The sequence below is a fragment of the Pogona vitticeps genome, chromosome 6 (assembly GCF_051106095.1).
Source record: "Pogona vitticeps strain Pit_001003342236 chromosome 6, PviZW2.1, whole genome shotgun sequence".
Classification (NCBI taxonomy): Eukaryota; Metazoa; Chordata; class Lepidosauria; order Squamata; family Agamidae; genus Pogona; species Pogona vitticeps.
In genome coordinates this window covers 50,635,401-50,923,758 of record NC_135788.1, presented here as the reverse complement: position 1 = coordinate 50,923,758, position 288,358 = coordinate 50,635,401, and the positions used below count along the sequence as shown (strand labels likewise).

The 288,358-nt window shown below is 41.6% G+C and overlaps 6 protein-coding genes across 14 annotated transcripts; 2 read left to right on the top strand and 4 right to left on the bottom strand.

The window, feature by feature from the left end:
* Positions 1-7,743: 7,743 nt before the first annotated feature.
* Positions 7,744-17,624, bottom strand: LOC110084879 (phospholipase A and acyltransferase 1). 2 transcript variants are annotated; one of them, XM_020804576.3, is made up of 4 exons: positions 17,022-17,624; positions 12,890-12,989; positions 8,490-8,749; positions 7,744-7,901 (listed from the first exon to the last, which is right to left on the bottom strand). In XM_020804576.3, exons 1-4 carry the CDS (start codon positions 17,028-17,030, stop codon positions 7,833-7,835), a joined length of 438 nt encoding a protein of 145 aa, XP_020660235.2. In that variant the 5' UTR covers positions 17,031-17,624; the 3' UTR covers positions 7,744-7,832. The 2 variants fall into 2 exon arrangements, with proteins under 2 accessions (XP_020660235.2, XP_072859603.2); XM_073003502.2 differs by lacking the exon at positions 17,022-17,624 and adding an exon at positions 16,405-16,741.
* A 52,417-nt stretch (positions 17,625-70,041) lies between these two features.
* On the top strand, positions 70,042-117,391 carry NPHP3 (nephrocystin 3). Its single transcript, XM_020804566.3, has 27 exons — positions 70,042-71,476; positions 72,029-72,154; positions 72,440-72,590; positions 73,385-73,537; positions 74,636-74,769; positions 75,551-75,711; positions 78,533-78,680; positions 80,053-80,127; positions 81,898-82,077; positions 90,055-90,158; positions 91,670-91,784; positions 92,896-93,039; positions 93,717-93,814; positions 97,246-97,348; positions 99,010-99,092; positions 100,676-100,814; positions 101,665-101,829; positions 102,226-102,323; positions 103,296-103,418; positions 106,334-106,523; positions 107,835-108,076; positions 108,713-108,788; positions 109,472-109,599; positions 110,586-110,826; positions 111,720-111,845; positions 113,900-114,015; positions 115,145-117,391. Exons 1-27 carry the CDS (start codon positions 71,123-71,125, stop codon positions 115,323-115,325), a joined length of 3,954 nt encoding a protein of 1,317 aa, XP_020660225.3. The 5' UTR covers positions 70,042-71,122; the 3' UTR covers positions 115,326-117,391.
* A 1,901-nt stretch (positions 117,392-119,292) lies between these two features.
* Positions 119,293-128,998, bottom strand: UBA5 (ubiquitin like modifier activating enzyme 5). 4 transcript variants are annotated; one of them, XM_020804568.3, is made up of 12 exons: positions 128,716-128,998; positions 127,186-127,231; positions 127,010-127,099; positions 125,438-125,547; positions 124,913-124,999; positions 124,548-124,632; positions 123,985-124,089; positions 123,654-123,781; positions 123,378-123,513; positions 123,077-123,152; positions 121,744-121,850; positions 119,293-120,658 (listed from the first exon to the last, which is right to left on the bottom strand). In XM_020804568.3, exons 1-12 carry the CDS (start codon positions 128,862-128,864, stop codon positions 120,575-120,577), a joined length of 1,203 nt encoding a protein of 400 aa, XP_020660227.3. In that variant the 5' UTR covers positions 128,865-128,998; the 3' UTR covers positions 119,293-120,574. The 4 variants fall into 4 exon arrangements, with proteins under 4 accessions (XP_020660227.3, XP_072859601.2, XP_072859602.2 ...); XM_073003500.2 differs by lacking the exon at positions 127,186-127,231 and having other exon boundaries at positions 128,716-128,835; XM_073003501.2 differs by lacking the exon at positions 127,186-127,231 and having other exon boundaries at positions 127,015-127,099; positions 128,716-128,739.
* An 808-nt stretch (positions 128,999-129,806) lies between these two features.
* Positions 129,807-199,147, top strand: ACAD11 (acyl-CoA dehydrogenase family member 11). Of its 2 annotated transcripts, XM_020804567.3 has the most exons (20): positions 129,807-130,047; positions 136,620-136,719; positions 137,333-137,458; positions 138,178-138,339; positions 141,767-141,931; positions 148,337-148,484; positions 152,809-152,930; positions 153,373-153,479; positions 154,399-154,525; positions 156,871-156,948; positions 158,401-158,539; positions 158,639-158,746; positions 160,207-160,305; positions 178,836-178,902; positions 179,908-179,993; positions 181,449-181,520; positions 183,727-183,881; positions 184,542-184,658; positions 197,059-197,168; positions 198,103-199,147. In XM_020804567.3, the coding sequence occupies exons 1-20, from the start codon at positions 129,911-129,913 to the stop codon at positions 198,215-198,217; spliced, it is 2,340 nt and encodes a 779-aa protein (XP_020660226.2). In that variant the 5' UTR covers positions 129,807-129,910; the 3' UTR covers positions 198,218-199,147. The 2 variants fall into 2 exon arrangements, with proteins under 2 accessions (XP_020660226.2, XP_072859600.2); XM_073003499.2 differs by lacking the exons at positions 197,059-197,168; positions 198,103-199,147 and adding an exon at positions 184,952-187,431 and having other exon boundaries at positions 129,811-130,047.
* On the bottom strand, positions 168,204-177,292 carry ACKR4 (atypical chemokine receptor 4). The gene is made up of 2 exons (XM_020804571.3): positions 177,220-177,292; positions 168,204-173,201 (listed from the first exon to the last, which is right to left on the bottom strand). The coding sequence occupies exon 2, from the start codon at positions 173,191-173,193 to the stop codon at positions 172,129-172,131; it is 1,065 nt and encodes a 354-aa protein (XP_020660230.3). The 5' UTR covers positions 173,194-173,201; positions 177,220-177,292; the 3' UTR covers positions 168,204-172,128.
* A 1,194-nt stretch (positions 199,148-200,341) lies between the features above and the next one.
* On the bottom strand, positions 200,342-270,666 carry DNAJC13 (DnaJ heat shock protein family (Hsp40) member C13). Of its 4 annotated transcripts, none has more exons than XM_078377354.1 (58): positions 270,528-270,665; positions 265,046-265,102; positions 262,703-262,783; positions 259,998-260,073; positions 258,514-258,663; positions 257,946-257,987; positions 256,644-256,844; positions 256,007-256,213; positions 253,228-253,323; positions 252,462-252,553; positions 251,499-251,665; positions 251,280-251,359; positions 250,965-251,134; positions 249,378-249,477; positions 248,346-248,453; positions 247,926-248,081; positions 247,618-247,674; positions 246,311-246,432; positions 245,692-245,767; positions 243,339-243,434; positions 243,001-243,144; positions 241,358-241,372; positions 237,662-237,744; positions 236,880-237,033; positions 236,184-236,287; positions 235,939-236,098; positions 233,685-233,747; positions 231,868-231,969; positions 231,427-231,531; positions 226,653-226,855; positions 226,198-226,282; positions 225,861-226,015; positions 225,151-225,196; positions 223,317-223,471; positions 222,891-223,092; positions 222,489-222,604; positions 221,606-221,684; positions 220,906-221,041; positions 219,310-219,494; positions 218,256-218,330; positions 217,578-217,697; positions 216,791-216,970; positions 215,431-215,598; positions 213,685-213,798; positions 212,997-213,113; positions 212,326-212,503; positions 211,983-212,074; positions 210,334-210,433; positions 207,852-207,926; positions 207,629-207,741; positions 206,993-207,162; positions 205,771-205,813; positions 205,261-205,434; positions 204,391-204,570; positions 203,417-203,557; positions 202,809-202,952; positions 202,186-202,285; positions 200,342-201,187 (listed from the first exon to the last, which is right to left on the bottom strand). In XM_078377354.1, exons 2-58 carry the CDS (start codon positions 265,072-265,074, stop codon positions 201,090-201,092), a joined length of 6,780 nt encoding a protein of 2,259 aa, XP_078233480.1. In that variant the 5' UTR covers positions 265,075-265,102; positions 270,528-270,665; the 3' UTR covers positions 200,342-201,089. The 4 variants fall into 4 exon arrangements, with proteins under 4 accessions (XP_078233480.1, XP_020660222.1, XP_078233481.1 ...); XM_078377356.1 differs by lacking the exon at positions 200,342-201,187 and adding an exon at positions 201,581-201,713; XM_020804563.3 differs by lacking the exon at positions 265,046-265,102 and having other exon boundaries at positions 270,528-270,666.
* Positions 270,667-288,358: the final 17,692 nt, after the last annotated feature.

Genomic DNA, 288,358 nt, shown 5'->3' with positions numbered 1-288,358 from the left:
GCTCACACATGTATTCTCTCTCACACAAACAGTTTAGCTGAGGTGAGTGGGAGGTTTTAAGATGGGCATCTGGTAGATTTCAGAACTGTTTCTTTTTTTGCACAACATTTTACCCAGTTAGTAACATGTATAGCAATATTATGACAGTAATGAAGAGAAAAAAAGGCTGGCTGGTTGGCTCAGTGGTTTATGTATCTGGCTGCAGAGCCAGTGGTTGGGAGTTCCAGTCCCAGGTTGCCCCCAGAAGACAGGAATGGTAAACCACTTCTGAACATTCTCTACCTGAAAACCCTGAAAAGGTTTGCCAGAAGTCAGAACTGACTTGATGGCAAATGGTTAAAATTATTATTATTAAAGAGAAAAAATATAAATGAAACAGGTTCCCTGATGAGCAAAGAAATATAGACGTATTATTCTAGCCCAAACCATGTTTGAGAGGATTGTATTCCCACTTATATCCCTGCTAAATTCATCTATCAAGTTTGATATTAATCATCTCTCTACATTACTGAGGGGTAATGCAGCTTCCAGTTTTGGATTTGTTTGTACTTCTGTGTGATGTGTATCCTTATGTACTTTCAAATAAGATTGGGGTGGTGGGCATAGTCCTCTCTCCCATTTTTATCCTCAAAAGAACACAGTGAGATGGTTTAGTTTGAGGAATAGTGACTAGCCTGAGATTATTTATGTAACATGATTGCATGATGTCAAGTCAATTCTGACTTACAGTGCATCTTTTCAAGGTTTTCTAGGTAGAGGGTACTCAGAAGTGGTTTACCATTCCCTTCTTCTGGGGGTGCCTTGGTACTGTGCAGCTTGCCCATGGCTACACAGGTAGGATCTTCCCCAGGAAGCACAGTGGGGACCAGCAGCCAGAGACGTAAACTACTGAACCATCGAGACAGCTTGAGGTTATGTATAACTAAATGAAAAACAAGAGAAGAACAAAGGGAAGGAAGTGGGATCAGATATACCTTAATTTGAAATGGAGAAGAAGTGAGAACTACCTGAAAAGATTAATTGTTCATAAATATAAAAAGTAGATACGTATTGAAAAAAGATAAACAATTATGATATAAACTTGTTCTGAAAACATTTGGCCTCATGGGGGGGGGAGCCTCCGAAGGGTCCTGGAAGGCTCTCTCAGATCCTTTGGAGGCTCCCCCTGCCCCCTGCAGGGGAAAAAACGCCAGATTCCAGGACCCACTTCTGAGGCTTTCCAAGCTTCAGAAGGGTCCTGGAAGGTTGCGATTTCGCCCTTGCTGGCCCTGTGGGGGGAGCCACCAAAGAGTCCTGGAAGGCACTCTCTGACCCTTCTGAGGCTCCCCCCACCCACCCCCGCTGGGCCCTGGGGAGCGCTGTTTTACAGTACAGTGGTGACTCGCAAGACGAGCGCTCCGTTTTACAACGAAATCATATAATGATGAAGTTTTTGTGATTGCAAAACGATGTTTCCTATGGGGATTTTTCGCTTTGTGATGATCAGTTCCCTGCTTCGGTAACCAATCATCACAAAACGACGATTTTCGCACAGCTGATCGGCGGTTTCAAAATGGCCGCCGGGTAAAAAAAATGGCTGCCTGCTGTTTTCTGGGACGGATTCCTCGCTGCACGGGCAGCAAAAATGGCCACGCTATGGAGGATTTTCGCTGGACGGTGAGTTTCAAGCCCATAGGAACACATTAATCGGGTTTTAATGCGTTTCTATGGGCTTTTAAAAATCGCTTTACGCTGTTTTCGTTCTACAGCGATTTCGCTGGAATGAATTAACATCGTAATGCGAGGCACCACTGTATTCGCTCCATAAGATGCACACACTCCCCCCCCCACTTTTTGGGGGGGAAAAGTGCATCTTATAGAGTGAAAAATACAGTACATAACACTGATTCTGCAGGATGCAATAGTTGCCAGTGCTTTCCTTTAAAATCCTAAACAGCTTAGAACTGTAGGTTATTTGAAGGATCACATGTACTCATATGTAACTGCCCAGAGCCGAGGTGACCAGTTGATGAATCTAACGGCAAGATCTATTCACTTGGTAAATATGGGAGACAAGATCATTTCTGTGGTGGCCCCATCCTTTTGAAATGTCCTATTACAGGATGTTTGCATGGTTTTTTCCCTATTTTGAAATGGCTCTTAAAGACCTGGTTTTTAAAAAGGGGGCACCAGGTCAAATGAGTCTCATTTCCTGAGATTTCAGAGGCAAAACCTGAGATTAGAGGGTGGATTCTTGTGATGTCACAAAACTGGGTCCTTCTGATGTTACAAAGATTTATGTGATTCTCACAGTATAATCAGGCACAAGCTCACTCTCTGCTGTAGCTTGGTGCTTGCTGTTCACCCCACAGCTGCATGAATTATTTTCTCCCAGAAGTTGAGAAAGATCCTTCACTCTCTTGCCTACAAAGGCTGAGCAAGTCAGGATAACTTCAAGGACATCTCATTGCTAACTGACTCAGCTGGGCTTCTCCAACTGGGAGAGACAAAGAGCCAGTAACTCTAAGAAGGAGGGTGGCTTTTTATTTGGGTCTTTCCCCTTTTGTCTGTCAGATTGCAGGTAGTCAGTAGGCTGCTTTGGCTATTCCCATTTGGGTTGAAGAACCAGGTGAGAGATAGGGCTAGTTAGAGTAGGAAGTATTTTTGAATGGTGTTGTTTGTAAGTCTTGCCTTTTATGTGTTTTTAAATTGTTGGAGTTACTTTTTATCTATACCTGTTTTCTTCTTCAAATCATATGTAATCTAATCTGCATTTTTAATGAATGTATTTTATAGACCTGTGTTCATTAATTGATAAGGAACGTGGTACCAGCTAGCTCCAGCCCTTGCTGCTTAGCTAAGCTACCAAGTAAGTAACCAGAGCTTTGAGTTCCTATAGTTATAAGGAAACCCAGCATTGGCATAGGTTGGTGAATAGCCCTCGAGGCCTCTGTTTCCTTGGGACTGAGGACTGGCTTAAACCAAGATGGTGGCACTTCTACTGATATATAAAAGTTTCTAATATCAATGTTTAGGAAGAGGAATCTTGGTAAAAAAAGAGTCCACAATTCAGGTAAAACCCAGCTTAGGTAATATGATAATTCAGAGCCAAGAGGGAAAAATAGTTATTTTAATTTTTATTTATTTATTTTTTGCTTTCAGGCAAAAAGGACCTAGCTGCTGTAATACTTGCTTCCATACTTAACTGTGGAGCAAGGGTTTGGGATTTCTGTTCCCACTGTGCTTCTTGGAAGAAGAGCCAGCTTGCATAGCCTTGAGCATACTGCATAGTCTCAGAGCAGCTTGAGAAAAAGGGAATAGTAAACCGCAAATGAGTACTTTATACCTAGGAAACCCCAGCAAGGATTGCCATGAATCAACTTAATGGCATATAATGATTAATTATGCTGCTGCTGGGGCTTGTGGAAAGCTCACCACCATCCCAGTGTTCAAAAGTAATATGTTATTTCTCATATTTACTTTGGTAACACATTATACTTTGCAGTAATGAAGTAGTATTGAGTTGCTTTTTTGCCTGTAATGGCCATGTCTGTAAATTCCTAGGTTTTTAAAAACACAATGAGAACGCATCTCTTTCTGTTACTTCTTTGAGCAGCGACTGGGGGCAGAGAATGGGTCAAATGGGTGGCTCACTTGCTATATCACACATGGAGATTTATGGAAAGGAATCTTGTTATGCCAGTTCAATTTGTCCACTAATACTCATGAGAGTGCTAGCCTATAGAATTTCAGCCAACACAGCACTTGGTGCACTGGGTTACAAATCCCATCCCATCTCCAGCTGGAGTGTGTGTGAGGGGAGCTATAGTTCAAAGGAAGAAAGTGCCAAGGAAGTTGTTGTTTTTTCACATGTTTCCTTTACAGATCTTGCACAATAAACAGAATTGGCCACTTGAGGGAACCAGTGAACATTTCCATGTATTTTCCTATGGTTGGATCAGGAATGGTAACACATTAATAATCAGGAGTGGGACCTAGAGATGGGCATGAATCAGGAAAAAAATGTGATTCATTTTGATTCATGATTAATCAAGGTTGATGAATCACGAATTACAAAGTTATGTATTTTTCTGACAAATTTATGAATTGATTTGTAAATTTGTTTTTGACTTTAAAACCTTATAAAACAGATCCCCAGGCCCCAATTTGCAGGAAGGCTCCCCCTGATTCTCCTCTACAAGCCCTGCATGTTTGGTGAAATGTGGGTTTTGGACATCCAAGTTATACACCCACAAAGTGAGTCCCCCAGGAAAGTGCCCTTTAGCAGCTGGCTTGGGGAGATGTAATCTTCACCAAACTGGGAGGGATTGTAGAGCAGAGGCAGAGGAAGTTTCCCTGTGATTTTGTTGCCTCTAGGTGCCTTGGGGGGCATTTTATAGCCAAACAAAAATCACTAAAATTCATTGATTTGTATTTGTTGAGGGCATTGATTCATATGAATATAAATCAACAAATCCATCATTTTAAAAAATCAATTTGGTGATTCATTTTTTAATTCATGCCCATCTTTAGTGGGAACATACCGGTATTAGTTTTGCAGAGAGGGTAACTGTCACAATCTCCTGCTGGCCCGAAGTAGTGAGTAATAGAATGAGTTCCTTTTAAATAGTAACAGGTTTTCAAGGAAGGCTTTCTCCCCTTGCTTTATGTTGTTGTTCACAACATTGTGTAGCAAGAAGGTTCATAATGACTCACAGTCTTGGTGATCCACTCTCTGCCTTACCCCCCGAACAAAACAATGACTCCTTCTGCAGGCATCTGCCAGCTCTCTCAGTCCCCTCACTTCTGGCTTTTTGGTAGGCCAATGTTGTCCAGAAACAACACACATACAAACACCTTTGTTCTCAGCCACTGAGAAAAAAACATTAGAGACAGTCTGTAACACATTCATGTTGCAGTCTTTCTGTGTTTGTGAAATCAAACTTCAAGAGTATTTCATGCTTAAATCTCAAAAGTCCAACACCAAAGAAAGCAAGCTGATCTGTATAATCCCATAGTTCAGGAAAGCTTATGCAGTGACGCTGAATCACCCACATTAGTTAAAAGTTTTCATGCTCCCACAATAGGCTATCTCTAACATCTCTTTTTGGCTTGAGTCTTCCTGCGGGCTGGTAATGGGTGGAAGTAGGTGCCCTTGGTTTAAAACCAGACAAAAAAATTAACACTTCCCTCCTCCAGTGCTACTGGGAAGGGGGATAAGGAACATGGTGCCCCTGGATGCTGAATACCAGTGTACCCTTGGAAATCCCCCCACCCCCATCCTCTTCAGCACAATTTTTTAAAGCTAAAAATGTCTTACCATTAATTAGTCTTGCTTCAAAGAGAAGTGAGGCCCTCTAGCTGCTGGCATCTTCCTTTCCCAGAAATGGCTCTGGGCCACAATGCAGAGATATTATTGCAAAATTATAATGGCAATTGGCTGTGGGCTGTTTTCCTTTGCAATCTACTTCATCACCAAGAAAAAGAAAGTGGGAAAGGAAAGGTCTCTCATTGCTATTGATCAACAGAGTGGGGTTAGAGTCCAGGAGTCAAATGAACGAGATTTGTGTGCATGTGTGTGTGTGTGCAAATATGTTTGTAAATCGTGCATGATCTATAGTGTTTTTATTGTACAGTGGACCCTTGACTTACAGACGGTTTGACTTACAGACTTTTTGAGTTACAGACTTCTCTGGCCACAAAATTTAGGTTTGACTTGCAGACTGAGATTTGACTTACAGACCAGAAAAAAACCAAAATGGAACAAAAACGGCCTGTTACGGGATCAATCGGTTTTCAATGCACTGTAGGTCAATGGAGACTTGACTTACAGACTTTTTGACTTGAGAACCGCCTTCCAATACGGATTAAGTTCTCAAGTCAAGACTCCACTGTATGTGTGTTTAGCCCTAAGCTGGAGTTTGCCTGCTCACATGTGGGGATAAACTGGGAATAAGGATGTGGGTCCATGTAAGCACCATCCCAAGCACTGCCGTACCTCTGACAACAGAGGGGTCTCCTGCTAGGTTTAGTTGGATGCAATTACAGAGTTCCTGTGACTGGCCAGATTTATACCCTTCTAAGCAACTCTACACACAACATTCAACCAAATGTAGTCAGATGGCCCTATACGTAAAGCCCATAATGCTCAATGGAGAAATGTCTGTGGCGCTGCTGAGTGCATAGTGACATAGAGCCTTAGCTGTGTGCCCACTGACCTGCAAGATTTGCTTCATCTGATTAATTTCCCCCCTTTTTTTTAGAAAAAACTGTTTTGTGGACTGCATTTCTTTGGTTGCTTCATGTATTTCATATATACTGAACCTTCTGGTTTATAACCCTAGACAGGGTTGCACAAATTGTAAGTGCCAAGTTTTCCAAGCCAGAACTGGCTCTCCCTAATACAAGGTAATTCTCTTATACAGCCCACTCTGAAACCCAAACTCCTTCCCTTAGTGCAATTTAACTCTGTCTCTCTGTCCTCCATCCTCTTCAGCTCTTCTTTATACTGTATATCCTCCTCCTGGCTCCTTTGGATTGGCTCTCCTTTCTGATATTTTCCAACCAATCTCTGGGTAAAATGAGTGAGGGTTCTGTCACAAAAGGTATCATCTAACCCTTGCATTTGTGTAATCCTGAATCACACAACTTCCTCCCAATTCTTTCTGATTCCCTATAAGAACTCTGTTTATTTTTTCTTATTCTACATTGTAATTGTTTGTATAGCCTGGTTCTTGTGTGGTCAGTCATATTGCTAACAGGATAAGCTCTGTGTGAGTGCAATTTACAGAGACCAATCTGCTTAGATGCACTGCTACCGATACACTATATACTGTATGTCCAATTTCATAATGTGTGCAAGTGTAGGCATCTGTTTCCAGAGCACCCCTGTAGAAGTTAGAAATATTTCCCTGTATAAACCTGCCTTATCACTAATGGCTGCTGGGGAAGCTCTGTGTGCTACCATTGAGAACAGTGTGTTATCTGGCAACACAAGAGGAGGGAGTTTTCTGCCAACCCCCCCTCCAATTGTGGAATGCCCTCCCTTTGGAAGCTTAATTGGCACCAACACTGGCATCATTTTGCCATCAAGTCAATATGTATTCATTTATTAGAGCATTTGGGAGTTGAGGATCATGGCCTGCATAGATTTTAGTGCAATGGGGACGTGGTGGCGCTGTGGGCTAAACCGCAGACACCTGTGCTGCAGGGTCAGGAGACCAAGCAGTCGTAAGATCGAATCCACGCGACGGAGTGAGCGCCCGTCGCTTGTCCCAGCTCCCGCCAACCTAGCGGTTCGAAAGCATGCAAATGCGAGTAGATAAATAGGTACCATCTCGGTGGGAAGGTAAACAGCGTTCCGTGTCTAAATCACACTGGCCATGTGACCACGGAAAGATTGTCTTCAGACAAAATGCTGGCTCTATGGCTTGAAGAGGGGGATGAGCGCCGCCCCCTAGAGTCGGACACGACTGGACAAAAATTGTCAAGGGGAACCTTTACCTTTTTTTTTTTTTATGTTAGAGTGTTTTAATCTGGTGCTGCTTGATTTTAACTTATTTTCAGAATCTTATATTTTAAAGTTGCTTTATACAGCTTTGTAGCCTACCCTAAAATCCTATGATATAGGGTGGGCTATAAATGTTTAAATGAAATAAGTAAGTAATAAATAAAATATGAGAAGTAGATACATAAGGATAGGAGACCCACATCTTGACTGATGTGACATTTTTTAAATTAATCAATACATTTACCAAAACATAATGAAGATAAGCATGTCATTCCATTTTTATTTTTTATTTTTTAAAATATTTGCACTAATTATACGTTGATAATGTGCTGTGGGTGAATTATTAATTACGAACAAGGCCCATCAGAAGTCCGAAAAAAGCAAATAATCCGAAGACACCGAAATAAACAGCCTATAGGAAAGAAGACAATTATGTAGGGTTATGCAGTGCTGCTGGTCTTTCCTGTCTCTGAACTAAGTATAACATATGGCTTACACACATATTTTGAGAATTAAAAAAACCACATATATTTTAAATGGTCAAATTATAGAGTTAATTAAATGTATCCAAAATCTGGGTTTCAAAATATCCCCATAACAAATTCTAAATAAAAGGGCGAACTTTGATGCAGAAATCTGAAATTGTTCTTAACATTTGGGAAATTGCCATAAACATAATGACAGAAATTGATTTCCTCAAACCTCGTTAAATTTCTGCAACCAAGCATAAACCATGCAATATGTATCTGCTTTCTGCTTTTTCAGTCCTGTTTTCTAATCTTACCTCTAACCCCCATCTGATATACAAACCCTTTCTATATGACCTATACATTTTCAGTTTGTCCCTCCCACCACCATGAGAGTTAGAAACCTATACATGTATATCTAGGGGGAAATCTTCTAATTTTTCTTTCTGTTTAGCTTTCTACTGAACTCTATAAAGAATCTCCATACAATTGCTCAGAGTCTCACTAGGCAAACATCAAGAAATCTTACGCACCTGTTCACTCGTAGCTTCATCATAACGTATAAAGGTGGCAAAATGCTCACAGTTGCGAAGGAGCACATTGTACGATATCTCTTTCCCAACACAACTCAAAGCTGTGTGGACTATTTCCTCCACACTTTTAGGTGGGCGACTGTTGTCATGTTTATTGTTGACTCGCCACTGGTCTCCTGCACATGCATCTAAAAGCCGATCTATTTTTACCAGTGCCTTCTTTGTATTGGAAGAGGCTAAACTATCTCCTACAACCCCATCTGAAAAAGAGAAAGTTAAAAAACAGGACCGGAAACTATTTTATCTGTGAACTGTGTCGCCCAATATCAATACAAAGTCCAGACATTAGAAATGGTTTTTAATCCTGCCTTTTGATTTACACCAGTTCCAGATACTAAGGCAGTGGCTGCTTCTTATATTTGGGCTTACCCAAATTCTGGGAATTCCAATGAGCTGCCCCTGATGTCCTGTTTTCATTAATGCACATGTATACAAAATCTCTTTGAGTTCACTGAATTCATTGAGGCGTAATACTGTACATTGGCTGAAATCCTGTAGTAACTTACAACTAGAGAAGGTCCATTGAATCAGTAGGAATTTAGTGAGCTAGCTCCTTCATAAAATTCATTGATTCAGTAGGCCTACTCTAGTGTGACTTACTGCTGGATTTCAGTCAACGTAATCAATATGTTCTTGAAACCCTAAGGGCTATGTATGATCTTGAATTCAAAATACTAGTTTGCAGTCCTCATTACCTCAAAGAAGTAATAAAGGAAGGAAGGAAAGTGACACCCACAGCCCTAAAGTACTACGGTCCAAGTTGAGTGCTCCTCTGAGCTGGGTCAGAGTAGACTACTTTCCTCTCCCAGCACCGCACAATAAAGTCATTGCTCCCATTTACTCCTCCCCATGCAAAAACATGTGTCTTTGTTGTCACCTGAGCTTTACCCAACCATGTTCATCAGTAGGCACACAATGCTTCACTTCCAACACCCAGGAGCCATCATAATCAGCAACAGGGGAAGAGAAGGGTACATCCCACAGGTGCAGGGAGGGACCCCTTTGACTGGTGTTCTCTAGATCTGCAGTCCCCACAGCTGTAGCCACAGCCACCACCTTGCCCCCAGAAGAAGGAGGTGCCAGTGGCAGCAGCAGGAGGAAAAACTGCAAAGTTTAAAAGGCTAGTCATGCCTTTTTCTACATTCAGTTCAATGCCAGGCTGCAAGGGATCTTTGAGCTGAATGTTTTGGGAAGATTTTCAAACACAGAAAATGGAGGCAATTCTCTAAGCCACCCTTCCCACACTGCTTCATTTGAGAAATCCTCAGAACCCAACATTAACTTCTGCTTGTTGTTGTTTTGACTTATATACTGCCCCATAGTGCTAAAGTACCACATTCTTCCGTGTACAAAGGTGTCTCGACTTACGAACATCTCTAACTACAACCATTTCAAGTTACGACCAGCTCCAGCCGCAAAATTTTGCTTCTACTTGCGACCGGAGCTTCCACTTACAAACAGAAAAAGGCAGGGGAAAAAGGCGGGAAATTCAAAATTCTAACTCTAGTTGGCGACGAGGCTGCTTCTTTGTAGCTCTTTCCCCCCAGCAGTTAGAGAGTGTGTGTCAGAGGAGGCTTTGGACTGCCTCCTTCTGCTTCTGAGTGAGCATTTGTGTGTGTTTGTAGGGAGACTTCAGGCTGCCTGGTAAGGTGAGGTGGTGTTTTGTACTTTTTAAAAAACTGTTCTGGTGTTTTTGCAGCGTGGTTTTGGGCTGGGGGGGTTATGTTTCTGTGCTGTGATGGGTCTTGGGGGTTTTGTTTGTTTGTTGGGTTCTTTTCCCATTTCCGATGCATCTTGGGGTTTTTGTTGCTTTTTGGAGTGTTTTTTCCCATTTCCAATGGGTCTTGGGGGGTTGGTTTGTTTTTTGGCTTTCCCCCATTTACGATGGGTCTTGGGGTGGTTGGTTGGTTTTAGGGGGGTTCCCACATTTCTGATGGGTCCTGCATGCTTCCCTTGCTTTTTCCTTTGTTTCCTTTGCATTTCCGACCTGCCTCTGTTGTTCTCTGTGCATTTCTGATCTGCTCCATTTGTTTTCTGTGCATTTCCAATGGGTCTTGCATGCTTGATTGCTTCCCCCCCCCCTTTGGCCAGAAGGGATTAATCGTGTTTCCAATTAGTTTTGCAGTGATTTTTTTTTTTTGGTGATTTTTTTTCTTCGGCTGGAACGGATTAATTGCATTTCAGTGCATTCCTATGGGAAATGTTGCTTCAACTTACGACCATTTCGAGTTACGTCCCATCTTTTGGAATAGATTATGGTCGTAAGTCGAGGCACCACTGTATAAAATGACACTTTTCCCTAAAATAATTAGAGGATAATTTGAGAAGCGTTTTATACATGGAAGGCAGCAGGAGGAGGCAGAAACTCAGGCAAAGGAGAAGCCTCGCTTGGCCACCTCTTGCGGCTGCTCACTGACTGCCGCCGCTGCTGTCCAATCGCCACCTCCTCCTGCCAGGGCTCACCTCCAGCTCACATCACCACCTTGTCCCCTGCCCAAAAGAGACGACAGGTGGAGGAGGCGACAGCAGTCAATGGGCAGCAGCACGAGGCGACCGAGCACAGCTGCTTCTTTGCATCTGTCTCCGCCTCCTCCTCCTGCTGCAGTCTCCTCCAGTGCCACTCGCGGGGTCAGCAGGAGGAGGAGGAGGCAAAGACGGAAGCAAAGGAACAGTCACACTTGGCTGACTCTTGCTGCTGCCCGTTGACTGCTCCTCCACCTCCGGCACGGGTAAAAATTAGGGGGTCATCCTATACATTGGGGGGTCATATACATGGAAAAATACAGTGTGGACAGCTTACAAGTAAATTATGCAAATAACACTCCATGAGCGGGAAACACATTTTACCAACCTTGGAAGGATGGAAGGCTGAGGCAGTCAGCCTCAAGCCAGTTACCTGGATCCATCAGGATCCAACTCAAGTCACAAGCGGAAACTTGACTGCAGTACTGCAATTTAATCACTGTGCCATGGGGCTTCATTGATTGTAGGATACCGGAGTCCTATATAGCAGGGGTCCCCAACCCCTGGTCTGTGGCCTAGTGCCAATCTGTGGCCATGGCAGGACTGGGCCACGGAGACAGATCTCCCACCCACCTCAGCACGCACTTCCCACACACACCCCACCGGCACGCATGGTCTGCCACCCGCATGAATGGGTGCCCTGCAACTCTACACATGCAGGAGAGCATGCCCCTCTGTGAATGCACCCCTCCCCTCCATGCATGCATGTGAGCATGCCCCCGCCTGTCCATGAGCATGCCCCTCCCCTCCGTGCATGCGCACAGGCATACCCCTCCCCTCTGCGCATGCACACAAGCACACCTGCCACTCCGCACATGCGCATGAGTGCACCCCCTCCTCTGCGAGCACACCTCAGCCGCCTGCGAGCACAGGGGGGGTGCCCTATCCCCTGCACTCAGACCCCACCCCCCCAACCAGTCTGCCATTCAGAAAAGGTTGGGGGATACTGCTATGTAGTATAGCTGTCCTCTGAAGAGGAGGGGGCAGCTGCTACCATCTTCTCTAGCTCTTTATGATTAAGCTACACAACCACCTCTGACTAAACCATACTTAGAAAACTCTGGAAAAAGGGCCACCATGATTCACCAGCAACTTGACAGCACATAATACTAATTCACAAAGAGCACCACTGGTTGATTTAGCTCATTATTCAAATTATTCAGTTTTTAAAAACCGATTTAACATTGGGCTATAGCCTGAACGTGAAAAACACAATTTGATTGGAGGCAGACAGGGGAAGATCTACTATGAAACTATTGAGGCTTAATCTTCAGGGACCTTATCCTGGAGGGGCCCCAGAAGGGACTGTAGTCCACTTTTCTTTTCTTTTCTTTAATGGTGGCCATCTGTTGTGGAGCAAGCCCATTGAAGAAGATAGCAGTGATTACCCAGACCTCACTGCTGGTTGCAAAGCACCCCCCAATAACAGTTCAAACTTCAGGGCCTCACAAATGTAGGTCTGCCACTGGAGGCAGAGGAAGCTTTCACCACTAAGCTTTGTGGGTGGGTGTGGGGGGCAAGGCAGGAGATAACAGGTCAAAGGTTGGAGATAGGAATCATTCCTGCAGGAGCCTTAAATCTGGCAGGGACTCTGCACCCACTGTACTCCCACTGAAAGGATACCAACTTTCAGAAACATGTTTGGGAGATGATAACAAGGATCCTGGTACCAGGTAGACATTTTTCATTCTCATTATAGGGTCACTGGCAAAAGCATAAAATCTGCCTTTGGAATTTCTTTTTCTAAAATGACCCAAAGATTATTTTCTACTTCACATACAATCTTCCTTCAGTCTTTCTAGAAAATACGGTCTAACCTGCTGAGGCGAGATGGACCACATATCCATTCCCTACATATACAGCCCAGTGTTTGTAAAAGGGTCGGAAAATTTCAATCAGGTCTCCTTGTTGTGGGTCCTGCAAAAAGAAATCAAGAAAATAATTAGTGTTTTCTGTAGCTCCTGCGATATTTCTGCATGCTAAATTCACTGTCAAGGACAGTGCTTTTCTTCAAGCCTTGGTATTATATCTGATTACCAAGTTTGGGATTTTTTTAAAAAGCTATCCCTAACTGGTAAGCAGTAGGATGTTCTGGGTCCTAGAAAGTCATCCTACCACTTCTCACTGGTTGCTGGTTTTAGCCCATTCTTTATATGGCTTTTAATTAAAAGTAATTTTCCACATTCAGTGCCCAAGTTGCATTATTTATTCATTTAAAATATTTTTACTCTGCCTTTTTCCTTTAAAAGGATTCAAGGTGGCTTACATAATTAAAGACAGCATTTAAAGCTAACAACAGTGAGTGTACAAATCCTTTAAAAATCAGATAAATACTGTGAGGGTTCACAGTACTCTGAGGTACCTCAGGGCCCAATTCCTTCTTAGGACTGACTAAATACAACTGTCTCATTGTATCCAAATTATCAACATTTATTTCTGATAAATCAAGACAACTATTAACATCAACAAGGATATTTAACTTCTCCTCCTCACACAATGGTTAACTGTGGCGTTTCAAACAGTCCTGTACCTACAGCAGGTATTGGCTCTCTCAACTCTGATCCTGGTAGTACTGACAGCAGGAGCATCTGGTCTCTGCTGCAGGGCTCAAACCCGAGTATTCCCGTTCCTGGCTCTTGGAATTCTCGTGGCTCCGGGTCTTAAAATGTCTTGTCCCAGGAGGCACCATCCTTCTTTCTCTCTTCTCCTGCACTATCCTGACTCTTTCCTCTCTTATCCTTCTTTCCCACCCCCTGCCTTTCTTCTCACCCTAGCTGGAGGGTTTTTGAGGTCTCATTTTTCTTCTCCTTTTCTCTGCCTCCTCATGTGAAATCATAAGTTTTCCCCATTGCTGAATTCAGGGATTTTCCATCCAGATACACTCCCATCCTGGTGGAAGTATTCTAATTTTTTATACAGTGGTGCCTCGCTTAACGGGCGCCCCGTTTAACGACAAATCCAAATAGCGATGAATTTTTTGCTATCGCTTTTGCGATCGCATTGTGATGTTTTAGATAGGGAAAAATCGCATTGCGATGATCAGTACCCTGTTTTGCATACCTATCATTGCATAGCGATGATTTTCCAACAGCTGATCGGTGGTTCCAAAATGGCCACCGGGTAAAAAAAATGGCCGCCCGCTGTGTTTTCGCCCGGATTCCTCGCTTACTGGGCAGCGAAAATGGCAGCCTTATGGAGGATTTTCGCTTAAAGGTGAGTTTTAAGCCCAAGGGGTTTCAATGCATTCCTATGGGCTTTTTATTTTCGCATAGTGACGAAATTGCCTTGCAGCGATTTTTGCTGCACGGATTATCGTCGCTATGCGGGGCACCAAAGTATTTATATTTTATGGGATTTCTACCCCACCCATCTAGACCAAAGGTTCTCCTTTCTTTCATAGTGTCCGCCTCTTGGGCTTCAACCACTCCTTTCTTGCTCCTCTCTCCCTTATATATTCCTGATCCCAACTTTTCTCCTATTCCTGTCTTTCCAAATATTACTTCACTTCCACCACTGTCTTCTCTATCTCATCCTTCAACCCGACTCCTTCCTCGGTTGGTTTTCCCGCCTCTGCCAGCAGTCTTGTCCCATTGTCTCTCTATTCCTCCTCTTTGCTCTTCCAATTCTGCCTCGTCTGTGTCTTCCATAGGGGTGGTAACTTTCCATATGACCTGGGGCTTCCCCTTCTGGGCTTCTATGGGTCTTTCCCATTTCTCTGTAGCGCACTTGAGCCAGAATGGTACCGGACCAGCTATTCTCCTCACAAATACCATTCTAAAAAACAGTAAGCAAAAGCTTGTTTTTCATGCTGCTGACAGGGCAAGGTCTGCATAGTGATATGTTAGCATAGTTTCCACACATAGTCTGGTCCATTACAAAACAATGTGCTTATCTATACATTTAAAGTAATAAATACATTTAAATTTCTAAAGGAACAAGCAACAGTCCTGAATATCAATGATAAGGGAATGTATATTCTCATCTTCTTTGTGCGGTCAGCCATGTTTTGCTGTTCTTGGTTTTTTTTTAAGTTATAAAAGGCTGTCTTGCAGTCCTGGGGAAGAGCCCTCCTCTGGTATTTCCATTCTAGAGCTGTGGTGCCTCGCTGTGGATCCCTAGATGTTCTTGGACTGCTACTCCCAGAAAGTCTGGCCAGCACAGCTCGTGGTGGTGGCTTCTAGGAGTTGCAGCCCAAGAACATCTGGAGACCCAAGGTTGGGAATCACTGTTCTAGAGGGTAACAACAAGAGAAGTGCACTAGAACCAAAATTCAGATTCAGAATTTGGCAGAGGGTGTACAGGGCTTTGTTGGCACAATGGAGGGCATAATCTTGGTGGATGGGGAGAATAGCATTTTTTTTCCCAGCCGGATGTGGTGGCCTTGGCCAGCTAACAAAAGGACCTTTTTTGGGCCACTACAGGTTTGCGTTCTTATGCGAGAAGGACTGAAGTAAAAGGTGCCATTTATATACTGCCCCATAGCACTTGAAGCACTCTCTGGGTGGTTTATAAAGTAGTTATGCAGACTACATGTCCCCGTCCCATCCCCCCCCTGCAAGCAGGGCACTCAATTTACTAACCTTGGAAAGATGAAAGGCTGAGTGAGCCTCAAGCAGGCAACCTGGATGTGAACCCGTGTCATAAGCAGAGACTAGGCTGCAATACTGCAATTTAACCACGGTGCCACAGGGGCCACGCACTGCACAGTGCAGTACATTCTAGTAGCTCTCTCGGACCCCTGAATTAAACAGTGGGGAATGGATATTAAGCAGCAGTGGGGGGCGGGGGACGGGGATGCCACCCAGCTTCCTGACACAATTAGCAGCAGCTAGTGAAGAAGGTCTGGCTAGCACTGAAGGGGTCACACAGGGCAGGAAGAAACTAGCAGTGTTCATAGCACCCCAAACAGCAATACCATTCCAGAGTCCAAGTCCCTCACGCCTGCAACAACAGGGCAAGCTTTCTGGGACACTGTCTTGACAAGCACGGCAGAGGCCTGTCCTCCAGAGACACAATCCCCGATGAAGGACATGGCAGAGGCATACGTGCAGGAGCCCTGCAAGCCAAAAGAGATCAACCCCTTGTCTTATTGGGCTGAGAAAGAGTCTGGCTTGGGGAGGTCTGGCCAAGGTGGCAGTGGGACTGCTGTCTTGTCCACCAACTAGTGGGCCCAGTGACAGAGTGTTCTCTCAGGCAGGAGACATTGTCAGTCCACACTGGCCACACCTGGAACCTGTAGAAAAAAATATTTTCTTTAAGATCAATTTACCTACTATTGCTGGGCTTCTCTATAGTCCCCTCAAAGTAAGAAAGGCTCGCACAGTCTGCTCACCGAACTAAGCGTGCCATGCTTCAGTCTGCTGCACCCTCCTCCTGCCTCTTTCATTCTTCCAACTGCTACTCCAAGATTGTGCTTCATCATTCAACCATGCTGGCTAGGCTGCTCTGATTGGCCTGCCATTTTGTGGCCTCTCCTCCGCTTCCCCAATGCCGCTGACATTTCCTGCCCGCATTCTCGCTGCTCAGGGTCTGCTCAGGGTCCAATTGTTATGCCTATTACATCTGTTTCCAAACAACCAAGCTCTGCTGGTAGTTGGTGTTGCATTGTTTTCGTTCTGCGTAATCACCAGGAAGGTATCAGATGACACGGAAATCCTTAAAAATGTTTGCTGTTTGTGTTTTTTTAAGGGGAAAATAATGATTTTATAGTATTCATATGCACTATAATGAAGTCATATAATCACAGAATGGATGACATAGAGTTTTAAAGCACAGGATCACGTGTCTTCGGCTAAGGGGAGGCTCCCTGTGAAACAAGGCCTGGGGCAAATAGCCTGACTGTCCCCCGTTCCCCGCCCCATATAGCATGTCTCCTCCCGGCCCAAAAAATAAGTATTGAACAAATGGAGTTACCCCACCCTTAAAGTTCAATTTCTAGAGGACTCTTACCCGATGCATGATGTCTTTTATCCAGGCTTCTCCTAGAGACTATTTTTATCTGCAGCAATGATACGATTAGTCAGAGCTTGGCACAACAGCAGGTTTTTTGTAACTGTCAGAGGAGCATGGCCGAGGTCAAAATTGCAAGCCAGAAATTAACCATTTCAGGGCAACTGCGTGTAGTCAAATTACATCCATTTCCAGAAGAGCGTGACAGAATTTAGAGCTTTCACCAACTGCTAAAACAGGGCTTCGAGGAACGTGCTGATTAATTTGTTTCTAGAAATGACTTTGTTGGATTGTGAAGGAGGAATAGGACGAGAGGAAAGTAATGAGAGTGCGCCATCTCCTTAAGGAAAGGAACTGTTAAAAGAAACAAGAGAGGAAACAGAAGGAGTGACTGGAGGGGGGAAAGGGGAGAGAGAGATGAAAGTACAGTACTGTAGAGGTTTGTTTAGTAGAAGAAGGAAAGGGAAAGGAAGGGGAGGGGAGGAGTTAACTTTACACATATGGGAAGAGGATAAAAAGAAGGAGGAGGAGGAAGTGAGGACATTTATTCAGAGTCCCAGAGGAAGACATGAAAGGAGGGAAAGAGGTTGATTACAAAAAGGCACACAATTTGTTGGAAGATTTCCCCAACCTGAACGTTGGAGGCTTGTTGCCAGATCCTGCTCCAAGAAAAGAAGGAGCCAGGGGCAAAGAACCTTTAGAATGGACCATGCTGGAGGCTCATTGGAGGAAGGCGATCCAGCCAGATGCATCTTTACAACAACCACTGGGAGACTGGGCATGCCACCCATGTTGTGGCATGGTCTACACGGTGAGGAGCGCTCCGTTCAGAAAGATGACAGACAAGGAACGATTTGGGCCAGCTCCGTGATGAAATCGGACTATTCCATTAGTGAAATGTTACCATGTTCTTATGGACAATTACCCAAACTGAGTTGTCATGAACCAATAGAAGTAGTTGTTGAACCACCTGGAGTTAAATATAATAAATCTGTTAATGTTTCAAATGACTCTTCCTGGTTATTTCCCGCCCAAAAAGAGAAACTGCACCACCTTTCAACTAGGGTTGCCAGATACATTGGTACCAAAAGGAGGACATAGAAAGAAAAGAAAGGAGGACAAAGGAGAACATATTGAATGTTTCATTTGAATCGTTCCAGAGTAAACCCGCAATCAATACAATTTTATTACAATTGCTGCCAATAAATGTCTCTTAGTAAACTGACCAAGAAACAGTCATGTTAAAAAATAAAAATAAATTCAATGGAGGCTTTTTTCAAAATACCAAAGAACATTATTTAAACAGCTAATTGTACAATTATTACCTTTTAATTTTTATTAATTACATGACATATTTCTCAGAGGAGCAAACTTTTCGCAGAAGATCTTCATTAGCAATCACATATGCATAAAACTGTTCACAAGTAATATTCTTCAAATTGTACTTTGTGAGATATTCACCGTGGTGGCAGCAGAAGAAAGACGAAATGTATCCAGAGAGTGAACCTTGGTTGGAGGAAAACAAACTGGGAACACTGGGTGGAATGTCACAGTGATTAACACTGCAAAATCAATCACTCTTGCCATGGATAGACAACTCCATATGGAAAAAGTCACAGCTCTTGTGAGTAAAAGAGATCTACAACACTGCCAAAGTAAATGTCAAAGCTAGTCAATACGGTATCTTGAGCAAAACAGCATTTCACACTCTGATGCCTTCAAAGTAGTGATGGGAAGGAATGTTGTTGGATTCTCCTGACACAGGCCAGTCTACATGTACGATAGATATTAACACTGCCTCATGTGTGTTATTGGCTCATCACATGATTGTTGTTGTTCTTTAGTTGTTAAGTCGTGTTCGACTCTTTGTGACCCCATGGACCAGAGCACACCAGGCCCTCCTATCTTCCACTGCCTCCCGGAGTTCAGTCAAATTCATGTTGGTAGCTTCAGTGACACTGTCCAACCATCTCATCCTCTGTCGTCCCCTTCTCCTCTTGCCTTCACACTTTTCCAACATCAGGGTCTTTTCCAGGGATTCTTCTCTTCTCATGAGATGGCCAAAGTATTGGAGCCTCAGCTTCAGAATCTGTCCTTCCAGTGAGCACTCAGGGTTGATTACCTTCAGAATGGATAGATTTGTTCTCCTTGCAGTCCAGGGGACTCTCAAGATCCTCCTCCAGCACCACAGTTCAAAAGCATCAATTCTTCGGCAGTCAGCTTTCTTTATGGTCCAGCTCTCGCTTCCATATGTCACTATAGGAAAAACCATAGCTTTGACTTTGCGGACTTTTGTTGGCAATGTGATGTCTCTACTTTTTAAGATGCTGTCAAAGTTTGTCATCGCTTTCCTCCCAAGAAGCAGGCGTCTTTCAATTTTGGGGCTGCTGTCTCCATCTGCAGTGATCATGGAGCCCAAGAAAGTAAAATCTGTCACTGCCTCCATATCTTCCCCTTCTATTTGGCAGGAGGTGATGGGACCAGTAGCCGTGATCTTAGTTTTTTGGATGTTGAGCTTCAGACCGTTTTTTGCACTCTCCTCTTTCACCCTCATTACAAGGTTCCTTAATTCCTCCTCACTTTCTGCCATCAGAATGGTATCATCTGCATATCGGAGGTTGTTGATATTTCTTCCGGCAATCTTAATTCCAGTTCTAACTGTTGCTTCCTCTCCCACATATAGGTTTCTCAGGATATAGATAAGGTGGTGAGGCACATTCTTTAAGGACTTGACATAGTTTGCTGTGGTCCACGCAGTCAAAGGCTTTTGCATAGTCAATGAAGCAGAAGTAGATGTTTTTCTGGAACTCTCTGGCTTTCTCTATAATCCAGCACGTTAGCAATTTGGTCTCTAGTTCCTCTGCCCCTTCGAAATCCAGCTTGTACTTCTGGGAATTCTTGGTCCACATACTGCTGAAGCCTACCTTGGAGGATTTTGAGCATAACCTTGCTCGCGTGTGAAATGAGTTCAATTGTACGGTAGTTGGAGGATTCTTTGGCACTGCCCTTCTTAGGGATTGGGATGTATACTGATCTTTTCCAGTCCTCTGGCCACTGTTGAGTTTTCCAAACTTGTTGGCATATTGAATGTAGCACCTTAACAGCGTCATCTTTTAAGATTTTAAATAGTTGAACTGGAATCCCATCACCTCCACTGGCCTTGTAATTAGCCAAGCTTTCTAAGGCCCACTTGACTTCACTCTCCAGGATGTCTGGCTCAAGGTCAGCAACCACATTATCTGGGTTGTCCAGGATATCCAAATCTTTCTGATATAATTCCTCTGTGTATTCTTGCCACCTCTTCTTGATGTCTTCTGCTTCTGTTAGGTCACTACCATTTTAGTCCTTTATCATGTCCATCTTTGCACAAAATGTTCCTCTAATATCTCCAATTTTCCCGAACAGATCTCTGGTTTTTCCTTTTCTATTATTTTCCTCTATTTCTTTGCATTGTTCATTTAAGAAAGCCCTCTTGTCTCTCCTTGCTATTCTTTGGAAGTCTGCATTCAGTTTTTTGTAACTTTCCCTATCTCCCTTGCATTTTGTTTCCCTTCTCCTCTGCTATTTTTAAGGCCTCGTTGGACAGCCACTTTGCTTTCTTGCATTTCCTTTTCTTTGGGATGTTTTTGTTGCTGCCTCCTGTACAATGTTACGAGCCTCTATCCAAAGTTCTTCAGGCACTCTGTCCACCAAATCGAGTTCCTTAAATCTGTTCTTCACTCCCACTGTGTATTCATAAGGGATGTGGTTTAGATTATACCTGACTAGCCCAGTGTTTTTTCCTACTCTCTTCAGTTTAAGCTTGAATTTTGCTATGAGAAGCTGATGATCAGAGCCACAATCAGCTCCAGGTCTTGTTTTTGCTGACTGTATAGAGCTTCTCCATCTTTGGCTGCAGAGAATATAATCAATTTGATTTCGGTATTGCCTATCTGGTGATTTCCATGTATAGAGTCGCTTCTTGTGTTGTTGGAAAAGAGTGTTTGTGATGACCAGCTTGTTCATTTGACAAAATTCTATTAGCCTGTTGTTCCTTTTATCTCTTGACTCCCAACTTTAGCATTCCAATCACCTAGAATGAGAACATCTTTCTTTGGTGTCACTTCTAGGTGTTGTAAATCTTCATAAAACTGATCAATTTCAGTCTCCTCAGCATTGGTGGTTGGAGCATAAACTTGGCTTACTGTGATGTTCAAAGGTCTGCCTTGGATTCGTATTGACATCATTCTATCATTTTTGAGATTATATCCCATTACAGCTTTTCCCACTCTTTTGTTGACTATGAGGGCTACTCTATTCCTTCTATGGGATTCTTGCCCACAATAGTAGATATGATAATCATCTGAATTGAATTCGCCCATTCCTGTCCATTTTAGTTCACTGAGGCCCAGGATGTCAATGTTTATTCTTGCCATCTCTTGTTTGACCACATCCAGCTTCCCAAGGTTCATAGATCTTACATTCCAGGTTCCTATGCAGTATTTTTCTTTGCAGCATCGGCCTTTCCTTTCACTTCCAGGCATGTCCACCGCTGAGCGTCCTTTCGGCTTTGGCCCAGCCACTTCATTAACTGTGGAGCTACTTGTACTTGTCCTCCGCACTTCCTCAATAACATGTTGGACGCCTTTCGACCTGAGGGGCCCATCTTCTAGCGTCATATCTTTTAGCCTTTTGTTTCTGTCCACGGAGTTTTCTTGGCAAAAATGCTGGAGTGGCTTGCCAATTCCTACTCCAGGTGGATTGCATTTAGTCGGAACTCTCCACTATGACCTGTCCGTCTTGGGTGTCCCTGCACGACATAGCCCATAGCTTCCCTGAGTTACTCAAGCCCCTTCACCATGACAAGGCAGCAATCCGTGAAGCCCTACAAATAGATGTTGGCAAAATCCTTCACCAACGTTTGCATACTCTTGCCCCAATGATGTGGCGGGTGTAATGTTAGGCTCCTGAAAAGAGGGGTTGTAAAATTGATCTGATTTGGAAGTGCAAAATGATGGCATAGAACCTGACAATGGTTCTATTTATTATTTAACAACATAAAGGGCTTCATTAGATGACATGGTGATTCCATATATAGAAGCAGTGCACCCTTGAAGAGGAAAAAAAATTATTTGTTGTAACATGAGATTGCCTCAATCTGCAATTGGCAAATTAATTGTAATTTCATCATCGGTAACTGATCATTTGGAATGTAGCATGGCTGATTTGCATGGCTGACCTCTGTCACATAGCACTAAAAGATTTATGTTGCTGAAGTGACAAGGTCCTAAGAGGATGAGATACAATTTTTGACTTGTGATCTGACTCCATGTGAAGATGTACTATCACTCTTAGGAATATATTTTCTGAGTACACAGCACTCAGGCTGACAATCTGCTTCAGTGGCAAGCTGCCATTTGGAGCAGCACCTTGATTTCATATTTTAGTAGGAAGGAAGCAGTCTTATCATGAAGTGCATCAACTATCTGAACAAGCAAACTCCATTTGAATGTTCACCACTTTCCCACCACCTATGCCCCGGAATACGGAAGATCAATTTTCCAAGCTCTGCTGCCAAAACCTATACAAATTCTCTTGCATTGCTACAAAGCTCCTGATCTAAGACTGTATGGCGTCTAGAACATGAACACTCTTCATAAGGGTGGGAATATGATGCAAAATTATGTTGCAGACTCCATTTTAGAGCATTTAGATCTGAAATGTTCAGACTGGGCTGCTAGCCTTCTAACTCTGGGCTTGCCTGTTCTAGCTTTTGGAATACAGTACTCTGTTGTATTAATTGTTATGATTTGTATCACCAGTGTAGCATAATAAACTGGGGTGAATCCAGGCTGCAATGCAGTTCAATCTATAACGAGGTAGTAAAAATGTAGAACTTCTTTGGGATGGTGTATAGCTGAGGTGGAACTTGGGCAAGTCAAGGGACAAGTTTTCAATCTCAGGGAAAGAGTTGCATCAGCCCTGGAAAGGGGTGAAAAGCACGAAAAATCAAAACCAAATATTGCTTGAAGTCCACTTTCCTATTTGTGGCTGGGAGGAGGCTGAACCTTGTTATATTGCAAAACTTCTGTTTGTGGAAATGATACTTGTAGATGAACAAACACAGTTTAGAAGTAGAAAGACTTTTAGAATTAACTACAAGAATTTAACCTGTCCAGTGGTACCCCACATGACAACGATAATCCGCCCCATTGAAATCGCTGTTTAGTGAAATCATCGTCATGCGAAATCCATTTCCCCATTGGAATGCATTGAAACCCATTTAATGCGTTCCAATGGGGAAAATACTTCATTATCCAGCGAAGATCGCCCATAGAGAAGCCATTTTGTGAGCGCTGATCGGCTGTAAAAATGGCTGTCCTGCGAAGCATGGGTCCAGAAAACACAGGGCAGCCATTTTGCGAAGCCAACAATCAGCTGTAGAATTCGTCGTCTTGCGAACAATCGGTTTGCGAAGCACGGACCAAATCGTCGTTAAGTGAAACTCGCCCATTGGAATGACTGTTTTGCGAATCACTATAGCGATCGCAAAAAGTCATCATTATGCAGATTCATCATTTAGCGGGGTTATTGTCTTGCAAGGTACCACTGTATTAGTATAAGGCAGTGGTGGTGAACCTTTTCGGGCTCGCGTGTCCAAACTGGGGGGAAGAAAAACAGGGGGTGGGGTCAAAACCGGAAGTGGCGGGAGATTGACATTTAGGTCCAGGAAGGCAACGTAATCATATCAATAGATAAGGAAGATGGAATACGCATTCCTCCAGACAGTGAGGCACATCCCCTGGGGCAGGTCAAAGGGGGAATTGGGGTCATCTTATGTTTGTAATCCTTGGCACCATTGCCCAATCAAGTTTAGGATCCAAATATTAGGTTAATGATGACCAATAGTACCGTAGAACTTTATGGCTCTTTGTTTGTTATGTTATAAAATATCTGTACACTGTATTTTTGGGGTCTTCTCTGCTCTTAAGAGAAGTCCCCATCTGACTTTGTATTGCTTACTTTCAATAAAATTGGACTTTGATCCAGCTGTTTGCATCTTGCCTGATCCCTTGCCGGAGACAGGAAACGGGCTTTGGCCCATAACAGAAACCTGCAGGAGTCAAAAATGATTTTTACAGAATCTTTTTTCAGCGGAAGGGAATCTGGAGCCAAAAAAATATTTAAAATCCTCATAAGGCTATATGCATCCTCTTGGCTGCTCTTTGCTCTCTTTGATAGATAAGTTAAAAAAAAGAATTTCTTTATATAAAGGAAAATAAAAGAGAAGAGAAACAGGGGAAAGCCAGATTGGGAAGGAATGAGAGGAGCTGTCTCATTAAATCTCTCTCCCCCTACAAGATCTGAGCATGACTACAAGGCTCCTGTACTGGGTTCTCTGGAGATTATGGAACAGCTTGCCTTTACTTCAGTTTTAAAAATCCTGTTCAGCAGTGGCCTACCTAGCAAAGAACTGGATATAGATGCCAGAGGCAAGAGTAGAAGCACAAGGGTAAGTACCAGTTGTTAGAATACAGCTATAAAGATTTATTAGATGGTATAGCTTGTGGACTGAGGGTGCTAAAGTTTACCTAGGATACAACTAGACAGCAGTTGCCCTGGGCTGGATCAGGCAAAACAGGGTCTTTCAGAGGTACAGAATGCCATTTGGGGTAATCTTTGCCTCCACATGCAAGGATTTGGTGGGTGGTTTAGGGGCAGGAAACCACACCAGGCCTCGAGCAGGAGAAAGCTGCTTTCCCCATAGTGGAGGATCCCTTTTGTTCTTTTCTAAAAAATATAAAATACAGTATAGTATGTGGAAGTGGCATGCTGCTGAATTGGCTTGACACGGAAGTGATTCTGTGCTGGATTTTAAAGGGATCAAAGCAAAGCAAAGCAAACCCTCCACATCTTTTTTGTACATCTCTCCATATGGGGAGCAGAAGAAAACTGGATTTGTTTTAAAACGTTGTTATGTGGCATTTTTAAAATTCCACCTGCATGAAGGTTAGATCCTGTAGCAAGGATCAAAGTGACATCTAAATGCAATATGGAGGAGTCATTTTAGTTTGATATTAGCAATCACACATGCCAGAAGAGAACCAAAATGGAATTTCGATCCTACCCACACTCAAAAAAACACATGTAGCCCCTTACAGAGATCCAAAAAGGTGTGGGTAGGTATGGATAAGGATTGGGCTGGTTCGTGACTACCAGAATGTTGTGTGATCACCGGAAAATGGAGAGGAGCAGCCCATTCCCAAAGCAGTACAAAAGCGCCATCTGATTGCTTCCTCAGTCCCTCCAAAAGAGTAGAAAGCACATCCTTCATATCAAAAATTATACTATCAAATAATTTTACAGCTTTGTTAGATGAAATGAAACAAATTCCAACTAGCAGTCCTGATTAAATGGCCAGTAATTAAAACAACAACATTGCCCTACATCGAATCTTCAGCAGCGCATACGCACCTTTTCTTTTACCCTATTTCCCATTTTCTCTGGTCACAGTTCATTGCTACAATCCTCCTGAAGCAAAATGTCTTGTGGCAGGAGCCTGAAATGTAATCATAGACCTTTCCACTTTCAATCTAAAGTTCTCCCACCAGAGTTAATGCAAAGCCTTGCTATACATGCTTTGGAGAAAAAACTAGTAGGTCTTTGTGCCTTTATTACCCTTCTCGTTGCCTGATGCAATTTCTAAAGAGCACATGATAGATTAAAGTTGTTGCAATTGTACAACAATGTCTATAAACCCTTTAATGCAAAAGTGTTTAATCACTAATTTTAATCATTTGAGATTTAAGAAAACAATTAGACATGGAAAAAAGGATATTAATTTTTAACACCCATTGTGTTCAAGCCCTTGTAATGGACTGGTCTTACCATTTCTAAGTTCATGCCAACCATTCATTCCCATAAGAAACTAAAAATACTGTATTCTTCTTATTCTAGTCATTCAGATTCTTCACAAGTTCCTTGCCATAAGCTCCATATTAAATTAAAATGCTACAGATGGCAGATTGTATGTGTTTGGGGAAAATGTTTAAGTTTTGTTAGAAGCCTAAGTTAGGTTATGTTATAAAATATCTGTGCACTGTATTTTTGGAAATTTGCAAGTACGTGGAATTCACAAGAATGTGGAAAAGAAATTGCCGTCTGTAGAGCAGATTTAGATTTGATTTATTGAACCACTTTCAACCACATTCCTTTTTATCTAGGATTGTACACTGAATATAGAAATGGCAAATGATTAATTATATGAGTTTTAGCTGATTAATTAAGTAGTCATCATCATCATCATCATCATTATCTCAGAACTGCAGAGTTGGAAGGGACCCTATGGATCGTCAAGCCCAGCCCATGTCAAAGAGGCACAGTGGGGAATCAAACTCACAAACCTTTGGCTCCGCAGCCAGATACCTAAACCACTGAGCTACCCAGCGGTTCTTAAGGTTATATTGGCAGCTGCATTAAGCAATGTTTCTGAAGAAAAAAAAAGAAGTTACCTACTCTGGTTCTTCGAATGGTACTCTGTGAATTCACACTAATGGGTTAATCTGCGCCTGAGCAGAGCAGTCTCGGAAACTTCTATAGCTTTAAGCACTAGGTGCTGGGGACCTCCCCCAAGGCTATATCCTCGCCTCCCGGTACCAGGTGCCTTATTTCCATAGAACTGTCCGCCACTGTACAGTATCTCAAAAGATAGTCATGACGTACAGCAGGGAGGAGGGCGGGACGGGTGAATTTACGGAGTACAACTCAAAGAACCAGAGTTACAGGTAGGTAACTTCTTTTTCTCCTTCATGGTCTCTGTGAATGCACACTAATGGGTGACTAGCAAGCTCACTTACCAGGGAGGTGGGTGTCACAACAAGTCAGAAGCTAACACAGCTCTACCCACAGCAGCCTCAGCTTTAGCCTGAACAATGAGGCGATAGTGTGCTGCAAAGGTGTACAATGTAGACCACGTTGTAGTCCTGCAGATGTCATTCAGGTCTACTCCACGAAGGAAAGTCGTGGAGGAAGCAACCACTCTGGTCAAGTGGGCTCGAACAATGGCAGGTAGAGGCTTGTGGGCAATCTCATAAGCCAGCATGATTGTAGCAAGTACCCATCTGGAACAGGTTTGAGGTGAAACCGGAGATCCTGTAGAGTCCTCTTGAGATGAGACAAACAAACTCTGAGAGGAACATAAAGGTTTAGTCCTGGAAATGTAGAAAAGCAGGGCTCTTTTAGCATCCAGGGAATAGAGTGAATTGGTCAGGATGGAATCATAGAAAGGGAGGATCCACCCGGAAGGGAATGAGTTCACTTGCACAGCCAGCTGAAGTGACAACAGGAAGGAAGGCGGTCTAGAAGGTAAGTGGACTCAGTGACTCAGAGGCCAGAGGCTCAAATGGAAGAGACATCCACTTATGGAGGACCTGTTCCAGAGACCACTATCGAGTGGGTGGTCTGTAGGTTGGGCGCATATCACGGACATCCCTCAGGAACTGTTTTGGAGTAGGAAGTTGAAATCGACTTGGTTGTATCAGAGAGGGACGAATGATATGGTCTAACTTGCAGAAATGTAGACTTTCAGTGCAAAGTATAAGAAGTCATGCCAAGAGCGGGGGGAGAAGGAACCTTAGAAGAGTGTCCGGTGATGTGGGGCATGCCAATAAGTTGTGTTCAGCCATGAAGTCAGAGGAAAAAAACTCCATTTTCAGACATATGAAGTTAGAGTAGAAGGCCTACAGGCTCGGCTCAGGACGTCGTTTATCGAGGGTCCAACCTCCAGGATATGAGATGCAAGGAGTCTCGATCTGAATGGAACATTCTGCTAAACTTGGCTGGAGGAAACACCTTCAGGCATGGCGTGCCCTATTTCCGACGGAGGGAGTGGAAGACTGTATTGCCCAGAGAACACTTGTGAATACAGAGCAGGGAACACGTCAGAGGATCTGGAAGAAGGTCACTGGTGGAAACCACATAAACCGCACCCAGGAGAATGTCGCACTTGTAGTACTGTATCCAAAACTGGATTGTTGGGAGCGTATAACTCCATGCTTGTTGAGGCAATACAACACCGTGGTGCTGCTCAGAAGTACCACCTACTTCTGAGAGGGGGCTGGAATGCCCAAAAGGGTCACGAAGAAAGCCAGGAGGTGATGTGAAGCTCCTTCTGGAGTCAAATACCATTTGGCACTTTAGAATCATATGCAAGGTGTGGAGCCGAACTCAATTGCAGAACTAGTGGCAATGATGGTGAGAACCCAAGAGTTGGAGGTGATCAAACTCTAGGTGTCAATGAAAAAACTGGGCTAGCCTAACCCTGTAAGTCAAAGGTGTTGGCATCCATAGAAGGCTAAGGTGACTGCTTGTCCTTCCGGTCTTGAAACTGAATTTGGTAGGACGCTGGCTGGAATCCTGACCTGTCAGAATAAGGTCTAGAGGAACGCCATCAGGAGCCTCGAGGAGCTTCCTGGGCCGAGATGGACCTGGCCGTTTCCCTGTGCTTTAGCAGACTCTCGAGGATCTCATCTGTCTTGGGGTCAAAGAGTCCCACCCTATCAAAGGGGAGACCCTTGATCCTGTTTCTAACGTCCTCCGAAATTGAGGCCGACCTGAGCCAAGCATGCTGTTGAAGGGTGGCTGCCGTCATCAGATGTTTAGACGAGACATCCACCAAATGTCTGGCCGCAATCCTCTCCTGGCCGCAATCCTCTCCTGACAGGCCAGGGACATTGCCTCTTGATGGTATGCCAGGCAGGAGGCTCTTATGTCTTCTGGTGCCACGTTAAGCGCAGGCAAGATCTTGTTCCAAAGGTGCCTATGATAGGCCCCATGGCCGCCAGGTAATTAGACACTCTCAGTGTGAACATGGCAAGAGAGTATGACCTGCATCCCAGTAAATCCAGCTTTCTTCTCTCCTTGTCTGAGGGGGAGGATGATGACTTGCCCCCGCCGCTAGACTGAGTGGCACCCACCACCAGAGAGTTAGGAGGCAGATGCTTCACAAGAAACTTAGTACCTTCTCCATGCATTTTATAAAGGTTTTCTGCCTGGCTGGGAACCTGCTGAGAGGTAGATGGTTTGTCCCAGTTGTCTTTAGCCAGGGTGAGGAGGGATGGAATAAAGGCCAACTTGATCAGATATGGTCCTTAAACATATCTTCAAATATTTTGTCAGGCTTTTCCAGATGCAGCTGCACAACCGCCAGATCGAGAGCGTCGGCAATCCGCCGCATTAGCTGAGTGTACGATGTATAGTCGTCAGACGGAGAGGGAGGTCAGTTGGCTGGAATAGGGAGGTCAGTTGGTAACTCCCTCTCTAGTTCCCCTTCCTCCGACTCTGAGCCCAACTTGGGTTCAAGGTCACAATCTGAGAAGTTGGCCCCAGAAAACTCCAGCTCAGGGCCTGATCCAGCAAGGGCTTCAATGAGCTCTTCCTCTTGAGCCCGAGAGGAGGTGAGATGTGACAATGGGGCTTGCGCCAGCAAGTCCAAGCAACGTCGAGCGTCCCAGGTTGAGCTGGACGCAGAGACTCTGGCAGGCTGAGTTACAGGGTGTCCCCTGGGAACTGGCTCTGGCAGAGGACCAAGCGGCCTATGAATATAGTCTTCTGAATACGAGGAAGGACGCTGGAACTCTTGGCAGAAAAACTGCCACTGCTGAAAAGCCATAAAGGCTTCTGGGTCAAAAGACGCCGGAAAGGAGCCCTGAAGCCCGAAGCTGCTCGGCCTCGATGGGTACTGCAGCAACAACAGTTTTGGTTGAGCTGGAGCCGCCTCAGGCTCGACATGTTTCGACTTCTTCGTCCTCTTCTGGGGTAGAGGGGAAGTTGGCCAAGGAGAAGGAGGAAGTGGTGTCAGTGAGCAAGGAGATACATGGGACGAGCCCGAGAAATGACTGGGTCGAAGAGAAAAAGGTGCCACTGTGCCTGAGGATGGAATAAGATCCTCCTCCAGAGCCTTGAGCTCGACATCTGCAAGCATTGATGGAGCTGCAGACCGTGCAGGCCTCTTCTTCTTAGGCCAGCCTGAGCTCGAGGGAGGCTTCGACGCTGAAGCAGAGCCCGAGGATTATTTTTCTGATCTGTTGGCTTGCGTTGAAGAGCGCCCTGAAATGGTGGAAGCCTCAGATGGCAGGGCTGTTGGGGGGGTCATTCCCGGGGCAGGCGGGTCAAGAGATTTCGACCACAAATGTGCCTTCAGCCGATCTTGCCTTTGCTTGAGCACAGGCTTGGTGACAGCCTTACAGTGCACGCATGAGGCTGGCTGATGCCCTTCTCCCAAACACAGCAGACACTTCAAATGGCTGTCCTTTGAAGGTACTTTAGGGTTGCAGTGTATGGGAGGTGGGGATATAGCCTTGGTGGAGGTCCCCAGCACCTAGTGCTTAAAGCTACAGAAGTTTCTGAGACTGCTCTGCTCAGGCGCAGATTAACCCATTAGTGTGCATTCACAGAGACCACGAAGGAGAAACTTATACAGTACTTCTTTTCCTATGATATGTACATGTACCTCATAAGTGACAATGTATCATCAAGCAACACACAACAAAACATAGCAAGAGCAAAAAAAGATGAGGTACCTTAAAGACTAACTAATGAGTATTAGCCTATCAGGTACAGTATATCTAACTTGTAATACACATACCTAATACTAATTTTAAAGTGATGCAGTGCATATTCACTGCTCTAATACACACAAACCCCACACCACTTTCTTGGCCCCTCTATAGAGGAAATGTTTGGTTTGCTAGTTTTGTGAAGTGGCAGTTTTCTTAAGCCACCTCACAACACACATAAGTTGACAGCAGGCTTCTGTGGACCAAATCACTTGAGGTCCATATGCCATTTGGATACAAGGACTGCATCAAATAGCACACTGGACCTCTTAGCGACGCATCCAGACCTCCGACTGCCATTTGTAGATAAGCCCTCCAGTTTGAGCTGGAAGAGGCACATTAAATGCTGGTGTGTATGTATATGTGTGTGTGCGTTATGTGCTGTAAAGTTGGAACCCACTTATATGACCCTTATAGGGCTTGCAGAGTAAGTGAGATATTTAAGGAGTGATTTTATTCTTTCTAACACACACAGTAAGTTTCCATGGCTAAGTGGATATTTAAAACCAAGGTACCTGTGTTAGTCTGTCACTCTGTCCACTACATCACCATTCAGCAATTGATTCAATGAGCCTACTCCGGTTGGGACTAGCTGCTGAATTTAGATCAATTGGCCTGTTAAACTGCTGTCCAACTGATAATGTATTGTGCTCATTACAGTTTGTTTTAATTGCTGATTTACTCAAAATATCTGTGTTCCATTCCGTGCTTGAACATGGAAAACCCATTGGGAGTGGTAGCAATGATAAAAAAACTCCTTAAATACAGTGGTGCCTCGCTTAACGATTACCTCATTAAATGGCGAAACTGCTTTACGATGAAGTTTTTGCGATCGCAAAACAATGTTCCTATGGGAAAAATTTGCTTAATGATGATCAGTTCCCTGCTTCAGGAACCGATTTTACGCTAGACGACAATTTTAAACCATCTGATCGGCGGCTCTAAAATATCCACCTGCTGTGCAAAATGGCTCCCTGCTCTGCTTTAGGATGGATTCCTCGCTTTACAGGCACCAGAAAATGGCTGCCCTATGGAGGATTTTCGCTGGACGCTGAGGTACTTAGCCCATTGGAATGCATTGAACCGGTTTTCAATGCATTTCAATTGTTTTTTTAAATTTCGCTTGACGCGGATTTCACTTAACAGTGATTTGAACAGAATGAATTATCCTCGTCAAGCGAGGCACCACTGTATTTTAAATATCTTGAACACCACAAGAGCACTGCCGGTGCACCTTGTGGGTCAAATGAGTGGAAGAATGGAAAACTTCTGTGAGTTTAAGAGCAACCTTCCTCCCTATACACAGAGCAATGCCTGCTGTATTGTAAGACACTGCTCTGATATTATCACCTCCAAGATAACTAACTGCTGCTGAGGGTGGAAACACTGCTTCTGCATTCGGTACAATTGTCTCAGGAAGTATTTTTGTGTGCCATGGAGATAAAGCAAATTAATTCCTATTTAATTTATTATTACTAGAATTTTCTGTCAGCTGGGGTCATGGGAGAGATCTTAATCATCTTGGAACTGCAAAGCAGGCAGGGACTCAATGGATCACTGAATCCAGCCCCTGTCAAAGAGTCACAGTGGGGAATTGAACTCCCAACCTCTGACTCCATAGCCAGATATATAAACCACTGAGATGCTTGGATGGTTTTTCTTTTCTCACTTGTGGCAAAACTCTTGCTCTTCTTCTTATGCTTTTTGATCATAGCTATTCTTACAACAGCAGAATAATCCCACAGATTGAAACAGGGAGGGCTGAAGCTTAGACATGATGAGTTCTTGCCTATTGCCACCCTGTGAATATATGGATGGATTTTTCAAGGACAAATCAGTTGGTCTTGATGCTTTACTAGCAGCATGGTTCTTACTCAGATTTCCAAGCTCTGATTCTCTGTCACAATGAGTCATAAGGACAACAGCTAAATAATTATAATGAAAAAGCTGACATAACCAGAGGATGAAATGGCTATCCTTTCTGGCTCACTTGTTATGCATGAATGATGAAATGGATGTTCCCTCCTGCTGAGATTCTTCTCATTCACTCTTAGATGGGCAGTGAAATGTTATTCAGACAATGCCACCCAGATGAAATTGCCAAGGAACCACACCAGAGATCAAAACTGAGCCAGAATGCTGAATCATGGGAGACAGTGGGGACCAGAAGTCTTTGACATTTGATGGCTGTCAAGATGATCATCTTGGTCCTCATTATCTGTCAGGAACTAAGAGAAAGGCATCTGGCTGTGGAGCCAGAGAATGGGAGTTCGATTCCCCACTGGCCTCCTTGGCAGGGGTTAGACTTGATGATCCACAGGGTCCCGCCTAGCTCTGCAGTTCTAAGATGATGAAGAAATTTTTAAAAACTGCTTTTGTACATGACATCAGGTACAATTAAAATAAAAAAGGAGAACTGTATGAATTCTGGCAAGCAGACTTCAGTTCCCCGTGGACTCAGAGATTAGAGTTTGCTGTCTGATGTCTCCATTCTTCCCTGAAGAGTAAAAATGGACAAGAATTTAATTGCATTCTTGATAGGAATTCACCAACATTCCCTCATTTCTTCATATTTTGTATGGGGGAAAACTTGGGGTTGCCCGACTTTCTAAAATGAAAATATGAAAAGCTGAACTATTGGTACCTGTGAGCAGAGATGTTTAAGTGCCTAACTCTTAGAAGACGTGATTTGACTCCCTGTATTATTGTCACCATCTCTTATTTTCTGAGAGGCTCCTCATCTTTACCAGTTACTTGGTGGCAGGTACTGTACAATACAGTCCTCTTCAGGCTAGGAATAATGGTACTTCTTCATTTTAGGAACTGTGATAGTTTGGCTGCTGCAGATAAGAGAGAATGTTGTTTTATTCAGTTTTGAAGAATTTACCATTAAAAAAAACACAAATCATTTACGTACATTAGTTTTACATTTCTACAAGAAAGCAAAGCTGGGCAATTTAAAAACTGACCTCCCTATTCTGATTGGGGGGTTTCTGGGAACTGTAATCTTAAAAAAGGGGGGTTTCCAAGCTGAAGATGTCATACTGCGTTATGCTAAGGTAACGTGTAGGATTTTTAGATTTACTGGCTCCTGTCTTCATGACAGAGCACTCTGTGGCACCAAGCTCTCCAATTCATCAAAGGAGCAATGATGGCGTATCACTGTACTGTGCTTCTATAAGCATTTGCACATTTTGCAGAGCGAAGAACAGCAATTTTGGCACTGGGAGCAAGTGACACAGTGTCCCACCTCTGGATCAGGTGGTTTGTAATACGTACAGTGTAGTGGTGTTGATGTATCAGCATTGGGAAATAGAGGAGCCTTAAATCCAGATCCTCAAACTTGGTTGGTGAATCACAGCTTATTATCAGAAATCCCACCTAATCTTAGTATGCTGATACATTCCTTTTTGTTTCTCATTGTTGTTGCTTTTAAATTTTTTATTGAAATGGCCTGTTGTATCTTACCTATCATTGCAGTAATGTCAAATCTCAGCAAATATGTTGATCAGAGAGCTTTAGAACTAAAGACATAAACATTTCAGTTCCAGAAAGCAAGACTAAACTTAAAAAGATGGTGCTTTGCAAAGGTGGAGGAACTTCATCCCACTGTAGCCATTTTCCAGGAGCACTGTAAAATGGAGTGAAACTGTTTAGTTGGTTATTTATTTATTCGACTTGTATGCTGCCCGCACCCTGCAAGGGTCTGCCATACAATCCAAGGGTACTTCTAGGGTGCTTTGCCTTCACTTTCATTTGGCTTTGTAATACCATATAACCAATGCTCTGACTGGACACAGAACATTGTGACATTAACATACTTGGTACATGATACTCCATCAGCTGATGCTCTTGCTGCCCAGGGTACATGCATGATTTTGCCTTGGAATGTCATCTTAGTCAGCTGGAGAAAGGAGCCAGCAATTGGGTGGCAAACAAGGCAAGCAGAAAAGGAGCTGCAGAATATTGAACTTCCCTCATTATTAATTTAATCCTCAGAAACGAAGCAGGTAAACATGGTGCGTTCCTGATAGGCAATTTATGGAAATACTCCCCATTTATTCCCTAAGACTGCCCTCTAGTGGCGTATATTATCGAATTTCAGAATAATCCTGCTACTCTGAAGTAAACCCTACTGCCTGCTCCTCAACCAGGCCTATCCCAGCTTTAAATTAATTGTTTTGGTCTTTATACTGTGAACATGTGTGTGCTTGCTAAAGAAAAATAAATGCAAGGAAAAAGCATTTTTAAAAAAAGTTGCTGTACTGTTTTGAATCTCCAGAACAGTTTTTTAAAAAAAATGCAAAAAAGTAACAATATAAATGGTGCATATTGTAATAGGTTCTTTGTTTTCTACTACTTAGATAAATAAAATGGAGTAAGAAGAACTGTCAGATTCCACAGAACTATGCACATTTAATATTGTATAAAGCTTCAAATACAACATTATGGCTGAAATTTCACAGGCTCAAATGCATAGGACTATATTGCAGTAAAATAACAGGGCTTTCTTTCCAGGAAGTGCATTTATGCCTGTGGCATGAACACACCACCTCTGGTAGATAAATATACAGTGGTGCCTCGCATAACGAGTGCCCCGTTTAACGACGAATCCGCATAGCGATGCGGATTTTGCAATCGCAAAAGCGATCGCATTGCGATGTTCTACATGGGCAAAACATCTTCGTATTGCGATGTTTTAGGAACAGCTGATCGGCGGTTCCAAAATGGCCGCCGGGAAAAAAGGCCACTCGCAGCGTTTTCGCGCCCTTTCCCTTGCTTACCGGGTGGTGAAAATGGTGGCCGTATGGAGGATTTCCGCATAGCTGTGAGTTTATCCCCGATAGGAACGCATTCAAGGGGTTTCAATGCGTTCCTATGGGGTTTTTTGCCCCTTATAGCGATGATTCCGGATAGCGATGATTTATCTGGAACGGATTATCGTCGCTATGCGGGGCACCACTGTACATTGTTCCCATCAATTGCATCAACTCTTATATGTCTAAGCAGCACAGACCCGGCTGAATTTAAATTGAAAAAAATAGCATTCTCCACATTTGTATTTTGTTTAAAACTTTTGATGCACTTAAACTATAATTTATTTGCACAGCACTTCATTGAAAAATGCAATCGTATCACACAAATAAAGCGTGGTAGCCTAGTTGCTGACAAGCCAATTTCAGATCCATATCATTTCTGAGCTAATTTCCATACCTCTTTATACTAAATTCTGCTGAAACACTAATAGGCCAGCTGCTGAATTGGTGTGCTTTATAAGTGGAACATCTGTTTAATTTTGGGCTCTCACTGATTTCAAAGCAACAAACAGTAAAAGGGAATGTGTGAAAGACTGTAGCAGTTTTGTGTGCACAATCAAACCTCTAAATCTACCTCAGTTTACCATGAATAAATAATACATATTGCATGTTCCACTGGACAAAAGTAGCATCACGTTTTAGAAAACAGCATGAAAGAATTCTAATGCTGCATATTAAATATGATGCCTGTGAGGAGACTCCACAGGGTGTACAGTCCATCTCTAAGCTGAGAGAAGGTGAAAAAGGGACAAAACTCATTGAAGAGAGATTAAAGCAACTAGAGATAAAAAGTGAGGCAACAGAGGGTGCTAATTGGGCGGGAAAAAAGGAGGGAAAAGGCAAAGAGGGAGAGGGGGCAGAAGCATGTTGCGGAAGAGAAGAGAGGGAGACAGAAAAAGAGGGTCTAGTGGAAATAATACAAGAGGACCAGTGTACGGCCAAATGGGTAGAGTTCAGAGTACCCTGTGAGTATGCAGAAAAGGAGTGGAGAAGACAGACATACAGAAAGCCACCTTGCTGGGGGGAAACAGATGAGAGAAAACAAAGGAGAGAATATAAGAAGAGAGGAGCAGCAGAGAGAGCAGAGAATATGTATAGCGAACCCTGGGAGATCCTGTGGGCCCAGTCCATTCAGACCACACCTGAGACAAAACCTGGCCCAGAGGGAATGGGAACCGCAAGTGGGTTGGATTTACCACCCTCAGAAATAAAATCCTCAAAGCATATGACCAAAATGTGGGGTATCGAGTCCAAATAGGTTCAAAAGGCGCCAAGTTCTTCCTCCCTTTTTTACAATGAAGAGTTGTCTGATTTTAAGAAAGTTAAAAGTTATGACCTGTTGTTGAAACCTGAAGCAAACAAACAAAATACGCATACAACTGAGAATATGTTAAATAATAAACAAGTTTTATTTGAAGACTTTGGTCTACCGCATTCTTCTTCAATGGCATCCTTAAAGAGGGAGGTAAAGGAGAGTGGACACGATCACAATGCCATGTTGTTTAAGGAAACATTTATCCATGTGCCAGTTTATAGCTTCATTTTATCTGAAGCTTCTTGTTAGACTATGAAATATATATTAGACTATTCTCTCCTATTACGCTGTTTCCCTGAAAATAAGACATAACCTGAAAATAAGCCCTAGTATGATTTTTCAGGATGCTCCTAATATATGTTGAGATTTTGGTATGAAAATGTATTACAGTAAGTTGTATAGTTAAATGTAAAATGGCTGATATTACCTGAGTCACTGTACTGATTGTATTCAGGTGTGGGTATCAAGGATTAAGACTTTGTTGGGGTCACGGAATGAGAAGGTTGATGGGCTTTGTGATCACAAGTAATTAGGATAACAAATAGTCTCTTAGAGGTAGAAGTTAAAGAAGTCAGCCACACACAGGGATATCTGCCAGCAGTAGGCTCCTGATGAGCGACTAGTCTGAGGAAGCAGAATGAGAAGTCTTCTCTGCCCTGCCCCCAGGAGGACTGTGCTTTTATTAACCTTACAAGCTCACAGATAGTGGACAGTATCATGGTTTAGGTTATTGAAGCTAAAGTGTAATTTCTAAATGGGATTTGTAATCATGGAATGGTGTAGAATGAATTCATCCTAGTCTGTTCGTTTTACTAGAATAGAGGTCAGGAAACTTTTTTACCTTTTACCCCCCCCCAAAAAAATTTATATATGCCGACATTACCCCCTTGATTCAAAAGGAAGGAAATCATACATTATTTGAATTAAAAATATTGTTGAATCTACACAGGCTGTGTACTGAACTAGCAGGATGCACCAACTCTGATAAAGATGTGCACTATTTTTGCTGGAACACATTGCACTCCAGCCATGGTGTGGTATAGGTAGTAGTAAGGCTCCGGTGCCCATCCCACAACATCCCCCGTAAGCGGCTACTAGGCCCACTCCTCTCTTCCCTCTCCCCTTTCTTCCTCGACCTTACCCCCATACTCCTGAGTGATTTCTCGCCTTTTATCACCAGTCAAGTTGCTGACTTTCTTCTAACTGTTATGAAGACCTCCCCCCCTCCCCCCTCCCCCACCCTAAACCCTCTATAAATCTCTTTGAACCTAGCCTACTACAATCCCAACCTCACCCTTCCCCCCACCCGGTATTGGAATGTAACTATCCTGTATACTCCCTGTACCCTGTAATGCCAATAAAGGTTTTTGTGTGTGTGTGTGTGGTAGTAGTAAGGTGTCCAACGTGCCTAGCAAGTTGCATTAAATTTTTGCTAGCTCGCAGAGGATTTAATCATCATCAGTGGCTACCAGAGTGGTGCTGGGAATGACATGCTTGCTAGAGACAGCCAACGCAGAATTGGGGAGGGGGTTTCCCTACCACTTTAATCATTCTATGTGTGGTGTGCAAAAAGGAACAAACCAAGCTAAAGGCCATGTCACACACCCTGGTGCCACAGCCCAATATCAAAGGACCAGTGTGTGTTTTTTATCATCATCAATGGAAAACTCAGCAGTGGCCAGAGGACTCGAAAAGATCAGTCTACATCCCAATCCCAAAGAAGGGCAGTGCCAAAAAATGCTCCAACTACCAAACAATTGCACTCATTTCACACACTAGCAAGGTTATGCTCAAAATAAAAAAGGCAATTCAAAGGGTGATTAAGATGGCCCAAAACATCATTGGCTGTTCACTCCCCTCTTTGGAAGAATTGTATAAGAACAGATGTAAGAGGAAGATATCTAACATACTGAAAGACTCCTCTCATCCGGGACATCAGCTCTTTAAACTATTACCATCGAGAAGGAGATTCAGGGTATTGAAAGCAAGGACAAGCAGATTCAAGAACAGCTTTTACCCAAGTGCAGTATTGAGTTGAAATGCGGGGTCATAAGTTTTTGGTAGAATTTTAATTGCTGGGAGAAACGGGGTATATATATCTGTATGGTGAGTGCTGTGTATATTTTAACTTTTTTTGTAGTGGTGTTATCCAGTTTTACCTTGGGGAAGAGCATCTCATTTCGTTGCACCCACTTGTGAGTGCAATGACAAATAAATTTCTTATGTCTTAAAATCCTACAAGTTGGGCTTCAGCAATATGTGGACCGAGAACTCCCAGAAGTACAAGCTGGATTTCGAAGGGGCAGAGGAACTAGAGACCAAATTGCTAACATGTGCTGGATTAAGGAGAATGCCAGAGAGTTCCAGAAAAACACCTACTTCTGCTTCATTGACTACGCAAAAGCATGGCAGAAAGTGAGGAAGACTTAAAGAAACTCTTGGAAGGAAAGCAATGATAAACCTAGACAGCACCTTAAAAAGCCACCCTCCCCCCGCGCCTTAATTCAAGGTTTCTCTTTCTCTTGCCTGTTCTTTTTAATAGTTTTGAGTCAGTCAGTCTCTCTCTCTTACTCACTCACTCTCTCTCTCTCTCTGTCTCTCTCTCTCTCTCTCTCACACACACACACACACACACCCATCTATCCATCCACCCACGCTCCCTCCATTTCCTCCCTCCATTTTGTACATTTAAATAAGCTTGATGGTCCTTGGTCTCTCGCACCTTTCTTCCCTCCTTCCCTTGCTTGCTCCTTGATCCTTTCCCTCCTGCTGCTTCTTTGCAGTCATTTCCGGAGAAAGCAGTCATTCAGAAGCATCACTTGAAGCTGCTGAGAGGTTCCCTAAGGAATGAATATTGCAGCACAGGGGACAGCTTCCTCTCTCCTAAATGTTAAGAAACACTGCCACCTACTAGGTCTATTGCAGTCTATTGGCAGATCTTAAATTAATACATCTAGGTTTCCAAAACCAAATTAAGACTGAATGGCAAGCTCCAAAGTATTCTTACTCCTCCTCCACTCTTCAGGTGAGCAGGTTTCCCAATTTTGGTGCTATGGTAGAGATAGACATAAACATTTGTATGGTTATAGCTAGCTCACTATAGAGAGACTCCTCGCACCAGTTTCTGAATGTTTGTCCTCCTCACCTCTGCCAGGCACAGAAAAAATTAACAGACCTGGTAATGTATATGTTATCAGTGTTCTATGGAACCATATATATAAGAAATAAAGGTTACTTTAGGAAGCTGGGCTGATGGCGAAGGCCAGGTCTGTTTGCATGGATGCCTTGCTGAGTTTTTTTTTCCTGGGCTTTCTTTTTGTCTCCTGACTATATGGCCTGGGGGGTGGGGCCTAGGGGTGGGACTTCCTGCTTTGAAAGAGTGTGTCCCAGGACCCTGGACCCTTTTCCCTAGGAAGCTGAGCTGATGGCGAAGGCCAGGTCTGTTTGCATGGATGCCTTGCTGAGTTTTTTTTCCTGAGCTTTCTTTTTGTCTCCTGACTATATGGCCTGGGGGTGGGGCCTAGGGGTGGGACTTCCTGCTTTAAAAGAGCGTGTCCCAGGACCCAGGACACTTTTCCCTAGGAAACTGGGCTGAGGGTGAAGGCCAGGTCTTTTTGCATGGATGCCTTGCTGAGTTTTTTTCCTGGGCTTTCTTTTTGTCTCCTGACCACATGGCCTGGGGGGTGGGGCCTAGGGGTGGGACTTCCTGCTTTAAAAGAGCGTGTCCCAGGACCCTGGACCCTTTTCCCTAAGAAGCTGGGCTGAGGGCAAAGGCCAGGTCTTTTTGCATGGATGCCTTGCTGAGTTTTTTTTCCTGGGCTTTCTTTTTGTCTCCTGACCACATGGCCTGGGGGTGGGGCCTAGGGGTGGGACTTCCTGCTTTAAAATTCTCAAATTTTGTATCTGGCTTTAATATGGTAAATAGGAAAGCAATTAGATTTGGATAAGTCTGGGAGTCAGGAAAGTTTTAAGGATCAGATCATACTTTTGCACTATTAAAGAGCAGGCCGGGTAGGTGGGGCTCATCAGCCTTGGAAGGCAGCCCATCTAGGAGAAGGAAAACTCCGATTTCAAACCTCCACTGCCTTGTGGCTATATCCACTCATGGAAAAGGCTTCAGGAGTTAACCTCGAGGCAAAATCCGGAGCTGGAGTCCCGAAGGCAGCATGTGTTGTTCTGCCAACTCCTGCAACATTGCTGGAACCAGTTGTATTGGCTCTTGCCTTTCCATTGGATCATTTCAGCAATCTGGAGAGGGGGGATCTGCTGCTTGGGTAACAGCCTATCCTCCATATTACCTTACCCGGGCTTCATGCTCTGGAGAGGACACTCCTCGATTCAGAGCATGTTACCATAGTCTCTTGAGACTGAAGGATGCCTATGATGAAAGGTTACTTGCCTTTGCAAACTTTGAATCTAAATTTAGAAAGGATGGAGACAGTGAAAGAGACAACCGAGAAGAATGGGATGGGAAAAGTCCAGAATAAAAACACTGAATGTGGACAAAAAATCATCAAATTTATTTCAACTAGGAATTGAGACTAAAACCTTAAACTTGTATATGGATAGAAGAGGTTGCCATTGAAAATTAAAACCTATGACTGATGGAGGTCCATGTGATCAGAGACATAAAGACCTTGATGCAAGCAGCCAATAGTAAAGAAGTCTTCAGACCAATGGATTCAATGGTCCTGTTTGATCTTTATGAATGTGAAATTAGATCTTTCAAAGGAGCATCTGGAGTTTGCAGCGATTGTTTTTTAAATACTGGAAGCAGGTTTTTGTATTATTCTAGATGGTTTTTCAGATTTAGCTTATTTCATGAACCATCACAGTTCCAGGAGTCAGGCTGATGGTTGCCTAGCTGCAGGGGTTTATTGCCCCATTGGCACAGGGATGGTTTAGGTTAAATACAAACCTATTGTGATGTCACAGATGTTGCCACAAGGATAATCTTCTTGTCTTGAATGACATCACTGGGAATAACCTCATTGTGCTGGCAAGCTGAGACAAGCAGTCAGTCAGACCAAGGCGTCACCTGGTCCAGGTGAGTCTCCCTGAGAGGCCACAAGAAGAGGTCTACAAAGCACAGCCAGCCCTACCATCAAACTGAGTGAGGCCGCTGCCTCTGGCAACAGGGACCAGGTTCATAAAAGGGCAGCATAATCTTAGTTATTCAATTGGTTGTTGGGAGGAGGGGCCTGTGGGACTTTCTGTTTCGCGTAGCAAAGTGACTGTGAGCAGAGCAGGCAGTGCCAGGCAGCACCTAAGATAACTTGCGAAATGGTGCTTCCTCTCAGTGCACTCCAAACAGGCATCCACTCTTCCTTCTCTTTGTGAGAGTCCAAGGCATTCCTGATAGTCTTCAAGCACCTTAATAGTTTATGTTTCATTTTTGCCTGAATCTTCCAATAATCTGCCTTTTGATAGATACATATTCTGCCCGTGGGGAATGGAATGCCACTCTTTCTTGCTTTCCCTTTGTCCAGCAGGTAGCTTCTTCTCCACAGTTTAACAGGCTTACATGAATTCCACTTCCCTTTATTGGTGTTGCTCCTCAGTCAGCTTCTGAAGAGCCTACAAGACTAGGGCCGTCGGTTGCTGACAATTTGAGTGTGGAATGTGCTGCGTGCCCTTTCAGGTACCTTGCTATGCTCCACCGATTGTGGAGATCCACTTTAAGGGATCCTATTTCCATTGTTGGAGTTGCCTCCGTTAGGCTAGGCTTTCAGGGAGCTCTTCAATGTTTTGCTTCTGCTTTCGTGACAACGATTCATCATTCTTCCCATTCATTCTGAATGCCAAGGCAAAAAGTGACACCTCACAGGCACTTGATTTCTCCTGCTCCCTTCGGGCGGTTTCCCAGTTCTTTGCAGTCCAATGCATTTTTAAAATTAAGTCGTATAGTATCAGACTTAGAATGCAGGTCTACCTGTTGTTCCTGAGCCTGCCGTAGACGCATGTCTTTGCTTTGCCTTGCTCAAAGCTTTTTCTTCAAAACGTCTGGTTCAGCTTTTTCTTCACGGCGGTTGCAGTTGCTTTTAGTCCTTGGCTTGCCGTTTTTTCTTCTTCCGCATTTTGCCTCTTAGCTTCTTCTTTTCAGGTCCCGTATTTCAAATCCAGGTAGTTGCTGCCTCCTCCTATCTTCTTGTATCTCACTATGCAGAAACCTATTTCCAAGGGCTGTACCTGCTTTTGGTAAGGGGAAAACATTTTGGGACGATACGTGGAGAACTCTACGCGGTCCCAGTCAATTGATCCTAAAAAGAGGGGAAGGGGAGAAACAAACCTCAAAAGGGCTTTCAGAAGGGTGGTGTGTCCGGTTTCTTTAAAAAGAGCAGGAACAAAGCATGCCCGCCCTCCATTGTCTTTCTGAAGTGGAGAAAGCTTGGGCCCACTGGAAATGACATTTGTATATGATCTCTTTGTTCCAAAATTGAAAATAGCATCTGGGCTTCGAAGGCTTGAATCTATGACTACAGAATGAGACCTAAGAATTTTAGACACTGCTAGATGACCCAAGGAGAGGGTGGCCAGCCCAGTGTCTTAAGGCACAAACCATTTATGGCAAGATCAATTAAAAATCTAATTGATCAACTCACGGACACACCCTAAGGTCGTATCGCTGCCTGCCAGTTAGAATTCCTGTGTTTCTTGGGAGAGCAGGCCAGCCCATCAGCAACAACGGACCATGGTTTGGACGGTCAGTCCTGGCCTACGGCCAGACAAAGTGTATTTCGGCAATTGCTTTCCAGGCTCCTGATCTTGATCTGCTTATTATGAATGCCATGGGTACCCGTAGGCGATAGATAGGTCCATTTCCTTTTCCTGCTCCACAAAGAAATTCGACCGCCCCACTGCGGTCCAGTTGGCGGCCTCCTCCCTCTCCCGCTGCGCCCGTTGTTTCATCACTTCCCAAATGGGTTGTTGCTTTTTTGTGATGGGCTTTGAGACTTCAGGTCAGGAGGGGTCGTTCTCCACAGGATGAAAGTATCCCCTTTGAATATGGAAGAAGCAGGGGGCTCCGTAGGATGCCGCACAACGACCAAGGGTGTCTGGGTGTTGGTGGCCACCCTCCAGTGACTTTGCCCAGACATGGGGGGATGAGGAAGGGGAGCGCTGGTCTTCATGGAGGTGCTGGCCACCCGTCTCCACCCAGGGGCCTCGTATAGCTGGGATGGGGAGGCCTTCAGTTTGCAGGGGTAGGATAAGATTGCAGGCTCTGTAGGCTACAACCGGAATGGAGGATGCCAAAGATTTTGATGGTGGCTGCGAGGGTGCCTGAGGGCCTGAGTGGGATGCTGAAATTTTGGGGATCCTTGGCAGGGAAGGCAGGGGTCTTGCCCATGTTTTTGGCAGTGGGAATGGGTATTCTGGAGCGGATGGAGCCAGAGGGACCTCTTTTTTCACTGACGCCAGCTGGGGTTGGCCCTTCCTCAGTGGGTAGAAGACGTTCAGGGACTCAGTCATCTGCATGGCCAGATGGCTCCTAGGAAGTGGCTTAGGGGGCTCCTGAGTGGCCACTTGCTTAGGTCCCACCCCTGCTGTCACTGAGGTTGTCGTCTTTTTCTTGGCTCTCGATGCCTTGCTCGGGGCAAGATCTTTTCCAGACCCAGCACTGTGCATCGTGAGACTGACCTCTCGGTTTGCAGGGCCCTTTGCTGCCTTTTTTGCACCTCTGCCTCCATTTTTGCCACTGGCGAAGGAACTGCAGGTTTTCTTATGTGCCCTCAAAGCCATTCCCTCCCCAGAAGTGGTGGGATCTGAGCTTTTCTTTGTCTTCCTCGCCTTCCTGCTTGGTTCCTCTTCACTTGCTGGGCTTTTTCCCCTCTTTGCCTTGGTATTGAGTTTATGCTCGTCAGGTGCCTCAGATGGTTTCCCTTGGGAGGGTCTTGAGATGGGCACGTCTGTCTTGGCTTGGGACTCCTGAGATGGGCCTCCAATGTCGTCAAAAGAGGTGGCACCTCCGCCACCTTTTTGCCACTGACAAGGGAACTGCAAGACTTCTTATGTGTCCCCAAAGGCGTTCCTTACCCAGAAGCATTTGGAGCTTTGGGGGGATCTGAGCTTTTCTTTGTCTTCCTCCCCTTCTTGCTTGGTTCCCCTTCACTTGCTGGGCTTTTCCCCCTCTTTGCCTTGGTATTGAGTTTAGGCTTGTCGGGTGCCTCGGATGGTTTCCCTTGGGAGGGTCTTGGGATGGGCACGTCTGTCTTGGCTTGGGGCTCCTGCGATGGGCCTCCAATGTCGTCACTGGGCCGAGAAGGGGTTGCCAACCATTCCTGGGCCTGCCCGGAGTCCCTGGGCTCTGTTGGATCCAGAGAGAGAATGATGCTGTCTGGAAGGAGGGGCTCCATGGAAAAGACGAGGTCCTCAAAATCTGGGGACTCAGTGAGGAGATTCTCCGGCAGCTGGATATCATCTCTTGACTTCATAAGGAGACTTCTCTCTTGGGTAGGAGGCAGCAGCTGAGACTCCAACATTGGGTTTATTTGACCATCCCCTCCTGGAAGAGAGGGAACAAAACCAGGGCCCTCAATCAGAAGGCACCAACTCTTCCCTTGATTGCCAGGACAAAGCCTGAGCAGCTGTCTGGTTCCAGTCCTGAGGGTGGAGCTCCATCACACACACCCCCACCGATACAGTGGAGCTGCCTCCCCTCACCCGCTTAACAGAAAGAGAAAAGCAGGAGTCTCCCTTTCGAACCACTTCCTTGCGTTTCTCCAGAGAAACCCTGGTACACCACCTGCCCTCTGCTGCAACCTGGGGTTAGCCAGGTCTGAGGTTTGCCAGGAACATCTGCTTGCCGGCCTTGGTGGCACTTGGGAAATGCTAGTCCTTCTTGTTTCCAGGGAAGGATGTGGGACGTGCTGTATGGAGTCGGGACCTTCTTCTTCCCACAGAGCTCTCCCATTGAGCTCCAGCCCTCCAGGTGTGGGTGTGGGAGGGATTTGCTTCTGAAAGCAAACACATGCCCTCAACGACTAACAAACCCGGCTAGCCCTCAATTTTGCTTGAAGCTGCCGAGTCCCGGATCTGCCTACAGAGTATTTGCACTGCCAAACACACCTTTTTGGGGGGAACTAGTTCTGAGGGGTTGGCGTAAGTTAAGCTGCAGGGAATGGGGAACGTTTGGGACCAGGAGCGTAGCAGCAGGCTTGCTGCTGTTGCCTTGGGAACCCTGGAATTCTGAGAGTGTTTGGGTCCGAAAGAGATTCTAGGATGGAGGGCAGTTGGCTTGAGCTGGGAGGCTGAGTGTCCGTTAAGAGCCAACGCCTAAGTCCAACCGAAACAAGCAAACCAAAATAAGCCCTTGTCAATTGTCTGCCAGGTGAAGAATCCTCCAAAGTCAAGATTATTCTGAAGGTTTGGTGCCGAGGCAAGCTCTGGCCTGACGGAGCCCCAATCCATGGGTTCAGACCATTTAAGGGGGTCAGGACTCCCCTTAGTACCTTCAGAGGCCTCTTTGTCCCCTTTCCTCTCCCAGAACGAAGCTCAGGGACCTGCACAGAGCATGTAGACCTACCTGTAGGCAGGCCTGACCAGAAAGCGGTGCCTCTCCTTCCCCTTCCCCTTTTCAGAGGTGTTGCTTTCTTTCAGTCCCTTGCCCAGGGCCTTCTGGCTCAAACCCAAGTCCCATGGAGGGTCAGGTAACAGGCCTTAGGCTTGGCTCACCTAAACCCCATTAGCATGACTGGGAAGTCCCCATGTAACTGAAGTGGCTGGCTTGTGCCTTGTGCCTGTGCAGCTGTAAAGTCCTTTCCCTTCCTGCCAATTCATTCCCCTGTGTTTCCATCTCCACTTTCATGTGTTCTACCTAGTCTAATCTAATCTAAGGCCCTTTGCTTTTTCCAGCTAAGCATCCATAGCTTCATGGTTGGCTCTTCTGGGAACATCTTGGGAAAACCAAGAAAGAAAAGAAAAGGTCAAATTGGTACTTGCCATGGTGAAGAAGTTGATTGGGGAAGTGTATTTTCCTAATCACAGGAGACCACTTCCAACACTCCTAACCGATGAAGCGTCCGGTACGGAGTAGGCAGTGGAATGGTGATGATGCAGAATTGTTTATGATTGTTCCTATGGTAACCTGGGGGCAGGGGCAGGGAGCATAACCACCATAGAATATGATGATGTCAGATGATGTCATTACCCAAGATCAGCCAGGGCAACCAGGAAGAGCTAAGGCAGGAAGGGAAGACATGGACCCATTCATGTTTCTGATGGACAAGCCATCTTCACAAGTTCTTTATCCCTGTTAGTCTATTTCTCCATCCATCTATCCATCCATTCCCCATCATCTTTTCCTTGACTTTGCAAGGGAGACTTAGCATTAGATGGCCACCTTCATCAAACACAGGTGATCATGATAAATTCTTTTGATGGGAGACCAACACAGCATGCTTTCTACTTTCCTAAAAGCCATGTTGATGTATGTGGATGACAGCTACAGGCTACTGCACGGCCAAGTCTTCTTGCTGATACTCTTTCTGTCTTTTGGTTCATGAAGTTACAGCCACTTGATGGAGCCATTGGCGTGACAGTGTGCAGGCAAGGAAGTACCTTAAACTGGAATGTTCCAGTGTCCCAGGTGGAAGGCATTTATTTCAGTTGAGCACGCTTTCCAAAACATCATGGAGGTGAAATTGAAGAAGAGGTATGAGGCCTGGCAAGGTCAAGGAGCCTGCAGTCCCTTGCATCTTTCGATTTCTGTCATGCCTGAAGTTGGATGGTACCCTCTGGAGAACTGGTATGCTGTCACGGAGGTGCCTGAATTGGAAACCTGCATGTTGAAAGGTCCCAGTTTCATCCCCGTCCATACCATGGGTTTTCTCATTCTGACCTCCCAAAGTAGATCTAACTGCATAGAATAATGGCCTATGTCTGGTTTCAATAGTCTTCTCCTCCCAGAAACAAATGGTGGAGGATTTAGCCCTCTGCCCCTCCCACCAGTACTTGTGGATGGTACAACTCTGTCTCTTTGTCCTTCACCTTCTAAAAGCAGATGGTCTCTACTTGCATCTTTTATCTGAATTGAGAATGCTCAGTAGAAAATCTGGGATGGAACTGTGGTTTTCTAACTTCCTCCCTTATGTAGGACAGGTTTGGTGGTACACATCTAGTCCTGGAGGGTGTTTCACAAGGAAAAATGTGGGGAAATGGGTATAGGGGCTTCTTCTGTGTTTATTTTAACTCTAGCTCAACACACATCAGGCTCTAATACAAACACTGGGACCCTCACCTGTTTACAGCACAGTGTGGACGAATCATGGTTGCCCCTTTGCCTATCTGGGTTGCTCTCACATCTGATCCTCTAGCGAATATTTTGAGAGAAGATCCATACTTACAATGTGATGTAATAAAAGGACAGAATTGTATCTTGAACTTCTACGCCATTGGCTGTGATGTTGTACAGTAACTGCTTCTAACTCTACATCGTTCATAGCTTTGAGCTGTTGACTGTATGCCATCCATGAATTGGCAAAACAAGACAAATACAAGAGCAGGCAATGCCTTTATTTTTAAAAATTAATCAAACAGGAGGTGAGGAAGGCAGGTGGGTGCTCTGTGCAGTTCCTCGCCAGGGCGCACTCTCCCTGCGACGGAACACCCACCTACACACAGTATCGTCGGAAATAAAATGCCTGGGGTAAAATGCCTGTCGCGACTGTCCTCGTTACCCCCAGGATTTTCATTTTTACCCCATTTGGAGTAATTTACCCCTGTTCCCTGACCACTGTACTAGAAGCATCGAGAAGCTGTTTTCTCTTGCAGCTAGTTAGGAATGTTACCATGGACATAGCTTGGCCAAGGCCGAAGACGAAGAGCCGAGCCATAACATCGAGGGAAAATGTCAACAACACCTGCGATCCCATGAGAAAAAGAGGTGGAGATGAGCAGTCCTTCATCCTGATTGGCTTACGTCAGTGGAGAGTGAAGAAGGAGGTGTTTCCCGCGTGTGAAGAAAATGACAGGATGTTACAGAGAGAGAGACTCTTTTTAGACTCATTTTTGGATTATTGGATTTTATCATGGATTTTTGATTTTTGAATGGACTTTGGAGTTCCCAATGCTAAGATGTAGTTCATAGTAGGAGAACAGAAAGGGGGGCTTAGCCTTACCTGCCTTTCTAGCTAGTAGAATTTTCTTGTTTTAATTTTTGTAGCTGGAATTTGCTAGATTTCTAACTACATTAGCTTATTGAAATGATTTTGAATGCTGTGCTTTGCAACAAACTGAATATCTCTAATTCTTTATTTTTCTAATAAAACAATAATACTTAAAAACATATGCTTGGTCTCTTGAGCAGATAACCTGCTACATTACTTAATTGGTTTTTCTTGAAGGCCACAAATCAAGCTACTTTGAGTCCAGTTTATTAAGTGGGAATAGACTTGGCAGAAGGGTGCCAGTGGGACAGCCTGGTTGAGACAAGGACTCATCTCAACTTAAATAGGGGTCAACTGGACTCTGAACCTCTCTATTCCAGCCTCAGCATTGTCTTAGGAGATCTGAGTGTGGTTACAGACAGTATACAGATAGGCTACAGAGTTCAGATAGGACAATGTTTACATCATGTTATTATGACTGGCCTAAGGAAAGGCTCTTTAAGCAAGCTCTTTATCACCTATGAGAAAGAAGAAGAATGGGCAGTCACACCCCTCAGAAGCAGATGTTACGTCATCCAGGAGGATTTGCCCTACTACTGTAGATTAAGCCAACAGTTTAGCAACCTTGGGAATGGCACCCCCACAAGACTTAATGTTGTACAGCTGTGGTACATGATGAAACTTTGTGTAACAGAAAATGAAGTAATGTATTTTCTGATTGGTCACAGAACTGTACATAAGTCATGTGTAAAATGAACGTCTTTATCTGCTGTAAGTCAGATCACTTTTTCCTATGCTGTGTGTTGCTTCATGTCATGTTGTGCTGCCAGAGGAATGTCTATGCTCTATGTATATATGTAAATAGACTAAGTTGTTGGTTTTACTTTCTCAGTGTCATAGTGTCATAACCATCCTCTGCTAACCAATCTCTCCTTACTCTGCTGATGTTATGAGAATACACATTATAATAAAAATTCTCAACAATATAAGCCCTCAGTTAAGTGAAACCCCGCCCTCTACCATTGTGTAGACACCAGAAGATGACATGGCTGTATTTGAATAAATGTAGATTGTTGTACATTTTAAAAAATCCCCTGAAAATAAGCCCTAATGTGTTTTTGGAGCAAATATTAATATAAGATCCTGTCTTATTTTCAGGGAAACACTGTATGTACATGACAGCTGACACACACACCCTGTAAGGTAAAGCTCTGCAATGAGATACAACAACCCAAAGAGTGCTGTCTGCATCCCCATATTGTTCAGTTTCATCTTTTGTATTTTTAGAACAACTTTCAAAGAATTTTCAATATCAGGTTTATCTTTCATACTACATTGAAGTATTTCCCTGTTCTGATAAGTGCAATGTGTTAAGTGCCATAGACTGAAGTACTTGTATTTAACAATGATGACAATAATCATCTGACTTCTACAAAATAATGAGTAAAACAATAGTACCATAGTGATGCTTTCAAGACCTGTGCCTCTGCAAGCACATGGGGACACATAAACACATACTTGACCATATGGGAAGACTCTCAGTGTTTCAGGCAGCAGATACCAAAAACATGGATCAAGACAAAAGATATTTGCCCCATGACTAAACTTACCATTTGCCTTGATCGTTTATTGTTCTTTGTAAGGTATACTGTGCTTCATGCTTTCTGAAGCTGTGGTTTAAACAGTTATGCAGAGAAATGAACAGCTGGATGCCTTGCCATATCACACAATAATGTAATAATAACTAATTCTTGCCAGTACAGATTTGCAAAGTAAATTATGAAAGGTTATTCTAAAGTCGCTCATTTCAGAAAAGGCAATTCTAATGTGACTAATTTCCAGTGGTTTTAAATAATGTATGAAGCACATTCAGATAAGGGAACATATTTTAGGTCAGTCCAGTGGAACATATTTCTGGAAGACTGCTCCAAATACCTGTGACTCTAATCACCTGCTCTCTAATTCTTTCTACCACCTCCAGAAATTTAATTTTAATTTTTAATTAAATTTAATTTTAATTTTTAGTTGTTATCATACTTCCTTCCTTAGAAGTAATTGGAGAAAAACTTCTTGGGGTGGGGTGGGGGTACAGAGAATGGATAAAAAATCAAGAATGAATTTTCTTATTAGCAATATATTCTTGTGAGCTTGGGAGTTTGATCCCCCCACTGTGCCTTCAGGGAGAAGAGCCAGCCTGTGTGGTCTTAAGCAAGCTGCATGGTACCAAGATACAACCAGAAGGGAATGGTAAACCACTTCTGAGTACTTGCTACCTGGAAAACTCTGAAAAGGTTTGACTTGTGGCATGCTATTATTATTGTTGTTGTTATTTCTGATATTAAACCAAACTAGATTTTACATATTGAAGTTCCTCCCTCTTGATGCTACTCTAAAGCAGCATCAAGAGGGAGACTGTGCATTTATACAGGATGAGTAAGGGGCTGTTTAATCTCTTCCTGACTGATAATTTATCCACTAGAATCCCTCCCAACCACTTTTTCACTTATGGAGGAAGATATAGATCCATACATTTTTCCTGCCAGGGGGGAAAGCACTAGGGGATGAACAATGTAGAAATACCATATTATGCCACCTTTCCTCCTTGTTCTTCCTTGTATTTCCTAAGACTACTTTTCTTTTCAAAAATTGAAGGAAATGTACACATACTAGTGGTTTATGTCTACCATCCCATAACACAAACTGTTGTTTAAAGATCAGAATTTGCAGACCTGGAGAGTGGACTTCCAAAATACAGCTCCCTTTTTATTCTTAGAAGAAAACGTTCTAATTAGTTAGGATGGGTTCCATTCCACAGAGCTGCTTACGGACTACACATCTGCCTGTTTGTTCATCCTTCACTTCTTTGCAGTATAGTAGAGATGAAGCAGATCTAAGGCTTACGGTGGGGTGGGAACAACTTGTGGTCCTCCATATGTTGTTGGACGGCACTTGATGGAAGAAGCAGAAAGAATGTAATGATTATTATAAAGCTTATATTGCTTGTTTGCTTATTTATTTATTTACATTTCTATATTGCATAATTTAGTGGCAAGCCACAGCACTGAAGATAAAGAAAACAACCACCCCCACCCAACCTACAAAGTGTAACAATATAAAAATATAAAAAGGAAGACAACACTCTTAAGAACCCAAGATGGCGGCAATGGACTAAAATACTGTACAAACTACAAAATACAGTACAATGATTTAACAGTTATAAAAGAAGAATATCCTGAAATGTCCCCTTGAAAACCAATGTTTTTATATGCTTTCTGCATATTAGGAGGTAAGGGGGCCCACACACCTCTACAAATAGAGCGTTCCACAAGGAGGTGGCCACCACTGAGGAGACCTGGTTCCTAGTCAGACTTCCTGGCCTGCCTTGGGGTGGCCACCTGTGACGGCTGTGATGATGTCACCTGCCTGTCACTGCTATGGCTGGAGTTTATCTACCTATGGCAGGACAGGAGGTGGGACTTCAGTGGGTGGAGTTAAGGTATATAAGGGGGGAGTGAATGTGGTGAGGAGAGAATTGGGAGATGGGAAGATTGGGATGAGATAGGGTTCGGTTAGGAACTTGGTTAGGGTGTTAGGGCCTGTTTATTCATGTTATGAGGTACTGTGCTAGTGTAGGTCTGAATGAGAGAGTGATTGAGGGGGATACTTTATCACATTGATTGCCTTATTTAGTTTCCACAGTGATTTACTATTATTTATGTTTTCTCAATAAACAATCCTTTTTATTTTGAAATCCATACCATTGTCTGATGAGTCAGATCAATAAGTGTGGTTGGTGGCAGCGTGAATAAAGTGTGAATGAGAGTGACGTGACCATTGTGACGTGAAAGGAGGACGTCACAATAAAACTGGTGTCCAGTGGTTGGGATCCGAGTGTCCAGTAAAGCCTTGGCCAAAGTGACCAGAGCAAGAGGATTTCAGTTAGGGTCACCTGAAGTGTAAAGCGTGGGTAACTCTCTAGAATTTGACTCAAGGGGAGCAAATTTAGTGGAGAGGCGCTTAAGCTTCAGAGTGGAAGAACTGATATATGAGCTCTGTGGTGTCCATTTTGTGAGGGAGAGTGGCCCAAAAGCGGAAGCTGTGGTGACTTGGTCAGAGTGTCCTGAGTTAGGTGAACTCTGAGGGGACAGACCAAGAGCAGCAAAGCTGAGGGATCTCCATGGTAAACAGCACCTGAGAGAGGGTAGAGCTGTGGTGAAATTGGAGTCAGCCAAAGGCAGTAATATAAGATAAAGTATCCTTAGTGGGCAAGAGGCCCAGGGAAAAGCATAGAAGGACACGCCAGTGGAGCATAGTTACAGTTACAGGCCTAGCCAGATCAGCTGGTGTACACTGCTAATAGATATCAGAGCTTAGCACAGGAAAGGAAAATAGTGTTTTACACAGAGGCTTGGAAATAGTAAGGAGCCTTTTGTGCAAGTAACATGCCTTTAACGTGCAGTAAAATGGCTGAAAGTGAGCCAAAATCTCCAGAGATGTCTGAAAGTTCTGGAGATAAGTTAAATGGTGAACATATATACAGAATGAAACAAATAGAAATAGAAATGGAGAACTCAAAGGGGAAGGACTCTATTGAGTTTAGCAAATGGGATCAACAAATAGATCCAACCTTGCAGCAGTGCTTTAAGATGGTTAGCAATTGTCCAGTAACCCCTGAGAACCGTGAGAGATATTATTGTGAAGAAGAAGGCCTTTTATGTAGGGAGATCTTAATAAACTCCAAGAAGGAAAAAATTGCTTGTAGTTCCTTCTAAATATAGAAAGAAAGTAATGGAAAAATGTCACACAGACACCCTATCGGGACATTTAGGGATGGCAAAGACTAAGCAGAAAATATCCCGGAAGTACTACTGGCCAAAAATGGGAAAAGAAATAAAAGAATTTTGTCAAAGCTGTACCACTTGCCAAATGAAAATAAATAGTGAGGAAAAATCCAATAGGGATGATGACTGGGATAGGTATATGGAAGAGATGAAAAATATTGACAGTATATTTAAGCAAATGGAAAATAGATATATTGAACAACTGAAAGAGAAACAGAGGTCTGGGTTTACTCTATTAAGGCAAGTTTTTAAGGATGCATACGGCATAGATGAGTTTTCTGAGGGAAAAGATTTACAATCCAAAGTGGAAGTGGATGAGGTTTATGAGTGTGAAAGAAAGATAAAGCCACAAACTATTCCGAAACCAAAAGAAGGCACACAGGTTAAGGCACAACTTCAAAACCTGAATTATTCTGAAGAAAACATGAGGGAAACATGGGAAGACTATCCTAAGTATTCCAAAGGGCTAGTTCAGAGCCAGCAGAAAGTGGGCGGCCATTTTGTTGAAAAGCCTTCAGGACAGAGCCAGGCCATGAGCCAGGTTTTGGAGGGAAAAGAAAAATCAGAAAGATTTGCTGGTAAAAGCTCATGGGGAGAGAAAATTTGCTTCGCTTGTCAGGGGAGGGGACACATTGCTTCCCAGTGTTTTAATACAAAACAAAATAAAGAAATTGTTACATAACAGCACTGATGTTACCTGTCTGTCATGGGTTTGGAGGGAAAGTTCCATCCTATGGGGAGTGGAAGGCGGGACATCAGGAGGAGGGGCTGTACTGTATATAAATGTGATGCCTGTGTGGTGAGGGGAGATGCTGAGACAGACACTGAGAGACACTGGGTTGTGATGAAGCAGCAGCTGGGAAGAAGAAGCTGTTGTGGGAGTCTGTGTGTCAGACAGGGTACTTCTGTGTGTCAGAGTACCAACCTGATAGGTTCAGGTGTCTGTTGGTTAGCCAGAACTGATAGGTTCAGGGTCTGTGCTTCCAGTTAAGGGTTCTGGGTGAACCAAACTATATGCTTGTATGAGAGAGAAGAAGCCACGTTACTTTATTTTATTCACCTGATTGTTTATTTTTCCCTGTGTGTATTTAAAATAAACCTTATTCCTTGTTTGTTTGAAAATCCATCCCTGGTCTGTGTGACTTCTTAGAGGGAATGGTTGGTGGCAGCTTAGTGTAACTGTGTGACATATCCCGGTAGGTCTGGGTTTGTCACATTGATTGGTGTCCAGCGTGTGGGATACGACTGGTCCAGTTGTCCAGTGGTCCAGCAAAGCCTTGGCAGGTGTGCCCAGAGCAAGGGGGGTCTAGTCAGGGACAGTCTGAGGCGCGTAGGTAATCTTCTAGGTGTACCTCACGGGGAGGTGCGCTAGTAGAAGAACGTGCCAACTGGGGAGACTTAGATTAAGGTGCTCTGAGGCAGCCTAGTTTTGGCGGGAAAAAGCTGAGGCAAAACTGCGTAGTAACAGTGAGCTAGATTGCCAGCTGAGAGGCCCAGCAGAGGGGGGGAGGCTCTGACTCGATACTGTTGCAAGTTTAGTGCTGAGGAACAGCAGCAATCTCTAGGGAGAGCTGGGTCTGAGGCAAAAAGGAAAAAAGTGGTCGTTTTATTTTGAGGCTTGACTTTTTAAAGCAGCCTGTTCTGAGGGGGGATTATGCCCTTGACTCGAAGCCAGATGGCAGAAATGAGTGGAGTGAAAGACCCCCAGATTGACCAAGGTTCTGAGGATGAATTTGGCTCAGTGCAAGGTGACAGCACAGGAGAGCAGGACCCAGAACTCAGAAAAATACTCCTAGCCCAACAGCATGAACTGAGGGTTAGGGAAATGGAGGAAAGATTAGAGAGAGAAAAAATGGAGGAAAGGGAAAGAGAGAAACAGCGGCAATTTGAAATACAGAGAATTGAATTGGAATTGCAGAGAGAGAAAATGGCGTTTGAATTAAAAAAATTGGAACTGATGAATCAGAACAATAATAATAATAGGGATTCTGAGGGAGGCCAACTGTCTAAAGCTGACCTGAAGAAATTCCCTGTGTACCACAAGGGAGATTGTCCTGAGGTGTTCTTTTCCTTAGTGGAAAGAGCGTTTGTGGACTTCTCAGTGAGGGAAACTGAGAAGATGACCATCATGCGATCTTTAATCAGTGGTAGCCTGGCTGAGGTCTATGCCGAGATGCCTGAGGAACTGATGAAAGATTTTGCAGAGTTTAAAAAACTGGTGTTTGCCAGACATGGGATAAATGCAGAGCAGCTGAGACAAAGATTCAGATCCCTCACCAAGAAACCAGAACAGACTTTTACCCAAGTGGGGGCCCAATTGGTGAGGCTGCTTGAGAAATGGCTATCGCAGGAAGGGACAGAGACCTATGAGCAGCTTAAAGACTTGATAGCACTGGAACAGTTCTATTCAGTCCTGCATGGGGAATTGAAATTCCAGGTGAGGGAAAGGAAACCGAAATCTGTGGCAGCAGCCGCTGAGATCGCAGATTTTATTTCCCAAATAAGAAAGCCCTTGGGTGAGGGGAAATCTGTGGGTAAACCCAAAGAAACCTACAGCAAGTACTCTCAGGGACCAGGGAAAAGCCAGCAAGGGGGAGGGGCCCATGGTGAAGGGAAGCCCTCAGACATGAAACAAAGACCTCAGATTTTGGAGGGAAAACCAAAACAAGATGAGAGAGAATCAAAATACACCAGAAAATGCTATTTCTGTCAGGGAAAGGGTCATCTAATCTCAGAGTGTCAGAAATTAAAGCAGCTAAAAGGAATGGTGCCTCAGAATGCTAGTGGGACCAAGCCAAAAGCTGTGTTCTGTGTCCAGAAAGAGCAAGGCTCAGTGTCACTGAGGGAGCCGGTTGCCATGACTACTCAGTCTGGAACAGCTACCTCTGCTGATCAGGCTGAGGAAAATGGTCCTCTTATAGAGGTAAAGCGCTGCTTGCTGATAAAAACAGATTCTCAGTTGTTTGAGACAGCCGGGGTGGACGTAGGGATACTTGACCGTCAGTATAGGGGGCTGCGGGACACGTGTTCCCAGGTAACCCTGTGCCATCCAGATATCATCCCTAGGGAGTTTATAATCCCAAATGAGAGCATGAAGGTGGCAGGAATTGAGGGGCAGGTAATCTCTCTGCCAGTAGCAGAGGTACCTGTCAACTTTCAAGGCTGGAGGGGAGATTGGCGGCTAGCGATTTCATCGACTCTGCCAGCAGCCGTGCTCGTGGGAAATGACCTGGCTGAACATGTGAAACGGGTGCTAGTGATTACACGCTCACAAGCCACCACAGGGACAGTTCAGGGGGGTAATGATGAGCCAGAGACGGAAGCAGAGGGGAGTTCAGAAGCTGTGGTGGAAACCTTAACCACAGACAGCAGATTTGGACAGGAGCAAAAGGCAGACGCCACTCTCCAAAAGTGTTTTGAACAGGTGACTGACGCCCAGCTAACACCTGAAACCCCAGTGAGATTTCTGGAGAAAAAGGGGATTTTATATAGAGAAACCCTGAGGAATATCTCAAAAGGGGGAGAGGGGATCAGAAGTCAGCTGGTGGTACCTGAAAAGTATCGCCCCATGATCTTACAAAGGGGGCACTCTGACATGTTTGCTGCACACTTAGGGGTGAACAAAACACAGCAGAGAATCACACAGAATTTCTACTGGCCTGACATAGGGAAGCAGATCAGGGAGTTCTGTAAACAATGTGATGTGTGTCAAAGGCAGGGGAATAACCGCGACAGGACCAAAGCAAAGTTGTGCCCTTTGCCTGTGATTGACACTCCGTTCAAATGCATAGGGGTGGATATTGTGGGACCTTTGCCCAAGGCCACAAAGAGGGGGAACAGGTTCATTCTAACAATTGTGGACCATGCCACAAGGTATCCTGAAGCCATACCCTTGACTAATATTGAAACTAACACAGTGGCCGATGCTTTGGTGGGGTATATGTCCAGGATGGGATTTGCCTCAGAGATAATCACAGATTTGGGCGCATCGTTCACATCAAAGCTCATGAAACGCTTATGGCAAATCTGTGGAATTAAGCACAAGGAAACCACTGCCTATCATCCTGAAAGTAATGGGTTAACTGAGAAGTTCAATGGGACTCTAATGCGCATGATTAGGGCTTACTTGGCAGAGAATCCAAACAATTGGGACCAGAAGCTGCAATCCCTTTTGTTTGCGTATCGATCAGTGCCACAAGCCAGTACCGGGTTCAGTCCATTTGAACTTTTATTTGGGAGAAGGGTGAAAGGGCCCCTTGATTTGATCAAACAAAATTGGGAGCAGATCACCCAGGATGACCCACAAGACGTTGTGACATACATAGACACCTTGATGAATGACCTAAAGAGAAATCTAGAGCTGGCAGCAGAAAACCTGCAAGCTCAGAAGGTCAGACAGAAAACATGGTATGACCACAAAGCTAGAGAGAGGCACTTTGACCCAGGGGAGGAAGTGCTTTGGCTTAGGCCCTGCAGAGAGAACAAACTGCAGCTCAAATGGGCAGGACCATATAGGGTCATTTCCAAGATGTCAGACCTGAACTACCTAATAGAGCAGGAGGAGAACCAAGCAAGGAGGGTGGTTCATGTGAATGCCCTAAAACCCTACTACAGAGGGGAACAGAGGGTTTTATTCGCGATAAAAGCAGCTGAGAGTGAGGAAGCTGAATTACCCTTCTGGGAGGGTAGAGGGGAAGTGAAATACAACCCAGAGGAGGTAAAGATCAGTCCTGCACTCACCCAAGACCAGCAGCAAGAACTAAAAATGCTGCTTAGTAAATATCAACAGGTGTTTTCCAACAAGCCGGGGATAGTGAAGGGAGTGATGCATCGGATCCACACAGGGGATGCACCCCCGCAGGCAGTATCCCCATACCGAGTAACGGGACCCTATAGGGACAAGGTGCGGAAGGAGCTGGACGAGATGCTGAGGGAGAACATAATCGTCCCCTCTTCTAGTCCTTGGTCCTCTCCGATAGTCCTTGTGGACAAGCCTGATGAGAGCATTAGGTTTTGTGTCGATTACAGGAAATTAAACCGTGTAACCACTCCTGATGCCTACCCAATGCCCAGGCTAGACAACCTGATTGAAACCATAGGGGGTTGTCGGTTCATCTCATCATTGGACCTGGTAAAGGGATATTGGCAATTAAGAATTGATCCCAGGGATCAAGAAAAGACTGCCTTTTGCAGCCCTTTTGGTCTCTATGAGTTTCGAGTCCTGAGCTTTGGTCTCAGAAATGCACCAGCCACATTCCAAAGGCTGATGGACCAGACCTTGGCAGGGCTCAGTGACTTTACAGTGGCCTACATTGACGACATAGGGATCTTCAGTAATACCTGGGAAGATCACCTGATACACCTGGAGTTAGTGCTGCAGAGGTTAAGTGCAGCAGGGCTAACAGTAAAGGCCAGCAAGTGTCAGCTGGGTAGCCCAGAAATAAAATACTTGGGTCACATGGTATGGGGAGGAATGATAAAACCCCTGGAGGCCAAAATAGAAGCTGTTCGTGATTGGCCTAGACCCAACACCAAGAAAAAAGTCAAATCATTTCTTGGGTTGGTGGGCTACTACAGAAAGTTCATCCCGAGGTTTAGCGAGATTGCGGCTCCGCTGACCGATCTGACGAGGAAGAAGGCTGATGACCGCATCCCGTGGACCAGCGACTGTGAGGCGGCGTTCCAGAGGTTGAAGGAGGCGTTAATCAACTATCCTGTCCTGCGTGCTCCAGACTTCGACCGGGAGTTCATCATCTACACCGATGCGTCTAACAGCGGGGTAGGAGCAGTTCTGTGCCAGGAGGATGAGAATGGTGACCAGCATCCAGTGTCCTACCTGAGTAGGAAACTTCAAAAAGGTGAGAGACATTTGGCAACCGTGGAGAAGGAGTGTTTGGCCATAGTCTACGCGATCCAGAAGGCCAAGCCTTACATCTGGGGAAGACATTTTATTCTGTGTACTGACCATTCACCATTGCAATGGTTAAAGACAATGAAAACCCACAATAGCAAACTTATGAGGTGGGCTTTAAACCTACAGGACTATGACTTTGAAGTGAAGGTGGTCAGAGGGTCAGTGAACTGTGTTGCTGACGCCTTATCAAGAAGACCTGAAGATTGAAGACGGCGAAAGAACATGGACTATGTGTATATATTTTGGTGACAAAAAGTTAAAATGTACCTGTTTTTGAATTGGTTTGTATGAATAAAGGTAAATTGATGTAATGTTAATGGTAAATGTTTAAATGCATAATTGCTATGGTTTAACTTAGAGTGTAAGGATGAGTAAGTATTATATGGTATGTATAACTGTTGTTGTGTATTTTATACAGGTTGTTTTTTTGGTGAAAAGCACGTTAGCTTTCCCCCTGCAAAACAACTTATAAAGAGGGGAGGTGTTACATAACAGCACTGATGTTACCTGTCTGTCATGGGTTTGGAGGGAAAGTTCCATCCTATGGGGAGTGGAAGGCGGGACATCAGGAGGAGGGGCTGTACTGTATATAAATGTGATGCCTGTGTGGTGAGGGGAGATGCTGAGACAGACACTGAGAGACACTGGGTTGTGATGAAGCAGCAGCTGGGAAGAAGAAGCTGTTGTGGGAGTCTGTGTGTCAGACAGGGTACTTCTGTGTGTCAGAGTACCAACCTGATAGGTTCAGGTGTCTGTTGGTTAGCCAGAACTGATAGGTTCAGGGTCTGTGCTTCCAGTTAAGGGTTCTGGGTGAACCAAACTATATGCTTGTATGAGAGAGAAGAAGCCACGTTACTTTATTTTATTCACCTGATTGTTTATTTTTCCCTGTGTGTATTTAAAATAAACCTTATTCCTTGTTTGTTTGAAAATCCATCCCTGGTCTGTGTGACTTCTTAGAGGGAATGGTTGGTGGCAGCTTAGTGTAACTGTGTGACATATCCCGGTAGGTCTGGGTTTGTCACAGAAATTTCTCCTCAGAAAGTGAATTTAAAAGAGACCAAGTCTGTATATTGCATACAGAACAGTCAGATGACTCCCTCTAGAGGTAGCTCTGTAGCCATAGAAACGAAAGCAGAGGCAGCTAAGCTCTCTAAAATTGATACATTTAGAGGAAAGATCTCAAGTTATGATGAAAATATTCCCATTGCTGCTGCATCAGTTCTTATAGACACTGATCTCTCAAAACATGTCAAGAGTGCCTTTGTGATTACACAATCACTACCAGAACAAAATGAGGCAGCAGGAAAGATTACTGATTCTCAAGAGGAAGTTAGAAATCTACCCCAAGCTGAGGCAATTTCTCTGGAAATACCTCAGGAAAATATTTTTGTCCAAGAGCAGCTAACAGATCCTATTTTAAAAGGCTGTTTTGGAAAAGTGGCTGGCAAAGGATTATCCCCTAAACAAGGGTTGCTATACAGAGAAAAACAGATAAATATTTCAAAAGGGGAACTTGAGATTAGAAGCCAGTTAATGGTACCAGATAAATATGATTCAATAATTTTGGAAAAGGAACATTCAGTCTTAGTTAATGCACATTTGGGTATAATTGAAACCAACCAGAGAATAACCCAGAAGTTTCATTGGCCTGAAATAGAAAAACAGGTTAGAAATTTCTGTCAGAAAGTTGATATGTGCCAGAAACAGAGTTATAACTGTGACCAGACTGAGGTTAAGATGTGCCCTTTACCAGAAATCTCTATACCTGTTAAAAGTATTGAAGCAGACCTTATAAAAACATCAGTTACTTCCAAACTTATGAAGAGATTGTGGCACATTTGTGGAGTAAAACAATTAGAGAATTCTCCCTATCATCCGGAAAGTGATGGGTTGGCAGAGAGATTCAATGTGACCCTCATGAGGATGATCAAAGCCTATTTAGCTGAGAACCATAATAACTGGGACCAAAACTCACAGTTACTTTTATATGCCTACAGATCAGTCCCACAAGAGAGTACTTGTTTCAGCCCTTTTAAGCTATTATTTGAGAGACATGTGAGGGGTCCGCTTGATCTAATTAAGCAAAATTGGGATCAGATTGTTAAAGAAGGCCCCCAAAATGTGATCACGTGTGTAAACTCTGTGGTCAACAGCTTCGAACGAAATCTAGATTTGGCTGCTGAGAATCTAAAACCACAAAAAATCAAACAAAAACTGTGGTATGACAAAAAGGCTAGGGAACTTCAGTTTATTCCTGGAGATGAGGTCTTTCTAGTGAGGCCCATCAATAATAATAATAATAATAATAATAATAATAATAATAATAATAATAATAATAATAATAATAATAATAATAATAATAATAATAATAATAATAATAATAATATAATTTATTGTCATTGTAAGTATATACACAGTATACCATACAACGAAATTCACAGACACCCAGAGACCAGACACATGCACACACATAACATTCCCCAAACACTCCCCACCCACTAGAAGTCCCCCAATAAAAATACAAACATGTACACCTCAGGCCAAGTAACACAGTCCAACTAATTATTCACTACTGGTGGTCTTTAAGCTCATTATTAATTGCAATTATAGCTCTAGGATAAAAACTATTTAGAAAACGTGTGGTCCGAGTCTTAATTGTTCTATATCTTCTGCCAGACGGTAACAGTTCAAAAATTTATAAGCAGGATGGGAAGAGTCTCTCAGGATGCTGTGTGACTTCCTCAGACAGCGGGATGTGAAGATGTCATCCAGGGTTGGTAGCTGGAGCCCGATGATATTCTGGGCAATTTTAATGGTTCTCTGTAGAGCTTTTTTGTCCGCTACAGAGCTACTCCCAAACCATGCCAGAATGCCATAAGTTAGGACACTCTCAATGGCGCTACGGTAGTAGGACAGAAGTAAATGCTGTGATAAATTTAACTTCCCGAGCATTCTCAGGAAATACAGCCTCTTCTGTGCCTTCTTTATTAGCATGTTGGCATTTATAGTCCATGAGAGGTCCTCTGAGATGTAAGTACCCAGAAATTTAAAACTACCAACTCTCTCCACTTCCTCACCGTTTATGTACAGTGGTAAATGTACATTTCTCTTCCTCCTAAAATCAATTATGAGTTCTTTAGTTTTTTTGATGTTAAGTGTGAGATGATTTTCTTTACACCATAGTATCAATCTTTGTACTTCCTTTCTATAAGCAGACTCATTGTTCTTATTTATGAGTCCCACCACTGTCGTATCATCCGCAAATTTAATAATTGCATTGGTGTTATATAGTGGGGTGCAATCATGTGTGTACAGGGAATAGAGGAAGGGACTCAGCACGCAGCCCTGGGGAGCTCCTGTACTTAGTACCAGGGTAGAAGAATGGTGGGATCCCATCCTTACTGACTGTGGCCTATCTGTCAGAAAATCCTTTATCCACATGCAGATCTCCTGAGGTAATCCCAGGTTGATCATTTTTAAAAACAACCTATTTGGTAGAATGGTGTTAAAAGCAGAGCTATAATCCACAAACAACAGCCTCGCATAAGTTCCCTGTTGTTCTAAGTGGCTCAATACAGTATGGAGTATGATGGACACAGCATCATCAGTAGATCTATTTCTCCTGTATGCAAATTGCCATGGATCCAAAGAAGGTGGAAGACTAGCCTTAATGTAATCCAGCACCAATCTCTCAAAACATTTCATAATAACAGATGTTAAAGCTACTGGTCTATAATCATTGGGAGATACCACAGCTGACTGCTTCGGGACTGGCACTATAATAGATGTCTTCAGGCAAGTGGGGACAGAACACTGCAACAAGGATAGATTGAAAATATCCGTAAAAACTCCAGCTAATTCTGCAGCACAGCCCCTAACAACTCGTCCCATGATTCCATCTGGTCCAGCTGCCTTTCGAATATTAATATTCTGGAAAGCGCGTCTCACATCTGAAATCTGCAGTACTAGTGGTTGTCTGTCGATGGTAGATTCTAGTGATGTATTATGGACAGTAGGTGCTGGAATAATGGTTGTTCCTGTTTCCACCTCAAAACGACTGAAAAATTGATTTAACTGCTCAGCCAAAAAATCACTGCTGCTACACAGACTGTTTTTGTTACTCTGACCAGTGATTTGTCGTAGGCCGTGCCACACTCGGCGAGTGTCAGAACTTTCAAGGTGTTGTTCAATTCTCTGGCTGTACATAGCTTTGGCATTCCTAATGCCCCTTTTCAGTTTAGCTCTGGCCTCTCTATACTGTAGTTCATCACCAGAATGAAAAGCAGCATTTCTGGCTTTTAATAAAAGGCGCACTTCTCTATTTAGCCAAGGCTTGTTGTTAGAAAATACTTGTACTTGTCTTGTTGTAGCAATAACATCAATGCAGCTTTTGATATAAAACAGTACTGTCGAGGCATAAGTATCAACATTGTCCTCCTCAAACAGTGTCCAATCAGTGCTCCTAAAGCAATCTTGAAGTTGCTCAGTTGCATCCACTGGCCACACTTGTATTTCTCTAATTGATGGTCTGATTCTTTTAACAAGGGGTCTGTACGATGGAATCAAAAAAAGAGAAATATGATCTGACTGTCCCAAGCTAGGCAATGGCTTCGTCTTATATCCATGCATGATGTTACAATATACCTGATCCAAGGTATTTTCCCCTCTAGTGGGACAGTCCACATACTGATAAAAGTTAGGGAGGACGGTCTTTAAATTGGCTTGATTGAAATCACCTGCTACCACCAGCACTCCATCTGGGTAGGCCTGCTGCTGTTTGCTGATAGCAGTTAACAAACAACTCAAAGCTGTGGTTGTGTTAGCATCAGGAGGTATATATATTGCTGTTATTATAACAACATTAAACTCACGAGGCAGGTAAAAGGGGCGGCATTTCACTGCCAAATACTCCAAATCAGGAGAACAGTGAATGTCCATTATTTTAACATCTGTGCTCCAATTATCGTTTGTGTAAACACAAACCCCTCCACCTCTGCTCTTTCCAGATTCAATAGACCTGTCTGCTCGATGTACTCTGCGTCCTTGTAGTTCAATTACCTCCCCTGGGATGGAAGAATCAAGCCATGTCTCTGTAAAGATCATAACGCAACAGTCTCGAATATTTTTCTGTAGGGAGATAGTAAGTTCCAACTCCTCAATCTTGTTGGGTAGAGATCTAACATTTGAGACAAAAAGACTTGGCAATGCAGGCTTGTGAGGATTTTTGCCTAACCTCACTCGTAGACCAGCCCTGCAACCTCTTTTCTGCTTGCGTTTTCTCCGTGTTCTTTTCTTCCTGACAGGGAGAGCAGGCCGTCTTAAAAGCTCAGCTGGGATGTTGTAAGTTGAGACCCTCGATTCAAAGTTGCAACTGTTTCTGCCAATAGATAATAATTCTTGTCGACTGTAAGTTACTTGTGCCTGAGCACGTAGAGTCCATAATAAGGACCGATCTCTGGAATGCCTAGCCGCTGCAAATACTTGCGCCGCCATCTTGACCAACTGTCAAGGGGAACAATCTACAACTGAGATGGTACGGTCCATATAGAGTTATTCATTAAATGAGTAACCTCAGTGACATTCTTGATGAACACCTAGACAAAAGGGTTGTTCATGTAAATGCCCTTAAGCCTTCTTATAGTGAAGAAAAAAATGTGCTGTTTGAAATGAAAGCAGCTGATAAAAGAGAACATGAGTTACCTTTCTGGAAAGGGAGGGGTCAGCAAAAGTTCATCTCAGAGGAGGTGCAGATCAGCCCTGCTCTATTCATAGAACAGCAGAGTGATCTAACATTGGTTAATAAGTATCAGCCGGTTTTCTCCAGCAAACCTGATGTAGCCAAAGGAGTGTTACAACGAAATGATCCAGAGCTGATGAAAAAAAAGACCAGTGACCGTGTTCCATGGTCCTATGACTGCAAGGTGGCTTTTGGAAAGCTAAAAGAAGCATCAACCAACCGCCCTGTGTTGCATGCTCCAGACTTAAATAAAGAATTCATCGTCCACATCGATACTTCAAAGGCCGGGGTAGGAGCCGTCCTGTACCAATGTGATGACTACGGAGACCAGCCTCCTGTGTCCTACCTGATCCAGAAACTTCGAAAGGAAGAAAAGCACGTGTCGACCATCGGAAAAGAGTGTTGGGCCATCGTTTACGCGATCCAGAAAGTGAAGGCCTACGTCTGGAACAGACATTTCATTTGGTGCATGGACTATCACCTTTTATATGGCTAAAGACTATGAAAGCCCAGAACTGTGAACTAATGAGGTGGGCTCGCATTTTGCAGGACTATGACTTAGAGGGTAAGGTTGTCAAATGGACAATGAACTGTGTTACTGACGCCTTATCCCGAAGACCTGAAGACGACGGATGAGTAAACATGGACTCTTAAAATTTTTTTAACTAAGTGTAAAAAGTTGCAAATTGATACTGTGACTGTATTATTACCTATGTGTATATTTTTGTAGATGGGTATTTGGAAAGTAAGTATATTTAAGAAGATATGTTCATGCTTAAAAATGTTTAAGAAGATATGTTCATGCTTAAAAATGTTATGTGGTTATATTATGGTTATATGGGAGTATGTATTCGTATATTTCATGTGCAGTTGTTTTGGAATGAAAAGCACTTTAGCTTTTCATCGCAAAACAACTTTATAAGGGGGGAGGTATGTGACGGCTGTGATGATGTCACCTGCCTGTCACTGCTATGGCTGGAGTTTATCTACCTATGGCAGGACAGGAGGTGGGACTTCAGTGGGTGGAGTTAAGGTATATAAGGGGGGAGTGAATGTGGTGAGGAGAGAATTGGGAGATGGGAAGATTGGGATGAGATAGGGTTCGGTTAGGAACTTGGTTAGGGTGTTAGGGCCTGTTTATTCATGTTATGAGGTACTGTGCTAGTGTAGGTCTGAATGAGAGAGTGATTGAGAGGGATACTTTATCACATTGATTGCCTTATTTAGTTTCCACAGTGATTTACTATTATTTATGTTTTCTCAATAAACAATCCTTTTTATTTTGAAATCCATACCATTGTCTGATGAGTCAGATCAATAAGTGTGGTTGGTGGCAGCGTGAATAAAGTGTGAATGAGAGTGACGTGACCTTTGTGACGTGAAAGGAGGACGTCACACCACCCACAGCATCAGAGGCTGAGAGGGGCGATATTAAACTCTATGTAGCCATATATTTTCACTATGGTAAAGAATTTGATATTAACACAGTACTCCAAAACACTTGATCCCTAAACCTAACCAGGACTGGAGAAGGAGTGAATAAAGAGCTGCTTGCCCATATCAACATGTGAGTTGTTCCTTGTCAGAAGGACATGAAAACATTACAATGTGATTATAGTGTCACAGATGCCTAAAACTACAGTTTATGTATAACTGGTAGGAGACGGTTCTCGGACAACTTTCCTGGACAGAAAGGAAACAACAGGCAGTTGACAGGGGAAAAAAATGGAATAAGAGCACCTAGTAAAGAAATACAAGGGTAGCTTTGTGAATTAATGAGCAAATTGATAAATTAAGGGAAATTAGTAAGCTATTTGTATACATCACTGTGGTGTCTGCCCAGGTCATGAATATTCATATACCATCTGCATAGACTAATGGGAGTGATGGGGCGGAGTCACGAGATATAAGAGACTCAGCAGGAGGAGGGGGAGTTAGGTAGAGAGAGATTGAGAGTTGAGGAAGTTTTGGAGTTTGGGTGGGAGAGTGGTGGTTGAGAGGGATAAAGGAGAATGTTTGTTTAACAGTTAACAACATTGCTTATTCCATCAACATCTGTAACAACAATCAATTTCTATTTGGTTCTTTTAAAATGACATATGGCCTGGACATCTATCATTTATAATAGGTATTGTTGATGAAATCAACTGGTGGCAGCTGAGGGGCATGTAGTGTGAGCTTCTAGTTTGGTGAAACAATCAGGGGCCACATGGGGGTTGTGACAGTCACATATAAAAGCTACATTCTAATTTATGTTTTGATTGGTGTATGAGAGCTGGATGGTACCAATTCTCCCAGAGCCAAGCTGGTCTCAAGACACTGATTTTCAATATAGAACTTTTGAATGGCATAGAAGTTTTCTTTATTTGACTAAGACCTCCTATTTAAGGATTTCCCCAGTACAGTTTCTGATATGCCTCACTATCATGTACGCAGACTAGGGTTGTTGGGGCTGCCTTCAAAAGTCATCTAAAGGGCTGGTCTCTGCCCATTTCTCGCTTACAGCAACCAATGGTGGAAGGAGCTAGTAGTGACAAGCGGGACCAAGGGCAAAAGTGGGTTTTCCTAAACACACACACCTCACTCACATTCTGGAACTGTCTCACCCTCACCCCACTCCTTTATTCCCACAGCTTAGCTGAGGAGCAGGAAAACACCCCTCTCTTCCTGCCATCAGAAGTGCTTGTAGCTGCTTTGTCTGCTGCCTGCTTTCAAAAGCTGGGTGCCTGCTTATTCAAATTCATTCTCATGTCTTCTCCTTTTCCCCACAACAAACTGCAAAACTGGGAGATCAGCAGGTGAGAAGCACAGGCGGGGCAGTCCCTTTTTTGTTCTCATAGTCCAGATTCTTCTGCTTCCAGGATTACAAATCCAGCACATTTTGTTAACACAGATAATAACATCACCTGCCACCTCTCCTCTCAGGTTTTGCAGTTCCTTTGAAGCTTAAGTGCAATCTTCAAAGAAGTGGGAAAATAAATTTTCTTAGCAACAATATATTGTTGTGAGTGTTCTCTGACCTTATGTAAAGTACTTGGGACTGGCTTGGGCTTGAATTGGCAATCAATATCTATTAGGTATACAAAAGACCCAATTCCTGTTAGAGATTAAAGCTGCTAGATCTGGTTTGCTATACAATTCTCTGCATTATAATTCTCTTGGTGAGAGGGCTATGGAGCACTCTTGATGAACATCTGCACTTCAGAATTTACCACACCACCAGTGCCCTGCAACATAGAGGCTTGACCACAAAAGGAGCAGCCACCTTAGCCTACATTCACTCACCTGTACTCTCTCTTTCAGAAGCACTGTAATGGAGTTCGGACCCAGCAAACCTAGTCCTCTTCTCCATCCAATCAGAGTGAGAGTGAGGAGGCAAAGCTGGTGACTTGCCCTCCTCTAAAGACCCACCACCCTGTGCAGTGGTTCCCAACCTTGGGTCCCTAGATGTTCTTGTATTAAAACTCCCAGAAACCTTCACCACTAGCTGTGCTGGCCAGGATTTCTGGGAGTTTTAGTCCAAGAACATCTGGGGCCCAAGTTGGGAACCCCAGATCACTTGCTCCTACTGAATTGCTAAGCCCATACTGTACTCTTCTCCTCACAGAACTTAACAAGTAGATGCTATGATCCAGAGAGAGGGGCTCCCAGTCAAGATGCATACTAGTGCCCAAGGCTGTTTGTGGCAGAAAACCTCCAAAACAGTTCTATCTCTAGATTGCAGTAACAATGCAGTAATAAATTAAATATGTACTTATTTATTATTTTTCCATGACCCACCCCCAATCAGCTCCCCCGGTTCTGCCTTAGAATCATAGAATAATGGAGTTGGAAGGGGACTCTGAGGCCATCCAGTCGAACCTCCTGCTCAGTGCAGGAATCCAAATCAAAGCAGATCTGACAGATACTTTTCTCTTGAATGCCTTAGGGCAGGGCTCGCCAAGTTCTCCATCATGAGGGGGAAGAAACAGCAGCTATCCTTCATGTAGCAAAAGCTGCTGCCTCCAAACTAAAAGTCCTCTGTTCGCTAAAACGGAGTGGAGAAGGAGGAGCAGAAAGGGACGGGGGGGGGCTCAATGCGTTTCTGTCGCGCCGTCTGAATGCAACCGCAGGGGAGGGCGGTGGGTGGTCCTCCTCCGAGGACGCAACTTTTTAAGCCGCACCGTTCAGAGAACAGGGCAGGCGAGTTGGGAAGCCGACGCGTCTCCACGTGTTGCACTGCCGACCCAATCCTTTCTCGGGGATGGTGGACCCAGACCGTGAGGAGGAGCAAGAGAGAAAGCCATCGCCCGCGCGGTTTTCCTTTAACCTCCCTGCCTGCTTCTTCCTACAAGAGCAAAACTCAAAGGGGGAGGCAGGGGATCCTTCTCCCCTATGCTCTGCCAGCCCCCGATGACGCAGCAGAGGGAAGGAGGGACTGCCGTTTGGCTCCTCTTCCCCCTCAAATAAAGCCCGCTGGGTTGGGGGCTCCTTTCCCAACAGGCGGCGAAGCTCCACCGCCTTCTCTTTCTTCCCCATACTTTGCCCTCCTCTTCCCAGGCCGCTGCCTGAGCCAAGAGGGAAGGACCAAAGGTGCCACGTCAGCGCCTCCGTCCTTCCTTTTTCTCTCCCTGTTTGCCCTCCACGGGCAGCTTGGGCTGGGCTGGCCCCATGAGGAGGCGGTGGGCCCGCGGCGGGTGCTTCCTCGTCGCCGGCTCGCCCTAGTCCGCCTTGACGGTGAGAAAGCGGAGAGCCGCTTGCAAGGCTTTCCCGCCTTTGGGAGGCTTTCCGAAATACAGGAATCCCCGACCCACCGTTAGGGGAGGGACGAATCTCTGTTCTTTCCCCCTCCCCAGGAGTTTGCAGTGAACAAAAAGACAAGCAGACTAGGCAGTACCTACAACTTGGGGAAGGGACTAAGTTTTGGGAGAGTCGGAGGGCTTGCCGCCCTGATCGAAAGGATCCCTACACCCAGCCCTGTATGCCTGTTTACTCAATAGTGAGTCTCACTGAGTTTACTGAGACTTACTCCCAAGTGCGTTATGATGGAGACGCAGCCTTAATTTGTATTTGATTAGTTTTCAGTGTAATTGTGCCTCTATTCAAAAGCAAGTCTCACTGAATTCATTGGGACAACTCCCAGATAAGCATGTAACAGGACCGCTGTATGAAAGCAGCCTGTTCTGAGGGCCAGGATGGGCCACAGAAACCGATGATCGGTATTTTTGCCGTTTTTTCCAGTACATGTTAGTCAGTGAGCTAGAGCTAATTGACAGAGTTAGGAAGTAGTTTGTGGTAGTTATAGTGCCACCAAAATATGATATGAAGTTCTAGGTTGCAATTTTATCTATGCAGTTCAAAAGAATAGAAAGAACCAAGCTATTGACTATGTAGTGATTTTATATTTTTCATATGATCTGGGTTTTTTTTTTCAACATAAGGAGAATTCCAAAATAGCACCTGTGAACTGAAATATTGGCAGATTTTAAATTGTCCCCACTGATGATGCAAAACCTCTGAAAACTGATGATAAAGATTAAAATCCTGGCAATGGGACAGCTCTAAAGAGCAGACTAGCTGAAAGAGAACAGGAAGAATCTAATCTGTTACTAGTTTATTGGGATGAGAGGAAGAAGGAGGATGCAAGACCATGTGGCTGCTGCTGAGATTTTAGCTGTAGTTGTGGATCTTGGCCCATTTTTCTGAAAACCAGGAAATGCCCCATGCTTTGATGTGGCTGCTGAGTTAGGGTGTTCCACAAGAGGAGGTTGTATTGATGAGGAAACCTCTGGAACTATGGGAACGGCTTCCTCCATGGTGAACCCAATGGGCACTTTTGGGGAAGTGATCGAAGACACGTATGAGGGAGGTGGTGGTGAAGCCTGTGAAATCCCTGTGGAGGTGAAACCCAAAGCTCGCCTTCTGCGCAGTTCCTTCCGTCGCGTAGGTACATCACGGGCTGGAGGCCTTATTGGTGCCAGCTTCAAGTCCACAGCTTCAGTACAAGAACTGGAGTGTATGGCAGAGTATGAACGTCTGAAAAAAGAGTATGAGATCTTCCGCATCAGCAAGAACAATGAAGTGGCAGCGATGATGAAGAAAGAGGCTAAGCTGGACACGGAGAACAAGCGCCTGAGGGCAGAGTTACAGGTAAATGGGGAAGGGTGTGATGTTATGGGCTGGCATAAGGCAATGTAGACTATTGCTTACATGGTTATAAAAAAATTAACATGACTCTATCTGCTGTCTTTCCATTGTATGGAAACATAGGGCTTTCAGTTGGGTGAGGTGCTTGCCAATTCTGTCCTTGAGAGCTTCCAAGAATATTAGGGGGGTTAAGCAAAGAATTCTAAGTACCTCATCAAACTGCAGATTCCAGGTTTCCTAGGATGCAGTCATAGCTCTTACAGCAGCATCAAGTTTCTAAAACCTCATAATATAGATATGCTGTTACAATCCTGTAGTTGTTTACTCAACACAATCTTGTACACATCTACTGTACTTAGAAATATATCCCACTGAGTTCACTTGGGCTTAATAAGCAGTTGTAGGATTGCAGCAGAAATGAAATAAGGCCTGCAAAAGTTTACTGTAAGCTTCTCTTTTTTTTTTTTCTGACACTTAAAATGGTAGCAGTCAAACAATTGTGAATTAGAATTTTTTACTCCCAGGAGGGAAAAAATAACACTGTTTTTTTTTCAGGCACTTCAGAAAACGTATCAGAAAATACTCAGAGAGAAGGAGAGTGCTCTTGAGGCCAAATACCAAGCCATGGAAAGAGCGGCTACATTTGAACATGATCGGGATAAAGTCAAAAGGCAGTTCAAGGTAAATCACCTCTAATAGCAAATTCAGTTGTTGAACATCAGATACTGTGAAGTCAAAACAGAGAGGTACTGGCATGCTTGAGAAGGTCCCAGTGTTTGCAGATGTGGAAAAAATCTCCAGAAACAAATGATGAATTTTGTAATTACAAGGAGCGTGTTGATTTCAAATCAGCTTTAAAGGAATACACAGGATATTCTGTATACTTTAAAAAGAGCTGTGCACATTTTGTCTTTGTAAATTCTGGATGGTTTGAATTTTCCTATATTCAGTCTCTCTAATGTGTAGATTTTTAGAGAAACCAAAGAGAATGAAATTCAGGACTTACTGAGGGCCAAGCGAGACCTGGAAGCAAAACTGCAGAGGCTGCAGGCTCAAGGCATCCAAATATTTGATCCTGAAGAATCAGATTCAGATGACAGCTGTACTGAGGTGACTGGTAAGAAGTATGCATATGATTTTTGCTGGTCGTGTAAAGTATTGTGTAAATCCGTCAAGTACAAAATGGTCACAGAGCTATTAGCTGTTACTCATTGATTGTGTGTGGGAAAGCTGAGTGAGGGGGTGCGAGGAGGAAGGAGATTTATAATTTTAATGGTCCACTGCTGGAAAAGGAAAACAGGTTCATCCTCCACACTTCACATCTGTCCTGAATACTACTGTTCCAAAACATTCTTCTATAGTTTTTAAAGATCTGAAACAAGTGATGGGGAAATGGGGAAAAGAATGCAAAAATCACATTTGTTTTGCTCCTGACTTTCATCATGCTTGTGTGTTTCACTTACCAAATTATTAGTCATATACCTTGTCTTTCTTCCACTGAGGTCAAGATGGTATACATGTCCCCCTCTACTTTAACCTTTCAACAGCTTGTTGGGATGGGTAAGATTAATGCAGTATTGACCAGCCCAAGATCACTCCGTGAGTTTTGTGGCCTGGTAGGGACTAGAATTTGGATTTCCCAAGACCTAGACCAATAGCGTTCCTATGATACAATACTGGTTCATAGGACTAAACTTAAAGGGCCGAATATATTAAAAGAGTGTGGCTAAACTGGCAGTTTCCTTTTTGAGGTTTAGATTTGTTCTTCATCTAAATTGGGACCCCAGACTAGCTTCTTGTTGAGAATCTCTTTTCCAGTCCCCAAATTGTGTTTAGGATTATCAGCTTCTGCCCTCCACGGATTTGTTTATGTCTATGTGGTTTTCGCCTTGCCTTTGCTTTTCTTTTAAGCTACTGGAGCTCAGACTGAGTATTGGACAGGTGGAGCTTTGGGAAGTGAGCCATCTATGGGAAGTATGATGCAGCTTCAGCAGTCTTTTAGGGGACCTGAGTTTGCACACAGCTCCATAGATGTAGAAGGACCTTTTGCAAATGTCAATAGAGGTAAGGACGAATTCTGAGATTCATACTGTGGGGGGAAGGGGAACCTTCAGTAGGCTAAACCATAAAAAGAGTGCAAAGTGTGGAAGTTGCCAAGATACCTGATCAGACAAGAAGTGGAGGGCTTGGGTCTTAGGTCTGTAAGATCTGTGCATTGTCTTGAAATGGAAGAGGAGGAAGAAGACAATACTGTAAACAGTGAGATGTGGCTCATTAGATAAAGTGATAATATTTGATTTCACTTGTTGAGAGCCAGAAATTTGGGCATGATTGGTACTTCATCTTAGGCAGACTTGTTAGTCAGTGGAAAACAGAGCAACTGGGCAATCGTTGTACTGTCAAGACTGGAGATAATTCTAGATATTGCATTAAATGAAAGGAAGTCAATAATAGACAAATTGGTTAGTTTCATCTGTTGTGTAGAGGAATATATAGGCCAGTGAATAAAGAGCTAATAACAGTATTCTTTCTCTGAATCCAGAGTTGTATTTTTTAAAAAAATAAGTGGCAGAATCTTGGTAGATACAATGTGTGACTCAGTTTATAATACTTCTAGAAATGAAGTATTTCAGTCATTACTTCCAGAAATGACTGAAATATAGAAGTATCCTGTGAAAATACTGTAGGATCCTTGTATCTGCTGGATTGATATCCATAGTTTTGCATATATGCAGTCTTAAAATATTAAAAATAATAAATTTAAAATCCCAGAAACACATGTATATGTGGGTTGTTTGCCAGAAAAGGCCGCTAAGAGGGAACCGCAGACTATATTGTATAGGTAAATGCTGCCATTTCTCCTACTTGCCCACCAGCTTGAGGCGATACTGTCTATTGTCATCACCAGCCATCCTCGGTTATTGTCCTTACAGGTACAGGAGAGCCATGGGCCCAGCAGACTATAGGGTTTGCGGCTTTTGTTATCCACAGGGGAGGGGGGGGCTTGGAACCAATCCCCCATGGAAATAGGGGTCATATTGTATTCAGTTTTTCATTGTTCATATAAGTGAAAGCCTAATTATTTCTACAGATCAGCTTCGCACATCTGCAGATTAGCATTTTTGTTTTTGTATTTGCTTTCTGTTTGTGATTATTTTGCAGATGACTGGGATGCAGCTGTTGCCAGTTTACTGCAGGTCACTCCACTGTTTTCCCATTCTTTGTGGAGTAACACAGTAAGGGTATATCTTATCAAGACAGAGGAGACTCAGCAAGAAGTAGACATCTTCCTACATGTAAGGCAACTCAGATACAGTCTCTGAGTGCTTATATCAATATTGACAGCATTTATTCTGGTGCCATTGAAGGTGTGATGGATGGCATTAGAGCCTTTTCTGTTGTAACCATGGTTATGGAGTACTTGCCCAAAGGAGGCCTACCTGGTTCCATCACTGCCTAGCTTTTGTGTGGCCATATTTTGAAGGAAATCTTTTTGTTCTTTAATGTGAGTGGGATGAAATTAATTCAGCCTTATTGGTGTGAGATATGAGCTTGGTCCTTGCCCAACTAGATCTCAAGGGGGAGACAATCATGACTATTTCAAGGAGCCTTTGGGCCTTATGTGAGCTGCTCTGAAATTCTTGCTTCCTACTATATGTTAATTTTAATGCTAAATACCATAATTGCAGCTCTTTATATTTGGTGTTTTATGTTGTGAAACAAGCAGTGTTTTAAGACTGACTCTGAGCATGTTGTGAACCTATTTGAGTGTACGAGAGTGGCCAAAATCCTGTCACTTCATATAGCAGATCATACTAGAGTAAATCCATTGAACCAATGAGTATTTGGTGAGACAACTCCTCCGTAAGTCCTATGGATTCAAATGAACCTACTCTAAGTGCTAAGCAGCAGGATTTTGGCCAGGTGTTATGGATTCTTGTAAAGTTCTGATTCATATCCCAAATCCTGGTTCAGATCCTATGTGCACTATAAATAATGTTTTGTTTCTCTCAGCTTCGTTTTTGATTATTGTAATTGGGTGCATATAACAAACCCACATTTCTTCTCAATTTTCAGAAATACTCTCCAAAACTTCAGAAGTACTGTGAGACAATGGAATACTTCTTCCAAGTTGTTCATTTTCCAGTAGAGACTGAAATTTCTTTCCAGGCTGTTAGGAAGTGGGAAATTGAGAAGAGTTCTCTGGCTGTTTTGTTCTTACATCTAACTCTGCCAAGGTGAGTTAACAGCCTAGGGAGCCATTAAGTAAAAATTGGCTAGTGCAGTAATAGAACAGAATAATACTGTGAAATTGTATCTAAGGAAACCAATGAAAAATATCTTCCATCTTCTCTTATTTTAAATATACCGACCTTTCCTTTATACCTCAGGTTTTTCAGTATATAATTTTCAAAGCTCATCCTGAGTTTATCTAAGATTACTCTAACTATGAAGCTGTATCTGAAAGGAAAAACCTGCCTCTTTCTGCAACATAACATTTTAGTACTGGGATGTTTCGAAAGAGGGCTGGGCAACTATTGCTTTTGAGGTCCTGTCCATTTTTGTGTTCTTTTGACCCTCTCCTCTTAGAACATGTGAAACAGGGAGAATTGCTGTTCCCAGAAGCTTCAGTGAGACTACGTGTTCTCCTTTGAAGCGGATGTACACTCTGGTTTCTTTTGTCACTAAAAGCTCAAGACCAAACAGGTCTTTTTGCTACTTATGGTGCTCCTCTGGATACATGGAGTTGATCATTTCTGTTTTGACATCTAACAGTCATAGTAACAATATTTGAAGATGCCAAATGGAAATGAAAACATAAACTGATACTCCATAGTTCTACCGGATACTTGGTACAGTGGTGCCTCGTCTTATGAACTTAATCCGTTTCGGAAGATGGGTGTAAGTTGAAATGGCCGTAAGTCAAAACACCATTTCCCATTAAAATGCAATTAATCTGTTCCGTCTGAAGAAAAAAATCACAAAAAAATCACTGCAAGACCCATTGGAAACATGATGAATCCCTTCCGGCCAAAAAGGGGGGGGGAGAGAAAAGCAATCAAGCGTGCAAGACAGATGGAAATGGGGAAAAAGCAATGCAAAAAGCAAGCGAAGCAAGCAAGACAGATTGGAAATGGGGAAAGAGCAATGGAAACAGCAAGCGAAGCATGCAAGACAGATCAGAAATTGGGAAAAAGCAAAGCACCAACAAACAAACCCCCAAGACCCATTGGAAATGGGGGAAAAAACTCCAAAAAGCAATCAAACCCACCAAGACCCATCACAGCACAGAAACATAACCCCCCAGCCCAAAACCACGCTGCGAAAACACCCAGAACAGTTTTTAAAAAGCAGAAAGCAGCACCTTACCTTATCAGGCAGCCTCCTCCGATCGCACACTCTCTAACTGCTTGGGGACCTCTGCTCTAGATCCTCCCTGCCCTGGTGTGTGTGGGGAGGCATCCCCAGTGAGGCACAGAGGTGGGAGGCATGTTGCATAATTGTAATTGCATGAGCATGGAAGGTCTGGAGGTTAAGGAGGGGCTGAAGTCTGAACAGGACTTGTTAGATTACTTTCTAAAAAGTGATTAGTTAGAATTAGAAGTCCATGGTAGTTTGAATTAGAAGTTCTAAAAGTAGTTTGTTGCTGCTAATGTTAGTGTTAAATAGTTACTTGTAAATATTTATATTACCAATTAGTAAACATATAATTACTCCATAATTATAAAGGCAACATATTACAGTTACATTGGAAAAAGCAGGAAATTATCACTCATTGACTTATAATCATAATGTGATATACAATGGTGCCTCAACTTACGAACATCCCAACATGCGACCATTTCGAGTTACGACCAGCTCCGGATGTAAGATTTTGCTTCTACGGTGGTACCTCGACTTGAGAACATCCCTACATACGAATGATTCGAGTTAAGAACAGCTCCATTCACAAAATGTTGCTTCGACTTGAGAATGGTGCCTTGGCTTAAGAACCAAAAAAAGAAGAAGAAAAAACCTTTCCTGCCTTTTTTTGACCTAAGTTCACCTTAGGTCAAAAGAAGAAAAAATTATAAAAAATTTGCCCCCTAGTGGTAGATACGGATTAACCGGCTTTGCATTAGTTCCTATGGGAGTTAATGCTTCAATTTAAGAACAGCACCTTGATTTAAGAATGAAAAACAGCAGATTCGGATTAAATGGTTTTTAAGGCATTCCTATGGGAAATGGTGCTTTGATTTAGGAATGTTTTGATTTAAGAACGCAATCCCAATACAGATTAAGTTCTTAAGTTGAGGTGCCACTGTACTTGCGACTGGAGCTTCCACTTACAAACAGAAGAAGGCAGGGAATTCAAATTGCTAACTGTTGGTGGTGAAGAGGCTGCTTCTTTGTAGCTCTTTCTCCCCAGCGGTTAGACAGTGTGGGATTAGAGGATGCCTCGGACTGTCTGGTAATGTGCTGCTTTCTACTTTTTAAAAACTGTTCTGGGTGGGTTTTGCAGTGTGGTTTTGGGCTGGGTGATAGGATTATGTTTTTATGCTGTGATGGGTCTTGCAGGGTTTGTTTGCTTTTGGGGGCTTCCCCACCCTTTCCAATGCTTGCAGGGTTTGTTTTTCTCCTCCCCCCCCCATTTCCGATGGGTCTTGCACGGTTTGTTTGCTTTTTTCCCATTTCTGAAGGGTCTTGCATGGTTTGCTTTTCGCTTTGCTTTTTTTGCATTTCCAAAGAGTCTTGCATGGTTTGTTTGCTTTTCTTTTTTCTTTTTCCCTTCGACAGGAATGGATTAATTGTATTTCCAATGGGTCTTGCAGTGGGTTTTTTTCTCACATTTGTAATAGTTTCCACAGGGGGGAGGGGGAGGAAAGGGTTTGAAAAAATTGTTTGTTAAGAAAAGTAGATTTTTTCATCCTCAGTTTTTAAAAACACATTGTTTGCTTCAGAATCCTTGATCTTTTGGATTGGAACTTCTGTAGAAACATATGTCCTTGGGGCTGATGTTCATTGCACTGTTTACTGCAGCAGAATAGTGTAGCACAAGAATGCTGATTTCCAATATAGCTTTCTTCTGGATGAATGTGAAGAAGCCTTTCTGAAGAACCCTGAAGGGAAGCCCCGGCTTATCTACCACCGAGTGGGAGATGGACAAGTCAGTTCAGATTCTGCGGAGCAGTTAATTGAGCAGGTTCATTATGTTAACAAAGCCAAGGTAATAAGAAATTACCCAAGGTTGGTACATTTACCACAACTGGTTTTCTTCTTGTCTTGTAGTAGTGCACTTGTAAAAGTAAATATAGCCTTAAAAGAAATTGTACTTTGCGCCCTTTTTACATTTCGTGGAGGATGCTGTCAGCCAACGGATTTGTGCACAGTTAAGCAACTGGATGCTGCCTGGGGGCTTTGAGGAGTTGTAGTTCAACTCATCTGGAGGGCAGCAGTTTGGGGAAGGCTCTCAGATAACTCAACAGATACTTTGACTCCACTATGTAAGGACTATAGTGCCAGACATGGTTAGGAGAGGTTGTTCTGGAAAAGGGAAAAACCACATCTAGTCTAAAGTGGAATGGAAACTGTATTTTGATAAAAAGCAATATGACAGATTATCTAGGCCACCTCCCAATGTTACTGGAGTAAAGGTCCCTTTATCTGTAGCCAGCAAAGCCACAGATGACCTATGTCAGGGGTCTCCAGACTACGGCCCGCGGGCCACATCCGGCCCGCCTTGCTGTTTTATCCGGCCTGTTCCCTTCAGCCTGTGCACGCATGGGGGCAGGCGGGTGTGTATGCGTGCATCTGGGTGCGTGGGCAGACATCCAGGTGGGCGGGATTGCATGTGGGCAGGCGGGTGGATGTCTGGGTGGGCAGGGGTGCATAGAGGTGTTTGGGTGGGCATGTATGCACGTTCCTTTGGCCCTCAAAATTGTGGAAAATACACGGCGTGGTCCTCACTCTGAAAAGTTTGGAGACTCTGATCTAAATTGTAGTCAGCTAACATTTTGTCTTCCCCTATTCTGATCTAGGCTTTTCAGGAATTCAGATATTGGCAAGGAGAATAGTATAGTGCACTGGTTTTCATTATCAATATGTTTAATTTTTTTAAAAAAAGATACAAGTTTTAATATGCATGAGATTTTTAGACTTTCCTAATTCTTTATTTTGGGAGTTCTGCCTGGCATATAGATACTTATAGATAAATGTGGCTCATCTGGGAGAAAGGCCAAAGTTGGATGGCTGTGTAACTTCCTCAGGCCTAGGTTCCTGTTCAGAAAGGAAGCTGCTTCATTGCTAGCTGAGAGGTTCATTTTTGAACAGGAAACTAGGTTTGGCTAGGCCACAATGCCTTTTCATCTTTGGCCTTTCTCACAGGTGGAGCACATTTAGCTGTCTGCAGGTGTCTATATGTCAGGTGGAACTCCTAGCATGGAGAATTGTGGGATTTGTAGTTGAAATAAATCCCTAAATCCCTTGCCTAGGTTTTAATAGAAGATCTTTAGAAGTACCAGCTTCTTAAGTTTACATCTGTATGTAGATACACTTTTTTCCAGAATATCACCTCCCAGTTTCTTCTCCCTCATTTCCAGATCATCAGGCATTCAGGAGGTCCAGAAGAGGGAGCGTTTGAAGTTTATAATTATGTGGAAAAGACCATAAAACAGGTATTTTCTCAAAGGCCTCCACTTTGAGAGTCAAGCATATGGTGGGAAAACAACATATGACTCTAATCTATACAAACAATAAAATATGTATATTTTCACTGTAGCTCATTTAACATGAGGTTTTGTTTTTATTTTTGTTTAGCTATGTAGAGCCATTTTAAACAATATGCTTTTCGGTGTATGTCTAAGATGCTTCAGGTATTTATGTGAAAATGTAAATTAGACATAGAAATAGCATGAATGTGTTTGCAAGCAATTATGTCTTACATGTGACATTGACAATGCCAGCTTTATGCTTACCCTTGGTAACAAACATACATTTACTTATAAATGTGTGAAGAGCCATTCTTTTATTATATATTCTGAAAAATATACAGAATACAGTACAGATTCAAATGTATTCTGTACTTCACCTACATGTTACTCAAGAATGAGTGACCAAATAGATCATGGGAAGTGGGACTGCAGATGTCCTTGGACTGCAGCCAACATAGCCAATAGGGAGGGAGAATAGGAGCTGCTGTTTAACACCTGGGGGGGGGGGGCTCATCCAGAAGGTTTCTTTTTGGATTCCGAGCCACTATTTTAAAGATTTTTCAACTCACTGCTCCTGTTGCCTGGTGATTGCTGTTAGCACAGTCGAAAGGCATAATTTACAAGCTGCTGTTGCTCTCCACTTGCACTGGGAGTTTAAAATGCCAACCACTTACCTTTTTTAAAAAAAATCTGGTGTACACTGTGAGACCAGTAGAGTTCGCTCTGGGAGTATGATCAGCTAGCAACTCAGAAATTCCATAAGGGTGAACACAATCTGGAAGCAGTCCATTGTGGTTTTCAAGATGATGACTTGTTGAGAGTGAGGAGATACTCTTGACTTTGTTGTTTATATCAAACAGGAAGGCTGATCAGGATAAAAGTGGAAATATTGATGGATGGATGTAAACTACCTATTCCTGAGCAGAAAGCTTTTTGAGCTATCAGAATATGGAAACGTTAGGGCTTAATTTCAGTTTCAGTTCACTTGTGTGTGTGTGGTGTCTACTGCTTGATTCAGAGGTTAACAGGAATCCTTCATTTCTGATATCCCGTCAAGCTATGGGAAACATGAGGCTTCTGCACACACACTTTCTTTCTTCTCATTCACATGTCAGACACTAGTCGATCATGGTACAAATGCAGGGAGAACTTCACCTCGTCTTTACAGGATGCAGTGCCACCACTACTGAGCTCATGGTTCCCCAGTGATGCCAGAAGATTTGGTCTAAAGATTGATTTCCGGTTTTAAATTAGCCACTTAAACGCACTGTAGTTTCTTTAAACTGTGGTGTCCAAGGAAAAGCTGCAGTCTGAAAAAAGCAGTATGATCCTACCATGTTCACTGAGATTGGATTTCACAGAGTCTGTGGTTTGTTTAAAATCAGAATCTCCTTCCAATCTCCTCCTCGTAGTCTCCAAAACGAAGGGGGAAGTGTGTGTACCCTAAGCTAGCTGTGTCTCATTTTCATAGTAGAATACCATTGCTCGCTACTAGGACTGTACTGGTCCCATGCATTGTCCTGTAGCCCATGAATTGCTAATAAAGGATTGTGCTGTTGAGTCTTGTCTTGTGTGTTGTCTTCTGTCTCAGTATCATAGTTCATGATTTCACATCTGAGACTTGGAGGCTAGGCTTTGGGGCAGGTCTGAGCTTCAGTTTCTTGCTCTTTGGCTGCTTCTTAACAAGGAGCCACTCACCGCCTCTTCATAGTATTTGTTTGTATCTCCCCTCAGGACATATTGGGTTGTGAAATCACACAACCAGAAGAGAAAGATGCAACAGATAGTAGTGAAGCCTCTGCTTCTGAAGAGGAGATTTTTGGGGACGTCCTGTGGGATGCGCATGATGAACAAGAACAGATGGAGGCTTTCCAGCAGGCTTCCAACTCGACTTGTGAGCTTGGATTTGAGAAGGTGAGTTCATTTCCCTCCTTCAGGCAAAGAAGTGTTTATGTCTGTTTCCCTTTCCTTTGCATGAAAGCTGCCACTCTGCAGAAAGAGCAGTGTTTCAGAACAGTCCTGGAGGTTTTCAGTCCTTAGGCTGAAGGAGGCCATATGTGTTAAGCAGATGACACACTTGGTTCTGGGACAAACGCCAAAAGTGTCTTCTTAACATCTTGTAGATAGGATCCTTGCTTCTCTTTTTGTGGGAGAAATGTCTTGATACTGTTCCAGCATGTTCTCGGCCTCTAGCTACTGAAATGTTCTTGTTTAATCGTTAATTTGTGTCTGACTCTTTGTCTGCCACTGCCTCCTGGAATTTGGTCAAATTCATGTTGGTAGCTTCGGTGACACTGCCCAACCATCTCGTCCTCTGTCGTCCCCTTCGCCTCTTGCCTTCACACTTTCCTAACATCAAGGTCTTTTCCAAGGACTCTTTTCTTCTCATGAGATGGCCAAAGTACTGGAGCCTCAGCTTCAGGATCTGTCCTTCCAGTGAGCACTCAGGGTTGATTTCCTTCAGAATTGATAGGTTTGATCTCCTTGCAGTCCAGGGGACTCTCAAGAGCTTCCTCCAACACCACAATTCAAAAGCATCAATTGTTCGGCAGACAGTCTTCTTTATGGTCCAGCTACTGAAATAGCAGGGCATATTTCTTTAAGTATAAAAGCATGTCTCTTAAATCTGTGCTACTCCTATGTAGAGAGATTTCCAGCCCCTTCACTGATTCTTGCTAATTTGGGGGGGGGGCAGATAAATTTTTATTTATTCATTTTTATAACCATAACATAAACATAAACATAAAGTACACAAACCAAAATACAATTTAACCGTGCTCCCCACCACCAAAAATGGGACCTCTTGCTGTAATCTTCTTCCTCCAGCTATGTTCTTCTTCTTTTATTGTCCTCTTCTCCAGAACTGCATTGATTCTTGATTTGGACTTTCCCTTTTCCTCTTGTTAACACATATTCCAAAAATTTGCCCCATATTTCATAAAAATTATTCTTTTTCAACTCTCCTTTCTTAACCTTTAAATTACAAGTTAGTTTATCAGTATTCCATATTTCATTATACCAGTCATCGATTTGAAATTCAGATTTTGATTTCCATTGTCTAGCTATTATCAGTCCAGCTGCTGTTAATAAATTGATTATCAATTCTTTAGTCATCTTATCATATTTCACATTCTCAAATATTGATAACAAAGCAATCTCAGAATTAAATTATATTTCTTTTTCCCATATGTTGTTTAATTCTTTAAAAATTAGTTTCCAAAATCTATGTAATTTTTCACATTCCCACCACATACGAAAGTATGTACCAATTTCTTTCTCACATTTCCAACAGACATTCGGATAACTAGCATTACTTTTATTTAATTTTGTTGGTGTTAAATACCATCTTAGACCCAGTTTTAAAAAGTTTTCCTTTATTCTCACTGACATAAATCTTAAAACCCTCATTTCCATATCTTCCTCGATTCTTTCTCATTTATTCTTTTTCTAATGTCTTGTTCCCACACTATCTTCAATCCTTCTTTCGCTTTTTTCTTCCTCTAAATCAAGAAATCCATAAATTTTACTCACTGTATCCTTTACTGAATCAGTCATCTGAATATCTTCATATGATAATAAGAATTGTTCATACTTTGTGCATTCTCTACCTTTGTTATATTTCTTTACCCATTCATTAGTCCATCTTTCTAACTGTATATAATTCAACCATGAAATATTCTTATTCTGAAGGATTTGTTTCATTTGATCTATCAATCTCATTTTATACAACCAATCTTTCAATCTAATCACTTTTTTCTTTAAATAATTCCACATACACCTTTATATTAACAGGAAAATTCTCTATTTCCGCCACTGATGCAAGTGGAGAGTTAAATGGACATAAGTTCTTTCTATATTTATATCATATGTTTAACATTGTCTTTAAAAATGGGTTATTAATTTCACTTATTTTATATTTCTTAACTATACCAAATACACATTTTTCAATATATACCTGTAATTCTGATGATTCCATTTTCCACCAAATTAACCTTTCTGGGTTGTATATAATTTCTCCAATAAACCTCAACTGATTTGCCAAATAATAATTTTTTATATTTGGTAAACCTATACCACATTTTTTGTTGTTTTATACCAATAATTTTTATTTATTCTAGGTCTCTTCCTTTCATTACAATATTTTTTAATCATTTCTTGCCAAAATTTCAAATCCTCCTCTGTTAACTGTATTGGTAACATTCTAAATAAAAAATTAAATTTTGGTAAAATTTTCATTTTTATCAATGTAATCCTTCCAAACCAAGAAAGTTTAAAATTACTATATTCCTGTAATTTCTTTTTAGTTACTTCCTTTAATTTATTATAATTATATTCCTTCATTTTTTGAATGTTTTTTTTTTACTAAATCTATACCTAAGTATTTAACTGATTTATATATCTTAAAGTCATGTTTCTCAACAAACCTTTCTTATTCTGATTTATTATGATTAAACAACATTACAGTGGTGCCTCGCTAGACAGTTACCCTGCTAGACATTTTTGCTAGACATTGACTTTTTGCGATTGCTATAGCGATTTGCAAAACAGTGATTCTTGTGGGGGAATTTCGCTGGACAATGTTTGGTCCGTGCTTCGCATACCAATTTTCGCTAGACAACAATTTTGACAGCTCCCTCCGCGCTCGCAAAACGGGTGTTTTTGGGAACTATGCTTCGCAAGACAGCTATTTAAACAGCTGATCGGCAGTTTGCAAAGCAGCTTTCCTATGGCCGATCTTCGCTAGACAACGATGATTCTTCCCCATTGGAACGCATTAAACAGGTTTCAATGCATTCCAGTAGGGAAATGCTTTTTGCTAGACAATGATTTAGCTAAACAGCGATTTCAGTGGAACGGATTATCATCGTCTAGCGAGGCACCACTGTATTTCAGATTTTTGCCAATTTACACGTCGTCCAGTTATTTTTCCAAAGTTTTCCAAATGAATTTTAATTCTGTCTATACTTTCTAATGGGTTTTTTACTGTCAATAAGGAATCATCAGCAAATAAATTAATCTTTATTTTATTATTTTCCCCCATACCTTCAATTAAATCGTCATTCCTTATTACATTTGCTAACATTTCAATAATCAAACAGAACAGAACTGGAGAAAGAGGACAACCTTGTCTGGTGCCTCGGCCTAGAGCTACCTGTTCTGTCATGCTATCATTAACTATTACTACAGAGGTATTCTTCACATATAATTGGTCTATTATCCCCCTAAATTTCTTTCCAAAACCCCAGCCCTTTAACAAAATCTTTAATGTTGGCCATTCTACACAATCAAATGCCTTGAATATGTCTAGTGATAAAATACCTGCCTTTGATTTATCTTTTTCTATATTATATATAATATTCAAGACCCTCCTAGTTAAATTCTCCATTTGTCTGCCCTTTAAAAACCCATTCTGATCCTCTTTAATATATTTTTAATAAACTTGTTCATTTTATTTGCCAGGATTGCAGTAAATATCTTTGTCTGTTAAATCTTTATTGGGTTTTTGAATAAGAGTTATTAATTAATGCTTCCAAGAATCTGGTATTTTCTGTCCTTCCAATATCTCATTATAGAGCATTTTTAACTTTGTTGTTGTTTGTTGTTGTTTAGTTGTTTAGTTGTGTCTGACTCTTTGTGACCCCAGAGCATGCCAGGCCCTCCTGTCTTCCACTGTCTCCCAGAGTTGGGTTAAATTCATGTTGGTTGATTTAAAAGTTTTATAGTATTCTGATCCCATTCCGTCAAAACCTGGAGTTTTACTATTTTTTAGTTTATTAATAATCTCTATAATCTCTTCAGCTTTCATCTCTTTGTTTAAGTCTCTTTTATCATTCTCTGTTTACTCTTAACATTTTCCTTAATATAATTTTCTATATCTTCTTTCGATGCACTGTTCCCTTTATATAAATTTTGATAGAATTCCTGTAGTATCTTTAATTTTTCCTTCATTAGGCTACAGTTCTTTACCGTTTTATCTTTAATCACTCCAATAATATTTTTGATCTTTTAGTTTGAACTATTCTAGCTAGAAGCTTTGAATTTTATTACTATATTCAAAAAATTCCTCTTAGCATATATCAAGTCCCTCTGAACCGTTTCTAACTCTACACTTTCTAATTCCTTTCTTTTAGCTTGACTCTCCAGTAATTTTTTATTATCTCTATCTATAAAATACTTACTTTCTAAATCTTTTAATGATTCTTCTTTTTTTATATTTTCTTCTCTCGATTTTTTAATCTACAGGAATCTCTTATTGCAATGCCTCTCATAACTACTTTTACCTCTGTGTGCTGAAAAATATGGGAGTCTATTCTCCATCTCCTAGCTTCTCTATAGTCCTTCTTTACTTTCATCTCCATCACCCTCAACACATGATCCATTATTTTTATCACATTAATATTTCTATCTACTACTTTTGAAAATAAATTTTGCAATATGAACATAAAATCTATTCTAGAACAACTATTATGTACAGAAGAATAATAAGTGAACCTTCCTTCATCCCCCTTCAGTTCTCTCCATATGTCTTTTAAATCTGTAGTTTTTAACATCTTACTCAAGAGGGTACTTCTTTTATTCAACTCATCTGTTTTACATACAGATTTATCCTTTACCTTATCCAGAACCATGTTGAAATCCCCTGCCATAATCACATATCTTTTCCTAACCTTATCCATCTCTTTGATCACAGTTTTATAAAATTCTCCTTGATTCATATTTGGTGCATAGACATTTACTAATGTATAACCTTCTTCCGCCATTTGAACTTGAATTATCAAATATCTACCATTGCTATTTTTTATTACTTCTTTTGGCACAAATTCACAATGTTTGGATATTAATGTTGCTACATCTTTAGATATAGAGGTCCCAAATGTTTTTTTCATAAATGCTTATATTTTGTAATTTCAATTCAATAACTCCATCCTTTAATTGATGTGTCTCTTGTAGATAAATAATGTCAACCTTACTTTTCTTCAATAACAAATCTATCCCCCTTCTCTTTATTACAGACCCTTGGCCTTTCACATTTAAAGTCACTACCCTTATGTTTTTCCCCATATCCGTTCCATATTTTGTCTCTTATTCAGTCCTTTGGGTATCCCACGAAACAAAAACACCTAAAAAATAAATTCACCTACATCTATTTTCCTGTCCCTAACTTCCTTCCCTACATATACAGTAAACTCTTTTCCTCCCTCCCGTTTCCCCGTGTCTCACTAGAGTTTGATGCAAGCTCTGGGAGGGAGGGAGACGCCACCCACACCAGTTTGGGCCCCAGCCAAATCTTCATCCCTGTTTCACCCCACCCCATATCTGTCTGTCTGTCTGTCTGTCTGTCTGTCTGTCTGTCTGTCTGTCTATTAATGCCTTCCCTTCTTTCATTTAACATTTTTATTTATATCCTGAACTATTAACTTCTCTTCTCCTTTCTACAACCCCAACCTCATCAAACAAACAAAAACAATAACACAAAAAACCCAAACAAAAACAGAACAAAACAAAACAATAAAAAAGGAGATAAAAGAAACTCCCATGTTAAAAAAGGGGGGAAGAGAAAAAGATCAGAGCCTACTAGGGGAGAAAAAAAATAAGAAAAGCAAGAGGGAAAAAAAGCCCATGTTGGAAAAAGGTGTGTGTGTGGGGGGGTAGAAACAAAACAAAAGGAATAAAAAACCATGGGGGGGGAAGTGGTTTTTTTAAAATAGAACCCACTAAGGGAAAAAACCAGAAACAAAAAGGGGGGAGGGGGGGAGGGAGTCTTCAGACATCTGAAAACGTCCAGTAGTCTCTTCTAGTCAAGATATCGTCTCTTTCAAACTACTAGTCTTTGCAGGCCTACTTGCTTGTCCCTTGGTCACTTGTCTTCTTGCCAGAGCCCCCACGCAATCAGCAGATCTTTGCCTTCTTCAAAAAAGTCAATTTTATGAAGGACTCCGTCCTTCCATATTTTTAAAAAGACAGGATGACCCCAGTTGTATCTCCTGCTGTTCTTAGATAAGATTAAAGTGTGGGGTTTCATCGTTCTCCTCCCCTGTATGGATTTGTTGCTTAAATCCTGGTAGATCTGAACTGGATTCAGTCTATAGACTAGCAGTTCTGGCTTTTCTTTAATGACCTTAAGAAACTGTTCTTTCTTGACATAGCTGAAAAATTTCAATATTATGGGTCTTGATCTCTTGCTTCTGGGATTCCCAACAAAATGTATTCTCTCAATATCTTCCTCAGACAAATGTTGGGAATTCATTATAGAAATACCGTATTTTTCCATGCATTATACTCTTGACTAAAATCTTTAGACTAAAAATTGGGGGTTGTCTTATACACGGAAGTAAGAGGAGGAAAGAAAAAACAAGTGGAGGGGAAAGCAGAGATCAAAGTGATCCTGCAGGGCTTTGATCCCTTTCACCCTACACTTGCTAAGCCCCACTTAGATTTCTTTATTTTGGGTTAAAAAGTGGGGGGCGTCTTATACATGGGGGCATCTTATACATGGAAAAATACAGTAATCCAGTCCACCACTTCCCATTTCAGATCAGTTTCTTATGTTCAAAAATCATTATTTTGATATTATTGCCTCTCGAATTATCTTCCAGATAGATAATTTTTTTGCAACTCATCTGCCTTCCGATGTTGCTTTTTCTTTTCGCCTTGGAAGTCTTCCAGCTGCTGTATCTTGTCCTCTGTTTTCCCTAGGCTTGTCTTAATGTCTGCCATTTCTCCCTGGAGTTTTTGTATGTCCTTTCCCATCTGTTGGTTCCCCTTTATTAAAGTGTCCATTTTAGAGAGAACCTGTTCCAGGTTTTTGTAATTCTGACCCTCCAGCCCTTTTATGGAATCAGCTAATTCAGAGAATGTTTTTTCCACGCTGACTTCAATAGAGCTGCTCAGTGAGGTAGCCACTCACTCTTCTATTCCAGCAGCTTCTTGAGTCCTCTTTCTAGGAGCTTTGTTATGGGGGGCTGTCCCTCTTCCACTCTTTTTAAATGGACAATGCGTTCAAGACTACAATCTGATGGTTTGTATGATGATTCACGTGCCCAGCTCTTAGCTGTCCTATCTATTTTTCCTCATATGCAAAGCAAAGATTTACAGCACAAGAAGCCAAAGACGTCTTTAACAGTTCATTAGTTGCCAGCTTCTCTGGCAATCTTTCTGGGCAAAAGCATATTCCACAGATAAGCAACACAATTTTTACAGTTTAAAAAGCACCTCTATCTCTGCTTGAAGTTTTCATTAAGAGTTTAAGCAAGTTCTATTCACATTTCAAATAGGGAAAAAGGCATTTATCACCCTATTTATATTCCAGGGTGAACAGACGAAAATTTAGCTACGCATCCCGTCCTGGCGGAAGTGACGTCTCTTGCTAATCTAAGTGGCGGGTTTGGGACTAGAAGGATTCATATGAATGAATGGCTTGGAGATGGGGAAGAAGTTTTCCCAAAAAAGAAAAAAAAACTCCTAATGCATCCATATATTCTCCTTTTATATACTTATGTGGCAAAGAAATTTAAAGTATATTTACTGGCACAGTGAATATACTTCCACAGTGGAAAATCAGTGATGGGTGAATCTGTTACTGAAAACCTCTGGTACATTTTTTAAAATTCATGATTGTTCTACAAGTTAACTGAGATTCCATGCATGTTTCCAAAGCCCTGTGTTGCCATGCCCATATAGTTAACTTTTAACCACACTAACTTAAATATAAGGCAGTTAAAATCAGCAGGTCATTAATTCACATAGTTGGGACTAAACTGTGGGTCTGTCTAAGAGACTGTTATGTCCCTTTATCAAACCTTGAGGTCAACTAGATGCATAAATAGATTTTTGAGTCACTCTGTTTCTTGGCCCCAAAACGCATCATTCTTTTGTTTGTTTATTTCACAGTATTACGAGCGTCTGAATGACCTGGTGGCAGCTCCAGCACCAATTCCACCCCTCCTTGTGTCTGGAGGACCAGGATCTGGGAAATCTCTCCTTCTTTCAAAGTGGTACTTCTTTTTAAAAGCTTTTTCATTACAATTAGTTGGTGTGTCTGCGTTACATGGCTATATCACTTGGATACCAGTTTAACTATGATGGTTGCTGACCTAATACACCCTGGGATTTCTGGTTTGGTGAGGTACTTAGATTTCTCTGTTGTAGTTCAGGGGGATACATTAGTACCTCACAAATCGCAAGATTCCTTCGGCTGAACTGGTGTGATTGTAGTATCAAACTGATATAATTGTATAGTGCCAATACACCTATGATTTCTTGCCTCCTTCCAAACAGAAAGATTCAGCAAGACTAGCAGTATATTATATAGAGAAGGAAAACATAAAGGTCCACAGGAAGTTTTTCAGAGCATCCTTTTGTGGCCAGTTTGATTCACCAGCTGAGTATAAGCATAATGGCTCTGCTGAATGCATGATAGTAAATTGCCATTTAACAGCAAGATGCATGAGCATCCTCCCTTCTCTTCCTCTTGCATATCCAAAAGAAAGAACAAATCAAAATGTTATTTTCCTTTAGAACTGGGCTGGGCAGGGATGAAGTGGAGCGAAGGCTCACAGGATTGAAACTCTGGAACCTTCTGAATAGCAGGAACTATGATATCATTGGCAGCCCTTCTCAGATTCTCCTATTACTTTTGAATCTAGCTACAGTCTTTACAGAAGGAGAGACAAAAATGGGTTTTTCGAAGAATGGAATATTGTTGTGTGGTATACCTGTCGTAATGCAAAGTACTTGGGAGTGTTTTTTTCCTTGATAGGATGATAAAGAGGCATATTTGCTCAATATAAACTCACTCCTCATATGTTGATATGGACCAATCCAACAACCTGCATTTTGAATTCTTCTTACAGTGGAGGAGGGGTTGACCATAGAGATTGTTATAATGGCCACCTGCATTTCCTAATTTAACACCACATCAGTGGAGGTGGGCACTGGAAATGCAGATGGGGGTGTGGATCACTCACCTTATAAACTTCCACGGATCAGCATATCAGCAAGGAATTGCTTTCATTTTTTCTCTTCCCTGTTCACTGAAGGATGAGGAGAAGTAAATTGCTTTCAGCCCAGTTATGGTAGCAAGCTCAACCTTTGAGGAAGCACTGTAGCTCAGTTGCAGGGGGATCTGGCAAGAGGAGTTTGTAGCTATTTAGATGTTATTGGACCATCTTCCACCAGGCTTTGCCTATGTGGCCAGTGGTCAAGAACTTGGAGAGTGTAGGTCCATTAGAAATGGAAGAGATTCTTCATCCTGACACAGAAAATGTGGATGGCTCAGTTTTGAGACTTGTGTGTTCCTGTACTGGCCCAGATGTTTTGCTCTGAGTGACCTTTCTCTCATCTTCCTTTTCCACTCATTTTAAAAACATATTAAAACAAGCCTGAAGTGTAGCAATGTATTTGCAATTAGCATTGCAATAGGCTTGAAGTTAGATATGAAAACATAGCTTTCAGAAATGTGGTTGGGTTGACACTCCTCTCCATCTCCCTCTGCCTTCCCCAACAGGATCCAGTTGCAACAAAAGCACTCGCCAAATACGCTCATTCTGTACCATTTTGTTGGTAAACCTTTGTCTAGCAGTTCGGAACCTGCGCTGATCCTCAAACGCTTCACTTTAAAGGTACTTCCACTTTACCATGGATGAGCGAACACTTTTAAGGACCTGAATGTTTGTGCATTGAATAAGTGGACAATGAGAATTTAGAGTTCTCATATATTTAATACTAATCTTCTATTTCCCGCTTGATTAAACCTGGTATCTATTTTGTCTTAAATTTGAGTAAATTTGCCTAACATTTCAGGGGGGAAAACAGTCTTTTGAATACCTATGCATGTATATATATGTACATGAATTATATGAGTTAATTTACAAGGGAAAAATCTATAGAGTGTGCAGAGTAATGTTTTTGCAGCTATTTTCAGCCATCTGGATAGTGAAGAAAAGACACATGGTTTTTCCTCTACAGTATTTGTGGCTGTAGGCAACCCCAATCTGTTTTTTCAATTGACAGCACATCATATTATCACTAGGCTAGCTCCTCCTGGTTTACATATTGATGACACATTTACAGAAATAATATTTTAACTCATCTAAATACCCTAACTCTTAAGTCTCCATGGCAGACTTAGAAAAGCATTTTGTCAGCTCCTGCTCTCAGAAGCCTCTGCTATACCTCAGGTTCATTGGCTGGAATGATTTGGCAGGAATTGTTCATCATCTTGAAAAATACTATTGTAACTGTATTTCTTTTATGTAGGACTGGACCACATCAGTGGGTTCTTGGGGATTATCTGCCCTGGGATCCTTTGAAGGCCACACAGGCCATCAAAAATGAAAAGAAACCAAATATAACAAAAGTAAATGTGCCGGGAAGTCCACTTCTAGTCTTGGAAAAATTATTTGGTTTCAAATATTGCTAGGAGAGTCACCTGAATCAGTGCTCATTCCTATTTCTGTATGAGGATTTATTTTTTGATGTATGGACAGGGCAGTGGGGCATGAAAACAGTGCCAGGGCTATATCCTTTGCATTTCCCAGCTTTAATACAATCATCTGTCATTCCCTTTTGTGTCTTCTTTTTAGAGTGAAAACACAATATACAGAAAATGTCATGGGATCATAGGATAGAAAACTTAATTGGAATCTAATGGTGTTTGAGTTTGTGTCTAATACCCTGTCCCCCCCTTCAAATTTAGGTAAAACATTTCTGTTCATCTTTATAATTCTGTAGCTTCTGCAGCATTCCTGGTTAGTCTCACCTTCAACACTGGATCCAGCCAAATTATCAGAAGAATTTCCTCGTTGGCTGGAGAAACTTTCTGCTCATCACCAAGGTGGTATTATAATAATTATTGACTCTATCGATCGAATCCAGGTAACATCTGCAATATTTTCTCCTTTCGTATTACTGAGAAATGAATTAGGATTGCATGTGTTATTTGGCGGTTATTTTATTATTCAGCATTTTTGTTTCTATTCAGTAAAGAGCAAAGCAAAGTGTGCTGCTTATAGACCACCACATAGTGCTTAAAGCACTCTCTGATCAGTTTACAATTATGCAGGCTACACATTGTGCCCCTCCCTCCAGTGAGCTGGGTACTCAGTTTACCAACCTCAGAAGATTGGAAAGCTGAGCAAACCTTGAGCTGGCTACCTGGTATTGAACCCTGGGTTACGAGCACAGTTTTGGCTGCATTACAGCAGTTTAACCACTGTGCCACGAGGCTTTTGGAATGCTAAATAATGCTTATTATGCAATAATTGTATTTTCTTTTGTATAAAATAGACAACTGAGTTCCACAAAAAACCACCTGAAGTGTGGTTTTCTTTCCCTTTTAACTGCATTGTGTTGGGTAGAGAGCAGCCAGATTTACATTTGAAGGGGTTTTTCTGTGGGAGATTGCAATAAATTCATGCATTTGTGTTTATAGAGGAAGATAAAAACTAAAAATCTGGAGTGTGAAGATTCTTTTCTTAAAACCGGTGTCTTTAATGTTTTGTTTAATTCTCGGCTTTTGATCTTTTATTTCAATTAAACAATTAAATTTTCAGCAAGCGGAAAAGCATATGAAATGGCTGATCGATCCCCTGCCAGTGAATGTAAGGGTTGTGGTATCCGTGAATGTTGAAACTTGCCCCCAGGCATGGAGGTATGTTTATTTGGTATTCTTCACAATCTGGTACCCTTAATTGCAAACACCCCCCCGCAGCATGAGGGTGCTAGATAGGGACCTGTAACATATCAAACAGTGCTTAGAATGTAAAGAATGTTTCTGGATTAATGGCTGTGAGTAGGCAGATGTGTAGGAAAAGCCATGGGGTCTTTTCCATCTGTGTAGAAAGGTAAGGTAAAGCAATAGAAAAGGAGTTGGATCCCCACTGAAAGTAAATAGTGGCGATATATAAAATACAGTAGGACCCCTCTATCCACAGGATCAGTATCCACTGATTCACTTATTCACTGGCTGAAAATACTAAATAAAACCACCCAGAAATACTTATTTATTTGTATTTCTAGGGTGTATTTACCAGAACTGGCCGCTGGAGGAAACAAGAGACCATGCAGCCTATCACATTTGACAATTCTGTGTTTTTCTACATTCCTGGGGAGGGAGGCATTGGAATTGACCTGTTGTGGATACCACGCTCCTATTCTATAAAATAAGCTATGGTATGTTGGGAGAACACGTCAGACCTTTCAACATCATAGTAATCAAAATTTATGCACCAACCACCGATACTGAAGAGGCTGAAATCGACGAGTCTTACAACACCTAAAACTGACACCAAAGAAAGTGTTCTTGTCATTATAGGGGACTGGAATGCTAAAGTTGGGAGTCAAAAGATATAAAAGGAACAACAGGTAAGTTTGGCCTTGGATTTCAAAACAAAGCGGGGCAAAGGCTAATAGAGTTTTGTCAAGAGAACAAGCTGGTCATCGCAAACACTCTTTTCCAACAACACAAGAGACGACTCTACACATGGACATCACCAGATGGGCAATACCAAAATCAGATTGATTATATTCTCTGCAGCCAAAGATGGAGAAGCTCTATACAGTCAGCAAAAATGACCTGGAGCTGATTGTGGGTCTGATCAACAGCTTATAGCAAAACTCAAGCTGAACCTGAAGAACGTAGGAGAAACCACTGGGCTAGTTAGGTATAATCTAAACCAAATCCCTTATGAATACAGAGTGGAAGTGAAGAAGAGATTTAAGGAACTAGATTAGGTGGACAGAGTGCCTGAAGAACTATGGATGGAGGCCTGTAACATTGTACAGGAGGCAGCAACAAAAACCATCCCAAAGAAAAGGAAATTCAAGATAGCAAAGTGGCTGTCTAACGAGGCCTTACAAATAGCAGAGAGGAGAAGGCAAACAAAATGCAAGGGAGATAGGGAAAGTTACAGAAAACTGAATGCAGACTTCCAAAGAATAGCAAGGACAGACAAGAGGGCTTTCTTAAACAAATGGTGCAAAGATATAGAGGAAAATAATAGAAAGGGAAAAAGCAGAGGTCTGTTCAAGAAAATTGGAGATATTAAAGGAATATTTTGTGCAAAGATAGATATGATAAAGGACAAAAATGGTAGGGACTTAACAGAAGCAGAAGACATCAAGAAGAGGTGGAAAGAATACACAAAGGAATTATACCAGAAAGATCTGGATGTCCCAGACAACCCAGATAGTGTGGTTGCTGACTTTGAGCCAGACATCCTGGAGAGTGAAGTCAAGAGGGCTTTAGAAAGCATGGCTAACAACAAGGCCAGTGGAGGTGATGGCATTTCAGTGGAACTATTTAAAATCTTAAAAGATGACGCTGTTAAGGTGCTACACTCAATATGCCAACAAGTTTGGAAAACTCCGCAGTGGCCAGAGGATTGGAAAAGATCAGTCTACATCCCAATCCCAAAGAAAGGCAGTGCCAAAGAATGCTCTAACTCCCGTACAATTGCACTCATTTCACACGCTAGCAAGGTTATGCTCAAAATCCTCCAAAGTAGGCTTCAGCAATATGTGGACCGAGAACTTACAGAAGTACGAGGTGGATCTCGAAGGGGCAGAGGAACTAGATACCAAATTGCTAACATGCACTGGATTATGGAGAAAGCCAGAGAGTTCCAGAAAAACAGCTACAGTGGTGCCTCACAGTGACTAATTTTACTTTCTTGGGCTCCATGATCACTGCAAATGGTGACACCAGCCACGAAATTAAAAGATGCCTGCTTCTTGGGAGGAAAGCAATGACAAATCTTGACAGCATCTTAAAAAGTAGAGACATCAGCTTGCCGACAAAGGTCCTCATAGTCAAAGCTATGGTTTTTCCAGTAGCAATGTATGGAAGTGAGAGCTGGACCATAAAGAAGGCTGACTGCCGAAGAATTGATGCTTTTGAATTGTGGTGCTGGAAGAGACTCTTGAGAGTCCCCTGGACTGCAAGGAGATCAAACCTATCCATTCTGAAGGAAATCAACCCTGAGTGCTCACTGGAAGGACAGATCCTGAAGCTGATGCTCCAATACCTTGGCCATCTCATGAGAAGAGAAGACTCCCTGGAAAAGACGCTGATGTTGGGAAAGTGAGAAGGCAAGAGGTAAAGGGGACAACAGAGGACGAGATGGTTGGACAGAGTCACCGAAGCTACCAAGATGAATTTGACCAAACTCTAGGAGGCAGTGGAAAACAGGAGGGCCTGGCGTGCTCTGGTCCATGGGGTCATGAAGAGTCGGACACGACTTAATGACTAAACAACAACAAAACCAAAATCAGCAGCACCCACCAACCCTAAGTGCTGAACACTCACATCAACGCTACCAAAAATTATATTTAGACACTAAAACAATGTGCATGGGAAATGAACACCTTGCTTTAGAGTAGAATCCTACTTGTAAGAAGTTTTGAGAAGAGCAGTTGTATTCTGAAACAAGATGCTCGTGCCCTGAGCACATTGTTTTGGTGTCTAAATGTTATGTTGTTTTTTAAAATCATGGCAGGACAAATATTGTGTATCACCACTGGGTGTGTATATATAGGGATTTGCAGTTTCTTCACATAGTCAAATTGTGTTAGCAAAAGAACATGGAGAATCAGCAGAGTAACCTCTGGTCCAGGTGGTTAAATGAATCACGCACACACAAGCAGCTTCTCCAGCACCAGACATGTAATTACAAGCTATATACAGGTACAGACCGGCAGCATAACAGCATGACACTCATCAGAAAGAAAAAGAATACATCTGCTGTACATATATATATATATACGTATTCACAACTATCTGTGTCGAATCATATTTGATATTGCATCATACATGAGTCAGCACTTTATAAGTCATCATGACTCAGCATTACAGCACACCTGTTCAGTATGGCTGCTCATAAGACACTTTGTACTGCTCAGGCCTGTAAATTTTACCTTGACAAATTGTGTTGCTAAATATGGTCTTGTCATTCAGAGTACAAATACGTAGGCTTCACAAATATGTGTTGCTTTTTTAATATGTATGTACTTCTAATTGAATCCATTCTTTGTATTTCTGCTCCATTACCAACTAAAGAAGTAATTTTTGACTCTCACTGAAAGGTTATGGCCGACTCTTCATCTTGATCCACTGAATGCTAAGGATGTCAAATCTCTCATTAATAAAGAATGCAGCTGTGCAGACCTGAAGCTAACTAATGAGCAGGTATTGCTGTTTTATATCCGTGTATAATCTAGAGGTTATTAAATTGAGTCACAGCAAGACACCCGAAGTTAAAAAAAGCACAACTCTGCTATATCTGTAACTGTTCTCTCTCTATATATTTTTAAAAGATTCTATTAAATTCAAACAGAGATAACCAGTAATCAAACTAAGCTGAGAAGTTTGGTCACCCATTACAACTTTAACATACATATTTATGTATAAATCACTATATTTTGGGTATACTGCTTTTCATCCATATTTGTAAGTTTTCTCTTAATTAAGCAAAGTTGTGGTATGTTGGAAAAATGATGAATCAATAAGGCTAACATGCTCTTAAGGAATCTGCTTCGTCATACATAAAATCCTGTTGGAGTTAACAGGTCATTTTATACTTACCTGTGTGCCTTCCAATTGATTTCAAACTGACTTGTCATGTTCCTCTTTCCTCTGTCTTGCACTTGGAAAGCTTGGCTTCCAAATGCTGGGTGGATGAGTGAGAAGAAAGAATTGTGCTTTCCCAAAAGTCTGTTAGCCACATTTAGTTGTCAGTATTAAGAAACCTCTTTATCAGAAGTAGCTAAATTAAGGCATTACCTCAAAAGAAAAGCCAGTCAGATATGGTTTTGTATGTTAGGATTTGCAACCTATGGTTTATGATAAGGCAAGAAACAAAATCAGAAACTGTAGTTCCAACTAGGTTTATAGACCATGGTGTGTGCTGACTGTGGTCAGTGTATTGTCTGAACTGGCAACCCATAGTTCATTAATAATTATGTGCCATCAAGTAAAATTCTGACATAGCAACTCTTTCCAGGGTTTTCCAGGTAGAGAATACTCAGAAGTAGTTTGCCATTCCCTTCTTCTCTGGGCATTCTGTGATTATGCAGCTTGCCCAAGGCCACACAAGTTGACTCTACTCACAGGAGGCAGATTGGGAAATAATTGGAATTGCCAACTTCTGGCTCTGCAACCAGATACTGTACCACTCTGAGCTATCCAGCCAACTATCCATAATTCATTACTTATTATTAATTAAAGTATTTGTTTATAATCTTTCAACCTTGCAGTGGACTAAAATTGTTAAATGAAGATTTAAAGACATTATCAAAATGGACAAACTTTATTTAAAGGCCAGCTTTAAAAAGACGCAGTCCTAGAAATTAAAGGCCCTGCAGAATAATACAGCTTTAGCTTCCTGATGGACCCTGCTGGGAACTTCCAGCAAGCACTGGGCCAACTTCCTTTTCTGATATGTGGCTAGGCTAGAGCTCAGCCTTTCCTAGGCCATGAAGTTTCCAGCCCGGTGTTTCTGCAGGGAGCACATTTTAGGTATGGGTCTGGCAGGGGGAACTCCCAGAACAGAGAATTCTGGGATTTGGAATCCAAAGACGCTTCCACAAATGGCACACGCATAGAGGCAAGTTGACATCATGACTTCCAGAATTATGGTAGAAGATGCAGAAGTATGTTCCCATGACCTCCTCTTTCAAAATTGTAATTGTTTAGAGGTTGCGTTTCCTTCACATTGCAAGGTATGCCGGTGATAATGGGTTCCTATGGGATTTCCCCCCATTTTTGTGGCTGTATGCTTTTGTATAGTTTTCAATTTTGCATTAAAATAAATTAATTTCACACTTATGTATGTGTGTTCTCACTTCCAGGAGAAGAAGTTTGAGAAACTCTGCCATTCAGCTGCAACTTGTAATGCTCTTTATGTCACTCTTTTGGGCAGAATGGTGGCTGGGTATGTCGAATAAATGATGTAATGTTTCACATGTGTTGTTAACAAATGAATGATTATGGATTAACAACATAAAATTGTGAGGAAATGGTGCCAGTTGAAATTTTGCCATTGCTTTAAATGGGATCTTGAATTCACAGTGATCTGATTTTCATATAATCCTGCACCATGGTTTAGCACTGTGTCGGCACATCTTGGGGTTGCATCCCCCTCTCCTTTGTCTCGGTAGTGTGGAGCAGATTGGAAGCTCTCCATCCCACTGCATAGGGGGAACACTGAGGTGGACAATTCATGATTTTTCAGAGGTTGTTAGATTGCAGCTCCCATCAGTCCTACCAAGTACAGTATAGCTGATGGCGAGAGATGATCGGGTGTTGCCGTTCAAAGTTGCCCAAGTCAGGTTTTTAAATTTTGGTTTGTTGACAGAAGTCAGGATTACATCATAGTTCATCATCACATTATATATATACATAGAGAGAGATATATGGATATAGATATAGATAGAGATATATAGATATATATAGATATGTGTGTGTGTGTGTGTGTGTGTGTATACACACAGAGAGACACACACACACATCTGTTTTTAAAATTCCGTATAGCTAACAAATCTACATCAATCAAAAAATCTAAATAAAATGTAAAGACTAAACAAACCAAGGTTCTTAGGTGTAACAACAAACAAATTAGCTTAAATCAGAAAATAGATGCTTCTTTCTGATTTCTTCCCCATGGTGTGCATAGATGGAGTGGCAGCGCAGAGCATGTGAACCTGAAATTTGCTTCTGTTTTTCAGAGAGGATTAGTCATTATTTCTGAAATGAACCATTGAGTATATAGAAACTGATGTGAAAACTTGTATTTTGGCATTTGCTGTCCAAGAAATAACATCTCCAAGCCCTCATGGGAGACAGTGATACCAGTACAATCCTCTGGGTTATGACCTGGTGCTGGCTTAGCAGTTGTAACTCTCATCAAGTATTAGCAACAATTCCTATTGGGATCATCTTGTAAAACACAATGCACAAAAATTTATGAACTAAACTAGCTTTTATTATGGTTAAACGGGCTCAAATGCTTGGAATACAATGAATATATACAAATGTTTCTGTTACTTCAAGGCATTTTGAGGGTAGCTGCTTGAGAGATTTTTTTAAATTAATTAATTAATTAATTAATTAATTAATTAATTTATATCCTGCCTATCTGGTCTCTTGACCACTCTAGGCAGCAATTTGGATTATTATTTTGTAGGATTTTATTTACCCTTTTTATTTGATCTGCTGCCCAGATGTTAAGACCAAATGGGTTCTTCAGGACAGATGTATTTCATAGTTTCTCTTATCGCAGGCCACACATATCTTCTTTCCTTTTCCTTTCCTGTTTCTCGCTTTCCCTTTTCTAGCAAATATCAGTGGATATTTTCATGTGTTGAAATTTGTGCTGGAATTATACATGTGCATAATAATTGCTAAGGTTTACAGTGATGGGCATTTTCCATGTTAATTTAGCTTTGGATGAAATTTCAAACTTACATTGCGTTTCCTTTTAACCTTCTGTATTTCTCTGTCTCCGTTCTTCTCCAGTGGCAGAACGACAGAAAATATTGATGCAATCCTCCAAAAGTGCTTCCAGTGCCAAGATACAGTGTCCCTGTACAGGTTTGTTCTGAAATCAGCTGAAGAATCCTTGAGGAGTGAGAGAGACAAAGGCCTCATGAAAGAGGTGAGCACGCAAATCTGATGGCGTTTTTTTTTCTTTCAGATACATGTGTAATTTCATAGACAGGATTTTTCTTTAGCACATTGGAAACAACAAGGTGATTCTGTGCTCATAAGCTCATGGAATCAAATCCAGAAGCAAGTTTATTCATGTGTTGAGTCTGATGTAGCAGATGTATGCTGAGATCCTCTCCCCCCCCCCCCCATGGCAGGTGTCAATACAGTTCTCCTAAAACAAAAACAAAATAGAAATGCTGTGGTACCTTTGTGTACTTCAGTCTAAGGTTCCATGGCTTGCAATCCTCTTCGTCAGACACAAGAAGTCCGGTGGACCTTTGTCTTGCTCAGAGTGCAGTATTTACCAGGCCTTGCAGACAGCTCTTGTCAGCATCCAGCATGGCTTTCCAAAGTTCCCACCTGGCCCCATATAAGACCTCATTGTGAAGGATCTTTCCTCAGAGATAGTTCTTTTGGTAGCTGTCAGTTGCTTGTACTGTTACTACTGATAGAGAATATCCAGCCACAGTGCAATATTCATCTGGCATGGGGAACCTGTGGTCCTCTGGATGTTCTGCCAACTCTAAAAAGCATGCCAAAATAACCAAGGAAGAGAGAGTTGTGGTCCTACAACATCTGAGAAGTAGCAGATTCCTTGCCTCTGCTTTATCTAAAGGTAGGATTGGGCAGGTCATGATGATACCTTAAAGAGATAATAGTACTTCATACCTCTGCAGTTGTCCAGTTTTCCTGTCTCCCCCTCTATATCCCACCAAACCCTAGATACTACCGGGAGCAGTATCCAAGCAGGTGATGACAATGAAAATATTAAATTAGGTTGTATGTTTCTTTTTTAGATTCTCTGTCTGATTAGTGTTAGCCACAATGGGATCAGCGAATCAGAACTGATGGAACTCTGCCCTGGACTGTCTTGGGAACTGCTGTCTTCCTTAGTTTACACTTTGCACAAGATGTGCTTTCTGACATACGGCTGTGGCCTGTTAAAGTTTCAGCACCTCCAGGTAAAGTTCTTTGATTTGCTGTTATGTCATCTGCCAGCTTCTACTCATGTTTTTCAGTAGTTTGCATGTTTGTAAATAATGGAGTATAAAGGAGATTAATACATGCAGTATCTTTTCTTTTTTAGCATTTTCTACAAAATCTTTTAAGATGCCTGTAACTTCTTATGTCTTCTGTTTGTCTCTCTCACTCACCTATGGGGGGGTGTAATTAGGAGGCATCTAGTTCTCCCTGTAATGAATTTTACAAACTTTTGGCATGTATATATTGTTTGTGCTGTTCGATGTGCTTTATTTTACTTGTTGCTTCCTGTAGTTTTAGTTGGAGACTGATACTTCATGACAAATGATTGGGAGAAGTCAGTCTAACTAATGCCACCAATGTCTTTCCTCCCCCAGGCTTGGGAAACAGTGAAGCTGGAGTACATGGGAGGTGGTCAGAATATTTCTGAGCTTTTCAGAGAAAAGCTGATAGACTATTTCACTATGCAACTAAAGTAAGCCTTCAAAAGTATGAGATAAAATTAAAAATAATGTAACTACTTTTAATAGTAACTCAATAATAGCTTACCGATACTTATATAAGGTAGTGCCTGAGGGACTGAACTATACACTAGAGAATCACTTTTTTAATTTGCAGGTCTGCCATGAATTCACTATAAGGTCTTAGCCGTTATTTCAGGTCCATTATCTGTTACATACATTTGAACTTCTGGTAAAATTCCTTTTGATACACAGTTAAAGTAGAGAAACTCACAGAGGAGAATAGCTCCACATTTTCCAGATAGTCCACCCCTTTCTCATTAACTGGTCTCAATAACTCACTCTGAGACATCTGTAAAAGAAAGAATAAAAACATTGCACTACTCACAGTTGTGAACAGATCAAGAGAAAACAAAACAACTGGCTTCCAACAGAGTAAAGAGAGGGAAAGGGAAGCACTCAGCAGAGAGACAGGGATCTTTTTAAACTCCGAGATGGGAAGAAATGATTGTCTAATGCTGGATAGATTTACAGTCGCCCCAGCTCAGAAGGGCCTCTCCCAGTCAAACCACAGGCAGCATGTGAGTTTGTAAAAGCTACAGCATTATATTTTATGGCCCACAAGCAAGAATCCTGCCATTGTGTTTCTTCATAGATATAGGACTGCATACTCCCCCCCCTCCAAATATGGCAACAGGAGAAAAACCTTTCAGTGGATGGATTGCTTAGATTCTTCATTTTGTTTCATCTGCTCTTCTGTTTCACCTCATTCTCACAGACTCTTTTTAAATAGATATTTTATTGTATTTTATTATTGTTTTAAGCCACCTGTGGAAATGCAAGATATATTTGTAAATTTAAAAGCCAATACGCAAAGAAATGTTTAGGCAAGTGCAGTATCATTGCTTTAGCTGTAAAACAGATTATTTTATTTCTCTTCCCCTGCATTTTGCGGCCTCACCTGGCTGTCCGTGGTTCCCCCTCAGTGCAGAGAGAGTCACTTGGAGGAGTGCCGATGAACTACCTTGGTTGTTCCAGCAGCAGGGCGACAAACAAAAGCTACACAAGTGCCTGCTGAACCTCTTTGTGTCCCAGAACCTTTATAAAAGGTAGGGGGGAAACAGCACTTGGGGTGTGTTTTTGCTTGCTCAGGATTGGTTTCTATGTAAGCACAAAGTCCTTGAATGAAACAAATGTTGTAATGCAGAGCCAAATAGTAACAACATAGATATCTAGGAATTAATTCAGCCCAAGATGAGCAGCAGGAGAGACTTGGGTTGGCTTCTTGCAGCTTAAGTGCTGAGCCTTGTTTGCTTTGAATTCTAGGTTATGCACAGGATTATTTTATCTGAGGGTTAAAAAAAAGTCTGTTAGGGCCTCTGCCAAGGTCAGAGAGCAGGAAATCAAAGGACTCCTTGTGCTGTATTTTGGAATGAGTCTTTGAGTTGCCTGGGGGAGGAGGGCTCATCTGAAAATGGTGTTGTGCCCAACGAGAAATGCGAAATAGTTTTACAGTGGTGCCTTGAATTACAACCATAATCCATTCTGGAATGATGGTCATAAGTCGAAGCAGCATTTCCCATTGAAATGCATTGGAATGTGATTAATTCGTTCCGGCCAAAGAAAAAAATCACACACAGAAAAATCACTGCAAGACTCGTTGGAAACATGATAAATCCCTTCCGGCCGAAGGGGTTGGGGGGAAGAAAAGCAAGGGAAGCATGCAGGACCCATTGCAAAAGCACAGAAAACAAATGGAGCAGATTGGAAATGCACAGAGAATGAAGGAACAAGGTCGGAAATGCACAGAAATCAAAGGGAGCAGATCAGAAATGCAAAGAGAACAAAGCAAAAAGCAACGGAAGCATGCAAGACACATAGAAAATGGGGAAAATCCCCCCCAAAAGCAACCAAACCCCCAAGACCCATCGGAATTGGGGGGGAACAAAAAACAAACAAACCTCCAAGACCCATCACAGCACAGAAACATAACCCCCCCCCAGCCGAAAACCATGCTGCAAAAATACCAAGAACAGTTTTTAAAAAGCATAAAGCAGCATCATACCTTAGCAGGCAGTCTCCTCAGATCACACAGTCTCTAACTGCTGGGGCGAAAGAGCTACAAAGAAGCAGCTTCTTTCGCCACCTACAGTTAGCAATTTGAAATTCCTGTCTTTTCCCCCCCTGCCTTTTTCTGTTCATAAGTGGAAGCTCTCTCACAAGTAGAAGCAAAATTTTGCGACTGGGGCTGTTCGTAAGTCAAATTGGTCGTAAATAGGGACGGTTGTAAGTCGAGGCACCACTGTATGCCTTTTTCTTAACTTGCTTAGGATTGATTGAGTGGACAATGCTATTGTCTCAACTGTTGTGAGTTGGGAGAATTATGTTATGGTTTGGCTGTCAGGGTTGAGCTTAATGATAAATCTATGTTTTTGGAATAGGTGCTCTCTCTCAAGTGATGAAAGATGTATGGCATAGCACACAGTTCTCTTCACCTGATTACTGAGGCATCTATCTCTGAATCATTCCCCTTGTGGGAGACAAAACCAGTTAATAGTAGGAAATGCACATTCCTCCTAATGTCAGAATTGGCCTTTAGACTTGTACTGGTTGAAGTCCTCACTTAGCTATAAAGTTTACTGGCCATTCCTGGGCCAATTACCAGATCCCCGTCTAACTTCACAGAGTTGTTCAGGAGTAAACTTGGAGCATTTATGGGGGAGAGCGCCTTGGACATAACTTGAAAGGAAGCACTCAGCTGAGTCAGTGCAATCAATGGCTTAGAAGACTAGGGGATAGCTTCTGCCCATGACTTTGGCCCACCAAGAGGGGCCAATCTTTTCTTGTATGTTTATGATTCTGAATCATTACATGATTTCAGGACTGGTTGGATAAAAGGGTACATGCCAATCAAAAGAATCCACATTGGTTTATGAAAAGGTTGGTACATACACACCTCAGTGGGGAGGAGAAGTCTTTTGGTTTTGGCAGTGTTTTGTTTTGCTTTTCCTAAATTGGCTCAAAGAAATCTTGTGCTGGAGACCAGGTGGATGCTTCATCTCATCATGTTCCTGGGAGCTGGATTTTTCTCAGACTTGTCCCCTAACAAGCTGTTTTGTAGAGCCAGCCTGCTCCATGACCAGCATAGAAAGCCAGCAAGCTTGTGAAGGAGATACAGATTGCTCCTTCCTCTGCTGAACTGCTTGACAGCCTGTCAAGAAATCAGTAGTCTGCATTTCATGCTGGCTTCAAAAGAGGGTGCAAACCAGTGGGAATACAAAGTATGAAAAACAATGTGCAGGTCGTTTGTCATGTTTGGAAATGTATTTATAATATTTCAGTAATGCTCAGTTTAAAAACGTCCTGCAACAGGTAAGCTATTCTAGCCGTTCTGCCACTTCTGTGGTGTGTAGGAGTTACATGGGAGTCTCCTGACTCTGGTTGGAAACCAGTTAAAAATTGGATTCATGCAAGTTCATCAGCATGTGTTTCAGTGGCAAACTGCTGCTAGTTAAGAAGTTGTCATTTGCAGTTGGTGCCGTGTGCTAAATCAACAGGTATGCAATACCAAATGCAGAAAGAGACTTCATGATTACTGTGTTTCCCCAAAAATAAAGACAGGGTCTTATATTAATTTTTGCTCCAAAAATGCATTAGGGCTTATTTTCAGGGAATGTTTTAATGTTTTCATGTACAACAATCTACATTTATTCAAATACAGTCATGTCATCTTCTTCTGGTTGCTGCACAAGGGTGGAGGGCAGGGTTTCACTTAACAGGGGCTTATTTTCGGGATAAGGCTTATATTATGAGCATCCTGAAAAATATTAGGCCTTTTTATCAGGTTAGGTCTTTATTTTCAAGGAAATGGGATAGTGGCAATTATTCCCTGCGATTTATGCCAGAAGACTTTCAACGGTGGGTGTAAGTACTAGGATTTTGGCCTTTGTATTTAAGGCGCTTTATAGAATGTGCGTCTGTGGAGGTGGAAGTGCTATTTGTTTCTTGGAATTTTTGCACACAGGGGCCACTTTGCAGAACTACTGAGCTACTGGCAGCATCTTGGCAAAGATAAGAGTTCCATGGCAGCGGAGTATTTTTGCTCTTTGAAGCTCTATGAGACAAGTTGTGAGGGTGAAGAAAGCATGATATCTCTGGCTGACCTCTATGAGACACTGGGGCGATTCGTTAAAGACCTAGGCCTTCTTAGTCAGGTGAGTGCTTCTGCAGGACACACAGCATATTACAGATCCCTGTTCTTTGCCATACTGTAGGCATGGCTTCTTGTGCCAAATCAAAATTCGGGGGGGGGGGGGATTATTTTCACTGTAGACACTGTAATACACCCCAAAGTTTCTTATTTTCAAGGTTATGGAGGTTAGTTTGGAAGCATGAGTGTGGTATTTTAAAAAGTATAAGAGTATTTGTAGATTAATTCTAGTTGTTAGTTCCACTTAGATGAGAACTAATGCGTCAGTTGTTTAGATTATGTCTTTGTATAATCAGGGCCTGTATGGCGCCCCATAACATAATTGGGTCCCTTGTTGGGAGAAATGTGCCATATAAATAAATCTAATCATTATCATCATAGACTGCAAAAGGGATTTAAAAGAATATACAGTGGTGCCTCGCACAACGGGCGCCTCGTAGAGCGATGAATTCGCTCTATGAGGCCATTTTTGCGATCGCAAATGCAATCGCAAAACAGTGCCCGTATAGGCGGGAAATCGCAGAACGAAGGTTGGTAAGCTGCTCGCTTACCGACCTTCGCTTTGCGACCTGACAATCAGCTGTTCCGCGGCTTCAAAATGGCCACCGGAACAGCCGAAAGGGGACGGGGCTCAGCGTTTTCGCGCCCTTGGTAAGCAAGGGGAGCGCGCGAAAACGCTGCGGAAGCCCTGAAATGGCTGCGCACAACCATTTCGGGGCTTCCGGCAGCGTTTTCACGCGCTCCCCTTGCTTACCAAGGGCGTGAAAACGCTGCGCCCCGGCCCCTTTTGGCTGTTCCGGCGGCCATTTTGGACCTGCCGGACAGCTGATGGCAGCCATTTTGGCGCCCTCGTTGTGCGAGGGGAGGGTGCAAAAATGGCTGCCGGCCCCTGGGAAACATCGCACAACGGTGAGTATTCTATGGCATTGGAACGCATTAAACGCTGTTTAATGCATTCCAATGCCTTTTTGTGTTCCGTAGTGCGATGTTTCCCACAGCAAAGGTTAATCCGGAACGGATTAACCTCGCTGTGCGGGGCACCACTGTGATCCCAAAATAAAACATAGCCATAGAATCAAAATGGCCATGAATATTGCATTGTTTTCAATGGAATGTCTCAGACTTATATGAGTTATTTGAAAGGTTTGGGTAAAGCTGTTGTCATACTCAGTACAGAGTAATATAATGGTTTATGTAACTAGAAAGAGTAATTTCTTTCAGAGTCACAGGCAGAGGTTTTCCCCAATTTTGCTACCTGAGATTTTGTAATGGAAACTTCTCCTTCCTCATCCCCCATTGTAAAAAATCTCTATAGGCAATTGCTCCTTTGCAACGCTCCTTGGAAATTCGAGAGACTGCCCTGGATCCAGATCATCCCAGAGTAGCCCAGTCGCTTCATCAGTTAGCAGGTGTTTATGTGCAGTGGAAGAAGTTTGGCAATGCAGAGCAATTGTATAAGCAAGCTCTTGAAATCTGTGAAAGTGCTTATGGGGCCGAACATCTCCGGATTGCTCGTGAACTGGATGCTCTCGCAACATTGTACCAGAAGCAGAACAAGTAAGAAGGAAGGGCTCTCTCCACCTCCTGGCTCTGTGTGTTTTGTTTTTTAAACCAAGGCTGATGCTTTAGAGTGGTGGTGGAATTTCATGGCTGAAAGATATACGTGGCAGAGCAAATTGAGTTTGGGAAATTTGGAGGGCAGATAGATTTAGGAAGAAGGCAGCTGAAGTTTTTTTCTATGGTCTAAGTGGACTGATATAGGAATAACACTTGGTAACTGCTAGTATTAAAAATTGTTTCAAGTGTATCCTTGAGTTTCAAGAAAATCGAAGAGAAGAGAAGAGATTGCTGTGAAGCAAAGGATGCTGTTAACATTGATAGGAGCTACTTCACCTGCACCATTCATTTTGTAGCTCAGGGCACAAGAGCTGTTATAAAAGAAACATACTAGGGAACATTTTTCAATGGATTTCATTTATGTTACTACCGACCCAAAGTTATGCTCCCAGTAAAAGCATACGTGAACTGATATTGCACCTGTATGTCACAGTACTTAAGAAGCCACATTTAAATTAAAATCTTAAAAAACCCAAACTCTACCACTAACAAGGTGTAATAGAAAGAGTATATTGAATCTTTTGTTGACCTCTTGTCTCTGTGTGTGATTGATTGAATCTGTTCCAATTGTTTTAGATATGAGCAAGCTGAGCAGTTGAGGAAGAAGTCCTTCAGAATTCAACAAAAATCTGCCAGACGAAAAGGCAGCCTGGTAAAGATGTATTATTTTGTTTTGCGATTCTTTTAGTTTTAAGAGTATTTTCACAAGAAATGGCAATAGCTGTTAATTTGAGATCTGTCACTTTCAGTGAAGGAAAAATAGAAGAAGGTTGTCAAAATGAATGGGCATTCTAATAATTGTAGATTAATTCTTTGTATAGATTTGATAAGTGCAGTAAGTTGATTTAAATGCCACTTTATAAAAATCCTTGATGAGATTTGGCAAAGTATGGCTTGGAGGCCCCCAAGGTTGGTTTGATGTCTCCCTCTCTGGATTCCTACAGCCTGAAAATCTCTCCAGAAAAAAACAGTTGGCAGAACCTGAAAACCACTCACATAGTCACCATTGTATGTGCAGTTTTCCACAATAGGATTTTGGCCTAATTGTGTTACAGTCCACAACATGAATTAAGGGAGGAACAGTTGCTATCAGTACAGCACATGCTTTGGTTATAGAAAGTTCCACCCTGAGTCCCACTCATACTTGTTCGTGGGAGATGGTAGGAGTTGAAAACCAAAAGGATACCTCTGTAAAGTTTTGTAGAAAGTATAGGTTGGCCCCACACAAGTGGCTTCACCTTTGTCAGCCTTTATGCACTGAATGTGATTTTTTAAAGTCATTGATCTTCAACATGAGAATGTCAAGGCAGTAGGTTTCTCATTGTTCTTCTTTAGTATGGGTTTGCTCTTCTTCGCCAACGAGCCCTGCAGCTGGAAGAGATGACTTTGGGCAAAGATACATCTGATAATGCACGAACACTGAATGAGCTTGGAGTGCTCTACTACCTTCAAAATAATCTTGAGTAAGTGATGGTTCTGCAGTTGCCTACACAGAATCAAGGGACAGAAAGGAATGGGGCCAAATCTGGCCTTTACAGCTTCTCCAGATGGCATGCCCTTTTCCTCATAACACCATCATTTTGTGGTTCATGTGCATGGCATCTTCTGCTCATTGTGACATGCATCATGTGAACGAGCCAGGTGGGGTAGTCATTGGAAGGTTGAATCAGGTCTGCAGGGATGCAGGTTCCTGCCTCAGTCATGAAACTTGATGGGTCAAGTATTGGCAAGGCAAGCTAAACTCTTGAGGAGCCATGCATAAGAAACACATGTGATATGGTAATCATTTAAATTCCACTTGTTGATGAACTGTCATTTCCACCAGCTTAGTCAATTATGAGGGATCAGAGCTTGGAAAAGTTACTTTTTTGAATTGCCGTTCCCAAAAAACTCTTTAAAAATTAGTCCAACCAAGTAGTTTTTCCCTCAGGCTCTTTATAAAAACGGTGTTCCCTAGTCACGCTGGCCATGTGACAACGGAAACTGTCTTCAGACAAGCGCTGGCTCTATGGCTTGAAAACAGGATGAGTACCGCCCCCTAGAGTCGGACACGACTGGACTAAGAATGTCAAGGGGAACCTTTACCTTTATAGAATAATAAAACCTGGTTGGGGAGTTCTGGGACCTGTACTACAAAAAAGTAATTTACAAGTTCTGCTCAAGGTAACAGGAGTTGCAGTCCAATTACATCTGGAAACCTACATGTTTCCAGTGCCTAAACAAGAGTACAATATGACCTAACCATCATGTATATTGAGCGATGCAGGGTTTTTTGGGGGTGTGTGGGGAAAGTGACTGATTCCCTTGCACGATTGAGCTTCTCACTTACCACATCAGAATACTGCTTTTTTTTTGAAAGAGATGTGCCACAACTGCAGGTGCAAGTTGCACTTTTAAACAGCTGTGGCAATATGCACAGATACATGTCACTGCGTCAACTTGTTTCTAGGACAGCAGAGCTTTTCCTGAAACGCTCCCTGGAAATGAGAGAACGGGTTCTTGGGCCTGATCACCCGGATTGCGCCCAGTCCTTGAATAATCTTGCAGCTCTAAACAATGAGAAGAAAAACTACGACAAGGCAGAGGAGCTGTACGAGAGGGCATTGAACATTAGGAGGAGAGCATTAGCACCAGATCACCCTTCTCTAGCTTACACTGTGAAACACCTTGCCGTGCTCTACAAGAAATTGGTAAGAAACTGTTCAATACAGGTGGGAATTTTTATTTATTGCTTTACAGGTCAGGTGTCTGATCTAGCACAACACTTTTGTCAACTGTCACTGGCAGTGTGCTTCTAAAGTGGTAATTTAGACCATGGTGTAAATATGATGGAGAATGCAAATCTCTGTTTCCAGAGCAAATAATGGCAAGGGCCAAACTGAAACTTTGCCAGCACGTGGCAGTCTGGCACTGTGGAATCTGTGGGATGAAAAGGAGACATGTTGTCAGGATTGCATGTGCTCTGTGCCATTGAAGGACCTGGTAGTCATTGTCTTACATTTCTGTGTCAATAATTGTCAAATTGCAGACATGTGCCAATCCACTACAAAGTCTTACGTTACTATATAATTTTAATTTGTTCTATAACAAAGTTTCTCTGGGCACATTACAAAGAGCTAATGGAATATAGTACAAAGAATTAAAATGCAGGATGGTGTCTTTGTAATCACAACACAGCACATATTTGTTCCATATGACATCATTCAAAATAGAGGGCTAAATCTAGTGTTGTTTACAGCCAGAGCAGACCTACTGAAATCAATGGAACTTACATTACTAGTAACTAATGATTTCCATTTATTTCAAAGTGTCTACTCTATTTAGGCCTAATGTGAGTTTTAGCTCCATGGATCAGTTTTTGACATTCCAGATGGTGGAAACAGAATAAATACACCAAATATGTAAAAATGTATTTCATTTAAATACATAAGACAAGTTGCAGAATTCAGCTTTCCTTGATTCAGAATACTTGTAAAGTTCAACTGTGTATCTGTGCCACTGCAGGCTGAGCTTTCTATATTGCTAAAATGAAACAGACCTGTACAAAAGTTTGGAGCAGTTGCATGTTTGTTTTTTCCCCTAGGGGAAGCACGATAAGGCTGTACCTTTGTATGAATTGGCCGTTGAAATCAGGCAGAAATCTTTTGGTCCAAAGCATCCTAGTGTGGCTACTGCTTTGGTCAACTTGGCAGTTTTGTACTGTCAAATGGTAAGTTTCCTTCCTTGCACAAGGTATGAGAGTTGTTAGATGAATGATGTGCATGATCAACACCCTGTAGCTCAGGGTAGAGGGACCTACCTGAAAACAGATGCACTTGTTCCACCTCCATGATATAAGTATAAAACATTGGCTAGGATCTAAACTTGTTCCTAAAATAGATTCACTGAAATCAGTGGAACAAGTTCATTATGACCAACTTAATTATGGTCGGTCTGTTGGACATTATGTCTGGATTCACTGCATTGACTGGAATGGAGACAAAATGCTTCCTATGTTGAAAAGAACTGAAAGGCGGTATAGAGATATGGCATGGTACCAACAAGGCGCTGTTGGGAGAGTAACCTCTACCCATCAGCACTAGCAAATTCCTGTAATTTTAATGGAAGCTCACAAGTATGGCCCAACTGATCTTTGCTTACTAAATAGTTGGGCAGTTTTTTAATGTCCATATGCTTTTCGTCAGTCCTAATCAAAACAGCCAATAGTGAGGAAAGTGAGTGTCAGACAAAATCTGGAGGACATGTTGCCTAGCTCATTGATCTGCCGCTTGGTGCTTGCCACTAGCCCAACCCATTTGCCCCTCTTTTGCCTTGTTAGAGAGGTTGTTGTGTGCTGTCAAGTCACTTCTGATCTATGGCAGTGCTGATAGAATTTCCAAGGTACGTGAGATATTTCAGTTTTATCTTTGCTGCCTTCCAGTGAGTTTCTGTGGCCAAGCAGGGACATGAACTCAGGTCTCCTGAGTCCTAATCCAACATTCTCTCCACTACACTACACGGGCTCCCATTTGCTCAAACTTCTGTCATGCAGAGAGAGTTTGGTGGAAAAAAAGGGATTCTACCCCAACACACACACTCTCATATTGAAGATGGAATTAAGGGGGGGGGGGAAATCTGGATTCTCACCTCACTTCTTACACTTTTCTGGAACCCTTAGAGCTTAGACTCAGGCGCACCTGGTATGGGCAGATATGGATGCAAGCTTACTCCTCTTGTTGTTGTTGCAGTAATAGGTGAGACAGAAGCCTTGCTTCACTTTTTTGGCCTCACTTTTTTTGATAATTGCCCAGGATATCCTAAACCACAATAGTGCACAAGAACAAGAATCTAGGTGCCTCCTTTTCTCCTATTAATCTTCCATGTGGTTCTTCTTTTGTTTTGGTGGAATGGTGTGGGGAGACATCCTGGCGGATTGCGCCTCATTGGGTCACAACAGAGCATCCTCCTGCTCACTCACAGTTCTTTCAGCTTGTGAAATGTGGAATGCTGACAAAGTTCAAAGCAGAGATGGGTTGAGATATTTGCATTATTTTCTTATCAATAAATCCCATTTTGCAAAGTCCAGATTTAGACCAGTTCATGAGTACAGTTCATCTCTTCTTCGGAATTTCAAATGACACACAGCTTTTAATATGTAACAGGTAGCTAAGTCTGCATAAAGTAAGGTTGGGACTCCCAAACCAGATTGCCATGGATGCACATTAAGAGAAGTTTACCAGTAAAACTTTACAATTAGTGTTACTGCTAACAGTAACAACAGAGGCGGTATGGGGAGCGGCATGCACTAATGACTGGGGAAGGAGAGAGTAGCAGCTCCCCTTGTGTTGTGATCCTGATTGGAGGAGGCCCCTGCACTTCCTTTTGCATCAAAGAAAAGCACAGGTGTTGTTGGATGCTATCTGTTGAAGTCATCTTCTCAGAGGTGAGCCCCAATGAGTTCAGTAGTTTGTGTTCCTGGGTCAGTAGGCTAGGGTTGCAGTCTTAACAGGTCATGCACTGTACGCACTTGTGGCCTCCACTGATAACCTTATTACTTTAGAGATGTTGCAACAGCAGTTTCCATCTTTCAGCTTTGCAATTTTTACTCTCAAAATATGGGAATCACTACAGTTTGCTTTTTAAAGCTCAGACTTTTAAGGTTTTCAATAGATTTTGAAAATAAAATTTCCAAGACAATGACATTTATATTTTTGCAATGAGTTTTAGCAGCATTGTAATGTTCTTTTTAAAAAAGCATTTGTTACTTTTGCATTCCACGTCAAGAAAAAACACTCCGAAGCCTTGCCTCTTTATGAACGTGCACTGAAGATTTATGAAGACAGCTTTGGGCGCATGCATCCTCGTGTAGGAGAGACATTAAAAAATTTGGCAGTGCTGAGGTAAGTTTTATCCAAACTGAATTGTTTAAGGCATTGTTTACCTAATCCAAGCACTATGTAAGCTTTAACAAACTTTAATGCTGTCATGTTAATTTAAGCAGAGGGAGCAGATTAGATCACACAAGTATTATGCCCATGAATCAGCAACCTCCAGTAAAGTAAATAGGGGATGCTTTGTATGCAGCAGAACCTATATTTTTATACCAGATTTCATAAACATATCATTGAGTGCAGGTCCACTTTGCACTAAAGCTTGTGGCAAAGCTTCAGGTTTTTTAAAACAAGATTAACTGGTATAAAAACATATTTCATATATTTAGCCATTGAGGGAAAAACATGGAAAATGTATATATAATATAAATTAACAAGACTGGAAACTCTGTCTTCCTTTCAGATTAACTGCAGTTTTAGAACATTTAGCAGAATGACTTGAAGTATGATTTTTGTAGACAAAGGATTAGCGATTGCATAAGTTGGTGTGGTCTTTCATGGAGGTGAAAGTCATTTTTAAAGTTAGTAATCCAAATAGCTGAAGAAGATATTACAAATTAGAATGAATTAAGATGTTGAGGATATGATGATTGAAGTATAATAATGAAATCAAGGGGCAATCGGTTCTGAATAGCTAAAGACCATCGCAGAAAAATTCATGTACTGAGGTGGAAAAATTTTTGTGTCACTTCACACTGCAGGGGGCAACTCATATGACTGAATATTCTTGAAATTTAAAAAAGAGGTTCTTTGCATTGAGAAAACTACAGAGAGACTTACCGTATCACTGAAATTTGGCTAAGAACTAAATTCTGTAGATGCAGCTTAAGAAACATCTTTATCCTGCTGATCGGCTCTTCATACTTATATGATCCTGTTAAAAAAAGGACAGGAAAAGAGAGGGTAAGCCTGGACATGAACTGCCAGTAGTCTCCAGGCCATCCCGTGTCTTCTCTTGACTCACCCCTCCGGAGGTTGCACCCTTAATCTCTAGTAGGAGTTCCTTGTTGCCGTGACCCCCTTCCCCTAGCTAATAATATGAATTTTATTTTGAGAGCTATGCCTTAGTAATGGTGCCTGGCCTTGTTTCTCTTACTTTCTTTTCTTTTGGTGTAACTTTCATTTCTTTTTCACAAAGCTATGAAGGAGGAGATTTTGAGAAAGCTGCTGAGCTCTATAAGAGAGCCATGGAAATCAAAGAAGCAGAGACTTTGTTGATTGGTGGAAAGGCCACTTCGCGTCACTCATCAAGTGGAGACACCCAGAGTTTGAAGAGCACTTTCTCTCCCAATGTCTTTTTGCAACATGCACGAAGGTGACGCACAGGACCACATGGAGGCCAGGATCCAGGGGTGTCTTTTCACATTCAACAGTGGTGAAACTGGGACTTTCATACTCTTGCAGTCCTCTGTTGCACCAAGAGCCCATTTACTGGTAATCAGAGCTAAGATCTTGTAAGAAGATACTTCTTATGTCAAAAAATGAGCCCTGTACTGCAAAAGAGATGGGGGATGTGCTTTAACCTGCATTCAGAACACTAAGTGCTCTCCTCTTAAACCATTTTCAGTATTGCTAAATATTGTATGTATCTTTGCACATGGTAAAAGTAATTATAGCAACATTCCTATCCTAAATATATTATTATTCAGGAACAGTCACATTAACTGCAACTGCCATTAGATACTTGTTTACATACTTAATAATAATGTCTTAGAATGTTCCTTTCTGAGGTTTTCTTAACATAGACAGTCATGGCCAAAAATATTGACAGCCTTGCAATTCTGTCAGAAAATGCAACCCTTCTCTCAGAAAATTGTTGCAGTTGCAAATGTTTTGGTACTCACATGTTCATTTCTTTGGTTTGCGTTGGAACAACACAAAAAACAGAGAAGTAAAATCTGATACAATCCCACACAGAAACCCAAAAATGCACTGGCCAGAATTATTGACACCCTGTCTAAATTGTAAGAAATAATTGCTTTTCAAGCATGTGATGCTCCTTTAATTTGTATTTAGACACACCTGTTGCAATTAAGAGGTGTAGGAAATATAGTAATCACACTTGGAACCAGTTAAGATGGAGAAAAGTTGACTCAACCTTTGTGTTGTGTGTGACACTGAGTATGGAGAAAAGAATGAAGTGTAAAGAGTTGTATGTGGATTTGAGAGAAAGCATTGTGGAAAAACATCGGCAATCTCAAGGCTATAAGTCCATTTCTAGAGATTTTAATGTTTCTATATCCACTGTGCACAATATCATCAAGAGGTTTACAGCCCGTGGCACTGTAGCTAACCTCCCTGGAGGTGGGTGGAAGAGCAAAATTACTGGGGCATAAAGGCATAAAAAAGCAAGACTAGAGTATGCCAAAACTTATGTGACAAAACCACAATCCTGGGAGAATGTACTGTGGACAGGTGAGTCAAGGCACTGGATGCCTTGACTGTGTGAACGGTATCATGAAATCTGATGATTACCAAAGAATTTTGGGCCGCAACATAGTGGCTAGTATCAGAAAGCTGCGTCTCCACCAGATGTCATGGGTCTTCCAGCAGGACAATGACCCAAAACACACTTCAAAAAGCACTCAGAAATGGCTACAAACAGCGCTGAAGAGTTCTGAAATGGCCAGCAATGAGTCCAGATCTGAATCCCACAGAACACCTGTGGAGAGATCTCAAAACAGCAGCTGGGAGAAGGCATCCTTCAAATCTGAAGGCCCTGGAGCAGTTTGCAAAAGAAGAGTGGTCCAAAATTCCAGTAGCGAGGTGTAAGAAACTCATTCATGGTTACAGGAATTGATTGATTCCAGTTATTTTTTTCCAAAGGGGGTGCTACCAAATATTAAGGGTGTCAATAATTTTGGCCAGTGCATTTTTGGGTTTCTGTGTGGGATTGTATCATTTGACTTTTCTTCTGTTTTTTTTTTTTTGCGTTGTTCCAACGCAGACCAAAGAAATGAACATGTACCAAAACATTTGCAACTGCAACAATTTTCTGAGAGAAGAGTTGTATTTTCTAACAGAATTGAAAGAGCGTCAATATTTTTGGCCATGACTTTATTTATACTTTGGCTGCAGTCCTATTGTTGTTCCAATAAGCTTTGTGTAATTTGTTGCAGCTAATTGGTGAGGTGCAGGACACATCTTAGTTGTGCAGCTGGCATGTGAAGAGACGTGTGATCATGATATGACCCAGCACCTTGTCAGTTAGTCACAAGTAATTGGCAGGTTGGGCAACTCTTACATGAATACCGATAAAATTCTGGCCATAGTTTCATATTAGTATGCATTTGCACTGTAAGTTAACTATGATATCTTCTTTCAAAGGGAACCTGAAATATTACAATGACTGTTAATAAATAATATTCCATAAGCACTTCCCCCATATTGTGTTTGTGTGGAAATTACTTGGTAACCACATGGCTTCTGGGACTCTTTTTCTTCCTTTATTATAGGAAGTAATTGTAAATGAAACTTGTGGGCAAAATAAATTCTAGTAAGAAGCGTTTTTAAACTTAAGAGATAAATGTGATGTTGCACATTCTTTTATCCTCACATAACCAAAGTTAGTAGAATCATAAATTGCACAAGACTTTATTTCAATTACTTTTTACAGTCAAATATAACTCTTTGAACACATTTTGGAGCGTTTAAGAGAAGCATAAAATAAGAATATTAAAGGATGCTGTAAAGAAATATTTCCACAAGTTATACGAAACCTGTTGTGACTGTAAAATGTAGAATAGAAAAACTGTTTAAAAATATTAACTGCACACTGTGGTTTAGAATTACTTGAATGAACCTGAATGAAACACACACACAAATACAGAGATAAAGTAAAGGTTCTCCTTGACAAATGTCCAGTCGTGTCAAACTCTAGGACGCGGTGCTCATTCCCGTCTCCAAGCCTTAGAGCCAGCATTTGTTCGTAGCACGACTAGACGGAATGCTGTCACCTTCCCACCGTGGTGGTACCTATAGCTCACTCCACTGCGTGGATTTGAACTGCTGATCTTTCGACCTGGTGGCCCAGAGGCTTTGTGGTTTAAACCGCACATGTTTAACTACAATTTAATGTCCAACCTAGGCCACCAACTATTCCAGTTACAATCATGTTTCTCCCTGACTAGCTATTATAAAGGATTTATCAGAACTGGACAGTTTAAGAAAAAAATTGAACTATAATATGCATTTTATATTCAATATTTTAAATATTATTTTCCTGCCCATTTCTTTTAATACTAAAAGCAAAGCAAAGCGTGCTGCTTATATACCGCCCCATAGGGCTTCAAGCATTCTCTGGGCCGTTTAAAAGTTAATTATGCAGGCTACACTAATACCTGTTCAGCTTTTTACTGTAGATATACAAGCTTAAACAAACTTTCAGACTTGTTCTGTGTCATTCATCTGTAAACTAAACTGTGCGAGTTTTAAAAAAACTTAAATAAGAGTATATGCAGTGGCTGAATAATGTTATTGTCTGTGATAGTACACTAAACATTGAAAAATTACAGTCTATTTTACCTTCCATTCAAATATGGTTTTAAAAAAATGGTATAAACATCAAAAGCTGCTGTGATGCTGAAAACAGAACTATGGTAAGAAGGAATGATGAGAGGATAGTAAGACTGCTTCACTTCTAAAGGCTCCTTTCAGCTTTCCTTTTAATTGTTTGCCCCATCTTAACCTACTTGCTCTGTCATAAGTACCTTCCCTTTGATAAATGATGTATTTTGTGGATGGCTGCACATAACCAGCTTATGTGCCTAACTGGGACCATGTGAAAGCATACATATTTGGAAATAAACCCCACTTAATTTGTTAGTACCTATTTCTGAATCGACATGGTTAGAAACGTTATAGTAAACCTACAATAGTAAATGTTCAAGATTTACTTCTAGTGTGAAACATCAAAGCTTGGCAAAACTTAATTTTGAAGTCTCATTAGTATGTGTAATACTGGTTGAAGGACTCTGGGAGCTGTCAAAGGATGTTTTGTGAGCTCTGGAGGTACTAACAACAAAAGTAGATTAAAGCTTAGGATGAGGCCTTAAACTGCAACAGTCAGTGTAATGCTAACTTATTTATAATTGGCCAAGTTTCATTTTCAAGGCCATTGCAAATGCAATAGTTGGTACAAAGTTCAGGGCTACCTTTTGCCCACAAAAAAGAAAAACAAAACAAAACCCAACAACCAGTTTATACCCTGGCACTGGGAACGCTACACATGTCAGGGAAAAGAAACCAGTTCAGTACATACTGTAGCATTCTAAATGATAACTGTCCTTTGCTGCAAGTCGAGAAGATTTTTATTAAAATATTTGCATTTTCATTAATCAAGTGAGAACTGCGCTCTCTAATTAAAGTTTATTTCAAAGTAAAACTGTCATCCCAGCTTAAACTCGCAGAAGACACAAACAACAATAGTGCTGTAAAAATTCATTGAGATAGCAGGGTATTTTACAGTTCATTTTAGGACCAGAGCATTTATACCAGTTAACTGTGACTTCACACTGAAATATCAAACTTCCCAAACTGTTTTTGTAAATCTGTTTAATTTTTCCCCACTGAAGTACTGTTTCAAACATGCATATTTTACCATATATGTAAAATGGGATGCTGAAAATAACAGAAGTATATCCATTTAAGTGTATGGAGAAGTAACAGGCACATGTTTTGTGTTACAGAATGCCAAGGGCCTGGCTCACACATAAAAACCAAGCTGTAATTCAGTGTAATATGTACAAGTCTTAGCAAAGCCTTAGGGTCCTTTCCTTTCTTGCTGCCAATGAGAAAGAATACACCGCAATCCAACTTCATTTTGCCCATCTTCTGGTTTGTAGCTATGTATAAACCATAATTCCTGGTTCAATACTATCCAGTCAGCTACCTGACTTCAGATCATGCACTGATTCTGGTAAATTTAACAATTCAGTTAACTAAAATAATTGTTCCTGGTTTCTACGTAATAAGTTAAGAATTATAACATGCTCCTAACATGACAGTGGGCAAAGGGAGTGCTCAAGATCGAAGCATAGACTCTCAGAGGTTTCTGCACTAACAGTGACACCACATCAGTCTTCCCTAATGTAATCCTCTCTGTTTTGGTCCAGTTTCCATCATGCCATTGGCCAAGCTGCCTAAGGCAGATGGGTGTTTCATACATGCCAAAGCAGTTAGAGAGATCCAGGTTAAAAAAAAGCTACTCAAAGTAAACAAAAATGGTAAAGCAATTATTAAACATTTCATTTATCTAAACAATATAGCTTTAAGTAGCCAATAAATTTTTGTTTTAACTTTATATCTAATTTTTCTTATACTACTACACTAACAACAACCTGTTTACCAATACTAAATGTATCGTTATTTGGAGTGGGCAAAAAAGGGCAGTTGGCATTATGTGTTGTATACCAATAGTTTTTTCAGTAGCTTCCTTTAATTCTCAATTAAAACATGGATCCTCATACCCATTGCAATTAGGTCACATAATTAATCAGAAGAAAGACCAAACTGGTTACAAAATAAATTCAAGTGTTCAAGTTACAGTATGGTTGAAGCAATCTTTGTGCTATATGCTCTTCATCTTAGCGATAAGTTCTTCTAGACTTTCCTCTGACTCTTGAACAGTTGCTCCATCTATAGTGTTCTCTTCCTGTTAATGACAAAAAGAGGTTCAGCAACTCTATCCACTACTGCCCTCCTCCCCCCCAAAAAGAATTTCAATGAGTTGCTCTGAGCATTCCTTGCCCACCGGCACTACTGGCTAGGGGAGGTGCCTGTTGCAGTCCAGCATCTCAAGGGCTATGCTTTGTCCAAGCTTTATCTGCAGGATAATCTGGCACCCATTAAGGAAACCAAAGTAAAATAAGAAAATAGCAGCCTACTCCCAGATAAGCTTAGGTGAGGTGGCTGAGAGCCATTTTTCAAATGTGCCTGCAGCCCAATCCCAAACAGACTGGGCAAAGGACGTTGATAGAGTGGGATTCGATTGTTTTAAAAAAGTTTAGCAGAAAATGGGGGTTCTTAACCGAAAAAGCCCCCTTGTGCTCTCTAGTAGCAATTTAAAAATATATTAATATTTTTCTGGCAGTATTCCTCCTACTCACCCGGTACTGCGGACCTTGAAAATATGCAGAAATTGAAATATGCAAAAATCTACATAGCACACTGGGGCTCTGAATAATTCTTTTTTAAAATACTTAAATTATTTTGAAGGATAGCGTGGAGGAGCAAAAAAACCTAGTTTAAGCATTAAGTTAGTTCAAATCAAAAATTGTTACTTTTACATTGGTACAGTGGTACCTCACTAGACGACCTCGCAAAACGACGAATCCGCATGACGATGAGGTTTTGCGATCACCATAGCGATTCTCAAAACAGTGATTCCAATGGGCAATTTTCGCTGGATGATGTTTGGGTCCCTGCTTCACAAACCGATTTTCGCAAGACGACGATTTTGCCACTAATTGGCGCTTCACAAAATGGGTGTTTTCAGGACCGATGCTTCGCAGGGCAGCCATTTTAAAAGCTGATCGGTGCTTTGCAAAATGGCTTCCCTATGGGTGATCCTTGCAAAGTGACGACAATTTTTCCCCATTGGAACGCACTGAACGGGTTTCAATGCATTCCAATGGGGAAACGGTTTTCGCAAGATGTTTTCACAAGACAGCGATTTCAATGGAACGGATTAGCATTGTCTAGTGAGGCACCACTGTATTTTAAAAGAACTTCTGTTACCTTGTTTGGTAATGTGTAGGCCAATGCAATCCCTTCTGGAAGATCAGGAAGTGGACCAGAGGCAGCTTTCAACTCCTCTTCTGAAATCTCAGAAACCAACTCTATACCTATACAAGTGTAAAGAAAATGGTTACTACAATTACTTTGCTGCCCTGAACCTGTTCCCGATTCAGGTAGCAATCGAAAGAGCAGAGAATGATGTTTAGAAGCCTCTCAGTAAATGTCACTCTTTCCACAATGACGTAATGCTGCTCCATCAAGGCTTTATGCAAGATATGCACATTACAGTACGGTCATTAAGTTCCTTTACTGCATTACTTCTTCCATTCAATCCTATGGCTCTGCTTTAGAGACATCACCACAGCAGGGTAAAAACTGCATATCTCCCTGCTCACTGGCAGTGTGTGTCTCTAGCCAATACTTTTTGCCTTGCCCTCTCCCAAGATGACACTTAACTTGTCACAAGGGGAAGGCAATGGGCCTCTGCACTCTGCCCATCCTTCTCCTGCTTGGAGAAGATATTTTCTTAGAGCCTTCTGACTGAAATTAACAACTTCTGCAGACTTCTAAAGTGTTAAATTCCTGGGCTGCAGCTGGGGACTTACATATGTACAGTGGTGCCTTGACTTATTAAATTAATCCGTATTGGAACAGTGGCCGTAACTCGAAAATTTCATAAGTCGAGGCACCGTTTTCCACAGGAATGCATTGAAAACCATTTAATTCGTTCCAACCAAAGGAAAAAAATCACCAAAAAAAGAGCTGCCCCCACTGCCCTCTGCCTCCCATCCCCACTGCCTCCTGCAGCAGCGGAGGTGGTGCGGACGGGAGGTAGAGGGCGGTGGGGACGGCTTTGGAAGCCCGGGAAGCCAAAAGCTACCCGGACTGCCGCACCGGGTACCGGCTTCCCGGGCTTCCAAAGCACCGGCACCTGGCGCAGCGGTCGGGGCGGTGTTGGAAGTCTGGGAGGCTGAGCCTCCCTTTTCCTAACTGTTGGAGTGAAAAAGCAGCCTCTTCGCCACCAACAGTTAGTAAATTTAAATTTCCCGCCCTTTCCCCCTGCCTTTTGTTTTTCATAAGTGGAAGCTCCGGCCGCAAGTCGAAGCAAAATTTTGCGCCCAGTGCTTTTCGTAACTCAAATTTTTTGCAAGTAGGCACATTCCTAAAGTCGAGGCCCCACTGTATATCATTCATGAGACAGAAAATAAATAATAACCCAGCAGGGTGATAAGCATCTGTTAGTATTAAGGTACTCCCTTTGCAAGTTAAAATGTAGAAAATTATAATGAATGACTAGATAAATCCAGTTTGTTCCGTCAATGTCTAAACTTACCCCAATCATTATCTTCATGTACTATTTCTTCTTGTTGTTCAAATACTTCTTGTTTAGGACTTGCTGCTTCTTTTTTCTGGAAACACAAGGACATCATGACTGACAAAAAAGAGTCTTATCAGACAAGAGCCATGTTATATAAATCTTAATTAAAACTTCAAATGGCCCAATTTGAGTGGCTATGCTGGTAAAAATTCCTGTAAAAAGAGTTCATATGAAATATTCCACCTAAGGAAGCTAAATTTTCTCCAGCGCCTCAAAAGCAGACGGAGCTCTGAAGTTTTGAGTCTTTTTGTTTTACCTTGAACTCCTCTTGCTGCTTCCTGCAGTTTCTGTCACCACACTGTGGATTTGGCTTCATTGTCATGGTGGGAAAGAAATCTTGCATGGCATTGTAACCCAGGTAAAAGCTCACTGTGCCGAAGTTTAATAAATATCTGTGGAAAATCGAAGAAGGCAAAGGCTGAAAATGGAAGATCTGCTCTGCAATTCTTGATGTTCACAAAGTGGTGATTGTAAGGAACTATTATCAACCAAGCTTTTCAAAATCAAAGCACCATAGGTTTAGGTTACTTACTTCAGAACATTTTGCACAAGGAGACCAGCGACCACCCCCATGGTTGTGGGAAGGCTAGCTGCACAAACCCCCTCTCGTTTCAAGGTTTTTTCATCTATGTTTGCTGCCACGACAAGTGGAGGTGCACACTGACCGCAAAAGAAGGTTGAGTAATACGTAAGGAGAATGAAAAAGATCATGTACACAGAAGCATTCAGGAGAATGACCCTGATAACTATGAATTAAGTTATATTAATAACTATATTAGAATATTAATTCCATTAATATTCATCCCATTCACCCCATCTCCAAGAAAGAGAACACTGTAGAAGGAGAGCAGAATATCACATACCGCAAAACAGGCTGATTCACCAGGTATGATCAACTGGATATGGCCAGAAACAGCGTTTTCACTCACTCCAGATTCCATCCATATTTGTCCAAGCTCATTACACGCCTTAAGAAAAACAGAATGACACACATTTCTTACACATACACACAGAGAGAATTTGCTATCTAAATAGATAGTGCATTTAAAAACACAAGGACCTGGCTTGATCACCTCAAAGTACTGGCTAGCCCAGTATTCTGCCTCTGTAAGTGTTGCCACAAATAGGAAATGAAGACAACAAAGGCTTCCACGTCTTGTTCCACAGCAATTAGGAGGCACATTTCTGTTGCTTAGTCGTTAAGTCATGTCCAACTCTTTGTGGCCCCATGGAGTCTGTAACAGCCTGGTCCTCCACAAATTCTCCCAATTTCCTTTCCAAGAACCAGCATCTCCTTGTCACGACATCTTGGGCCAGGAAATTCCTTTGTCTCTTCTGAATTGCCCACTATCCTGCTTCATCCAGAATAACCCCATGTTTTAACACTATGTGTGGGATAAAAATGTGTCTGGAATGCTGAACTTACTGTGTTGATTGCCATGCGAGCTTCAAAGTTATCCACACAGCTCAATACCAGATCAACAGGTTTTCCTTCTTCTAACCCACCTTTGCTGGAAGTACAAACAAACGAACAATAGGCTAGAACTGAGCTGTGTTTTGTTTCATTTGGTGGAGAAATGTCCAGGCTGTCAAGTGTCACATCAGGTCTGCCCAATTTTGCTTTGGGCCATCTCCCCTGCCTTTGTCCTGTTTTGTGCCCTCAGTCCCCACCTGCTGCCAGAATGCTGTCCCAAGATCCATTCCAAATTTTAATTTATCCTCTTGGCTGTACAAAGTTTCCCATCCACTTCAGAACATCTATATATCACAAACTCTAAAAATATATTTTACCTGATCCTATCCATAAAATGTTGAAAGTTGTTCATAGTTGTGATGTTATAATTATGTACTTCAAACTGGACATCAGGATTTATGTTCCTAGAAAATAAAATAACTACCCTGTAATATATAGCCTTAATGTGAAAACAAAACTCTAACATTACTTCCCAAGTCCTACAAGTCCTACAAATCCAATCCCTGTTTGAAAACAAGTCTAGTTGACTTCAGTATGTATGTATGTATGTAAAATATTATCCAATGCGGTTTACATAATTAAAAAGACAATATTTAAAAGCTAAAAACAGTAAATATAAAAATCATTAAAAGGAATTAAACAAGTATTGTATTAAAAACTGTAAATAAAATTAATACTAAAGCACATTTAAAACAGAACAGAACAATCCATTTAAAAACCCCTCATATACATGACTGGACTGGACGTTTTGTGAAAACAATCAATGTCTTATTGTAACCTAATGTTAGAAGAGCTACAAGTATGAGGTCCTATTTTACATGTTCATTTCCTCAATCACATACCTCAAAGTATGCTCTGCTGCGTGAACTTTACTCAGTCCAGCTTGATGAGGCTGGAAAAAGAGTCGGTTCATATTTGCCAGTTCCACTTTATCATAATCAAACAGGAGCAGCTAAAATAAAGATTACAATTAATACACAAATGGATGTCATTTGGGTTCCAATGTAGTATAAATATGACCACAGTCCTTTGCTTTGCTAATACTTATTCCAACTGATCTATATATGATCTTTCATTCAATTAGCCCTGACTGCTCTCTGTTTTAGGCAAGACTGAAAACATATGATGGATCTACTCAAAGCAAGGCATCCATCTACGTCTCTCGTTTATTTTCTTCCAGCATTTATCCCAACTGAGTAAGCGGGTGCCAGGAAGAAAACACAAAAAGACCTTGCAGTTCCAAGCTGCAATATCACAGCAGTGAAAGTACAAACAAGGGACATGCTTTGGTTTGATAAAAAGAAATGAAAGTAAATGCAAAGCAAAGCGTGCTGCTTATATACCGCCCCATAGTGCTTCAAGCACTCTCTGGGCGGTTTACACGTTAATTATGCAGGCTAGCACAAAAGGTAACTTTTTACCATCTATAGAGACTACAAGGTAGGTCTTGACTTCACAGCTGTTCCCAAACACCCATTTCCAAATGCTCAGGTAACAGTTGCTATGAGTAAAAATCCCTCTTCAGACAGTAAAACAATTGAAGTAATCTATATGCTGAGTAGATTCCTTTTAAGATCACAGATAAACGGCAAAAATGAAAAGTATACATATGCTTTTCTAAAACAGACAAAATTTGTGTTAAAGTTATTGCAAAGAAAATCCAAATTAACATCAACCTCATTGCCTACAGTTTGCCCATAAACTTCTGTGGGTTCCATGTAAAGAAAATTAAGCTCCCATGTATCCCCTATGTCTCTCTGCGGCATACATAAAAAGGAGCAGAGTAGAACCGGGCCACAGTGTTGTGTATACATGTAAGAAATTTAGTTTTGCTCACTGATGAAGTCTGCTTTGTGGTCCTGCTCTCACACTGCCTAATCTTTCTCAAGGGATTATTGCAAGTCTTCAGGATGATAAATTTACATATGCTGCCTCAAATTGCTTTTAAAAGAAGAGTACATTATTCTGTACATGTCAAAAGAGATAAGCACTAAAACACATGGTAAACATACATGGTCTGTCCCTACCATTACATAAAGAGAAGGCAGCCCATGGCAGCAGATGTTGGGGAGTGACAGCAAGATGCTGGAAGATGGAGCAATATAGGCCTGGTGGCTTGTGTTCTGCCCTCTGTCAGCCTGCTGCCTTGAGGAGAACACCCAGCTATTACCTGTTACAGTTTCTGTACGTGGAATGGGCCCATCTTTGCCTCAGGCAGCACATACCTTTAGCTGCCCCTGTGCAAGAGCTCTAGCCAATTACCGTTTCCAAGACATTCTGATTTTTCACACAAACACCTGCCTTTCCCACCTACGGTGGCCATTACAAAAACATCCAGCTGAGAAATAAATAATTCATCATTTCCCAAACTGTTAACACCCACCATGACATTAAAATGAAGAAGTGTATATTACCTTACCAATGCCACATCTTGTCAGCATCTCGGCCGTCACACTGCCAACTCCGCCAACACCCACCACAGCTACTGCAAAGGAGCGTATTTTCTGTGACAAGAAACCAATGTTGGTAAGTGCTCTGTTCCCTGAATTTATAACATGGAGGAAAACTTTTGCAAGAAATAGGAGCCCACCTCATAATCTTTCACAATTCCCATTCTTTTCAGTGCCATCAGGCGACTAGAAGCAGAGAGAGGGAAGAAAAATACTTGGTCAAGGAATAATAGCTTTGTCCTGTCATTGGCACAGCAATCTCAATACCAAAGTGAGACCAGCAATTCCACAGTTCATCCTGAGTGAAATCACTATTCTGCTTAGCACTTCATTGCCTGTGGCTTCAGCAGAGTCAAACAAGACAATTTCACTGATGTAATGACATTCTGGCACATCATCTAATCATTTCCAATTTATCTGGAAGTTGAGAATGGCAACTGGACTTCTTTCTTGTTAGGTTGAAATGTTTCACTGCTTGGATGAGTAGCGAAATGTTTCAACCTAAAAAGATAGAAGTCCAGTTGCCATGAGTCAACTTCCAGATAAACTCACCTGGATGACTGAGAATCTTCACAGATATATTGATACAAATTTTCCAGTTTAGTGCAAAAGATAAAATAGAACTGAAACCTTTTCAAAGTCCTGACTCCTGACAGCAGATATGGAAAATGCTAATAATTTCTATACTGTAGCCAGGAGCTCCTGATCAGTTACCGGGCACAATTCAAAGTGCTGGCGTTAACCTATAAAGCACTAAACAACTTGGATTCAAGCCATCTAAAAGACCACATCTCCCTCTGTAAGACTATCAGGGGAGGACTTTCTCTCAGTCCCATTATCCTCGCAGGCATGCTTGGTGGGGGCATGGGAGAGGACCTTCACTATCACTGTTCTCAGACTGTGGAACTCCCTCCCACAGGAAGGCAGACTGGCCCCATCTTTGTGTCCTTTGCACAGGCAGGCAAAGACAGGCTTTTCTTTAATGACTGACAGCCAGAGAGGTTTTTCAATTGTTGTGCTCTGATCTTTTTAAATGTGTTTTTAGTATTGATTTTATTTATTGTTTTTAATATTATACTTGTTTAATGCTTTTTAAATTTCAGTCATCTTGGTCATCTTGGAACTGCAGAGTTGGAAGGAACCCAAAGGATCATCAAGTCCAGGAGGCACAGTGGGGAACTGAACTCCCAACCTTTGGTTCCACAGCCAGGTAGCAATGCTACATGAGACTATCTTAATAAAAAACTGAGATGCTAGTATGCAACACATGCAGTGGTGAAAAGGGAAAAGCTTTTTTTGGTAATGGAAGGGAAAACAAGAAGAGATACAATCCACAGAATGCCTATAGAGATGACTCTGCCAACCCTGGAGTACAACGCCCAACATTCCCAGTCAGGACGGGCCATTCTGTATCATCATGAAACTTGTCTTCTAATTCTAACACCTCTGGGAGCCAATGAATAGCAGGAATCTCTATAAAATTGTGCATTATCTTTTGAGATTCCACATAGTCAACCCGTACAACTGAATAGGGAAAACAGAAGGAATAGAACGTTTCATCCTCTACATTCTGAGGTCGGAATGTAAGCTTCCCCCAATCCCCGAAAAGACTGCATCTGCACGATTTTCTCTTGAGCGTCTCCCAAGGGTCCCCCCCCCCCTCCTCTCACCTGTACGGATTGGAGTCCGTCACCTCCGGGCTCATCTGCTCGATCCGCGCTCGCTGGCCCTGGCCGCCGCCCCTCTCCCGCGCAAGCTCTTCCTCCAGTTCTTGGATGCGGCGCTGCAGCTGCTCCACCCGCTTCGCCGAGGCAGCCATGGCCGGCTTCCGAATCGACGGCTCAAGTCAGGACAAACTCACCGAAGCCGATCACGGAGACCACTCAGCTCAGCGCCACCCCACCAAAGACACGTCTCCACTCCCACCGCTTCCTGGAGTAACCGCCAAAGCCGTCCCCGATCATCCGGCGCTAGCAAGAAGAGTTCCGGCCAACAAGCGGTTGCTACGAGCAACGACGGGCGGATCTTATTGAACCTTTCAGAGGGTCAGCCGGGACAGTGCTTTGCCGCGATGCTTTTCTCCCCGGCAAGAAACGGGTTATATTAGATTTAAGGCACCACAAAACGTGTTTTGTTCTATGCCCTTAAGTCGGAACGGACTATTTTAAGTACAGTATATCACTTCAGACTACTTCACCACATGCAACTTTTCTAGGAAAATCATCGTCATCAAGAAGGCTGGAATCGATGATTCCCAGGGCCCCTTCCAGCTCTGCGGTTCTAAGATGATGATCTTCCAAAAGACTGTTCCAAAGTCTTTTTATTTTAAACGTGTGTACAGATATTTATTTATTTTTGCTACTGCAGAATAGTCTGCTTTTCGCCCCGGATAGTTCCACAAGGGCACTTAAGCGTCTCCCCAAAACACACACACACACACAAAAACCAAGGGTCTCACGCTACAATTCCCACCATCGCAGATTTCGCCCCGCCCCCATTGTGTCCCCCATTTAACCAGGTTGGCATGAGGGCTGCAAAAGCCTTTCAGCTCCGGCAGGCGAAGGGAAAACTGAGGGAGAGGCTACGGCGTCCAGGGTGCCGGAAGGCTTTCCAGAGGCCCTACGTTGTTTGCCTCAAGGGGCGATTCTTGGTCTTGAGATGAGGAGGAGGCTGCCTTCGCTCCCTCTCCCAATTCACCCGAAGGTGGAGGCGGCCCGCTCTGGTCGTGACGAGGACCGGTAGCTGAGGCGCGGCGACCTTTGCCTCAGAGAGGCGTCGTTTGGGGAAGGCAGGCGGCGGCGGCGGCGGCGGCAGGGGCAGGAGGAGCGGCCGCGCCTACGCGGGCGAGAGAGAAAGCGCCTGAAGATGGCCAGCGAGCCTGACACGACTGAAGTGAGGGAACGGCACAGGTTTGACCAAGGAGCCTTGGAGAGATACCTCCGCCAGCATCTGCCAGGCTTCCCTCCGCAGCCTTCCGAAGCTCTGACGGTCCGGCAGTACAGGTAAGGCGAGGGCTACCTGTCGCGCCAGGGAGGAAACCGCGGCCTCCTCAGGCGTTGTGAGGCTACAGCACACCCCACCTTTTGCCAGGCTAAGCAGAGCAAAGGTTTCGCCACAAACGTCTCCTTGAATTTGATTCTCACAGTAGGAAGTTCTGCAACTCCAAAAGTTTTGCCCTTTCCTGGCGGTTTGCTCTGCACTCCTCCTTGACAAAGCCTGTTGGAAAATGGAAATTTGAAAAGATTGGCCGGTCCTGAGAAGTGGTTATGTATTGCTTAGTAAAATGCTTTGTAGCTTTAAAAAAAGAGAAGAACGATCCCCGTTTCTCAGTGATACAGCCGCTAGTCACCCCTATCATTAAGGCTATCACCACAAGCAACCCATTTTAGGTGTTATGGAAGGCCAGTACTTTGTGTACTTTGTTACTATAACATTTTTTATGCCAGTGATGGGGAGAGGCAATTTTTGCATTTTCTGCTTTTACTTAGGTTGAAGTGTGGGATAATAACCATGTGTTACCTAGCCTTAGGCAGAAAAACATTTGACTTGGCCCTCTTGCACAGATGGGCAGCATTTGGGTTCCTCGTGGCCATGAACCTCATGAAGTTGTTGTGAGGACAAAGTGGAAACTGAGAAAGTGTGCTACATATGCTACTTTGAACTCATTAAAGGAAAAGTAGGATATAAATATGAAAAATAAATAAGAATGACCCTATATTTCCCAAAGTTTCACCACCTCTGGTTACTGACATAATTTCAATGCTATACTATATTATGTTACTACAGATCTCCAAGCAGTGAGAAGCTTTGGGTGTGATACTTACTGAGATTTGTTTCTCTTTGGAAGCAGGTTGCTGGAGTTTTGTAACATTTGCAGATGTACAAAAGTACAGGCTGAAAATAAGCAGAAGCACTCCTGAAGTTCCAGCAAATTTACAGTGTCAGACAAGTTACTGATAGTTATGTCACTCCATAAGGAAAATGCACGGAGAATTCTTCAGTTGAGCAATAGATTTTTTAAAAAGGCAAAACATAAATGTCACGGAAGTGTGCACATTTTATACTAATCTCCCTGTTTTGGTTGCATTTTATCTAATCCAGAAAGGGGAGGAGGGAAATGAGGATGCAAAGTACAGCAAGAGAGATTGATATTTACCATAGCCGCTACTAATTAACTAGCTTGTTAATAGTTTTGCTTCCTTAGAAACAAATATCCCATTAGAAAGTGAGATGACATCTCTAAGAATGACATATTTGTTACAACATGAGTTTTCATGGACAAAATACATTTGTTTCTGAGGATCATTTTACTTCAAGGAAAGGGATAAATTATAGAAGTTAATTATTCTCCCAAGCCATAGAGCACATAGAGACATTGCATTTTGTTTGCAAGCTGTCTTGCCTTTCTTTTTAATAAGAAGAGAAGCCTGAGAATTTCATAGATTCAGTGAGAAAACTCTGTAAGTCATAATGCCTTGAATGACAGTTGTAAAATTAGTATCTAAAGATATCTTGATTTTATCAGGAAAGCAACCTACATGCCTTAGGTGTGGTTGCTCTTCCAGAACACCCACAGCTTAACTCTCAACAAGCTAGTGAAATAGTTGGTAGACCTTGGAGGGGGGGAGGAAATACAATGGGCCATTATGGGTGGTTGATACCTTCTTAAAATCACCAATTTAGCTGTCTCAATTTTTTTCCCTTTGGGTTACAAAGGGCTCAAACTGACTGACAGAAAGCACTTATCAGCAGTGCTAGCCATGCCATTGAGCATGACAGTGCAATTGCCTCAGACAGCAGTTCTGGAGTATCATGGATGGACTGAACTCTTGTAGTTATTTAATTTGATCTCATTTACTGTTGTCGAGTGGTGATTGTAGGATATTTCACCTCATATGTCAAACTAACTTGGCTGGTTTTTGATACTGGAGACCTTGATACTGGGGCATCATTTGTTGCTTGGCCTTGGGCAACAGAATATCTTTGGTCTGCCTTTTTACTGTGTGAAGGCCCAGGAAGTGCCTTTTATACATGTTGCCCTAGGGTACAGGCAGTTAGACTAATATTGACATTATTGGTATTGTTTGTTTATTTAAATATTTATACATGGTGCCTCGACTTACAACCATAATCTGTTCCATAAGATGGGCGTAACTCGAAATAGTCGTAAGTCGAAGCACCATTTCCCATTTAAATATACTGAAACCCCATTAATCTGTTCCAGCCGGAAAACAACAACAACAACAACAACAACAACAATCATCATCATCATCATCTCATGGCTTAACATGAGCTGCTCTGATATACAGTTCACTAAAAACATGTTCATCAACTGGAAAGGCTCTAGAGCAGTTTATATACTATCAAAAACAAACGGCACTGAAACAAAGGAAAATACAGTGGTACCTCGCATAATGAAAACATCGCTGAACACTATGGGGCTGGGGGAAAAAACCACAACCCCCCTGCCACAGCCAGCCACAGCGGAACGCAATGAGGCTGGGGGAAAAAATCAATACCCCCCCAAGCCAGTCCCAGTGGAACGCCATGGGGCTGGGGGAAAAAACTAAAAAAACCCACACATACAGCCAGCCCCAGCGGAACGCCATGGGGCTGGAAAAAAACACTCAACTCCCTCACAATGGAATGCCATGGGGCTGGGGGAAAAACTCAACACCCCCCCACACACAGCCAGCCCCAGCGGAACGCTATGGGGCTGGGGGAAAAACACAACCCCCACCCACAGCCAGCCTCAGTGGAACGGCATGGGGCTGGGGGGAAAATAAAAAACCGTCCACCACACACCCAGCCCCAGCGGAACGCTATGGGGCTGGGGAAAAACACACACCAAAACACACAAAAAAAATCACAGCACAGAATCATAATCCCCCCCAAACCCAAACCCACCCTGTAAAACAAAATAAATGTACTTACTCAGGAGCAGAAAGCAGCTCCAGGCAGTCCCAAGCCTCCTCCAACACACTCACTCTAACCGTTGGGGTGAAAGAGCTACAAAGAAGCAGCCTCTTCTCCTAGCAACAGTTAGCAAATTTGAATTTCCCTCCTTTTCCCCCTGCCTTTTTCCTGTCACAACTCGAAGCTCTGGCTGCAAGTCGAAGGAAAGTTTTGCGGCCGTAGCTGGTTGCAAATCTAAATGGTCATAAGTCGGGACGTTTGTAAGTTGAGGCACCGCTGTACCCTGCTTTTCTCCTCGATAGGAGTAAGGTGATGTACGATATTAAAACAAACAATATTAAAAAATGTAAAACAATAAATGTTACATTATTTAAAAGGATTAATGTGATATCAAAAATTGACTGGCAGCCAGTGGAGCTGCTATAATGGAAGGGTGGTGGGATTATGTGATCCCTGCAACCAGCCCCAGTTGACAATCTGGCTGCAGGATTTTGGACTCGCTGAAGTTTCCAAACACTTTTCAAAAGCAGACCCAAGTAAAGCACATTGCAGGAATCCAACCAAAATGTAACTATGTCATGTGTCACCCTGGCCAGATCAGGTATCTCCAGGAATAGGCACAGCTGGTACACTAGTTTTAACTGTACAGATATATTCTTGGCTACTGGGCATTCTGGCTCAGGGATGAATCCAGGAGCACACCCAATCTGAGTTTTGGGGGAGAGTATAACATCTTGATGGTTGCAACTCTGAAGCGTTTCTGGTTGCAAAGTGGTAAGTGCTTTTGCTGATCAGGGAAAATGAGCTATTTTAAAATTTGCCATGAATTTTAAGCAACACTTTCACAATTCAAAGATGTAGTCATCTTGTTGTTTGATGACCTGCCTAAGAATACAGGGGGTGTAAATGAGTTGTGCTATGTCATTTTCTGTGCTGTAGAATGTAATGGAATATGTGAGCTTCCACCTTTCTGTGTAGTGAGGATATCTGGGGAGAGCAAGAAAGAGTCTTCTCTCCATCCCCTACCCTGACAACCTGACACAGAACTCTGTACTCTGCTGCAATTTGTACAATCAGATTGTTGTTGTGGGAGACTGGGGTTTTAGACTTTAGGGTCCTTAAGCAGCTCTCAGACTGCAGATTGCAGAATAATCCGTTCCAGCAAAATCACTGTTGAACGAAATTGTCATCAAGTGAAAGTAAAAATCCCATTGAAATGCATTGAAAACCGGTTCAGTGCGTTCCAGTGGGCGAAATACTTCAGCATCCAGCGAAGATCCTCCATAAGGCAGCCATTTGCGGTGCCTGTAAAGCGAGGAATCCGTCCTAAAACACAGCAGGGAGCCATTTTACACAGCGGGTGGCCATTTTGAAAGCCCAATGATCAGCTGTTTTGATCGTCGTTAAGTGAAGAATCAGTTCCCAAAGCAGGGAACCAATCATCATGAAGCGATTTTTCCCTATTAAAACATTGTTTTGCAATCGCAAAAGCGATCGCAAAAACTTCATCATTAAGCGATTTCCTCATCTAACGAGGTAATCGTCAAGCAGGGCACCACTGTATATGTGATGCTTTATCTGAAGATTGGTGAATGTTTCAGGGCCTTTGTATTGTTTTCTTTGGCATCCATTTCCATCTCTTTTCTGCATGATTTAATTTGAAAATGAGATTTGCTGTATAAAATATATGTAAATATGAATACATTTATAAAATGTGTGTGAAAAAATTCTACACAAAATAAAGTGGGGCTTGTCACGACCCAGCTTCCTGTTAAGGAGAACTTGGTCGGCGGACAGAGAGCAATTGGGAGCCTGAGTACCCCTAATCAGCTGGGTAGAGTCCTGGTGACCTCAGCCAGGGTGTACAACAAACTCCTTCTTACAAGTCTGCCCTAAAAAGATACTTGCTTACGCTTAATTAAGTTTAGCAAGAAGTTGCACATGAGCTTTGTAGTCCTAAAATCTACTAAGCTCAATTAGGTAGGACTCAGTAGCGTACTGTGGCCTTGCATCTCCCTCTGAGAATGGCTGTGGCGGGCTTTACTGTTCAAGAGACCAAAAGATTTTATAATTGATCTTTTTTATTGAAAATATAGTTTTACAGAATAAAGTCAGTTTGATGCAAAAGCATAGCAATAATACATTTCCAAGGCTTGATACAATTACAATTGAGGCAACTACAGTGTTGCCCCGCATAGCGACGTTAATCCGTTGCGGATTAATCATCGCTATGCAGAAACATCGCTAAATGGGATGGAAAAAGCCATAGGAACGCATTAAGCTTCGTTTAATGCATTCCTATGGCTCCCAAACTCACAGTTCAGCGAAGTTCCTCCATAACGCCACCATTTTCGCGCCCTCGGTAAGCGAGGGCAGGGCGCGAAAACACGCGGCTACCATTTTGGGCACCCGGTGGCCATTTTGGAACCGCCGATCAGCTGTTTTAAAAAACATCGCAGTGCGAAGATAGGTAAGCGAAACGCCTACCGATCATCGCAACGCGATTTTCGGCCATAGAAAACATCACAGTGCGGTCATAAAAACGATCGCAAAATCCGCATCACTATGCGGATTCGTCGTTAAACGGTGCACTCGTTTTGGTTACAAAAGCTCTAAAAATCTCTAAAAGCTTCCTTAGGGTAGGTAAAAGGTGTTTCTTTCTTCAACTCTCTACATCTCCCCAAGTATTTTCCCTAGCACAGGGCAGCAGGAAAAAAGACCTAGAAAAATCTCTGGTTCCAACAAAGGAAAAAATAGGAACAAGATGGAACACTGCACATGGCAAGAGTTCATTTTTCTATCTTCTAGACTCCTCCTGTCTTCTTCGTCTCCTACGCTGTCATCCAATGGGTGGTAGAAGTAATCCCCTCTCTTCTTGTGAGAAACAGGTGTTTTTTGCCTCCATCTATTCTGTTCTCTGCCATAACAAGTGTTTGGTCTTCTTATTGTGTATTGGCTTGTACTGGTCTAAAGGAAAAACATTCCCACAGCCCTCTGGAACAACATTCCCATCATACAAAATTATTCTTACACAGGACCAATATGGATCCATTTTACATTTCTTAACAACTACACAAACCATCTTCATATATGCTTTAAACCAGGGGTGTCCAACCTTTCACCTTCCCTGGGCCACATTAGAAGATGAAAATTTGGTTTTGGCCGCACATAAATGTGGTTTGGGCCACATGAGGAGGCAGCCCTAGCCGTCCTCCGCAGCCTCGCTCCAAGCGCGCTTACCAGCAGCTGCAATCTCAGACAGCAGAGGCTGCCAGCTTCGACTCTGGTGGCTTTATGGGGCCGGGAGGGGGTCCACCTATTGATGGGGACGGCACAATGCAGTCACACAGCCCCCCTCTCCCCTCCCCTCCCGTTCCTTCCTTCCTTCCCTCTCTCCCCCCTACCGTTGTGAAGTGCCCCGGCCACATTCTGGCCGCAAGTGCTGGCAGTGTAACTTGAAACTTTGGAATTTCTTTAAAAATAAAAATTTGCACTGGGCCGCATTACGAGCCGACCTGGGCCGCATGCGGCCCATGGGCCGTAGGTTGGACAAGCCTGCTTTAAACCCTCATAATCTCAACCATGACAGGGCTTAATCTGTGTTTACTTCTCTCTGGCCTGTACCTTTTATTGGTAACATGTATCTTTGTTTTTGTAGCTCAGGGCAGTCAAACCCAACTTTCTACTTGAAAAAAGGCGTGAGAACCTATGTCCTCAGGAAGAAGCCCCATGGTCCTCTCCTACCTCGGGCCCACAAGGTACAGCATGGTTGTGGCAATTTCTCAGGAAAATACTGCTGTGTGTTGAATTTAATTGAGAAACACTTACTGCACTTTCATTTGGTTAGGTGCTAACATGTGACTAATCCTTTATATCCTATTGCAGTTTGAATGATTGCTGAATACTATGTGTCTCTTGCAATGTAGCTATATTCTGCTTGGCTGGATATAATCTCTATTGATCTCATTAATAAATCTCAGCTGCAGAGAGCTTAAATCAGAAGCTTTGAATTAAGTGCTACTTTACTAAAATAAACAACATTCCAACAGATGTTCAATTTGAAAGCATTTTTTAACCTTTTGAAGTACTGTATACTGTATTTGAACCATTTCTTTAAAATACATTCATTTCTTAGGGAGAAAACAAAGTGGCATTTTAGGAGTAAATGTAGAAACTCGGGTACAATCTATGTCATTCAGCACCAAACAGCACAAAGGGAAGAAGAACAAATGTTTGGTCTGGATAAGCCCATTATTGAATTCTTAAATACTATTGGTTTAAAAGGACCAACCAAATAATTTTATGTGGATCAAACTTTAATTATTCATTCTAATCTTCACATTCTTGCACACCTTATCCTATCTCTTTCAGGTTGACAGGGAATATCAGGTTCAGAAAGCCTTGTTTGCATCTGGATTTCCAGTTCCTGAACCCCTTTTATATTGCAATGATAGTTCTGTAATTGGAACAGAATTCTATGTGATGCAGCATGTACAGGTTAGTGCTCTAGCTGCAGTAACTTTGGTTATATATCATTCCTATGTCTTATGCAAGAATTTGATCCAGAAGCTAATAAACCATGCAATCTTAAAATAGTAGTGGATAAGTTGGACTAATATTTCCATGAGCTCCAATCAGCATGACAAATACTTGAGGATAATGGAAGTTCTGGTCAAACCACACCTGTGGAGCTACAAGTTCATTACTCCTGCTTTAACGCTTTTATTGTATTTGAGCTGCTGATGTTGCTTTTTCAATTGACCGTTGTTTTTATCTTATGCTAACTCTGCTAGAACAGTGCAGGAGGTGGTATTTGGAGCCTGAAGTGGAAAGTGATGAAAAATCACACTCTTTTCCTCTAGTGCATTGGCTCCCAACCTTGGGTAACCCACATGTTCTTGGACTTCAAGTCCAATAAACCCCAGCCAGCACTGCTAGTGGTAAAGGCTTCAGAGAATTACAGTCAGAGAACACCTGGGTTATGCAAGGTTGGGAATTAGTGCTGTAGTAGGAAGCTTCAACTGGGTCTCAGTTCCTTCCTGGTCTCATATATGAAAGAAACCCTTTTGCATATAGTCTGGATCCAACCCCAAGGACACAATGGACTTCATAATTGATTTCATAATTCATAGTGGTATTTTTCATGTTTGATTGAAATAAAGCTTTAATTTCTCTAACTTTGCTTCCATATAATATTCAATGTATTATGTTCTTAGGGTCGTATTTTTCGAAACATGGCACTACCTGAAGTAAGCCCAGCAGAAAGATCTGCCCTGTATGTGGCTCTAATAGAAACTCTGGCCCGACTGCATTCATTTGATGTGAAGTCAATGGGACTTCAAGATTATGGACGAGGACCAGGTTACTGTAAGAGACAGGTAAATATCTGCAGTGACAGCAGCAATAAATATTTCATCCTAAGCCTATGATTTTTTGTACTAGTAAATCAATGTTTTAGGTGTGAATAGTTTTCATTTGCAGATATAATTTCTTTATTTTTCATTCAAACCTTGTGGGTTTTTTAAACAATATAGTATTCTGGGGAACATAAAAGTATTGGAAAATGTTTATATTCATTCATTGCTCAGCTTCTGATAGGTAGAAATAAAATTCAGTTCGATTTGATATTTGATGGTTTTAAGTAAGAGGTTGATAGCTGGTTTTACTCTCTTAGAGGGAAAGATATAGTTCTGATCTTAATTTTTATACCTATTGAAGATGGTTTCATTGTTTAACATTGTTTTAACATTTGTTTGGACATTGATGGAGTTTTGGCCTCAAGGCTGTCTGTATAGAAACAATAAAAGAAATGTCGGTACTGCCATATAGCCATATCAGTGACAGAACTATGCAAAAAAATAATAATAACAGAGGAATAAAAATAACACAGAATGAACATCTGTAGACAATGAGTAACATTTCAAACTGTCAGTTCTGAATCCGGGTTGTTTAAACTAAGCCGAGTCAATGTCAGCTGCAGTTCCCAGAATGGATTATACATGAAACTATGATCAAAGGAAAGTGAAAACAGGAGGTTCTGAATGTGAGGGTTCACTTTGTATCTGAGCCAGTTCTGGCTCCCTTTCAAGAAAGACATCAGTCGAGGGTTGCTCTTTTAACAATGGAACATTTATTGTGTCTTGAACAAATAAACTAGTGCCTTTAAACATTTCTGTGTCTTTATCTCCCTCTGTCAACAGGACGGTCGGGGGTTTCCAATCTTCAACAATAAATGGGTTGCCATAACTAGAGTTCCACGGGCCTGGTGGATCTGAGGTTGTCCAGTCTCTCAACAGGGTGGTTGATGGGGCAGGCAACAGGGACATAGCCTCAGCTCTGAGAAGGTCATCCCAGAGGGTATTCCCCTGCCAATCCAATATTTCCCAGACCTTTTCAACTCCTCCATCGCCAGAACTCTCCATTCACTTCTCTTACACCTCTCCTCAACCTTCTCTCTTTCCTCTCTAATCCTCCTCCTCCACTCCTTTGCCTCAGTTTCTCCCCAGTAAGAGGGACGTAGCAGACCTCCTCCAATAACTGGTCTCTTCCCTTGGTACTTTGATCCTTTCCCATCTATCAGTCTAAGGGTCCTTGGTCCAAATCCATTCCCAACCGAGAGGCAGGGGCTCCTCTCTCCTTATAACTTCTCCTTGCCCTGCTTCTCTTTCTCTGCCATTCCCCTTCTTGTTTCCCACCTTTTCTGCTCCTCTCTCACTTGATTCCCATCCCCCTCATACATTGGATCACCGTCTCCTGTTCCTTCCCCTCGGGATGCTTATTTGGAGCTACTGTTTGAGCAATTGATGGTTTGCCCTTCTCCTTAGGCCTATCCTTAGTGTCGAGGGTGGACGGCGCTCCAGCGAGTGAGGCCTCCGACTCACTGCCTATCTCGCACTGAAATCCTACACAAAACTGTGAGGGAGAGTGTCTAGATCAATTTGTTTTGCTTGTGCACTGATTTTGTGACATAACTGCACAATTACTATAGTTAGTAATGTTCAGCAGATAGAATGAATAGCATGCAGGCTTCCTGCTCTTTCTTGCTAGCTGGTTATTTATTTACTGAACCTGAAAGTGCAGAAGCAATCTGTGACCCTTTGGTAATATTTCAGTGAGAGTGCTCAATTACTCATGCCAATTTAGTTATCTAAGAAGAGGCATTGAACTAATTTCAGGAAATTAATTGATTCAAGAAAAATATCCAGAGAAGTTTCTGTCTTAGTCTGTCACAGTATATTGGCAAAAGGGGGAAAAAGGGTCAAAATAATGTAGTGCTTTAAAGACTGATAGTTTTAGTTCAATCTGAGGTATTGTGGATCAAAATCCACTTCCTTAAACACAGGAGTGCAAATACTTGTCCTGCATATTTATATCCTCACAACTAGGTGACAGATAATTCCACCTGATCTGTAGCCATTACCCTAACCAGGACCTGCTAGAAGTAATTAATGGCTTGACAGTCCTATTCCTGTGTTACAGAACCCCTATTACTTTGTCCATTGTCTGTATCCATACCTATTCATGGGTATATGTGTAAATATAAAGAACATGTTTTTGAGAAAATGAATTTGGATCTGTAAACACAGTGAAATGAAACTATTAGCCTTTAAAAAGTGGCATATTATTTTGCCTTCCCCCCTTCTGCCAAAAGGAAAAACAAATCAGTGTTTTGATTTCAGTGTTTTAAAAGTCAGCTTCCCAAGCATGCTTGTCTCAAGGTGCTTCTAAAGAGGATTGAATGTTACTCTTATGTACATGTAAGTCACAAAGTCTACATACACAATGTTGACCTATTCAACTGGAGAGAGAGATGCATGTGGGTGTTGTAGGATTCCTGTTTTTCAGTGGAAACAAGAGATATCAGCTTCTTCTGTTTCCCACACTTTCTGTTTTGTGCTACTATTTTGAAATGAATTCAAGAGAAGCTGCCATTCAGATACAGAACCAAAGTAATCAGGAAATGTATCTGAGATCAGGCTGCTTATTTGTTGACCTGGTTCCTAAAGAACTATAAAACCATAAAACCATTTCTCTGTGCCTAAAAGGGTACTCGTTTTTCTCAAGCAGCGGCGTTCCCCTTTCTCTATTGCTGTGGTGGACCCTAGGCATTTTGTAGGCTGTGACAAAGTACCAAATAATACCATGCCACTTGTCCAACTTAAGATACATAGTATCTAGGGCCAGCCAACTGAAATTACAAGAAGCAGGATATACCGTTTCCCTGAAAATAAGACCTAACCTGAAAATAAGCCCTAGTATGATTTTTCAGGATGCTCATAATATAAGCCCTACTCCCAAAATAAGCCCCAGTTAAGTGAAACCCTGCCCTCCACCATTGTGCAGCATTGTGCAGCAACCAGAAGAAGATGGTGTGACTGTATTTGAATAAATGCAGATTGTTGTACATATGAAAAAATAAAACATCCCCTGAAAGTGAACACTAATGCATTTTTGGAGCAAAAATTAATATAAGACCCTGCCTTATTTTCCGGGAAACACGATACTGCCGACATATCTCTCCATCTCTGCTGGTAGAGATACAATAATAGTAAATAACTGAAAGTGTGCTCTACATTCAAGACATCTGAAGTCTGATGCAATAATTCCATGGCCTTACTGTGTCCCTCACAGTGGTACTGACCCTGTGCATGACCAGCTGCTTCGAAAAGCAATTTGTGGCATGGTAGGAGACTTGGATCGACCATGATCTAGCCACATTTTTCCTGTATATTTTTTCATTTGTTAGGCTTCAATCCTGCATCTGTTTTTCACAACTTACTAATTATGGTTTTGGTTTGTTTTTAGGTATCTGCATGGAAAAGACAGTACCAAGCAGCCACTCATACTGACATCCCGGCTATGAATGAGTTAGCAGAATGGTTAAGAAATAACATTCCAGCTGATGATTATGAAGAAAAACTGGTTCACGGAGATTTTAGATTAGATAATGTAATATTTCATCCAAGAGAGGTATTCTGCAGCCAGTTTCAATTATTCTCATACAGCAATTTTAAAATATTATACTGTTGTACAGAGCAGGGGTTAGAACAACACAGTCTGCAACTGGCAGTGAGCCCCCTCTCACCTGTTTTAGGGGCACCTAGGATCCCAGATAAGAAAAAAAGTAGAAAAATGGAGATATTTTCCAAGAAAACAGAAAAATGTTTCTAGTCGTTCCCTCTATCTTGTTTTGACATAAAGATAAGGTTCTTAGCTGAGGGGATGGGGTTTTAAATTAGAGGTGTCTTTCCTGTTATTACTGATTTAATTTGAAAGAACTAGTATAGCCCTGGAGAGTCTGGGGCTAGAAAAATAGTTCTGGCTTCTGGAGCTTGCTCATCCCAGTAGAGAGTTTTGATGTCAAAGTAGATACTTTATTTTTGCTTGGCTGGTTCCACCTTAGATCAGGGATAAGTGTTAAAATCTGTGTCTTGACATTTAAAGTTGTGCATTGTTCCTGTCCTAATTAATTTAGTAGGGCAGGTGGCATGTCATATTCCTCTTAAGAGGAATCGGTCCACAGATTCAAGACTTTTTTTGGTCCCTTGGAGTAGGGTGACCAATTCCAGGCTTTGGGCATTTGACCACTTAGTTCCAAAGCTGTGGAATTCTCTCCTCTGCCACCTTTGTATGGAACCACACTTGGACAAATGTAGACAAAGTTTAAAAACCTGTCTGTTCAATTTGGAGCTGTAGGTGTCAGATGCAGGGAGAGATGAGTGACCAGTGTATATTTATTTGAACTTTTAACAGGTTTCTTAGTACCGTATTTGCCGGCATATGACTTTTTGGCCCTGAAAAACATGCCTCCAAGTGGGGGGGGGGTTGTCTTGTACGCTGGGTGCATGTCCAGCAAACCCTCCCTCTCTCCCAGTGAAGTCACTTACCTGGTAGTAAGACGGAGTAGAGCCCAGCTCCTAGCCTGGGAACAGCCTGACTCTAGCGCCAAACAGCTGACTGTTGGGAAGAGCAGAGAGGAGGCAGCCATTTTGATTTGTGACCACATGGCTGCTGCCTCTCAAAATGGCTGCTGCTTCTCCAAAATTGCTGCCGCCTCTCTGCTGTTCCTTCTTCCAGCAAACTTTGGCTCTCTCCGAAAAGGAACCAAAAGGGGCAAAAAGAACTCTTCCCATGATGCAGCCAAAGCAGAATCGCATGTGGAAGAGGGGGTAGTCTTATACAGCAAGTATATAACAAACTCTACATTCTGAGTGGGAATGTTGTGGGGTGGTCTTATATGGCCAGTCACCTTATACACCGGCAAATATGGTAATAATTCTACTTAGATCACTGCCTGTTCTGAGGAATTTTATTTGATGTGTGTATAACCATGATGATGATGATAACTGCAATAATTGCATGCCATCAAGTTAATTCTGATTTATGGTAACCCTTTTCTAGATACAGAGTACACAGAAGTGGCTTACCATTATTTTCTTCTGGGGGCATGCTGGGACTTCAGCTTGCCCATGGCCACACACGCTGGCTCTTGTGATAGGAGGCACAGTGGGGAACCTCTGACTCCGCAGCCAGATATTTGAACCATTGAACTATCCAACTATGTATAGCTGAACCAAAAACCTAATTATTATTTATATATTTCAAATATTTTTATCCTGCCTTTTTCCTTAAAAAGAACCCAAAGTGGCTTACATAATTAAAAATATTTAAAAGTCAATATTTAAACGTATACAAATATTTAAAAAGAATTAAGTATCTGGAAGTTGAGTCATGGCAACTGGACTTCTTTCTTATTAGACTGAAACATTTTGCTACTCATCCAAGTAGCTTCAGTCTCAGGAGAGTTGGTAGGAGACCCCTGATATATGTTGGTTTCACTTTCCCCTGGTCTGAATAGGCTTGTTAGATAGACAAAATGACGGGGCGGGGGGGAGTGAAAGTCCCACTTCTGCAGTCCTTTTCCACCCATTGTCATGGGACGTTAACAGTGGTCTTTCTGGGGACAGAGGAAAGGCATCATGATAAATAGGAGCCAGATTGTATCTAAGGCCTCCACCCCTGCTGAGTGAGAGGTTTTCTATAATTCAGTGGTCCTCAACCTTGGGCCTCCAGATGTTCTTGGAGTTAAACTCCCAGAAATCCTGGCCAGCAGAGGTGGTGGTGAAGGCTTCTGGGAGTTGTACTCCAAGAACATCTGGAGGCCCAAGGTTGGGGACCACTGTTCTATATGCACATGTATGGCCTCCCTGACCTCTCTCCCAAACCACCTATCTTCTGGATCCAAAATGAGTACATTTTGGTCATCAAATGAGTATCCTTTTGTCCTTCAAATGAAGGAACACTGCTGATTGTGGTCCTGAGTTGTTGCCCCTCCAGTACAGGAGGGGCAACGACTCATTCTCCTGTTTAGTGGGTGTTTGGTTTCTCCAATGTAGAGCTCTGAAAACTCTTTGCATTGGACGGCACATACTATATTGCTCCTGTTGTGTTTGGTCTTTTGGATGGACAAGTCTCTGCCTTAGTGTGTTTATGGGTTTGAAGTGCATAGGTATGTGGTGTTTACCAAAAATCCTTTTGAGCTTTTCAGATACACCCACCATGTAAGGAATGACCAGGTTCTTCCGTTGCCTCTGGGTCACAGACTGTTCCATTCTCCTGCTGGTTTGGGACATTGCCTTGCATTTCAGTCCAATGCAAAGAGGAGTGCTCTGAGCTCTACAGAGATGGAGGCCTTAAATACAATATGTCTCCCATTTATCATGCTGCCCTTTCATCCGTCCCCAGAAAGATCAGGACCACACCCACCAGAAGACCACTGTTAACAACCCATGAGAATGGGTAGAAAAGGACTGCAGAAGTGGGTTTTTCTCTGACCCTCCCACCTTTGTCTATCTAATGAGCCTATTCAGACCAGGAGGAAGTGAAACCAACCTGGAAGATTTATCAGGGATCTCCTACCAACCCTCCTCAGACTGAAGAAGCTACTTGGATGAGTAGTGAAACATTTCAACCTAATAAGAAAGAAGTCCAGTTGCCATGTTTCAACTTCCAGATAATCTCACCTGGATGACTGAGAATCTTCACAGATAAATTAAATAAGTATTTTATTAAACATGGTAAATAAAATCAATACTAAAACACATTTTAAACAACAGAGCACAACAATCCATTTAAAAACTGCTTTCAGACTACTAGTTATTAGGAGAAAGCCTGCTTGAAGAGAAATATCTTTGCTTGCTTGCGGAAGGACAACAAAGATGAAGCCTACCTAACTTCCTATTGGAGGGAGTTCCAGAGCCTGGGAGCAGCAACAGAGGAGGCCCTCTCCCATGTCCCCACCAAAAGCATCTATTTAAGTATCAGTTATATAACAGTGTAATATGTGTGCTGTTCCTAATATTGCCATTTATATTGGCACTTATTATCATCTCCCTCATTATTTTGAGCTACCCAAAGAAAGCTATTTGTGCTGCTTCTACCCTTTTCCTCCTCCTCCTCCACGAAGCAGCTGGGTTGTGCAGATCGCCAGGTGGCAGTAGAGAGAATGAACTGGCAAGACTGAACATTTAATTGAATGTACGAACATCCTTTTAAACATGTTTCGTTTTGAGCAAAACAGACTTAAAAGGAGCCTCATATGCAAACCCCTGAAGTCATGAAATCTGGCAGGTTTATTCATTTTCGTGGTCTTCTAATTTCTCCAAATTTCAGACAATCAGTGCAAAAACAAAGGAAGTGTTACAGCTGTTTTATTTTCCTAGAGCCAGTCAATGAGAGGATGACAATCTGAATTTCCAAGTAGGCTTGGATCAGAGGTGCAATTCCTGTTCAATAGGCCCCAAATAACTTTGTGATTAAAAACAGCTGTAAGTCATAGATTCCAGTAGAAGATACAGTTATTTGGATTTTTGAATATTTGGAGTACAAGTTGAAATGGACTGGCTCTGAATCAGTCTGAACTGAAGTGGGGCATTGTCTGAAACACTACATTTGAAAGTTGTGGTTGGTACAGATCACAATTTCATGCTATGATTTTGCTCTCCACTTCTGATAGAGAGGAAAACTACTGTTTCCTATACAGTAATAGGGTTTTAACATGTTGACATGGACTACTTTATGGCCTTCATCTTCCCTTTGGAAAATATAATTGACAGCATTCATTTTGGGAACCACTTTGTATGGTCTGATCCACGCTAACTGCAACTTATTTCTTTTTGTGGGTCTCAACATTAATACTTCTTCTCCAGGACCGAATGTTCTTTCCTGGGCTTTTTTATCGTACCAAATTTTCTGTTTATTTTGGGACCCCTTTAAGTTTTCCCCAGCTATCTCTAGGGATCTTTGTAAGGTGTTCATTAACCTATCCATGTATTCTACAATTGACTCAGGGTCCTTTTCTTTATAATCTTCCCAGTTCTGTCGTAACAAATCTAAAGGCCCTCTTACTTTACGACCAAACAAAAGTTCAAAAGGACTAAAATCTGTGCTTTCTTGAGAAATAGCTTGATAAGCATATAGCAGTGGTTGTAATTTATTATCCCAATCATTTGGGTTCTCTGCCACATATGCACGTACCATTCTCATTAAAGCTCCATTAAATTGTTCCACTAACCTATTCATTTGGGAGTGGTAAGGAGATGACATCACATGGGAAATTCCACAGACCTGCCATAGTGTCTTCATTAGTTTGGGAGTAAAGGAAGTTGCTAAATCTGTTATTATTTCTGACGCAAAAACCATTCAGCACATATAACTAATTAACGCATACACCACAGTTTCCATCTCTGTTTCTTAGGGGGACAGCTTCTGGGTATCTGGTGGCAAAGTCAGTAATGGATAAAATATACTTATTTCCTCCTCTAGTTGCCCTGGGTAGGGGGTCCCACCAGGTCTAGACCTAAATGTTGGAAAGGGGTCGAGATAACAGGCAATGGGCATAGTTTAGCTCTAGTTTTGTCATTTCCAGTACTTTGCTTCTGGCAAGTATCACAGGTTTGGCAATATTGCTTAATTTGCTGCCCCATCCCTAGCCAATAAAAATTCTGTGTGGACCTTTGCTTAGTGCGAGGGAGGACCATGTGTGCTCCAAATACATCTTTGGGTGCTTTTTCCAGAATCTTTTCTCGGTATTTAACAGGGACAATTGTTTGTGGGGCCCTTCTCCATCCCTACAAGGTGGCATTAAAACCTCTCTGTACAATAGGTCTTGGTCCACACAATACCTCTCTGGTTGTTCAGGGGAAAGTGGAATGCGATTCTCTTTAACTTTTTCAAAACAATTATTTAAGGTGCTCTCTTCCTTTTGTTCCTTAATAAAGGAGGAACTATTAGGATTTTTCATCAGCACCAAATCAGCAGTCTCCTTTATTTCAGGATGTTCCCCTAAACTGGGTCTTTCAATGAGAGTTTCAGTGTTTGGGATTTCCATGCTTTTGTCAGCAGCTACAGTTTGCTTCCCTTGAGAGCGGGTTACCATGCAAACACTCTGCACATGTTTTGAAAGATCCAAACCAATCAGACAAGGAGCTGGGATTTGATCTGATATAGCTACTTTCCATATACAGTAGGGCCTCGACTTACGAACGTCCCTGCTTGTGACCATTTCGAGTTACAACCAGCTCCAGCCTCAAAATTTTGCTTCTACTTGTGATCGGAGCTTCCACTTATGTACAGAAAAAGGCAGGGGAAAAAGGCGTGAAATACAAATTTCTAACTGTAGGTGGTGACGAGGCTGCGTCTTTGTAGCTCTTTCGCCCCAGCAGTTAGAGAGAGTGTGTCAGAGGAAACTTTGGACTGCCTCCTCCTGCTTCTGAGTGAGCGTGTGTGTGTTTGTAGGGAGGCTTCAGGCTGCCTGGTAAGGTGAGGTGCTTTTTTCTGCTTTTTAAAAACTTCTGGGTGTTTTTGCAGCATGGTTTTAAGCTGGGGCTCTTCTCTAGTCAGACCTATTTGACTGGGCTGAATGTGATTTAAGTCATGATTATGGGTTGTAAAGTCTTTTAATGCAAAGTGAATGTGAAAGTAGTGTAGGTATGCATACTGTTGCCTCCTTTAGGTGAATGTGAATGACAGAGTAACTCAAGCAGGACAAGATGCTGTAACACAGGCAACTGGTTGGGCACAACGGGAATCGAATGAAGTGCATGATGGTCTGCTCCAGCCGAATTCATCTTATGTACAGATAGACCTGTAAATTCTGGTCTAACCCCATATAGGTGAATCCTGCAGTGCTGCAAAAGTCTCTAGTACACATACAGAGTTCAGGTCAATAGGGATGAATTGTTTCAAGGTCTGGATGAACTCCACAAGTCCAGCAGATTTCTTTTGCATGCCTTGCTTATGTGTGTCACTGGCTGGGGATTGTTAATTTATACTTTTCCATCACAGTTGATTATTTCTGCATTTTTCTCTTTCTAGGCTCGTATCATAGCAGTTCTGGACTGGGAACTTTCAACTATTGGGCATCCTCTGGCAGACTTGGCTTATATTCTTGCTTTCTACCTTTGGCCTAGAACTCTTGCACGTGTGCACACACAGAATTTACAGAGTATACGTGGCATTGCAGGTATGTGCCCATCCTGTCATCAAGCTTAGACTGAAGAGATTAGGAAAAACCACTGGGCCACTCAGGTATAATCTAAACCAAATCCCTTATGAATACACAGTGGAAGTAAAGAACAGATTTAAGGAACTAGATTTGGTGGACAGAGTGCCTGAAGAACTTTGGATAGAGGCTCGTAACATTGTCCAGGAGGCAGCAATGAAAACCATCCCAAAGAAAAGGAAATGCAAGAAAGCAAAGTGGCTGTCCAACGAGGCCTTAGAAATAGCAGAGAGGAGAAGGGAAGCAAAATGCAAGGGAGATAGGGAAAGTTACAGAAACTTGAATGCAGACTTCCAAAGAATAGCAAGGAGAGACAAGAGGGCCTTCTTAAATGAACAATGCAAAGAAATAGAGGAAGATAACAGAAAAGGAAAGACCAGAGATCTGTTCAGGAAAATTGGACATATTAGAGGAACATTTTGCGCAAAGATGAACATGATAAAAGACAAAAATGGGAAGGACCTAACAGAAGCAGAAGACGTCAAGACGAGGTGGCAAGAATACACAGAGGAATTATATCAGAAAGATTTGGATATCCCGGACAACCCAGACAATGTAGTTGCTGATCTTGAGCCAGACATCCTGGAGAGCGAAGTCAAGTGGGCCTTAGAAAGCCTGGCTAACAACAAGGCCAGTGGAGGTGATGGCATTCCAGCTGAATTATTTAAAATCTTGAAAGATGATGCTGTTAAGGTGCTACATTCAATATGCCAGCAAGTTTGGAAAACTCAACAGTGGCCAGAGGATTGGAAAAGATCAGTCTACATCCCAATCCCAAAGAAAGGCAGTGCCAAAGAATGCTCCAACTACCGTACAATTGCACTCATTTCGCACGCTAGCAAGGTTATGCTCAAAATCCTCCAAGGTAGGCTTCAGCAGTATGTGGACCGAGAACTCCCAGAAGTAGAAGCTGGATTCCGAAGAGGCAGAGGAACTCGAGACCAAATTGCTAACTTGCGCTGGATTATGGAGAAAGCCAGAGAGTTCCAGAAAAATATCTACTTCTGCTTCATTGACTATGCGAAAGCCTTTGACTGTGTGGACCACAGCAAACTATGGCAAGTTCTTAAAGAAATGGGAGTGCCTGACCACTTTATCTGTCTCCTGAGAAACCTATATGTGGGACAGGAGGCAACAGTTAGAACTGGTCATGGAACAACTGAGTGGTTCAAAATTGGGAAAGGAGTACGGCAAGGCTGTATATTGTCCCCCAGCTTATTTAACTTATATGCGGAATACATCATGCGGAAGGCTGGACTGGAAGAAACCCAAGCCGGAATTAAGATTGCCGGAAGAAATATCAACAACCTTCGATCTGCAGATGATACCACTCTGATGGCAGAAAGTGAGGAGGAATTAAAGAACCTTGTAATGAGAGTGAAAGAGGAGAGTGCAAAAAACGGTCTGAAACTCAACATCAAAAAAACTAAGATCATGGCCACTGGTCCCATCACCTCCTGGGAAATAGAAGGGGAAGATATGGAGGCAGTGTCAAATTTTATCTTCCTGGGCTCCATGATCACTGCAGATGGAGACAGCAGCCCTGAAATTAAAAGGCGCCTTCTTCTTGGGAGGAAAGCGATGACAAATCTTGACAGCATCTTGAAAAGCAGAGACATCACCTTGCCAACAAAAGTCCGAATAGTCAAAGCTATGGTTTTTCCTGTCGTGATGTACGGAAGTGAGAGCTGGACCATAAAGAAAGCAGACCGCCGAAGAATTGATGCCTTTGAATTGTGGTGCTGGAGGAGGCTCTTGAGAATCCCCTGGACTGCAAGGAGAACAAACCTATCAGTTCTAAAGGAAATCAACCCTGAATGCTCACTTGAAGGACAGATCCTGAAGCTGAGGCTCCTGTACTTTGGCCATCTCACGAGAAGAAAAGAGTCCTTGGAAAAAACCTTGATGTTAGGAAGGTGTGATGGCAAGAGGAGAAGGGGACGACCGAGGATGAGATGGCTGGACAGTGTCTGCGAAGCAACCAACATGAACCTGACACAACTCCGGGAGGCAGTAGAAGACAGGAGGGCCTGGCGTATTCTGGTCCATGGGGTCACGAAGAGTCGGACACGACTAAACGACTAAACACACACACGCCCATCCTGTCAAAGTTGTTTTCATTTTTTAAAAAAAACTTGTTATGGTTAGGCGTAAAGCAATTATTTGCATAAAGAGATGTCTGACCGTTCCTTCTTAGGACTGTGGAATCAGCTTTTACTAGGTTCTCTGGAAATTATAAATAAATAAATAAATAAATAAATAAATAAATAAATAAATAAATAAATAAACAAACAAATAAATAAATAAGTGGCAGCAGCAGTGCTCAAGTTGGACAGACCCATTTGCTTTATCATGTTTGAGGGAAAAGCAGCGCCATCATCAGACCTCCAGAGAAGTTGGAGAAAGGCAAAAGCCATCCTTACTGGGCTTTGTTTGTCCCCATTTGTCATTCAGTGGCCTTTTCACCATGTTGCAGCACTTTGTAACATCAAGAACTTGTGTCTGAGTTTTCTGGTTTCCTTTTCTTCCTCTCCATTTTCCCTCTTGTGTTGTGCCTGCCTTAGACTGTTAGCTTTAATAGCAGGTGCTCTCTTGTCTTCTTCTTAGCTAATAAGTTGCTTTGAGAATATTTCTAGTGGTAAAGTGGAGTATAAATGCTACAAATAGGGGCCCATAGAGTACAGAGAGGGCACCAGGCTAAGGATGGGACTTACAGGATTTTAACCCATGGAAAGCTACATAGATTTGGTAGTAATTAACAATAATTAATGTATCACTACTGAAACAGCGACGCCTACGTTGGCTCGGGCATGTTGCAAGAATGGCTGATGGTTGGATTCCAAAGGATCTCCTGTAAGGAGAATTAGTGCAGGGAAATCGCCCCAGAGGGAGACCACAGCTGTGATACAAGGATATCTGCAAGTGGGATCTGAAGGCCTTGGAATGGATCTCAACATGGATGGTTTTCCATCCCTGACGTCTGAGCGTTCAGCCTGGAGGCAGGTGGTACATCACGCCTCTCCCAATTTGAAGAGAACCTTGCCCAGCAGGCTGAGGCAAAGAGGCAGTCACGAAAGCAGCAAAATCAGGGAGCTAGATGGGGTACAGATTGTATTTGTCCTCAGTGTGGAAGGGATTGTCACTCTCGAATTGGCCTTCTCAGCCACACTAGATTCTGTTCGAAGTCCTCCATGCAGAGCACGATACCATAGTCTCTCGAGACTGAAGGATGCCTATGCCTAACAATAATAAATTCTGTGGGAATTATTTCTGAGTATACATGAAGATGTGTAGAACAGCAAGGTTGATCATTAGGATTTTTTAAAAGCAAATATTGTATTAAAACAATGGATGTGTTTAATTAGGATGTGTTCTTTAAAGAACATCAGTGGCCTTAGGTTACATCCAATAACATCTAAGTGCAAGCTTACAGAGAACTGTCAGAACATAGGAAGTTGCTTTGTATGGACTTGACCTGCTGGTCTGTATGGCCCTTTTTTGTCAATTCTGACTGGCAGCCATTGCTGTCTAGAGTTTCAGGCAGGATTCTTTTCTTTCCAAGTCCTCCTTGTCTATCTCTAGTGTTCCCTGGTGGTCTCTCATCCAAATTCTAACAAGGACAACTCTGCGTAGCTTCTAAAATCTGACAGCATTAGCTGTGTGGAATGCGGTATATCAAGTACTGGAGAAATGCCCTTTCCTCTCTTCTGCTGACCCACACTCTCCACAATATTTGTGAACTGAGGGACCTGCTCCCAAGGAAAAGCCTAAGGCATGGAGTGGGAAGCTCCAGCAATGATGGAAGTAGAAGAGTTCCCTGTGTATGGGCATCTTTGTGAAGGCACTGCATTTGGTACCAGCCATCACTTGACAGCATATATCACTCCATGAGAGAGCAGCTATGTACCCTGTTTCCCCTAAAATAAGACCTAACCTGTAAATAAGCCTTATTATGATTTTTCAGGATGCTTGTAATATAAGTCCTACTCCAAAAATAAGCCCTAGTTAAGTGAAACCCCACCCTCCACCATTGTGCAGCAGCCATAAGATGACATGACTGCATTTGAATAAATGTAGATGGTTGTACACGACAAAAATAAAACATCCCCTGAAAATAAGCCCTAATGCTTTTTTTGGAGCACAAATTAATATAAGACCCTGTCTTATTTTCAGGGAAACAGGGTATGTTTTTCAGATCATATGTGGTTCATGTAATTTTCCAAAAGAACTTCACAATTGAATATTAAAACCAACTGTTCATATCATTTTATGTTTTGCCCCCTAGGAATTCCTTCATTTGAAGAACTGACGATGGTTTACTCTCGCTGCAGGGGTACCAGCATTAACTTGTCCAACCTGAATTTTTTTCTTTCACTTTCATATTTTAAACTTGCTTCAATCAGCCAGGTACTATCTATTTTTACAAATATATTAGCACATTTTAAGTATCAGGTGAAAACAACTCCAGAGCAATACTCTTCAATGACATTAGTAAAGCTTTTTGCCAGAAGCAAAGTGATTATTCTCTTTTGTTTTAGCTAGTAAGGGCCCTCCAAAATGATAAGTTATCAGGTATTTAGCAGGGGATTTGTTTGAGTAGTACTAAATGTCATTACAGCATGGTAACAGGTAGTGGCATTGTAGCATGTTGGAAACTTCTACATCTGGATGTTTGGACTGTGGTGGAAGAAGTAAGGGGGGAAGTACAGCCTTTTCATCCACTATTCATAGCAGTTTTCATATTTCAAGTGCAATTTTAAAAAATATTCACTGAATCAAATGTTCCATGCAGAACTTCATCTTTGAGCTGCCAGTTCAACTACACAGTTCAGTCCTGTTTGTTCCTTAGGGTATATATGCCAGATATAACTTGGGAAATTCCTCTGCAGAAACCAGCTCTCAATATGGCAAGCTGGTGAAACCCTTGGCAGAAACCGGATTACAGTTAACAAAAAAGTAAGAAGAATTTACCTGCACGATTTTAAAATTTAACTAGTGACACCAATGCAGCTGAGGTTGCAATGTAGGTTCACCTGGAATGTATATGTCTTTGGACATATTACCACTCTGAACATGCCATTGTTCTCTGATTTTGAAAGAGCAGAAAAGTTGGGCCTGTTTGATCTTTGCATGGGGAACCGCAGGGTGAGAAAAGAGACCTGTCTGAAATTATGGGTACCCTGTGTTTTTTTAAAGTTGGACACTTCAGAGTTAGTTCTCTGTAGTCAACATTTGTCCTAAGTCAATAGGCAATGGCAAACTTTCAGGGCTGACTAAGAAATATTCATGCCTAAAGCAAAGGACAAAATGATGCTCTTCCATTCCACACAAACAAACAAACCCTCCCTAACTCCCTTGCTGGCTGTTCTAAGTTATTAATCAAGGCCTGGATCAAGTAGTCTTTGTGCAGGGTAATGAAGAGGCAAGAAATATTATTCAGGTCCCCAGCAGACCAAATTTATTTTATCTTCTAGCAATTCCTAAGGAACGCTCTGCTTGCAGGGCAAAAAGCAACCAGCAACATGTTTGTATTGGTGGATATTTTATGTCCTTTTAATGTAGGAATGGTCATTCTCAGTGACCTTGGGCACCAAATTCTATCCGTAGGTGATACCATTTTCTGCATGGAACCTGGAAATGACTGAAAACATTCATTTATAATCAAATGTGCACAGTCAGCACTTCTAGTTTGTTTTATTTTGGAATTGGCCCAAATTCCTTAAGTTGAAAATTGCAGCTCTTGGAGGCTAATAAAAACCTTGCTCTCATCCGGGATCCAAAAATGACCTGGGGAGGTCACATGTTGCCCACTCCTGTTTTAATGCTACATGTTTGTTTAGGTCTTTAACTTCTTTCTTAACTGGTTTGTTTACAGAACACAGTTGACCACTGACATTCAGCCTTGTAGTGGAGGAGAATTGTTTTGCCAGTCCAAAGAAGGCAGAGAAGTACTCCAGAAAGTGAAGGAGTTCATGGAAAAATATGTTTTTCCAGCAGAAAAGGTGATATTTATTAAGGTTATGATGAACAAAAACATGGCTTGGTTCTGATCTGTTTCAGTAACATGAACGCTGCTCTGAATGAAGAAAGCCACAATTCCTCAGTTGTGTTTGTGAATGTGAGCTACACAGATGCTAATCCTTACTGGCCTTTGGTATTTCTAGTTTATAGAGAGGTAGGTGTGACCATGTGCAGAGGTCACCAGTCACAGTTCGATAAGGAGGGAATTTAACAGGTGCTCTCAGTCAGCTCTCTCCTTGGTGACAAAGTGCCTTTTAATGGGCTGTAGAGGTGGGCATGACTTAAGTCATGCCACATCGTATGAAGTCCCCCACATGGCACCATAGGTGCTGTGCATTTCGTCCCCCCGCCCCCGGCTGGCTGCCCCACTCACAATCCGTCGCACGCTGCTGGGGTCCTCATTCTCCGGCAGCTCTCCACGCCAGGCAGGAGCTCGAGCTGCACTTCCCCACCTTCTCTGGCAGCCAACCATTCAACTGCTGTGCGGAGAGAATCCCCATCCCTCCTCCTCATCTGAGCAGTTGGCTACTGGAGGAGGCAGGGAAGGGCCTCCTGACCTCCTGTCTGGACTGGGCAGTTGGCGAAGGAGGAAGACCCGGACGGTAGGCGAAGGATTGTGAGTGGGACAGCTGGCCGAAGGTGGGGGGGGGAGGGAACATGCGGCACCTGTGGTGCTGTGCAGAGGACTTTGTACAATGCGACACAACTTAAGTTGTGCCCATTTCTAGTTGGCTAGCTTCTCTACTGGTGCTCCCCACCCCCATGATTATTGTGCAACAAGCACTGTGATCTCTCGTGAGCAGCTGAGAACTACTTATTTTAATTTTATATAATTGACCTAGGAGGATAACATGCCCTACTTTATAGAAGGCATTCCTTAGTTTAAAGTACGGTAAGAGGAGAATTCCCTATTCAATGGGCTTGCAATACAATTATATATAAAAAATAGGAGACAGAAGTTATCCTTTCATACACAACATCTGGTCAAAATCCCCGAGATGCAAAGATCACTTGGAACCATCATCCCCATTGTGATGAAATGTATTCTTTTCTAAATTTTCACTTCTAAATTACTAATTATGGATCCTATACAAATCGGTGCCGTTTTTGGGGTGGGAGGGGTGATGGGATCATTCCAGTAATGCTCCTGTCACATTGTCCAATCCATGGCATTATGGAAAATTAAATGGTAGAGAGCTCCCAGATCCAATCTGCATCCAGTTGTCCGAGGCCATGATGATGATGTTGGAGCTTCAGGGCATACAAGCTGCCTAAGGATGGTGGGTGCTGATACTAGCATCAGTACAGCTCCTGTCCTTGTCAAGAGATCATCCTCTTTCTCCGAACCATTTTAGCAGCAAAGATGAGACTACAGGGTCCTCTTTAACCACTGTGCAGTGCAACCAAAGTACTTCAACAGCAAGTGCTAAAACAATACATAACACAGTCAGTTCTTAAACACTAGGGATGGGATTATAACTAAATATTACAGCTGTGTAATAGTGGAAAGGACTAATGTAGAAGGTGGTGGGAGCTCATTCGTTGGAAGTTTCTAAACAGAGGTTGGATGGCAGCTGACAGATAAGCTTTAACTAGATTTTCTGCTGTGGCAGAGGACCTGGGATAGGTGGCTGTTGGGGTCCTGTTTAACTCTGCAGTTTTATGACTTTCGTGTATTAATTCATAAAGTAATACATCAATACTGAATAGGGATAATATTTTAAAATATTTTAATAATTAAAATTTTTTGACAACCATCTTTCAGATATACTTTGATTTGGGTTCCTGCTTTGAGCAGGGGAGTGGACTCTGTAGCCTTAAAAGCTCTTTCTGAACTGTTTTTAATAAAAAGAAAATGTTTTTAATAAAAAAGAAAAATGATGATGTGGTGTTATTTTTGTTGCTCCTCCACCCTGTAAGATTAAAGAAGCTTATACTTACAGACCCTGATATTTGTGGCTCTTTATCACAATCCAAGAAGCCAATACCATTCAGTCCAAAGAACCCCATGGCACAGTGGTTAAACTGAAGAACTGTAGTGAAGCCTCTGCTTATGACCTGAGTTCAGTCCTGATGGGTTCAGGTAGCTAGCTCAAAGTTGACTCAGCTTTCCATTCTTCCCAGGTTGGTAAAATGACTACCCAGCTCCCTGGGCAGCAGGTTGTTTTTGCATAATTATGTTGTACACTACGGATCAAAACAACAACAATAAAAACAAGTCTGTTGAGGCATGAGTAATCCAGTGAGATGTACGGAGAAAAGCATCATACTGTGATAACAAATGTTACTTTACTGTGTAATCTAATGATGTCTTTGGTTTTTTCAGGAAATGGTAGAATATTATGCCAAAACTAAGCATTCACCAGATGCATGGAAAAAGCCTGCTGTGATTGAAAGTCTGAAGGTATCCTTGTTTCTGTCTGAAACAGCATAGTTACAGGAGGATGCTTCTGAAGTTGTTGATAACTATATAAATATTACTTAAATAATGATGTGTGGGCTTTTATTCTGTGCAGACTTAAGAATTAATGTTATGGGACAGTCCTAAGCTATTTGTTTTGTTTCATTTTTTTAAAAAAAGTATTACTCATCTTAATTCATCCAAAGATGATCCAAGCAGATAATATACTATTGTCAAGACATGGCATAACATGAAATACCTGTTGTTCCAAAATGATATTCTAGGGGTAAAAATAGGACTGTTTCTTCCATGGGAGATTACAGTGCTCAAGCTTGAGAATGTAGGGGTGAGCAATGTGTGACATCTCTCATTCCACCCCACCCAGCATAGCTAGCTGAGAAGGGGAGTCATCATCCAACACCTTTTTCAAGGCTACATATTCCTCATCCTTGATATGGGAAACCCTGGAGCAGTAGAAAGAGGTGCAAAATACAAGGATGACTGGGCATGAATGGATATTTATGTAGCTATACCTTGTGCTTATATCTTGTCACAAAACAGGGCTCAAGAGTGCTAAAAGCAAATCATGTAAACACATTGGTTAAAAAAGAAGAAATACAGTACTATCAGTTCAAAAGGATGGGCAGTAGGTTGGTTGCCCTGCATATGTTTTTGGAGCGCAGGTAGCTTTAACAATAGCCAGTGGTGATAGATGATGAAAATTGCAGCCCAACGACATCTGGAGGCAATCATGTTCCCTGCTCTAGACTTAAAATCTGTATCTGCAAACATGTCTACTTCAAATCCCAAAATGTGCCTGAATATGAAGATCTGCTGTATTTGGGAGCTTCTGTTCAGTGTGGTGACTGTCATCAAAAGGAGCTGTTCTCATGTTGACATGTGAATGCTGTGAACAGATAAGAGCTCACTCTGCCATTTTTGCAAGGGCTACAGCTGCTAAAGCAGACTACTTTTAAGAATGAGTGGCAGCTTACCTCTGCTGCAGGATCTGCAGTATCCAAAATCAAAGAGGGAGCCCTAGCTCCAAGTTTCAATCTGTCATCAGCATGTTAATTTCTGTTTCAATGTGGCTGTGGGTGGGATATTTAATGGTGGAAGTGACTAGATACGATATAAGGAAGGAACAGAAAAAAGGTGCTCAAGGAAAAACTGTAAGTCAGCCCTAACATTTTTAAATGAAAATGATTCTCATGATTTTCCATGTAAATCATCTCACATAAATCTGTTTAGGATTCCAGTTATGTTAAAATGATTATTGAATGCTAGATATTGGAAGAGTTACTTTTTTGCACTACTCAATATCTCCCAATCACCACACCGCAGCATGGCTACCACACCAGTAGCCATGCTAGCTGGGAAGCCCTGGAAGTCATGATCCAAAAAAAGTAATGTTGAACATCACAGCTTCATGGGTCCTTTTCCTTGTCTCATCAGGCACAGGCCAAAGCAGAGGGGCTCTGGAACCTTTTCCTGCCAGCGATTAGTGGTCTTGGCCAGGTTGACTATGCGTTAATTGCAGAAGAGACAGGAAAGTGCTACTTTGCTCCTGAGGTCTTCAACTGTCAAGCACCAGGTTTTTACTATCCACTTCCATGCCAGAATTTTCTTGTTTATTATATTTAATGCCAGATGGACTATAGATGGCAATAGCTATGTTTCCTGTATTTTCCAGACACAGGAAACATGGAGGTCCTGCACTTGTATGGGACAGAAGAACAGAAGAAACAATGGCTGGATCCTCTCCTGGATGGGACAATTAATTCTTGTTTCTGCATGACAGGTAATAATTAGTGCTTGGAAATGTTAGTGTGATATTACATTATTTAAGAATTATGTTCTGGTAAAGTATTAATTTGTTAAAATAAGCCTATGTTTCTATTTTGATTTGTGTACATTTTATAAATTAAGAAATATAATTTAAAATGACTAAATATGACCAGTAATAAATTTGTGAGAACCTGTATTCATTGCTCAAAAGTAAAAGTGTTGAATGTGTTCAGCTGGGATCTGATGGTTGTTGTGGGTTTTTTGGGCTATTTGGCCGTGTTCTGGACCAGAAAATGGCCAAATAGCCCGAAAAACCCACAACAACCTTAAAAGTGTTGACTTTGAAGGATTAAAATAATTAGTTCTAAAATCATTGCTGCAAATATTATCATATTAGGGGTAACAATTTAATTTTAATGAATTATTCCATGGTCCTATGATTATTTCTTTATATAACTGTAATATTCATATGTAGCAGGGGAAAACACAGCAATTTTCAAATTTTACAATTTCCAATTTTTAAAGTAATTTTCTAGGCACAGCTTCAGTTAGGAATTTAGATTTTATCCAAAACAACATGATTTCCTATGGGGGAACGCCCCTCCTCAAAGTTACTAAGCTGTTGCCTGATTCTACAGTAGTAAACACTCTCCTAGATGACGTCACAGCTGCTTCTGAGAGGAGGTGTGGTTACCCATTCTTCCTCTTTCTCATAGTGATAGGGAGCTAACTTCAAAGCCTTTATTTGGGCCAATCCTAGTGACATTATGCAACCATTGTCCTATCTGAACTCTGTCAACTATCTGTGAGCTTGTAAGGTTAATAAAACACAGTCCTCCTGGGGGCAGGACAGTCTTATTCGAACTCTTCTACTTGTTGCCCATCAGGAGCACTGCTGGCAGACATCCTTGTGTGTGTGTGGCTGACTTCATTACCTTCTCTCTCTAAGACTATTTGCTATCCTAATTATCTGGTGATCACCTAGCCTATCAGCCTTCTCATTTCGTGACCCTACAATTTCCTCCCTCCTCTTTATGGACTTCGGAAGATGAAGTCCTCCACAATAGTTCTGCTCTCAGTTCCTGCTTCCTGTCTGCTGTTGGTGGCAGGAGCAGACCAGGTATATATGAAGAAAAAAGGAGAAAAATCTTGTTTGTTTTCCCTTCTTCCTTCTGTCTTATTCTGATAGAGCAACAGTGTGCCGGCATACAAAGCCTGTGAGGGTCAGGGGAGATATTATTTTCCTAAAGGCTTCTGCAGTCATGAAGTCCCAGTCTTTGCATCATGATGTGTAGTTGGAGTCTCAAGCTGATGAAGGGGAAAAACTCTCTTGTCGGTCCTTATTTAGCCCTGAAGCTACTTCTGCTACCACTGCTGGCACATCAGGAGCAAGGAGAATATGCAGAAACAACTTCTTTATACTTTTGCTTTGGATGCAAAAAGCTCAATGTTTGATTATTTTATTTGATACAGAACCTGATGTTGCTTCCAGCGATGCTACCAATATCCAGTGCAGCCTTCAGAGAGATGGAGACAGCTATATAATTAATGGCAGGAAGTGGTGGAGCAGTGGTGAGTGAAAATAATTTGTTCAACCAAATGCCTGAGAATCAAATTAGACTTTAAGGGATATTCTTAGTCCATATGATTAATCTGTGACAATAGGATTTTGTCAGAGATGTGTGTGTCAGCAATCAGACTTGCAATATAAGCTTAGGCTACGGAAAATTGTAAGTACCTTCTCATGATTATTTACAAAACAAGGCATACTAAATACAAGAGAACTAGTTGTGTGTGTGTTTAGTCGTTTAGTCGTGTCCGACTCTTCGTGACCCCATGGACCAGAGCACGCCAGGCCCTCCTGTCTTCTACTGCCTCCCGGAGTTGTGTCAGGTTCATGTTGGTTGCTTCGCAGACACTGTCCAGCCATCTCATCCTCGGTCGTCCCCTTCTCCTCTTGCCATCACACCTTCCTAACATCAAGGTTTTTTCCAAGGACTCTTTTCTTCTCATGAGATGGCCAAAGTACTGGAGCCTCAGCTTCAGGATCTGTCCTTCCAGTGAGCACTCAGGGTTGATTTCCTTTAGAATTGATAGGTTTGTTCTCTTTGCAGTCCAGGGGATTCTCAAGAGCCTCCTCCAGCACCACAATTCAAAGGCATCAATTCTTCGGCGGTCTGCTTTCTTTATGGTCCAGCTCTCACTTCCATACATCACGACAGGAAAAACCATAGCTTTGACTATTCGGACTTTTGTTGGCAAGGTGATGTCTCTGCTTTTCAAGATGCTGTCAAGATTTGTCATCGCTTTCCTCCCAAGAAGAAGGCGCCTTTTAATTTCAGGGCTGCTGTCTCCATCTGCAGTGATCATGGAGCCCAGGAAGATAAAATCTGTCACTGCCTCCATGTCTTCCCCTTCTATTTCCCAGGACCTGATGGGACCAGTGGCCATGATCTTAGTTTTTTTGATGTTGAGTTTCAGACCATTTTTTGCACTCTCCTCTTTCACTCTCATTACAAGGTTCTTTAATTCCTCCTCACTTTCTGCCATCAGAGTGGTATCATCTGCATATCGGAGGTTGTTGATATTTCTTCCGGCAATCTTAATTCCGGCTTGGGATTCCTCCAGTCCAGCCTTCCGCATGATGTATTCTGCATATAAGTTAAATAAGCTGGGGGACAATATACAGCCTTGCCGTACTCCTTTCCCAATTTTGAACCACTCAGTTGTTCCATGACCAGTTCTAACTGTTGCTTCCTGTCCCACATATAGGTTTCTCAGGAGACAGATAAAGTGGTCAGGCACTCCCATTTCTTTAAGAACTTGCCATAGTTTGCTGTGGTCCACACAGTCAAAGGCTTTCGCATAGTCAATGAAGCAGAAGTAGATATTTTTCTGGAACTCTCTGGCTTTCTCCATAATCCAGCGCAAGTTAGCAATTTGGTCTCGAGTTCCTCTGCCTCTTCGGAATCCAGCTTGTACTTCTGGGAGTTCTCGGTCCACATACTGCTGAAGCCTACCTTGCAGGATTTTGAGCATAACCTTGCTAGCGTGCGAAATGAGTGCAATTGTACGGTAGTTGGAGCATTCTTTGGCACTGCCTTTCTTTGGGATTGGGATGTAGACTGATCTTTTCCAATCCTCTGGCCACTGTTGAGTTTTCCAAACTTGCTGGAATATTGAATGTAGCACCTTAACAGCATCATCTTTCAAGATTTTAAATAGTTCAACTGGAATGCCATCACCTCCACTGGCCTTGTTGTTAGCCAGGCTTTCTAAGGCCCACTTGACTTCGCTCTCCAGGATGTCTGGCTCAAGGTCAGCAACTGCATTGTCTGGGTTGTCCAGGATATCCAAATCTTTCTGATATAATTCCTCTGTGTATTCTTGCCACCTCTTCTTGACGTCTTCTGCTTCTGTTAGGTCCCTCCCATTTTTGTCTTTTATCATGTTCATCTTTGCGCAAAATGTTCCTCTAATATCTCCAATTTTCCTGAACAGCTCTCTGGTCTTTCCTTTTCTGTTATCTTCCTCTATTTCTTTGCATTGTTCATTTAAGAAGGCCCTCTTGTCTCTCCTTGCTATTCTTTGGAAGTCTGCATTCAATTTTCTGTAACTTTCCCTATCTCCCTTGCATTTTGTTTCCCTTCTCCTCTCTGCTATTTCTAAGGCCTCGTTGGACAGCCACTTTGCTTTCTTGCATTTCCTTTTCTTTGGGATGGTTTTTGTTGCTGCCTCCTGGACAATGTTACGAGCCTCTATCCAAAGTTCTTCAGGCACTCTGTCCACCAAATCTAGTTCCTTAAATCTGTTCTTTACTTCCACTGTGTATTCATAAGGGATTTGGTTTAGATTATACCTGAGTGGCCCAGTGGTTTTTCCTACTCTCTTCAGTCTAAGCTTGAATTTTGCTATGAGAAGCTGATGATCAGAACCGCAGTCAGCTCCAGGTCTTGTTTTTGCTGACTGTATAGAGCTTCTCCATCTTTGGCTGCAGAGAATATAATCAATCTGATTTCGATATTGCCCATCTGGTGATTTCCATGTATAGAGTCGCCTCTTGTGTTGTTGGAAAAGAGTGTTTGTGATGACCAGCTTATTCTCTTGACAAAACTCTATTAGCCTTTGTCCTGCTTCGTTCTGAACTCCAAGGCCAAACTTCCCTGTTGTTCCTTTTATCTCTTGGCTCCCTACTTTAGCATTCCAGTCCCCTAGAATGAGAAGAACATCTTTCTTTGGTGTCAGTTCTAGAAGGTGTTGTAACTCTTCATAGAATTGTTCAATTTCAGTCTCCTCAGCAATGCTGGTTGGTGCATAAACCTGGATTATTGTGATGTTGAATGGTCTGCCTTGGATTCGTATTGACATCATTCTATCATTTTTGAGATTGTATCCCATTACAGCTTTTCCCACTCTTTTGTTGACTATGAGGGCTACTCCATTCCTTCTACGGGATTCTTGCCCACAGTAGTAGATATGATAATCATCTGAGCTGAATTCGCCCATTCCTGTCCATTTTAGTTCACTGATGCCCAGGATGTCGATGTTTATTCTTGCCATCTCCTGTTTGACCACCTCCAGCTTCCCAACGTTCATAGATCTTACATTCCAGGTTCCTATGCAGTATTTTTCTTTACAGCATTGGACTTTCCTTTCACTTCCAGGCACGTCCACAGCTGAGCGTCCTTTCGGCTTTGGCCCAACCACTTCATTAGCTCTGGAGCTACTTGTACTTGTCCTCCGCTCTTCCTCAGTAGCATGTTGGACGCCTTCCGACCTGAGGGGCCCATCTTCCAGCGTCATATCTTTTAGCCTTTTGTTTCTGATCATGGGGTGTTCTTGGCAAAGATACTGGAGTGGCTTGCCATTTCCTACTCCAGGTGGATTGCGTTTAGTCGGAACTCTCCACTATGTCCTGTCCGTCTTGGGTGTCCCTGCACGGCATAACCCATAGCTTCTCTGAGTTACTCAAGCCCCTTCGCCACGACAAGGCAGCAATCCATGAAGGGATTGGTGACACCCAATAAAATTCCTGTGGAAGACATAATTGCCAACGTGGGATCAGCATTATATCATCTTCCAGAAGAAAAAGCAGAGGAAATAAGAGGGGAAGTGACTAGGATCCTATGGAAAGCAAAAACCCCCAAAAGCAACATAACAAGAAAGGAGAGAGAACTAGTTATTTTACATCTATGTAACCCAGGTTTCTTGGGGACGTGGTGGCGCTGCAGGCTAAACTGCAGAAGCCTGTGCTGCAGGGTCAGAAGACCAAGCAGTCGTAAGATCGAATCCACGCAACGGAGTGAGCGCCCGTCACTTGTCCCAGCTCCCGCCAACCTAGCGGTTCGAAAGCATGCAAATGCAAGTAGATAAATAGGGACCACTTCGGTGGGAAGGTAACAACTGGCCATGTGAACACGGAAGATTGTCTTCGGACAAACGCTGGCTCTATGGCTTGGAAACGGGGATGAGCACTGCCCCCTAGAGTCGAACATGACTGGACAAAAATTGTCAAGGGGAACCTTTACCTTTACCTTTAACCCAGGTTTCTATGTTTCTTGTGCAAATTGCAATAGAGAGTAAAGGGGTAAAGTGGAGATTATATATTATGTTTGAACAGATAATGCATGGATATAGAAAATTTGGCCTACCAGATGGTTTATATTGCAACTCTCAGAAAGCCTTGGCAACTTATGGAAATAATTAGTCAGAAAATTTAGCCAGTAAATGTGGAAATAATTACGTATTCGCAGAGGCTTTCACAGCCGGGATCTAATGGTTGTTGTGGGTTTTTCGGGCTCTTTGGCCGTGTTCTGAAGTTTGTTCTTCCTAACGTTTTGCCAGTCTCTGTGGCCGGCATCTTCAGAGGACAGCACTCTGTGCTCTGATGTAGTTGGCTTGGGAGTGGAGTGTTTATGGCTGTGAGATGGGCTTTTGTCTTTTCCTGTAGATGGGTGATTAGTGTGACTTGTTGTGGGTGTATTGTTGTGATAAGAACCTTCGCGAATACATTGAACGCCCCTACGGGGAGGAAACAGACAGACCCAGAGACTGGAAACACTCTCTGAAGCAAAAGAGCACACCTACTATGTTCCTTAACATTTCTACTATGCTGCAGAGACACAAAAACCATACCAGCCTTCCTCAGGACAAAAAGGACCAACATTTCCCCACAGGCCAGCCGCATCTACGACCGCTTGGAACATGCCCTCCTACGGGAAAGAATTCACACAACCCTCAAAAAACTGGACTCCACAGACAAAGAACTACTAGGCCTATACATCACTATTAGCCAAAAAAAATGAGAAGTCAAGATTGGGACAAGATTGATACCCTCTCTTACAAAAAGATGGAAAACGAAATGATGAACTACACAGCCAGACAAAAACAGAAATTCAACAAATGCCAAACAAGCCAACAGAAACCTACACTAGAAACCATGCGCATCAACATCAACCTATCGGGACGCCAACTCTCCCCAGAAGAAACCTCAGTCTTAAGCAAAGGAGGAAATTTTGCAGTGACACCCAATAAAATTCCTGTGGAAGACATAATTGCCAATGTGGGATCAGCATTATATCATCTTCCAGAAGAAAAAGCAGAGGAAATAAGAGGGGAAGTGACTAGGATCCTATGGAAAGCAAAAACCCCCAAAAGCAACATAACAAGAAAGGAGAGGAATGCCATCAAGTCCCTGAACTCAGGCCCGAATATCAGCATCCTGCCAGCAGACAAAGGCAATGCAACAGTAATCATGGAAACAGAAGAATACAAGGACAAAATCAGAGAACTTTTAGACCCCACTACCTACAGAAATCTGAAACGGGACCCAACCAACAAAATCACAAAACAAACAAATATACTGATCAGGAGTTCCTCCCTGCACCCCAACGAATGTCTTGCAGATTCAACTAATCTGCAAGACAGGAGCTCTCCTACCAAGACTTTATGGACTCGCCAAAATCCACAAGGGCTCAATCCCACTCAGGCCCATTGTAAGTGCCATCAGCTCCCCAACATATGAATTAGCCAAACACCTAGCAACCCTCCTACAGACCCACATTGGACAAACCTCATCCTACATCAAAGACTCAGGACATTTCATAAGCAAGATCAGCACCCTAAAACTCAACCCTGGGGACATACTGATCAGCTTTGATATAGTATCCATGTTCATTAAGGTACCGATAAAGGACACCCTGACACTCATCCAGCAGCTCTTTCCAGAAGACATCAAGGCCCTCTTCCAACACTGCCTAACGACCAGCCATTTCCAGTGGGATAATGAATTCTATGAACAGATAGATGGAGTGGCCATGGGGAGCCCCCTCAGTCCGGTTATAGCAAACGTCTACATGGAGCATTTCGAAAAACTTGCTCTGGCTTCGGCACCCCTCACACCCACAGTCTGGTTCTGATATGTGGATGACACCTTTGCAATTTGGAGTCACGGTGAAGAAAAATTGGAAGAATTTCTCAACCATCTCAACAGCATCCACCCAAATATACAATTCACCATGGAAAAAGAAATAGAGGGCCAACTCCCGTTCTTAGATGTCATGGTCCTACGCAAAACTGACCTCTGACTGGGACACAAGGTCTACAGAAAACCCACCCACACAGACTGGTACCTACACAAAAACTCCAACCACCACCCACAGCAAAAAAGAGGCATAATCAAAACACTGGTAGACTGTGCAAATCAGAACTGTGAAGCTCAGTTTCTCAGCACTGAACTCAACCATCTGAATTGGGCCCTACAGGCAAATGGCTACTCCAAAAATGAAATCACAAGAGCCATCAAACCAAGAAAACAACACCGAACTGAAGAAGAAAAACAGCCACCCACAAATTATTTCTGCCATACATCAAAGGGGTCACGGACCGCATGGGGAAACTTTTGAAAAAACACAACCTACAAACAGTATTCAAGCCCACCACAAAAATACAACAAATGGTATGGTCAGCAAAGGACAGAAGGGACTCCCTCACCACTGCAGGAGTATACCGGATACCTTGCAGTTGTGGCCAGGTATATATTGGAACCACAAAACAAAGCATCCACACCAGAATCAAAGAACATGAGAGACACTGAATACTAAAACAACCAGAAAAATCTGCAGTAGCTGAACATGCCCTAAAATTGGACATGAAATTCTATTTCAAAACACTGAAATACTGGACAACACCAGCAATCATTATATCAGACTGCACAAGGAAGCCATTGAAATCCACAGGCGCCAGCAGAACTTCAACAAAAAAGAGGAAAGTTTGAAACTCAACAAAACTTGGCTCCCAGCTCTCAAAAATACAGAGTGCAAAAGGTCAATGAACTCTACCCAGCCACAAGGACCGGGGATCACTACACACAAAAGACCAGCTAATGATACCCATCAACCACAGTGACAGATAATCTCTCCTTCTTATCACAACAGTACACCCACAACAAGACACACTAATCACCCATCTACAGAAAAAGACAAAAGCCCATCTCACAGCCATAAATACTCCACTCCCAAGCCAACTACACCAGAGCACAGAGTGCTGTCCTCTGAAGATGCTGGCCACAGAGACTGGCAAAACGTTAGGAAGAACAATCTTCAGAACATGGCCAAAGAGCCCGAAAAACCCACAACAACCATTGGAAATAATTACCTTTATTTGAATAGAAGTCTTGGTTTTAGTCTGCCTTCTCAGTTTGATGTTCTGTTACTGACTGGTTGGGCAACTTCAAAGTCTCTATTGTTCTTATAATTGGATGTGGACAAGTAGAGGACACTCTCAAAGCAGGATTGCCGTGTGAAAGTTTTTCAAATAGAGAACTGTCCTGTGTAAAGCAGGGGTCATAACTTAGTGCTAAAGCAAGCATTCAACATTTATTTCTGGAATGTCAAGAAAACTCCGAATGACAACTTTAACCATCAACAACTCTTCTGAACTTACAGGATTAATAAGAGTTTTTCTCATAAACTGGAAAAGGGTTCTCAAATGTTTGTTCCCACAATCCTCCAGCATCTTCAGTTGTCAAGTCCATCAGCACTGTTTCTGGTGAAAATGGTGACCCATGTTTTCATCATTCTGCTTGTGCAGTGATTCCTTGTATGAGTGGTTCAAGAATTATGAAACATGCATAAGGAATCATCCAGTACCTCCATGGACAAGCAGAAGCCCAATTAGTGCCAAACAAGCTCTCTATAACTTCCCCTAATGCATTGGCGACTGAGCACACCTATGCCAGCAGAGTGTTATGCTCCACTGGGTTGAAATGAGATTCTGGCCAATAAGACAAAAGTCAGGTGAAGGGAAAAATATATCTAGAAAAATGTATGGAAAATCACAGCAAACCATGGATATGTGTGTGCCTTCATGAGCATAATTATTATTATTATTATTATTTATTTAATTTATATCCCGCCTATCTAGTCGTGGTGAAAACATAAAAGAAAAAAAATACATGACACAACATAAAAATCAGTGAGGTAAATGTAATTGTTGTAGAATGATTGCAGCATAGGTTACAGTTTAAACATTAAGTAAAAATTATATAAAATATTGTTGAGAGTACAAAATTCAGTATCAAAAATTGTAAAACAGCAGCAATTGCAAAATTATCTCAACAGATGAAATGTTCTTGGCAAAATCTATATTGCTCACCTTGTTGCTTCCTGTTCAGTTAATTTAAACATTCTAAAATCCAGCCTTTTAAAATGTGCATAGAGTTTTAATAATTAAGAAAACAGCAGATGAATACAGACCTACTTAAAAAGGCTTCAGATGGAACATTAAAAATAAGAGTGCTCACTGGAAGGACAGATCCTGAAGCTGAGGCTCCAGTACTTGGCCATCTCATGAGAAGAGAAGACTCCCTGGAAAAGACCCTGATGTTGGGAAAGTGTGAAGGCAAGAGGAGAAGGGGATGTCAGAGGAGGAGATGGCTGTGTCATCGAAGCTACCAATATGAATTTGACCAAACTCCAAGAGGCAGTGGAAGAACGGAGGACCTGGTGTGCTCTGGTCCATGGAGTCATGAAGAGTCGGACATGACTTAACAACTAAACAACAACAAACTTCTTGTTTGTCTAGTGCTCCTCCACTTCTCTTGCTTGTAATGTCACTGGAGTGCACACCAAGAGTCAACTGTTTTCTGCAGAACAACTTATTTTCTAATGACTGGCACTGGAGGATCTCCAAGAGCCAGGCATTTTTATGAACTGCATCCATGCTGAGGCATGGACAATGCCTGGCTCTGAGAGGCTTTCAGAGCCCGGCAATTAGAAAATACAGTGGTGCTCTGCATAGCGATGATAATCCGTTCCGAAAAAAATGTCGCTATACGGATTTATTGCTATGCGGGGCAAAAACCCCCATAGGAATGCATTAAAACACGTTTAATGCGTTCCTATGGGGAAAAAACTCACTGTTATGCAAAAATCCTCCATGCGGCCACCATTTTCGCTGCCCGGTAAGTGAGGAAAGGGCGTGAAAACACTGTGGGCGGCCATTTTTTTTTACCTGGCGGCCATTTTGGAACTGCCGATCAGCTGTGCTAAAAAGATCGCTATGCGATAATTGGTAAGCGAAACAGCTTACCGATCATCGCAAAGCGATTTTTAACTGTTTAAAACATCGTTATGCGATCGCTTTTGCGATCGCAAAACACATTGATATGCGGATTCGTCGTTAAACGAATCGCTCGTTATGCGGGGCACCACTGTATTTAGCTATGGAGAGCAGCAATGGCTCTGGCTGGAACTCAATCAGCAGTGGCCAGTTCACTACATTAATTCCCGCTTGAGGCATCTGCCTCACTTTGACCAAGGACTGGGTCAGCCCTGCTCTCAGTTCCCTGTCTAAAACCCCACACTCAACAATGTTTATCCTATATACAGTCAACATTTCTAGTAACACACCTAACTATAAATGCTAGCCTTTAAGATGCCACAGGATTTTTCCTTGTTTATCATGAACAAGCAATCATTTGTTCTCTCTCCCACCCGCCCATTTCTGTTATTACTGAAAGCACACTGATTTTTACACTTCCTAGTTTTCGGAGTTGCAGCCCCGTTAGTTTGTACAAGCATTTCAATAAGAAATACAAAACAAAAGTGGGGAAAAAAGAAACTTAAAGACTAACTGCTTGTATATGTTAATGTAAACTTTTGTGGAACATTGCTTGCTTGCTGTTTCACTTCTTCCTGCTTTTTCCCTAAACTTTTTCTTAAAAAAATGTGAACTTGGGAAAGATTTTGCAGCACAAAAATGTGCCTTATTAGAGAGTGATTCCTTCTCTCTATTTTAGTGTGTGGACTAACACTCTTGTGTGTGTGGGTAGAGACAGAAAGGTCCTCAGACTTCAAATGTCAAAGCTTTGTGGAGAGGCAGCTGATTTTTTTTTATCATACTTTTCCCCATGCTATCACTTTGTCTGGTCTTTGTGAGGCCTGGCCAGCTAGTTTATCTGTTTCCTTTTACATTTCAGTCCCAAGGACAAATACTGTTTGCTCTCTGTATTTCAAGATGTTGCAGAGGAAGAAAGAGAGTGTGGGAAGAGAAACAATCATAGCTGTTTCTCTTCTGCCCCTCTCCAGATTTTTGCAGATAAAAATACCCACACTTCCTTTGTCCTTTCCCTAGTACGTCAGAAATCCCAAAATAGGCCCAAGCCAACCCCATCTCCTTCCTGATCCAAGCTTTTTAAGAAAATAGTTGACTTAGAAGAAATGTTTTTGAGCCTACCTGATCTTCCCGTCTCCTTGCTTTAAGCACATCTCTCAATTACTCCTTCATAAACAACACAAACCTATGCATGTCTTTTCAAACATAGGTCCTGCTGTGTTCAATGGTAAGTAGGTATAAGAATACAAATAACCTCCAAGTTAGTGGGTATAGGTTTGATACCTAAACATATTGTTTGTTTGAAGTGATAATTACTAGAAATAAAGGATGATATTTCACCCAATCATAGATTGTTGTTGTTATGCATCATCAAGTTGCCTCCAGCTTATGATGTCACTATGAATGACTGATCTCAAAAATGTTCTGTCCTCAACAGCCTCACACATCTCCTGCGAACTCAAGCCTCCTTTAAGGAGTCAATCCAATCCATCCTTTATTTGGTCTACCTCTTTTCTGGCTGCCTTCCCCCTTTCCCAGGACTGTTGTCTTTTGCAGAGAATCCTACCTTCTCATGATGTGCCCAAAATATAACAGTATCATCATTTTTGCCTCCAGAGATATCTCAGGCTTGATTTTCTCTAAGGCCTACTTCATGTTTCTGACAGTCCAGGGTATCTGCAAAGTTCTCCACACTGCCAATGAATCAGTCCCCCCCCCCATCAGCTGTCTTTACCATCCATTCTTCACACCCATACTTTGTGATCAGGAATACCATAGTATGGACACATCCTTGCACTTTATGATCTTATCTAATTCCTTCATTGCTGGTCTTCCAAGTTTTGGTCTTCTGATTTCTTGGGTGCAGTCTCCATTTGGACTGATGATTGAACCAAGATACACAAAATCTTTCATGATTTCAATTTCTCCATTGTCAGCCTTAAAGCTGTGTAGTTCTTCTGTAGTCATGATTTTTGTCTTCGTAGTACTTATCTGAAGTCCTGCTTTGGCTTATTCTTTCACTTTCATGAAAGTCATTTCAAGTCATTGCTGCTTTCTGCCTGTAAGACGGTGTCATCTGCATATCTTAAATTATTTCTTTCCACCAATATCCACTCTTCACTGAATCTAGTCCAGCTTTCCATATGATATGTTCTGCATACAGATTAAATAGATAAGGAGATAAAATGCAGCCTTGTCTGTTGCCTTTGCCTCTTGGAAACCATTCTGTCTGTCCATATTCTGTCCTAACAGTAGCTTCTTGTCTACAATACAGGTTACACATTAGGATGATCAGGTGCTGAGGCATCTCCATTTCTATCAGAACAATCCATAATTTCTCAAGAATGGCTTTGCTGTACACAGTCTATAAGCATAGTCTATAAATCATAAAGTAAGCCAATATAAACTAGATCATATTCAGCACTTGGGAGAGTTACCTTTTGGAGTAGATGTCCCAGCCTACATCACAGTGAAGAATTCCGGGAATTGTAGTAAAAAAAATAATTTTCCCAAGCTGTGTGTTATGTATTATGCTATAAAGCTAGACAGAAAAGGGTGCATTATGGCTAGAGATCAGATTGCTCCAGAGATCTCCTTAACCTGCTTAGACTGGCCAGCAGGTAGCTGAAACAACCTTTTCCCAGTTCTCTAATTTGCATGTGGAACTTACAGCCTTCCAGATGTTGCTGGATTCCCAGCATCCATAAAGCTCATTCAGTGTAGCCAGAGAAAATGGGAGTTCAGCAACATCTGAATAGTCATATGTTCTCTGCCCATATTCTAAATAGTAAAGCTACTTGTTTGAGCTGCTGAGTTTTCATAGCCCATAGCAATCTCTTCAATTACTATGCTTTGTTGTCTTCTCCAGTAGCCATAACGTTTTGCCAATTTCACCATATGCAGTTTAAAAGAGGCTCCCATGAAAAAATACAGAAGGGGGTTCAGGCAGCTATGAAACAAAGCAATACTGTTTGTCACCTGGAATGCAACATCAATAGCTTTGCTCGCACTGCAGTTTGTAATTATGGGATAGATCAAATCTATGGCTTTCCAAAACTTGACAATGTTATAGGGCAGCTGGGTGATAATAAAAACTGAAACAACTGCTGCGAGAACTTTTAGAGGCTGTGATTTTTTAACACTGGGACTCTTGATGAGTGCTCTGGCCACAAATGAATAGCAAATCAGCATGACAAAGAAGGGTAGTACAAAACTCAGAGCTGTTTCCACGATTTCAATTATTACTTTCAATGTTTTCCCAATGCTGTCTGGAAATGTAGAACTGCATCTATTTTGTTCATGGAGCTCCTTGACCTGGTTGAAAATTATATCAGGAATGGAAAGGAAGGTTGCAGCCATCCAGACAAAGGAACAGGTTTTGCTGCATAGCTTAGCACCATGTGGATGACTCAAGGACTTAGAGACAGCATAATATCTATCAACACTGATGCAGGCCAGAAGCAGCATGCTAGCACTGAATGTCATAGTATAGGTAGCAGTAGTGATTTTGCATAAAAATAAGCCAAATATCCATCCATGTACAGCATTTACAGCCCAAAAGGGAAGAGTAAAAAGCAGCAATAAATCAGCAATTGCCAGGTGTGCAATGTATACATCTGTCTTTGTCTTTAATTTCTTGAGGTAAGCATAAATTGCTACCACTAGGGAATTCCCAGGAAGTCCAATGAGGAATACAATGGAATAAAATGCTGGTAAAAATGACTTGTTGAATTTCCTCACTTCTTCTTTGAGACAAATTGTTTCATGTAAACTGTAGTCCAACGTATAATTTGACTCATTGTAATAGTAAAAATACTCCTCTGAAGGATTTATATTGGCCTCCATGGAAGAAGCTGGTGGATGATACAGAAATACCAGTGTTATTTTTGCAAGTTAAAACACATGTCACTTAATTTACAAATATAGAGCAATGCCCTTTAAATAATTTGAATCTGATGTCTGAGTTGAATGCTAGTAGATTTTTTCCTGCATGCATTTGGTCAGCTTGAAACTGTGATGAACACATGGCTGCTGCAAAAAACAGAAGCTGCATCCAGCACTGCCTGAAGGATAGGAGTTAGTGAATCAATACTGAGGCCAGGATCCCCTTAAAGCAGGGGCCTCTAACTCAATTTACCTGGGGGCCGCTGGAGGCAGTGTCTGGGTCAGGCTGGGCCGCATTAGATTTCCCACCAAGCAGAGCAAGAGCCCGAGGAAGCCTCCCAGGAGTTTCCTTAGCCCAGCTGGGGCTCTGAAGAGGAGGAGGGGACACGCGAGCCCTCGTCGCTGGCCACAACCCGCTCTGGCTCCTTCACTACCACCACCACCACCACCAGGACGAAGAAGCAGAGAAGGGAGGGAGCGCTGGTGACAGCCTAGTGAGAGGGAGGAGGGCACGACATAATTTTTTTTTTAAAAAAACCCTCACTTAATCGCCTTGCCAAAGCAGAAAAGCCCCTGTCGGTACCCACAAAATTAAACAGAATGGGGCGGGCTCCCCCACAGGTGCATGCGCGCGTGCACACACAGACACAGACACAAACACACACAGGTCCAGCAACCTTCCTCTGAGGGCCCCCCTCAAAAAAGGTGCACTCAGCAGCAACAGCTACCCCCACCACGACAGAGGAGCAAACTTTGCGAGGCGAGCCCAGGCAGCCTCCAGAGCCAAGGCAACTGAAGCAGGATGAAGAGGAGGAGGAGGAGGAGGAAGCACCCCTGGGTGCTGAGGTGGCTGCTGGCCGGGCTGGTGCTGGGGTTGCCGAGAGAGAAAGACAGCCAGAGATCCGCTTCCCTGGAAGAGGCGGTGGTGGCTGCTGTTGGTGGCTTGGATACGCTCTTCGAGGACGGCCCGGGAGAGATCTCCATTCTCAGGCATCGCTCAGCGGTGGCTTGGGCGCTCAGTGAAAAGGGCCGGCAGCACCCCTCGCTCACTAGCTCTCCCCTAAGACAGTACCTCTTGCATCCTCTATCCAGAACTGCAGCCTGCCAGCCGGCAGACAGGTGGACTGGCTGGCAGGCTGCAATTCCGGATGGAGGGTGCAAGAGGCGCTGTCTTGAGAGAGAGCCAGCGAGTGAGGCAAGGCTTTTTTTGGATGCATGGGTGCTTCAGGGGGGACAGGTAAACCAGAGACCACAAACTACCATCCGATGGGCCGCAAATGGCCCCCGGGCCGCATGTCTGAGACCCCTGCCTTAAAGCAAGGAAATTCAATAACATTGCCTATCAGGCCTACCATACTGCTGGCCAGACACACGTAGGTTCTTATACAGCTCTTAGTCATTGGCTCTCAAGATGTTTTAGACTTCCTGACCATTGGTTATTTTGTTTGGGCTTTGTTTGAGATAAAGCCACAGTATCTGCACAGCCAAAGGGTGAGGCATCCGTTAAGGGGGGGGCGGGCGGTGTCCAGGCCTCCAGCATCAGGGCTTTCCTTCTGATTGTATGTAGAGACGTAACAGATATTTGCATTCACTGAGATTTCTCTTTTTTACAATCATATCCTATATATGCTGCACGACTATTTACAAAAGTGTGTGTACACCTGAAATGTCACCTACACCTGATCATAAAAGTAAACAAAACATTAGACTTCCATTGCAAGTGAATTGAGGGTGAATGTGCTAAGTTACAATGACTATTAAGATACATCTAGTTTTGCCTTAGTAACTGCAAAAAAAGATTTAATTACAATTAGTTATGTACTGTCAAGTCAGAACTGACTTATACGAAGCTTAACAGGGCTTTCAAGCCTAATGAAATATATAAGGGATGGTTTTACCAGTTCCACTCCTCCAATGAGTTTCTATGGCTAATTGGGGATTTGAACTCTGATCTCCAGAGTCCTAGTCCATCACATTATCCACTACACATTGAGTACCTTAGTTCAAATAACAATATATTTATAACTTGTTACTACCAAGTAACTGTGAATAATATGCCATGCAAGTAGGGTAGGGGTCTCCAGTCTAATATGCTGTTACTCTTTGTTGTAATAGCAATGTGTTTATCATTTCATTCACTAAATTTAATGGTCAGAGCAAATAAATTTTAGTAGTGTCAATGGGCTCTTCTCCAAAGAAGTGTGTTTGTTTTCATGGTACAAAAGACTATGGACAAAGGTTTAGACTATGAATAGACACTGACCAATCATAACATTTCAGCATTAAGAGTACTGGATCAGTTAAATATGTTGACTTTTATGGTAAAAATGAAAGAAATCACAAACTTCTCAGAAACCCTCATTGTATAAAGAGAGATGAGTTTATAAGTTATGGAAAAAATATGGGTTTCAGTCACTAAAATAACCCAATATGATTAGGCCACTTAGTTATTTTGTGGTCTTCTTTAGAGATTCAAATGTTGGGTTCCATGGAGATATACTTGGAGAATGGCAACAGTAAACTACTACTCCTGAACATCTCAAAACCTTGAAAATCCTACCAGGGCCTCCATAAGTTGGAATTAACTTGACAGCATACAACAATTTTTAGGATATCTTATGTGTAAGGTGTGTGTGTGCCAAGCTACAAAAAAGAAATGTTACTTCTGTTATATTTAATATGTAGATTCTTAGGAGGGATTACAAAAGTAAGTTATCTTTCACCCCTAATATATCCTTGTTTGGGAGTAAGCTCCACTGAAATTAAGAGAACTCACTTCTGAGTAGACTGTAGAAGAGTTCCATTAATTATGCTATTGCAAATTAACATAGCACATTATCTGATATCAGAATGGCAGACAAGATGATGTATATATTATACACATACAGAGAGAGAGAGAGAGAGAGAGAGAGAGAGAGAGAGAGAGACTTGATGAAAACAAAGAAGTGGACCACAGTGCTGAAACACATAACTTAAAAAGTAACTTTCCATATGGAACCAAAGTTAAAACTATGGTTAAAGTGGCAGGATGCCACTTAAAAATGGATAAGTAGATCTTGATGTGCATGATCTCTAAGGCAATATTAGATTGCATCTAATGCAGTTTCTTGACTACAGCACAAAGAGGATTTCTGTTTTATCATTGCAGAGTGTGAACATGAAAGAGAAGTTGGAAATGGAGTTTAGCTATCCTGTTGATTTCATCATGGGATCCAACATATATCTAGGAATCTTTAGGAGTCTTATTAACTGCAGAGCCTGTTACTGCCAACAGTTTATGGCAAAAAACATGCAAATTAGAAACCAGAGCATAGCATATTTAGAAAGTTAAAACAGTTTTAATGCATTCAGTAATGCTGACAAGTCTAATACATTCCAGAGTAATAGAACCCAGAATAGGTCTACATGGACAAAATCAGGTTTGGTTCAGAATAGAGGGATTCTTCAACTTTTAACTCAGTAGTGTCTCCAAATGTATGCATTTCTTTATCTGCATGAATTCCCATTCTCATTCATTGTGGTAGAAAAGACTTTAGATTTCTGAACACCAAGTCCAGATGGGCAAAACTGATCTTCATAAACAGGGTTCCCTTAGGGAGTATAACATGTACATAGTCCAGGTTTCAGTCCCCAGCATTTACAGGCAAGGCTAGGAACCACTCTTGTCTGAGACCCTGGAAAGGGTCTTCTCATCTATAGAATGGCACCGAGTTGAAGAGACTAATATAGTATAGACTAGTATAGTATCAAAGCCTGGAAACCAACTTTTTGGACTGCAGCTCTCAGAATACTGTAGCCAACAACCATGCTCACTGGGAGTCAATAAGGATTGTAGTTTTTGAAAAGTTTCTTTCCCAAGTTCTGCTATCTAGCTTCCCTCTGCCCTTCAAATTGTTGGACATTTTGCTATGAACTGAACAGATTACATCCTCTTCCTAACTATTAGATAGCTTGCTAAGTTTCAGAGTACAAATATTAAAAACTAACCTGTTTTTCCTCTTTTCAGTAAAAGGAGCTGCTGTTTTGAACTCTGCCTCTGGAATGCGGTTTCTTTCTCTGACTCAGGATTTTTGCTTTCTTTCCAAAACCACCACGCCTTTTTTTCCTCTGTCATTTGACAGCATGACTTGTGCTTTCCTGGAAAACATATTACATTTACTGTAATTTTGAGCTATAGTAACATTTAGTTTGCTACTCCTGATCTGCCTGAAACTTTAGGGCAAAAAGTTCTTTAGAAAAACTTTAGCTGCTGAAATCCTGTTACACAACTTAGAGTGCTAAGGCTGATGGTGTCATCAGCTGTGGCAGTTTTTCAGAAATCAGACATTTCTGATCCCTCTCTCTCCCCAAAGGTCCTGAGGCCCTTGTGGTATTCCTTTCATTTTGAGGAAGCCATTGGGGCTGCAGGAATGGTGATGGTAGTAGGAAGTCTAACTTTTGAAATTTGCTGTCATCCTTAAAATCATTTTCAGAAATTTTAATTTCAGTTTTTGGTGACCCAAGCATAGATTTAGATTAGAGATGGGAATATTTGTATTCATAAATGAATATTAATATCCCCATCTATTTTAGATCTCAAGAGATTTCAGATATTGAAGCGAGGGCAAATTTCCATTGTTATTCGTGCTGGATAATGTTCCACTCTGTTCCCACTTTATTAATATTAAATTTAGTGCTTTTATAATAGGCATTTATAGAGACTATGGTTGTTGGTTTCCATTTATTTAAAGACGAAAGCAGTGCATCTAAAGCAACAGAAGTTGTTAACTGAAACTTAATGTCCCATATATGGATATAAAAAAGTGTTGTAGTTCTAAATATTGTTATAGCATGCTAGTCACAGTCCAAAAAAGTTACTTTTCAAAGTAGCAATTTTCCTCATGACTTGTTAGTGTTTCCAGTTAACTGTTGATGCACATTGGACAAAATCCTATTGCATAACCTGGCATAACCAGGATGAGGAGCCAGAAATCTTTAATTTGAACTAACAGAAAGCTTCCTAGCCCTGTCCCCTTTTCATGTTCCAAAAGGTCCTAGGCAGACTCCCATCCAGGCAGTGAACAAGTTTAGTCTTAGGAAGGTGCACACAAGGGAACTGAGACATTTTTGGATGTTTACAGATCATTTGAACTGGCCATAGGCATAGGGAGATTCCCATTTTCCCCTGGGGAAGCCTTTGGGGATCTCAGGATGTGGAGGGGAAGACTTAAATATTTTTCATAAAACCTGCCAGATCATTGCCACCAGGATTGGGTCTGCTGGTGATTTTTTTTTTCTATTTTAGACTTCCTCTGTGTCCTGAGTCTCCCAAAGGCTTCCTTGAGGCCAAAGAGAGCTCCAAGGAACCTTGGAACCTGAAAGTGGGAGGGATAGGGAGCTTTCAAGTCTTTTAAATTAATTATTTCCAGTGCCCAATCCAGATTACAACAGCATACATTTACACCAACAGAATTTTGCCCACTGACTGGAAATACACATTTACTTGGAAGCATATGATTTTGATGAATGACATGGATTGCGAAACCAGTGTTATTAATATTGTAGTCTCAGAGCCCAATGCTAAAACTGTTAACGGAGAAATCTAATTTGTGCTCATCTTCTAGGAGCTGGAAATCCAAACTGCAAATTTGCTATTGTGATGGTCAAAGATAAAAATACATCCGCATCCAGGTAAGAAACAAGTTATTGGTTTAAAACAGCAAGGTGGGATGGTAAGCAACATGATTTGCCAAAAAAAAAAAGAGAGAGAGAGAGAGAGAGAGAGAGAGAGAGAGAGAGGAAAAAGTAACATCCTCTAACTCTACTTCTTTGTCTTGTGTCAGAGCTACATTAGTGTCCAGGCTAATGTCCCAGTCTGTAGATGTATGCATTTAGTTCACTCATTTGATGCCTAGGGAATCTGTGATGTCCAGATGTGTCTGGGCTCTAGTTCCCAACAAACGCAGCTGGGAGGGCAAATAATGAGACATGATGTGAGTTGTGGGCAACAACTTATGCTGAACTGCAGGTTCCACATCGCTCCTTTATAGCCTCTCCTGCTTTTGTAATGAAGCTCCAGGCAGTAAACATAAGGGACCCAGGCAACTTCTACCCAGGCAGTGATTAGGCTTAGTCATGGGAAGGTGCATGCAACTGAATGGAGAGATCTTTGGAGGCTTCCCTATAGTACAAATGATTTGCACTGGCATAGGCATGGAGGCAGGATAAATTTAACTGGAGTTAGATTGGGGTGACTACAAACACCTGGATTAACAGTACTGTAGTCTAAAATGGTATACAGTATCTCTACAGTTAACTTGTGTGCAAAGCTGGGAGCAGCAAATGGTGACCCTTCCCAAAGTCAAGGTGCATACATAGAATTCCAAGTTGGTAAAATTATTTTGGTACATTCAAAGTTCAGAAGTTTTTCCCCCCTGAACTATAGTTCCCAAAATCCTGCAGTGCCCAATCTAGCTGAAAGTTTCTGGGAGCTATAGTCAAAAAAAGTAACTTTACTGTTCTCTTGTTTTAGCCAGGACCACCACCCTCCGCTAGGACTATGTGCAGTGCCTACTAATAAGGTCCTGAGTAATTGTTGATGAATAGACATTTAGAAATCATTGTGGCATGCTGACAGACTTATCTTCATTTTTTAAAAAAATACGAAGCATTGGTTTCTGTTTCCCTTTTCATTAGATATAAGCAGCACAGTATGATAATTGTGCCAATGGATACACCCGGAGTAAAACTTGTAAGGCCTCTTTCAGTTTTTGGATATCTTGGTGAGTAAGGCTTGTTCAACATCCAGTATTGTATTGCTCCAACTAATTAAAAGTCCAATTTGGCAATGAATTACAAAGCTAGTCTACTTCAGAGATGGGCCAATACACACTTTTGGTATTGATTTTGTACCTTGATCTGCCAGCTCTGCAACTGCTCAGGGTTGAGATTCCTGGAGGTCATCAGATTTGCTTACAAGTTATATATGTGGATGTGGTGGCTCCCAGTGGCTTCGACAGCTTTCTAATGTTTGATAACCAACACATGCAACAAGTGATCTGAACCAGTGGAGCCAAGACAACAGATAGGTTGATAGCCAAAGCCCAGAAACCTGTTGCTTTTCACTCTGCATGAAAGAGAAGCGAGCACAACTAACTGAAGAGGCACCAGGTACATTACTGGTCATGTGACAAGTCACATGACTGGCACCTCATCAATCAGCTGTGATGGTTTTTTTTCCCAGGAACAGAAAATGAATAGGATACTACTCCAAGGGTCTGGTACTTGTAGGTTTCCTTCCTTCTCCTTTTCTGAAGTCTCTTTTTGTTCATACTGTCCTAGATAGAGTAAAAAAACCTTTTCCATAATGGCTGTGCAAACGTAAAAGCCAGCTCTAGGGACTTCTATAAATAAGTCTACATTTCCCCCCTCCTGCTGTATCCATCAGTGGATTGCCTCAAGTATTAAAGAGTGTTACTTTTCTTTCTCTGACTATCAGATTTCAGAGGAGGTGTTCCTTTTAAATGCCCCAAGCTTAACACTGAGGTGCTGCATTCTGCCAGCATACCCACCTCACCATGCCAATAATCATAATATTTTTAAAACATTAGACAAATTCAAGGCATTTCATGACATAGGAGCCCTGATAGCAACACAGAACACTCATGCCAGGCAATAACTATTCTTCACTGCTGTCCAGCCTAGAATCCCTCTGCTCTGCTTTGCAAGGCTTTCACGATAAAGAATAGTTGTGTTGAGTCATTAAAGCCAACAACTACATATGTTTCAAACTAGTGGAGACTATGAAGCCCATTTAGCTCAGTGGTTTAGGCGAGCCAGAGGTTGGAAGTTCAATATCCCATTATGCCTCTTTGACAGGGGCTGGACTCAAGGATACCTTCTAGCTCTGCAGTTCTAAGATTATTATATTTGCACTCCTGTGCTGACATATTGAAGGAGGAGGAGGGCTGGGAAGGAAGATTGTAGGATATGCGATTGCCATCATGAGGTTAAACAGTGTACTGAAAACCAGTGCATTATTTATTTTGTGTGGGCTGCTTGTTTGTTCTTAAGATGCCAAATAAAATAGTTTTTTAAATCCGGGCTTTTGTTTGCTGGACTGTACATCCTGTGTATACAGAGAATGACCGATATCCTGCAGTTTTTGAAAATACTAATGCTAGCAGAATTTTTTACCTCCATTTACCCCTGTCTTTGTTCCCCCCCCCAATGTATAGATTATTTTCACGGGGGACATTTCGAAGTCCATTTTAACAACGTTCGAGTGCCAGCCTCCAATTTAATACTTGGTGAGTCTCAAGATTTTGCCTTCTTGGAGAGTTCCTGAGGAGCCCAATGTGCATCTGCCAGACTTTGTCAGAACTTCTGTAACTTTCCACAAAACTGTGTGGAAAGAGGGGCTTTTCTAGGTTCATGTACCAGTATTTGGGGGTATGAAAAAGAAATGTGTAGAATGCAGCTAAAATTGACTTTGTGTTTTTGCTGGCAAGTAAACATGATCTTCAGTGGATCCACCACACGTGGGAAAGGGCCAAGGGCCCTATACCACCCCATGGCGGAATCGCCCCCTCCCCCAATTTGGCCTTATTGCACTGGGGCAAATAAAATAAATCAGTTGGTCCTCACCGTCTCTTTTCAACCTGTACCTGTGTGGGAGGAGCATGTTGAGAGTAGAAGATCAGCTGCTGGGAATTATGAGAAGTTTTAATCTCCTCTGCTTGCACAGAATAGGCCACAATCACATCAAGTTCTTGCATACTATGTGCAAGAGAAACTGAAAATAAAGTTTAGTTGAATGTTACAGTTCTTCTTAGTGGCCTCTGTGAATCACACCCTGAGTGATCTGCGCCTGTGCGCAGCCTCATCGGAAGATTCTAGAACTTCTGCGGTAGCAAAAAACACATTAGAATAAGCCCCTCCCTCCGTATAAGTACCTTGGCAGCAAGACTCTCCCTTGTTTCTTTCAACCGCTGCATTGAGAGCCTTGTATTCTGCTTCTGTGATTCGAAAGTGAGAGAGTTTTACTCTTGATTCCTTTTTCTTTATATTTTTTATTTATTATAGATCATACATGTATCAAAGTTACTGTTTTTCTACCTTCGTTTTTCCGCTTGGCCTTTGGCCGTAGCACCCCCTCCTCCTTCCAACTATTGGTTTTTTTTTTCAGTGTGCTAGCTGTCTCCTTCTTACACTAAGCCCTTCTCCCTTTCATCTGAACTGTGCTGGATGGATGACTCAGGGACGTCATGAGTTTCTAACAAAAATCCTTTAGCTGGTAACAACTTGCTTATTCCAACAGATTCTGCCTCTTGCTTCAGAGACATCATGCCATTAACTTTCTCGTTAAATCATAACAAATCCCCCTCTCATTGCATAGGGGTAGAACTCAAGTCTCTGTAACACCACCTCTGTGAAATGCCCAATTCTTCAGGTACCTGACCTTAGGTATCTGACTTTATTGGAGAAGGTAGAAAGCCCAGCCCTGTGATTTCCACACTTTTTTGCCCACATTTGGTCTCAGTCTTGGCTTGAAGGAACTCATCCCACTCAGTTTCCCAGGATGTTCTGGGCATGGCTTGTTCTCCTGACTCTGAGCCTCCTGTTGCTGCCACTCTCCGAACTTTTTCATCTTCCTCCTCCTCCACCTAACAAGCTTCTCCCTCCAGCTGCCCCCTTTCCTTTTTATCTCCTCTCCCTTTCCCGCTAAAATGATGCCCTCTGGTGGCTCCTTCTTTGGGTCTTTTTGCCCCTCCTCATCCACAGTCCCTCCTCCAGGGTGGGCATCTGTCCCTCAGTGTCTTCGGCCAAGGAGGCAGATGGTACACTCTGGGAAGTGCCCCTTGGGGTACTCCCAGCCTCCCAGTTCATTCCTAAGGATGCTGTACTATGAAATCTTGCAGCAGAGCTGGAGACAAAATAAAGCTGCACCTTCATGGCATACCTTTTTGGCATTATAATTCTTCCTGTGCGACTCCTGCACAAGGTCTCACCTAAACAGAGCTCTCTTTGCATCCATGACACTTGTAGTTTTCCCAGTGTCTGTGACTCAGTGTTGAAACTGGTGTCAAAGTGGTATAAATGGCCTTACTTTCTGGGGTGTTTAACACCTCCGGTAGTAGTAGTGTGTTTGTTGTTGTTGTTCGGTATTATTCTGATTTGCACTCGTGCATGATCTCTATTATTTGTGGGTGTGTTGCATGAGGCAATATCTCCTTGTGTAAATGTTTCCACTGTGGTCTCCACTCTGTCTCTCCTGTTTGTCGTGCCAGGTAACATCTTGTAAAAGTAGTTGGGATTTCATCAGTTGCTGCTGTCAGCATTTCTGAATGCTTTTAGTTTTGCTCAAATGTGGACAGGCTCCTTATAAGAAGACTGATACTCTAAAACATCAGCCCCAATGTCACACTTTCATTTTTCATTTCCGTAAAATGAACACATGCTTTGTAAATATACATCATATGCCTGGAAATATGGAGATGGTGTTTTGTGATACAGGAGAAGGAAGAGGATTTGAAATAGCACAAGGAAGACTTGGTCCAGGCCGCATCCACCATTGTATGCGATCAATAGGCGCGGCTGAAACTGCTCTACGGATCCTGTGTGAGCGTGCAGCACAGAGGACAACATTCAGCAAGAAGTTGTACCACCATGTGAGTTTCGTCTCTAATTTTCTGTGCCTTTCTATACACACAATACATTTCTTAGCTCAAAGGTGGATCAGATCCAGAGACCGAAGAAGAGAATTAGGATTCAGAGCACGTTACTGATTATTTATACCTTAGTCGGTAATTGGTAAGCTTTCACAAACTGAATTTACAGGCTATAAACGCAAACCCACATCTCCAATCAACTTGGATGAGTCCACAGTTTAGAACATTATGCCGGAGTTATAAACAAGGTATAGTGCTATTTTGTTTTGAGAATGTTAACACATGGGGTGAAAGTGGCTGTTGTGCACCCCCCAAGCACACCCCTCATTATTAAGATGTTTACCACACTGCTGAAATGTGGTGGCACAGTGATAGAGGGAAAAAAGGCATATTTTACCTTTAAAACAACGCATGTTAAAAACATGCACCTTCTTTTCAAATTTGTAGAAAAATCCTAACATGCAGCCTTTCAAGTAGCAGTTTTAGTTTTTAATTATCTCTCACTAAAGCAAAAGGTGTACATTATGAGTTTGAAATGTTCATTGGTCCCATTTTCTCAAGGCACTGTAGAACTATTATGAGCAATTGAGTTCTTAGGTTCATGGCTATGAGACCAAAGTTGGATATCCCTCACTTTTCTTTGTTGTTCTGCTCCTACAGGAAGTTGTGGCTCACTGGATTGCAGAGTGCCGTATCGCTATTGAACAGGCAAGACTGCTTACGCTGAAAGCGGCCAACAAAATAGATACACTGGGCAGCAAAGAAGCCAGAAAAGAGGTAATGGAATAAACTTTGAAGTGAGAGGCAGTGTACATAAATTTCCACAGCCCATGGTAAGACCATAGTATATATTAAAAACAGCTCTGTGTATTTTGTGAAATGCAATGGTTTGGGTCCTTGGAATAGACCCATTGCAATCAATTTTAGTTATGAATAAAGTTATACATTAGTTAAGTTCCATTGGCTGAAATTCATTAGTAAGTCACAACTAGAGTAGGCCCATTGAATCAGTGGGGATTGGGTGAATCAACATCTCTGTAAGTTCTATTGATTCAGGGGGCTTAATTTAGTTGCAGCTTACTACTGGCAAGAGAAGAAGGGGACGACAGAGGATGAGATGGCTGGACAGTGTCTGCGAAGCAACCAACATGAATTTGAGACAACTACGGGAGGCAGTGGAAAATAGGAGGGCCTGGCGTGCCCTGGTCCATGGGGTCACGAAGAGTCGGACACGACTAAACGACAAAAACTGGATTTCACTGGGGTCTGGCCCAGATTTGACTAAGCTAAGTTTAGTAGGCTGGATCCAGTCTGCTATTTTCATGGTAATGTACCTGCAAGTTGTAAAGACAAGTAGTAGATCTTTACAATAATTCCCTCCCTCCCAAAAAAGAGGTTACCTACCTGTAATTCTGGTTCTTCGAGTAGTCCTCTGTGAATACACACTAATGGGCGCAGATTAACCCATTAGTGTGTGTTCACAGAGGACACGAAAGAGAAAAGAGGTTACCTACCTGTAACTCTGGTTCTTCGAGTAGTCCTCTGTGATTTCACACTAATGGGTTAATCTGCACTCATTAGTGTGTATTCACGGAGAACACAAAGGAGAAACAACAACTTTTCAACTTTCAAGAAAGTGAACAGAATGTGACTAAAATGACAGGATGACTGACTGACCAGCCATCCATTTATTGGGCCCAGGACAGCATGTCTCCCTGATCATGGCAATAAATTAGCTTAGACTGGGCGGTAGTGACTGGCCCAAAGTTACCCCATGAACGTCACATGGCTTGAAACATGGATATTGCTAGTCTTAATTAGAGACAGGGGTATTTGTATTTGTATATGAATACGCACAGGTGGCATTACGCACATGAATACACACATGGGGCCAGATGATCCACTCACCAATATGTTGCAAACACAGACTGCGCAATTCTACCAATGGCTCCGCAGCACGCAATCTGCTTGCCACTTCTGGCAGGAGGACAAGCCTCACTGCAAGGTTGAGAGTGGATTGTGCGCTGCGGAGCCATTGGTAGTCGTGCCAATCACGTCAGATTGGTGAGTGTAACCGTTAATGCCACCTGTGCAGGGATATTCGTATACGGATACCCCCATCTCTAGTCTTAATCTTTTTTTTTCTAACTATATGACAGGCAACATAGAGCTTGTAGTGGGTGCTCTCAAAATACAGTGGTGCCTCGCTTAGCGATCGCTCTGTTTAGTGATGAAATCGCATAGCGACACATTTTTTGCGATCGCTTTGCGATGTTCCCTATGGGGGAATTTCGCTTTGCGATGATCGGTTCCCAGCTTAAGCCTCAATTTTCGCACAGCTGATCGGCGGTTTCAAAATGGCCACCGGGGAAAAAACATGGCCGCCTGCTGTGTTTTCCTCCCTTAAGAGGCACCAGAAATGGCCGCGCTATGGAGGATCTTCGCTGAATGGTGAGTTTTAAGCCCATAGAAACGCATTAACTGGGTTTTAATGCGTTTCTATGGGCTTTTTTATTTTGCATTGCAACATTTTCATTTAGCAGTGGTTTTTCGGAATGAATTAACGTCGCAATGCAAGGCACCACTGTATAAAGAATGACTGGAAAATTGTATTTATTTGATTGGTCTTTAATTATTAGCTTTTGTTAGAAACATTACTGGAATTTGTCTTTTAAGGCAATCTATGGATGGAAATACAGGAATTCTATTATTCTACTAAATCCATAACCCAAGGACACATAGTATATCTACTAATGGAAGAATGTTCTGTTACTTCTTGCTGAGAGATCCCCTAGGATAGGCAAGTTATAAACAGAAAGGAGAACCCCTATTTTATATCTACTCTGGGTGAAGATTCTCCTTTTGTTCCTGTCAAAACCTAAACTACTTTTTAATGGTCTCTATGATTTACATAGTTGTGCCTCACTAGATGATGATAATCTGTTCCACTGAAATCGCTGTTTAGCGAAATGATTGTGTAGCGAAAAGCATTTCCCCATTGGAATGCATTGAAAACTGTTTAATGCGTTCCAATGGGGAAGAGTCGGCGTTGTCTAGCAAAGATCGGACATAGGAAAGCCGTTTTACGAACCACAGATCAGCTGTTTAAATCGCTGTCTTGCAAAGCTTAGGTCCCGAAAACACCTGTTTTGCGAGCACGGAGGGAGCTGTCAAAATCGTCATCTAGCGAAAATCAGTTTGTGAAGCAGGGACCAAACATTGTCCAGCGAAATTCCCCCATAGGAACCACTGTTTTGCGAATCGCTATAGCAAAGTCAATGTCTAGCGAAAAAACTGTCATGCGGAGTAACTGTCTAGCTGTACAGTGGTGCCTCGCGGGATGAAAAACCCGCAAGATGAATGGTTTTTGTGATTGCTGTGGTGCATCGCAAGACGGCTTCTTCTAGAAAAGCTATACAAGATTCAGGAAGAGGGTGCATCCTTTTTAAATAAGAACTCCCAACTAAACTCAGTAATTGTTGAAGCCTCTCAAGCCACATCTAAAAGACTATCTCATTCAACACCTATAAATAAAGGACAAAAAACAAAACAAAAGGATCAGATTGGAAGGCATATTTATTCTGCTTCTGCTCTGTGAATAAAAGTAGCCAAGTATCAAGCTGCAAATGGGAGCCTACCATCACTTTATTTGGGATAAAATGCAAACTTTTGTACAAAGTTTGCCAGAAGATAAATGGACATTAGCCATGGCATTCCAGCAAGAGGTTCTCATGCTCGCCAACCAACAGATCCACTCTGCAAGACACTCCACAGACTGTGCTGCAAAGAATATGTCAGCAGCTGTTGTCCTATGTAGATATGGTTGAGATCTTCAGGCATACCAGATGAATTTACCAGATGAAGATTTACCATTTGATGGAGAAGATCTTTTTAACACTCAAATTGCTATCATGGAAGACCTATATAAAAAGTGAAATATGGCAAAATGCATGGGTTTTATGCATAATACTCACAGAAACACGACAGAACACCCTGGAAAAGGCAATACACTTACCAGAAAGGGAGATCTGCGGAAAAGCAAAGGTCTTTACAACAGTTCTCCAGCTTCTACAAACAAGTATGATAGAAGTTTAAGTCAGTACAGTGGTACCTCGACTTAACAAACGTCCCGACTTATGACCAGCTCCGGCCCCAAAATTGTGCTTCGACTTGTGGCCGGAGCTTCCAGTTACAAACAGAAAAAGACAGGGAAAAAGGTGGGAAATTCAAATTGCTAACTGTTGGTGGCGAAGAGGCTGCTTCTTTGTACTCTTTCGCCCCAGCAGTTAGAGTGAGTGCAATCGGAGGAGGCTTCGGACTGCCTGGTAAGGTGCTGCTTTCTGCTTTTTAAAAACTGTTCTGGGTGGGTTTTGCAAGGTGGTTTTGGGCTGGAGGGGTTATATTTCTGTGCTGTGATGGGTCTTGCTGGATTTCTTTGTTTTTTGGTTCCCCCCCCTTTTCCGATGGGTCTTCAGGGGTTTCCTTGTTTTTTGGGATTTTCCCATTTCTGATGGGTCTTGGGGGGTTTGCTTGCTTTCCCCCCATTTCCCATGGGTCTTGCTTGATCTGCTTGCTTTTTACTTTGTTTTCTTTGCATTTGCAATGGGTCTTGCACGCTTGATTGCTTTTTTGCTTTGTTTTCTTTGCATTTGCAATGAGTCTTGCATGCTTGGTTGCCTTTATCCCCCCCCCCTTTTCGGCCAGCCAGAAGGGATTAATCACATTTCCGATGGGTCTTGCAGTGATTTTTTTTTGTTTTTTTCTTCGGCCAGAATGGGTTAATTGCATTTCAGTGCATTCCTACAGGAAATGTTGCTTCGAGTTACAGCCATTTCGAGTTACGGAACCAATTAAGTTCATAAGTCAAGGCACCACTATAACATCTTATTTAAAAAAAGTGACAAAGACACGGATAGTAAATTTTGACTGGAAAACACAGGAGAATGAGCGTATACCAGCAGATTCTAAAATTTCAAAGCACTCAAATTTTCAATTCTTCTTTAGTGCCTTATTATAACAAGTGACACTCAAACAACAATGATCATTAGGTACTCACCATCATAGCCCATAGTGGGAATGGTGTATTGATAGCACATATTTTATTTATTTATTTATTTGCAATATTTTTTAGCCGCACCATTGCCAGTGGCTTCTGGGCGGCGTACAACATTCAAACCTAAAAAACATTAAAAACATTTTAAAAGACAATATAAAACATCATATATTAAAACAATTCTTAAAACATTAGAAATTAATAAGTCCTGCTGCTCATGTGGCCAGATAGGGAATACTGTTTAATTAAAATGCTGGCTGAACAGAAAGGTCTTTGCCTGGCGTCAAAAAGCCAAGAGTGTTGGAGCCAGGCACCCTGTTTAACAACGAATCTGCATAATGATTAAGTTTCTGCGATCGCATTGCGATGTTTTGAATGGAAAAAATCGGCCGCCCGCTGTGTTTTCGCCTGGATTCCTCGTTTACCTGGCAGCGAAAATGGCGGCGCTATGGAGGATTTTTGCTTTAAGGTGAGTTTTAAGCCCATAGGAACACATTAAACGGGTTTTAATGCATTCCTATGGGCTTTTTATTTTCGCATAGCGACAAAATCGCTTTGCAGCTTTTTTTTGCTGCACGGATTATCGTCGCTATGTGGGGCACCACTGTACCTTGATTTGATATATCTTTCCAGTAAGGACAATTGCACTCCAGATTGCACCCACACAGGTGGACATAATGACATAACGAGGGTATAACTGTGACTATCCACTCACCGTCCACTGCTGCCGTAGACTCCGCGCTCCCTTCCAATCACTCCGGAGTGACTAGTTGGCGAGCCACTCTTCGACCTGGCGGGGAGGCTTGTTGTCTCATCTCCTGCCAGGAGTGGCAGAGCCCACAGTAGCAATGGAAGGGTGACTGGACAGTCTGGCCCCAGGGGTCCATACCCTCATTATGTCCACCTGTGTGGGGGTATTTGTATCCGTGTATGAATGCCCCCATCTCTACTGCAGATGCTTCAAACAGAAATTAAATGCAGATTCATGAATGGGGGCTGTTGGACAAGTTTTATAGACTCAACCCTGAAGCAGAGCTTGCCATAAATAGACCTTTTTGCTACCTAAGAGAAGAAATTGAAATATATTGTTCTTGGGCAGGCAAGGGACTCATCCATGCGGTGTGTGCGTACATTTGTACAAATTTGGTCAGGTGGCCTGATGTACTTGTTCCCTCCCTGTTTATCAGACAATTGTAAAATCAAGCAGGAAGGCACAAACACCCTTCCACTGAGTCGTTGATGGTCATGACAGCCATGGCTCACAACCCTGCTTCTAATGTCAGTGGACAGTTTGAGACTGCCTATTATTTCAAATATTGTGACATGCCACAAGGGGCATATTTGTCATCCACACATGGAGATATTAAAATTGACAGTATGGAGAGTTTTCCATGTTATTATTATACATGGAGGAAGTTAAAGGAATTTGCAGAATCTATTAATGAACCATACTTACCAGTGACTCTACACTGATCATTCATTGTCTGTGATTTTAACCCAGTTGACAGAGCTGCCATTTGAACCCATGGCTTCAGCTCATTTGCATTTTCTCACTTACAAGGTTTCTATTCTGGTAGCCATAACTTCTGCAAGGCAAGCAAGCAAGTTAGCCTAACTGTGATGTGACAAACCATGTTTGCAGTTTCATAAAGACCTTGTTTACAGACGTTTCTTTTCTTAAAGAAGAGAACCAACCATTAGTGCTATCTTTGTGCTTTCCAACTTTAGTTTCTCCCTCATTTGTTATTGAGGAAACAGAAAAGGTGAATAAGTGTGTTACATACAGCACTGATGTTACCTGTCTGTCATGGGTTTGGAGGGAAAGTTCCATCCTATGGGGAGTGGAAGGCGGGACATCAGGAGGAGGGGCTGTACTGTATATATATGTGGAGCGTGTGTTGAGACGCTGGGATGTGACGAAGCAGCAGCTGGGAAGAAGAAGCTGGTGTGGGAGTCTGTGTGTCAGACAGGGTACTACTGTGTGTCAGAGTACCAACCTGATAGGTTCAGGTGTCTGTTGGTCAGCCAGAACTGATAGGTTCAGGGTCTGTGCTTCAAGTTAAGGGTTCTGTGTGAACCAAACTGTATGCATGTATGAATGAGAATAAGCCACGTTACTTTATCTTATTCACCTGATTATTTTATTTTCCCTGTGTGTTGTATTTAAATAAACCTTGTTCTTTTATTTGTTTAAAAATCCATCCCTGGTCTGTGTGACTTCTTATAGGGAATGGTTGGTGGCAGCTTAGTTAACGTGTGGCAGATCCCAGTAGGTCTGGGTTTGTCACATTGATTGGTGTCCAGCGTGTGGGATACGACTGGTCCAGTTGTCCAGTGGTCCAGCAAAGCCTTGGCACGTGTGCCCAGAGCAAGGGGGGTCTAGTCAGGGACAATCTGAGGCGCGTAGGTAATCTTCTAGGTGTACCTCAGGGGGAGGTGCGCTAGTGGAAGAACGTGCCAACTGGGGAGACTAGATTAGGGTGCTCTGAGGCAGCCTGTTTTTGGCGGGAAAAAAGCTGAGGCAAAACTGTGAAATAGCAGTGAGCTAGCTTGCCAGCTGAGAGGCCCAGCAGAGGGGGGTAGACTCAAACTCGCTACTGTTGCAAGTTAAGTGCTGAAGAACGGCAGCAATCTATAGAAAGCTGGTTCTGAGGCAAAAGAGAAAAAAAGTGGTCGTTTTATTTTGAGGCTTGACTTTTTAAAGCAGCCTGTTCTGAGGGGGGATTATGCCCCTGACTCGAAGCCAAGTGGCAGAAATGGGTGAAGTGAAAGACCCCCAGGTTGACCAAGGTTCTGAGGATGAATTTGGCTCAGTGCAGGGTGACAGCACAGGAGAGCAGAACCCAGAACTTAGAAAATTACTCCTAGCCCAACAGCATGAACTGAGGGTGAGGGAAATGGAGGAAAGATTGGAGAGAGAGAAAATGGCGTTTGAAAGGGAGAGGGAGAGAGAGAAAATTGCTCTGGAAAAAGAAAGGATGGCGTTTGAATTAAGAAAACTGGAACTGATGAACCAGAACAATAATAACAATAGGGATTCTGAGGGAGGCCAATTGTCTAAAGCTGACCTGAAGAAATTCCCTGTGTACCACAAGGGAGATTGTCCTGAGGTGTTCTTTTCCCTAGTGGAAGGAGCGTTTGTGGACTTCTCAGTGAGGGAAACTGAGAAGATGACCATCATGCGATCTTTAATCAGTGGTAGCCTGGCTGAGGTCTATGCCGAGATGCCAGAGGAACTGATGAGAGATTTTGCAGAGTGTAAAAAACTGGTGTTTGCAAGACATGGGATAAATGCGGAACAGTTGAGACAAAGATTTAGGTCAATCACCAAAAAGCCAGAGCAGACTTTTACCCAAGTGGGGGCCCAATTGGTGAGGCTGCTTGAGAAATGGCTATTGCAGGAGGGGACAGAGACCTTTCAACAGCTTAAAGATTTGATAGCGCTGGAACAGTTCTATTCAGTTCTCCATGGGGAATTGAAGTTCCAGGTGAGGGAAAGGAAACCAAAATCTGTGGTAGAAGCAGCCGAGATCGCAGATTTTATTTCGCAAATAAGAAAGCCCTTGGGTGAGGGGAAATCTGTAGGTAAACCCAAAGAAACCTACAGCAAGTACTCTCAGGGACCAGGGAAAAGCCAGCAAGGGGGAGGGGCCCATGGTGAAGGGAAGCCCTCAGACATGAAACCAAGACCTCAGATTTTGGAGGGAAAACCAAAACAAGATGAGAGAGAATCAAAATACACCAGAAAATGTTATTTCTGTCAGGGAAAGGGCCATCTAATCTCAGAGTGTGAGAAATTAAAGCAGCTAAAAGGAATGGTGCCTCAGGAGTCGAGTGGGACCAAGCCAAAAGCTGTGTTCTGTGTCCAGAAAGAGCAAGGCTCATTGTCACTGAGGGAGCCTGTTGCCATGGCTACTCAGTCTGGAACAGCTACCTCTGCTGATCAGGCTGAGGAAAATGGTCCTCTTGTAGAAGTCAGGCGCTGCCTGTTGGTGAGGACAGATTCCCAGTTGTTTGAAACAGCAGGGGTGGATGTAGGAATACTTGACCGTCAGTATCGGGGGCTGCGGGACACTTGTTCTCAGGTGACCCTGTGCCATCCAGATATTATTCCTAGGGAATATGTAATCCCAAATGAGAGCATGAAGGTGGCAGGGATTGAGGGGCAGATAATCTCCCTGCCAGTAGCGGAGGTACCTGTGAACTTTCAAGGCTGGAGGGGAGTTTGGCGGCTAGCGATTTCATCGACTCTGCCAGCAGCCGTGCTCGTGGGAAATGACCTGGCTGAACATGTGAAACGGGTGCTAGTGATTACACGCTCACAAGCCACCACGGGGACAGTTCAGGGGGGTAATGATGAGCCAGAGACGGAAGCAGGGGGGAGTTCAGAAGCTGTGGTGGAAACCTTAACCACAGACAGCAGATTTGGACAAGAGCAAAAGGCAGACGCCACTCTCCAAAAGTGTTTTGAACAGGTGACTGACGCCCAGCTAACACCTGAAACCCCAGTGAGATTTCTGGAGAAAAAGGGGATTTTATATAGAGAGACCCTGAGGAATATCTCAAAAGGGGGAGATGGGATCAGAAGTCAGCTAGTGGTGCCTGAAAAGTATCGCCCCATGATCTTACAAAGGGGGCACTCTGACATGTTTGCTGCACACTTAGGGGTGAACAAAACACAGCAGAGAATCACACAGAATTTCTACTGGCCTGACATAGGGAAGCAGATCAGGGAGTTCTGTAAACAATGTGATGTGTGTCAAAGGCAGGGGAATAGCCGCGACAGGACCAAAGCAAAGTTGTGCCCTTTGCCTGTGATTGACACTCCGTTCAAATGCATAGGGGTGGATATTGTGGGACCTTTGCCCAAGGCCACAAAGAGGGGGAACAGGTTCATTCTCACCATTGTGGACCATGCCACAAGGTACCCTGAAGCCATACCCTTGACTAACATTGAAACTAACACAGTGGCAGATGCCTTGGTGGGGTATATGTCCAGGATGGGATTTGCCTCAGAAATAATCACAGATTTGGGCGCATCGTTCACATCAAAGCTCATGAAACGCTTATGGCAAATCTGTGGAATTAAGCACAAGGAAACCACTGCCTATCATCCTGAAAGTAATGGGTTAACTGAGAAGTTCAATGGGACTCTAATGCGCATGATTAGGGCTTACTTGGCAGAGAATCCAAACAATTGGGACCAGAAGCTGCAATCCCTTTTGTTTGCTTATCGATCAGTGCCACAAGCCAGTACCGGGTTCAGTCCGTTTGAACTTTTGTTTGGGAGAAGGGTGAAAGGGCCCTTTGATTTGATCAAACAAAATTGGGAGCAGATCGCCCAGGATGACCCACAAGACGTTGTGACATACATAGACACCTTGATGAAGGACCTAAAGAGAAACCTAGAGCTAGCAGCAGAGACCCTGCAAGCTCAAAAGGTCAGAAAGAAAGCTTGGGATGACCAGCAAGCCGGGGAGAGGCACTTTAACCCAGGGGAGGGAGTGCTTTGGCCCAGGCCCTGCAGAGAGAACAAACTGCAGCTGGATAGCCCAGAGATTAAATACTTGGGTCACATGGTAGGGGGAGGAGTGATAAAACCCCTGGAGGCCAAAATAGAAGCTGTTCGTGATTGGCCCAGACCCAACACCAAGAAAAAAGTCAAATCATTTCTTGGGTTGGTGGGCTACTACAGAAAGTTCATCCCGAGGTTTAGCGAGATTGCGGCTCCGCTGACCGATCTGACGAGGAAGAAGGCTGATGACCGCATCCCGTGGACCAGCGACTGTGAGGAGGCGTTCCAGAGGTTGAAGCAGGCGCTCATCAACTATCCAGTGCTGCGGGCTCCAGACTTCGACCGGGAGTTCATCATCTACACCGATGCGTCTAACAGCGGGGTAGGAGCAGTTCTGTGCCAGGAGGATGAGAATGGTGACCAGCATCCAGTGTCCTACCTGAGTAGGAAACTTCAAAAAGGTGAGAGACATTTGGCAACCGTGGAGAAGGAGTGTTTGGCCATAGTCTACGCGATCCAGAAGGCCAAGCCTTACATCTGGGGAAGACATTTTGTTCTGTGCACTGACCATTCACCACTGCAATGGTTAAAGACAATGAAAACCCACAATAGCAAACTTATGAGGTGGGCTTTAAACCTACAGGACTATGACTTTGAAGTGAAGGTGGTCAGAGGGTCAGTGAACTGTGTTGCTGACGCCTTGTCAAGAAGACCTGAAGATTGAAGACGGCGAAAGAACATGGACTATGTATATATATTGATGACAAAAGGTTAAATGTACCTGGGTTTTTTGAATTTGGTTTGTATGAATAAAGGTAAATTGATGTAATGTATATGGTAAATGTTTAAATGCCTAATTGCTATGGTTAACTTAGAATGTAAGTATAAGTAAGTATGATATGGTATGTATAACTGTTGTTGTGTGTTTTATCCAGGTTGTTTTTTGGTGAAAAGCACCTTAGCTTTCCCCCTACAAAACAACTTATAAAGAGGGGAGGTGTTACATACAGCACTGATGTTACCTGTCTGTCATGGGTTTGGAGGGAAAGTTCCATCCTATGGGGAGTGGAAGGCGGGACATCAGGAGGAGGGGCTGTACTGTATATATATGTGGAGCGTGTGTTGAGACGCTGGGATGTGACGAAGCAGCAGCTGGGAAGAAGAAGCTGGTGTGGGAGTCTGTGTGTCAGACAGGGTACTACTGTGTGTCAGAGTACCAACCTGATAGGTTCAGGTGTCTGTTGGTCAGCCAGAACTGATAGGTTCAGGGTCTGTGCTTCAAGTTAAGGGTTCTGTGTGAACCAAACTGTATGCATGTATGAATGAGAATAAGCCACGTTACTTTATCTTATTCACCTGATTATTTTATTTTCCCTGTGTGTTGTATTTAAATAAACCTTGTTCTTTTATTTGTTTAAAAATCCATCCCTGGTCTGTGTGACTTCTTATAGGGAATGGTTGGTGGCAGCTTAGTTAACGTGTGGCAGATCCCAGTAGGTCTGGGTTTGTCACAAAGTGTTGTCAAAGAGGCTATATCTAAATAAGTGATGAAAACAATCTCATCATATGAACTAGCTAAATGTCCTTTATCTAATACTTTAAAGGGGCATTTGACTCATGCTATGGCAGTTTCTACAACCTTTCTGAAAGGGGTTCAGTTATATGCCACAACCTGGTCCCAGGAAATGACTTTTGTGAATCATTATAGGTGCTGTCTTCTATACTCGCATGACATCTCACTAGCTGGTATGTTACCTTGGGAATCATCCATATGTGTGTATCACAGAGACATCCGAGAAGTCCATGTTAACCCTTACATAAGGGCATTTCCTGGACGATCAGAGGCACATTACACACTGCTTTTGCTGACAGGGCGATGCCCTGACAGATACTGTATACTGGGCTAAATTCAGATATGCTGACAAAAGTAGCTAAATTCTGTGCTGCTGCAATCAAAATCCGTGAAGGAAAGGTTCCACCTAGAGCGCAGCTATAGAATCTGCAAATTGGTATATAGGTAATGTTCACACAGGCTCTACGAGCTTCAAAGTAACAATTTTGGCATTCAATGTAAGCTGTAATAGCCCATAGATAAGGCCTATGATAGGGAGTAGGAGATATTTAGTAAGATGTATGAATGTGGTTTTATATATATGTATATGTATGTTTTTAGTTCATGGGTGTTTTAGTGTTTTTAATGTTTTTAGATTGTTTTTATGTCCCCAAATTTAATAATGTATCTTAGTTTTGCAGGTCAATGACCGTAATAAAACATTTCTTTCTTTCACAGAGACCACAAAGAAGGACAGGTTACTTACTCACAACTGTGACTCTGAGTAGTCATCTGTGGATTCACACAATCCACCCAAATTCCCCTCTGTCAAATCACTTTCACCAAGCCGGTGGTGTCAGAGGGAACTGAGGAGCAACCATTGGATGGAGCAAATATACTAGCTGAAAGGAGGATTTTAAAGCTCTAGAGATTGTTCCAAGATTGTCTGTACAGGCTCAGAGGAAACGCTCCCCCATATGTGTGAATTCACAGATGACCGTGCAAAGAACCACAATTAAAGATAAGTAACCTGTCCATTTCTCACCCATCTTTATAGGTTGCTATGATCAAAGTAGTAGCACCCCGAGCAGTCCTGAAAGTGATTGATTGTGCCATTCAAGTGTGTGGAGGTGCTGGATTCTCTGAAGACTTCCCATTAGCACAAATGTGAGTGAAAGATACTGGCTTATACCTGAAGCAAAACACCTCTCCACCACCCCATTAGGAGCTCAGGTCTCTTCTTGCTGCTTATTGTGGAACTGCAAAAAACAAAATAACAGAAATGTTAAACATTTTGCAGACCACAGTACATTGTTGCTGAAATGCATTTGGATTGAAAGTTTGCAAATTTACTGGATTAAGTTTTTTTCTTGAGTGCTAACAATATTACAAGGTGGGCTCCAAGTCTGAGGACCTCTCTGCCAATGTGTCTTCTGGCCTGTCTCTAATAGCAGTTCTTTCTAGCAGGTAACTTGCTTCTGGCAGTAGTGGTCGATCAAATTACACAGAGTGCACAATCTTGATCCACAACATTGTGGGAATCTAAAATGGCAGCTTTCTTAGAATCTAGTCTAGTGAGCCAACTTAAGAGGATCCCACATGTTACAAGACTGTAATATTGCAACAAGGAATGACAAGGAGATTGTTGTACAATATTCCTTGTCACTCAAAGAAATTCAGCAAGTTGACAGTTTTGCTGTGGCACTACATGAAAGCCATGCACTATGTTAAGGTTTTAAAACATTATTTTAAGATAAGAACTCTGTACCAACTGACAGCCCATTCATTAATTTTGAAGTTTCAAAACTTTGTTCCAACCAGAAATCTATCCACTTTACCAAACTTGCACTTTGAACAAAATCATATAATGTGAACTGCCAAAGCTGGGCATTTTAAAAGTCCCATTGCCTTAGTGAGAGTTAAACACATGCTGTCCAACAATTGGGCATTACATGATAAACTTTGGCTCTTCTTTGTTGCGTGTCAAGCAGTTGGTGTGAAATAGAAAACAACACAAAGCTAAGGTACAAACTGCTTGGCATCCATTTTGCAATGCTTCATGGCAAGGCCATCCAAAACTTACCTTTCAAATCTTCTACAGGTTTGCTCATATTCGAACATTACGTGTAGCTGATGGACCTGACGAAGTTCACCTCTCGGCAATCGCAAAGGTAGAATTGCTCGATCAAGCCAAGCGGCTAAATGCCCATCTTTAACATTAGTTTCTGTTTGGTTGCTGCAGCAGAGCAATTTGTGGTTCTGATCTTTTCTTCTGCTAAAACTTAAACTGGAAACATCTCCCAGTGAAAAATGATAGAAGCTAACTGAAACGTGGACATTCCAATTTTGACATAGCTCACCTCCATCTCCAAATGTTCTGATTGTGAAACTGCCGATTTTAGATTTTTCTTACCTAAGCTTTAACTTGACAGTACTCATTACTTTTGCTACTGCTGTAATTCCTGTACACAAAATGGCTTCACTAAAACAGGTATAATCCTGATATTTTACTTTTTGGGTCATTTAATCCAAATACTCCTAAAGGAGGAGACACTGAAGACTTGCCTCAATGCAATTTGAAATCTTCTCTGGCAGTTGGGATTGCAAACAATTTTCAGTATGAATATTCCTGCTTACTGGCACAGCGGATCTTATATAAGGTACTGTATTCCTGTAACATTTAATTAATGGTAATAAAAAGGCACGGTAATAAAAAGGCATGGACACACAGCCATTAGTTTACTTCATTTGAAATGTATTAAATAAATTATCCAGTTAACAGGATACTCTACTAATCATAATCAAAATTCTGCAGTGCCACAGAAAAGGCACCTTTTATGTCCTAGTCTATGTTGCCTTGAATAGTCTGAGAGAAAGGTGGTTTATAAACTTAAAGATGACTTCTCATGACAAAAAAATACCAGGGGGACATTCATCATCATTAGTACTAAGAACAGGAAATGTGTTATTTTATTTTTAAAATGCTGTTTTAAATACATATCCATTGCTCTTCTTAATTTACCAGCAGTGAATCTAGTTGTATTAAAATACAAAAATATATTCAACTATAACTATTAAACAAATGCAATTTTTAACATCCTGGATGTCCTACAAATTTAATAAATTGTATTTTACCTGTTTCGCCATTTTTCCTGGCTAGTGCTGTTTTATTTTTTTTGGGGGGGGGGAGCTCTACTCTATTCCAGTAAACAAAGAAAATTGCAAACAGAGATGTAAACAGTGAAAATTTTATTTCTAGTTCTTTGTTGTGTGTGTGTATGCCTGTTTCATATATATATTTTTTTTCTGCAGTGGTCCTTTTATTTTACAGGGAAGGGAATACAACTTTCCAGTTCTTTTTCTTTTTTGGGGTTTCTTGGCATTTCAAAAGAACCTTTAAGAATTACTTGAAAAAAGGTCGACAACAAAGAATTAACCTACTCCAAAAAGCAGACATCTGTAGAGTAGAAAAATTATCACCCCCCCTACCAAAATGTACACTTTTCACAACAAAAACAAACAATTTAAAAGGATCAATCAAGCAGGTAAAGCACCTCCCTCAGGAGGAAAATTACCAGAAGAAAACAGAAAATAAATACACATGTAGTCCCCATTCTCAAAAGCCAAGAAAAGCAAGCAAGCAAGCAAAGACAAAAAAAAATACATAATTTAAAGCCTCCCAACCAAAAGTGGAATATTGGGAGATTATTCTCTCCACCACTTGATGCTTTCTCTTTGAATCCAGCATAGCATAAATAATGGAAAAATGAAAGTCCAAAAAACACACAAACATGGAAAAAATGCCCAGAGAAACAAAGGGAAAATTTTTTAAAAAATCCCAAATTGGAAGAGGAAGGCTGCCCAGCAGTAGCAAAAAAAGAGGTGGAGGGAAAAATTGCTCCACAAAATCAAGAAAAAAGTGAGGCGGGAAGCCTATGAAACAAACTCCACCCATCACTGGGTTCAAGTCTCTTCTACAGATTAAACATATTCCCCATCCACCCCTGGATGTTCTGATCAGCTGATGACAATCTTTGTTGGTCACAGCACCATGTCACAAGACCATTAGGTGCAAAATTTATCAGGTGATTTGACATACATACAGGAGATGCAGATTGGCCATGCATTTCCTGTATCATCTTGGAGTTTGGTCTCCAAGAATCTAAGTTGCAGTTGTGCATTTGCTGACATGGATTTCAATTGCTTGGTCCCAAGAGAGGCAGAAACCATGGGGCAGGGGGCCCAGAAGTCCATCTTTCAAGGAAAATTAGTAAACAAGTACAAAATATCCATTATCTGTCCAAGTTTACAAAAGGAATAGAAGAGCAGAAGTATGCATATTTCTCATCAACAAGGCTTTCATTTCCCTTTATTTTTAAAATTTTATGTACATTTGAACGATCTGTATAATGTACATTCAATATAGAAAGTTTTATATATTGATAATGTATAGAACATATCACAATTACACTATGCTTTTATATAACATGTTAACATCATTTTTAAATAATGTTTGTGTTTTTTTGCTGCATTTTAATTTTTCAATTTGGTAAAGCCAGTTTTACATACAAACATCTCATTAGATCTTGTGAAAGTAACATTAATGATTGAAGACATAAGCAAACACGAAGGTTGTCAAGTTTTGGAAGTATGATCAGGTCTAACTTGGGAGGAAAATAATCTTCTAGTGAGTTTGGGAAGTTCAAGTGATTTAGCCCAATTATTCGAGACTGCAGTTCAACTTCAGTCATGCTAGTTCATAAAATACAAAAACCTAGGAAAATTGTTTTGATTCACAGTCTTGTAAACAAAAATATAAAGGAACAAAATGTGCTTACGTAGAGCAAGAAAATTCTTGTGTACCCATTCAGGCTGATCCACAAAGTACTTTCTTTTTACGTTACAATGTGATAGAATCATGAACTTTTTTTCTAAAAAAAATATATTCATAGAAAAGGGAATAACACTGTCATGAAACTGGAAAAGCAGGCAGAATTTGTTCCAAAATTAAACCAAGGAACAAGAAGGGCCTTCCTCATGACTGGCCAATCCGCCTTAAGAGTCTTTTGTGCAAGCATTTTGTACCCTTCAGCCAGTATCCCCAGCTTCGTGGTCTACTGGAGGTGGAACACTGGGCAAAACGGTTGAAGATCTCCCTGCAGTAAGGTAGCCAGCAACTCCAGGACCTGTGCCAGGGGGGAAAAGGGATTTTTTGCCATAAAAGTTTAATAAGCAACTGAGTGTGCTTCAAATTACTAGTTGAGATGGTTTGCATTCATGACCTTTCAACTGTGCTTGTTTTAAAATCTCCCTATCTGGACTAACTACAAGCTATATACTATTTAATATTTCCATTCCTCCAAGCACATTAAATGACATCAACTACAAAAAGATACCCCCCAAAACATAAGAGTTTTATTCAGTTTGTAACTTGGATCCCTGAAGTCACTGTTGCGATAAAACGGCATGCCAACTCTAGGATTCTACAAGGTGCTCCAACAGCTACACATTTGCTACAGTTGTAGGCCATGCATCTAGAAAGCATTTAGTTCTCAGAACAATGCAGACGCAACGTGCACTGAGCAAAATATATCTACCTGCTTTAGAGAGTGCTACAGAGAAGTTTAGCAAGCTGCCTGCAAAAGTAGATCTAAAGCCCACTTCTGAGATGAAGGGGACTGCTACCAGATAGAAGGGAAGGAGAGGAGATACCTGAGGGAAAAAGAAACCGGAAGCAAGAGAAGTAGAGACAGCAAAGCATTATGAAGCAAAAGTGATGCACAATTCCACAGTGGCTCCAGTGGGCTTGTAGTTGACAAATAAATCATTTAATAACAATCACGCTCTACCACTGGAACGTAGGACTGGATATACTCAAGAAAATCAGGATTAAAGCTAATGCTTAAAAAAGAGGATTTTTCAGGTAATTTGGTTTCAAGTACTCCCCATCAACTGTTAATTATTTTTCACATCATTATTTCTCCAGAGATGAAACAAAACAGAAACCCTGGTTCATCAGGAGCTGTTTTAGCCTGATTCAGCCTCTTTAACTGTCTCATTAACAACATTGAAAATATAAAACTAACCAGAAGTAGAAATGAATTAATGTGTTATCTAAGGATAGAGAAACTGCACGGTGGACAAAATGAAAGGAAGAAGGCTGGAAATTACAGTGTTCACTGACCTGTGAGGTATCCTGCTGTTTGTGTCTCAGAAATGAACAAGTCGTGTTTCTGATCTTTGAAGGCACTCCAGACAGAGGAATGAGACAGAATTTCATTCACCTGAAAGATCAAGGAAGCCCAGGAAGAGTTCCATTTTACTTACAGCCAGTTGAGAAATATTGTCATTAAAAAGGTTAGTTCAGAGGTTTTGATATGTTTTTCACTTTGCTTTAGTTTTGCGTTTATTTGGGTCACTCAGTGGCTGCTTCCAGGCCTCCCTAACAACAGACATTAAGCTCTCCCCCTCCCTTTTGCCCCTCTGAAGGCAGGGCAATATTTAGGCAGACTCTGTCTTTGTTGCTGCAGAACAGGATTTTATTGGGTGAGCACTATTTTCTTTTACAGATGCATTTTGTGCTCTCAATCTTTTATATTTGAATCTTTTTCTAATGTTTCACTGGTGCTTTTAAGATATGTCTTAAGTCCTAGTTTGGGAAGACAAGGTATAAAACCAGTAATTTGAACTAGTATTTAAATTGCACAGTTCTGAAATATCAGTCTTTGGTCAAAATAAAAGATATCAACAGTTTGTAATTTACAAGTGCTTTACAAAATAATTCAGGATATGTGATGGGATGTTTACCTGCTCTCCATACTGCAGACTTCGAGTCATTGATTTCAAGGCCTTAACAACTTGAGCTTTCGTGGCTGAAGGATTTTCAAGATTCTCAAGGCCAACACCTTCAAGCAGTTTTAGGAGATATGGGATCAAATCAACTTTCAAAGCCTGCAAGTCAAGATTTTAGGACACTTAATGACAGCCTGAGCCAAGAGTGGCAGAGACTTCTGCCTCTTACTCAGTGTTGCCATAGATCTTGGTGGAGACTGATAAAAGGAAGATACAATAATTTCTGTGAAGAGTAAAGGAGGCCAGAGTTTACTCTTAAATTTGTTTCTCATAATTGGTAACTTTCACCTAGAGAAAGCAAGAAAAATCATCTTCCTAATACTCAAGATATTATTCTAGATGTTTTTTATGATAAAGACAGGTTTATATTTCTCACACACCGAGGAGGTCATCTCATTTCCGGTTCTACAAAATGGTACTTTGTTTTTTGTTATTGCTACAATTGTTAAAAGAATTCTCCTTTTCCCATTAACACTATGATGCAAGCACACTTATACTGGTATACAATTAAATTATTGTAATGTGAAGTCTGATGGCTCATGAAAGCTATAGAATGTTCTTACTTGAACTACTAGATCATTCTGTTCTTTCTGAAACATCCGATTAAGTGCTTCGCAGGCAACACCAATAGTATCTGGTCTTTTCTTCATACCATTCATCAGAGGGCCAATGGTCTCTAAAGCTGCCATTGAACGAACACAAAGCTGTATGAAAGAAAAAAGCAGTGTTGAAGAGTCACATCTAGGATAAAACTAGGAAAGCTGGCACCAAAGTTACCAAGAAGAAAGGAACAGTAAGATTGTTATGCTACATACAGTATATTACAAGCTGAGCAGCAAAAGACTACCCACCCCCTTAGAGCTGAATATCTTTAGGATTTAGGTAAACTTATTTAGTGAAAGTTTAAAGGAACTTGAGAAGACAATTATCTGACCAAAGTCTTTTGACTCATAATGTTAGGAATTTTTTGACATCTTCATGCTTATGGTGTTCAAGCTTGTTTTCACCCTAATATTTATTTATTTAATTAGTTCATTTGATCCATCTATTGGCCAGGCTACTACTCTGGGTAGCTTACAATGAGAGTATCAGCAACACAAGTTAAAATTAAATAATAACAACAAATAAGACATTAAGCAAGAGGGGGAAACTACTTAAATATGTAATGAAATATATACTATACCAATAACCAGAGAACACAGTGTTTTGTTTGTAACAGTGGCAATTGTGTCTTCAAGAATGGGCGGAAGAGCAATGACAGCCCTGCTTTTAGTGATAACATAGTTTTACATATTGTATCTTCAGTTGAAGGCAAGTTAATCTGGGGAGTATGTGTTGAGTGATTTTTTAAAAATTTTGACCAGGCAGGTTCCCTATGCCTGATAATGTCCTCAGTCCACAGATTTCAAACTCTATCATTGATTTATAGACTAATCTAGTCTATAAAGCAGGCATGCGATGAATGAACAGGAGATTGCAGTATGCTGGAAGAACCTATTCTTGGTAGAATAGCTTACTGTGATTTAAGTCTGCGTACCTCATTGTCAGACAGTATGTGAATGACACGCATGGCACTTTTAGGAATGGCATTGTTCTTGTGATTCATGGCCTGGAGAATCTTGGGAAGATGACCAAGTGGGGGAACCTGGTCTGCTAGCTGAGGCTGAGCACTGAAGAGGCACACGGTTGCTGTTGTTACAGTTTCTAATGTTTCCCCCTGTTCAAAAACACAAAATACAGAGCAAATCAGTGACATATCCTAATCTGAAAGAGATGAAAAATGGCAAAATAATTTATGAGTTCACAAGAAAAGTTCTGAAGAAACTCAGGAGTCATATGTACGGAACATCTGAAAATGATTTTGTCATAAAATAGTCTTATCCTGTTATGAGTTACAACAGCGCCTCCATCATACTGAGCAATTAAGTTTATTTATTATTTATTTATTTATTTTATTTCTATCCCGCAGGGTGGGGGTGGGACTTGAACTGGATGGGATGGGCAGAATCTGAACGGTATCCACTGAATCTGACACATACAAGGTGCTTTATATGATCATATGCACTGCACAACAGTGAGTATAGAGCAGTCATTTGCCAGTTTCATTAGTCTTGAGACACTGCAAACAGGCATATGGCTGATTCCTTCACCATCTTCAATCAGCATGGATTTATTCCAAACATTGAGGATTTCATTCTAAAGAAAAAAATTACACACCGGAGAATTACACATTATCGTCTCTGATCATTGCTAGCAGTGGATGTGTGACAACCACCTTCAGTAAATACGGATTGCACTACATGGTATTAGACTTTATTCTTAAGGCCTTTATAGAAGGCTTCAATGACCTGGTGCCCATTTCAAAACTGAAAACTAAGCTAATGCAAAAAATACAAGGTACACTTACATGGGGGTTGTTTTTCTCCAGTAGTTCAGTGAATTTTTCTAACAGTGCAATGAGAAATTCTCTGGGTTTTCGTAAGACCCAGGCCGGCTGGGCAATAAAGATTCGTAGGAAGACACCTCCTACAGACAACTCCCCTTCTGCTTCCCCATACACCACAGCAAAGTCCTCTGGCAACTAGATCAAACAGAAAGTGGGGGGTGGTGGATGTTAGTCTCTTTATCTGTTAGGAAGATTATATATTGCTCAGTGAAAAAAGTATAATGAAAAGTAATAAATTAACTTGCTACTGTGATAGTGTATGTCAGTTCAGAATATGCTACTGTGTAATTCCACATTTTTCTGGAACAATCAAATGGATTCAGGAAAGAGTAAACAATTAAAATATCCTGAACACTGGCACAAGGAACACTTGCAATAAAGAAAATGTAAAAAAGACATTGTGATAAAAACTAAAATCACACTGCTTTTTGTTTCAACTGTTCCCCCAGATGTAAAAAATATTTTGCTTACCTTCCAGTTAACATCTGGGTTGTCTCTCTGGAGTTTGAAGTGTCTTTTTTTTTTTTAAGAAAAGGAAAGATAATAATTAAAAAGTCATTTTCCGAATTGGACAGATATAAAGATAGTAGCTGGGACTGATGATGCTGGAGATTAAAGGCTCCCTCATCAGTTTCAAGGCTTCCAAAGATCTCCTTGGGTCAAGTGTGATCACTAGGAAGCCTTGGAATTGGGAGGGAGTGGGGATGGTAGGAAAATTTAAAGATGAAAGTTTGCATCTGATGATATCACCATTTCTGATCGCAGAGCTGTGCATGATTTTACAGTTGTTCTTAGCATTTTTAATAACACACAAATAAAAAGTAGTCTACCAGCTGCACCTCTTCCTGTAGAGATCTAATCTGGACACATTAATGCATGCCTTAGTTACATCCCAGTTGGAATACTATAACACACTCTACATGGAGCTGTCCTTGGAAGGTATTCAGAAACTTTGGCAGGTCCAAAACAATCCAGCCAGTTTGTTAACTGGGGCTGGCCACAAGAATCACATACACCCACCCACCCCCATAACAGCAGTTCCACTGGCTTTCAACCCATTTCCAGGCATAATTCAAAGTGCTGTTTTCAACCTATAAAGCCCTTAACAGCTTGGGTCCGACTATCACAAAGACCAACTCTCCTTTTATGAGTCTGCCTAGATGTTAAGATCAGGTGAGGCCTCTCTCTTGGTCCCATCAGCTTTACAGGTACATTTGGTTGGGACACCAGAGAGGGCCTTCTTTGTTGCTGCTCCTAGATTCCAAAACACCTTCCATGGGACAAAAGGCTGGCCCCATCTGTGCTGTCCTTCTGAAAGCGGTGAAGACTTTCCCCTTCTGGCACTTTCCCTTAGGGACTAGCTATCTAAGAGAGATTTTAAAATGGGATGCTTTTTACCTACCATTTTAAATATAATGGTTATTTAATTATTTTTAATATAATTTTAATAATTTACTGGTTTTAGCTTTTAATGATGTAAGCTACTTTGAGTTTTTTAAAGAGAAAGGTAGGGTAAAAATATTTTAAATAAATAAATAGACCTTTGTATGATACCAGTTAGAACTGAGTGCTTGCTGCTGTTCCTGAGGATTACAGACTGAATGCATTTTTTACTTTTACTATTTACATCCTGCTAGCTTCCACCATGACTCTATCTACAGAAATATGCCAATGATTCGTTATTTTGACATACTCTAGCATCATTTCACGAACAGTTGTAGACACTCTCTCTCTGGAGTTGTCATTCCATATTAACTCTGGATTTTCATGTGTTCCTTCAAAAATATGAACAGCAGCTTCAGGATTATCTCTCATGGCATCCATAAAGACACCAGGCAGAAACTTCATTAGGATAATTCTAACCTAGAAAAAAAACACCAATACACAGAGAACAAGTCAAAATAACAATTTCTACTGAGAATCAGGCAAAAGGTAAAATTTATTTTTTAAAGAAAGGAAACAAATTTAACTTCTTCACAATTAGCTTTGTAAACTGCACTGACTGCTGGAAATGTTCTACCTTGTGAAAGTATTACAACAGCTGGACTCTGTGGAGGGCAATATATTGTGAAGCTACATTTTTTTTTCTAAACAGCAGGATGCTCAAGATATATAGAAAGTTCCACACATGGTGCTGCTTGAAGTTGGTATCATATGAAGGCTGTTCCTTTGTAGCCACAAACAATGATTACACCAGCACCTAGCACAATCATAGCACTTTTGATATGTGATAGGACCTCTTGACACTACAATAACTCATGCGATTCTTGTGTCTTTGTGTGTTTTAAAAAGTAACTATTAAATGACCATACAAAAATCATTGACTTGCCTTTGGACCAACCAGTTTGTCTGCTGTCATTTTAGCAAAAAGCTCTGCTGTCTGAGACCGAACTTGTGGATGTGTTGAGTTGCAGAACATATCAAGTAAGTAGATTAAAGCACCTGGAAAAGAATAATACTGTTGGTGCTTCCTATCAGAACAATTTCATTCCATTCACTCTTGGTGCAACTCTTGCAAAGAAACCAACAAAATGCATCTAAGGTCACCATACCTTTTGCCATGGCCTCCTTAACTATTTTGGTGCTGGAAGTCAACGCATACAGAGTTTCAAGAACAAGCTGCCGACCTGTCAAGATTAGTGAAACCATGAGTGAAAACCAGGTTATTGTATTGTTTGAGAACAAAATCCTTGGAGGGAACTGTTGGAGATCAAATTGGGGCACTATGAATTCTCACATCAGTATCTAATGTCAGTATCTAATGTCTAGAGTTACGATCAAGCCAAAAGTCTGATCAAACAAAGGATCTTAGACATAGAAAGGCAGCATGATCTGAATAGAGTTAAAGCACATTAAGGGATATCATCAGTATCAATAGAAATACATCAATGTCTTACGTAAGCGAACTCGAAAATTCTGAAAGTAGAAGGGCGTTTATGCTAATCCGTATGGACATGTTGCTTTCTGCCATCTTGGAGGGCAGTTATAAGAAAATTCCTTATTTGAATCGGCTCTGCATATGCAGTGAAGGAAGTATGGAGACCTTGGAGCATGTACTCATGGATTGTAAAATTTATGAACAGATCCGTGAAAGCTGTATTAATCAAATTTTTTTAAACAGGGATGGAGGTGACAGGAAGGGCTGTCTCCAGACCTTGCTAGAAGATAGAAGTAAGACTACAACTTACAATGTGGCCAAACTAATCAAATGGATAAAGACCCCATTGAGTAGCACATGGTGATTTAAGGTCATTTAGGCTAGCAAAGGCCCCTCAGGTCACTAAAGGATGACAGTGTAAAACACACAAACACACACACACACAGCCAGTATATTTTAAATTCTAGCGTTTTCGGAACTTTTTATATACGGTTATGAAGGTTATGAAGATGCTGTTTTGCTGATTTGTCATTGGTTTTGTGTACTGATTCAATGTTTCAATGGCCTTTGGCTAAAATTTGAATAAAATTTGAATTTGAACAAATTAAGACACTGCACGGCTTGTTTAGAGATGGGCAACAGGATTGTGCCATAGTAGTGAAGAGAGAGAAAAAACACAAGAAAAAGGACTTTTAAAAAAGTTGTAAAGGAAGAGTAGAGAAAAAAAAAATTAAGAACTTGTTCAACAACCTATTGAAGCTGAGGCAGGAACCAGACTGGAGATCTCGGTTGTTCTCACTAGCAAGACGGCACCTGTCACTTGTCCCACGTGATTGATGTAAAGAAGTTCTCCCTAGCTCTCAAGTATTTTGAGATACAAAAGGAGTGGGAGCGACAACCCAGGATAAGGCTGTTCTCTTCCATTGCATAAAAAGGACCTATTTAGGAGAACAAAAACCTTCCATACATTTAGTTGATGGCACCCTCTGACCAGGAACCTGAAGAAAGCTAATGCTGCATACTGAATTGCGGGCGTTTCCTATTCAACAAACGCAGCAGCTTCTTCAAGAATGCGTGGTGATTTGAACACAATCGAAATTGGTAGAAGAAAGTGGGCAATAATTCCGTTTTAATCCTCATTTTAATGACCCACGACTCCTTCAAGTTTAGGCTCTGAAGCAGGTTTGAATGCCAGCAGCAAGGTCTAACAAGCAAATGGACACCATTGAGCACTGGCATAGTGATTTTATTTGAACAGTGAGCAATTTTAGTGTTCTGAATTTAGAGGGCAAAGCCTCAGAAAAACATCAGTATTCACATGCACAAGTACATGGCTTAACAAAAAGCTGATAGCATATGCCAAGATCCTGTACTGCAGTAAGTCCTGGAGCCTTTGTGCATGGCAGGAGAGAAAGCTGAACACGTTCCATATGCATTGTCTCCAACGCATGTTTGTCATCACCTGGCAGGACAAAGTTCGAAATAGTGTAGTCCTGGAATGAGCTGGAATTGTTAGCATTGTTAGTATACATTACTGAAACAGTGATGTCTATGTTAGCTTGGGCATGTCGTGAGAATGACTGTTGGATTCCAAAAGATCTCCTGTATGGAGAATTAGTGCAGGGAAATCGCCCCAGAGGGAGATCACAACTGAGATACAAGGATATCTGCAAGTGGAATCTGAAGGCCTTAGGAATGGACCTCAACAGATGGGAAACCTTGACATCTGACCGTGTACTTGACATCTGACCATACAGCCTGGAGGCAGGCGGTGCATCATGGCCTCTCCCAATTTGAAGAGACCCTTGTCCAGCAGGCCAAGGCAAAGAGGCAGTCCCGAAACCAGAAAAATCAGGAAGCTGGACAGGGGACACTGTCTTCAGTGTGGAAGGGATTGTCACTCTCAAATTGGCCTTCTCAGCCACACTAGATGCTGTTCCAAGACCTCTATTCAGAGAACGTTACCATAGTCTCTTGAGACTGAAAGATGCCTACACAAAGTACATGGGAGTAAGTTCTATTGAAATCTGTGTGGCTCAGCTTGTAGGTAAATGTGGAGAAATGTTTAGTTTTGTTCTGGTATACAAAACATTTCCTAAATATCTTTTTTAAAGAAACCTTTTAGTTAGGAAATAAGTTAAATATGCTCTACTTACTTGAAGGTAGTGAATGCAAGAGGGCTAGTAAGTTGGAAAGAACCATGGCCTCTGCTATATTATTTACACATTCTTGGTTACTAGTCACAATGTTCACCACCTGTTAAGAAAATGCAAAATCATCAAAACTGCATTGCCAGCTAAAGTTTACAAAAGCTGCTAGTTGTCAATTTATTTCCTTCAAAAGAGGACTGACTGTTATACTAGGACAAGGATTAAGAATCATTGACTCTCCAAATGTTGAACTACAGGACTGGAATAAAATCTGGACTCAACACCTTTCTCTCAGTTCTTCCTTCTATACCCGATGAACTAGCACACTAATTCCAGTACCTACCATGAACATCTAGTAAAGTTACTTCAAATATTTACGCCAAGATTCATTCTTCTCTTCCTCAACAGGTACACTAAACTCCACCCCTCCAAGCTAATAATTTTGCACCTTTTTGTTCACTGCTCCTCTCTGTAGCTGATTCTTCTCCACTACATCAACCAGTCAGAATTCACATATATAGTGCGATGTCACAAAAGTCAATCAGATTCATCTACATCTTCAAGTGCAAGTGAAGAGTTTGCATGGCCTTACTTTCAATAGAAGGAGGGCAGGAGGAGACAAGGGGGAAATTCTGCCATTGCTAATGCAACCATATAATAGATGGGTGATTAAAACATCTTGAAAGACATTGAGAGGCAATACCAATTTCTAACAAAGCAGCCAAGTTATTTTGTCTCGGCATGTGTGAAAAATGAGGAAAAACAAGACAAAAATATTGTGGCACTTTAAAGATTTAACATTTATTTTAGCATGAACCTTTACGAATCAAAATTCACTTCAGACACATGGAAGGCTCATAACTGTGTCTCCTGTGTTTATATATACCCACATAAAGACGCCGTATGAGGACTTCTATGTCTGAAAAAATGGCTTTTGGTCCATTAAAGTTCACAGTGAAACAAATTTGTTTGTGTTTGAAGTGCCACAACATTTTGCTGTGGTTCTTTTCCTCTCCCACTCCTTAATTTGTCAACAGGCTGAGGGAAGGTATTATATCACAGCAGTGGTTTATCTGATCTGAATTCTAAGGCCCCTTTTTAAATCCCTGGAATCTCTTTGTATAGTGTGAAATAACCAGGAGAGCCACTGCCAGTTCAGGTAGGCAGTAGCGGGTCAGATATACTGTACTAGAAGTCTGACTTGGTATATGGCTTCTTTGTATGTCATTTTGTTTTTACTGCCTTCCATAAGTGTATTCCTTATAATCCTTACTTATACAGCCTATGAAGACAAATCAGAGGCTAAAGTAATCTGAAGTCAGTATTTCATTTCCAGCATTTCATTCTCAAATTACACAACACTAAAGAGTATTTATGTAAAATAATGCACATGCATCTACTACAGTATATAATACTGGAAGATGAACTGTTGGAGAGCTCAGTGGCTTAGGTCTCTGCCTGCAGAGCCAGAGGTGGGGAGTTCAATTCCCCACTGTGCCTTGAGAGGGGTTGACTTGATGACCCATAAAGTCCCTTCCAGCTCTGCAGTTCAAAGGCTATGATGACAATGACTACCACTTGTTTCATCAAAGAACAATATACTAATTATTTTGCCATAAGCCATGTATACATTAATTTGCTTATTTGTTTTTTACCTCCAGAGCTAGCTGTTGCACTTGACCAGCTCCATGGACCCGCAGCAGTGAGAATATTAACTTAAAGTGACCTATGCATTCACATTCTGATCCTAGGCAGAGAAAATTTTTAAAAATTACTATACTTAAACCATTTGAGTGGACTAAAGTAAAGTGAACACCTATCTTAAGCATAGGCATCAGTGTTTTTTAAAGTTATAAATAATAGCCATGTTAATTAAATTTACAAAGTTCTTCTGATAAGAAACCATACAATTGATCTTTCCTCTCTCTAGGTAGCAAAAACCTAAAGCCAAAACTTTTCCAGTAGCAGTGTTTAAGATGTCCAATATACTTCACTCACCAGGGTTGTGTTTTATTACATTTCTCAGAGCCTCCAAAGCCATTTCAACCCTTCGAAGTCTTTCGCCATGTTGGTTAGACTCAACTTTTCCTGTCTGAGTCATGGCCATCAGTGTATGAAGATACTGTGCCTGTGAACCTATATAATCCAAAAGGCTTGCAGCAAATGCTTTTGGAAGCTATAAGATAGCAAACATACAATGTAAGAAGAATACTTTGGGAAGGCAAAAAAGAAGCAAGCAATTTTTTACATTAAATACAATCCATCAGCATATCACAGACTATTTATACTTAAAATCCAAACAACCCGCCCTATTAGGATAGACTAGTAGCTATTTTTCAAATTCACTGAACATAACTCCCACAGGAACCTGCAATAAACTGCAGCCTATGTAGCTTTATAGTGTGTGATTATCCCAGTTTGAACAACATTTTGCCTGCTTTTTAGCTGCTAATAAAAGGAGAAGCAAACTGAGAGTAACAAAGCAAGAAGAAGTGAATATGGGTCTCTTGAAGATGCATGCTGATCACTGAGATGAAAGAGAAACACCACGTTTCAATTTAAAAACCAGAAAGAACCTTCAGTTGTAACACACTTCACAGTCATATGCTCAAAACTGGTTAACCAATTTAAATAAAAGGTCTCCACATGTAGCACAAACAGAATCTCACCTCTAGCTGGAATGTAGGGACTTCATTGTAAACTCGAACAAAAATCTCTCCTACAATAAGTTCTTTCGCGTGATCACTGTAGACAAATTCTGATCCGTAGCTTTTATCACACTCGCCCTTTAGGAAGGAAAAAAAATCCTGATTTGACACCACTTTGTAATGAGTAATATATTAAAAGAGTTGTTTGCTGCTTCATAGTAAGTAAGCAACCTAATGCAAAAGTGGCACAATCTGCAAGATGATCTTTCATTTAAACATTGAGGCCTGTAAGTATCTTGCTCACATTTACCATGTGTAGGTGTGGAAGCACCTTCAGCTGTTTGGCAAGGGGCCTGTCACAACCAGGCATCTCCCCAAACAGCTGCAATCCTTTTCTCAAGTCTGTTCCATGTGTGGTAACATCTCGACAGGATACTGGTTCAGAACCTGGAGCCACAAACTTAAAAAACATAAACAGTGCATTTTTTGTTTGCTTCAGAAAAGACTAGAAATATAGAAAGAAAAAACTAGGAGCAGATTTCATCTGTCTTTGTTGCTATTACTATTCTGCTTCTCTATGCTGTAGCTGCTATTTCGGATAACTGTGGCTTCATTCTGTGCACACATGCTAGACTCGTGACACTTTTTCACAATTTCCACCTCAGATACTACTAATAAGCCAGCCTGGCAATCTGGAAAAGTGACTTACTCTTTTAATCATGCTCTCCTGCTCAGATTCCAAAAACTCAAGAAGTTCAGCTCTTGTGCGATTGTTCCAAATCAAGTAAGGGCTCTCTGTGTTGCTGTTGAGCATTTTCAAAATCTAGGCAAGATATAATGAAGCCAGAACAGATTTACTACAATAGTAAAGATTTTTTTCAAAAAAATATCCCATCTCTACTTAGCTTTGGTGTAATTCAATATTATTTTTAAAGAGATTGCTGGCCTTCTCATTCTCGCACCACTTATGTTACTTCCTCTTGTTTAATCTTTAACACAACTATATTTGGAATATTTCTTCTTCTAAGAAAATCTAGCTCGAATTAAGTCAGGATTATTTTTTTCAAAATATGGGTGCTATAGAACATGACCTCCAGTCTGCAGCTGCAGGGGGTTGTGTATGCACATGAACACACTGTGTTATTAACACAGATCATTTCTCTAGGTGTATTCATCTTCCCAGTGCTTCACATGAACACTAAAGCTACACAACATTTTGATATGTTGTTATATTTTGTGAAGTAGATCTTAGGATCTGGCCAGAAGAAACACACATGAAGTTAGAAATGACAGGATGAATAGATATTTCTAAAAGACCTATGCCCTTAAGCAATTGTGACCAAAATGTGTCAGCTGCTAAGCTGAAACAAGAAGATGCTTATATGGCCTATTTCCCAATACATTAGTGGTGGAGAAATTTCACTACATATATGTGAGACAGAAGGCAAGTCGGGACTCCCACTCGCCAGAGAGCCATCTCTCCTCATCACCAAGACAGAGAACCCAAGCCGGCCTCAAATGAAGCATCACAGGAGCCTCGCCAGGGGGCAGAAGTAGAGGAGATCACAGAGGAGCTGAGGGGGGGGGACGGAAATAAAGGAGCACAGATCATAAAAGGTGGGAAGGAAGAGAGAGAAAAGGGAGGAGACAGAAGCCGGGATGGGGAAGTGAGGAGAGAAGAGAATCAGTTACCTCCCATTTGGGAGTGGGTGTGGATGCAAGACCGGTGGACACAGAAATGGGAGAGATTGAGACTACCTAAAGAGGAAGCTGATTATATTTATTTATTTATTTATTTGATTTATACCCCGCCCATCTGGCCTAAAAGACCACTCTAGGCGGCTTTTAGGCCTTATAGGTGGAGGACGGTGATCCCACCACAACCCTCTTATTGGGGAGAAGCTGAAGTAAGAGAGTGGAGGAGGAGGTTAAGAGAGGAGAAAAAATGGGTAGAAAGGGAAAGGAGAGGATCGAATGGAGAGCCATGGAGATGAGGAGGTTAGCAGAGAGAGAACGAATTGGGAGGGTTTGGAGCAGGAGAGAGGTGCCCAGTGGGACGATTTCGATGAGGACGAGGCTGTGCCCTTGCTTGATGCTCCGTCAGGGATGACCCTGAAGGAGTGGACGCCCCCAAGTTACCGGGACCTTGGAATAATAGTTATAATGACCCTTTTGCATCTGATGGTTGGAAACCCCTTCTGGACCCATTGGAGGAAGGAGACAAAAACATGCTCACCAGTTCAGAACACTTGTTTATTGCTTGATACACAAATAAATGTTCCACAGTTTTCACTGCAGCCTGTGTTGCCTGAAATCATTGCGAAACAAGACCCTCCCGCCAAACCCTCACAATATACAACTTTATATCAAACGTACATGCTCCTAAGTACTTTGTTTATGTGCCCATGTTAAATAAAATGGAACCATTAATAAGAAAACTACAGTGTTCTCATACCTCAGTGGGGTTAACCACAGCAAGTTTCCTTGCAATATAAGGGGTCAGCATGCCTGCAAGGCTTTTCCTGATCGTTGGGTTTTCAGGTGTAGCTTGTTCTCCAGGAAGATATCCACCAAGCCGGCTCAAAGCAAGGAGGCTAAGCTTGGCAAGGGTATTAGCTACTTCCTGTTATGAAAAAAGAGTGAATTAGTCTTAGTTATTTTACTTGAGTGGAGGAAGAACTCAGACACAGACTCTTCCACATGGAATACTCTAAGCAAAATCTGAGACAGCTTATGGTAAGTGCTTTTGCTCCCTTTGGAACAACTGCTGTTTCTCACTACAGCTCCTTGTAATCAACCCCAGGTAGTTCAGAAAGATCTGCCAACTCTCCAAAGGTCTCAGGGGAAGAGGAGAAGAGGTAAGTTATTTTTAGTTATATTTCATTAATTCAAGAATCCAAACTGTCATATCTATGAGCCCATACAACTGACCTTGAGAAAGGAAAATTGGGACAATCTGGAGTTTTTCTTGTTTTTTAAAGATAAGTCTCCAAACCAGGTTTCTCCCTTCCTCCTAGCTCGAGGGGAAGTCTGTACACTACTGAAATTTCAGAAGGTGTTTGTCTCCTCAGAAGATGCATTCCTTGGTTTTGAAATGTTGCTACGTTTATAGCAGAACCAATCAAAATTAAATAAACAGTACTCATAAGCAGAGCTTAAGGAGAAAGATTCCTTGGGGAATATCAGTCATTTGTCTAATATGCTGCAGAAACATTTACATGAAGATGAGGTAATGATATGAAGGAGCAGCCACTAGCTTAATTTGCCATCGTGGTGGCAGCAAAAAAGCTGTAGTTAATTCTAAAAGCAGGAGTTTCTCTTAAGAGAAGATGTACACTCCCTATCTGCCATGTTTACAAGTAGGTTCATGGTCTCAAAAGCACAGATCTGCTTGTAAACAAGGCACAAGGAGAGTGTGACACTTATTGCAGAGGGGGGAATGCACTATTTGTAAAGGTAGAATGCTGCCTTTTTGTCAACACAGCAGCAAATTCAACAGTTACAGGAGGTGGGGTATGGCCCTGTGTGGGCTCAGGATGGTGGTGCCACTACAGCCTTCCAAAATAGAGCACATTAAAGAGTGTGTTTGAATCTAAGGAACTTAATTCAAGTTCCTAAGATCCCCTCAGAAATGTTGGTCATTACATACTTAAAATTTGGTGTTATGAACTGCAAGACAGCTCAGTGGTTTAGGTCTCTGGCTGCAGAGCCAGAGGCTGGGAGTTCGATTCCCTGCTGTGCCCCTACTTAGTGATCCATAGGGTCCCTTCCATCTCTGCAGTTCTAAGAGTATTATTATAATTCCCAAGGATTACCTGCTGATTGGAATCTTCACTCTTTTGAATACCGCTTTCTTCCAGTGTATAATCATAGTTAAAGAGGTAGCCTAGTAAATACCAGAGGACTCCAGCTTGAAACAGATGTGTTTGCAGCCAGAAATCCACAGCAAATGAACTGACACATTCTACTCCAAGGGAAGCCACACGTGGAAGGTTCTGCATAGGATTGAACACATTTATTTACTTTGGATGGCAAATAAGATACAGTGAAGTCCAGTAGGCATCAGATAAGGATGTGTACTGATAAAAGTATATCATATAATAAAGTATATCATATAAAGTATATCATATAATAAAGTATATCATATAATACAACAATGATAAGTTCCTCATGAGCTATAAGGCTTGGTTTTGGCTTACTTTATCATCAGACTAGAGCAGGATGGGGGAGCTGGAGCCCTCCAAAAGTGGTAGGGCTGCAGTTTCCCTGTTGGTGATGCTGGAAGTCCAACAACATACACAGTAGACCATCCCCATTCTACAGTATAGTGGGACGGGTAGAAGGACTACTGAGGTGTGAACCTTTGTCCCTTCTGTGGTATATCTTTTTTGAACATAAGCAAAAAATGTCTTCCATAAGTCTTTAAAAACATGAAAACTAATTTGAACTGGGTTCTGTCTGGATATTCTATAACATTCAAAATTAAAAGTATATGAATGTAATGTTATATCCTTTAAATGAGAATTCCTGAGGCACTCCTTTTCTCAGCACACACAGAAAAATAAAAAAATGTATTAACTCAGCAGCCATGCATGAGCTTACCTTGCCGTGATACAACACCCTACAGAGGTCCTTAATGATATTTGGCATTTCAGTTATTTTCTCCCTGCAGTCTTCAAACTGGGCTGCCACACTATAACATTTACTTATGTGTCCACACACCTATAAACAGGAACAATTTCTGAAGCCACAAGGAGTTGGGATGGTGTATAAAAAACACTATATGGATAACTTCAAATATACATTCTTTAAAAAAAATTACAAAGGGATCACAACACTGTAATTTTTAAGCAATTATCCTCTTGCTTTCTTGTCAAATAGTGTAACCATTATTTTTGAACTTTCTAATGTTGCTCCCAGTGCCTGTTATTTTAAATTCCCACATGATGCAAAACCAATGTTCAGACAGAGGGATACATCCACGGTCATTAAATACGCTTATGGCAAAATAGGTAACAGCTGTGACTGATTAGGAAAACACCAGTTTTGCACTCAAAGGTTCCCAGATACAATCCCTGTTATTTCCAGGCAAAGCAGAGAAAGACTCCTGCCTAAAATCACGATAAATATTGCCAGTCCGCAGGCTGATAATATTTAGCTAGATATAATAGATTACGGCAACTTTCATACCCTTATAAACATGGTTTGTTAATAATAATTACATTTTACCTTACATGCACACACGGATCAAGTCCTCCATGACATTTCTTTAACACTTACCTGAACGGACATATCATCTGGCTTACTAGAACGTGTCAAAACTGCAACACAGCGATTAAAAGCCTCCTGTAAGACCTATGGAGATGATTTAAAAATAAATAGTACATAGTCAGCAGAAACTCTTATAGCAAATTTTTTTCTCTATAATCTTTAGGTACTATTTAAAGTCATATTTAGTACTCTAATTGTATATACAGTGGCCCCTCGACTTACAGACGGCTCGACTTACAGACTTTTCGAGTTACAGACTTCTCTGGCTGCAAAATTTAGATTCGACTTGCAGCCAGAGAATCGACTTACAGACCAGAAAAAAACCAAAATGGAATAAAAATAGAATAAAAACCACTGGTTATGGGATTAATCGGTTTTCAGTGCATTGTAGGTCAATGGAGATTCGACTTACAGACTTTTCGACTTGCAGCCACCATTCCAATACGGATTAATTCCTTAAGTAGAGGGTCCACTGTATGCTGTATATACACTATTTCTAGCCAGATCATCACTAACTGGAAATTTAGCATAATCTAAAATGGCAATTCTCAGAAGTACACTTTATATTTTACCTTTTTAACACAAGATTAATGTTATGTGTTTAACTGCATTCATATACTGTATGTTTATAATAAAATAATTGTTTTGTTTTTTTACTTAATTAAGGAAAATACATAAAATATTTAGTATTGTTTATGCAACTTACAGAATAGCCAATAACAGCAGTTCTGAGACACTGTCACATATACAGCTACAAGCCTGAGGAAAAGCTTACTTACTAGTCTCCCTAGCCAAACTAATAAAAGGTTATTTATTTTGAAAATAAAAGTTCATTCTTTAAAAAAAAATGCAAAGTAGCTCTCTCTCCCACTATGGGTTGTTTTATCGCATTTTAATGGAATTTTATTACCCTGACTGACTTTACGAAACTATTATTATATGTATCTATTTTATATTAATTTGGTTTTACTGGTCTTTGACTGTAATAAAGTATTAATTCATTCACTCTCTCCCACTACCTCTTCCCAAACACAACACAGAGACCCTCCCAGTAGGGCTCTACCTCTATCCCATTCTCTCTTCTTAGTTCTTCTGCATTCAGTGCTGAACAGTTGACAGTGTAGAAAGCCAGCTCTGTAGCAGCAGGCAACAGGGGAGACTCTTTGGAGAACAAGAGGTCATCAGAAGTTTCCAATGTGATTGTCTTGATCAACATTGGATAGCCTGCATACTTATATGGCTTCAGATCTTGAAAGAAGGAAAAAACAGTCAAAATCCAATTTGAAGCAGTTCTGCTATGACATACTACCAAGAGATACTGTGCAAATTATATTATTTCATAGCCTATTACATCAAAGGGCCAGTAGAAGAAGAAAAAAGAGCCTGAAAGGAGGAACTAACTAAAGATACTTGAAAACAAGCACAAGATTTTGTGAGATGAATCCATTCAGGTCAAACAGAAAAGAAAAAAGGTACCATCAAAAGCAGTCATAGGCAATGACTACTCATCAAAGCACAATCAAGGAGCATATGAATGAGCTGGCATGTGCAGATGGACATGGACTGCTGGCTTGGTGGTTCCTAATAGTTTGCTCTTCAGACGCGCAGGTGTTCCGCAGGTGCTCAGGCTTTCCTCCCCCACCTGATCCAGTGGACGCCCACTCAGAGGCAGCATCCTGGGCTTCTTTGCCCCACTTCTTCCTCTGAGTGGGTGCCCACCAGATGAGGCAGGGGAGGGAAGCTAACAGGATATCTGTGCATCCAAAGAATGAACCATGCAGGATCACCAAATCAGCAGTTCCTGCCCACCTACCTCTACAAGGTGGCACTGAACAAGCTTAGAGATAGAGTTGTATGTGCATCAAACTCATTCAATGAACGACACTTTTAAATATGTGGCCATAATCCTATTAGCTTTAATTGTGCACACAACAACGCATTGCACACACAGTTACCCTGTTTTTGGGCACCTGAACCAAGGGCTACTCATTACTTGTCTGTATATGCAGAAGCCCTGTTGCTTTCAATGGTATGATATACAAGTACTTTAATTGCAAAACTGTGTGGAGAACGTACTCCACCTGCAGTATCATTACACTCCTCCCAACAGCACTGTGACAAAATCTAGAGCTGTGCAACGGGTTTTAAGTCTCTGCTTCCTCAGATTAAAGCTCTTGCAGAACATATAACGGAGCTCTTCCAGCTATCTACAATTTTGCTCATGTGATATACTTCAGGTAATGTGTCAAGCTTAGAGGTCTGGCATTGCAGTTTTCTATTACTGGAAAAACATTCACCACATTTCATAGAACTGCCTATTTCTGTCTTAACCATGCCAATTTCCAGTATGATAGAACTGTCTGCATTAAAATACAATGATGAATTTATATATTCAGCTGTTAAGTATAGTTGGCTGGCTGGATAGCTCGGTGGTTTGAGTACAGTATCTGACTGCTGAGCCAGAGGTTGGAAGTCTGATTCCCAACCGTGCCTTCTTAACGAGTGCGGCCAGCCTGTGTGGTCTTCGGCAAGCTGCACAGGCCCAGGATGCCCCAAGAAGAAGGAATGGCAAACCACTTCTGATTACTCTCTTCCTGGAAAGGATTGCCGTAAGTCAGAACTGAATTGACAGCACATCATCATTATTAAGTACAGTTACCTTCTCTGTGTCTGTTGAAAAGAATACTCTGAGCTTTCAAAATCAAAATTATATTCTCAGGATCTGGACCATCCACCATTTTGGCTGACTTCGTGCACAGAAACTCATATGCTTTGTTCACTTTTTCAAACATATCCTGCAGATGTATGCATATAAACAACACACATGCATAAATCTAATCTCAAAACACATTCATTAATATTGCAAAAGAACCAAGCTGTACTTTAGATAAAAGCTCATTTCAACTGCATTATTTTCAGACAGACTCATTCATTTTAAAACAGATTTAATACTTTAATTTACACATCACATGTTCCTTTGCAAAGTCCTGCAATATATTCATACTCTTATCTCTCCTCCCATCCCAGCCACATCCCTGCCAACAGACAGCAGATACACAGTCAATGTCAACAGTATGTACAAACCATTCAGAACAGTATTGTGTTTATTCCGATAACTGGTCAATACTTACCTGGTGAAAGAGAAACTTTTAGCAAATCCCTAATATGAAGGAATTCCTGTTCCCACTGAAGTCCATGAACACATTACATTGCTCAGTCAGAGCATGCAAAGAAATGAATGGTTGCATCTGCTCCCTTCACTGAAGCAAATTGGGCAGCTCCATAGAAGCACTGGATACCCAGTGCTCATAGTCAACCACTGGATTAGGGCAAAACAATATTTAAAACACAGCACTTACTCGACCTTCTGGATTTTTGTCAGGGTGGTATTTCTGGGCCAGTCTGAAGTAAGCTTTCCTGATTTTGCTTTCATCATGCCTGTTATATGCAGAAAGACACTGTTTCAATATCCCCACCATTCATTTAGGGAAGAATATAATCTTGTTGGTTATAGCAAGCCTTTGCATCCAGATCATTAATTATGAAGATATATTATAATTCTGACAACAGAGATTTTGAAATGCAGATTTCAGTCGACTCTTAGAGGTGTTCTTGTTCACTTAAAAGAATTAGTACACACGTGCGTAAAATTTAAATCTACTGCTTACTTAATGCTGAACAGAGACAGCAACAGTAATGATACACTGGTATGGGGAGAGTACTTCCAAGCAGAGACTGGAGACATGGCAGATCTCTAGTACTTTCACATTACAGCAGGCCCGGTGTGAATGATTTCAGCCTCAACATGTCAGCCCACATTCCTGGAAACAGGATACTGCACACAGCACTGGACCTAGGAAACATCTGGTTCTCTAGGTGTTGTTGCATTGCAGCTCCCCAACAGCTCTAGCCAGCATAGCTGATAGTGAGGGACAGAGGAAGCCACAGTCCCAACAGCTTCAGGAAAGTCACACACTCCCTCTCTCTGTGGTACACAGTTCTGTGTGCTGCCCATCCTGTAGCTTAGTGGCATAAAACCAAATGTTTAAGAGAGGACGTTCCCAACATATATGCTCCTGTATAGAATTACTGCACTGTTGTTACTACAGCAAACTTCCCAGCCACAAGACATATAGAAATACCATTATTTTTCTAGTTTTGGTAGCTAATTGGAGTTGATTAAATATGAGGAAAGTTAAAATTGCTTTAGAATATTGAATTTGGTTATAAAGAGTAACGTACTGTCCTTGTCCCTTTGGAAGATGGAGGACCTCGTAAGCATCATCTATGGACATTGTTGGTGCCTTCTTCTCCACCTCCTTCTTCCAAGCTTCTAAAGTATCTTTCAAAAGTTTAACCTAAGTATACAAAATGTCTAGTAAACTATTCTGAAGTGTCATTTTGCATCCTTTACAGCAAAAAAGAGAGAGCTGTTATTACTCAGACATTTACCTTTATCTAATCTGAAGAAATTATGCTCAAACATTTAGGATTAATTGCATCTTTTAAACTCTGTTAATGAAATGAGGCCTAGTAACAACATCTCAGCAAAGTGATCAGTTTTAAAGATTAGTAGCATATTCCTTTTCCCACCTCAATTCTGCTGTGTTACAAACTGGGAACACTACAAAATGTTTGACTTACAGGATCTTTGATGGGCCAATCAGGAAACCGATGCTTATCACAAAGATGTCTGAGGTAATAAATGTTACAGAACATCTCATTCTCCAGTTGGGGATAGTTGATAATTGGTATGGGACAGTACTGGTAAAGTGCTCTTGTATTACTCTGAAGGCGAGGAGTGAAGTCAGCAAGATGAGCAGCTATCTTCTCTATCATAAGGCGCCTATGAATTGCAAAAGAACTCTTTAAAAAACCCAGTACTGATGTCCTTCCAGATATTGATTTAGATAATAGATTATAAAATCCAGTTATATGTGGCAAGCCAGGCATCTGACTGATTTAAGTACAAACTGCAATAGGGAATACATGCTAAGAGTGTGGAAGGAAAATAATAAATAAAACACTGTTGTCATCATCCATTTTGTATACAGTGTATAAATGAGTTACCTCATTTCGTTGCTCCAGATTGCTTCTGGAGTATCAAATTCACCCAAAAAGATTTCAGAAAATTTTTCTGGCTCGTAGTTCTCCAAGTAACACACCATAGCCTCTGGTAGGATATGTCCAAGAATACTCCTCTGCACTATATCTTGCCCTTTTGTCTTAAAGAAAAGAAAAGAAAAAGAATTGTTCCAATCATAATTATGTGTACATTAAGGGAGCCAGTGTATGTATATAAAAATGTTATTTCTTTTTTGAAAGCTAAGATATAAATTCTGCAACCCAATATTACAGTGCAATCACACACCATTGAACTCTTAAGTAAGTTCTGTGGGATTTAGTCAAATACAAATGAACATAGGATCAGTCATTTGGAGTTTAACACATTTTATCCTGTTCCTCAGCCAAAAAGACTGTAGGCCCAGCACAAATATCTACCGCTAGAGACAGGTTAATGTTTAGTACCCTCTGAGTTGTTGGCAACACTATGGTTTTTCTAATTATATGAAACTGGAAGTCGATTCACCAAAATCAATGGGATTTCGATAAGGACTCACTTATAGTTTCAATCGAGCAATCAAAGTAAAATTAAATCTGGATCCAACTCAATTTTGTCAAATTACACAACTGTCCTCAGCTTAAAGAATTTTCTAAAACAGCTATTCTAGCAGATATTCCTCTCAGGATCAACAATTATTCATTCATTCATATCTTGCTTTTCTCCTTAGAAAGGACACAAGGCGGCTTACATAGTTAAAAAAATAGTATTTAAAAGTTAAAAACAGTAAAAATACAAATACCGTATTTTTCGCTCCATAAGACACACCTCCCCCCAAAAGTGGGGGGGAAGTGTGTGCGTCTTATGGAGCAAATACTGTCCTCCCCCGCCACCATCGCTACCTTCTGCAGCCTCCAGAGGCCTCAGAGGGCATCATGGGGGTCCCACCACCACCAATGCTACCTTCCCAGGCCTCCAGAGGCCTGGGAAGGCAGCAATAGCAGTGGCGGGGACCCCTGCGGTGGCCAGGGGACAGTATTTGCTCCATAAGACGCACACACGTTTATTTATTTTTATTTATTTTTTGTATTTAAAAATTAGGCGCGTCTTATGGTCAGGTGCGTCTTATGGAGTGAAAAATACGGTACTGAAAAAGAATCAAACATTATACTAAAAGCAGTAAATAAAATCAATACTAAAACACATTTAAAACAATATAGTGCAACAGTCCATGTAAAAACCCCTCTCAGACCACCAGTTATTGAGGAAAAGCCTGCCTGAAGAGAAAGGTCTTTTCCTGCTTCTGGAAGGACAGCAAAGATGAGGTCAGCCTAGCTTCCTGTGGAAGAGAGTTCCAGAGCCTTGAAGCAACAACAGAGAAGGCCCTCTCCCTTGTTCCCACCAAGTGCATCTGTGAGGGTGGCGGGATCAAGAGAAAGGCCTCCCCTGATGATCTTAAAGCCTCAGCAGGTTCATAGAAGGAGATGCAGTCTTTTAGATAGCTTGGAACCAAGCAGTGTAGGGCTTTATAGATTAAAACCAGCACTTTGAATTGTGCCCAGAAACAGATGGACAGCCAGTGGAGTTGCTGTAACAGGGGAGTTATATGTTCCCTGTAATCAGTCCCACCTAAATTGGCCTCTGGTTAGATGGGTAGTATATAAATTAACTAAATACATAAATACATGCATGCATGCATACATACATCTATTCAAGCAGATAAAATACAACAAAAAGGAATCTTAATTTAAAATGCTTAAAACTAATTCCTAATACATTGCCAAGCTCAATTCATCTGCAAAAACATCACAAGTTTATTTTATACGAGCAATTGTTCCTTACCTCCTCAGATTTGAAAGCTTGTTTTGAATGTGTGTATTTCAGAAACCTAAAAGGTAATTTAGTAATAATTAAGATGTTCATAGTTCAAAGGCATAAGCTCTGCTCTGCAAACAGTTGAAAGTACTTGTAAAACTGAAAGACTCCCTGACAAAGCAAATCTAGTCTCACATACCTCCTGAGCACCCCTGCCAGCACACACACAAAGTTCAGCCCAGGTTCTTTACAGGACTCCTTAGGTGAGATGTTTAAAACAAAATGCCTCAGGAATAAAATGCCACATAATAGCTTATGTCCTTAGCTAGTGTTAGGTAAAGGTTCCCCTTGACATTTAGTCCAGTCATGTCCAACTCTAGGGGGTGCTGCTCATCCCCGTTTCCAAGCTGTAGAGCCAGCGTTTGTCCGTAGATGGTTTCCATGGTCAGGTGGCCAGCGTGACTAGACATGGAACACCGTCATCTTCCCACTGTGGTGCTACCTACGTATCTACTCGCATTTGCATGTTTTCTAAGTGCTAGGTTGTCAGAAGCTGGGACAAGTGAAGGGAGCTCACTCCATTGCATGGATTTTGATCTTACGACTGCTGGTGTTCCGATCCTGCAGCACAGAGGCTTCTGCAGTTTAACCCGCAGTGCCACCATGTCCCTGTGGAGGTGTTAAGAGTAAGTAAATAAATACATTATACAGATACTGAACATTCTTTTTGTTTTCACCTGGCAACAGGAAGTACATTGGAACCAGTGTACATCATAATGAAGAAGAAAACTCCACTCAAATAAAGGCGAGGTAATTGTGGGTTGTCTTGCATGATGTAGAAAAGCAATATAGCAACTTTCTCAACAAGAATGGGGTCAAAAGTCAGCAACAACTGCAATGCAAATAAAAAAACAAAGAAACAAAAAATGAAACAACTAATGTTTATATTGTATTTCAAATTATGTTACCACCCTCCCACTCAAGCTGTATTTTTTCAAGATTAAAAAAACACACAGAACATGAGGAGAGCAAAGGAAACCTATTTCTCAGAGGTAAGACAGAAGATCAACTAACCTGAATGATATGGGGAAGGCAGGTGCTGTCTGAAAGGAGCCTCTTCACTCTGGGTAAAGGTCGTATAATGGCATTGTCCTGATCTCTAGAAAATAAATATTTTCCTAATCAATGTATACTATATGATCATCTGGATGAAAACTTTTGTTCCACAGGCATCACAACTCAGTATGTATTTTCACATGCAATTTTCCACTTTATTCTAGTGTTAATTTTTCTAACTGTATAAACTGTTACCCCAAGGTCAGCATTACAGATACTGGCATCCTTAATTTGGATTCTGATCCTATCGTCCTATCTCACCTTCACTTTCAGAAAATGACCTCATTTTCCCAAGGAGATACTATGAAAAGCTTTTTGCAAACTTTTATATAAACAAGTGAATCTATTTACAATTGTAGACAAAGTCATTCCACTAGAGAGAATATCAACTAATAGGAATCAATAATCCTTACCTACTAGGAAAATAGCTACACATGGTAACCAGCATGTTGAGAATAAGTGTAGCCAGATCTGTCTCATTCAGCACAGCCTGTCCTGTGGCAAGCAGACACCACTTCAGCTGAGGGATAACCTGCAGTGGACGCCATCCATCCATGCCTTGGGCCCAGCAGCGTGTTTTGGAAGTCAGCTTCCCTTTTGTCCATAATTCCTGCATCTGAGTTAGACGTTGATTATCACAGTGAAAACATTAAAATGCCATGGCCTGGGGGTGGTGGAAGAGTGTGTTTGAATTTCTTGAGTTGTGCTGATTAAATCAACACACTTAAGAATTTCCATCCAGGAAACAACTACAAAAACCACAGAATAAAGAAAAATCACCCTTAAAAAGGATAGAACAATAATACTTTTTACACAAACTTAAGGGCTTGTGAGCGAGCCAACTAAAAGAAGTCTATTAAGCAGCAATCCATGATTAGGAGGTTACATGTTGAAGATGCCTGTAACGCTGATATCATCAAATAACTCAAGCAACAGAGCTGAGTCCCACAGCATAGGAACAGGGTAAAACAAGTGGTCATTTCAGAATTATCAGCAAATCCAGACAAAATTATTCACTTTCAAAACCCACTTATTCATTCATTTGTAACCCCCCCTCTGTTCTCCTTAAAAAGGACCCAATGCAGCTTTACATCATTAAAAGACAATATTTAAAGCTAAAAACATTAAGTATACAAATACGAAAGAGGATCAAACAAATACCTATTTAAGAAACAGTAAACAAAAGCAACACCAAGACCACATTCAAAGTGGTAAGGCATGTTGCTGTTTAGTCGTTAAGCCATGTCCAACTCTTCGTGACCCCATGGACCAGAGCCCTCCTGTCTTCTACTGCCTCACGGAATTTGGTCAAATTCATGTTGGTAGCTTCGATTACATCAGGGTCTTTTCCAGGGAGTCTTCACTTCTCATGAAATGGTCAAAGTATTGGAGCCTAAGCTTCAGAATCTGTCCTTCCAGTGAGCACTCAGGGTTGATTTCCTTCAATATGGATAGGTTTGATCTCCTTGCAGGCCAGGGGACTCTCAAGAGTCTCCTCCAGCACCACAATTCAAAAGCATCAATTCTTTGGCGGTCAGCCTTCTTTATGGTCCAGCTTTCACTTCCATTCGTTGCTACTGGAAAAACCATAGCTTTGACTATGTGGACCTTTATCGGCAAGGTGATGTCTCTGCTTTTTAAGATGCTGTCTAGGTTTGTCACTGTTTTCCCCCCAAGAAGCAGACGTTTTTCAATTTCGTGGCTGCTGTCGCCATCTGCAGTGATCATGGAGCCCAAGAAGGTAAAATCTGTCACTGCCTCCTTCTATTTGCCAGGTGGTGATGAGACCAGTGGCCATGATCTTAGTTTTTTGGATGTTGAACTTCAGACCATTTTTTGCGCTCTACTCTTTCACCCTCATTCAGAGGTTCTTTAATTCCTCCTCACTTTCTGTCATCAGAGTGGTATCATCTGCATATCTGAGGTTGTTGATATTCCTTCCGGCAATCTTAATTCCGTTTTGGGATTCATCCAGTCCTGCCTTTTGCATGATGTATTCTGCATATAAGTTAAATAAGCAGGAAGACAATATGTCATACTCCTTCCCCAATTTTGAACCAATCAGTTGTTTCATATCCAGTTCTGTTGTTTCCTGTCCCTCGTATAGATTTCTCAGGAGACAAATAAGGTGGTCAGGCACTCCCATTTCTTTAAGAACTTGCCATAGTTTGCTGTGGTCCACACAAGTCAAAGGCTTTTGCGTAGTCAATGAAGCAGAAGTAGATGTTTTTCTGGAACTCTCTGGCTTTCTCCATAATCCAGCACATGTTAGCAATTTGGTCTCTAGTTCCTCTGCCATTTCGAAATTCAGCTTGTACCTCTGGGAGTTCTTGGTCCACATACTGCTGAAGCCTACCCTGTAGGATTTTGAAGTGAGTGCAATTGTACGGTAGTTGGAGCATTCTTTGGGTCTGCCCTTCTTTGGGATTGGGATGTAGACTGATCTTTTCCAATCCTCTGGCCACTGCGGAGTTTTCCAAACTTGCTGGCATGTTGAGTGTAGCATCTTAAAAGCATCATCTTTTAAGAGTTTAAACAGTTCAACTGGAATGCCATCACCTCCACTGGCCTTGTTGTTAGCCATGTTTTCTAAGGACCATTTGACTTCATTCTCCAGGATGTCTGGCTCAAAGTCAGCAGCCACACTATCTGGGTTGTCCGGGACATCCAGATCTTTCTGGTATAATTCCTCTGTGTATTCTTGCCACCGCTTCTTCTGCTTCTGTAAGGTCCCCGCCATTTTTGTCCTTTATCATGTCCATTTTTGCACCAAATTGTCCTTTAATATCTCCAATTTTCTTGAACAGATCTCTGGTTTTCCCCTTTGTATTATTTTCCTCTATTTCTTTGCACTTTTTGTTTAAGAAGGCCCTCTTGTCTCTCCTTGCTATTCTTTGGAAGTCTGCATTCCATTTTCTGTAACTTTCTCTATCTCCCTTGCATTTTGTTTCCCTTCTCTTCTCTGCTATTTGGAAGGCTTCATTGGACAACCACTTTGCTTTCTTGCATTTCCTTTTCTTTGGGATGGTTTTTATTGCTGCCTCCTATACAATGTTATGAGCCTCCATTCATAGTTCTTCAGGCACTCTGTCCACCAAATTTAGTTCCTTAAATTTGTTCTTCACTTCCACTGTGTATTCATAAGGGATATGGTTTAGATTATACCTGACTAGCCCAGTGGTTTTTTTCCTACTTTCTTCAGTTTAAGCTTGAATTTTGATATAAGAAGCTGATGGTAAGAGCCACAATTAGCTCCAGGTCTTGTTTTTGCTGACTGTATAGAGCTTCTCCATCTTTGGCTGCAGAGAATATAATCAATCTGATTTTTGTATTGCCCATCTGGTGATGGCCATGTGTAGAGTCGCCTTGTGTCACTGGAAAGAGTGTTTGTGATGAACAGCTTGCTCTCTTGACAAAACTCTATTAGCTTTTGCCCTGCTTCATTTTGAACTCCAAGGTCACACTTACTTGTTGTTCCTTTTATCTCAACTCCCTACTTTAACATTCCAATTTCCTATAATGACAAGAACATCTTTCTTTAGTGTCAGTTCTAGAAGGTGTTGTAAGTCTTCATAGAGCTGCTTAATTTCAGCCTCTTCAGCATCGGTGGTTGGTGCAGAAACTTGGATTAATGTGATGTTAAAAGGTCTCCCTTGGATTCGTATTGAAATCATTCTATCATTTTTGAGATTATATCCCAATACAGCTTTTCCCACTCTTTTGTTGACTATGAGGGCTACTCCATTTCTTCTACGGGATTCTTGCCCACAAGAGTAGATATGGTAATCGTCTGAACTGAATTCGCCCATTTTAGTTCACTGACACCCAGGATGTCAATGTTTATTCTTCCCATCTCCTGTTGGACCACATCCAGCTTCCCAAGGTTCATAGATCTTACATTCCAAGTTTCGATGCAGTATTTTTCTCTGCAGCATCGGACTTTCCTTTCACTTCCAGGTGCGTCCACAGATGAGTGTCCTTTCGGCTTTGGCCCAACCACTTCACTAGCTCTGGATCTACTTGTCCTTGTCTTCTGCTCTTCCTTAGTAGCATGTTGGACGCCTTCTGACCTGAGGGTCTCATCTTCCAGTGTCATATCTTTTAGCCTTTTGATTCTGTCCATGGAGTTTTCTTGGCAAAGATACTGGAGTGACTTGACAGTTCCTGCTCCAGGTGCATCGTGTTTAGTCAGAACTCTCCACTATGACCTGTCTTGGGTGTCTCTGCACGGCATAGCCCATAGCTTCTCTGAATTACTTAAGTCCCTTTGCCATGACAAGGCAGCAAAGGGGCTTGTCCACTAAAAAACCCCACTCAGGCAACCAGTCTCTGAGGGAAAGCAAGTCTGAGGAGAAAGGTCTTTGCCTGCTTACAGAAGGACAGTAAAGATGGGGCCAATCTAGCCTTCTTTAGGAAGGAGTGCCAAAGTTTGGGAGCAGCAACAGAAAAGGCCCTCTCCTGTGTCCCCCCCCCCCAAATGTACCTATGAAGGTGATGGGACTGAGAAAAAGACCTTTCCTGACTACCTTCACACTCAAACAGGCTCATAGTGGGAGGTGCAGTCCTTGAAATAGCTTGGGACGCAAGCTTTATAGGTTAGAACCAGCACTGAATTGTGCCCAGAAATGGATCAGCAGCCAGTGGAGGCACTGTAACAGGGGATTGATTATGTGATCCCTGTAACCTGCTACAGTTAGCAATCTGGCTGCCTCATTTTGGACCCACTGAAATTTCAAGGCACATGTATTACTAAAACTAAAATTAAAACCAAAATTTAAACTAAAACTAAAAAACTAAGGCATGTGTCATCTTGGTCAGATCAGACCTCTCCAGGAACAGATGCAGCTGGCACTCCAGTTTTAATTGTGCAAATGCACTTACTCCAAGAAAAATCTGATGGGCCACTACTTCTTGTTAGCTGTCTTGTGAAAGATTAAAGAGGAAAAGACACCCTCCAGAGTTATATCTACAAGTATGCCAACATCAAAACAGTGGACAGATGGTCATGCTAACCACACAGCATGTGTGGTCTTGGTATTAAATCCTCTCAACTGTATAGGCAGAAGTTCCTAGATTAAATCAGTCTGATCTTGCAATCATGCTGCTAACTGTTACGAAGAAGTGCTCTAACATATTGTGTTTTAATGTTAAAACATTTAAAAGAAGATAAAAATGCTTGAAAGTTACCTCACTAAAACTGTAAGGACCACTTCTTTCCTTATCTGCATTACCAAAATACCATTCTTTTTCACTTTCTCTCTTCATATCAGGTGCAGCTTCAATTACATTGCTCTTAAAAAGAAAGACACAGCAAACCTTATCATTACGTTAAAAAACAACAAATGTTCAAATGTTTCAATCTGAATGTCAAGCATGCTTTCTAGAGGTTGCTCCAAAGCGTGCTATTTTGTCATGGGGAAGGGCAGACGAACACAACTGTCTTGAACAGTTTTGTTAGTAACTACATGCAACTAATGCACAAACACATACATTGAATAGGATCAATTTAAAGTTGATTTCATGTAATCCTAACATGACTAAGTAGCTGTTACATATGAGGGATTATTAGTTTATTCAGTTACCTCTGAATTGTATACTTCAGGACTTAAGAAATCAAAGAGACCATACCTGCAGTGGTACTGTTGCTCTGCTTGTGTGAAGATGGGCCAGAGTGAGGAGATCTACAAGGATTCGAATGCCATTTGAATCCATAAGCTCTTTGACATTTTTCTGCAAAAAAAATATTTTTTTAAATAGTAATTTTGGGCATTTTACAAGTTAATTGTGCAGGCTACACATTGCCTCCCCCCCCCCAAGCGAGCTGGGTATTCATTTTACCAACCTCGAAAGGATAGAAGGCTGAGTCAACCTTGAGCCGGCTACCTGCGATTGAACCCCAGGTCATGAGCACAATTTCGGCTGCAGTACAGCAGTTTAACCACTGTGCCACGAGGTTCATTACAAGCATAAATGTTTACAATTTTTTTTTATTCTTTTAAGAACCTATAATTTATAAATTATAAAACAAAAACAGTTTGTCAATTTCTGGTTAAGAATACTAATAGCAAGTCAGAAATCGGTTTTTATTATATTAGGTTAAAGTGGTGATGGAAGCTATATAATAAAGGGCTCTGGTTACAAAATCGTATGTGTAGTTTCAATTTATTAATGAATCTAGTCTCAAACCTATTAATTCATGTCTAATATGCAAATTAACCAGGGCTGCATAGTCCTACATTTTAATAATCCATTCATGTAATGTTAATACTTTTGCTTGCTTCTAATATTCAGGGAATAATATATTTTCAGCTATTCTATTCAGCTTTTAAATTCCATAGATTCTCTTTTTATTGTACCTTCTCTATATGTTAATACAAATGGTGATGGATCAAGACTTGTTGGATATTCCTTGAAAAAAACAAAAGGTTTTGTACCAAATGGAAGACTAACAAATAATGGAAAATAAAATTTTGTTTTGAAGAAAACTGATATTTGGGCAATTCCGAACAGAAATGCATTAAACTCTTAAAGTTATCACCACCAACGAGACAAAGTAAGCATGATCAATAGCCAGTGATATGGATTTTATAATAACTGGTATTCCCATAGGGTTTGCATACCTTGCCATAGCTAATTGCAACCAACTGAAGTGCCATGATCCATCTTGGTTATGCATGTGCCCGATATGTGCCCCAGCTCTCTAGCAATTAGTTGCAGTTGGCCACAGTAAGTTTCATAAAGCTTACGTGAACACTAACCAGATTCTGGCCGCTATATAAAATATTTCTTTACCAGGGCTGACAGGAAAAAACATTTGTTGCTCTCATTTGGATTCTAAAACACTGCCTTTATATTCTGGCTGATTTAAGAAGGAAGTAAAAACAAAAACAAAAAATCAGATTGGAATATGAGATCTAACATGCCCTTTTGTATTGCTTCTCATATGTATCTTTTGCAGGCTTTAATGGTTTTTAATGTATTTGCTTAATTTTAATTGTATTTACGGTGGGGCTGTTTTATATGATTCTATTAATTATTTTTAGCCAAATATGATTTTACCTGTTTTTATACTTTTAAAAGTTTACAAGTCACCTTGAGCACTATCTTTTATTGAAAAGGCAGGATATAAATGTAATAGAAAGCTCCAAATTTCTTACTAATTGTACCCATTGCAGGATAATTCCACACTTTTACCTGATCTCCTCATAGGATATACAGCACACACCCCATATTGCACATAACAGCAACCTTATTAACACAAGATATTAACTCCAGTTCTATATCAACAATTATAAGGATAATCTTAATAAAGAAGTCTTCAGGGAAAGAAAGTTTCTATTATCATTCTGAACTGCTAATTGATTGTCATTTATTAAAACTATTTTTCTGAAACTAGAATTCTTGAATAAATAACTCCACTATCCTTGAGGTGTAGGAATTCTCACCTTGTTAAGAATCAGCTTGTTAAGAAATAATATCAGTCGGTCCCGCTCAAGTCTGTCAGTGCACTACAGAAAAATACAAAGATTTCTTTTTAATAGGAGCAAAAACCTGAAACATATGCTACATAAAAGTATTATCAGCCCTTTTAATCTGTTGAGATTAATGTCACATTCTACAGCCACACATGGAAATAATGATCCTATAATCCCACATTTTGGGAGCAAATTTAGTAAAAACTAATCATGGAGTCCTTGATGTGGCAATGCTGGAAAGCAATGTGAGCTCAGTATTATTCTCCTGTCACAAGAGTTCTAGACAATGGCTTACTGTTAACAAGAGAGCATGTGGATCAACACTGCTCAAATAATTTCCACTTGCCTTCTGCCAAAGTGGTAACAGCTTAAAAAAAAATTCAGTAGACCTTCAAAACATATGATGCCAGATAACTCTAGCTTATCTGGGGAGAGATGACACAAGGTTCCTGGTTCACACATTACAATAAACAACGCAAGAATAGAAACAGCCACTTTTTTAGCTGCTCCTGAATGCCAGAGGAGCCAAGAGGTGTGTATCATACATTGTATATCATACAGTGTGTTATCAGCAAGCTGTTTAAGCACAACTAAGCAACAGCTTCCCTGAAATGGCAGGCAAACCCTTCCCCAGCACTATATATCGGTTCAAAAATTGTAGTAGAGCATGTCAGATCTCTTCAATGAAAGAGTCATGAGAGGTGTCTCCCAAATGGACTTCATTTTACCTTCCTTACTGTCCTGCTTCTAAGTCCTGTATAAGCTCTTTTCAAAAATTGATTAATATAGGTGTTTCACTTGATAAATGTTCAGATGGCAGGCATCACTACCATCAAAACAAAAATTGCTGCCATTTTTATACACTGAGGATACCATAGTTTACACATGTTGGTTGTTCAGATTAAGTATACATATCTCCACAACTTATGACAATCAGATGTTATGGCCAATACCCTGTTGCTTAACATAGTAAACTACACAAAAGTAGGTCCAATGGATCACTTTTGTGCAGGATCTGATGAGTCAACTCATCCATAAGTTCCATTGATTCAAACGAGTCTACTCTCATTGTGAGTTATTATGGTGAAGTAAGTCATAGTTGGTCCATTTGATTCAATGGAATTTAATAGAGGACCAGATTCACCAAATTCCCATTGGGATTTCTTTAGTATGACGTACTATACTAAACAATAAGATTTTGTCCAATGCCTTTGAGACGCAGCAACAAATGTTACAGTGGATTGGTACAGTTATAGCTGCACTGAAGAAACTCAGAAAACTGCAGCGAAATTAGTTCAAGATAAATGAAATATAGTGGTGCCTCAACTTATGAACGTCCCGACATACAACCTTTTTGAGTTACGACCAGCTCCGGCCACAAAATTTTGCTTCAACTTGCGGTCGGAGCTTCCAGTTACGAACAGAAAAGGGCCGGGAAAAAAGGTGGGGAATTCGGTAGATGAAGAGGCTGTTTCTTTGTAGCTCTTTCGCTCCAACTGTTTTAGTGCGATCAGAGGAGGCTTCAGACTGCCTGGTAAGGTAAGGTCCTGCCTTCTACTTTTAAAAAACTGTTCTGGGTGGGCTTTGCAGCGTGGTTTTGGGCTGGGTGGTGGGATTATGTTTCTATGCTGTGATGGATCTTGCAGGGTTTGTTTTTTGGTTCCCCCCCCCATTTCCAATGGGTCTTACGGGGGTTGTTTGCTTTTTGCTTTGCTTTTTTTGCATTTCCGATAGATCTTGCATGGTTTGTTTGCTTTCTGTTTTGCTTTTTTTGCATTTCCGAAGGGTCTTGCACAGTTTGTTCACTTTCTGCTTTGCTTTTTTTTGCATTTCCGAAGGGTCTTGCACTGTTTATTTGCTTTTATTTCCCCCCCCTTTCATCCGGAACAAATTAATTGTGTTTCCAATGGGTCTTACAATTTTTGTGTGGTTTTTTGGTGATTTTTTTCTTCTGCTGGAACAGATTAATTGCATTTCAGTGCATTCCTATGGGAAATGGTGCCTCAACTTTTGACCATTTTGAGTTACGACTGGAGTTCCGGAACCAATTAAGTTCGTTAAGTCGAGGCACCACTGTAAAACTGTTTGCCTGGGTAGAAGACAGACCAAAAAACTGCACTTCACTTGAAGTTGTTAGTTAAACATTTCAGGCAAGCTTCAACAAGAAATGTTTTCCTATTGAATTCTTCCCAAATTATGTGGAGCAATTTTAAATATCACCTACCCTTTCCAACATCCCTACAATATATCTTGTGTCACCAAAGGGACCTATCTCTTCATAGCATCTTCCATAAACAATGGCCAGGGCTTGCAGGCAAAGGCATTTCATGTTTATTTTAGGAGTAAGCAGGAAACGGTGGTACAATTCATTGAAAAATTCATAACTGTGAGAAGAAAGAAGAAACCATTTATGACACAGAAGATGGGACTTCAAAATTCAGATTAAACAACTGGATAATACAAACTCACGATTTCTTTATTGCTCCGCTTTCTTCGTTTTCATCTTCTTCTAACAACAATCTCAAGTAATAGTCACCTATTTTTATTTCCTCTGACAGGCACTCATACTTCACCTTAAAAAGAAGTCCAAAAGAACTATGTGGTATGATCAGTGGAAACATGGCATCTGAATGGTAATATTTTTGTGCAAAGAAACTTTGGTGGGTGTAGCTAAAGATGACAAGCACCATCTTAGGCATTCTCTCTTATATAAACAAATAAAGAGGTGTGCTCAGGTATGCTTGCTATGGCACATATGGATATCAACTAAAGACAAATTATGCTTTCTTTAATTTAAATTTTCTTCAGTTGCCATATGCTAATTTCATTCAGGCATGAATAGTCTAAAATGGCAGTCCTATCAACATTTCTCTGAGATAAGTCCAAGGCTTATTTCGCAAGACAATGTGCACAGAAACTTGAACAATGACGTAAGTAGAATTTGAAAGATGAATTCACTAGATTTTTTCAACAGACAGTCCTAATAACTAATAATGAAAACAGAAATACATCGTTGCAAAACACAAACAAGGAGAAAGACACCAAATTAACATAAACTTGCTTTTCATATTACCATGTGTAAATAACAGTTTGGGAATTTAAGTAGGTTTAAAATCAATATAACACTGATATTAAAGGAAGCAAAAGCATCAAGTGAAAACTTACCTCAAATTCATGATGATTCCAAGAGATGACATTAGCACTGCCAAGTTCTCTGTCAATCTGAAATGCCCGCATTTCAGACTCCAAGGTATCTCTTAATTCTTCTCGTGTTTTGAAATTCCAAATTAGATTGGATCTAGCATGATCTTGAAGAAATCTGTATAAAAGATATAAGAAGCAGATTTCACAAAATGGATAAAATCTTGTTGCTTAGTATAGTAAGTCACAGTAAAATAGGCCCATTCAAATAATGACAATTTGGTGAGTCAGTTTGGTGAGTTCCACTGATTCAAATGGGCCTACTTGAATTAATGGAACTTCAGAAGCAGCTGAGCCGCCAAATCTCCTCATTGATTCAATGGACCTATTCTAGTGTGACTTACTGAGCTCAGCAAAAGAATTTCAGCCACCACTTTACTATTAACAGTTCAGAAATTAGCACATCTAACTTTTTGTCAGGCAATTCTAACAAAGAATTCTAATCAACAGCTAAAACTCTGTATAAGCAAAAGTTGTGCTTGCAGAAGGACAATGATGTCACCAGCAAGGGGAGATTTTCAGTGAGGAAAGACCTCTTTTTATCCTGTGGCTTGCCAAGATAATGAGTAGTCTGTTCCATTGCATAGGAATCATGGAAGGTCGGATGAGATGAGGAAGTCTTTAGTTACTGAAAATCTCCTCCTCTCAGTGACATCACCCACTTTCACAGGCATTACATACACAGCAGGATTTTGGCCAGTACAAATAGCTAAAGCAACACTAAGACTTCACTCCTAAATATTTACCTGTAATAGAAAAGATCCCAATTTGCTTGTATTTTTATTCTCTGCCTTCGCTTCCTCAGTATGACTGGCTTTTGATTCATATTCTGCAAAGAACATTTAGTCAAATTGGAGCCCAGAGGATGTATCACAACTTAATGTGAAATGAAATTAACACCATTGCAAAATGGAGCTTTTAATAATCAGAACAATTATATTTGAGTGTACATTCTTCTTGTAAATAGAAAATTGTCTGACGTTCAAGAATAGAGATATATTCTTCCCTCTAGGTAAAACAGAAGGCATTTATAAAACAGTTAGAAATGAACCAAAACATTAACAAAGTTGAAGCCTTTGATTTATGAACAACCCCATTAAGCTGAAAAAGAAATTAGAGTGAAAATATTTGGCTGAAAGAAGATAAGGAGCTGCACGTTTTGCTTACCAGCCTGCTTCTTCAAAAAGGAAACTGATTCTTAAACAGCAGGCTGGTTCAAGGCCGAAAGAGAGACAGCGAGATGGAAAAATCTTTTGTTTCTGGAAAAAATCCCAGAGTGAAATACCACTCTACAAGCTTTAAGAGACAGAAATTTTGTGGATACTGTTTAGCCTGGACCTTTTTCCCTAGACCAGGGGTCAGGGAACTTTTTTACCTTTTACCTCCCGAAAAATTTATATACGCTGACATTACCCCCTTGATTCGAAAGGAAGGAAATCATACATTATTTGAATTAAAAATATTATTGAATCTACACAGGCTGTGTATTGAACTAGCAGGATGCACCAAATTTGATAAAGATGTGCACTATTTTAGCTGGAACACATTGCACTCCAGCCATGGTGTGGTATAGGGAGTAGTAAGGTGTCCATCGTGCCTAGCAAGTTGCATTAAATTTTTGCTAGCTCGCAGAGGATTTAATCATCATCAGTGGCTACCAGAGTGGTGCTAGCAATGGCATGCTTGCTAGAGACAGCCAACGCAGAATTTGGGGGGGGGGGGGGAGCTTTCCCTACCACTTTAATCATTCTACGTATGGTGTGCAAAAAGGAACAAACCAGGCTAAAGGTCATGTCACACACCCTGGTGCCACAGCCCAATATCAAGGGACCAGTGCACTATTAAAATCATCATCAATGGAAAACTCAGCAGTGGCCAGAGGATTGGAAAACATCAGTCTACATCCCAGTCCCAAAGAAGGGCAGTGCCAAAGAATGCTTCAGCTACCATACAATTGCACTCATTTCACACTCTAGCAAGGTTATGCTCAAAATCCTACAAGTAGGCTTCAGCAGTATGTTGACCGAGAACTCCCAGAAGTACAAGCTGGATTTCAAAGGGGCAGAGGAACTAGAAACCAAATTGCTGTTTGTTCGTTTTCATAGTCAGTCTCTCTCTCTCTCTCTCACTCTCTCATACACACACACACCCCTCCCTCCCTCCATTTTCTACAATTACATACATTTAAATAAGCTTGATGAAGTCCTCCATCTCTCGCACCTTTCTTCCCTCCTTCCCTTGCTTTCCCTCCTGCTGCTTGTTTGCAGTCATTTCCGGAGGAAGCAGTCATTGAGAAGCCCTTGATTGATTGATTGATTGCCTGGGGCTAATCCCCAGCTGCAACCAATCAAGGAGCTTATCTCCCAATCTCTCAACTAAGGGAGGATTTACAAGTGCCTGCTGCAACCAGGAAGTAACAGAGAAAGGTGGCTTACAATTTGACATTTGTCTGCAGAAGGTGGGGGTGGGAGGGGGGTAGCACTCTACTCATTACCCCCAGGATTTTCACTTTTACCCCATTTGGGGTAATTTACCTCTGTTGCCCGACCTATGCCCTAGACTGTGTGGGACTCTGATAACAGAATCTTGTGGGGTTTTTGGAGAAGAAGGAATAAGCTTTTGGAAGCAAGAAAACTGACTGTGAATCATCATCGATATGACATAGGAGAATGGACTGAGGAGCTAGGAAAATCAGGACTGGAGTTTTTTTTTCATTTATTGAATCTTTGGATTAATGGAAAGAAGATTAGGTGGATTATAAGGATATCTACTGGAGAAACTGACCCCCTGTGTCTGCTGTTTAGTCTGGAATTTTTTGACTGGACTGTGTGGGACTCTGATAATATTGCCACGGTTGTATTTTAAATTGTTGGGCTAAAAGTTTATTTATATATTATAATATCTGTGTAAGGATGGGAGGAAGAACCTAGGGGAGGTTTATGATTGTGGGTTTGTTTTGTTGATAAAATAGTGGAAACTTCGGAAAGACATTAGAGGGTTGGCCACTTTGGTCAAGGATATAGTATTATTTATACAGAGCCTCCTCATTGGAAAGACTGAAATGGGCTCCAAAAAATTAAAATATCAAATGTTGGGGACTTTGTCTGCCCAATCTCAGAATTTGGGAATAGTGGCACAAAAGTCAGATAAAGAATGGCAGGCTACCATGCAAAAGATAATAACAGCAGGATTTCAGCAAGTAAATGAGTGTGTCAGCCAGATAGAAGATCTGATGAAAGAGAAGTTATCAGATGTATAAACAACATTTAAATGAAACTGTATTAACTCCAGAACTGCTTTTATTGAGTACAATACCAGGTAACATAGATGGGATAAAGAGTTATCCAGTGAGCTATTTAGCTACTACAGTCAGAAAATGTTATGTTAAAAATTGGATTACTGTTCTGGATCCATCCTTCTCTTCCAAATATCAGAAGAAAACAGAGCTACGGAAACAAGAGGAGCTTACTGAGAAAATATGGGAAGCAACAGAAATGGATACTCTTTCAGGCGTGCTGAATGACTGTCCAAATCAAAAGGAAATTGAACGATGGGATGTATTTTACAAATGGTCTCGGTTCCCGGATAGTGATGGAGTAACTTAGATTTAAACTAAAATATAACTGTAAGTTGATAGCTGGAGGGTAATCAAATAGTAAAAAAAGCAGAAAGTTGATTTGTTATTGAAATATGAATAGATTGGATGATTCTATACTCTGTATTCTCCTATCCCTCTAATCTTTTCCCTTTCCCCCACTTCCTTTTACCTTTTGTATTCCCTACCCTATTCCTACTAGTTAAAAAACAAATATTAAAAAATGAACCAATGCATCAACATAAAACACTTCACAGAAGTTTAAGCAAATAAAGCCAACTTCATCTGCCTATGTTTAAACTATTCTTAAAATCTGAATCAGTACCACTTCACTCCCAATGAGTCGAATCTACTAGTGAGGTACCGAGGGAGCTACATAATAAAATTGTTATGGATAAACATACATGCAAGAAACTTGTGCCTTTACTCTGTTGCCAACAGCAACTGGAAAGTAGAGGATCATTATATATGTTATTCTAGAATGCAGTAACCATGTTCACACTGAAGAATTTAAGTTAATACGTGAGACTCCAACTTTAAGTAGCAAATCAGACTTGACAGGCAACCTTGGCAGTCAAGTCATTACATGCTGGCAGTCAAGTCATTACATGCTGGACACATGTAATGTGTCTGGCAGTCAAGTCATTACATGCTGGACACAATTCAACACAATTTATAGCAGGGGATAGCTATTGTGACCCTCCAGGTATTTTGGTCCCACAACTTCTATCAGTCCTAGTCAACATAGTCTGTGCTGAGGGATTGGGACAGATGCAGTCCAAAAACATCAAAAGGGCTTTAGTTGTGCACTCCTGGTCTACAAAAAGGAATTATAATTCAGACTCACCATATTGTTTCTGTCCTGATTGTATTTTGGAAACAGAAAGAAAAACAAAACGATATGTTTAGCACAAATGCTTCAAAAACATTTTAATACTTATTATCTATCAATTACCATGAGACTTTCAAGGTAACATGACAGCTATTTGCAAAGCAAAAGCCCAAATGATATCTCAAATGTATGTGGCTTGCAAATAGGTAAAGATAAAGGTTCCCCTTGACAATTTGTCCAGTCGTGTCCAACTCTAGGGGGCAGTGCTCATCTCCGTTTCCAACCCATGGAGCTAGCGTTTTGTCTGAAGGCAATCTTCTGTGGTCACGTGGCCAGCGCAACTAGACATGGAACGCCGTGACCTCCCCACTGTGGTGGTACCTATTTATCTACTTGCATTTTGCATGCTTTCAAACCGCTAGGTTGACGGGAGCTGGGACAAGCAACAGGGGCTCACTCCGTCACGTGGATTTGAGCTTACGACTGCAGGTCTTCTGACCTTGCAGCATAGAGGCTTATGCAAATAGTACATAACTAAATGTATACATATACTCATGCATCCCCGCTAATCTGAGGGGCACATTAATGGATCGACCTAATATAAAATGTGCCATTCTGAAAAAATTAACTATAGTTCCCATATCTTGTCTTATCCACTGAAGCAACAAACATATAAAATAAAACTGAAATCATTACTAAAGTTCCACCTACCCCATAAAAAGCCTTAACACTCTGGTGTTGTCATACTGAATAATTATATTTTAAGCTTAATATAGCTAGGGTCGTCCACGTACAGCTTATTAATTTGTTTCATATATCATCTATTTCCGTGCATGGCTTAAAACATATCATATCTTCCTTTTCTACCCTAAGTAAATAAAAAGTGCCAAGTTCACATACACTAAAGCTTAATGTATTTATGCTGTACAGGCCATTTTCTTTTCAGATTTCACTTTTTTTAAAGCCCAAAGCAAACCATATGAACCATGGGCTATTGAAGATAAGTAAGGGTAAACAAAAAATTAAATAGGAATCAAATAACAAAACAGCAACATAAGAACCAAATAAAGATCGTATTAGTATTTCTAGATCTACATAGTTTTCTGTCAAAAATATGGTTGCAGTCTCGCCCTACCTATCAAATCATCCATCAACCAAGAAAAATAAATCATCATCCACATCAAGGAGAACAAACTACTACCACATAAATGGCACAGATGTTTATCCTCACAACTTCAACAAGGTTAAGGCAGAAAAAAAAAGGAAAAATCAATGGACATCTTCAATACTCCTTGTCTAATATTATCAACAATAGTCAACAAGAATGTCCCAGCTCATATATTCAAAATCTCTCCAGACAGAGCATCCCAGCTTCCTGAGCTGCAGGAGGAAATAGTGCTTTACATATAAGCTACCCCATGAATGATCACAAGAGTTGATGCTACACAGAATTGATTATTGGAATTGATTAAAACAGAAATTGCCACACCGATTTCTTTTTGCATAAGAAAATACTGAAATGCCCAGTTAGACACAGAATAAAGACCAATAAAATCAGCTTATCAACCAAAGTAGCCCTAAGTCATGGGGGAATATTTCTATTTTAAAAAATTTCAGTAGTTCCTAAAAGATGGAAGACAGAAAATTAAAAACCTTACTTCTTTTTGTGCTATTCCCATTTTGTCTCTCCAGTGCATCAAAACTAAATCCACCTTCTCTTTGGCAAATTTTTCAACTTCTTTTGCAGCTTTTCCTGCAAGTCTCTGCCATTCTGGTACTTTATTAAACTTCCCATATTGATCCTAGATGACAAAACTCATCATGAAATCAAAATTTCATTTCATGGGAATGTAAGCAATTTGAAATACATTTAAAAACTTTGAGATATGTTTTTAGGATGTATTAAAATTACAAGGAGCAGTCTGCCCTAACAGCAACATGTAAATAAGCTAATGCAAGCTCAGTTAAGAATAGCAAGGTGGGGAATCATACTTACATTTGCAATTTTTAAGTTATCCCTAATGTGCATCCGATCAGAATCCTTTTCAGGAACAAGTTCGTTACTGTCCAGGTATGAAAGTAGGCCTGATGGCTAAAAGCCACATACAAAAAAAGCATAATAGTTTCTTAAACTAAAAAGCAAACTACAGTAAAACTAAAGCATTATTAACCAAAGCTTACCCAAGCTGGTGACTGAAGTAAAGTGAATTATGTATATGGTTGGCCCTTCCTGTATGAGCTCTAGCCCTCTTGTCAGGTACTTAGGGCACTTAACTCCAGACTGGGGCTTTGGTTAGTGCATACAACTAAAGATCCTAAATCAACTCAAGATTTCCTAAGATTAACATAGTTTAGTACCATATTCTGGCATCACCCATCTTTTGTTAGTCATCCCGCCAGGTTTAATTTCAATGGTCTTCCTATTTTTTTCTAAACCACCTACATTCCTTAAAATATTATTTTACTTAGGAACAGAGATGGAGACGAATATAAAAAAGGATCGGCTTTTTTGACGAAAATAGCCAATTCATTAAATTTTCATCCCTTCATATTTGTGGGTTCCAGAGACCCCCATGAATATGAAGAGATGAATATTTACCTGTTTTTATTCGTCCCTCGTATTAAAAAAACAAAAAAACATTCTGCCTATCCCCACAGCCACCCACCCCCACAGTCTACCACCCCCCCTTCCTCTCCCTACCTTAGCCTCACCACCACCGACATCCCCTTATCGTAATCACCCCTACCGAGGTCTCCATCTGGCCTCCCAGCCACAGCATGTAAAAAGGGAGACTGGCTGCCCTTTGCAAAGATGGCAGCTGCAGCTTCCCTACAATGTCAGGGGCGGTGGTGGCAGTGGGGGGGGAGGGGCAGCGGGTTTTTTAAAAATAACCCCCCACACACACACCAATTGATGAATAAGTTTGTTATTCGTTGCTTCATGGGGGAAACCGTGCGTCATCAACTTTTGACAACTCACGAAGCAGGACAAGTCACCAAAATGGTGAGTCGTCCACATCTCTACTTAGGAATCTATTACTTTATTCCCTCACAAATATTCTTTCCATATTAGAGTGGCTAACATATAATACATTCATGCAATCTTCAAACCTTGCAAGGAACTGTTAGGTGTTAAGTAGCTTTTCTCTTCATGTTTTATATAATTCTAATTCTGACGACAACAATATCATGTTAATTCTGACTTATGGTGACCCTTTCCAAGGTTTCCTTGGCAGAAAGTACTCAGAGGTGGCGTATCCGCCCCTTCTTCTAGGGGCACCTTAGTGCTCTGCAGCTTGCCCAAGGCCACACAGGCTGGCTCGTTTAGGATGCAAAGTGGGGAATCAAACTGTCAACCTCCAGCTCCATAGCCAGATGCCTAACTCACTGAGTTATTCAGCCCGGAGAATTCTTCCTATAAAAACATTATTTTCTCTGTCAGAAGTTATGCAATTACTTGTAGGTATGCTCAAACCTTGGAAATGTACCACAGGTTATTCTTCCATTTTGAACAGCAAGTCTTGGGCCATAGCAAACACATATTTTCAACTTCTTTTGGTTTCAAAAGAAGTTTGCCACAAATCATGGGGGACTGTAGGTTCAAAAATAAATTCAGAGTTCCTTGAATAAGACATGCATGGAAATGTCTGTATATTGTGGCAGGTGTGAAATAAACCATCTGGAGATTTCCATATACCCAGTCAGGATTCACTCATATCCCATATGTAAAGCAACCACCCGCTACAAAACCATATTTTTGGAAAAAGAAAAAAAAAAGGGGGGGGGACTTAGAGTGGCCTGAAATACCGCAAGGAACAACAACTCAAAATGCTGTTGGTACCGAAGGGCATGTATCTGCCTAATGGATCTTCCACATCTCAACTGTTATCTACCAAACAGCAGTACAAACTAAGTATATGAAAACGTAAGTTTTACTCAACAATGTGTTGTCCTTACACTACATTGGGGTGGGCAACTTCCAGAGATCCAAGGAGCATGCACATACACCCCAGAGTTTGGGGGGGGGGACTACACCTCCTGTACCCCATCTCAAAAATATTACTTTTAAAAGTGAGTGTTTTTTCCTTTTTCTTTTGTTTACTGAAAACGCCTCCCTGACAGGCCAAAATTTGACAAGAATTCCCCTCATAGAGGGCAAAGGAGACTTTGGGAGCAATTTTTTTAAAAAGTTGGTTTGTTGGGTTTGTTGCTAAAGATGGCAGGAGTTCCAAGGCAGTATTAGCTGCACATGGTCCTCAACGTGCACTCTGGCCACCCTTGCCCCATATGAAGAATTTGTTCTTGGGTAACTATAGATCAACAGCTAAATATTGTACATGATCACTTACCAAAATACGCTTCAGCAAGTTTAAAGCAGTTGGATTTTCAGCTGTCCAGAGGCCCACGAGATGTCTACTCAACTGTCTGAGAAGTTAAGAAGTATGTTATTTCTTTTCTAGAAAAAAAAGTGAAGTTCAGCCATAAAAAAAGCTCTATGTTTGGTACTTTTAATAGTTCCTTGAATCTGCAATCAAATTCACAATTTAAATTTATTTGCCATGTGGCCTAGTCTATCAAGTCTCAGGCAGACAAACAACAATGAACTTAAAACCAAACATATTTTGAAATGCAACCTTCTGATCACCAATTGTAGGCACTGATTATATTTGAAATAGTCATTAACATAGTAGTTATTTTTCCAGCAAGTCTTCTCTGATATTTTTACACATCAGTTTGCAAGTTTTAGTTTTGTATTTATTATTTAAAATGTGAAAATGTTGTGAGAAAAAGTGGAGAAGAATATTTACTGGTCAGTGATACTGCCTATGCAATGATGAACTTTGAGAGAAAGGGGAGCTTACATAAAGACAGAATGTTACAATGGAAGACAAAAACAGTACAGTACAAATCTTTGTACGATTTACAAAGTCAGTAGCATTTAAGCAAATGGAAAAATTCTAGACTTACCTATTTGTAAGCATCCTTTGATCTGTGCTTATTGTAAACATAGCAGTGTGCAAGTGACGAGGTAAGGCACCTTCACTGAGAGCAAGGTCTTGCATTTTGGTTGCTATCTCTTTATCTCCCTCCTTTAGAAACAGGGTAAGAAGAGAACTATGAAACAAGTTACTCTTCCTTAGTTTACAATACCAGCAAACCAAGTGCTTATAAAAATGACACAACTATGGGGTGGGGAGGAGTCAGATGTTGACCTTCCAGATAACTGTAGGCAGGCCGACCAGGAGGTCTCCGCAATGGAGCCACTTGCCCTTGCTGCTTCCTCTGCCACCAGCAGGTTCGACACTGGTTCTTGAGCCTCTGAGCCTCTGAGCGCTTAGCCTGGTTCTGACGGACCCAGGTGGCTTCCTTCAGTGGCACTAGCAACTCAGCCCAGTGCCCTGTCTCTGGATCATGGCAGCAGACTCTATGGCCTCCTCTCCTTCATTGTTCTTCCTTAAATCCCAGTCCCACCATAGCTACACCTGTGGTCTTGAGGGCATCATCTGCCTCCCCCTGGCTGACACTCTAGTCTACAGCTGACCTGCGGGCCAAGAATCTCACCCTTGCTCTTGGGCAGGTGGACAGCCCACTCTTGCGAGCAGGGGGACCATCACTGATCCCACATTGAACTTTATCTATACGTCTTTCATATGGTCCACTGCATCTGAAAAGGTCTCTTTCAAACCACATCTGAATGGGAGTTTTTTAATCAATCAATATTTTTCTGGACACCTTTGTTCAATATCTAGCTATCACATCTTTACACAGTAATTGAGAATATCACATCACGGATGATCTTGGTCTTGTCTCCAACAACTCATCCTTATATTTCAGGATATTTCTCAATTTCTCCATAGGTACAACCAGGCAAAACTCAACCCAAATTAAGTTCATTCCCCCCAGAATCCAATCCAATCCAATGCTTATTTTATGCAAAGCAGTTGCTGATCAGACTAGCTGCTCTTTGAAAAAGGAAATGAAATATTACATACAGTGGACCCTTGACTTACAGACGGCTTGACTTACAGACTTTTTGAGTTACAGACTTCTCTGGCCGCAAAATTTAGGTTTGACTTGCAGCCTGAGAATTGACTTACAGACCAGAAAAAAACCAAAATGGAACAAAAACGGCCTGTTACGGGATTAATTAGTTTTCAATGCACTGTAGGTCAATGGAGACTTGACCTACAGAATTTTTGACTTGAGAACCGCCTTCCAATACAGATTAAGTTCTCAAGTCAAGACCCCACTGTAGCTTATTATGCGAGTCTCACCTCTATTATTGCCTTCATAACCAATCCAGCTCCCTTCACAATGGCCATAGAAGGGTGCTGTGAGAAGAAAGACGCATATCAGTATTTACAAATAAACCACTAAGTGGGACAGAATGAATAACACTGTATAGCACTGAAGTGGACATTTGTCTCTAAACAATGTTTAAACAGTAGTTTTAACATATTTATTTTTATCGAAGTCACCTTGTTTAAAAATAATTGCTGATGTCATATAGTAACAGGAACAAAATGAAATCATATTTTAAATTTTATTACCTCTTTTATTACCTTTATTATATCAACCTCACCTGAAAGAGCTTGAAGAGGGTTCTTCCATTAGAAGCAACCATCTCTAGTAACATATCAAACTGTTGCCCTTCTGTTGTCTCACTGTATGGGGCACAGAGGGCAAAAGTAAGGAAGTCCAGAAGTGAACTAATAACTAGGGCACCAGTTCCATATTCCTAAAATTAAAAAGATTTAACAGTTTCAGATAGAGCTGTTTTCAAAGACTTTGCACATGAACATTGATCATTTTTTCATTTAAGTTTCCAAATACAATTATACATCTAATCTAATATTCTGTAAAGCCACATGCTTAAATCTACAACATCCATTAATAATCAGAAGGAAATAAAACTTGAAAGCCTCACAAATTTCTTATTTAAGCAGCATAACCCTACATCCAGCACATATTTAACAGAATTTCAATGATGTAGAAGACTTACTACATGTGAATTAAATTTCTCCAACAAATTTTCCAAGAACTTCTTTGAAGAAAGAAGGGATGCTTTGTTCAGCTGTTCTTGCCTCAAGTCATAGTCATCATGCATAGGCTAGGAATAAAAAGAGCTTTTTACCAAAACTCCTTGTCAGTTCCTCAGGCAATATTAGAAGAAAACTTCCTGGTACACATTCTATACTTTAAATTTGCTAGTACATCAAGGAAAGCACAAAACCCATGATAGAAATTATACAACTCAAGATGGTAGCATTGATTGAGTGGGGGCAGGGGGTTCATTACAATATAATGAAGACTACTTGTCTCCCTGGTAAGTCATGTATCCTACAGAGCAAAAGTACTGCAATACTCACTGAAAAGTGAGTTTACTTTATCAGTGAAGCTTCAAAAACTTAAAAAGGTACAAAGCATGTTCAAGGAATTCAAGGAGAAGTGAGGTGCTCACTCCTTCACCCTTCTCTTGTCACTACTGAGAGACCTTTCCTAAAGTAGTGCAGGATCACATAAATTACAGATTTAAGGGACACCAGAGAGTAAACAACTGTTGCTAACATTGCCTTCATCATCTAGATGAGCAATATTCCACAGACTCTTTGTTTTGTGAAGGACTTGTCCAATGTTATGTTGAACCGTTTACTGAAGTATTAGATGAAGCAATATTCCTGTTCTCCATCACTCTGTGGAGATGTTTCCTTACAGGAATCAACAGGTAAATCAAGTGAGACAATGTGATGCAGAGTGAGAATGCTTAGCCTTGAGAGGGTCAATTTTTTCCACTGATTCATGAAACTCACTGTATAGCCCACAGCCAGTTGCCCTCTCCCACTTTGAGCTACCTCCAGGGATGTTGTGAAAATAAAATGGGGAGAAGGAGAAACCATTTAAGGTGTCTTGACCTTACTGGAGTAAAGGTAAGATATGTAAATACAAAATATAATATCTAATGTATTTTTATTTCATTTATTCCCTAAATATTCTGATTATTTCTATTCTAGCATATTAGGGTCAAAATACTTACACACATGAGGGCACAAAGCATATCAATAGCAGCATGAGTTACTCCATCATTGTTCCTTTTAAGAGCCTTCACCACCTTCACACCCAAGCGTTCCCGAAATCTTTCAAAACAGTATAGCAACATTACAGAAAATACAGAAATAATGGCAAAATCAACAAGCTAGGAATAAAGATCTAACTAAAATACATTCTATCAATTTAAAATGCTCAGGTTAGCTAGTGTTTAATTGAGCAGATTTGAAACTAACATATTTTGGAAACAGAACACTTGGCAATGATTTTATTCATGTCCCTTATGTTACTTTTTTCCTAGCAAATTTTAGTGTTAATCATCAAAGCTCAAATATATGTCCTGGTAACTGCAGATGATACAACTTTGAGTCAAACTAGAAGCTAATTTGTTCCATAAGCTCTAGATAAAGATAGCAACAGCTAATATTAACATGCAAATATTAATACTGACAACAGTTCTTTTTTTAAAAGGGGAAAATGCTACAACGAAACTTGAATTGCCAGATTATAACTGAAGAACAAAAATAAAGCATTAATGAAGTTGGGATTTCGTAGATTCTGTTGATGCCTGCCAGCCACCATCAATAAAGACATTAAAACTTTAGAAAAAGAAGAATTGCATGAGTAAAGGGAAAAAAAGTAATATACAATATAATTTACAAGTGGCATTAAATCAGAATTATATAAATTTTAGTAAAGGGTCTAATAAAAGACCCTCAAGTGTCTAAAAATAAGCACCCTACAAACACTGCAGAAGCACAGATTCTTTGTAAAAAAATTAACCCCATGCACTGGAAATGTGACTTGAAATATAAACTATTTTTTGGCTAGAATCAATGACTTATCAGTATATGATCAGCTGACAAAGGACACTAGGTTCTTCATACATTTGTGTATTCCCTTAAAGAAACAAACACTGAACTATATACTTGTTTGCACATTAACACTGGTGTATAAGAGTCACTATTCTCACAGTTGCACTCAGGGAGCATTTTGAATATTACTTTTGCTTCATTCATAGCTGGAGTAAAATTCACTGCAGCACATGATCAAGCTATATTTGATAAATACTGTGTTTCCCTTCTTCTGGTTGCTGCACAATGGTGGAGGGGGGGGTTCACTTAACTGGGCTTATTTTTGGGGTAAGGCTTCTATTACGAGCACCCTGAAAAATCATACTAGGGCTTATTTTCAGGCTAGGTCTTATTTTCATGGAAACAGGGTACTGGATTGCCTTCTATACAATTCAAAGGGTAGAGAAGCACCTTTGAAGATGTCCAAAGTAGCTTGACCAGGGCTTTACTTTCTATACAGAGACAAACCTCTAGTGGAAAGAAGTGAAGAGCAGAAGGCTGCTTCTAGGGCAGGTGCTCCTTAATTATTAAATAACCCATTGCTGTCTGTACACATAACACTGAAAGCATGTGCCAAGTCAACAATTGTCAATAGTAAAGCAGAGACTACAAGTGCCATAGCAGCATTCATATCCTTTTGCAAATGCCATTATGAAAGGCCCAAATATTACCCAGGGGTTAGAAAGAATACAAAAAGCTGTCATGGGATGTCAAGGTCTTACTTTGGAAGCTGAGTGAAAGCAAGGAATCCAGCTTTGGAGGCAACTAGTCTTCTAACAGCTTGGAACTGGCTTTCAAGCTCTGCTGTAGCTGCTGTAAGATCACCCTCTTGTGAAAGTAATGCAGTTATAGCATTATTTATTAGTTTCTCTTTGTTTTCTGAAAACAGGCCCTAAGAAGGAGAAGAAAGATGTTAACCCTTGCTTTCTAAAACTCATTCTGGCACAAAGCCAGCATATAAATCAAATAAATATGATGAGTATACTTAATCACAGAATGTTGAAAATGAACAGAGGATTTTTTCTTTTTTAACTTACATCTTGTGTCACTGCATGCAGAACTCCACTGTATGAAATGTTTGAGTTGAATCTAAAGACAGCATCAGCAAAGTTGCCATCTGTAACAGGACAAACAGAGAAAACAATGTCAAATAAGGTATGTATAGAATAACAGCACAACTTGGGTCAACCTGTGGATCTCTTAGAAAGCAGAACACATTCTGTTCAATTGCTATAAATCTCAAACAGAAGACGTACTTGGAGGTGAAGCCAAGAACTTTAGGTGAAGACTTTCAACTTCCTCATCCACTGGCATACTCAACAGGCCCCACCGCTGGCCTTTATCTGTAGGTGTCATTTTCACACAGACATCTCTATTGCCAGAGGCCCTGACTCCATCCAGCAAACTGGCTAACAATGAATCCCTAGGAAATATTTCAATTAGTTTTTCCAGCCAAGAGAGAAAAGTATTTCAGAAGCAGTCAAGGACATATGCACTGCATTCTAATGAACTATACACAAAATAAACATATCTTGGTACAAAGGAAGTAATTGCTATAAACACAAAACACATCATAAAAGAATGTTTTAATTTTATCTGCACCATAAATCTTTGTCATGGTGTAAGGGATAGAGTCTGATAAAGAAAAAAAGTGTCCTATAATGCACATTTATTGATTGATGTGACAACCTGATATCAGGAGCACTGGGAGAATGGGAAGCTAGATACTGAAGAAATAGACTGATACAAGGTTGTGGGGAAGTTAACAGAAATTTAACCCCTTCACATTCTTCATCTTCATCTTCCATACCCATTTGAAGATAGAATCAAATAAAGCTGATCTGGTTTCTTAGCTCTTTAGTCAGAGATATATAGTGTATGGTTTAAGTTATGTGAAAGGTACAGATAGATATATCTCTCCCTTACAATACCACTACTGGGCTCTTTACAATAAATTCCAATTGCTATCTTAGAAGTTAACCATCCATAAATATAGAACCTTATTTTCACAACACTATATAGTTCTTGGAGGATTCAGTATCAAGTTCAAGAAGTGACTGCATTCTCTCTTCACATATGGTCAACCTTCAATCAAATGTAAATGCAGGAAATTGAACCAGTGGAGCTAACTAAATAAGCACTACATGGCCTGCCTAAGATAAGCATATCAATGGATTCCCAAAAAAGCAATTGAAAATTCAATCCACATTTTAAAATACCTCTCTGTTGAAGAATATTTTCGGATTTGTCCCTTGATAAATTCTATGGTGAAAAGTTGTGGGTTGTCAGAATCACACACTAGTGCAAATACCTTTAAAGAAAGAGTTGTCAAACAGAATGTCATACACATTCTATTATTATTCTGCACGTCATATATCTGAATGACAGGCTAAAAGTTTCAGCACCACAAACATATTCTTGCTTTCTTCTAGCTCCTTTAGCAGCATACAAACTTGTAAATCTGTCAACTGTGCTGCTTTTCAAAATCATGATCTGTAATTTGAAGAGGTGTTTATTTATGTTCTTTATGCTTCTTTATTTTTTTATTTGTTTGTTTCTTTGATTTGAAGCCCACTTCTATTAGGTACTATGATTTATATCCCACTCCTCCAAGGCACTACTTTGGGAAGTTACAAAAAATATAATACAAAACAAAAAATAAAGATAAAAGTGTTAAAAGAAACTTACAAATAACCCTTAAAAACAAATGGTGCAGACCAATCATATAAAAACCAAAGCAAATTGAGGAAGGAGGGGAGGCAATCAGCTAGGGTTGGTGTCAAAAACCTCATCTTTAATTGCCTCCTAAATATCAACAGAAAGGGGGATAGGCAGAGCTCCTCCAGAAGCTGGTTCCATAAGGTCGAAGCCACCAGGAAGAAGGGCCTATCTCTTGAAGAAGACTTATGGGCTTTTATCAAGATTTGTAAACTTTAATATTTCTTATACTGTATATACAATGCTCTAAAAAAGCATGCCCCTTACCTCTCCTAAGGGTTTCAATGTTGCTATGTTGTATGTAGCCGGGTCACGTTCCACTAAACAAGTTTCTGTAAGAGCCAATATCCTTTTCACTGGTTCCTTAAAAATCAGAAAGAAGTATGACATTCCAAATGCTAAAGTCATAGAGACCAAAACAGTTTTTTTAACTATAAAATCACTAGAAGGAAATCATATCAATTTTGCTTTGGCTGGAATATTTAGTGGCTCCAATCCTATTTACAGTGGTGCCTCGCTTGACGATGTTAATTCGTTCCAGCGAAATCGCTGTAGAGCGAAAACGTTGTCAAATGAAATAAAAAACCCACTGAAACACATTGAAACCCATTCAATGCGTTCCAATGGGCTGAATACCTGCTCGTCCAGCGAAGATCCTCCATACGACGGCCATTTTTGGTGCCTGTAAAACGAGGAATCCGTCCTGGAAAACATTTTCTTCAGCTGGCGGCCATTTTGAAACCCGACGATCAGCTGTTTGCTGATCGTCATAAAGCGAAAATCGGTTCCCGAAACAGGGAACTGATCATAGCACAGTGAAACAAAAAACCATTTAAAACATCGTTTTGCGATTGCAAAACGTCAACATAAAGCAGATTCGTCATAGAGCAGGGTAATCGTCCAGCGGGGCACGACTGTATTTCTAATCTACACTATTTTGGAAATTCAGGAACGAAAAAGCCCCAAGAAAGTGTCAAAAATACTGAAGAGATAGAATAGAAAAAGCAATTTTCCATAAGCCTTGAAGTTGCTATTAGTACTATATCAAAGCCAAGAGAATGAATTCTCCCCCTTTTGTGAAAGAAAAGCATAGATGTACGTCGAATGAAAGAAATATGTTCAAAGCTGAAGGAGCTATGAGTTCCTCAAAAGGAGTTACTCGCCTCTCAGTTTACAATTTGGATTGATTTCCAAGTTTAATTATAAATAAATATCTGATAAATAAGTTTTATAACCAAGGTTAGAATCACAACCAAAACACTGCACAGAACTCAAATGCATCTTCATATTATGTTTGCTGCTCTTAAACAAAACTATTCAATGCTGAAAATCCAAGCTGTGATCTGAGAACGATTTAGGTTGAAAAAAGGGGCATGCCTGGGCCAAGAGCATGCTTTCCCTCTTTGAACCGCTGACCTCTTTTGACATGTGACACCATTCTCATCTCTCCCTTTAGTTATTTTTTGTAACTATTGAAATGCATACATAACATTCAATTGATAGAATTACAAACCCACAGGATTAAATCAAAAGGTTTGAAAGCATCAATTCATTGTGAATAACTGAATTCAACTTTCCACATGTCACCATGTGATGCAGGAGGATAAGTGACCCCTTCATTTGAGTTTAAAAGATGTGACAGCCTTCTCTATATGCTGTGAAACATGGATGGCTGTTATTCACAAAAAAGAGTCCTCACTTAATATGGACTCAGTTTTTGATCTCTAGTTCACCACCCATCTCAAATAATAATGACATGTCAAAATACCTTGCAGAAACATAGTCTGATATGCAGTAAAAGACTACATACCGTGTTTCTCCGATAATAAGACCTATCCCAAAAATAAGCCCTCCCCTTACTTTGTAAGATTCCTCTAAAATAAGCCCTCCCCCGAAAATAAGCCCTTTTGAGATTGATTTTCGCGCCCTCGGTAAGCGAGGGGAGGGCGCGAAAACGCTGCGCGCGGCTGCAGCAAGACCACGGATCAGCTGTTCGGCGGGTCCAAAATGGAACAGCCGAAATGGCCGAGCACAGCGTTTTCGCACCCTCCCCTCACTTACCGACCTGCCTCTAGCTCGCTCTGTCTTCCTCCGCTTTAAAAATCGGTGCTCTCAGGGAGGGGGAAAGGAAGATGGGTCATGGGGAGAGGAAGTACTCTTTGCGATCGCGGCGGCGGCGGCGGCAGCGGGATGTGTCTGCTCTGCTCTGTCTGCACTGCCTCCCTGTCCCTTTCTCCCTGCCTCTCCAGGCTGGCTGCAGAACTATTGGGTGCAGCAAGAGGCAGGCGCGCGCGCTCCCTGCCCTCCCCGGGACTGACTGGCGGGCGGGCACGGATTAGAAGGCGGGCACCGGTTGAGGGAGGGAGGGAAGGAGGGAATGAGCAGGCTGCCCGTCTCTGCAACGGAGCGGAAAGTACGGGGGAGGAGGGGCTGCAGAGGGACCGCCGCCGCTCACATTCGGCACCAGAGCAGGCAGGGGAGGTAGGGGGAGTCGCCCTTTAAAGGGGCCACACGCTGCTCCTGCTGCTGAGTCAAGCCCAGCACGCTTGCACTAGCATTATTCCCCCTTTTTCCCGTCTCTCTCTCTCCCCCCCGCCCCCTTCATGTAACGCAATGCCATCCCATGCAGTTGCCTCCAGGCAGCTTCCTCTGCCACTGGAAGAAGCTGCGGCGGCCGTCGGGTCGTGGCTCCCCCCTCCACGCCGCTCCTTATGTAATGGGCTTATCAGCGAATTAAAAGCTGCAGCCCCAGCAGCTACAAATAAGGTTCACATTTACTTGTTTATTAAAATTGCTGTCAATGTTCATTAAAATAAGCCCTCCCCTGAAAATAAGCCCTCTGATGTTTTCCTGTCCCCAAAAAATAATAAGACAGTGTCTTATTATCGGAGAAACACGGTATTAGCAGTATGTATTCCTCTCCCCCCCAAAAAACCCTCTAAGTTTGAACTAAGCAAAAAACATTGTAGCACGGATGCAGATGCACAAAAAGGGAATTTTGCCAATTTCAAGGCTTAAGTAACACATTTAAATTCAGAGGTCTTACCAAATGCCTAGGAGATATTTTTTGGACCACAAACTCTGCTAAAGATGTGATTGATTCATCATTGCTGTATTTCCCAAAGCGAAGACTCAAATACTGTTCAAATTCTAAAGGTTCTTTCCTTATTCTCAAGGATATGCCAACGTAATTGCCAGCATGTTCTATTGCACTTTTGATAATATCTTCCCTTTGCTCAGAAGCAAACAAATGCTGCAAATTTCAAGATAATATAATCAATGTACTGGTATGAGCATATTAGGATCAATGGCAAGCCAGTAATTTAAAAACTCAGAAACTTGAATGAAATTGTATTTTTAAAACTGAACAATAAATATCAGTGAATATTAATTCAGAGAGCCAAATCTATTATATTTTCTCAACTGCCTGATAAACAGAATTTAATTATTCAAGAGCAATTGCGAATGAAATAATATTAACCCACTCAGCAAAACATGTGAATAAAAACACCCCACAGGACAAAAGAAGGTCATATCTTTTGCTAAAGACACTCTTCCGGGATATTATGACATAATAAATGTACAAAGTGCTAGACAGCTTTCCAGCTTTGCCAGATCAATGACCTATGAAAACCATTCGAGCATAGATTTAAGTACCATTAGTGTTCTATTACGATACTTACTAATCTACTAAACCCGCCATAAAGTATACAGAAACCTCCTGGATAATCAGAGAGATCAACAAATCCTTCAACATTTCTATAGTCATAAGAGCAGAGGACTTTATTTGTTGCAGGATTAATTTGGTCAAAGCCTCCAGGAGTCACTTCCAGAATTACAGGTTTCCTTGTATCACTCCAGTGGTGTTTATAACAGTTGTATCTCTGTGAAAAGGAAACAGCAATTAAAATATTATTCACACAGTTCAACAATGTAGCGCAACAGTTACCTGATATGAAAAGTCAAAAATAGTTATACCACCTCTGCTGACAATAGTTGAGCACTTTTAAGGATCTTTCCATATGCTGCAGCTCATCTCTCATAGATCCAACTGTGTAGGAAGCAACACTGAAATCATGCAGAGACTGCTACATGATGAATTCACAGGGCTCATTGTTTTACTCTCTATGTACACGAAGCATGTAATTGCAGGAAAACCATCACAAACAGTGGTTTCCCAATGACTAACTAAAATCAAAAACAAGCCAACAAGGTATTTTTTCTTAATGTCAAACAAAATAATGGTTTAAGTTTCTGCATCTTGAACTGACAGCATTCCTGGATATGGTCATCCACAGGTATTTTTCCAGTGGTGTGAATTTATACCCAGCACAAGAGAACAGGTCTGCCACTTAAACTAATGAGTGTATGCAAAACAGGAAGGCCTGGGCTTCAGACTAAATACCCCAATCAAAACTACATTGAACTCCTAGGTTTCTGTATTGTTTCCTATGAAACAGGAACCGGTTTACCAGGGAAGACCAAAAACAAGTTTAAAATAAATCAGGAAGTTCCTTCTTTGGGCAATGGGTGTGTCAGTCATTCTGCATGACTTCATTCATTGGGTAAAGATGCTGAAAAGCTCACCGAGAAAAAACACTTCGGGGGCCAGACGCACTTTGCCTATCACTTTTAAAACATTTTAAATATATATTAAAAGGGATAGGCAAAGTGCATACACACACACCTTAATTTTAATCTTCAACATATCAGAACAACACAAAAACTATTCAGTAGCTTCAATTTCTACCTAGTGACAACAGTCAGAATAACGTTCCCCTCCCTAAGACTACTGAATTATGCTTAGCGTATAGGAGTAAACAAAAACTCAAAAATACCTCTGTCAGTTATTCCGGCGAAGGGAAAAGTCTTCCTCAGCTACAACAAAATAACTTTCAAAAGCCCTGCCATTGGTAGTGGTGGTGGTGGGATCAAACATGCCTAATAATAGAATGTATGTGCATACTGAGAGAAAATATACTTGCCCTTCCTGTGATTTTTCCTTCAGCAAAATCAGTTCTGAATCTCTGGAGCAAGAGGAAGGAAAAATGAATCAATAGTAGTTGTACAAAAAAAGTTACATTAGATGTACTAGAGATATTTCAAATTGCTGCATGGTGCCTGTATTTAAGCACACTGGACTGGATGAATCTCCTGGGAACCTGACCAGTCAGATTATATCCAAACATAATATTCTATATGTGCAGGTAGATCCACAAGCAGAACCACCAGCAGTACTTATAGACTCTGCCTATTATAATACTGTGCAAAATCTTATGTACTTATAAAACAAAATAATAGCTAAGTAGCTATTTTTCTTCTGTTCACTGCTTTTGAATACAGGACTCAAGGAAGTTAGCTTTATGCAGAGACTGAACCCAAACCATAGCTGGTAGAGATATAACTACTGCTGAAGTTATCAGTAATTAAAATTAGAATGTATGATTTTATGTAACATTCAGAAGGAAATAAACAATTCTTATTTTAGTATAGTCACCAATAAGAAGTACAAAGTAACAGGAAATTGAGGTCTTTAAATCCACAGGTTCCTACCAGAGCTTCTGTTAAGAGTTCTGTTCTGTGTTCTGTAGAAAACTTAAGTGTTTCAGACTTCTTTCCACTCCCTTTACGAAATGTAAAGTTGAATTCGGTTCCTTGTCCTTTTCCAACAGGGCTGATGCTACAGATGTCTCCATAAGGCCACTAAACCAAAAGACGAGCATTTGAGAATATTCCATTTTTATCACCATAAAAACCATAGGGCTACATCTAATGTTCCACTGACGGAAATTTTGAAACTTCCTTCTCTTCCCCCTTAAGCTCTCTATGCAGTCCAAAACCTGTTTCTGCAGAGTTTTGCAGCCCTAGAGTTTGCTTAGTGATAGAAGAGGCTTCAGTGGAGAGGGAGCTGTCTCCCCTCTTCTTCTAGAGCAGAGGTCCCCAACCCCTGGGTTCGCGGCCCGCTGCCGGTCTGTGGCCTGAGCCGGACCGGGCCAAGAAGACAAACCTCCCACCCCACCCCCCGCACACACTCATCCCCGCAAAGGCTGTTTGCACCTGTACACGCGCTTGTGCTCCTGCGCGCCTGCATAAGTGTTGCACCGACGTTCATGCATGCACACAAGCACGCATGGAGAAGCACCGCTGTTCACGCATGGGCACGAGTGCGGGGGGTGCCCCACATTCCCCAGCTGGCCCACGGACCGAAAAAGGTTGGGGACCGCTGATCTAGACCAAAGGTCTACTCTGGGCGGCATATGGCCCGCTAGGGAGCCCTACCATGTTTGAAGGGGGCCAAAGAATGGAAACAATTCTTCACATACCACTTTATAAGGTTTGTTATGCAACGTATACAATTGTAATTTAGCCTGTATTTCTATCATATTGTTTATGACCGTGGCAACAACAACAAAGCAAAACAAAACAAAAGGTTGAGAATGGCTGGTCTAAGTCAGTCACTTAACCCAGGTGTTATTGGACAGAAACTCCCAGGAACTCCAGCCAGCACAGCTAGTGGTGAAGGCTTCAGGGAGTTGCAGTCCAGCAACACCTGGGTTACCTAAGTTTGGGAACCACTGGTCTATGTACGTAGTTCACATTGGCAACTTGTTCTGTATTTGTTACAGAGATTATAGAAACATAAACCTAAGCAACTATTTAGGTGATGTCAATAGTGAATTATATTATGTAATCCCACAAATACCCACAAAATTCATCCTCTATTCCAACATCCCTTAATTCTATGCTAATACAGATTCTTACTCTTAGGCTCAAAATAGTGCACCAAAAGCATGGGAAAATACACAAATGCTTTTATGTACCTGATAAGGTAGTTCCAAAATACTCATTTGGGTAAAAAATTCAAGTAGATTACAAGCTACATAAACTAGCCCAATCATTTGTTTTTCAGTAATTCAAAAAACCACCTGACCATTCTTTTTCTCTCTAACAACATCCACTAAAAGCCAACTTATTCTTACTTTAGAGATAAAATATGACAAAAACTTCTATGTAGCTCTGCTACTATCTAAAATTACCTGATTTGTAACTTCTAACGTGTTTGGATTATACGTTGTGATAGCATGAGTTCCAATGGAAAAGACTCGTTTATATCTATAAACATAACAAGAAACAGTGATGTCAGCTTAAATGCTTGTGTGAAGATCTAATTATAAAACATTAAGATAATATAAAATTTTTATATTATAAGAAGTGTTATATTTACTGCACTAGTGACATATACACAAGTAACTCTTTTTTCTCTTAGTCTTCCTTGGATACACTATGAAATGCTTATTCTTTTTCATGGGGAACCCAATGCAATATTTAGCACACCTAACCTTCACAGCCTCAGCAAATTACCGAAAATGGGAATTGCTACCCATATGGAAACAGTGGAATGCAAAATATAATGCTGACACATTTAAGAATTACATAAGGACCTAGCACATGTGATGGAGCTTACTGCTTTCATCTAAATGCAACGAGGGGTATCTAAAAGTAGTTTTTCAACAGAAATCTGAAAAGTACAGAGTTCAAAAATATGAGCAAAGAGGTGTGGGAGGAGGACGGAATCTGTTCTGACTATAAATCAGGGCTAGCCAGATTCTCATGCACATGCAAGAATAACAAATTAAGGCTGTAAGCTGCATACAAATATTATGCAGCTTCTGATCCAGCAATCTGGTTCTATTTACATAAACATACATTCAGAAGCAAATTTAAATTAGATTTTACAGGTAGGCTGCAAACAAAGATATGAAGTGACCTTATGCACTTTGTTAATAATGTAGAAACCAGGAATCATGACTTGCACAAAACAACTTAGTTGCTAACCGAGCATGTAACAAATCCCAGATTGTTTTGCTGGCTTGTTTAAAAGCTTGAGCTTATTTTACTTCACAGTTTGGTTCCCATGCAACAAAGCAAGAATATAATAAAATAAGATTGAATTCTAGCATATTTGCCCTTGCAGTCATAGGGAGGCGGAGCAAGGACTCCTTTCTGCTTGTGTATACACCATCAGTACTGAATGCATTGTAAAGATGCTTCCAACCACGTGCAACATGAATTATTTTGGAGATTAGAAATCAGTAAGGATTCATTTAAGTACTTCACAGAAGGAAACAAAAAAATCCAGAGTGGATTTGATCTTTTTTTAAAAATTCAATCACAATTTACACTAAGAAAAATTAGATTTTTTTATTATTTCAATTTTAAAAATCAAATTATATTTAAATTGTGATTTAAATTGATTTTTTTTAAAAAAATCATGGATATTTATCTACCCTGCCAAAAAACCCAAGCACTAATGTATTATTTCTGGTGCAGCTTCTTTCATATGGATCACAGGCATGACTCTCCAGTGTTTAGGATGAGGAAAATTGTACTCTGTTTAAGTGAGACTGTTTCTATAGGATGGAAATTAAAGATACTTGACATACCTTAAAATTTGATTCCAGAAGTTGTAGCAATGTCAAATAAGTGCTTAAACTGGGATGCAAACAGCTGTTAAACCTTTTTTGTCCGTGGACTGGCTGGGGAAGGTGGGTCACCCCCCGCGCTTATGCACATGTGCGAACAAGCATGTGTGCTTTCTTGCACGGGCATGCGGAAATGGCGGCGTGGCACTCACAGAGGTGTGCTGGAGCGCAAGCGCAAATGGGCTGTGCTGGGGTGAGTGTGTGTGGGGTGGGGTGGGGTGGGAGGCCTGTCTCAGCGGCCCTGTCCGGTTCAGACTTGGGGTTGGGGATCTCTGTGTTGGTGTAATGGTTCCCCTTGACAAATTGTCCAGTTGTGTCCAATTCTAGGGGGCGGTGCTCATCCCCGTTTCCAAGCTGTAGAGCCAGTGTTTGTCTGTAGACAGTTTCCGTGGTCATGTGGGCAGCATGACTTAGACATTTTACCTTCCCACCATGGGGGTATCTATTTATCTACTCACATTTTTTACATGCTTTCGAACTGCCATGTTGATAGGAGCTGGGACAAGCAACGGAAGCTCACTCTGTTGCATGGATTCGAACTGCTGATATCTCAACCTTTCAGAGGCTTTGAGGTTTAACCCGGAGCGCCTCCACGTCCCTTTGGACATAGCTGTTACACACCTAAAGCTACCATGTATTACCTGTAGCTGTGCCAGGCCAAATGGGGGAAATTTGCTAATGCATCCTGCAACAAAATGCTACAGTATAAAATACTGCTGTTCCGGTTTCTAGCCAGCCATGTCATCTCTCTGGACACTCCATTCCACTTCCTCTGCATCCTGATTTTCCATTCTGCTATTACTTAAAGTCAGGCTGTATTCCATGACCTCCAATCAGAATCAGTCTTCAGTGGACTACTTGTAGAATTTCCCCCTGTATGTATCTGTATTTGTGTTAAAAATATCTGCATCTTGTGCAAGATGTTACCATTTTGGCTCCACAATCACAGAATAAAGCGGCCATTAGTATATACTGTAGTTCCATCTACTTCATAAATTTATAGGAATAAAATCGATAAACCAATAGTTCAACATGTAGATTTTCATTATGCAGATACAGAAATCATGACATATTATTCTTAATTAAAACAGTCTATGCAGATAATTCACTAGCAATATATATAAAGTACAGTATGAACATTCAATCCCAAAGACACTTTAATAGATCAAACTGAGAACTCACAGCTGGATATCAGAAACAGGGCATAAGTCAGCACAATTACCCTGCAACTGAAAAATAAAGTAAGACAGACTACTTACTTTCCCCTCCATGAATGCTTTGTTGTGTAGAAACAAGCCAAATCTCTATTTTCCCTAATTATATTCATTTTGTACCAGGACCTGTAACAAAATTATCTCCACATTAATAAAAGTTATTAGCATCAACCAATTTGAACATCATCTACACAAGACTGAGTATGCCATGCATACTGCTGATGGGAGATGCTTATTATTCAAAATGCTCTAATCAGTCACCTGCATAAAAGATTCTGACTTTCCAAAAATAATTTCAGAGTGCTTTCACATCTATTTAATGAACAGCTCTGACTGGGTCTGCATATCCAGGAAACATACTGCTCTAGACAACAGAATGGATGTAACATTTTTAATCACAATTCTTCACATTTTTAAAAGATCCCTGCAAACACAAAACTAGCATGTGAGAAGGAAGATGTAGAGATCACCCCTCTGCTCTCTGTACTATTTTCTATTTACCGACAGTTAAAGTAGGGGAATGTTCATACTGGCTCTCTTCATTCTATTATCTCCTTCTATAGATCACATTAACAGGGCACATTATTGTAATTACTTCGTGAATACACAAAGCTTCACCTTATTCTCAACAGTAGGAATAAAGTTGTTGTCATGAATATGGCAAAAACATAAACCACCCTTTTAAAAGGTTAACCCACTTGAATCACACCTATTTATTGACTTCACTCCCATAAGGTCACACATCTGAAAAGTGTGTGTGTTTTGTCTGATTATCTGGCAGTTACACTGAACATGAATTACAGCAAATGTACATAACATGCTAATTATGCAAGAACCTTCAGCAGACAGGAAGGGGGGGCTGGAAATGAGTTAAACACACACACACTGCTTAGGAAAACAGAGTAAGGGATATATTTAATAACAAGAATAAATACGTAGGTTACTTAAGGAAACAGTGTGAAATATATAATCCCTCCAGCAGCCACAGACAAGTTTCAACGTTTCCACATTATCTTTTCTTTACACTGTATCACTCAAAACTACCACAAGCTACTCCCAAGCTACTGGATTCTTCACTATTTATATTTATAATTCAAAATGCCATCTGTCAAGAACCAATCAAGCTGCAAAGTATCAGAACCGTAAATAGTTTTGTACAAAACAATTGTCTTCAATTACTTTTAAATAACTTGCCTGATTCTCATCTCAACATTATTAAGAATCACCTGGTAAAAAATAACAGCAATTTTCATTTTAAAGGAATAAAATAAATTGTACTGCCTTTTCTATTAATGCTTGCACCTGATTGCATTGCATTTTTCAGCTAAGCATTCTGATTTGTGTTTATTACTCATTTCACTTTTGATAGCTAATGAAATACAGTGGTGCCTCGACTTATGAATTTAATCCGTTCCAGAAGATGGTCATAACTCGAAATGGTCGTAAGTCGAAGCACCATTTCCCATAGGAATGCATTGAAACACAATCCATTCCGGAGGGGGGGGGAATCACAAAAAAAACCCAACAGTGCAAGACCCATCAGAAACGCAATTAATTTGTTCCAGCCGAAGGAAAAAAACCAAAAAGCAAACAAGCCCTGCAAGACCCATTGGAATGGGGGGGGGGGGAAGAAGCAAACAAACCCTGAAAGACCCATACAAAATGGGATATGCAAAACAAACAAACCCTGTAAGACTCATCGGAAATGGGGGGAACCCAAAAAGCAAACAAACCCTGCAAGACCCATCAAAAGAAAAAAGAAAATTGAAAAGCAAACAAACCCTGCAAGACCCATCGGAAATGGGGGGAAAACCCAAAAAGCAAATGAATCCTGCAAGACCCATCGGAAATGGGGGAAAACACCCAAAAAGCAAACAAACCCTGCAAGACCCATTGGGAATGGGAAAAAAGAAAACCAAAAGGCAAACAAACCCTGCAAGACCTATCAGAAATGAGGGGGAAAAAAACCCAAAGCAAACAGACCCTGCAAGACCCATCGAAAACGTGAACCCCCCCAAAAAAACACTGCAAGACCCATTACAGCATAAAACATAACCCCCCCAGCCCAAAACCATGCTGCAAAACCCACCCAGTACAGGCAGTTTTTAAAAGGCAGAAAGCAGCACCTCACCAGGTAGTCTGAAGCCTCCTCTAAACACACACCCTCTAACCGCTGCGGCAAAAGAGCTACAAAGAAGCAGCCTCTTTGCCACCAACGGTTAGCAGTTTGAACTCCCTTTTTCCCAATCGTAACTAGAAGCTCTGGCCACAAGTCGAAGCAAAATTTTGCGGCCGGAGCTGGTTATAACTTGAACTGGTCGTAAGTCGGGGCACCACTGTATTAATTTTACTAAGTAATAAAAGATCAGATGTCAAATGTCTACATACCAGTATGGGAAGATAAGAAATGGTGGCATCTCTATTCTGCTTTATTCTACATTCAACCTGAATTCAACAGACATCAACAGAAATGGTGGCGTCTCTATTCTGCTTTATTCTACACTCAACCTGAATTCAACAGACATCAACAGAGGTTTGTTGTATTATACGATAAGAGCCAATATTTGTGAATGTATTCTGAACAGGTAGATATACAGAGCATACTCTCAGCCAAATCTCTAGAGTGTCATTCACAGTTTATATTGCTAAAAGCATTGGTAGAAGCACAGTAACATGCCTCCAACAAGAAATTTGTCTTCTCAGGATTGCTACATTGGTGTAAGCATCTTCTTAGCTAAAGTCAGTCTTCAGTCTTAAAAGCATTCTCACTCACATACTGTTGCATATGTTGATAAAATAACCATTATTCAAATGTATATTTTATTTTCAGGGTAGCATACAATAAAATGTTAAACAGTGCAACAAAATGGGAACATATAAACAAGCTAAACCAACATAAAAATAATACATGAATCATAATAAAACATATCAACAATGCTTAAATGTCCGTGACAAGAATGCTTTTGCATAATGGTGAAAAGATTTCAAAGTATCTGTGAAGACCCTTTAGGAAGAGAATGTTCCTAAATCAAGGCATCATCATTGAAAGGACCCTTCGCTTTCTAGCCCTCAGATGGCAGGGAAATAGGGAAGAAACTCTGACAAGTGCCTCAAAAATACAGACAGACACATCTAGTCCTTCAGATATGCTGGCCTGAAGGATTTTAAAATTCAGCAGTTACAGCCTTTATATACTCGTTCCTCAACAAGACAGCCCCTTAAGGAGTAAAACAAAACTAGCTCTAATTACAGCTCAAACATTCTTTTAGGCAAAACCTTAGCAGAAATCTTAAGTCATTATTTAAAAGCACTTCTCCTATGTGTCTTCTAGTTTCACAATAAGGCATGAAAGTGTCATTTTACTGCACTATTTCTCATAATGAGCTATACATCTTTCCTACAAAGACAGATAACATAGCTAATGCAATGACTTATTGATCTAAGTAACTACATACATGCTAGTGTTCAATTTCAAGTCTTTTAATAAAAGATTACTGAACTAGGCTTTTAAAATCCAATGATCACAAGGCAGTAATAACCTAGCAACTATATAGAAACACAGCTGGTTTGGCAAACATGCATTACTAGTTATAGAACAAGACAGGAAGAAATAGGCCATTGATGGTTGAAGGTTCAGAGGACTAAAGTATAACGGCAGTCAGTTGGTATGAAGAAGAAACATTCACATACAGTAACTTCTGTCTATCCTTAAATTCTATTTGTCACTCAGTTTCTCTCTGGGCAATCTGGATGCAGTGCTTTACTAACAGACTGTTTCACTGTTAATATCAAATATAGTGATATTTGAATTATTGCATTTTCACTTTTGAGAAGTTTCATTTCATTCTTTCTCTTTCACTTCTGGAACAAAGCAGGGGATAATGACAATTAGAGCTTTTTTTAAGCAGAATGCTATATTTCCTTGTATTGGGTTTGCTTTTGGATATTGTGCAAACCATTTAAGTTGTGGGTCAAATTGTGAATTAGCAAATAAAACTCATCTGGTATAGAGCTGGCTAATAACATTTAAAAAGACAGACTCCTGTGAATACTTTTGAATACAGACTGCAGAACAGCTGGATTGTAATTCATCAAGCAGTTCAACACTATTCCTGTGGCTTGAACATAAAGATTTATCATCTCACAACACATATAAGATGAGAAGCACAAGTATGCTATTGTTATCAACTGTTTGTGAGTTGTCGTGTTTAATAAGAAAATTATTAGCCTATACCAGTGGTGGTGAACCTTTTTGGGCTTGCGTGCTCAAACTGGAAAAAACAAAACAGTAGGCGATGCGCCGCCACAGCAGCGGAACCAGAAGTGGCGGCAGAAGGGGGGATCCCGGCACGGAGGTGCCTCAAGACCCCACTCCGCATCCGCTGCCAGCACCAGCTGCTCCAGATCCGCCTGCCGAAGCACTAGCACTACAGCTGTCTTTTCAGGTTTGTCTGCACGGGGGTAGTAGTGACCTGGCGACTTATGGCTCACGTGCTGGCAGAAAGGCCTCCGCGTGCTAGCTGTGGCACACTTGCCATAGGTTCGCCATCGCTTGCCTATACTATCAGTATGTACATTCTGTTCAGACTCATATCTACAATTCTACACACAAAGTAGTATACAAAACAAAAGGAGGTAGTCAATCTGGTTCCCTCTAGATGTTTGGAACTAAAATTCTTATAACTGCTGGCCATAATGGTTGTGGATTATGTCAGATGTAACCTGCAGGACACCAGTTTTCCTGTCCTTTGTATACAGTATTTACATGTGAAATTCAGTACTCGTTATCCATCAGATGAAGTGATTTAGAATGCTTACACCATAATAAAAAGTATTTATCTTTAAAAGTGTCACAAATTTGTTGTTCTTTAACTCAAAAGCAATTTCGCTGTAACATATTATATATCAATAATGTATATGTGCTGTGAACAAGACAAGTGAATGGTTACATATTATTCACAACCATTTTTATTGATCTGCAGATGTGTTCTGGAGAGTTTTACTTAGATGCTAAGATATCTAGGAATCTTACTGAAAACAATTAAGAGGTGTTCAGCTTTAAAAAAAATTAAAAAGATTTTGATTACTTGGGCACATCACAAATTCAGATTTAACCAGCCACACTTAAGCTGCATCCCTGCATTCACTTGTGAGGGAATAAATCCCATTGAACATAATGGTTCTTATTTCTGAACAGCCATGCATACTATTGCTCTGGTAGCTATACTTAAGTATTTTTTCTCATTTTTGTAAATCAAAAGTACATTCTACAAAAGAACAAAACACAAATCTTTCAATTAATTATTTTATCAGGTGAGATTCTCTGGACTGCCTTCATTAGCATGTATATTATGAGAAATTCTGAAATCAGGACCATCTTTCTTTGAATCAAACTTGTGTACATTTTTCAGATATCTTTTGGAATGGGCAATTCAAAATAAAGCAAAAACCATAATGGTGTACCACATAATGTTAACCTTAGCAATCAATCCAACAACAAACAAAAAAAAAAAACACAACCATTTGAAAATGGGGACTGAAAGGGAGAGGTTTCAAAAAGGAGCAAAATGAAAATTTGCTAAAGAATGTTTTTTCAATTGATTCAGCCAGTTTCAACATCTATAAAGGATTCACCTAATTTATAAAGTTAGCATGTATCTTTTTAAACTAAAAGTATCAATTGAAGTCACAGAGAGAAATCTGCAGGATTCATTATGAAAATATTCTCATTAACTTTGTTCCTGTCACTGCAGATGGTGGCAACAGCCATGAAATTAAAAGACACCTGTTTCTTGGGAGGAAAGCAGTGACAAACCTTGACAGCATCTTAAAAAGCAGAGACATTACCTTGCCAACAAAAGTACGCATAATCAAAGCTATGATTTTTCCTGTAGTGATGCATGGAAGTGAAAGCTGGACCATAAAGAAAGCTGACCACTGAAGAATTGATGCTTTTGAATTGTAGTGCTCGAGGAGACTCTAGAGAGTCCCCTAGACTGCAAAGAGAACAAACCTATGCATATTGAAGGAAATCAACCCTGAGTGCTCACTGGAAGGACAGATCCTGAAGCTGAGGCTCCAATACTTTGGCCCTCTAATGAGAAGAGAAGACTCCATGGAAAAGACCATGATGTTGGGAAAGTGTGAAGGCAAGAGGAGAAGAAGACGACAGAGGATGAGATGGTTGGACAGCATCATCAAAGCAACCAACATGAATTTGACCAAACTCTAGGATGTAGTGGAAGACAGGTGGGCCTGGCGTGCTCTGGTCCAAGGGGTCACGAAGAGTCGGACATGACTAAACAACAACAATTCTGCATGTGCTCATCTAACAGCAAGTCATAATTAACTCAGCAGGACTAACTTTTAAGTAGATATGAATAAGACTACAAAACCATGATCATCAACAGCTTCCTAAAGGATGCAAAAAAACTAACAGTATCAAGAAATGCATTTAATGATAAAGACACATATTTCTACCAAGCTGCATCTTCTCTCCAGTCCTTGAACTCAACAACAATTTCACAGAAATGTTAATCCACTATAACTGACTTCTAACTGATATTTCCAAGTCCAAGGACACAGAAGGCTGAACAGAACAATTTGTCTTATCTTTATCCAGTGTTCAGAACTGAGTGTGCATTAAATTACACATCTTTACCAGTTAGCTGGCATATCTTCATAGCCTAACAAATATGCAGCATCCTAATCTTGCATCTACAAAATCATACTCATATCAACAAGCCGCTGCCACTCCCTTTCTGGACAGCTTCATTTCTACGGATACACTTCTGAGTGTTAATTATTAAATATGGTTAAGTGAAAAAAAATATTTACTCAGGCCATCAGGCAGAAGAATGTTCAAATTATTGACAAGGCCAAGGCAAAATATTCCAGAATTGCTTGAGCTTCTTCGTACAATCTGCTTCATGTCAAAGCAAACCACATAGGTTAACATTATGGTTAAAGTCTATTATATGTATTGATTAGTTCGTTTTCCCACTCTAAATCTCAGTGTCAGAACAGCAGCCTGTAAGCACATTCTCTTCTTAAAAGGCAAGGTTTCCAGCACACAAATTTAATTGTAGGTGCAAGTACTGTTTCCTAGAAGAAGATAAAAAATCCCTAGTTTATAGTGAATTATATGAAATGTCACTTCCTCTCAGAAGCCTATAGAAGCAGCCTAGGAATCAAAACCATTCTGATTCACAAGAATTTGCTATCTTGCCACCATCACTGAAAACTCAAACAATCCCAAATAACACAGCCATTCCAGGCGAAATCCAGGATACTTCAAAATTAAAGAGTTAGATCGACTGCAGGTGTTTCACATCAATTTGGCAAAGCATTACTTCTTTTCTAACGGACAGGGTGGAGGATGCACATGCTGTATGTAATCTAAAACCACAGAACAGAAAAAATATTCCCACTCCTGAAGCTGCCTTTTGCACATCATGTACATTTTTCCAGCAAAGGGTGGGGGCCAACCTAACATATAAGGGGAGTTCGGAAGAAAAGGAGAGTAAGAATTAAACGTAACTCTATGTACAAATTTAGGGGTTCAGTGAACAGGTAGCCAGCATTTTTTTTCCGGTTGGCATGCATTTCCTAGCGCTGTGGGAGCAAGTGGGAGAGAGTATGATTTTTGCCACCAAATGTCCAGTTATCTTAACAGGTGTAGGAAAGATTCCCCCCCCCCATACCACCTGCACGAATGGAGGGGGGGAATGAAGGAGAGCAGTGAATCAATGGAGGGAGAGAAACCTCCCGCCAAGTCGACAACAGGAGAGCGTCCCGCGCCACTTTCTCCTCCCTCTCGCCCAGCAAAGCCAGGATGCTCTTCCCCAGGCAGAAAGCCCACCGCATTTACCTGGCCCCGGGAGCGGCGCTGCCCAGTCACCCCCAAGCCCCGCACTCCAGAGACACCCCACAAGCCAGCCCAGCAGCACGCAGCGGTGCTTCAGCTTGTGGCTGGCGAGGGGAACCCTCTCCCCAGCAGGGCTGCAGCTGCTACAAACTCCAACACCCCCTCAGAGCCCGGCTCTGGAGGCCGCCATCTTCGCTTGGGCAGGGAAGCCGCCCTCCCCCGCGCAGGCGCAGGAGCCGCTGCCCAGCGTGTCACGAGACGCGTTCAGCTGATCGGTAGTTGCCGCTCCCCTCCTTCCACGGCCCGGAGTCGGAGAGTCTTCACCCCCCTCGCCTTCCCTTGTCAAGGAACGAGGACATGCGCAGAGCGAAAAGCCGGAGGGGCGGGGGCGGGAGTGGCATAAGTTCTTTGGCTTCTAAAGAGCGAGAGCGGGCGCGCCCGCGTTAAAAAAAAAGCGGGAAGGGGGCGTTAATCATCCTTATCACTTTAGAACTGCAGAGCTGGAAGGGATCCTGTGGGTCATCCAGTCCAGCCCCTGCCAAGGAGGAACGGTGGGGAATCGAACTCCCAACCGCTGGATGGGGTTTTTTTTTGGGGGGGGGAGGAGGAATGGAACAGGATGGTGCTGCAGTCTTTAATGCCAGAATTGTGTGAAAAGCTTCCTGTATTTAATGGTCAACCAGGAGCTCTTGGGCAGCGTGAAGTTAGAGGAAGAGTAAGAGGCTTTTGGCTGCATTCATTTAGGCAGGGTTTTTTTTTTTTGTTTCTGACATGTGTTTTGTTATAAATCTCCAGGCTTTCATGATATGAACAGTTAAAACAACAAAATACAAACTAAGATCAAATGTAGGGGGAAAATTGGAGTACTGGAAGAGACTGTGAGGCTCTCTGGTCAGGCTTTCTGACTCAGCCCTGACTGTTGAGCCTAACACACAAATCATGTCATATCTGGATTAATTGTTGCTTGCCTCAACATTTGTGGCCCTCAAAATACTGTTGGATTACAACAACCGTCAACAGCCCCAGCCAGCTGATCCAAAAGGCTGGGAAATGGAACTTCCATCCAGCAACATCTGGAGAGCTGTAAATTCCACACCTCTTGATCAGAGAGACCAGCTTAATTTGAAAGCAGGGACTCTGCAGCTTTGTATCTCTGACTCCAGTGTTGCATGAACTATTCCCTCTTTAATGCAATTTTTACAGTCAGTAAGATACTATCTGGAAAAATCATGACAGAGATTCCTGAGAATGTGAATCCTTGTCAGCTGGTGAATGACAAATTATGGCAGATGTTTTTCTTTGGAAAGGTTACTCATAAAACATTCTTTAGAGTTGTATTTGAGGAATATGTGATGGGTAATTCACCATAAGCTGGGCCTTGTTAGCCTGAGTCCAGGATGTTGACTTGTTACCAAGGCGTCCCAATCTCAGATCTGTTTCTTTATGCATGTTTTATACAGATGTGTGTACTGTGGACCTGGATCCAAATCCTTTAAGTACATAACAATGACCCTACTATAAGTAATCTCATAAGTATAAATGGCAGATTAGTGATAATTTCCTTCTTTGGTTTGTAAGTATGTGTGTAGGATTCTGCAGATCAGAGGTAAATTGTCTTCATTTCAGTCAGGGTCAATAATGTTATTTTCATTAAGTTCTGTTCACCTTAAGGCATATACTTAGAAACAAGAGGGATTTGTTCTGGCAATAACTTATGAATATTTGTGTTAAACCTTAATTGTAGACAAAATAGCAACACCTAAAATACTGAACAGGGTAAAACAATGCAACGTTTTACACAGATATTGGGAAGTAAATTCTATTGAGTTCAATGGGGCTTACTCCCAGGTGTGATCTTGCATTAGAAACTAAAGGCCATAGTTTTCCATTTCTAACTCTTTTAAAATGCAAAACATTACTAAGCAACAGTCTTTTAATATTTGCAACCTCATAAAATGGGATGGCACAAATTTAAAAGTTTTTGTTATTGTACGTATTTGCTTATAGTACTGTATTTAATTTGGCTCTGGGTTGATGCATGTTGAAAAATAAGGGGAAATGATAGAGTTATTTTGTGCTTCAGCTGTCTGAATAAATACCAGCTAAAAAGGGTTTTTTTCCCTGCTTTCCATCTGTGCCCTGACACACACACACCAGGCCTTCCATTTGGTCAGGTAAACTAAACAGCTAGTGTCTTATCTCTTAGTTCTCTAAGTGAAATCCACAGAACTTTTCATTGCCTTTGAAACTGGTAGAAGGAAGGATAGTACAGTATTGGTGTTGCGACAAGCCTGAATTTCTCAACCCAGCTACAAGATCACTTCTGCATCTTGCATTAAGTTTACATTATTGCTTACTTATTGGAGGAAATGAAGCCACAGCATCTGGCTAACAACTATAGATGTAAATGTATATCTTAAAACACTTTTCTTCATTTCCTCTGCAATCTTAATCTTGGGGGTTAATAATACAGCATGCCGCCAGATTTGTAAACTTCTTGTTTCTTTCCCTCATTCCCTCATTTTAGTATAATTTAACCGTCTGAACCATTTCTAGAGGACTTGCATACAAACTCATACTTTGGTGATAATCTGGCTGCTCTTAATCAATATATTACCTAATTCTGCTTTGTCATCATGAGACAGTAGTATTTTGCTTTCTTGTACAAACGAGGAACAAACAAACAGTTTTCTTATTCCACCTGAGTTTCTTTAACACAAAAGTGACTGAACTAAAGCTCAGATATAAATTGGTTTGCATCAGACACCTGTAGAAGGCATGAGGAATACACCACAAACTTTTTGGCACATGGGATGTTTTTACCGTATTATTAAAATAGAACCATGGCCTGGAAGAATATTGTTACTATCATACCAGTTGTTTTTTTTTTAAATCAGGGTAGCATGATTAGTTTGGACACTTTAAAATATATTAGGCTCAGAGAACATGAATGGGCCAAAACAAACCAATAAGCATTTTAGAAGATCTGAATACAGGTATTCAAATATTGTTGAACACAATCCCTATCTGTCCCTGCCAGTCTAGCTAGTGGTGAAGGAAGATGGAAGTACTAATTCATTAACATTGGGAATTAACACATTGTCTATCCTTGCTTGTTATTTAATAAGGGTTATCTTGTATGCATGTATGTATACCTATTTATATGGGTTAAATCTAATTTTTATTCTCAGCTAGAGCAGACTAATGGGACTTAAGTCAATAATTATAGAAGCCCTATATATTCAATGGGTCTAATCTAGTTAGAACAAAGAGTTGGAGGTAGGCCATGAAGATTTTGGTATGGGTTATTTAGGAATTATGATTTTTGTAGTCTGGAATAATACTTGCTCTCTTGTCTAATCATACTGTGCTTTCTCATTTAAAACAATCTATTATGTCTTCAGTTGTAGTCTGCTGTGTGATGTATGTATAATTTTACTCCATTATTAAAAAATAAACTGATAGTTTTTGAATGCGTTGGCAATAATGGGTCTTGGATTGTGTTTGTGCATGCGGAAATCACATCTGAAACTCAACAACTCCCTGTACAGTATGTTGGTATATACTTCCGTTTTTTTTGTCCTTACTGTAGAATTTCATTAACTTGTTTTCTTGATATAGAAATTCCACTTTCCATCTTGAAATGCAGCCATCATAAACATTTGTGATTAGAAAGGAAAAGTGCCTTCCAACACCAGTCTAATCTAGCTCATCCCTGTTTTAGAGTTGCTTTGTTTCATCAATTAGTAGCAGCTGAGCACAAGACCCATATAATAGAGCAAAAAGCATCCAACTCAGCTGTGCATAGTCTACCCTCCTCATAGCCCCAGGTGAACAGGAGATTCCTCAAGATCTCCCCTCAGTTGTTTCCAAAAGAAAAGCAATTCAGGTAGTCTAAACCAGGCTCTCGAAACAGAGTTCATTTGCCTTTGTTTGGCCAATGCAGTGAGATTCTGCAGGTCAGTTTTCTGGGCTGGTGGACAAGAAAAACATAAACGTACTTTCATCAGCTTGATTGCATTCTGAAAAAAAAGGTAATCAGCTAGGACAATAATGTCACCCTTTATTTTACCTTTGCTAAATTTTACTCTTTAATAACTTTCATTGGATTTATTGTCAGGAAAGGAGAGTATATTTATTTGTAAATTACAGAACTGCTGGTACAATTATAGAAAGGGAGAAAGATAACTTCCTACATCCCTGAATAAGGTATAGTCAAGTTTTAATCACTACAAAAAAGTACATTGTCTTCCATTTTGTGTATCTGAAACGGGATTTCAGCCACTGTATTACACTGTATGCTGTCACGGACAATGTACTGTATTAACATCTGCTTCTGAAAAATCAAAGTGCCACTTTTTTGGAGGGAAAGAGAATGATTGACTAGGCACACTGGTACACAGACACCCACCCTTAAATTATGAGGATAAAGGAATCTTCTTGTCTGAACCTTTCTGGTTTGGTATAAGACTTTATAGTCCTGAACTATTGCAGATGTATCTTGGCAGAGTAGTAAAGCACAGACTTTGCATAAAGGCCAGACTATGTGTTACATTAAACCAGAGTTTGGAAGTGTTCCTTTTTTGGACCACAACACCAAAAATGTTTCAGCAAGGAATTCTAAGATTATGATCCAAATAAAGTAATTTTATAACCCCTTGTGTTAAGTGTGGCATTTGTTAGTTGCCCATGCTCTTTGTGCAGTTGTGAATAGTAGGTGCTATTTTCGGTGCTGCTGATGCAGGATCAGAACCGTAACACAGCTGGTGGGGGAAGTTCCTCTTTTGCCATTGCCCTCCCCAATAAATTCTCCCCACAGCTGTTACATAGTTCCAAGAAAAGCTTCTGTCATTGTGAGTCCAGTAAGGAAGAAAAGGCACTTCTGTAGAGTAGATATTAGCAAATGAAAATCACCTGCTATAAGCAGAATTTTAAAAGGTTACTTTTTTGGATTTTATTTTACAGGCACAATCTCCCAGAATCACTGGGGGAGGGATTTGGACAGGTGTTGTTGAAAATGCACATTCCAAGTTGGGGTGTAAAATAGCTTTCTCTGTTGTTACTCCAGCTTGAACCTTTCTTTCCAGATAAAGGCTATGTGAGACAGTCACCCTCAAGGTCAGAGTGGCTTACCTTTTCAACAGGAACACATGGAGATGTGAGGACCCTCTTGCCTTTCCTCCTTATTATAAAAACAGTCCTTTTATGTTGTGAAAGAGAAGACTGACAAGCAAGGGAGGACAAAGGTGTGGTAGAAAATGGTTGGTGCACCGACAATTTTAGTGACCAATGGGGCACCACATTTTCGCTTGTGGTATGCTCCTCAAAACTGAGAAAAGGCAGCACAGTCAATTTCTAATCTACACAGAGTTGCTTGTTTCATGTTAAAATGTGTTTTGCTTAGAAGTTGCTTCGTTTAAAAATGTTGTTAAAATGTGTTGGTTAAAATGTGTTTTAGCCTCCAAACTCTCTCTCTTCCCCCTTGTCTTCTCTCTCTTTGTCTTCTTTTTGTGCTTAAAAGCACAAACTTTTGTCTGAGGGGTCTGCATGCCCCAGTGATGACCTTTCTTTCTTTCTTTCTTTCTTTCTTTCTTTCTTTCTTTCTTTCTTTCTTTCTTTCTTTCTTTCTTTCTTTCTTTCTTTCTTTCTTTCTTTCTTTCTTTGTTTTCTTGTTTTCTTGTTTTCTTGTTTTCTTTTCTTTCTTCTTTTCCCCATTGTTCCCTCCCTCCTTTCCTGCCCCCTTTTTTTACCTAAAAAGTGTTTGGCTTGGCTTAAAAGGTGCTTTTCAAGGTGTTGTGTTTAGAAGATATTCCCTCCCCCGTCCCTCCTTTCCTGCCCTTTTTTTTTAACCTAAAAGGTGCTTGGCTTGCTTTGGTTTTGTTTAAAAGCTGCTTTTTAAATAGGTTTTCTGTTTAGAAGGTGTTCCCTCCTCCCCCTCCCTCCTTTCCTGCCCCCTTTTTTTGACCTAAGTTCATCTTAGGTCAAAAGAAGAAGAAATTCTCCCCCTAGTGGTAGAGAACGGATTAACCGGCTTTTTATTAGTTCCTATGGCAGAGATCAGGGAACTTTTTTACCTTTTATCCTCCAAAAAATTTATATATGCCGACATTACCCCCTTGATTCAAAAGGAAGGAAATCATACATTATTTGAATTAAAAATATTGTTGAATCTACACAGGCTGTGTACTGAACTAGCAAGATGCACCAACTTTGATAAAGATGTGCACTATTTTTGCTGGAACACATTGCACTCCAGCCATGATGTGGTATAGGTAGTAGTAAGGTGTCCAACATGCCTAGCAAGTTGCATTAAATTTTTGCTAGCTCGCAGAGAATTTAATCATCATCAGTGGCTATCAGAGTGGTGCTGGCAATGACATGCTTGCTAGAGACAGCCAATGTCTCCTAAATGTTAAGAAACACTGCCATCTACTAGTGACTGAAGATGGTATTGCAGTCTATTGGCAGATCTTAAATTAATACATCTAGGTTTCCAAAACCAAATTAAGACTGAGTGGCAAGCTCCAAAGTATTCTTACTCCTCCTCCACTCTTCAGGTGAGCAGGTTTCCCAGTTTTGGTGCTACGGTAGAGATAGACATAAACATTTGTATGGTTATAGCTAGCTCACTATAGAGAGACTCCTCGCACCAGTTTCTGAATGTTTGTCCTCCTCACCTCTGCCAGGCACAGAAAAAATTAACAGACCTGGTAATGTATATGTTATCAGTGTTCTATGGAACCATATATATAAGAAATAAAGGTTACTTGCCTTTGCAAACTTTGAATCTAAATTTAGAAAAGATGGAGACAGTGAAAGAGACAACCCAGAAGAATGGGATGGGAAGAGTCCAGAATAAAAACACTGAATGTGGACAAACAATCATCAAATTTATTTCTACTAGGAATTGAGACTAAAACCTTAAACTTGTACAGTGGTGCCTCGCTTAACGAGCGCACCATTTAACGAAGAATCCGTATAGCGATCCCTTTTTGGGGATCGCTATACAGATCTGCCCCAATCGCCGCACTCGCTTTGCGACGATTGGGGCGTCCGGTGGCCATTTTGGAGCCGCCAATCAGCTGATCGGCAGCTCCAAAATGGCCGCCGGATGACCCGAAATGGCCCCCTATCAGTGTTTTCGCGCCCTCCGTAAGCAAGGGGCCATTTCGGGTCATCCGGCAGCCATTTTGGAGCCGCTGATCAGCTGATCGGCGGCTCCAAAATGGCCGCCGGACGCGAAAACATCGCTGGAGGGGTAAGTTTGGACGCTTATTGGAACGCATTAAACTAAGTTTAATGCGTTCCAATAGGCTTTCCTTGCCCGTACAGTGATGTTTTCGCATAGCGAAGGTTAATCCGGAACGGATTAACCTCGCTATATGGGGCACCACTGTATATGGATAGAAGAGGTTGCCGTTGAAAATTAAAACCTATGACTGATGGAGGTCCATGTGATCAGAGACATAAAGACCTTGATGCAAGCAGCCAAGAGTAAAAGAAGTCTTCAGACCAATGGATTCAATGGTCCTGTTTGATCTTTATGAATGTAAAATTAGACCTTTCAAAGGAGCATCTGGAGTTTGCAGTGATTGTTTTTTAAATACTGGAAGCAGGTTTTTGTATTATTCTAGATGGTTTTTCAGATTTAGCTTATTTCATGAACCATCACAGTTCCAGGAGAGTCAGGCTGATGGTTGCCTAGCTGCAGGGGTTTATTGCCCCATTGGCACAGGGATGGTTTAGGGTAAATACAAACCTATTGTGATGTCACAGATGTTGCCACAAGGATAATCTTCTTGTCTTGAATGACATCACTGGGAATAACCTCATTGTGCTGGCAAGCTGAGACAAGCTGTCAGTCAGACCAAGGCGTCACCTGGTCCAGGTGAGTCTCCCTGAGAGGCCACAAGAAGAGGTCTACAAAGCACAGCCAGCCCTACCATCAAGCCGAGTGAGGCCGCTGCCTCTGGCAACAGGGACCAGGTTCATGAAAGGGCAGCATAATGTTAGTCATTCAGTTGGTTGTTGGGAGGAGGGGCCTGTGGGACTTTCTGTTTCGCCTAGCAAAGTGACTGCGAGCAGAGCAGGCAGTGCCAGGCAGCACCTAAGATAACTTGCGAAATGGTGCTTCCTGTCAGTGCACTCCAAACAGGCATCCACTCTTCCTTCTCTTTGTGAGAGTCCAAGGCATTCCTGATAGGATAGTCTTCAAGCACCTTAATAGTTTATGTTTCATTTTTGCCTGAATCTTCTAGTAATCTGCCTTCTGATAGATACATATTCTGCCCGTGGGGAATGGAATGCCATTGTTTCTTGCTTTCCCTTTGTCCAGCAGGTAGCTTCTTCTCCACAGTTTAACATGAATTCCACTTGCCTTTATTGGTGTTGCTCCTCAGTCAGCTTCTGAACAGCCTAGAAGACTAGGGCCATCGGTTGCTGGCAATTTGAGTGTGGAATGTGCTGTGTGCCCTTTCAGGTACCTTGCTGTGCTTTAGGCTGCTTCTTCATTTCCCTTCATTGGTGAAGTCATCTTTCTGCAGAAAAATCCAACGCTCACTTGCCACGTCTGGCCTTGGAAGAGTGCTTAAGTCTGGAAGCTTTCATATTTCTTTGCTACATTTTCTGTTGTCTGGCCATGACCGATTGTGGTGATCCGCTTTAAGGAATCCTATTTCCATTGTTGGAGTTGCCTCCGTTAGGCTAGGCTTTCAGGGAGCTCTTCAATGTTTTGCTTCTGCTTTCGTGACAACGATTCATCATTCTTCCCATTCATTCTGAATGCCAAAGCACTTTCCTCACTTTCCTGCTTGGTTCCCCTTCACTTGCTGGGCTTTTACCCCTCTTTGCCTTCGTACTGAGTTTAGGCTTGTCAGGTGCCTCAGATGGTTTCCCTTGGGAGGGTCTTGGGGTGGGCACGTCTTTCCTGGCTTGGGGCTCCTGAGACTGTTCTCCGATGTGGTCAAAAAAGGTGGCACTTCCGCCACCTTTTTTGCCACTGACGAGGGAACTGCAAGGCTTCTTATGTGCCCCCAAAGCTGTCGCACAATGACCAAAGGTGTCTGGGTGTTGGTGGCCACCCTCCAGTAACTTTGCCCAGACATGTGGGGATGAGGAAGGGGAGCACTGGTCTTCATGGAGGTGCTGGCCGCCCGTCTCCACCCAGGGGCCTCGTATAGCTGGGATGGGGAGGCCTTCGGTTTGCAGGGGTGGGATAAGATTGCAGGCTCTGTAGGCTACAACCGGAATGGAGGATGCCAAAGATTTTGATGGTGGCTGCGAGGGTGGCTGAGGGCCTGAGTGGGATGCTGAAATTTTGGGAATACTTGGCAGGGAAGCCAGGGGTCTTGCCCATGTTTCTGGCAGTGGGAATGGGTATTCTGGAGCGGAGGGAGCCAGACGGAGCTGTTTCTTCACTGGCGCCAGCTGAGGTTTGCCCTTCCTCAGTGGGTAGAAGACGTTCAGGGACTCAGTCATCTGCATGGCCAGATGGCTCTTAGGAACAGGCTTCAAGGGCTCCTGAGTGGCCACTTGCTTAGGTCCCACCCCTGCTGTCACTGAGGTTGTCGTCTTCTTTTTCGTGGCTTTCGATGCCTTGCTTGGGGCAAGATCTTTTCCAGACCCAGCACTCTGCATCGTGAGACTGACCTCTGGGTTTGCAGGGCCCTTTGCTGCCTTTTTTGCACCTCTGCCTCCATTTTTGCCACTGGCGAAGGAACTGCAAGGCTTCTTATGTTCTTATGTGCCCCCAAAGCCGTTCCCTCCCCAGAAGTGGTGGGATCTGAGCTTTTCTTTGTCTTCCTCGCCTTCCTGTTTGGTTCCTCTTCACTTGCTGGGCTTTTCCCCCTCTTTGCCTTGGTATTGAGTTTAGGCTTCTCAGGTGCCTCAGATGGTTTCCCTTGGGAGGGTCTTGAGACGGGCACGTCTGTCTTGGCTTGGGGCTCCTGAGATGGGCCTCCAATGTCGTCACAAGGCTGAGAAGGAGTTCCTGGGCCTGCCCGGAGTCCCTGGGCTCTGTTGGATCCAGAGAGGGAATGATGCTGTCTGGAAGGAGGGGCTCTGTGGAAGAGACGAGGTCCTCAAAATCTGGGGATTCAGTGAGGAGATTCTCCGGCAGCTGGATATCATCTCTTGACTTCATAAGGAGACTTCTCTCTAGGGCAGGAGGCAGCAGCTGAGATTCCAACATTGGGTTTATTTGACCATCCCCTCCTGGAAGAGAGGGAACAAAACCAGGACCCTCAGTCAGAAGGCACGGACTCTTCCCTTGATTGCCAGGAGAAAGCCTGAGCAGCTGTCTGGTTCCATCCCTGAGGGTGGAGCTCCTTCACCACCACCCCAATACAGTGGAGCTGCCTCCCCTCACCCGCTTAACAGAAAGAGAAAAGCAGGAGTCTTTCTTTCAAACCACTTCCTTGCATTTCTCCAGAGAAACCCTGGTACACCACCTGCCCTCTGCTGCAACCTGGGGTTAGCCGGGTCTGAGGTTTGCCAGGAACATCTGCTTGCCGGCCTTGGTGGCACTTGGGAAATGCTAGTCCTTCATGTTTCCAGGGAAGGATGTGGGACGTGCTGTATGTAAGTGACTGGCTCTCTCCTTTTTGGGCTGAACTGGCAAAGCGAGAAAGTGAAGGTGGATCGGCCCACGTCTAATAAAGACTTTCCAGCTCCCGGAACCCCTTGGGAAGACAGAACAAAACCAATTCGCCTCTACGGGTTCCGTGTGCACTTCTTTCCCTTCAGCACTCACCGTGGGATCCTTCATGGAGTGTCTTGATATTCTCCGCAGATGCCGTGGCAGAGGAAACGGAGGGGCAGGCAGAAGTGGACTGGGAGCAGATACTGCTCCGGCTGTTGGTCTCCACAGGTGAGTCCTTTGGCAAGAGAGGAGGCGATTGCTCCTGAAAGAGAGAAAAGAGGATGCCTGAGCCTCTGTTCTAAGCTCGCCTGGTCCTGCCCTCTGGTAGAAGGAGGTCTCTGGGCCAACGTTGGGGGGCCTTCTCCACTGGAAGTCCCATTAAGAAGTCTGGAAGCTGGATGAGGAGCAGGCATAGCCTCCAGAAACAGTCTGCGAGAGACGCTCAGAACAGACCTCTGTGGATCTCAGCATGCATTTCTGAGTCCTGCCTGCACCCCCAATGTATGTAAGCCAGGGCTCTTGTGCAGGTCAGCCACCCAGTGCTGATCTTGCCTAATGGTATTACCCAATGATATTATAAAAGGTACAGTTTTACTCAATTTCAGAAGCAGGAATCCTGGCTATGGTCTTTTGTTTCTCTCTTGCAGCCTCTTTGCATTCCTGCTGCCGCCTTTTTTTACCTTTTATTCTGCAACCTCTCAAAAAAAAAAAACAACCCAACAACAAAACAACAAATGGAGAACTCTTCCCTTTCTCCACCTCAACTGGTAGCAGTGTCTACATTTTGGGAGGTTTTTAATTTTTTTTTAATTTTTGAAACTTTCCATTACTATATTCTCTGTAGGACCTGATTATCTGAGGTTTAATAACCTTCTGTCCCATCCCCTTTAATAAAAGAAAAAAACGTCCCCCAGGGCATCCGTCTTGTGTGTAATTTTGAAGCTGCCTCTCCTGGGGCTGAAGCCTCCCTCCTTTATGTCCAAAGCCACCGTTGCCGGCTGTCAGTTGTTCCATCCGCTCCCCTGGCTCTTCTCCCTAGACTGATCTCCTTGCGCTCATGTGTCCCTTTAACAAGATGTGCCAGACCCTGGAGTCGGGACCTTCTTCTTCCCACAGAGCTCTCCCATTGAGCTCCAGCCCTCCAGGTGTGGGTGTGGGAGGGGTTTGCTTCCGAAAGCAAACACATGCCCTCAACGACTAACAGACCCGGTTAGCCCTCAATGGTGCTTGAAGCTGCCGAGTCCCGGATCTGCCTACAGAGTATTTGCACTGCCAAACACAGCATTTTTGGGGGAACTAGTTCTGAGGGGTTGGCTTAAGTTAAGCTGCAGGGAATGGGGAACGTTTGGGACCAGGAGCGTAAGAGCAGGCTTCTGAGAATGTTTGGGTCCGAAAGGGATTCTAGAATGGAGGGCAGTTGGCTTGAGCTGGGAGGCTGAGTGTCCGTTAAGAGCCAACGCCTAAGTCCAACCGAAACAAGCAAACCAAAATAAGCCCTTGTCAATTGTCTGCCGGGTGAAGAGTCCTTCAAAGTCAAGATTATTCTGAAGGTTTGGTGCAGAGGCAAGCACTGGCCTGACGGAGCCCCAAGCCATGGATCAGACCATTTAAGGGGGTCAGGACTCCCCTTAGTACCTTCAGAGGCCTCTTTGTCCCCTTTCCTCTCCCAGAACGAAGCTCAGGGACCTGCACAGAGCGTGTAGACCTCCCTGTAGGCAGGCCTGACCAGAAAGCGGTGCCTCTCCTTCCCCTCCCCCTTTTCAGAGGTGTTGCTTTCTTTCAGTCCCTTGCCCAGGGCCTTCTGGCTCGAACCCAAGTCCCATGGAGGGTCAGGTAACAGGCCTTAGGCTTGGCCCACCTAAACCCCATTAGCATGACTGGGAAGTCCCCATGTAACTGAAGTGGCTGGCTTGTGCCTTGTGCCTGTGCAGCTGTAAAGTCCTTTCCCTTCCTGCCAATTCATTCCCCTGTGTTTCCATCTCCACTTTCATGTGCTCTACCTAGTCTAATCTAATCTAAGGCCCTTTGCTTTTTCCAGCTAAGCATCCATATCTTCATGGTTGGCTTTTCTGGGAGCGTCTTGGGAAAACCAAGAAAGAAAAGAAAAGGTGAATTTGAACCTTGAAATAACATCATGACCTACCTGCCATGGTGAAGAAGTTGATTGGGGAAGTGTATTTTCCTAATCACAGGAGACCACTTCCAACACTCCTAACCGATGAAGCGTCCGGTATGGAGTAGGCAGTGGAATGGTGATGATGCAGAATTGTTTATGGTTGTTCCTATGGTAACCTGGGGGCAGGGGCAGGGAGCATAACCACCATGGAATATGATGATGTCAGATGATGTCATTACCCAAGATCAGCCAGGGCAACCAGGAAGAGCTAAGGTAGGAAGGGAAGACATGGACCCATTCATGTTTCTGATGGACAAGCCATCTTCACAAGTTCCTTATCCCTGTTAGTCTATTTCTCCATTCATCTATCCATCCATTCCCCATCATCTTTTCATTGACTTTGCAAGGGAGACTTAGCATTAGATGGCCACCTTCATCAAACATAGGTGATCATGATAAATTCTTTTGATGGGAGACCAACACAGCATGCTTTCTACTTTCCTAAAAGCCATGTTGATGTATGTGAATGACAGCTACAGGCTACTGCACAACCAAGTCTTCTTGCTGATACTCTTTCTGTCTTTTGGTTCATGAAGTTACAGCCACTTGATGGAGCCATTGGCGTGACAGTGTGCAGGCAAGGAAGTACCTTAAACTGGAATGTTCCAGTGTCCCAGGTGGAAGCCATTTGTTCCAGTTGAGCACGCTTCCCAAAACATCATGGAGGTGAAATTGAAGAAGAGGTATGAGGCCTGGCAAGGTCAAGGAGCCTGCAATCCCTTGCATCTTTCGATTTCTGTCATGCCTGAAGTTGGATGGTACCCTCTGGAGGACTGGTATGCTGTCACGGAGGTGCCATGAATTGGAAACCTGCATGTTGAAAGGTCCCAATTTCGCCACAGGTTCATTCCCATCCCCGTCCATACCATGGGTTTTCTCATTCTGACCTCCCAAAGTAGATCTAACTGCATAGAATAATGGCCTATGTCTGGTTTCAATAGTCTTCTCCTCCCAGAAACAAATGGTGGAGGATTTAGCCCTCTGCCCCTCCCACCATTACTTGTGGATGGTACAACTCTGTCTCTTTGTCCTTCACCTTCTAAGAGCAGATGGTCTCTACTTGCATCTTTTATCTGAATTGAGAATGCTCAGTAGAAAATCTGGGATGGAACTGTGGTTTTCTAACTTCCTCCCTTACGTAGGACAAGTTTGGTGGTAAACATCTAGTCCTGGAGGGTGTTTCACAAGGAAAAATGTGGGGAAATGAGCATAGGGGCTTCTTCTGTGTTTATTTTAACTCTAGCTCAACACACATCAGGCTCTAATACAAACACTGGGACCCTCACCTGTTTACAGCACAGCATGGACAAATCATGGTTGCCCCTTTGCCTATCTGGGCTGCTCTCACATCTGATCCTCTAGTGAATATTTTGAGAGAAGATCCATACTTACAATGTGATGTAATAAAAGGACAGAATTGTATCTTGAACTTCTACGCCATTGGCTGTGATGTTGTACAGTAACTGCTTCTAACCCTACATCGTTCATAGCTTTGAGCTGTTGACTGTATGCCATTCTTGAATTGGCAAAACAAGACAAATACAAGAGCAGGCAATGCCTTTATTTTAAAAAATTAATCTAACAGGAGGTGAGGAGGGCAGGTGGGTGCCCTGTGCAGTTCCTCGCCAGGGCACACTCTCCCCGCGACGGAACACCCACCTACACACAGCATCGTCGGAAATAAAATGCCTGGGGTAAAATGCCTGTCGTGACTGTCCTCATTACCCCCGGGATTTTCATTTTTACCCCATTTTTGTTAATTTACCCCTGTTCCCTGACCACTGTCCTATGGGAACTAATGCCTCTACCTAAGAACGAAAAACATCCAGAATGGATTAAATGGTTTTATGTGCATTCCTATGGGAAATGGTGCTTCGACTTATTTTATTTATCTGTTTATTTATTTATTTAACTTATATGCTGCCCACTCTACCCAAAGGTCTCTGGGCAGCTTACAACAATTAAAATTCAATTAAAATACAATAAAAGATAAAGTGATTAAAATACAATTAAAATTGGCATCAGGACCCACAGTTGATGTTATTTCAACTAAAAGCCTTCTGGAACAGGAAGGTTTTGACCTGGTGCCGAAATGTAATCAACGTCGGCGCCAGAAGAATTTCAGTCGGGAGGTCATTCCATAGTCTGGGGCAGCTAACGGAAAGGCCCTTTGCCTACAAGCCATCCCTCTTACCTCCTTGAGGGATGGCTCTTTCAAAAGGGTCCCCTGGCTAGATCTTAACTGCCGGGTAGGCTCATATGGAAGGAGGTGGTCCTTCAGGTATCCAGGGCCCAAGCTGTTTAGGGCTTTAGGGCTTTATGTCAAAACATAGATAGGCGGGATATAAATTACTGTATTTTTTGCACCATAAGACTCACTTTTTTCCCACAAAACAGGGGTGTGGAAAGTCTGTGCGTCTTATGGAGCGAAGAAAACAGATTATATTTTCCTGTTTTCCTCTCCTAAAAAATTGGTGCGTCTTATGGAAAGGTGCGTCTTATGGAGCGAAAAATACGGTAAATAAATAATAATAATAATAACAAACACTTTGAATTGGGCCCGGGCAGCAACTGGTAACCAATGTAACTTAAACAGAATCGATTTGATGTGTTCTCTAGTGGTCCCATCACTCACCAGCCGCGCAGCTCGATTCTGGTCCAGTTGCAGTTGCCAGACCGTCTTCAAAGGCAGCCCCACATAGAGCGCATTGCAATAATCTATACGAGATGTTACCAGTGAGTGTGTAACTGTCATGAGACTCCACTCGTCCAGGTAGGGTCGTAACTGGTACAGTTTCTGCAGCTGAAGGAAGGTGCCCCTGGCCACCAACTCCACCTGGGCTTCCAGTGTTAGACTGGGGTCCAGGAGCACCCCCAGGGTGCGGACCCTGTCCCTTAGGGGGAGTGTAACCCCATTCAGGGCAGGGAAATGGCCCTCCAGCCTGTCCGGCGAAACACCCACTAACAGCACTTCCGTCTTGTCTGTATTGAGATTCAATTTATTAACCCTCATCCAGTCCATTATCAGGTCCAGACATGAGTTCAGCACAGAAACTGCCTCACCTGGATTGATGGAAAACGAGAGGTAGAACTGAGTATCGTCAGCATATTGCTGACTCCTTAGCCCAAACCTCCTGATGACCTCTCCCAGCGGTTTCATGTAGATGTTAAACAGCATGGGGGACAGTATTGAGCCCTGAGGAACCCCATGACATAAACGTCATGGGGCAGAGCAACTGTCCCCCAGCACCACCCTCTGGACATGGTCAGCCAGGAAGGAGTGGAATCACCATAAAGCAGTGCCCCCAACTCCCAACCCAGCCAGCCTATCCAGAAGAACACCATGGTCGATGGTGTCTACAAACGCCGTCCCAATACAGATTAAGTTCGTAAGTCGAGGTGCCACTGTACCAGGCAATACCAGACTGTCTCCCTATCCACTCACTTAACCGTTGGGACGAGCAAAGTAGAACACAGGTAGCCTCTTTGCTGGCCAACGGTCAACTGAAAGTTTGCGCTTTCCCCACCTCCCTGTGTTTTTTTTTTGTTCGTAGGTCAAGGCTGTGTTCGCAAGTCGAAGCAACGTTTTCTGAATGGAGCTGTTCATAACTCAAATTGGTATATGACAGCCTTCCTCCACATGCCATCTATTGGTTCTCTTGTCATTCCAAAGCATGGGTGTTGTAGTCTAGGATGTTAGATTGGAAAAGGTGCAAGGTGAGTCGGTTCTACTGTACTGCAAGCTAAGTAGCATTGACACAAAACAGGCCATTCAAATCTTAGCTGTGATGGCAGCAGGATATCAAAAATAGCTGAGGAGAAAAGGTGAGGGCTTCTATTATTGCTTTTCAACACAAAACTGTGAAGTGGGGAAAGCTTTAGATTAGATTTCTAAAATTTCTATATTATTTCTAATTGACATAAAATTTCATGGCAATATTTGACATAAAATTGGAGAGCCATTAGGGAGTAAGTCTAATGAGTAGCGGTTAAAATTAAGGAATGGCAAAATGTTCAACAGTTGATAGGGCAATTTTTATAGCTTATTTAAAGTAGAACGAGGAGATAGACCAGCCCTATTCAGGCATTAAGGAACCTAGCATTTGGAACATGCTTAGAGGGGAACACTTACTTACCTGTGTCTCTGCTATCACTTTTTTTGCACTTTCAGTGTAGTCTGACAAAGAAACTCTCACTTGACTTTGAGCCAAGAACCTTGGAAATCCTAAGCTCTTGCTCGCATATAGTCTCCATGCTAGCAGGAACTTTTCCTCTTCAAATCTGGCACTGAAAGAGTGAAGAAAATGACAATGGGAGTGGGACTAGGTGCTCCCTTTTAAGTGTGTTCAAGATGCTGGATTTTAAATAGGGTTATAGTGCCACCTCCTTTGGGGAGGATTTCAGCAATGATGGACTGGCATCCATCAGAAAGCCAACATCTTGAGTACTTGTTCAACTACTTCACTGGGCAATGAAGCATATGGTTACTGTACATTATGGGCAGGTTTATATTTAATTTTCTTTAAGCCAAGGGTGGCCCTCCCAGTGTCTCTGGCCTATTATTTCAAATAGCCTATGGTTCTGATGGGATGGTGGGAAACATCCGGATGGCTTGCAGTTGCCCACTTTCGCTTCAGAGTTGTTGAATTGTCATTTTTAGGCTGAAATCCTCTTACTTGGTGTAAGAACATTCATAATTTTCAGTCCATCCTAGCCAGTAAATAAAGAGTCCTTCCTGGAATTCTCAGGGGCATGCGAGCATACTGGTTTGGTATGTGCACACACCTCCAAGCATTGTGGCAGGGATTTTTTATTTGCCAATTGGGAACAGAATGAAAGTTACAGGCCTTTTTATGCTAAGCAACATGAATTCAGCTCTAGTGTCATTTCTGATCAGACCAGTCACATTTCAATAAGCTGTGATCTGGCAGCACACATTTTTTCATAAGAAAATGAAGAAATTGCTCATTTGCAATAGGTTTTCCCTCTTTGTCAGAATAACTGTATGAAGCCACAAAA

Bases quoted from the DNA above. Each gene is read 5' to 3' on its own strand.
- LOC110084879 (XM_073003502.2), bottom strand. From the start codon at position 16,494: ATGATGAAGCACAATCTTGGAGTAGCAGTTGGAAGAATGAAAGAGGCA. The intron at 8,750-12,889 runs GTTAGACCGTAT...TCTCTTTTTCAG, and splicing joins GGTCCATCTCGCCTCAGCAG to ATGGGGTTGTAGGAGATAGT. The intron at 7,902-8,489 runs GTGCGTAAGATT...TCTTTCCTATAG, and splicing joins ATGAAGCTACGAGTGAACAG to GCTGTTTATTTCGGTGTCTT.
- NPHP3 (XM_020804566.3), top strand. From the start codon at position 71,123: ATGGGAACGGCTTCCTCCATGGTGAACCCAATGGGCACTTTTGGGGAA. The intron at 90,159-91,669 runs GTACTTCTTTTT...CTTCCCCAACAG, and splicing joins TCTCTCCTTCTTTCAAAGTG to GATCCAGTTGCAACAAAAGC. The intron at 103,419-106,333 runs GTAGGGGGGAAA...TTTTGCACACAG, and splicing joins TCCCAGAACCTTTATAAAAG to GGGCCACTTTGCAGAACTAC.
- UBA5 (XM_020804568.3), bottom strand. From the start codon at position 128,864: ATGGCTGCCTCGGCGAAGCGGGTGGAGCAGCTGCAGCGCCGCATCCAA. The intron at 124,090-124,547 runs GTAAGTTCAGCA...GTTTTTCTTAAG, and splicing joins CTCGCATGGCAATCAACACA to GCGTGTAATGAGCTTGGACA. The intron at 120,659-121,743 runs GTAACAGAAGTT...TGTCATTAACAG, and splicing joins CCTACACATTACCAAACAAG to GAAGAGAACACTATAGATGG.
- DNAJC13 (XM_078377354.1), bottom strand. From the start codon at position 265,074: ATGCCACCATTTCTTATCTTCCCATACTG. The intron at 231,532-231,867 runs GTATGGTCTCTT...TTTCTTTTTAAG, and splicing joins GAGCAACAGTACCACTGCAG to AGCAATGTAATTGAAGCTGC. The intron at 201,188-202,185 runs GTCAGTGAACAC...CCCCTGGCACAG, and splicing joins AACAGCAGGATACCTCACAG to GTCCTGGAGTTGCTGGCTAC.
- ACKR4 (XM_020804571.3), bottom strand. From the start codon at position 173,193: ATGGAGGCCAATATAAATCCTTCAGAGGAGTATTTTTACTATTACAAT.
- ACAD11 (XM_073003499.2), top strand. From the start codon at position 129,911: ATGGCCAGCGAGCCTGACACGACTGAAGTGAGGGAACGGCACAGGTTT. The intron at 158,540-158,638 runs GTTTTTACTATC...TGTATTTTCCAG, and splicing joins CTTCAACTGTCAAGCACCAG to ACACAGGAAACATGGAGGTC. The intron at 184,659-184,951 runs GTAATGGAATAA...GGCTTAATTTAG, and splicing joins GCAAAGAAGCCAGAAAAGAG to TTGCAGCTTACTACTGGCAA.